General features: G+C 35.1%; 4 protein-coding genes across 5 annotated transcripts; 3 read left to right on the top strand and 1 right to left on the bottom strand.

The window, feature by feature from the left end:
• The first annotated feature begins 14,936 nt into the window (after positions 1–14,936).
• LOC147079056 (uncharacterized) lies at positions 14,937–105,302 on the top strand. The gene is made up of 48 exons (XM_085952914.1): positions 14,937–15,120; positions 15,340–15,424; positions 17,776–18,001; positions 20,174–20,311; positions 21,372–21,635; positions 22,065–22,365; positions 26,206–26,320; positions 27,456–27,575; positions 28,149–28,324; positions 28,802–28,992; positions 31,099–31,235; positions 31,857–31,945; positions 32,168–32,426; positions 33,209–33,369; positions 33,509–33,761; positions 34,347–34,506; positions 35,656–35,963; positions 39,429–39,527; positions 41,977–42,240; positions 43,406–43,674; positions 44,792–45,083; positions 46,115–46,281; positions 46,367–46,491; positions 47,916–48,130; positions 48,665–48,867; positions 50,790–50,909; positions 57,271–57,406; positions 59,446–60,096; positions 63,631–63,792; positions 65,442–65,648; positions 71,400–71,896; positions 73,339–73,541; positions 73,925–74,672; positions 75,126–75,342; positions 76,162–76,346; positions 85,988–86,179; positions 87,034–87,225; positions 87,969–88,127; positions 88,349–89,125; positions 89,205–89,385; positions 89,588–89,682; positions 90,528–91,245; positions 91,567–98,249; positions 99,407–99,785; positions 100,326–100,650; positions 104,020–104,149; positions 104,275–104,457; positions 105,073–105,302. Exons 2-48 carry the CDS (start codon positions 15,340–15,342, stop codon positions 105,163–105,165), a joined length of 17,850 nt encoding a protein of 5,949 aa, XP_085809040.1. The 5' UTR covers positions 14,937–15,120; the 3' UTR covers positions 105,166–105,302.
• A 27,780-nt stretch (positions 105,303–133,082) lies between these two features.
• On the top strand, positions 133,083–135,360 carry LOC147079055 (aminopeptidase N-like). The gene is made up of 3 exons (XM_085955788.1): positions 133,083–133,394; positions 134,154–134,337; positions 135,331–135,360. Exons 1-3 carry the CDS (start codon positions 133,123–133,125, stop codon positions 135,358–135,360), a joined length of 486 nt encoding a protein of 161 aa, XP_085811914.1. The 5' UTR covers positions 133,083–133,122.
• A 394-nt stretch (positions 135,361–135,754) lies between these two features.
• Positions 135,755–195,046, top strand: LOC147079054 (membrane alanyl aminopeptidase-like). The gene is made up of 26 exons (XM_085955775.1): positions 135,755–135,905; positions 137,526–137,607; positions 145,076–145,256; positions 145,468–145,654; positions 147,201–147,343; positions 148,878–149,012; positions 150,010–150,193; positions 152,128–152,305; positions 155,685–155,828; positions 156,292–156,370; positions 157,901–158,054; positions 166,760–166,789; positions 175,711–176,224; positions 177,164–177,334; positions 179,215–179,523; positions 181,339–181,522; positions 182,678–182,916; positions 183,874–184,063; positions 186,145–186,331; positions 187,539–187,639; positions 189,010–189,189; positions 189,960–190,144; positions 191,728–191,895; positions 193,243–193,389; positions 193,555–193,627; positions 194,813–195,046. The coding sequence occupies exons 1-26, from the start codon at positions 135,839–135,841 to the stop codon at positions 195,038–195,040; spliced, it is 4,440 nt and encodes a 1,479-aa protein (XP_085811901.1). The 5' UTR covers positions 135,755–135,838; the 3' UTR covers positions 195,041–195,046.
• Positions 195,047–201,147: 6,101 nt separating this feature from the next.
• Positions 201,148–267,671, bottom strand: superdeath (Suppressor of ER stress-induced death). Of its 2 annotated transcripts, none has more exons than XM_085952899.1 (14): positions 267,396–267,671; positions 224,865–225,575; positions 222,034–222,192; positions 219,626–219,919; positions 218,605–218,788; positions 217,143–217,299; positions 215,965–216,230; positions 215,399–215,618; positions 207,330–207,610; positions 206,066–206,265; positions 205,228–205,395; positions 204,841–204,984; positions 204,042–204,123; positions 201,148–202,605 (listed from the first exon to the last, which is right to left on the bottom strand). In XM_085952899.1, exons 2-14 carry the CDS (start codon positions 225,560–225,562, stop codon positions 202,459–202,461), a joined length of 3,000 nt encoding a protein of 999 aa, XP_085809025.1. In that variant the 5' UTR covers positions 225,563–225,575; positions 267,396–267,671; the 3' UTR covers positions 201,148–202,458. The 2 variants fall into 2 exon arrangements, with proteins under 2 accessions (XP_085809025.1, XP_085809016.1); XM_085952890.1 differs by lacking the exon at positions 267,396–267,671 and adding an exon at positions 227,519–227,632.
• Positions 267,672–268,337: the final 666 nt, after the last annotated feature.

Raw genomic sequence — 268,337 nt, 5'->3', positions numbered from 1 at the left:
TGTTTTTAGCACAAACTTAATTATGAAATTTTAATAACATATTTTCCAATTATATCTACATATTTTAGGTAGGTACCTATTAATCATTTTTTAGCACCTAAAAATCCTAAGCTTACTTATAAGTAAGTGGTTCAGAGTTAAAATATTCCTATTGTCACTTCCTCAATTTTCACAGAATAGCTTTGATAAAGCCATGAATAAAATACCTACATAAAATTATTTCTACCGCATTGCCCTATCTCTTTGAAGGACAATGTTACGAAAGATTAAAATATTCTTTTCAATAAATACCTACTAGCACCGAGAGACAAAGATGGTTTGAGAAGTATAATGCAGGAGGATGAAGCTAAGCAAATTTAGTCATTAGTCATAGCACTCACTAATGGGTCGATGACATTGACCTACTTTACAAGCTGCTTGTTGGCGAATTTACAATCTGCTTATAAACTCGCCCAGTGTCATCATCGAACAAGCTAACAAGCAGATTGTAAACAATGTACCGAGAAAAGTTTAAAGCCGGTCAACTTTACACGCTACATGCTGGCATGTGGGCCGATATGCGTCTGCGCAGTAGAGCGATAGTAGCGACCTCCCGGTAAAAAAAATGAACTAGGTACGTCCTGTCAAAATAGTCGCTAGCTTGTGGCTTATGAGCGAGTGGAAAGTTTTGTGTTTCATGATCACAATCGTACTAGCTGACTCGCCCGCTTTTAAATTCGCCAACAAGCAGCTTGTAAAGTAGCTCAATGTCATCGAGGCTTAAATGACTCAGAAATAGAAAAAGTTTTCCATAAAGAAAAATTCTAAGTTATGACAAAATAAAAAAGCAAGTAGTACCTATCTACCTTAATTTTGCAGATAATATTATGGAACTAAAAATAAATGGGGCAAAGTTACATAATCACACAATAATTATAAATCTCGAAATTCTTCAAGGGTTTTGGTGAGGGATATTTCGAAGAATAATAAGCTATTGCGCACTCCCGAGCTTGTATAATAGCTTCTATTACAGACCAGTGGGTCTATTCTATACTTATCGACCGCTGAAGTGTTAAATATTATCAAACTTAGGGTAGGTTTGTATTAAAGTATTATCACTTATTGTAACAATTACAATAAGTTGGTTGTAATTGTTGCAATAAGTGCTATATTTTAACAGCAGCAAGAGAGGTGATAGATAGGCGAGGAGATAGTGTTTTCATTTTTTGTGGATTTTGGCATTCTATGAATCATACAAAAATAAACAAGTTTACGGATTGAATGGGCTTAAACCATACTCAAATTTTATTTTAGTGAATCTACTCATTCGATAATGACTTTGTCATTAGTAAAGAACATTTACTTACTAGGATTTTCTCAATAAAATGATGTGGTTTGTCACTAATATTTCCTAAAATGCGCCCCCATAAAATTCATTCATTGAAATTAAAATTTTCAAGAACTCATGGTACCTATTCAAATCTATGTCCATTTGGCCCAGAGTTGAGGATATTTCGGTTGTTAATATACTTGACATTGTGAAAATTATGCCAGAACCTCAGATTCTTCTATTGAAATTTCAAACAAACATGTCAAAATATAAAATAGAATATTTTTTATAGGAAAATTTTATTGTTTGATTTGCAGCTAAACTAATATAATTTTAAGTGGTACTGTTCGGTTAAAGCGGATACAGCGGAAAACGCATTTTGAAAATAGCTGATAAACTGGATTATTTGTTAGGTTAACCTAACCAAACTTAAGCTAACCCAAACTAACAAATAATACAGTTTATCGGCTATTTTCAAAATGCGTTTTCCGCTGTATCCGCTTTAACCGAACAGTACCTTTTAAGTTTTTGTATGCTCTTTATAATCTGTACCTAATTATTTATTTTAAAAAAGGTGTAAGTAAATAAATCTGAAAAAAATATCACACTCAGTTTTATTTTTTGCCAACCCTGTGATGTTTTGGACATTTGTATGAAAAGTTTCAAAGATCCTTTGGTAACTTTACCCAAGATGGATTTTAAGAATACCACTCTGAATTTAATGATAATATAAGCTAGGTACCACGTAAACTAGACCCTGCACAAAATCGAGTATTTTAAATAAATAGCCATAAGTCTTGAAATAGTACATTAAATAATCGTGGGCAAAGTTGCCCGAAGTAAGGATTATACATCCTACATACGGACATAAATGGCATTATGGCACGATAATAGTATAAAAAAACAGTTTTTCACGCATTAACATGTAAATAATCGTTCAAACTTCATACCTAGCTATTTAGCAATAAACATCACTATATAAAAATGTGTCGATAAATAACTGTTTGTCAAAAAAGCGGCAGTCTTCAAAAATAATTGGATCGGAATTTTTACCATAAGGTCCTTTTAGATAGAGGTTGCAGCGGACCCTTTTTTGCTTCGCTCCAAGTAAGGAGTATTATGCCGGCGCTCCATTGGCACGCAAGTCAGACGATTTACAGTCTTCGGACTTTTTTTTCGCGTGGAGCACCCCAGGTCTGCGGACTTTTTAATCCGCAGACCAGGCTCGTTGGATTTCAAACATGTTTGATATTTTACTCGCCGAGCCGCTGAAATTCGTACGTTCACCACGCTTTACCGTCACATTATTTATATCTATGCCGACGGACGACAGCGCCATATATTAGTCTATGAGCGCCATCATTATTTTACTGTCATTCAAAGTGTTCGGACATCGAAAACAACAATGGTAGATCTACGAGTGCATTCGAAAAGTTTCTTGGAAGATTTTATTAGTTGTTTTAAAGACAACTCGTCGTTGTGGAAGACGACAAGAATCGTGATGCCAAGTCCTTGGCGTATGCGGAACTTTTGGAAATATTAATCAAGGTGGAGCCGCAGGCAACGGTCAACGATGTCAAAAAGAAAATACAGACATTGAGGTCGGGTTACAGAAAGGAGAGAAATAAAGTAAGGACATCATATCGAAGCGGAGCCGGCACAGACGCAGTATATCTACCCAAACTGTGGTACTATAAAAATTTGGAGTTCTTGAACGACCAAATGGAAGGTACGTGGGAATGCTTTAAAGCTATTTATTATTCACGTGCAGATTATGAAATTGTCGTAGCTCTGAAAGTGACATCGCATTAGATTAGCTAATATTAAGCAATTAAAACATACAGCTATGAATCATTTCTAGTCACAATAAAATTACTTATTCTTTGCTGAGGTAGGTAATAAATAATAATAATATATAGGTACGAGGGAATGCTTTAAAGCTATTTATTATACACGTGCAGACTATGACATTGTCGTAGCTCTGAAAGTGACATCGCATTAGATTAGCAACTATTAAGCAATTAAAACATACAGCTATGAATCATTTCTAGTCACAATAAAATTACTTATTCTTTGCTGAGGTAGGTAAGAAATAATAATATATAGGTACGATCATGGCGGTGGAAGCGCGGCTTAAGCGTTGGCTTATTGAGTCGTGGTCGGGTCCCAGGTTCAAATCCTGGGTCTGACAAGTACACATTGAATTTCAATTTGTGTATGAGTCAGAGTATGGACCTAATATGTTGAGCAAGTGGCTGACATCCATTTCTCGTAAAAACAAAATCTGTCAATACAAACCTCCACTCCGTGGAGGTCCATATTATGATCGGACATGGTCGAAAGAAGAAGAAAATAAATGATCATGAAATCAAAAATCGCTCGAGTTAGGTTCCTTCAGAGACAATCAATAAATCGTCAATCATCAATCAAAATTAATGGTACAGTTTGGTTATGAGGAATACAGCGGAAAACACATTTTGAAATACCAGATATACTGGATTACACCAATTATACCAATATAAATAATCATATCAATATTAACCGTATGAAGGAATGGGTACTTAGGGGAGAGATAATAAAAAACAAGTTTGAGTATTATGTTGTATTTTAACAATTTACATTTGTTTTACAGAATCGAGCTCAATATCCAGCATGGCGGACGATTTGGAAAACATGTCTCCTGATGAGAGTTACTCCAACTCGTTAAACAACGAAGATTGTATTGAGGTAAAACATTTTAACTAAACTGTTACATTGGTTTAATTTATCTATTGCTTATCATACTTTCTTGCCATGTGACAGAGTATTAAAATATTTTTCAAAATCTCCTCGCGCTTTCTTAGCATTGGCAGTCGAGTTCCGATTAGTCGTTGCTTCCAAAGGCGCTAAGGTGTCCTGTAACCTCAGTCCGAGCTCTATTAAACCTGTCTCAGGATTTTCCTATCAAGGTCATGAGAAGGAGTATAAGAATGTGTTGATTTGCGACGAAGAAAGGTGTGCAGCACACAGCAAGCTAATACAACTGTATTGATATTTTCAATTTTCATGTTTATTGGAGCTTGAAAAATGCGGAATCTAGCAGCTAAAATGCCAAAAACATTTTCTATAATTCGCCTGGCTCTGCATGTCCGATAATTATATATTATTTTACTGTGATTTAATTGCCTTTGTGAATACGGCTTTAAGAAATCGTTACGTAATGCAAAGGCTTCATCGCCAATGGCAGTGCATCAGAATTAGCAGTAGGTTTTTTTTGTGCAGGTATTTTTCAATCTGCCTTCGTCTAAACGTTTGAAAAAAAATAGATTTTCTCAGTACGCCTCCATCAGAAATACGTCCATTTGTTCCAACATCAACATAAATAAATTCATAATTAGCATTTGCAATCGCCATCAAAACAATGCTGTGGAAATGTTTGTAATTATAAAGTGGGAGCCGGCGCCTGCAAGTGGCACATTGCAATGTGTTTCCCATCAACTGCGCCCAGGCAATTGGAAATTGCCATTTACTATTAAATTCTTCTGCAATCGTCTCCATTTCTTCGTGCGTATCAGGGAACTGCAACAAAAAATAATCAATATTTTTATTTACAGATAGAATATTCGCCTTCAACATCAACGTTGTCGACTACTCCAAGGTCGAATCTTAATAGAGCACCAGAATCCCCATCGTTCAAACGAAAAAAATCGAATGATAGCGCCAACAAAGTGTTAGAATTAATCACCGACAAACTAAGCAAGACTGAAGATGAATTTGATGTTTTTGGCAAAATGATGGCCATGAAACTACGATCGATGTCACAGGGACAAAGATTGCTGGCCGAGAAGCTGATGCATGAAGTTGCCTTTATGGGACAAAGTGACAAAATAATGCCAGCAACTACTGTTCATACTCAACCAGTTTATCGTATATTAAGCAAAAATGTACAAAAGCCGGTATAATAAATTAATGTTTTTTGTGTGAATAAATATCTTGTAAAATATTTGTTTTTTTGTTTGTTTTTTATGCCTATAAACCTTAAGGCTTAAGCGATACAACAAATGGTAAATATTTGAGTTATGTTAGCATAACCTATATTATTATGTGGCCTCATTTAGAAATCAAATTCCATGCTTGCTTTTCGAAGAATATGACTAGTATTACAATACATTCAACAGGAATAATTAAGTAGCTTGCTTACAGCCTATATGGAGAGTCCTGGCTAGGTACAGAATTCTAACGGTCTATTGAATATTTAGCATGTCAACGATGGCCTTATTTGAGACTATATATATAACCTATCTCAAATGCATCTTGTCTGTCATTCTTATGCTGTGCCGTCTATGAGTTATATAGGTAAAACAATCCACTAAACGTTCACTTTATAAGACCAACCGACGTCTACTTGTTAATTATATATTTGTAAATTTGCCCAACTTTATTAGATGACGTATAATATAATACACACCTTGAAATATTCTCCTTTCAAAACGTCAATGATGACTTGGCAAGTTTCGGGAATTATCTTGCCCAGAGTTTGTCTTCCAATCGCAGTTCTATAATGCAAGTCAGTGAACGTTCCGCCGGCAGTCAAAAATCGCAGGGTTGCACATAATCTATCATGAGGAGAAATAGCTTCCCTCATAATAGTATTTTTTTTTAATAAATGGGGAGACCAAATTATACAGTTCTGTGTACCTATACATCCTCCGACATTCGCAAATAATTGCGGAAATCGCTCGGTTGCAAACGCAATTCTCATATTAAATTTGTGTGGGATAATGTCGTTCGTTTCCTTAACCATTGTTTCACCCAGTATTTGTGTACCCTTTGCTTCGTTATTAGATTATCTGCCACCCAATAACCCAAAAACACAAAACGTCGGTATCATTTAACGCCATCACGATTTAACTGTCAAATTTACGTATATTATCTATGCTGTCAAAGTCGACGGTTTTACTCGTCAAATTAATAATATACCTCGTTTCGTTGAACGTCTGTTAGCCAGTAGCAGAATGTAGAAAAATCTGAAGACTTATTGTCCTCGGACTTTTGGCTCGCCAATGGAGCGCTGGCATTATAATATTGTGTACCTATACAAATGTTAAAAAAAAAAGTAGGTAAGTAAGTAATTTTAAAATAATCTTCATTTTCATTAAGTACATATTAATTCTATTAAACAAAATTGCCAACAGTAAATTAATCGTCTTTTATTATTTCGTCATTTTCATCACATCTGTCAAAAAAGTGAGGTTATTCAGCACTCAGCAGTGTTGCCGTATTTCAAATAATCCAGTGTTGCAAACTGTCAAATATAATAGTTTCATTGGATTTAGGACGAAAATTTGATAATAATATTATTAACACCCGGAGCAGTGGACCACAACATTTTTTTCTCCGGCTCGGCTCCTGCTTCAACGCTCAGCTTTTAGACGTCAGTTCTGTTGTCCGTTCAGTCGAGGATTCCGTTTTTTTTTCAGATCAGTTTTGAAACAGCGGTGTACAATACAGCGGTGTAAACACGTTCAGTTAAGTTGACCAATAGGCGGCCATATACGTACAGTTTTCGTAAGAGGTTGAACATGCCAGTTAATACGTAATGGCGGCCATACAGTTCAGTTGGGAACGGCGATGTACCTATATTTACGTATTTTTTATCCAGTTATTTTTGCAATAACTTTCCAAACATATCGGTTGTTATAATGCAGTAGGTGCTTAGCTATATTCGAAGAAATAATAAAATTCCAATCGAAAAGTAGTAGGTATGAAAAATATGGCAACATAGTAATTTACACGTCAATTTAACTGGAATCTCTTAAAACCAATACGATGGCTGGTGAAAAATACATCCTTTCCTGTGTCGTCTCCATTTTGGTTTCAGAGACTAATCGGACAGCAAACCTGATCGTTTAAAATAACCTGAGCGTATATTCACGAATGTAAACATTTAGATTAGAATGAAATACGGCGAGCGAGATCAATGAAAAATATTAACGGTAGGAACTAGAGATGGAAAACTGGTCGATTTTGAAGACTAATTGTGACGCTAAAAAACAAACGTAGCCATCTCCATCACAAGTGAAACTGAGTAAATCAACTTTTTTGTTTTTGTGGTTAATTTGAACCCGTAAGTTAATAATTTCCTAATTTATGATTATATTTTATTTAAAAGATACGATTTAAACAATGCTCAATAATCGCGAATCTTTAACAAACAAGATATTTATGATTTTATGTTGGAGATGGCTATGTTTGTTTTGTATCATCTGGATTTGACCAGGTTTGAAATAAATACTATTGGAGATGGACAGTTTTGTTTTGTATTCGATTGGTTTGTTTGTAATCTAACAAACAGGGTTGTGTTAAAATGGGTGCCGGACGAAATCCCGAATGCTGAAATCCCGAATGCCGACATCCCGAAAGCCGAAATCCCGAAAGCCAAAATCCCGAATGGCCGAAATTCCGAATGGCCGGAATCCCGAAGACCAAAATCCCGAAAAATAAAAAAATATAAACAGCATTAATTTTCAACCAGCGGTTCCCCAATAGGCGGCGCTTTTTCTTGGGTGTGTAATTTAACAAGATAATTAAAATAGTTATATAAAAACTGTTATTAATTATGGAATGAAGCAAATAATTTTCAACCAGCGGCACCCCAAAAGGCGGCGCTTTTTCTCGATTGTATAATTTATCTAGATATTTAAAATAGTAGTATTAAAAACTATTATTAATTATGGAATGAAGCAAAAAAATAATTTTCAACCAGCGGTACCCCAATAGGCGGCGCTTTTTCTTGAATGTGTAATTTAACAAGATATTTAAAATAGTTATAATAAAAACTATTCATAATTATGGAATCAAGCAACAAAATAATTTTCAACCAGCGGCACCCCAAAAGGGGACGCTTTTTCTCGATTGTATAATTTAACAAGATAATCAAAATAGTTATATAAAAACTATTATTAATTATGAAATAATGCAAAAAAATAATTTTCAACCTGCGGTACCCCAATAGGCGGCTTTTTTTCTAGAGTGTGTAATTAAACAAGATAATTATTTTCTTACTTCATTCCATAGTTAATAATTGTTTTTATATAACTATTTTAATTATCTTGTTAAATTATACAACCGAGGAAAGGCGCCGCCTATTGGGGTGCGGCTGGTTGAAAATTATTTTGTTGCTTCATTTCATAATTAATAACCGTTTTTATATAACTATTTTAATTATCTTGTTAAATTACTTACTCAAGAAAAAGCGCCGCCTATTGGGGTACCGCTGGTTGAAAATTATTTTTTTGCTTCATTCCATAATTAATAATAGTTTTTAATACTACTATTTTAAATATCTAGATAAATTATACAATCGAGAAAAAGCGCCGCCTTTTGGGGTGCCGCTGGTTGAAAATTATTTTGTTGCATCATTCCATAATTCTTAATAGTTTTTATATAACTATTCTAATTATCTTGTTAAATTACACACTCTAGAAAAAGCGCCGCCTATTGGGGTGCCGCTGGTTGAAAATTATTTTTTTGCTTCATTTTATAATTAATAATAGTTTTTATATTACTATTTTAATTATCTTGTTAAATTATACAATCGAGGAAAAGCGCCGCCTATTGGGGTGCCGCTGGTTGAAAATTATTACTGTTTATATTTAAACAACAATATAAATGTATAACTTATTTCATATTTACAACTAACACTTAATAATTTGAAAATTATAATTGGGTTTATGAATTTATTTTGAGTTTTATGATATTAGAATTAAATAGGTAACTAAGCAAACATAACAATATTTTTGAATAAAAATATATAAAAAAAATATAGATGACTGAACCAGTTTACACGATATTAATATGCAGCTTTAAAACTGAACTTAAAATATGAACAGCCAAGGCACAGCCCTGAGGTTCTAAGATGCTAACTGTCGTAAAACGTTTGAAAATCAAAATTTACTTACCGTTTTTCAGTCTTCTTTGTACGTTTAATGGTATAATTTGATCTGGTAAACTTTCGTGCATTATCTGGAGACACTATTTCAAACTTTATTTGGATTATTTTCCATTCTTTGACAATTATTTCGCTTAAAAACTTGAAGAGCACATCTTATATACAGAGAAAACTTTTTGCTGAGGGAGCCATATTGATAAAATGCCACGACATGATTGGCCATTCTGAAAAAGTGCTACGTCGTGATTGGCTAAGACGAATGTGACTACGTTTGATATAAAAAGTCAATGAAGATGACTAAGTTTGAAAAAAATCACAACTTTTATTTTGATTTTTTAAGCAGAAAATAAGGAGATAGACATATCTGAAGTGAATATTATTATATAAAACAACACAAGCAGTCATACCAACTAAAAATCTCAAAAAAGTCAGTGACTGGAGATGGCCACGTTTGTTTTTTAACGTCACAATTATACTTACTACCAGTGTAAAAAAATACTTAGTATATAAACTTGTTCCAAAATACTTACTAGTATTTGGAGTACTATATAGGTAGATCGTTTGGCGTGCGTATGCGACAAAAGTTTCATACTCAACTGAAACTAAAACCAACTCCATATTATTAGTATTTTGAAATACGTATCGGCTCAGGGAACTCCGACCAGTGACGTCCCGTGGGGGTAGGCAGATTGAGCGTCGCTAAGCTTGGTGGCGGCAGTTACTCGAAGGGCAGCAAATCGAGGAGAATCATTTGGAATATATATATATAGAAATAGCTGCCAAAACTTAGTAGATACATAATAACCAAAATATCTTTCCATTAAAAAATCAGCTCACTGGTTTTATCGGGTTCGCGATATCTAGTTTACTTCCGTTGCCCTTCGACGTCTTTGGTGACCAGAGACGACACGTGCAGATTTTCGAATAATTGTAGTCTGATATTTTGTTAGTAATGTATCTATACAACACATTTCTTAGATATTGGACTCATGAAAGGATGATAAAAATACTGTCTAAAAAATTGAGCGGCGTTTTTTATCTAGGGACGTCACTGACTCCGACTGTGTATCGGCTTCAATATAATCGCTAAAAATACGCTGAGCTTCGCTTGTCGAAAAGTCCCATTTATTATACAATTTTAAATTCATGAGTGGTTTTTCTGTTAGGTTACAATATTATTTTTTTATTTTTTAACAAATTTATTGTTAACAAAAATGAATAATAGTGATTTTTTTAATTTTAAACATGTTTTGTGCGGTATATAACAAGTCTAAGCCTGTGCGTCATCTCACCACTGTGGTGCGACACAAAATTTATTGTAGTATTTATTAATATTATACATTCGAAAGCAATAGACTAATTCATTAAAATATACCTATATTCAAGTTCTATTTCGTTCGTGCGCATTTAATGTCAATAGTGTTGAAAGTCTACCAAAAGGCGAGTGCACATAACAGCGACTCGCGATGATATCATCACAAGTTTTTTGGAATAAGTTTATTGGGCCACAAATACTTAGTATGGGTTGTTTCATCCGAAAATTGAGTACACAAACTGGTGACAGTATTTCCAACTCACCTCTAGTAGAAACATAGGTCATACCCAAGAATTTGGGTATGACACACAATCCGTAAACTTTGTTATAAAGATATTTGTGTGAAAACCCAAAACGCATGTTTACTGAATTGAATGTTGAAATTAAATGTCAATTTACATAAGTACCTGGGTCAATACGAACAGATAAATAAATTAACAGAGCTATAAATTCACCATGGAATCTATAATTTAGATCCCATTAACTTCTCTATTCAACCATATACATTGAAAGTCGCGATGGCCTATACGTCGTCAATGAATCATTGTCACATACAGGAATTTGGCATACCCAACACCTCAGGTGATAAAAAACTACATATATACAATGATAATCAGTTTGCAAAATGTGGCTATGGCTGACTTGGTGTTGTACGACAAACCCTCCATGTTGTGCATGTAGCCTAGGTATCTGGCCAATTCCATTGGTTGAGGGCTATTATGATCCATTAGGTTCATGTTACCCATGTCATTGTCTTCCATTTGTTCCAAGCTGGTTTGTAAGTTTTTAGAGTCGAAGGCCGCCATCTGGAAGTAAGGAGTGCCCTTTCTTCCACCATTCAATTTGATGTTATTTCCACCCCACCCGAAATTATCCATAGTTAAAGGGACATGTCCTGGGTCCTTGGAGGTGGACGGTTGGTCTCCATACCTACTAGTGTCGTATGTGGGTGAGGCATTGCATAAGGAGGTACTATTGCCCTTTTCCGTAAGTCCACTCCCCAAAAGCATTGTTTCCAGCTCGGTGCCACTAGTGAGTACTTCCCTTTTGCTGAGTTCAGGTGCGCTAGGACTCGTGAAAGTATGTTTGGTGGGGGAAATATCCACGCCAGTCTGAAGTCCTACACTCGGCTGAAGGCGTCGTGAAACAGCGCGCCAATGTCTGTAACGTCTCGTGACACATACGTTGCAATGACATGTGCTGTTTCGCTTGCGAATAAATCCACCTCGGGAACACCCCATCTTTGAAACAGGGGAGTGGTTGCGGTATTGATGAGGTGCCATTCGGGAATGAGTTGTCTGCGGGAGAGATGATCTGCCACGCAGTTGTAATTTCTGCGGAAGTATTGTGCAGTAAACGTGATGTTGGCTCGACTGGTAAATACTAGTATCTGTCGGCATAGGTTTAGGAGGGTGACAGATTTTGTGCCGCCCTCGTCGTTGATGAATGCCACCCTTTTTTGTTGTCTGTCTGCAGAAGCAGATCTGATCCTATGATTGATTGTACCTGAGATTGAATTGCAAACATTTCCTTCCTGTTGGAATGCCATGCCATGCTAACTGGTCTTGTTCCCACGTACATGATAGGTGGTGTTCATTCAGTTAGGCTCCCTAGCCTGTGTCGGCTGCGTCTGTCGTCAGGAAGTGATTGATGTGTGTCAACTCTGAGGAGCCTATCACCTGGAGCCACCACATGATGTCCTATTAGGCCTGTGGTGGGATTGTCGTCTATTGGCGAGAATGGGACCTCGACAATATTGATGACTGGAGCTTTGTAGCCGTCGGCAATGCAACCTTCCTCGTGGAGGTAGGATGCGAATTTAAGTCGCCCCAGAAGAGATTGAACATGTGCCTGCCTGAGGGACCAACTGCCTTTTTGTACCTGAGTTGTGTCAAATCTGAGGATCCTATCGCCTAGGGCCACCACATGATGTCCTGTTGGGCCTGTGGCAGCGCTCGAAATGGAATATTTTACGAACCGGAGCGCTCAATATTTCATGAAAATGTTAACATAGTTATCTAATTGCTTGTGTATTTTATAAAAATAAGTGTGTTATGCCGTCTCCACATTGGCAACAAGTTGCTGGAAACCTCATTAAATTTCGATTAAAATAATTTTTGGTTGAACAAATTTTGATAATTATCGTGAAATTTAATGAGGTTACCAGTGTGGGAAAACTTTTAGATTTTTACGTTAAATGGCAAATTTAGCTCACTGTCAAATTAATATGTCCACGAGGAGGAGCGATAATTTTGGTTATTTTACGAACCGGAACGGCGCTCCGGTGCGTTCCGGTCCATTTCGAGCCATGGCCTGTGGTGGGATTGTCATCAATTAGCGAGGATGGGACCTCGGCCATATTGATGACAGGAGCGTTGTAGCCGTCGGCAATACAACCTTCCTCGTGGAGGTAGGATGTGAAGTTGAGTCGCCCCAGAAGGGATTGGATATGTGCCTGTCTGAGGGACCAACTGCCTTTTTGTACCTGCGTTGTGTCAACTCTGAAGATCCTATCGCTTAGAGCCACCACATGATGTCCCGTTGGGCATGTGGTGGGATTGTCATCAATTGGCGAGGATGGGACCTCAGCCATATTGATGACAGGAGCGTTGTAGCCGTCGGCAATGCAAGCTTCCTCGTGGAGGTAGGATGTGAAGTTGAGTCGCCCCAGAAGGGATTGGATATGTGCCTGTCTGAGGGACCAACTGCCTTTTTGTACCTACATTAGTAGATGGTGACGGAGTGCTACACACTTCTCCGGCGACAGAAACCTCCGCTTGTTGTGTGTGTCCTACGTGATGTCCAGGAACCCTAATTGTTGACTTGGGTTCAGACAGGATCTTTTAATATTTATTAACCACCCTAAAGACTGTAGGAAGGTTATCCTGTATTCCACCTGAACCGAGACTGTTTCTCGGATTGGTTGGCTACTAAGAAGTCGTCTAGGTAAGTGAATATTCTCAGCCATTCTTTCGTAGGCGTTCGGCGACCCAATTGGTCAGGGATGCCAACGTAATCGGAGCGGTTGGCAGCACGAACGGGAGACACGTGAATTGTAGGAGCTCCCCTTGGTAGGCTAGTCGAACGAATCGACGATGTTGAGAAGCCATTGATACCTGGAGGTACGCCTGGCTTAGATCTATTATTACTAGTCAGTCTTCTGTTTGTAAGACGGCTGGAACCTCGTAATGGTGAATTAGTTTGAATGGCTTTGGCTGTAGGAACGCATTCAAACGCTTTCGGTTGAAAACAGGGCATAGGGTCCCGTTTTGTTTCTTGATCAGAAACAGGGTTGAGAGAAAAACTGGGGGTTTACCCGTTTCTTCTAGAACCCCTGAGTTCTTTAAGTCCTCGATCTCGAGAGTGACCTCTGCTGATTGTTGCGTTTGAAATTCTTTCCTTAAAAGTAAAGAAGGACTTACCAATGGTGGTGTCCGCTCAAAAGGTATGCGGGCTACGGCTATTATTTTTACCAATGTTGGGGGGGGGGGGGGGGTACACTACGCCATCCAGACTCCCCGAAAGTCTCTTAGGTGGCCCCTAATGTTGTTGGTCGTCCAGATGCGGTCACCTTCGCTTCGAGTACGGATCCCTGGTGGAGCCCGTATCTCCGATGGAGAACTCCCTTCCCATAGGACGTCGCCCCTTGGGAGTACCCCGACCATAATGTGAGTTCGATGGCCTTCCGGGACTCTCAGCTCGGAAGAATCCTTGATGGTGCCTCCCGAGTGAAGGTATCCTCCCGGTAAGGATCTGAGTCATGTTCTCGCAAATTTTATTATGCCTTGTCCCCAAAACCCTCTTCGATTTTTTGGTACAGGCTCATCGCTGTTATGATGTTTTGAGGATTGGTTGCCCAATCCACTAACCCTTGCATACCCTTCCAGAAGCTGTCCCGTTGGGAAAACATCGCATTCTGGAGGGCCGCGATGGCCCTCTCCGTCAGATGGTTAGCTGATGACGAGTGGTCGCACCGACGCAACTTGTCATTTAGACAAAAGGGTCCCAAACTCTATACCTACATAAAAAAATGGACGCGCGGGTATGACCAGTAAATAAAAACGGAGGAATGACCAACGACAAGAACAAGGAAAATTAATTAGTAGAATATAACCTCACGCGAAGAAGAAAAAGCAAACCCTATCTCAAGGACTTCAAAGTCAAATTCGAATAATATAATGACGTTCTGGACAATTCAAAATATTTTTCGTTAATTAAAATGGAAATAAATTCAGTTGTGTCGTCCAATCTCTTTGGTCGCAGGTAGCTATTTTAAAAAAAGAAATTTAATTTTTTTAAATTATTCGAAATAAATTTTAATATTGAACCGGCCGAAAAAGCATAAATGAGTACCTACCTACAGAATATTTTCAGTTTCCTTTGATATGGCAATATATCAATTCAAGCATCATCGGGTAGTGTTGGCTGCCGATTTTTTAGTTTTTTTGATGTGATATTTTGTGTTTTCCACTTTGCCGTTATGAAGGATTTTTACTATTATGATTTTGAAACGACGTATAATTCTTTTTGTAATTAATAACATTGAATACAAAAATAGCTAATGGGGTGAGTGAACAAATTCCCAAACAAGTTAGGTTGTCGCAACTTGACATTCATAATGGCGGTCACTCATTCATTTTCCTTCTTTCGTTTAAAACAATAGTTTTATCTTGTGATATTTAACTAATCGCGACATGACGCAATATAAACTGACATTGTCGTATTCCGACAAACATTTCTAATACATTTTGAAGCGGTGTGTGATTGTGAATTATATTATTTTAGATGGATTTAGGCGATGATGGAATTGATATGGACCTTCTGGTGGACGAAGGATCGGACGACGAGGGCGACGCTCCCGTCTCGTCTGGTGAGGATTTTAAAAACAATTCTATGACTGACTACTGAATTAATCAAACTTCAATATGCACATATTTAATTTCACGCAGGAATAAATTTGCATGTCGGACTTGCATTACGATCACACAAAATGTTTCATAATTACAACGCCGTCAACTTTGGTACCGCTCTATCCTTCTATCATTGGCACTTCTTGCAGTACGTTTCAAGAAACTGCTTGCAAATTATTACTTCCAAACATGTTTATGTATACTAGTTTTGCGTATTTATACCTAACCTCAGCAATTCAAAATAACTAATTTTTGTTACTATAGAAGCTTATAAGCAATGATAAAATTATTAAAACATAAATTATGGAGGCAATAACATAATATAATATAAATAACTAAATAAGAGTTATCATACTTATTAAATCCTATTATAATTAGAATATTTTCAACCTATGCACCCTCCAAATCTGCTATTGTGAAGTTTCCTAAAGTGTTAACTGTTATCTGGGTTTATTTTTTGCCAATTGAGTCAGTTTGTCATATTAAATATAACGTTTTGTATTGCATTTTTACATTCTTAGTTTTCCTGTAAATAAATTATCCACATAGGATAAACACCCAATTACAATTTTTTACTTATTTGAAAAAAATATATAAGCTCATGACAACATCTACAGCACAATTACTGTTAATTTCATAATATGTGGACCAGTGGTCATTTTTTTGCCTTTATCTATATAAAAGGAGTTTTTCAACGTCTTTGAACTAAATGAATATTTAGCATATGATTTTATGAAGTACTTTAATCACCGCGATAACATTGATATCTATACATTATAATTTAATATTAGTTACCAATTCAATATAGGTATTTTTTGTATGAAATTATTTTAGGAACAATAAAATTGAAGAAATATTTTATATGAGAAATTGACAGTACCGTCTGCTAACAAATTATCAAAACAGTCACCGTTTACAAAGAAATATTCAGCTATCATTTCTTAGCTTGTCGACGAAAGGTTAAACATGGGTAACAACTTAAAGATTCGCCATTTAGACGACCGTAGATAAACATGCACATAGAATACATTCGTAACACATTGGGATTGGGGTTACCTACCTCAGATCTCGGAAATATAACTAAATGGTGTTATTGGGTGTTACTGAGTTGGAATAGATCTGCAGAACTATAAAATAGGTATGACTCAGCATCATCTAGGGTGCATAGAACATAGATATATCTATCATAAATAAAAATACCATTTTTTTTTTAATACATCACGTTGAGTTAGATATTTATCACTCAATTTTATATTGTCAGCGAGCCTTTGAAATTTTATTGATTTCATTGTTGTTATCATTAGTGTTTACATATCCATCAGTAGTTATATTAATATTATCTATTAACGTAAGTCCTGTAAGTGTGACTGTCCAAGTGTGCACTACTCTCTTCAGTTACCAATCGCAACTGATAAATTACGTCAATGGACACATGTGTTCATAAAATAATATTTTAGCTGTCCATAATAAATTTTCTTCAATTTATTGGTAAGAAAATATTTTTTTTGGGTCTGAAAAGTATATTTTTCTACCAGAAAATAGTTTCCATTTTATTTCCACGTTTAGATAACCACTGGAATGGAGCCTTTAAAGTTTGCTAGTGTAATTTAAAAAAAAATTACATATGTACTCGTATTTTTCTAGTGACACCATCATTTTTCTTTACGTAATTAAAAAAAAAAAAATTAGTATCTAGATTCTAGGACATATGGCCGGAGGATGATAATTGAGAATCGAACAAGTAGCTTCAGGTCACATGAATATTAGTCAGCAGTATTCACGTTACCACATACATATTTATATGTGAAATAGGATTCAAATGTATTTAGAATAAGTATTTTAGTCCTACCATTAGATTACATTCCATGGACTCTTCTGTAAAATGTTATATACCAACGTATGTAATTTGAATGTTTTGGTTGTACTGAAACATTTATATTATCATTGTTTTCTTTTCTTTCGACCATGTCCGATCCTAATAGGATCATATGGACCTCCACAGAGTAGAGGTTTGTATTAACAGATTTTGTTTTTTATGAGAAATGGATGTCAGCCACTTGCTCAACCTATTAGGTCCATACCCTGACAGACACAAATTGAAAAACAATATGTGTACTTGCCAGACCCAGGATTCGAGCCTGGGACCCACAGCGTTATTGTCCAACGCTTAAGCTGTGTTATGCTGCTATAAAAGCCCTGTAGGGATGATACGAATCTTTAGCGGAAAGGTACATTTATTTTCTGGTTCATATTTTAATGGTAAATTATTGGTATTTTGTTTCATCATTATATATTTGCAATTGAAATGCAGGTCCTGCGTCCACCCCCACCTCTTCCACGTCCTCCCCGCCCCAGGGAGTGGAGGAACCCCCTTCTCCACATGCCATGTGGAACGGAATGTTTTCCGGAAATGGGGGCTCTTTTTTTGGGGGTTCCAGTACCAGTTTTGGGAGGCTCTCTTACTCCGCCAGGAGGGGGCCCGGCAGACCCAGAAAGGAAGGTGTCAAGTCTGCCAGGGAGGGCAAAGTTATTAGAAGGTGATTATTATACAGGTTATTTCTATTTCACATCGTCCACTACATAATTACAGGGGGTCCTCATTATCCAAGGGTAATTGGTACTCAAAAAATATCCCTTACAGCGAATCCGCTTAAAACGGGGACCAAGATTAATTGGTAAATGGGGTAAATGGGTTTAATTGTGACACGTTTTATATGACAAATATTGTATTATTGTAGGTTTGGGCATTTACATCTCCTATTTTATCGTAAATATCTTAGTATAAGTTTAATGCTTTTTCTTGGATGAGTGAAAGACTCACAGGCGTGTGTTGTTGATAGAGATCTTATATCCATAATTTTTATATCGTCATTCCTTTTACGAGTTAATTTAGTTTCAGAATGCAGTATCATCATGTTAGCTCCGTTTTCAATCCCTGAATCGTTTCTTAATATGGTATGAATGGTGGTTTCAGGCATGTTAGGTGCATGTGCGATATCAATTCTGCGTTCCCGTTTTCTTTTCGTTTTATAAATGTTATAACATTTAATTTTATATGTAGACCGTAACTTATTTTCTTCTCTGGGTGGATATTGTATCAATACTTCTCCGTGAACTCATAGTAAAGTAGTAGTAAAAAATTCAGATTGAGAGGTGTGTGTGATTGAAAGATTAAAAGTGACAGTTGACGACTGTGCGCTATTGCGCTTGTGTTTTTCTGCAAATTCCTAACTACGAATATAATGCAAGTGAGAAATATATGTTACGAATACTCAGATAATGAGGACCCTCTGGATTAGGCCAAAAGTGAATAACTTGTTTTTCAACGTAGCTACATATTCGATGAATGAGAAATAAATTCGTCATGTCATGTTAAAATTGAGAAACAGCTTGCTTTTAACATTGCCATTGAAATAACACCAAAGCATATTAAATATATGTTATACATTATCTGCTAGAGGTTGAGGTCTATATGAAATGATGTGGTGGGAAGAATTTCATTCAGAAAGCGTATTGATATTACGTAGAAAATATCATGTTATAACCATCTCTTGTGAGAGCTAGCAAACTCAATTTTGTCATATTGACTAGTATTGGCGACAGGGTTGTCCACTCCGGCATTATACACCGTTTACAAGTGCATGGATTTACTGCTGACAGTACGTATTATCGCGCCCATAATAAGAAAATGCATGTGTAAACATGTATTATCATGCAAGTTGCTAGATTGCATGCATGAATCAAAAAAGCTTCTGAATTTTCATGTGACAGTTGGGATTGTTCGATAACTGCGTCTGCGCAGTAGAAAGATGGCGAACCTGTCAGTAAAAAAATGAACTACACAGCGCAGATTCATTTTGAGGTTAACCGATTCTTACAACCTGTCAAATAGTACTGTAAAATGACAACATCGCGTCTTTCTTACTCTTGAAGAATGAGATTAGCGAGACAGTCAGCACTTTTACGTGTGAACAGTTATTATCGTGATAGTTTAAAATACACACTATAGCAAGCAAATCCATGCACGTGTACATGTAGATGTTAAATTTAACCAACTTGTTAAACATACATAATTTGAAAACACTTCTCAGAAATACGTGTACATGTAGATGTTAAATTTAACCAACTTGTTAAACATACATAATTTGAAAACACTTCTCAGAAATATATAACCACTAGAAAAAATCTTTTTTATGACACCGAACAGGTTCGGACCTGCGCCCATGTGCACTGACCCCTATGCTATTAGTGGTCAGTGCACATGGAACTTTAATGTTGACATTACAAGGAAGAAATTTTCTAACAGGGTGGTTTCCTGTACATCGAAGCAGTAGTTACCTACAAAATACATATTCAGTATAATTAATTTTCTGTAACTATATAATATGTTTTACATTGTGTACCTTCAATGTGACAGGTATCAATTTCATTTTGCAGACTTGTCTTTTGATTCACACAAAGGTGTGGCAATGATAACGCATACTAATGAACAGTAGAAACGTAAAATTATTTGCACATGCACTTGAGTTTTATCTAAGCTCCAAAGGATTTTTATGTTTGCAGCCACCTGTATGACTTTATAATCAATGATTAATACCTATGCACTCTTGTTTAAAAGTAAATTATTTATTGGATCAGTGGTTTGTTTTTAGGACCCAACATGGTTAAGATGAAAGTTTTCTTTTTAAATACAAAATATTGTTTTGAAGGTATCGTGCGAACTTAAACACAATGCGAGGGTTCAAGAAGCACAGAGGCAGTCGTGATGATAGCTTGGAGGATTTGTTTGACGACAGTGACCTGCTGATGTGCGCGCCAGAAGAACCGCCTTATTTTCCTGAGACATGGTGAGTCCGAACAAATAACATAACCATGCTAAAAAAGACACTATTTCTTATGATATCTGTGTCTATTTGAATATGTTTAGACAGTCATAGAAAAGTATCATTGCCAGACCAGTCTCAACAAATTGTCTGTGAAGATTACTAACGACAGCGAAAATATGTGATGACTTTACTATTGTATTGCATGTCACCGCAGCATCACTGTACACTGTCTTGACGTTTGGCTTTAATTATTTCTTGCCCAAATGTTATTCATTATTTGAATAAACATTTATGCACTTCAGACAATTGAATTATGATAAGTAAATTGGATTAGAATAATTATGATGATTGTAGTTTTGAATATCTCATGGGTTAACCGGTAATTAGATTTTTAGATTTTTCCATCCGGATAGTCAGTCACATTCAGTAAATTGTGATATTTAAATGTAATCAAGCTGACTTAAACATAGTTGGAGTACATATAATTTTATGCACTAGAAACATAAGATATTTTTTTTTTAACACTACATCAGGTTACAAGGGCATCAATTGGCTGGTATTATGCAGAAAGGAACAACCAGTCCACAATCAATCAAACTGAGATAATGAGGTTAAAAGTTTAGAGCATGTGAATTTATTCATTAATATTAGATGCGGGTTTAATGGAGCTAGCGTGGATTGGTTCTTGCACGAAAGACGGAATACCAAGAGTATTTTTTTTATTTCGTGGATTTAGCACAAATAAATCATGAATCGCATATTTATCTTGTTTTTTTCGAATATGTGGACTAACGATAGTCAATTATAGTAGTGAAATACATCACAGAAACACCCAAGCTTTAAATGTATTTTGACCTCGCTAGAATTGAACCCTGAACTCTTGGTGTGAGAAGCCAATGGTTTACGAATTGGACTATGGGAGCCGCCATATGACCAATTACAGTAAATGTTGAGACAATCCGATTGGTATCTGAATCGTTACATATGTGTAATTGTTATTATTTTATGATTGACGTGTTAGCAAAATTATTTATGTAATTGGCCATCAGGCAATTGGTTATCGATCATTCGATTATTTCAGGCCCGGCAAAGTGTGTGCCCTATGCAATCTGAGCGAAAGAAGTCAGCTGGGGCAGGGAGAGATGAAGCGGAACAGGTGCGACACCTCCGGCGGAGTCAGCCCCTTGGCGGGCTCTCTCTCTCCTGGGGGAGTTTCGTCATCGAGCTCTCTTAATACGCCCGGTTCCTTGACCCCGTCCACGCCACCCGCTTCCATGCTAATGGGTCCCGGGCCTCTCATGCCCATACCCACGGGAAGAAGACAGAAAAACTCAAACAAGTGCAAGTAAGTATTATCTTTTTTAATCTAATTGTGTATAGCATTATTGATTGTGTACTGTCTATTTTAAATATTCTAACTGCTATTCTTATAAGCGAGGGTTTGGTAGTTCGGTAGTGTTGCAAAAAGTTAATTTATCAAATTTATTTGGCAACATGGTAATGTCACTTAAATTCCCATTTGGGCCCTAAGATGTCCTGCACATAGACATTCGACGCGAAAACACATAATTGATACTTGAACTGTCATCTTACCAACATTTGGCAGCAACCCCACCATATTATTCCTTATATTATAGTTCTCAATCACTTTGGTTGTAAATAATGTAAAATAATTAAGAAAGATGCATAAGTTTTAATGAACACATCTTAACTTGAAGAAGTTGCAGATGTATTTTGAAGGGATCATTACTTAAATGTTGTAAATATTCACCAGAACGCCATCGTGCAATCCTGAGCACACGGACGAGCTGTCTATAATTGGCCATTCGGAGATCATGGAGCTGGGTGTTGTGGTTGAGGGAGGATTCATCTACGCCCACAGAGGCTGCTTGGACTGGAGTCCGCCCCCACAGCTTAAGTCGCCGCCGCCGCTGCCCGCCCAAGAGAAAGTGGTCAAAGAGGAGGACAAGCCGCCCATGTCAGATGCCGACGAAGCAGTTAAAGCCCTTGTAGCCATGGCGCTACACAAAAAATGCCACTTTTGCATGCGGTACGGCGCCAGTATATCATGCAAGGTTAGGCACACCGTTTTTGTCTTATTAAATTTGATTATTTGTATTATTTTCCCGTCATACGTAATATTTATCGTTTTTTCTTATTTTTATTCTACAGGTTATTGTTCACAAAGCGACAAATAGATGAAAATAGTTCTAGTGACATTACAGTAGTTTTTATTTATCTCAGACTCAATATGTACCTAATAAAAACCAGGAAATATAATATTTTCAATTTGTTTAATTTTTATGAACATCTAAGGTTTACTTCTAACAGAATTTATCAAATTCTCCTTTTTTCGACCATGTCCGATCTTAATAAGATCATATGGGGTTAGTATTAACTCGTTTGGTGCTAACACCGGGTCTGGCGCGTTTGCGTAAGTTGGCTATTAGATATAATTAACATGATATTTAAATGTGGTAATCTATATAATAATATATATAAAACAAAGTCGGGTTAGTTACACCATTTATAACTCAAGAACGGCTGGACCGATTTTTATGATCTTTGATTTGTTGGATTTGTCTCCGCCCCGAATAGCAGAATAACTATTAAAACATCGGATAAATCACGGAAAAAATAAATTATGATGAAAAATCATTTTCTCATACATTTTGTATGAAACGGCTTTTGACTGATATCGATGAATTTGAACGATGAACCTCGCGCATTCGAAAATAAAAGAAAATCACAAAAAATTTAAATCCGTATACAACGCCATCTCTGATGCATGACAGAAACAATAAACAAGAAACAAACAAGCAAAAGAAAGAATGATAGTCGAAATGTCTAACTGTCAATGGTGTAGTGTGCCCAACATTTCGTGCTTCATGTCAACAGCTCAATTTGCTTGAAAACGATACTCATTGGGATATGACAATCGCTGAAGCAATTGTTTCTGCATCTCCAAGTCAGATACGCACATTATTTGCTATCATTATTTCGACATGCTTCCCATCGAATCCACCTGAACTGTGGAACCAAGTACAAAGATGACGTCATGTCAGAAGACATTTCACATCGAATTCGTGTCAGTTTAGGGAATCCCGATCTCGAGGTGAATGAGGAGATACATAACCAGGCTTTGCTTTTGATCGAATACATTGTGTTACCTCATGTGCGGCAGTTTGTTAGTTAAGTTAGGAATGCCAACGCCACATCGTGGAATGAACGATGCTTTCAATCGAGAATTGGGACGTGAACGTGAATATGATCGAGATGCATTAAACCAATCAGTTCGAACAACACTGTTGAACCCCCAACAGAAAGAAGTGTACGATACGTTAATGAAGGCAATTGATGATGGAAATGGTGGCTTATTTTTGCTCGACTAGCCCGGTGGAACTGGAAATAAACAAACCTGCAAACGACTGAAAAACCGACATGCAACATTGCAAAACCGACATGCAACATTGCGAAACACTCAGCAATGGCCAAAGTTTTATTAGCAAGTAAAATCACCTGGGATGAATGCACAATGGCGCACAAACGCGCATTGAAAGCACTCAATCGAACTATGAAAGATCTGCGCAATGACTCAAGAAGTTTTGGAGGCGCAATGATTCTACTATCTGGCGATTTCCGCCAAACACTACCAGTCATTCCAAGATCGACCGCTGCCGATGAAATAAATGCTTGCCTCAAATCATCGACTCTGTGGCGCTATGTGAAGAAACTTCAGCTGACGACAAACATGCGAGTTGCATTGCTAAACGATCCATCTGCCGAAGATTTCTCCAAGCAATTGCTGACTATCGGTAACGGCCGTGTTCCTGTCTATGAATCGAACGGATTTATTTCGTTTCCGCTGATTTTTTGCAATTTCGTCTCAACTAAGGACGAACTCATCAACAAAGTGTTACCGAACATCATTGCTAATCACAAAAATCACAATTGGTTGAGTGAACGAGCATTCTTGCGGCAAAGAACAAAGATGTGGATCATTTAAAATTCACAATTCAAAATCAAATCGTTGGTCCACTGCATTCCTTCAAATCTATCGATTGTGTAACAAACGAAGAGGAAGCAACCAACTACCCAACTGAATTTTTAAACTCATTGGATCTGCCTGGCTTGCCACCGCACAATTTACAATTGAAGGTTGGCTCAGTAGTCATCATGCTTTGAAATCTGATGACTATCTTTGATGATAATCAAAGGAATGTTCAAAGGTGAGGAAGTTCTCATTCCGAGAATGTCGATGATCCCAACCGATATGCCATTCGAGTTTAAACGAATTCAATCTCCAATTCGTCTTGCATTCGGCATGACGATCAACAAATTAAAAGGCCAATCCTTGAGTGTTTGTGGCCTGAATCTATAAAATGAATGTTTCTCTCACGGTCAATTGTACGTAGCATGTTCATGTGTCGGCAAACCATCTGCATTGTTCGTTTTCGCACCTGACAAGAAAAATGTCGTATATCACAAGGTGCTTCATTGAAGGGAATTGACCCGAGTGCAACCCATCCAGCAAATAGTTTAACAGAAAGTAGTACAACAATACTACGCGAATCATTTCGATTCGCTTCAATAAAGCAAATGTCTTGCTGCCACGTGAATTACATTCTTTTTTTTCTTTTGACCATGTCCGATCCTAATAGGATCATATGGGCCTCCACAGAGTGGAGGTTTGTATTAACAGATTTTATTTTTACGAGAAATGGATGTCAGCCACTTGCTCAACATATTAGGACCATACTCTGACTCATGCACAAATTAAAAAACAATATGTGAACTTCCTAGAACCAAGATTTGAACCTGGGACCCTCGACACTGTAGACCGGCGCTTAATCCACGCGGTCATCGTGGGTGTACAGTGTGTACAGTTCAATGTAATTAAAATACTTTTCATTTTGATTTGATTTTTGCACATTTATTGAACTTATCCATTTTGAGTATTCAGTTTAACTTAATAAAAAACTGAATTTAATTCAGCTAATAAGTTAACACAAGATTATTGATTCTGAGGCGGTACGAAGTTCGCCGGGTCAGCTAGTTAAATATTAATTAACAGATCACCAGTGATTGTGATAACAGATTTTTGTTTTTACGAGAAATGGATGTCAGCCACTTGCTCAACCTATTAGGTCCATACTCTGACTCATACACAAATTGACTGTTTATTTGCCAGATCCAGGATTTGAACCTGGGACCCACGACGCTATAGGCCAACGCTTAGGCCCCATCCAGCGTAGGCGCGTTCGGCGGAGCGTTGAGCGGCGCACGTAACTCAAGCGTATGGCCAGTACATACGTAGTACGTAGGCTAGCTATTTTTGGAATAAAATAAATCCTTTAAAAAATATGCAATAGCAACGGAATGATAAATATTTGTGAAAACTTACCAACACAACATGTTTATCGAGTTTATCGTGAATATTTTCACACTAAAATGATAAATATTGTTTAGAAAATATTCACAGAATGCTTATTCAGAAGTCATGACGTTTACAAGAACCCGCGAGTTAATTTGTCCGTGGCCTGACGCGACATACATGCTTTGGCGAGTTAATTCGTCCGTGTCATGGATCAGGTTAAAAGATGATAACACTGTACTGCATATTTGCATATTCTCAAAATAATTCTGTGTACAAAAAAAAAAGCGATACGTCTATATAAAAGGGTTGAATCAAAATACTGTTTTGTTAGTAAATTTCATGCAGTAAGATTCTCATAATATTATGCCAAAAGTTGTCCTAAATTTTGTTTTATTTTCGTTCTCCTGAAAAGTAGTGATTTCAGATTTTCATTTGTCCAATTAAAGTTAAGCCCATAATGAGAATTTTTACCTGATGATGTTTATTCCCAATTTTCTTTTGTGAAATTTTGCAATTGAAACTTTTGTATGCATTGCAGATGAGTTGTTCAAAATACTTCCACTTCCCTTGTGTGCTGGCAGCCGGAGGATTCCAAGAAGTTACATCGAGAGCATCCTTTTGTAAGGAACACGTTTACCAAGTGCCGCTGGTCTGTGAGTACTGTCATATTGATCCTTATAAAATTATTTTAATGTGACAAGACATTCAAGAAACCTTCTGGACACACTTTGAATTTGTTGTGACTGGATGGTATTATTTTATTAATTACTACATACATACATAATATCGACTTTGAAACATGGGAATTGTTTGGAATTGTACAGGATTTGTAAAAGTGACAAATGGATTGAAAATGTAGCTGTAATATCTATTATAATGCAAGTATTACCTGTGAATGGACAGACCACTTCAATTATTGTATATATGTAGAATGACAGCCAAATACATACATAGAATAATAATTTATTATTAAATTTTTTATATCGACTATCACAAAAATTGCATATTATGTCATACAGTAAAACCGCGTTAGTAAGAACACTGATAATTCGAAATTTGCCGTAATTCGAAATTTTCCCGAAAAAAAAGTCCGTTGAAGATTATTTTCATAAAAAACCATACCTTTAATTCGAATTTCGTAATTCGAAGATTTTAGAGTCCCTGGCATACAAAAATATTCAATAAATCGTAATAAAGTACACTATTTCATGAGCCAGTCATCTTTAAAAATCAAACATTACTTATTTTAAGAAGGTAATAAAAATAATCCTGACATTTTATGACCCAATTCGGTAGGCACATCTATCATCGGAAACAAAATTAATGAAAATCAAAATTATTTTTTTTTCAAAATTTTAATATTTTCCCCCCATACATTTCATAATTCGTAATTCGAATTTTTTTTCAATTTTCGGTCCCATGGAATTCGTATTAATGAGTTTTTAAGTAATGCTACCAAAAATTAAATCAAAACTAAAATTCAACCTACAAAGTATTAATTTTACAACGCCTAATAATTCAACTACAATGAAAACTTTCCAGAAATGCCATTTAGTGTTGTAATATTAAAAGTTTATAAGGCTAATGATTTTGTAGTTAATATGTTGGAATATTTTATGTATTCACGGATGAACAGTGTTGTTCTGCTAATGAATATGAGAACTTGGTGCGTCAGTTTGGCCCCCCCAGTATCATTTATCATAATTATTATGCCTAGTGAGTATAACTTGAGTGATTATCCAATCGGATAATAGCTGTTTTATGTCTGAAATGTTTGTTTTGTTGTAGGTTCTGTGGACATAGAGTGTCACACTTGCGGCGTGGTTGGCGATATGGCTAACCTGATGACCTGCACCAGCTGTAATGCTCATCATCACGGAACCTGTGTGGGACTTCCGCAGTTACCTGGTAAAAACTTGTTGATTGATATTCACTCTTGACAGTAAGTTTCGTAAAGAATCTTCTAATTCCGAGCCATTTCTGGTGTGCTTTGAAGTATTGGTTTGCATTGTAAATACCAGTTACATTGATTGCAGAACTGATACCTGTGGCGCTGCCACCTTACCTTCTGTGGGTTTTTCATCTTTGAGTTCTTCTTTGGCTTTGATTGAAAGATTGAAGTTTTAAGTATTTTGGGATATTGATGCAAAGGGATGAAGAATTCAATTGAATCTTTGATGTTTATTTTTTTGCATTTGGTCCTAAAATAATTTTAATAATTTCTAAACTGTCTTGTAGGATTAGTGACTCTCATTAGTGTGAGGCAACCTTGAAACTCACCTGCTCCGTGTCCACACTATAGGTAAATATGCTAAATACAACGAATCTCACACTTTATTAGCATTTTGATTTCATTGTACACAACATTATCTTGTGGCACATTCCCCAATCCTTCGCAACACAACAGAAGGGAAGCCCTCGGTATGGCTTACAAAAAATGATTATTTAAGGTTATTTAAATTGTGTCGTTCTTATGTTCAGGTGTCCGTGCCGGTTGGAACTGCAAGCAGTGCAGAGTATGTCAAGTGTGTCATGCGGCAGGCACGGACTCAGGCGAATCTAAGTCGGTAGCATGTGAGCAATGCGACAAGCTCTACCATGCCTCCTGCATACGACCTATCATGACCACTGTGCCCAAGTACGGATGGAAGTGCAAGGTAATTTACTTATTATTTTTTTGGGTGTATTTATAGTTGATTTCACATCTTGGAATCCTTTCTTTTGCATGTCGTGATCTGAGGTTTACGCATTCAAGCAATATGCGCATCAAATGGTGCCATTACATTATATTTTTTTGTATCATCGACTGAGAAAACTTGATGGAATTTGAATTCTAATTGGTATAAGTTTTAAACTTTTCGATTCGAGTTATTGTTTGCAAACTGGATTTTACCGTCTATCAAAGTAAAGAGTAGTAAAGAGTAGTTTTCATCCAATGAGATGTTATATCAGGTTTGCCCAAAATAAAGGTTGCAATGTACGATTTTCTTTTGTTATGACATCTATGATCAAACCTCGTTGGTATTATCAGTATTATTTGAATATGCATAATTTAGAACGTCCTCAGAAACATACCATCAAAATTTGCACTGACTGGAAATGGGAAAATAATGTAATTAAATTGCACTTTACAGTGTTGCCGAGTGTGTTCGGATTGTGGATCCCGAAGTCCGGGCGCGGGTGCCAGTTCCCGGTGGCACTCCCACTACACAGTGTGCGACTCTTGCTATCAACAGAGAAACAAGGGACTTTCTTGTCCACTGTGTCGGAGAGCCTACCGTGCTGCCGCCCAGAGGGAGATGGTGCAGTGTGCCAGTTGCAAAAGGTTTCCTATTATTTACTAATTCATCTGATTCAACATCAATATTAAATTTAAATTATGCCCAATGCAAGCAAACAGTGATATCATAATTTCAATGTAGTCTTTAAAAGAGTTTTAAGAGAGTTTTTAAAATTAAGTTAAACCCTGCCTACTGGCCACTCGCCGCTGGTTCCTATTATAGCAGTGTTTCCCAACCTTATTTGTGCCATGCCCCACTTCAACCCCTATCAAATTTTCATGGTTAACCTTTACAACGCGTATGACATGTAAGCATGTAAACATGCCATAGATTTTATCTCGTATTTTCGACCAAACTAGAAAGAGACACTTGTGGATAATATGCTTTAAAAATTAGTTCAAACCTTTAGGTAGACATATCAGGCAACAGATCATAAAAATGTCAAGTAAAACACAAGGAAATATATTTTTGAAAAGAACACTCATTATTCAGTCATTTGAATCGCGTGCCCTGCGAAGACAGGTGTACTCGATGCGTAGGGTTATCAAAACAAAACATTCGTCATGCATGGAAAAGTGTGCATCGATATTATTTTTATTTACCTTATAATTAATTATTACGATTTCGTTAGTGTTATGTATTTTTTCTTAGTGATTTGTGATCTTGGTAGAAACATTTTGACGATTTGTTTCCAGTCTTTTTTGTCATTATAAATATATGTGAAATAATTATTTCACCCGTCAAAATGTCACTACCACATAATATTATCGAAGAAATCATGCTGGGAAATATTTTATCGACGCACAGCACTCCAGTAAATTTGTATGGCTTTGTTCATTGTTCCATATTTGATATTTACATTATTATAATGGGTAATAATTTTTATTTTTTATGTGCCACGAAACTGTGTTAGCTCTGTTTACATGGTCGTATTTTGCCTGGCGATCTTTTGACAGGCCCTTTGTACAATGAAAAGCCAACGGCGCCTCATAAATTATAATATAATAGTATTTTAGCAGTGGGTAATTATTTTTATTGTTTTATTCTCCAAAACATCCTAATGAGTAATATGTCACAATGACAAACATTATTTTATGGTGACGAAAATAAATATAGGTTCATTATTTGAAGCGGTAATAAAATTTGAGTTTACGACTTACTAAGTGTGATAACCCACTGATCATTGAACAAGTGTGATTTTTTAGTAATATATCTGTTATAGACTGTAACTAACTCTTGCAGCATGTACTCTGCCCTGTGTATTACAAATACAAACGAGGCGAATCGCTCGTGTAAGTGTTTAAATCGTGTATATGAACCCTGGACGGCCGCCATATTGACCGCGCGGTCAAAGCTTGGATATTTTTAGCGTCTTCATTTTCATCGATTTATTTTAGTGAGAATGTCACGAATATAGTTTATTTCTTGGTGTATTTGGAATAACTGATATATAGTTCATCTAGTAATCTATTTTTTAATTTTGTAATCGATCTGTTTTAGCTTTAGTGACCGTTTTAACAGATCAGTTGACTGAAAGTAAATTCCCGCGAAAATGGCTCGCGTCGAAAGGGTTAACTAACAAATTCTGAAAAAAAAAATGAATTGTTCCAAATAAAAAATGCATATTGGCAATACTATTTTTAATTTTACTTTCGTAAGTAAGTACCTACCTATTTATATTATATTTGATGTACAACTCAGAAGAAAATTATTGTGCACCTTGCGTTTGATGTGAACTGCAGAGTTTTTATGTGAAGTACCTACTAATTTGGTTAATTTTAATCTTAAATCTCTACAGTTTGTGATATCAAAATGATTTTTTTTTTCAGTAATAAATCGTTTACAGCGCTAAAGCGCCGTATTCAACTAAATATTATGATAGGAATCGCAACAGTAATTTTCTCAGATAGGCATGGTTGCAATATAAAAAAAATATTTTCGAAAATGCATTTTTAACCAAAAAATGTACCAAATATTAATGATTTGCCCATTGCCCCCCTCGGTGGGGCTACGCCCCATGTAGGGAAACACTGTATTATAGTTTTCAGTTATGGATCGTTTACCTCCTTACAACAGACACGGCACCGTGCCATTGCAAAATGTAGTTGTTAACTAGGCGTTAATTGCAATGTATGTGTTGTTTGAACCAGATATGTCCACGGTGCTTGTGATCCGGATGCCGAACTGTCCACTTACCAGCAGAAAAAGGCAACCATTCCCGAATATGACTACATGTGCACTGTTTGCAAAACCGTAGGTAGGACACCTCTGCAGAGGAGGAAAGACAGTAAGATTACGTCATTATTTTCTAGTTTTATTTTTGGATATCCATTTTAATTTGAATGTAGTCAAGTATTTTCCATTCCTTCTATTTCATTGGATATTATATTCAACGCACTATGGTATGGAGGAAATACGATTGGTATTAAAACCATCTACCAGACGGAGCCAAATATAATGAAAGTGAGCTGAAAAAAGGGACTCATGTATTAGAATTTAAATTAGAAGTTAGTCATTTCATATTCTAAATTCATTTGCGAACGTATTTCACACTATTAACGTCCACGATGGCCGAGCGACTAGAAGTCAGGCATATAATGTCTTTGTGAGACGGCCTAGATCCACATAGGATTGTAGAGCCAATTAAAAAAAAAAACAATGTTGACCATTTCATATTTATGAAACATCTGACTTATACCAGAATTTAAACATTAAAATAAAATTGTAGCCTACAAAAAGACGGATCCCGTCAATTATTGTTCAGCAACATTCAAATATACCTACCAAATAATAATTATGCCATGTTTCATCAGTTCACATGTGTTATCGATACATTATTACGGTGGAAACAATTTGTATCTATACAAATTTTAACATGTTTTTAATGTTTGGTAATTCTGTGTTACAGGTATAGATGATGAGAGTTTATCGGCCTCCCAAGAATCTTTGTATGATGATATAAGCATGGAACAAGACCCCTTAGCGTTGGATACTAAGGTATGATAATTCATTTTACTGTATTTTAATTTCCCGTTTACATATATTCTTTATTGTTTGAAATCAATTCATAATTTTTACAGTTTGTCATGTGTACAATATTCAAAATTATATATTATGTAGTATAGTTTTTTTTTGGAATCGTTACATAATGAGATGATTTTGTTCAATGTAATTGTAATTCTGTATTGTTAATAATTATCAAAATAAATCTCTCTGTAGATGGATGTTGGGCTGGGTAAGGGCAAACCGTACAGCGCATCGAAAATAGCGAAGAAAAAGCTCGGAGTGTATAGAATGAAGGGGGGGTTTGGTAACATGGCGGGAAAAGTGGCATTCAACAAGAGACAAAGGACTGGCTTCATGGAGTTCAGCAGAAAACGGGGCAACAAGGCCAAGATGAGAGGGGTCTTCGGAGTGCCTGGTCTTGGTCTTCAGAGGCCTCAACCCCAGGACAACAAGGGAGGTGATGATGAACCAGGTACTGATGAACGATTGAACCAATAAAATTATAGTGATTCTAGACCATTTTTAGTACTGTAGAATGAATTGGTAACCATGGAAAAATTCATATTTTCCGCTTTGACAGTGTTGAATGGATTCATTGTGAGTCAAAAAAAAAATGACAGCTTGATGTTAATGTCTACTATTTTGGTTACTCGTACGGCTCCCTGTTACGCTTCAGTATTGCCGCATTGAGCAAGGTCACGCCACTTCTGTCTTGCGCCTCATGCCACATGACACCTTTCGATCACTTTTGTAGCAACATTGCAGGATGACCATGGAACCCTGATGGATTTGGTTACTTACTTTTGTGAGTATTATTAGTGTATTGCGAGCTGTTGGTTCTCCAAACCAATGCTTTTCAAGTTACAGTTTTCGCTTCTAAAGATCCACCAGCATAAGTTGTGTGCTGAGTGAGGGCACCACATGCTAATATTTTACATACCATTCAATTCTTTTTATATTATGGTTGGCTTAGTTCTAAATTCGAACACCTGGTGATTTATGATTGTATATCTATAGTTGCTTATTTTCTCTTGTGATTACATTTGCGAATGTATCAATAATTGAGTATATTTGACTGATGTTTTCTGTCACGGTCCTGTTTAATAAATAGTTCAGGAAAGTGGCAAAAGGTGACATGTGCGTCACTCAAAAATATAAAGTATCACATGCATTTATTTGTTGATGCAGTCCGCTTGACTATACTCATATACGTTGATAATAAATGGTGTTAATATGGATTTGATGTGTTTACAGGTGTTGAGAACAGGCTAGTTCTTTGTTCGAGTAAAGATAAGTTTGTGCTGTCGCAAGACATGTGTGTGATGTGTGGCGCTCTGGGGACCGACTCTGAAGGGTGCCTGATCGCTTGTGCACAGTGCGGACAGACCTACCATCCCTACTGCGTCAGTATAAAGGTAAACCAAATATCTTCATTCTAATTGCCATTAATCGTAACTCTGAATGCTAATATGTAACAATTCTTTAAATCATCCCAGAATAACGTTTTAGGATTTGACTTGCATGTATTGAATTTGATTTGATTTGCATGTGCAGGTGACGAGCGTGATAATCCAGAAGGGCTGGCGCTGTCTGGACTGCACAGCGTGCGAGGGGTGCGGGCGGAGGGATGACGAGGCGCGCCTCATCCTGTGCGATGACTGCGATGTGTCATACCATACGTACTGCGCACGGCCACCCCTTACCGCCGTGCCCCGCGGCTGTTGGCGCTGTGCCCGCTGCCGCCGCTGCACCATCTGCGGCACTACCGAGCCCGGCGCCAACAACAGCTGGATGAATGACTATACGGGTATGGCATTCTTGTATTAATTACTGCTGACTGCGAGCAAGAACGCTAATTAAATAAAAATTATAATACTGCGTTCACTCCCAAGCATTTCACATGTGACCATATAGAGTGGAGGTTATATTAAGTCTTTTTTTTATGAAAAATGATTCTAAACCATTGCTCAATTCATTGGGCTCTTTAGTTAGATTAAACATTCTTTTACTGAATGATAGAAACAGCTGCTCTACCTACTATGACAGCATGGATGTTTTCATTTACAGTTAATTAATATGTAAAACGAAAGAAGACATGGATTTAGAGAGACTGATAATCACAAAGTAAAAATAAAACTCATCATTAGTGCTGACTCCTCTTCCTTTCTTGTCTCTTACATTATTGTCTAGTCTCTAAATGTCTCAGGGCGGTTGATTGCGATGGAACTATCTTATGTCACACAATGGTACAAGCATATTATGCATTTGGATACTTATATTGCAAATACAACTGGACAATCAAGCTATTTTCCTGGCGATTATGTATTCAGATTTTCAGGGAATTCATTACAATGCAATTATACAGCTTTTATATATATATTGTTATTTTCAGAATGCGGTCCTTGTGCATCACTGGTGATGTGCGCGGCTTGCGATAGTCCGTACAGTGACGGCGAACTGATTGTGCAGTGTGCCCAGTGCCGCCGGTGGTTGCATGGTGCCTGTGATACCATACACAATGAGCAGGAAGCCGATATTTGCTGCCAAAAAGGGTAAGCATTTATTGAGATTATATTTGGGGGTGAGATCACAAGGGAAACAACTGACATTGAAATTAAATATGCATACCATTAATCTTAAAAGTCAAATTACTCGAATTGACAGGGCTCCGTGCTGTCACATACAAGTGTGCTCTACATATATATCTAGGTAATGTGTAACATAAAAGGTTAATTAAGTGCTGACTAGCTCCATAATTTAGGTACTCACTCTTTCCCGGGTCATGGCAATGCTAAAGTTCCAGTTTCTCCGAGGATCCTACCCTCCATGTGAAATACAATACATGCGTGTGTGTAATGAGAATGGTTTGGTAATGATAACAGGTGGGCGCCAACTCCAAATCTGGAGTAATTAATAGATTAGCAATGAAGAAATAAAGGATCGAGTTAGATTTAACAATGTCGTTATATTATGAAAATTGGTAAGTTGACAGATAGTAAACACTACCCCTCGCACTGGCGTAACAATGATGGACTCTACCGGTGGAAACAAACTGCTAACTGAGAATTAATCTACTCTTGCAATCTCGATGAAAGAAACAGGATAATATAATAAATAAAGGAACGAAACAAGCTTACGGAGATCGGAACACTAATTCTATAGACGGGGCCCGCGGAATTTGGCAAATGTGCGCCTCCATTTCGGCACGTCCGCCATGATTGCCAAAGGTCAATTAGCGGACCACACTCAGGTAACGTCCGACCCACACCAAGGTTCCCACGTAAGAGCCGAGCTCTCTCTTGATACTTTTATTAATTGCTCCTTGCGATCCGTCAATCAACCATCGCCACCACTTTCCTTCCGCTCAGCCGCCATCTTTTTAGCATAGACGGTCCGGGTGTTGCCAGTGTAAAAACCCGAAAGTCCTAATTGTGGGCATGTTTTAACATGACAGTGTCCATATGCGGAAGATACTCACAGCACACAATGATGTTTTGTAGTCACGGCATACTCAATTGTCATCTGATGTTTTTCAAAATGATTTCTTCATGATTGTTTGCGACTTACACGACTTATGTTTTCAGTTTTTCTAGAGTATTCGAATATCTTCATAAAATTATAAATTAACATGTTCTACCTAACTTTAATAATAATGTTTTCATTATATTGCCAATATAAAGTTATTCATTTTATTTATACAGGTACAGTTGTCGATTGTGCCGTCCCCGCGACTGCCCCCCTCCCCACCTCATACCTCTGCCTGCCCCGCCTCCCCAGCCCCTGCCTCAGCCGCCGCCCCCGCCTCCCGTATTGCCCCCCGCACCTCCTCCAGTGAGGCCGACCTCCCCCGGAGACTACTGCATGGACGGGGTGTGCCTTAGCAGAATTGGAATGCGGGCCATGCAAGCACTGCAGGGGGATGACCCCTCTTGCATGCAGGGGCTGCTGCACGGGAGGAAGAAGCGGAGGGCCAGGGGGGAAGGACAGGGGCCCATGGATAAGAGTGCAGGTCTGAAATTTGCTTTGTAGTAACTGTAACTGAACTCTTCAGCTCAGCATCATTTGTCTTATTAGGCTCAGCGTACTGAAACAATAGAAAATACAATACAGTAGAACCTCGATAATTCAAAAAACGATAAATCGAATTTCGCCGTATTTCGAATTTTTCGTCAATTTTAACCCCCAAGAATCATTTTTCACACAAAAAGTTTGTTATAAATCAAAATATTTGTTTTTTCGTAATTCGAAATGGAATTTAGTCCCAAAGGCCATTTTTATCCATATAAATCGAAATAAGTAATAGTAAAATACTTATTTTCTTGGAAAGTGATAAATTTAATGACTGAAATTAAGTAGGCAAACACCTGCAATTTTACTGATGGAGGCAAAACCCAAAGTTTAAGTTGTGGACCCGTTGTGGAGTAGTTGTGGTAGAAGTGGAAGTTGTAAACCCAAAAAGACCTAATGTACTATGACACAAATGACTTATCCAAGCATCAATATTATTATTTCAGTGAATGTCAATAAGGGTTCATGTACTTGTCATTCATGTAAATTCAGAATCCATTATTTTATTAAGAGCATACATAAGTGAAACGGCAAATAATTTTAAACTGTATGTAGAACGAAATTACGGCCGCGTTGTCATTCGGAGAGCGAAAGTCGAGGCGTCCGCACGTTGATTCGTTTTGTCATGGCGTCGGATGAAAATATTCTTAAATCGTGTAAAGATGACTAAAAAACTTTACGTATGTACTTAAAAAAGAAAACATGTCAATGAATATACTGTTATTATTACGAATATAATAATAAACATAACATAAAAAGGACGCATGTTGAACTTTTATGACAAATTATATTTCGTTCGGCTTCCGTCATTTGCACCCGCGACCCGCATTCTACGCATCGCCTAGTCACGATCTTTTTAGACCATGCCTCAGCTGAGGTATAGCCTTAATGTGAAAAACATGTTGTTTTATTAGTAATCTTAGCGCATAGCCATTATTCATGTATTTTAATAAACTATGAGACTCTTTTCTTTTAAAATTTAGGTTGATAATAACTGAATGTTTAGATTAAACTGGCAATAATGAATACAGTGACCCTTTGTTTGACAGGACTAGTTCACTACAGTAAAACTTCGTTAATACGAATTCCATGGGACCGAAAATTGAAAAAAAATTTGAATTACGAATTACGAAATGTATGAGAGAAATTTTTTTTTTCGATTTTCATTAATTTCGTTTTTAATCATAGATGTGCCTACCGAATTGGGTCATAAAATGTCAGGATTATTTTTATTACCATCATAAAATAAGTAATTTTTGATGTTTTAAGGAAAGTCTGTCACAATTTTCAATGACTGGCCCATGAAATAGTGTACTTTATTACGATTTATTGAATATTTTTATATGTCAGAGACTCTGAAATCATTTTGAATTACGAAATTCGAATTAAAGGTATGGTTTTATATGAAAATAATGTTCAAGGGACTTTTTTTCGGGAAAATTTTGAATTACGGCGAATTTCGAATTATTAGTGTTTTTACTAATGAGGTTTTACTGTAATTGACTTAATGAGTTTACTTGGAATTTTTATTATTGTTTATAGAATATTAAAGCATTTTATTTTAAATACAATACACACCTACATACCTGTTTTTTACTGCGAATTGTATGACACTAGATTAGATTTTCATAAGGAACAACATTCTTATTAAAGTACCGTAAAACCCCTTAACTTCGCCCGGTTTTTTAACAGAAAGTCGTTTTGCCACCAAAATATCCATCAATATGAAGTTTTATAGACCTTATGTAATGCACAATGATAGTGTTTATTTTTATTTATATTGAAGTAACACCCTTTTCATACTAAATAATACAATAAATCACTATTTTTTATATAGACGAAGTTACGGCACGATTCCCTAACTTCGCCCAATGTGTTTAAGTAGGTCCAGTACGAAATTATTGTGTTTGGATACTCACGAAATCTATTAAAAAATGACGTTAAGCAAATTTACATCTTATGCTAGAGACAATTTGACATATTTTAAAGAAATATCTACGTTGGCGAAGATAGGAATCACTTCAATGACAGTTTCATACAAACTACCAATTTACGCTAGGGTTGCCAAAGCCCAAAGCATTATAGTATCATTTTTATGTATTGATTTAGATAGTAAATTTTTAATTTTTAAACTGGCGAATCAAAGTGATGAATAGTTTTTAGTCTAAAAACCATAAAAATAAAAAAACACATCTATTTAAAAAAAAGCATTTTTTGTGACAACCCTAAAGCCATGAGAAGTGTAGGAACATGTAGTTCACAAAACATAGCCTGACATTGCATACTCAAAAAATTGATGTTTTATTATAAATATCGGAAATCTCTCGTTACATTTGGCAAGCAGACTATATCACTATATTATATAAAAAATATGAAGAACGTACCTCTACAAGAGTCGTAGAAATAAGCAAAAGTTCAGAGGTATTCCGAAAAAATCTCTTCAAACCGTACTCGAAAAAACGGTACTAACACAAACACGGCGAAAATTTTGTGGTGACAGGACTAATATTATCTTTAAAATCGCCTTAGTGGCTTAAAGTGGTGCGATAGTAAAAACATGAGTTTCTAGTGTTTAATTGATTTAGCTGAAGTTAGGGACACTTGGCCGAAGTAAGGGGGTTTTACGGTATTTTTATTCTTTCAGTAATTAGTGCTTAATTTAATTACAAACTATAAAAAAAACTAGTTCACCATTAAATTACTTTTTTTCACTGGTAAATACCACGTAACACTATTTTTCAATACTACATCGTCCCCATACAAATGAATGAAATTTTTTTTTTCTTCGTAAAATTCAATTTATAGCGATTTTCACTAATTCGAAATCAAATTTTCAGGGTCCCTTGGATTTTGAATTATCGAGGTTATACTGTATTATGAATTAATCGATACATTTATTCCTAATTATATAACAATATTATTACTTTTATTTATACCTACTTGTCAGTTGTACTTACACAAAATCCCCCGTTTTCATTATCCAATGGCTGGAAGTTTCAAAAAGGAGAGAAATTGGAATTATTAATACATTAAAAAAACAAAGATTGAAATTATTATTTATAATTTGACACAATTGACAGTGTACTGATATAACAATATGTAAGTATGTATATTAAAACAGACAGTAACAAAAAAATATAATTTAAAAATTCATAAAATACAACATAAAATTCGATTGTGTTGTGTTGGCGATACGATATAAGCGGTTTGTCAATTTAATCATTAGTCTTGGTAACTTGTTTTCAACTCGATTTTCATATAATAAAAATTTCATCTGAACATCTTTGGTTTTTTTTTTTTTTTTTAATATGGTTGAAAACATTTTGTTTTGAGTTTTCTTAGTCAATTTTTACACGTTATTATGTCATGTTTGTTTTGTTTTCTTACAAATTTGAATGTTTTACAGCTATCTTAGCTGCTATTGAGTCAGTTGTGCAAGGAGGCGATTGCGACATCTCAAATGAAGATGGTAAAATAGACATCGCAGATATCAAAGAAGAGCCAGGCAAGTTGTTGTACCTTAAAATCAGACAATTTGCGTAATATTTAAAGTGATTATTATTACTACAGTAAAACCTCGTTAATACGAATTCCAAGGGACCGAAAATCGAAAAAAAAATCGAATTATGAATTATGAAATCTATGGGTGAAAAATATTCAATTTTTGAAATTTTTTTTTTTTGATTTATTTATATTGTTTACGATCATGGATGTGTCTACCAAATTTCCGGTTCTGTGTGTGTTAATGGGTCATAAAATGTCAAGATTATTTTTATTACCTTAAAATAAGTAATTTATGATGTTCTACGAAAAGTCTGTTACAATTTTCAATGACTGGCTCATGAAATAGTGTACTTTATTATGATTTATTGAATATTTTTATATACCAGGACTCTTTCGAATTAAAGCTATGGTTTCATATGAAAATAATGTTCAAGGGACTTTTTTTTCACGAAAATTTCGAATCACGGCGGATTTCGAATTATTAAATTATCAATATACTAACTTTTGGTAGCAACCCCTATCCTCTATTCTATCCTATCATCCATATACATTAAAAAAGCTTTCAATTCCATTGTAATATTTTCGATCTACGAAATTCGAATTAAAGGTATTGTTTTCTTTTCGAATTATTCGTATTCTTATTAACGAGGTTTTACTGTAACTCCTCACTGTTACTATTAAAATGACTAAGTATGAGTTTTCTTATGCAATTCTATTTGTAATTGTAATTAAAAATGTCATAATTTAATTCAATCTTGATATATTTATCACGTTATGACACTAGCCACAAGAATAAATTAATATAAAGAGAAAATATTATCAGTCTGCTTGGACGTGTATCATACAGTAAAACCTCGTTAATAAGAACATTGATAATTTCATTCGAAATTCACCGTAATTCGAAATTTTCGCGAAAAAAAACTATTATAAGTATAAGTAAGAACATTATTCATATAAAACCTTACCTTTAATTCAAAATGATTTCAGAGTCCTGGTATATAAAAATGTTCAATAAATCATAATAAAGTACACTATTTCATCAGCCAATCATTGAAAAATTTTCTTAAAACATCATAAATTACTTATTTTATGAAGGTAATAAAAATAATCCTGACATTTTATGCCCCATTAACACACACAGCGGTATGTCATCAGAGGCACAACTGCACTCCATTCAAAGGAAAAACAATAAATCAAATGATTCAGGGCTGTAGGTATTTAATTGTTGATAGTTTATTGGATTTTCACATAGTTTTACTAGTGAAACAATGCCAAACAATTGTGTTGACAAATTGGAAAAATAAAAAATATTTCGTATTTTTTTATAATTCTAGCTCAACAGATGGTGGTAAATACCTACCTACATTACTTGGTAACTTCAATTAATGGAATAATTACACATGGTATTTGCACAGATTTTAATTTGAAGGAATTGTATTGGAAAATTGGTGGGCAAATCTATGATCGTAAACGAAATTAATGAAAGTCAAATTTTCTTTTCTTTCAAAATTTAAATATTTTTCTTCCATACATTTCATATTTCGTAATTAGAATTTGTTTTCGATTTTCGGTCCCGTGGAATTCGTATTAAAGAGGTTTTACTGTATACAGTCGAGCTCGGTTATTACGATCACGGATATAGCGAGATCTCGGATGTAATGAGGAAACATTCGATGACATTTTAGTTTATGATTTTCTCCATATATTTATTCACTTATCGGATATACCGAGCTAAAATATCGTCAAAAATTTTCTTAAAACTGTTAATGTGTGGATCGTTTAAAAACATTTCGACCCTAAGCAATAAAATCCGACAGACAGGATGCCGCCGGGTTCGGATTACGTTTATGATACTAGTTAAGTGTCTAAGTACCTACCTAATTGGTGTTTTCAATGCGAATTGAAAAAGTATTCACGCATATGGTTGAAAAAAAATCCAAGATTTGTGAAGTAAGTAGGTACCTACCAGCGTTCATTACAATAAAAAACTTCTTTTGTAGTTTATGAATGCCATGCTTGTTTCGGGGAAAAATTCTAATTGTGACTTTTTGTGTTGTGACCGCTCATTTGAAATACCTTTTCTCTGATATAACAAGTAACGCTTATAACGAGCAAATTCAGTTGGTCCCATCTTCCCCGTAATAACCAAGTTTGACTGTATATTTATAATCCTCCATGGAGTAATATTCTTGTAATGAATTCACTTAGTTAGACTTATGATGCCTGTACACGTGCATGGATTCACTTGCACCAATAGTCTTTACTTTAAACTGCTGACTGTCCCGCCAATCTCATTCTTCAAGAGTAAGTGAGACACGATGTTATCATTTTTTGGTGCTATTTGAAAGGTTGTGAAAATCGGTTAACCTCAAAATGAGTCAGCAGTAAATCCATGCATGTCTAAACGTGGTATTCGATGGATGAAATATAATTTATAGTTTGTTTTCCAGGCAGTTGCATGTACAAAGACGGCATGATCTGGACTCCCGGACAGTCCGGTCCCCTGCCTGAAGGCTTTACCACTTTCACGACAGAAAATGGAGTGACCGTGCTAAGGAGAAAGAGACAGAGGAATCTGAACAGGGTGGGCATCGGAGGTTTCAGCGTTCGGCCGCGGTCGCAAGGGAGAGGAGGACGGTCCGCTGAAGGAGATCCCGCTGCGCCTTGTGCGGATCCCACTGAGCAGCAAGCAGTTACCCCTACCACACCTACAGGTACGCGATTCATTATTTTGTTTGGTTTACCGCTACATAGATATAGGCATTTCCCTTCTTTCACATGTTTCTGTTTGTATTCTCTTTTATTGAATTTGTTAAAATGTTTACAAAGTGAAAACCATTACAGTGCAACCCCGATTCTACGATTTTCAAAAGACCCCTAGAAAAATAAATAAAAAAAAGCTCATTTTTCTCATTTTTTTGATGTCTTCGTAGTTTACTTCATGGGGGGCATTTTAGTTGCGACTTATAAAACTTCGTGATATGAGATGTGAGGCAAGCCTGAGCATCGACCGACCTGTGCAAACAAAGCGATGCGACTGAAAGGTCTGTGATAGTCTGTAATCATAAACAATTCTACGAAAGCGAAATGAAAAATTTTCAACAGAAACGGTCAATCGGGATAATATTTGTGACGGGACCATAATATTTAGATGATAGATCGAGGAAAACGATAAATCGGGGAACGGTTAATGCGGGATTATTTAACATTGTTCTTATGGGTGTTTGGCGTGACTTTCAAAAATGAATGACGGTAAAACGATTTATGCGAGAACGGTAGATCAGGGTTCCACTGTAGTTACAAGTTTCTTTTAAAGTAAGTAATTGTATAAGTTATAAATTTGAATATAGGGCAATTAACCCCCTGATAAAAACCTCTCAGACATTAATAAAAATAAAACTGTTTAAATATAATTTCACAGACAACAAATTATATGTAATGGATATAAAAGTTTAAAATAGAAAAATATGGAACATCTAATATGCATATTTTAGATATTGAGAGGGAAAAAAGTTACTAAAATATTGAAATCTTTAACCTGATTGTATATTATTATTATTTAAAATTATATTCAGTCAGAAAACATATTTAGGAGGCAAGATACAAAAGTTGGAGCAGAATTTCATGAATTTCTTATTGATGGGTGTTTTACGTCCAGCCCAGGTGGTAAATTGTCCAGCGGGTAATTGTTCAGTCACCTATAAAATAAATATACCTAAGGGTTTAACTGATTCATTGAGATGGGATGATCAACATTATACATAGTTGCACTTATCTATGTTAATATTATCTCCATCATTTATAAAACAACATTCATAGTAGACACAATCGAATTCGGTGGTAACGCACAGGTTGTACAAATATCTATTGATTTTGCAGGAACATTGGAAAGCCCGACGACAGCCTCGGGAAGGAAGAAACCTCGCCGCAAACCTCGGTCACGTCTGATGGAAGCCTTCCCCTCGTACATGCAAGAGGCGTTCTTCGGGAGGGAACTGTTGGATGTGCCCGCCACCTCGCGCTGCGGCAGCGCTAACGCCAATGCCAGCGCCGCCCACCTCAACAGCAGAAGCGACAGCGACAGTGACGGCGGAGTTGACATCGCAGCCATGCCCGGAAGCCACACTTCTACAATCTGCCTTAATCCTGTAAGACATATAGAAACACTACTTAATCAAAGATTACGATCTCTTTACAGACAGATACTAACATAAGCTCGGAATACCTTACAATCTATTTGCTTCTCTCAATTATTATTATCATAATTATTATTTTTGATTTTTTATTTAGAATGTTCATTCTTCCTTTTAACAATATGTTGTTGACTAACTTTGCCCTGTATAATCGACTAATTATTCATCTTATTCTTGTATCAGGTTCATAGAAGACTAAATGGATGACAGTAATATAGATTACAATCGTACTATTTCAAATGTATTAGTTTATCCATCAAAGTGAGCGTCTATTCGAACCGATCAACTTCATTGTTATGTTTTCTAGTTCGTTATAAAGTATTCATTCGCTTTCTTTCATGAGTCACACTGTTATCATCGCTTCGTTTATTGGATCGAGCATTTCATAGCTTTTGTGATCGAATCGGTCGTTCAACAGGTGTTGAGCATCATTTCATTCTTACATATACATTTCAATGTGTGTTTTGTAATAATTATAGCATATGCAAATTTATGTATTGTGACGTCGCTTAAGAAGCTTTTGGGTCAAAATATAAGATTATGAATTTTTTTAATTTTAGAACGATTGAGGCTTTATCAGAGAGTTAACGTTACTTTTATCAGCACTTCTATCGGAAAGAATATTATTATAATTATAATAGCAATGGAATTAGTGTACAGATACTATAATATGTTCAGTTTTTACCGAAATTAAGTTATACACAAAGGCGCATTTGCCTTGTACCATAATGTTGTGAAAGTATTCTGTCACAAGTGTGTTGTTTCATTCAAATACATAATAATATTATGTTCTGTTTGCCTTCAATTTGCAATCGATTCGAAACGTTCGAAGTTGGATATAAAACGTTTGTGTATTACTAACCCACTGATATTATGACTTATTTTACAAAAGTATATACATTCGAATTATCAAAACTAGAAATATCTTGGACTGATTATAAATAATATTGATTTATAATAATATATATATCATTTATGAATGATTGTTCTCTTCAAAGTTATTATTTACATTGTTTTGGCTTGAAATGTATTTTGTTATGCGGATAGTGCTAATTTGAATGCCGAATTGTAGGAGGAATTGGAAGCGATGGAAGCCATTCGTACCAAAGAGGAGAAAGAGAAAGAAGAAAGGGATAGACTGAGAGAATTAAGTGGCGAAAAGACGATGGGCTCTATAAAGCAGGAGTCTGACTCTATGGGGACCATGAATGAATCTCAGAGCATGGACGACGCTAAGGCTCTCAAGGAAGTGATGATGCTACCTGCACAGCCGTCCGCCGATAACAGGATGGACGCTCGCCATCCCGTCATGCAGCCCAAGACTGAACATATGGACCAGTCTGGGAACCATCATCCTCATAAAGGTATTGCAGGACTTTGATCAAATTATTTTTGGGCACATTAACTTGGAGCATGAAAAGAGTAATGAATATACACTAAGATTTAATAATTTTAAATTCATATCTTTGAAAATATGTTTGTATACAGTTTTGAAAACTTCAGAAATCTATTAGAGCCTCCGTACACATAACCATTGAATGCGAACACAGCTCAGCCACTAGTGGACGTGTTCAGATGCGGTATAATTCATCAATGGGTTTCAATGAACGCTGCTCCGCATACTAGGCGCTCGAGTGGACGCGCTCGGTTCACACGCTGTGGCAGACGCCTGTGCTCGCAGTTAGCGGTAGACACTAGCGGTAGACACTAGTGGACGATCGCTTGCGTACACTAGGCAGAAACACCGGCGAAATTTAATCTACCTGCGAGACAAATGAACTTAGCTAGTGGCCGCCACTGGTGGTGGACACCTAATGGTATGACCAGGCCGCTAATGGTGGCCATTAGTTGTCGCGTTTGGTGGCTATTTGTGCGGTGGGGCTTAGAATAAATCCTAGAATATAAAGTTCGATCAAGTGAGGTTCAAACTGTCTGGCTGAGTGTTCTTATCCTTTGAACTATTGAGCTGTTTATGACTCGTGTGAATTTTTTCTAATAACTACGTTATCTGAGGGTATAATTTGTTTGAATGTAAATTGACAATGTCCGAACTTCTGTTGATTTTTAAAGATCGATTTCTATTTCCAAGATCGCTTATGCAAATTATTGAAGTCTTGTTTAGAAATTAATATTTTACTGTGTCATGTAATAAGCTTTTTAACCTGTTGGCGTCAAAATGCAAGAAATTCTTTTATATGTAATCATCCAAGCAGAATATCTCATTTTCAGTGAAATTACAAACTGCTTGATCATGTCTATTGTCAAACTCCTTTTCATGTAGGATGCGTACAAATCAACGTATCAGCAAAGAATAGAAAAAAGATATTTTTGAAATACATACTCGCTATCTGTGTAATTCAATGATCTTCCATTTGATATCTAAATTCCCTTATAGATGCGTTGGGTCAGTCATCGAACATGGACCAAAACATGTCGGCGAAGGAAGAGTTTTCTCTGCTGGCCGCCGTGAATCTTGAGTCCATGGTTCGAGATTCCTTGCCCAACATGGACAGCAGAGACGTCGAGGAGCTCTTCAAAGGAGTCTTAACGGATGATTCTCAGGTACGAAACAATTAATGATGATTTTAATTTTAAGAAGTAGTTTGTCCTATCGATATTTTTCTATACCCTTATCGTTTGTTTGTAGGAATCTCAGGAGTCATCCGTATCATTTGTGAATTCGGTGAGCGGTTCCAGTAGCTACAACCAGCAGAGACAACAACTCTCCAGCCCCATGGAATTTCCATCTCCGTATCACACTGAATACAGCGGGTAAATATATTTTTATTTACTTATTTGATTACAGCAGACCGCTACAATCACGCTACATACAAACTAGTTCAAACCAGTGGTCGAATGTATGGAAATCCAGATAATGGATTATGAAAATATGTTTAATACTGGTAGGTACAATTAGTCCTGGTGAGGTACGTATGAGGCGATTTCAGTGGGTGAGCAGGGCGTTGGGAAATTACTCTGTGCTGAATAAAGAATAATTAGAGACATTTGAAGATATATTTGTATCCAAACATGGCATTTATTTTAAGTTTTAAAACATTTACATTCTCTTTTATGGTATTATATTTTATCCAATGACATTAATATGGACGAATCATCTGGAAAAGAAAATGACACTCACTTTATCGTCGGGTCTGCCGAATGGCATAATCTGTTCTAACGCCATTACAATAAAGGTGATATTGCTATAAATTCCTGATGCTTTTTGTTGGGTCTGCCGAATGGTTCGGTTCGAACGGGTTCGCTCAAATGAACATTGACATTAGAAACACTGCTCTAACGCCATTACAATAAACGTCATATTGCTATAAATTCCCGATGCGTGATATCGCATAATGAAATTGCGTGACGTCTACCTATACATGCGAATGCACGAATTTACTTGCTAGCTACTGTATTGAGTGCGTTGTCCATTAATAATGTCATTGATTTTATCTGATCATGAAGTGTTGATTTTTAGGATGAGAATAGACGGCGTGTCATACTGACATTTTCCAGTCTCCATTTTTTAGACTTGTTTCCCTACGATACCACAAATTATTAATTTTCGACCGTTATAATGGTATCTGCGCATCTATTCTATACTCGACTACTTTTGGCCGCTACGGCAGCTATCTAGGGTAGGTTTGTATCGAAGTATTAGCATATATATAAGTGCTATGTTTTAACAGTACCTCTCTTGGCTATACTAAATTTTAGAGCGAGATAGACAGTTTTGACTGTTTAGACGGCTAACTTATTGTAATTGTTACAATAAGTGTTAATATTTCGATAAAAATCTACCCTAGATAGCTGCCGTAGCGGCCGAAAGCAGTCTTGTGTATAGAATAGATGCGCTCGGTCAGTGATTACTCAAATGTCTCCAATTGTAATGATGGATGGTGAATTCTGCACAGTTTGCTGGAGTAACAATCGATGAGGAATATCTTTGGCTGATCTTCATTGGAAGTAACAAATTCAAATAACTAAATTAGATGCCATATCATCCGTTCCTCATTTATCGTTAATGGTGATCAGCTATTATTATTGTTTTCGGGAGAATACTCCCAAGGATCAGGGATTTTCCAGTCTCGGTTCGAATGACAGCGATTGAAGTGTAATGGGCACTTGTTGTAGTACATAAATTTAAATATGAAATTATCTGTACGTGTACATTAGAATCATTGCAATGTTTGCAGAAGCTCTCAACTGAGCCCAGCGTACTCGGAGAGCAGCGGGCAATGGAGTGCCGGCGGAGGGATGCAAATGGGAGGTCAGGGGTCATTAGGAGGTCCCATGGCGGACGCGCTGGCAAATGACTCCAGTACCTCACATAATTCCGCAATCAATGCCTCTCAAAACACCACCACTACCTACAATCCCAGATCTACCGAGAAGATGAAAATCGATGAAAGTGAGTCTCTTGTACATACTATGTTTATCAGGTTATAAGTTGCTACACTCATCACCTGCCTGCAATGTGTAAGAGTGTTAGTATAATTATTTGGGAATGCCATTACGTCTTGTAATTTAATGGATCATAGTAGCTATAGGGACAAGAGGATTGTGCTATAAAAGGAATTACATATTATATAAGTTGATCTGGTTCATGTATTAATGAATCAAGCAACAGAGTTCGACAAAACATAGTTATCAATGAAATATGTACTTGCAAAATGGCTAACTTATCAACTCATAGTCTAATCCTGGCACTGGCTTCTCATCTGGTGGTTCTGAGTTCGATTCCCAGTAAGGTCACAATGCATTTATGTGATAATAAGCCTGGGATTAAAAGCTTATGTGATTACAATTATATATTATATAATTCTAATAAAGTACTGCGAATTCACAGTAATTGTTAACTTTTATTTTATTATGTCATTATTTCATCCGCGCGTGAAGGCCACGCATGAATTTTTTTTTCTAATGTTTTGATTACATATACCAGGCCTGGGAGCGGCTGCGACGATATCTGCTGTATTATACGCAAACATGAACCACCCCGAATGGAAAACAGAGTTTCCCAACTGGCCAGAGCGGTATAAACAGATCCTGAAGAAGTGGCGGGCGCTAGCAAGCGACAAGAAGACGCCTTACCTGCAGAAGGCCAGAGACAACCGTGGCGCCATACGCATGAAGAAGGCGCAGCAGGTTTGACCTTCACTCATTCAGACTCATAACACTCCTCTCATTATGGATAATACATAGACAATACTTTCAAATAGAGTCCTCCAAAGATTACTTTGAATATCGGCTATGCATTTAAAAAAAATTAAATAAATTTTCATTAAAAACTTAAATAATATTAAGTAGGTAGCTACATTTTGTCGTGGCATTTACGGGGTCGATTCAGCAAGGAATTCCTGCTCACTGCTAAAATGGCCTCATAAACTCCACAACTAAATGTCAGTGACGAAGATTAGAAGTGAGCTGTGGGAATCCGACATAAATAGTGCACACTTTGTTAGTCATACTTATTATTTGGTTTTCATTGAACTTAGAATTCAAACACTGCCTAAACCAATCCATAATATACATAATTTGAAGAATCGCCTGGCGGGATTCAAACCCGCATCCACTAGATTTGCGCCAATGTGCTTTAACAATTGAGGGTTTAATTGAATTTTAAAAACTTACCAACACCATCTGAAATTTGTACTCTTAAGTTCAGTGAAAATGACTTCACAAAGTGTGCACCATTTATGTCGCCACATCCTACCTCTGCTCTTCACCACTGCTAAATGTTGCTATTAAAATAGAACAGTATATTCAGCAATTACAACAGTTAAAAAAGTAGTTCAAAATGTATGAAACAATGAAATGATAGATATCTGATAAGTGATTCCCAAACTTTCAGCATGCCAGTACCCTTTTTGAGACATGTTTTACCAGTGTATATTATATTGTTTTTCACATTAATGACATCTCTATATGTAATATGCAGAAGCATTTCTCATGATCTGATTTTGAAGGTTGTGGTATTTTTCGCATACATATTCTGTCATATGAATACGTGAATGCCAGAACCATAATTATAGTACAAATACTATAAGTATACTATGATGATTAGCAACATTGCGAATAGTATTTTTTTTAGAAAGTTGTTGTGGAACCACCAGGTACACATAACACAGTTTGGGGAACACTACAGTATGATATCTCACCCATATTCAAAGAAAGTACCAATTTGATTGTCCGTAAACAGTTTCTTGCGTTGATATAAGATTTTGATATTTATACACAAAAATTGTACATAATATAATTAAGTGTAATTGAATACTATAATATTATGTATTTATTATGTTGTGTTGTAAAATGAAACTAATATCGTAGCAGTTTTATACATTCAAATTTAATGTCAATATTTGAGGTAATCTTGTGGACGTCAATGTTAGGGTACAAGAATCCGAGGGTGACAATTCAACAGAAGGCGCTATCCACTGAAAGAGGAAGCCGTCGCCATCCCATCAACTGTATCTATATTTTATGTTATGGTGATTAACATCAATCAAAGTTGACTAACACCATACCCTTAGCCTAGATATCTGTGCCGTACGATGACAAAAAAAGAAAGGAAAACAGCATCGAGAATTCGTGCGCAGCTGTGTGTTAATTTATGTGGGCATATAATATATATATTTTATATCTATATATATTGTTTTTGTAAAACGGTAAAGTCGTGGGTTTCGAAAGACTTTTATTTGTGTTTTTCCCTTGGAGTACCCGTCTCAAACATCCAAAGTACCGTCTGTATGTGATGCTTTCGCTTGTTTACGCCGCAACGATCTCTCACATCTCTTGTTTATCGAGCGGTCCGGCGGGCAGGATGCCCTCCTTCTCTAATATTTCTCTGATGCACATTGCAGACCCTCGCGAGTCTATCTTTCGAAATATCGGTTGGGCCACTCTATTTGGCTATGGTAAAATTAGTTTGCCACAATAATTATTTGAGTTACGAACGCATCATGAAATATTTTGAGAAGGGGAGCGTTCCGCCTGCGCGACAGCGGGGAACGAACGAAAGACGATCGAAGGAAAGAAGAAAGTGACAGTTGTTTGGGGCGCACCAACAGATATCCAAGGAGGCCCCGCCCGCCGTCGGAGGCCATCCGGCCCGGGAGACTCCGCCTCTGCCCGTCCAGCCGCCCCTACGCGAGAAGGCGCCTCCCGCCGCCGACGAGCCGCCCTCTGAGGTGCCCCCCCCTCGCCGAGACGACGGACTCGCTCTTCTAACACGCGCATCCGCCGCTAACACGCCCCGACCCTCCCCGGCCCCGCCCCCCTCTCCCTCTCCGGCCACCCCGCCACCCGTCTTTCGCCCTCACCCCCACCCGTCGCCCTTCTGCCACGGCTCCAATGTGCCCGCGCCCAACGTTACCGTCAACCCCTTCGGCAAGTTCACGGTGGCCGGCAACCGAGCGGCCGGCGCCCCGGTCCCAGCCCCCGCCCCCCGCCTGGCGTCCCCTTCGGAGGGGGCGCGGCGGGCAGTGCTGGCGCGCGCTCTCGCCTTCCTGGAAACGGGGGCGGGGGCGCCGGCGCCGTCGCCGCCCCCCCGCCTGCCGCACAGCATCAGCTCCATCATGCGCGGCCGGCCGGGATCCGCCTCCCCTCCCTCCCCCGCGGGCGACCTTCACATTCGGGTGCTCACCCCTTCGGAGATCATGCGCACCCTCCCCTCCATGCCGCAGGAGCTGGCTTACGAGCCGTCGCCGTCCCCTGACGCCACGGTACCCCCACCCTTCTCTCTCTGTCTCTGGCCGTTGTTTTTTGATTTCGTTAATTGTTATCTCTCCGCAACGCCGCTGTGTGCCTTTTAAGTTTACATTTACATGCCTGCAGTTGTTTTTGTTTTGCCGGCCGCGGTCCTCTTTTATTTTGCTCTTTGTATTTTTGAAACGCCCGTCCTCTTAATGCGTATGCCTCAGTTTCAATTTTTTCAACATCGCTTCGCACTTTTTTTTCTCTCTGAAGAAATTAGTTATTCAAATTCATTACTAAAATTTTATTCAGAGACAGACTCATAAATCATCGAGTCTCTTCTTAAATTAAAGCTGCTTTGTATGCTGTAGTTGATTAATTATTATTTTTATTATGTTGTAATTTTTTTCAATAATAATTAAGTATGTAATAATGTAATTAAATTTAAGTATTGTAAGATTCTCTTTGACATACCGAATAATGTTAATTTACGTGTATAACCAAATAATTTCATATATATTCAGTATATACCTATAGATGATGCACTTGAAAATATTATTGTACCTAGTAAAAGAAAAATAAAATGCCGGGAATATATAATTTTACAGAACCCGAACCTTTGAAATGGGATGTCAATGAGATAGTTTGACGCAGAAATCTTCTTTATTCATTTAGTACCTAAATTAGTACCGTTGAAAAGTGATCAAATCATACAGGTCTACATGGTATCTGTGAGGTGGTGAAATAAACATTCATATTTTTTACACGAGGTTTTAAATTGAAATTATCATAAAGGATTTGCAGACTGTGCATACGTTTTTTCTGGACGCCGTTGTGTATTTGAATTATTTTCGTTGGATCGAGTTCGATGTTGGTTATGCCGTAATGATTATATTGTTTTCCTGCGTGTATCCGCCGTCTGAGTTGCGTAATTTTTGCTGTCCGTCCGGATGCCGCGGGACGCCGCCCTCCCCCTCGCCGTTTAGAGCATGGTAGTTACGTCCCCACACACTCGATATCCCTCCTACCTCCCCGCCCCATCTCTCTTCCGCTCCTCATTAATGTATCTATAGAAAGCTTGCTTCGGTGGTTGTAGATTTGTGCTTTGACATTTATTTGTGGCGGGGTTGTTCATACTGAAATTATGGTTATGGTCTGCCATTTTTTTTTTACATCGATGTCTGCCTATTCTCGTTTTATTACAATAATTCATCCATATCTGTGTATACTTACATTATTTCAACTCATGTCGCACCCTTAAAATAAATCAATAAGTACATTTAATTTTAGACAATCTAGTTTTTTCTCAAAATTCAGGTTAACTTATTATTGTTCTTCCGACTTCTAATTTTTCTGATATACAAATTAGTTATACAAAAAAAATCTGAACCAAATGAAAAACCTCCGGAACTTCCCGAGATCAGTTATTAATCCAAAGGGCATTCATTTGTTATGAGAGCAGTTTTATTCATCATTTCGATTTTGAAGAAAGCCTATTAATCTTTACAAGAGATTGAGCGTTTACTTGGTTGCATTCAAGGCACCACCCCACCCCTATGTATTGTGGTAATCAAAAAAAAACCTGCATATTATCAACAACAAAATTATTATTTAAAAAAAAATGTAATATTAATAAATTCATTTAAAAATGCAGAATGCTGACAGTAAGATCCCATTCTGGAAAATTAACTTATTATTCTCAGGTTAGATAATATTAGACTTGCCGAGAAAATGGCAGGCCAAGAACGACGTATTATTATATATTTTAAATTAGAAATATTGCATTTGATTTTGATATAAGTATAATAAGTAGGTATTCGTTTCTATTGGTTTTTTTTTAAACTCGGAAGTAATTTTAATCATGGGTGTTCCAAATTATTTTAAGATTAATTAAATTAAAGTTATTTCAATATTTCACGCTTTTAATTTCCGCTGAAATAATCCAAGTTGTGCTTGAATGCAAGAATATATTAGTCGATATTCCCATTTGTATACAAACTAATTGTATTCAAATTATTTATTTTTTATTATTACTGCGGTGCGGTGGTGGAATTTATTCTTGTTATTAACATACTAATATTTACTAACACTCCACTATCCATTTAAATAATACAATGTTATGGAACATCAACATTTTAAAATAAATTGAAACACCTTATTATTTTGAAATTCATATCGATACTTATTTTTGTTGTGATGCTATAGTTTGGAATATAAATGTCTTATTTAACATTCTCTGTGTTTTAAGAATATTTTAAAGAGTACAAAATATTTTTTTTGGTCGTATGTAGTGCGTACTTTATAAGTATCTATGAATCATGTGTAAAAATTCCTTCCAAGTGTTAACGATATATTCTTCCAAGCCATTCTTCATTACAACATATTAGATTCGCTAATATATATTATTTCAATACAATTTTTATAAATGACTTATTGAGATTGATCGCTATTATATGTACCTGCAATCTCTAAATAGTCTGTTAATATCATATATTTCTATCTTACCATACTTTATAATAAGTAGGCAGATGTATTGGAAAAATATTTATCTTGCTTCGAATATGATTTAATACCCACCTTTAAAATTTATTTTAAATTCTTCAGGTCGGTTTAAAAACATAAAATATGTTTTAAAATTTTGAAATGAATGAAAGAGATGGCAGATAATAGAAAATAATGCAATTTAGCCATGTATATGGAGTGTTCATAAAAGTACTGATTTTGTTTAAAATATAATATTTATTGTGCCAATATAATTATTAATAATATTACTATTTAAATAAGTAATAAATTCAGTGGCGGTTCGTGGTCATAAAAATAGTTAGGGCCAGAGTAAAATGAAAAAACTTTCAATGTTGTATTTAGTTACATATAAATAATGCACAATGATCTAATAAAAATGGGTTCTGTGATCAAATTTTAAGAGGAATAGTGCAAATGGATGTATACAAATGTTCTAGCTTAATGCAACACAATAATTTATTTCCTCTGAGGTGAGACTGCACTTCACAGTTCATAGTTATGCACTCGGCTGACTTATGTGAGTCGGACATGACTGGCCCCAAACTATCACATTATGCTAGAACTGCAAGTATTTAGAAGTGGCCTTGAAAATGGTGGAATTTACATGAATATTTTCATATTATTGTATAAATATGTTATTATTTTTCAATATAATGTATAGTTCTTTTTGATCGGTTAGAAAAATATCTGTAGGTTCAGGCCCCTGTGACACCGAAAGACGAGCCACCGCCCCCTAATGAGTTCCTTTTACTATTAATTTCTGACTTTAAATTATCATCAGTTATTTATGGACATTTTTCATGGATAAAATAAAACGTATGCATGTGTTTAGGTACACCATTGTCACAAAACGAGAGGTCTGTTTAACATTGCACTAATTCTTAAAAATATAACATGATAATTTTTTTTTCTTCATGGAAACAGTATTTATTAATATTACTATAGGTAAATTAACCATTAGTAAACAGTCTTATCGTTTTGTACTGAGAATAAAGCATTTTAAAATAAATATTTTTTTTCTTTTGTCATCGCCAGGGATTCCCAACTGTAGGAGCGAGCCTTCAGACTCGTTTGTGCAATTTTTAAAAAAAAATATGATTTTAATATTTTAAATCGATTAATAAAAAAATATTGCAATTGAATTTTTGTACAGTAAAACCTCATTAGTAAGAACACTGATAATTCGAAATTCACCAAAATTTTCACGAAAAAAAGGTCCCTTGAACATTATTTAGATATAAAACCATACCTTTAATTCAAATTTCGTAATTCGAAATGATTTCATACTCTTGGCATATAAAAATATTCAATAAAGTGCACTATTCAATGAGCCAGTCATTGAAAATTGTGACAGACTTTTCTTAAAACATCAAAAATTACTTTATACATTACATAATTAATTTTATGAAGGTAGTATATATAATAATCGGAAATTTGGTAGGCATGCATATCTATGATCGGAAACAAAATTAATGATAATTAAAAAAAAAAATATTTTCACAAAATTTTAATATTTTTCCCCATACATTTCATATTTCGTAATTCGATTTTTTTTCGATTTTCGGTCTTATGGAATTCGTATTAACGAGGTTTTACTGTATTGGTTGATTGGATTTAGGTATTAAATTTTCCTCAATGTATGGTTGGACAAGCAACCTTTTGTATCCTAAAAAATTAAAATATGCCGTGTTTCAACTTATTTATGCGAATCATTATTTCCAACAATGATGTAATAACATCGAAATACAGATAGCGACTCACTGTTTAAGAATACAAAAATCCACATACATTCCTCACTATAAAATATTGAATGAATAAATCCAATGCCAAAGATCCCACTAATTAATTAAATTGTCATTCTTTTTTTATTATATATTTAATGTTTTTAAAAATATTTAAAACTTCATTAATACAAAGTTATTAAAAAAAATAGAACTTATATTTATTCGTCTCTGTCTAAATTATGTAAGATTCATTGGAAAAAAATATGAATTTCGGGTGTAAAAGTGCTCTTGATGAAAATAAGGTTGGGAACCCCTGCAACCTAGAACCTCGCAGGCACAAAATTATGCCTCGCTGCATTAAATTAATTGTTATTGGCCTTCAATGATATTTGGTTTATTATGAAATTCTTATACGAATAGTCACAACTTTATTTTATTTAAAATGTTTTATAAGAATGATGTTGCCGCTTTTACGTTCTTTACATTTTTTAGCTGTTATCTAGATAAAAAAATGATTTCACTACTTTGACTGAATTTTTTAAGTAAACTTTAAGTAAAAAACAGTTTACTTAATTCTCTATGAAGTATTGTGAATGGTTTACGATTTAAAGAACCTATGTATACGGAAAAGTGAAATGAATCTAGATAAAAAATAAAAATTGTAAATTTGAGTCAACCAGATAAATAAAATGGATTTATGTTTTTCATATTATAATATTAAAATAATTTCATATCACAGACTTTCTGTCAATAGATGTGACTTGTGACTAAGAGAAATGATGATGCCGAATGATAACATGAAAAATGAACTTCATTTCGATTATTGAATTATATGATTTCATGTTTGTAAAAAATTCTGTTGCAAACTTTTACCTCTTTCAGATGTAAACTGAATAGTAAAACAACCATTTTTATTTATTTAATTGACTGTTGTCCATCTATGAAAGGGACGGATGTCTAATGATGTTGAAAGTGAAAACTGAAATTTTGTTTGAAAACATCACTGAAGATAAATCAACGAACGAGTTAATAAGTAAAGATTTCTGAGGATTAAATGAGTACAAATGACATAGTTAAATCAGGGTAGTTTGCATATTATCACAAATATCTTAACTGATATCTTAATGCATGAAACAAGATTCAAACATATACATAATATTTATTTATCTGCTTTGTATGAAAAAAAAAGTTTTATATTCCTAACTTTGGTGTATAAAATGTTATTATTTTCATTGCAATGTAAATAGTTGGAATGCTTTGGCCTGATTTGTCCTTCAAACACAATAAATATTAATTGATATTGAAAATGTCTTTTAATATCTCATTTACAGAACGATTTTTACAGTTACTAGAATCATGATTAACTTTTAAGTTGATTTACTCAACTCAGTCACAGGTGCATTTATATTTGTTTAATCCTCGTCGTGGACCATGTCTAGTTTCCAATTGATGGATGCCAGTCGATAAAGGTGTCATTAAGGGAGTTTTGCTTTAGTTAGTTTGTCTCTGTAAAAGTAGATTACAGAGTAGAAGGTTGATTTATCTACGGTAATGTGGAGAGTGGAGTGAAAAGGACTCTCGGTAATGTGTGCGTGTGTGTGGGGTGCAGGAGCAAGAGAAGCTGTCTGGGGCGCAGCGGGGTGCCCGCGAAGCCGAGCAGGAACGCCAGTGGAAGCAGCTCCAGCAGTCCCGACAGCATCAAGCGCAGCTGCAGCAGCAGGTCATCCACGACCAGAGACTACAAGGTACGCCACACCTGCCTTCCCCCCATTACTGTCATGTGAAAGATCATCATATCTTTTCATGATGGATCGTGTCCACCCATGATCTATCATGTTTATCCCAATTAGATTCATCAATAAATTACAATTAATGGGAAATATTCACATTTTTTTTCTTTATTATATATTTATTATATTAGGATAATTATTGTTTCATACCCATATAGCCTAGCTACTAGGAACCTTGGATCGCGGGTTTGATCTCGCGGCTGGGAAAATGCATATAGTTTTTTTCTTTTTGTCTTTGAACCAGCGCAAGGGGTTGAGCGAATGGCTAACTACTATTCCTCGCCTACGCCGGCAAGAACATAATTCTTACTATCATTGAAGTAAGGCCATGCGTGTCTACATCAAATGTCAGCAAATCCTTAACGCTAGCCCGAGCTTACGTCTTTCCACGAAGAATCATCTTATCTTATAGCTGTCTGCAATGCCTACTCGTCTACTCATAATGAAATGTACTATGATATTTATCCAATAAGGATCATTATTAACTCATAAAAACGTTTGTGCAATATTAATAAAGATCTAAATTTATATTTTTATAACGGATTCAAAACGTCCATGCAATGTTATCTGGTTTTTCATAAAAGATGTAGTCATTATTTTGGACAATAATTACACACATGATAATACATAATGATAATACACACATGATAATACATAAATACAAATGTAAATGTAAACATTTACATTTGTATTTTAAATTATTATTTATTATACCCTATCTGGATAGTAATGCGTCAATGAGATTGAGCTACTTTACAAGCTGTTTGTTGGCGAATTTAAGAGCGGGCGATTCAGCTACTGCGATTGTAATGATGACACACAAAACTTTCCATTCGCTGAGAAGCCAACAAGCTAGCGACTATTTTGACTGAACGTAGTTCGTTTTTTATCGAGAGGTCGCTACTACGCTCTACTGCGCAGACACAGTAGGCCCACATGCTGGCGTGTAGCGTGTAAAGTTGACCGGCTTTCAACTTTTCTCGGTAGATTGTTTACAATCTGCTTGTTGGCTTGTTCGATGATGACACTTGGTGACTTTACAGGCAGATTGTAAATTCGCCAACAAGCAGCTCGTAAAGTAGCTCAATGTCATTGACGCTTAAGTAAGAAAATCTCGGCATATCTTAACCATGTATGTATGTAAAATATTAGCTGCATTTAATGAAAAAAATATATAAATTTCAACATTTGTTATATACATTTCTAACATAATGAGACAATAGTCGTAATATAATTGATCTCTTAATAACCAAATCAGTGAAATTATAATACATACACATAGGGTAAGCCATGTGGTAGATAATCTTACAACTTAGAATAAAAGTTTTATTTTATAAATGGATCTTTATCATTGTACCTTTCCATGTTATTTTTGCTTTCATTTTCCTCTTCACCTTCCTGTTCCTCTGTGGTAATTAACTATTCATAATATTTAAAAGTCTTCAGGGTGAAAATCATTCTATCAATTGTTCCATGTAGTTTATTTGAATGCTCAGGATCGACTGAAATGTATTTAACAGCTTATGATAAAATAACTCACCGTCAAATCATTTTCTGCTATGTTTACGAAAGAAACAGGATCCACCCGTTTTCAATAAATGTAAGTTGAAAGGTTTCTGTTTGTTCTAATAAAAATCTGTGTTATCGATGTGACGCCTCGCTCTTTCGCATAACTGGGTGTTAATTTTCGCTCGTGTACATCATTCTAACAGTATTTTATGAATAACCCATGGAAATTTTGAATGCCTCTTTATACTGGTATGTTGTGCTATTGTAACAGAACTCTTTTCTATCTAACCAAGGGGGCATCATTTTATATCTGTTTTAAAAATGAATGAGGTTTCCTTATCGCAACTTGTCGCGTAAAGGGACCTTCAGGGTTTCTGTGATTCCAAAAGAGGAAGATAAGGACGAACGTGATGTGTGCACGTCCGCCAGCTCCGAAAGGCCGCCTCCCGTCACTGACTGATGATGTAATGCATTTTGTCCGGCAGCCATGGCGCGGGTGCAACGGCAGATGACCGCGGACGGCACCTTCCCGCCTGAGCAGCTGCAGGTTTCGGTGAACGAGCAGAGCCCGCTGCACCCGGCCTCGCCCTCCCCGACCCTATCCTTGGCCAGGAGCCCTTACTCCGCCCCCCGCTTCCCCCATCCGGCCGCCGCGCAGGTGCGTCCCTCCCCCAATCCCCAGCGGCCAGCGCGGAGTCCTTTTTCCCCTCAGTCCCCTCACGATGGCTTTCCTGGCTCCGTGTCCCCCGCTCCTGGCCAGGGTGACCCTTTCCAGCGGCCTCCCTCAGTGAGCAGCGACGACTACGCTCCCTCGCCGCAGACACCTCGGTCCTTTGGCCACCAGTCTCCCAACCCGGCTAGGAGCCCCGCCTATGCGGGCCAGCCGAGGCCGACGCCCGCTCTCCTCCCGCAAGAGGGGTATGCGGGCACGCCTCGCCCAGGCGCGCAGTACGTCGTCAACCCGCAGCGAAATCAGATCTACGCACCCCGCCCGCAGGACCCCTTCGCTCAGCCGCCCGGCCCTGCTCTCTCCTCACCGAGGGGTGAAGGGCCCGCGCCTCCGCCTCCCGAAGTCAACCGCCAGCTGAGGGATCTTCTGCAGAGGCAGCACGCCCCCAATAAGCTGTGGCCGCAAGGTACGCCGGCCCGTCAAGTCCTTCCGCCCCTCTGTGTTGTGTAGCGAAACTACCCGCGGATCACCGTCAGCATGACACACTGAAACAGACAATCCCCACACGGTGCTCGCTCTCCGAATGCGCGTTCGGTTTACGTTTTCATTTGGACGATGCCACATTTTACACAAACATTGGACAGATGCATGTTCACTTTGAAAGGGAGAGCGGCGTGTCCATTTCGGAGACTGGTCGGATCGATTTTAATCAGTTCACTTACTGGACATGCACACTATATGAGGACGATTAATATTAATATCTCATTTTGTAATTGCTAAACATTGTTATTTAAATTTGTTTTTTTTAGGTTTTCCGTTATTACAAATGAATGGGTTTTTATCTTGTTATCTGCTTGCTTCTAAAACATAATTAATTCATTCAAAAGTTATTGTATCTGAATCATATTTTTTGACTATTAGCAATTTTACTTATTAGCATTACAATCGATCTACAGGCATTGTGAAGATTATTTTATAAAATATGATAATCCCACATTGCCATAACAATGTTTACTAAATTGCAAAACGAGACACTTGCAGGCTTATTCGTGTGGTTGAACGAGTTGTTGTGCAGAATGCAGCAATTGTGTGTGCACTTATAAAATGCATGACTGGCTATTTTTTAATTCAGAGGTATTGTGCGGTGTTACCAACCTTACGAAGAAGCCTGTCAGTTGATAATGTTAACCTTTTCCAAAATAATCAGCATAAATTATTTATGGTTTTATTTTCTAATAACATTTCATTAAATTTACTAATCAATCAATCACTTGGACAATAAATTATGAAATTTGTCAAAAGATTTAATTAAATATATTTGGAAGTATTTGAGTTATTTCATAAAGGCATTAAACGTGAAAATGCCTTTTAGATGAGGTTCAAAGCGATCAAATAATAAAATTGAAAGTTTTAAATACTTATATTGTAAGTCAAATGAACTTTCTTTTGACTTAGGGCTTGAACAGACAGAGAGCGGTCAGGCGTTCTGCGTTCCGCTTTCAGAGTTCAGCGCTCTTTGTAGTGTGTGGACCAGCGTGGTCTGACTGCCTGCTGTGTGCACAGTTTTGATGAAGTCCATACACTACAAAGAACGCTGAACGCGGAATGCAGAACGCCTGACCACTCTCTTATCTGTTCAAGCCCTTATGTAGAACTTTTGGCATATTTCATATATATAAAAAATACTTTTATTAGAAGAAATTATTAGAAGGTTTTTTTAAACTTAATTGTTTTGCTATTTTCATAAAAGTTTAAGCCAAGTCATACACCGTGAAGTCATAAGTAATATCCAAATGGATCATTGAGTTGAAGCGTCTATTTCCAAGTCTACATATTATATATATGAACAAAATCTAAAATTAAAAATCTGTACTTATTCTGTGTAATTAATTTCACATAATACTTATGTAAGTTCCAAAAGCACAAGAAAAAAGTGTTTTAAACTTAATGATTGTAATGCCAATATGCCCTATTTTGTTTTGCTTATATTTATTGCAATAAAGGCTTCATTAATAAAAATGGACATATTGTAATTTGAAAGTGCAATACAATAGAAAAAGGGAACTAATGTTAAAACCAACCATTTACGCTTTAAACACAAACAAATATTGAATTGTGGTCCATGTTTTATGAATTCTATTTTGATGCGCCCCCATGCAACACTGATTTTTTTGGCTGGAAATTAAATATTGAATGCTTATTGCGAGCGATTGTTTTTTTCATCATCATTTGCATATTTTCACTTGTGACTGGGTGGCTTCAAAATGTGTCTCAACTTCGTTGAACAGATTTTCCGTTGCTCTTGTGACTTTGTCGTACTGCTTCGCTAACATACAAACACAGATTTTTAGAAAGAAACATTTTGTTACTTTGTGCACTCGGTTTTATTTCCATTACCGGTAATATAAAAAACATGGGGAAAACTATTGAGCATGAGAAAGTTGATTTAAAGATAATCGTTAGATTAACTGAATTATCTATCAGCATATTATATATCATTGTCCCCGGGTGACGTTACTTAAATAGGAAATATTAAAATAGTCAGCTATGTTGTAGTTTAGCTTTGGGGCGATGGTTTTTTAACATATAATTATAAATAAATTCTGTAAAAATGAATAAAGGCATGTCCAGTAGAAAAGCGATTGTCTGAATGATGGCAATTAATCTTGAAACAAATCTTGATTCCAGCGGCCCTATTTTAGCATTTGTGTTTATTGTAAATATGAAATTGACCACTTCCGCGTGCGCGCACTTAAAACATACGCCTATTACATATTATTACTAGTAACAATATTGTTTGCTTTGTGTTAACGGCCCACATGCTCAGCGTAGGTCAAAATGTAGCTTTTATGGTATGTTTATCTAATGTTTTAGAATATAGTCATATTTCAGTACATACATGTGCAGTGGTGCAGCAGATTTTTTAGATTTATTAATAATAAACTATACAAAATAAACTAAAAAATACTACCCCATTCTTAGGTCAATAATTATTATAAAGCAATCATTATTCGTAGGATGTTTATCACATTTCAATGGTCAAAGACATATCTTATAATTAGTGTCTTTAGAATTATCTTCAAATGTGTTAATCGTGCTCATTTTTTGAATAATAAAATGCATAATTCTTGTCAAATTTGGGATCACAAAGATTATAAAATATAATTTTTTATCGTAAATATGTCACTATATAATGTTAACATTAATTTTACTAATGGTTTTGTAATTGCGTTTAAAAATTAATAAATCTAAAAAATCTTAACATCACTGCACGTGAATGTACTGAAATATGACTATATTCTAAAACATTAGAGCGAGAGGTTTAAAAGAATACTATTTCATGTAATAAAAGTACTTTATGCAGTCATCAAATGTTTAAAATAAATATAAAGGATAATAAAGCTTCAAAATTATATAAATAGATTATCTACAACGTTTAAGGAATGTCCAGGGTTATGCACTGAAAATAACATTAATAGCTCCATTTTGACCTACGCTGAGCATCTGGGCCCTTAACGGTAAGTATGATTGCTAGAATAGGGCTCCAGATGTAAGACAATTTCATTAAAATTAATTAAAGGTTTCATTTACAAATTTAGAATTATTTAGAATTAAAATTTTATTTTCAAAGCACCCTTCAGTGTTAATTCGAATTTTCTTTTGTAACATAATATGTTATCCGCAAAGATGTTGATTCTTTTTCCAAATGGATGCTTCTGTGTTTTCCTTATCAAAATCGCAGAAGGCAATTTTGGTTTGAGAAGTGCTACATACCTATGTATGCAAAAATACACTTTTTTGTGTGAAAATTATTGGTTCTAGTGGTCCTACATCTCTATACAGGAAAGTTTTCTTCAACATCTTTGGTTATCCGGATAATCCAGATTCTACTTTGTTATAAAATAATACCCAGAACTATGATTTGTTTCATCTCTTTGATAGTGTTGTATAATTGTGAGAGGTCATTGTGGAGATGAAATTTGATGTAATTGTTTATCAGGCGATGACCAATCAGTGGGCGGTCAACCTTCGGATCAGCAGCACCAGATGGCGGACGGTCAATTCCGGCAGCCTCTGCCCGTGAGTCCCATCGTGAGGGCCAGGGCGCCCGTGGCCCCCATTGACCCTCACATCAGATTGCTCCTGCAGAAGAATCCACTAAGTCAGTTGATTCCCTTTCCTAATTATCACATTTTTATAGTGTGACTAAATTATTACAGAGCTGCGAAATATCCCTCTAAATAAAAATTCACATAGAAACATTGGGACTGCCCAGTTGGGTGATATCGATGACTTCATCCAGTCTTCTCTATCATAATTCTTATCTACATCTCGAATGTAAGTGGTAACGAAAAACATTTCTGAGAGTAATTATTTAATGTACGGTAAGAGATAGCCAAGCGGCTGACGCATCGGCTTATAATGTCGCGGGTTCCGGATTCGAATCCTGGGTCTGGTTAATAGACATTAATTTCAATGCGTGTTTGGAGTCAAGAGTATGGATCTATTAGGTTTTCCATCCATTTCTTGTAAAAAAATAAAAATCTGTTGTTTCTAAACTTCCACACTGTGGAGGCCCATGTGATCTTAGGATCGGACATGCGCAAATAAAAAGAGAAAACGAAATCAATGTACATAATAGTTTTTGGAAATTAAATAGGATTTATAAAAATGAGTCCAGTTTCAGGTCAAAGCTTAAGTGAAGATTCAATGTTAGACTTGGATAAGTTGTGTTCTATGGATGCCTCAAGAGAGTCATCAATCTGACTTGATCCGCTTGATGTAACCAAAGTCGACAATGTGAACCATAATAATAATCACACTGAATGATTACTGCACCCTAGAAGAAATCACATCAGCGCATCTACTCTATACACAATACTGCTTTTGGCTGCTACGGCAGCTATCTAGGGTAGGTTTGTATCGATGTATTAGCACTTATTGTAACAATTACAATAAGTTAGCTGTCATAATAGTCAAAATCTTGTTCCAAAATTTACCACAGCCGAAAGAGGTGCTGTCAAAACATAGCACTTATTGTAACAATGACAACTATCTTATTGTAATTGTTACAATAAGTGCTAATATAGTCGAACTTGGTTATTACGAGGAAGATGGGACCGACTGAATTTGCTCGTTATAAGCGATACTCGTTATATCAGAGAATAGGTATTTTTAAATGAGCGGTCACATAACACAAAAAGTTGCCATCGAAAAATTCCTGAAACAACCATGGCATTCATAAACTACAAATTGTACCTACTGACTTCACAAACCTTGAATTTTTTATAACCATATGCGTGGATACTTTTTCAATATTGTCGGCGAAAACACCAATTAGGTTGGTACTTTGACACTAACTTAACTAGTGCTATAAACGTAATGCGATCCTGGCAGCATCCTGTCCGGTCGGATTTTATTGCTTAGGGTCGAAATGTTTTTAAACGATCGACACATTGATAGACAGTGAATAAATGTATGGAGAAAATTAAAATGTCAACGAATGTTTCCTCATTACATTCGAGATCTCACTATATCCGTGATCGTGATAACCGAGTTCGACTGTACTTTGATACAAACCTACCTTAGATAGCTGCTGTAGTGGCCGAAAGCAGTCTTGTGTATAGAATAGATGCGCTGGTCATATTCATGGTTGAATGATTCCACTGTAGCCTCTTCTTCAAGTCGATTAGATTTGGTCATTCTAGAAGGCTTAGAAATACAGTTTAAATGACCTGTATTTTATGGAGTTTAAGAAATGAAAATTGATTGAAGAAATATCAATGTGAATGTTATATTTTAATTTTACAGTGGTGCAACAGCATTTTCAACAACAACAACAGCAGCAACAACAGCATCAGCAGCACATGTTGTTGTCTGGGCCCATGTTGCAGCAACAACAGTTGGTGGGTGTGGGCGTTGGTGTTGGCGTGAGGGGTCGACCGCCTGTTCAGTTAGACCACACCCAGCTGCAGCAGGCGCAACACCCCGCCACACTTTCGCAGCACACTCTCACAGGTAACTCATATACTTTTTACCTCACAACGGACATTCGGTATGATACCAACATACTCTGAACTGAGAGACGCCAATAAAATTGTAAAAAACAAGCAAAAAAACTCTGTAAATTCTATTGACAAAATATTCAAACCGTATAAATGCCATTGTACAAAAATATGGCATTAGATGGAAGGATACTTCTCAATCTCTCATATAAAAAGATGTTACATCACTGCCCAATGCCACTTTCATGGCCTTGTAGGAGATAGGAGAGCAATGGTTGCTTGAACTAAAGCAAAATGCAACAGGAGCACTATGAATATCTAGTATGAATTCTGTTGCTTTAGACCTGTGGTACACAACCTATTTGAAAAAGGGCCAATTTATCCATTTTCTAATTTTTCACGGGCCGCAGTGGGAAAAGTGTTGATATATTATACTAGAGCAGCGGTCCCCAACCTTTTGGACCTCGAGGACCACTACCATGTATTTTTTCCACACTTGTTAAAAATTTGATATGTCAATGTAATGATAAAAATATAATTATTATAAATAAACTTATTAACCCATCGCGCCCTATCGGCGCCAATTTGGCGCCGGTGTTACAGGATGCAGGACATGATGAAAATCAAAAAAAAATTAATCATATTTTGATTTTTTTAAAAGTTGAAATTACTTAATAATATAATATGTAGCTATCATTTTATGATGCTAGTTCTATACAGTCCAATATATTCATTTAGAAATATTTGATTTATAAAATCCATTTTTATTTAAATTTGTCAAAATAATGATCAGTTTGCTAGGTATGAGGTATAAAAAAACCCAAAAAACTATATTTGACATGTTTTTTTCATTCCACTTATACACAAAGTTTACTTAAAATGTAAAAACTTAATAGAAAAATTCAAAATCTATACATATTTAAAAATTTTATTTGAGTTGAATGAATGATACATGAGTTATATCAATTTTAGTAATCAGTGTGCCTTTTTAAGTGATCCTGAAAAATTTATTCTGTCTGGAATGGGTTAACACGGATAGTCATTACGAAAAATGAAAAAAAAAAAAATTTCATTATATTAAAAAAGAATCAATACAATTATTAAATTAATATGAATTCTACGTCGACATAGAGGTGCATAAAAGATTAAATATTACAGGTAACAAAAAGAATGATAATCAGCGTGACCTTTATTGCTGTTTGTTTGAAACAAGCTGTTGGATTCTTGGTTCCTATGACGTTACTGCAACACAGAGAGCCGTTTGTATTTCAAGCCAACTGCGGTACAGTAGAACCTCGTTAATAAGAACACGGATAATTCAAAATTCGCTGTAATTCGAAATTTTCGCGACAAAAAAGTCCCTTGAACATTATTTTTATATAAAACCATACCTTTAATTCGAAATTATTTTGGCATATAAATCCTGGCATATAAAAATATTCAATAAATCGTAATAAAGTACACTATTTCATGAGCCAGTCATTGAAAATTGTGCTGCTTTTCGTAAAATATTATAAATTACTTATTTTAAAAAGGTAATAAAAATAATCCTCACATTTATGACCCATTAACACACACGGAACCGGAAATTTGGTAGGCACATATATGATCGTAAACGATATTGATGAAAATCATTTTTTTTTAATTTCAATATTTTTCCCCCATACATTTCATAATTCGTAATTCGAATTTTTTTTCGATTTTCGGTCCCGTGGAATTCGTATTAACCAGGTTTTACTGTACTTGGTTTTAATTGCCGTATCTGATGAGAATATGTTTTCACACAAATATGTAGTTGTAAATGGAATGAATATTATTAAGGCCTTTTCACTCAACACTCGGTACTCATTTTTAACCTTTTCGTCGCGCCAATGGTCGCCCCAATGTATATCATTTGTCGGCGGCGTAATTTTTACGAATCATAAATCATATCATAACTCGTTAAAAACTGTCATTAAAAATCCGAGAAGCAGTAGAACCGATAAATATACATTCCTAATAATTTTACGACATCTAAAAATAAACAAATACGACTTAAATGAGGCGATAGAGCTTGAACAAACACGTCCCATAGTAAAAAAACCATGCATAGGTACATACCAGGTGGCCACTGTCGTACTTCAAGTGGCATGGACACTTGCGCCGATGACAAGTTTATTAGGGCACGATACGTGGGAACCCCACTTCAAACACAGAACACATTAATATTTTACAGAGCACATAAAAAATATTACGAAATCACTTTATTTATTATTGAGGGGTTATTTCAAAACACTTAACATAAAATTTTATCGGACAAGAATTTAAAATTTAATAGTTTCATGGTAATCGTAAAAACAGGGCTGAGGGCACAAAGCTACATCACATTCTCGACACATAATATTTGTCATTTTTCTTTTTGTATTTTTAATGGTAGATTGGGAACATACCCGACACCGCCTAAATGCTTTGACTTTTTTCTCAGTTGGGGGAACTTGACGTGGCAAATGTTTTAAAAGTTCGGTTTTTAACATTCTTTTTGGATTATTACTGGAAGAAGGTATATTTAATGATGTTGAAGGTTTTGAGGCACTACCATATTTTTCTATTAATTGACGAATTACTTAAATCTGAAAATCGGCCAAAGAAGTTTTTTTACCGGTTATGACTGTGTAAATAATACTAGCATTTAATAAAAATAAATCAATGATGTGGAAACCAACTTTTTTGTACCACTTAATTGTTTTTCGCATGCACGACAGACTACTCAACATCATGTCAACTTTATCGACAGAGCCCATGTTTTTGTTGTAATCAACAACGCACTTCGGTTTTATAATGGGTAGTCCTGTGGCTCTATTGGTTTTATGTGTGGGCACCATTGAGTCGTCGTGCATGGTAGTTATCATGTGTACATCCCTTTTGTCATGCCATTTCAACACAAGCAAAGGGTGTCGGTTTAAAGATTTTATTTCACCCTTTTTTAATTTTTGAATTTTCGGCATTTGCTTCCGATTGCTGCGAACTGTCCCGCACGCATTTGTTTTTTGTTTAAACAAATGTTCAAATAATTCTGGGCTGCTGTACCAATTGTCGCAAAAAAGTTTATGGCCTTTGCCAAAATAGTCCCTCATCAATGTGGTCACAACAGCCCCAGACGCACCCAACTTTTCACTATCGGTAATTTCCGTTCCGTCGCCACAATAAATTATAAAATCTAAAATATATCCAGTTTCAACATCACAAATCACAAATAACTTAATCCCAAACCTATGTCTTTTTGAAGGTATAAACTGCTTAAATATAAGTCGTATACAGAGGTTTTCATTCGGCAACATCGAGTCTTTGAACAAATTTCTGCAGTGGTCGAGAAGTCTATCACCGGCAGGGGTTTCACTGTCAGAGTAGTGAAGCATTTGCAAAATTAGCTCATAACGATCTCTGACCATCGTTTGGCTAAAAATTTTTGCATTTAACAAAGGGTCGGTACTCCAGTGTTCCTCTATTGTAAGACGGTGGTTTCTCGTCATCAATAGGGTAACAGCGTAAAATATGTACAATTCGCTTATGGAAGTATCATACCAGTTATGAATTCGGGCGTTAGGTGTGTGGACTTGTGTGTTGGTCAGATGATCGTGATGGCCGTTGGTAAAGTTCACTATTTTACCCATTATATCTTCATTTAAAAAGTGTGTGAAAAACTCCATTTCACTTGAATTCTCATTCAAGCCTACACTTGGATTAACACCAGTGTTAAAACTGTCAAAGTCATACACAATTGGCACAAATGGCCCCGCGGTCCACGGTTGACGTGGAGCCTCTGGTGCTTCATGTCCAGAGGTGGAAGTGGAAGCCTCTCCCACATTATGGTCAATATCAGAAGGGTCGTCAATATTGTGTGGTTCTGCCAGCCCTGTTTCTCCTTCATCATCAGTTTCCATTTCATAATCGGAATCCAAGTATTCAATGGATTCTTGGGCTTCCTCATTGGATACACTATCACGCGCAGACATTTTGATCGCAATGTACAAAAATTAACTTTAAATATTTCACTACACAATGTACCTACACGAACTTATTGTCACTATTACAAATGTATATAAAAATATATATGAAGAATCTGTGAACTCGAAATTATATTATTGAAATTTAAAATACTACTTAATCACATTTTACACTAATTTCAATGGGTAAAATGCATGAAATCTCCAATATTATGATTAAAATAATTACACTTAATCACAGAATCGCGTATTCAAAGTAATTTTATAAAAGCCGAAACTGAATGGTATCGATAACCGTACGAAACCAGACACACACTGTTGAAATAGTATCACCGCACTATTCCAAACAAAGCCCGGGTCGGAAATGATATCACGCGCCTGCGCATATTACGCAACCAACTAGCGGAGATATTTGAATCGACAAAACTGATTATTTGTATTTTGAAGGAAGTCGATATGGGTCGAGTCTTTGCTATATTACGAACTATTTCATAATGTTTGGATGACAGAAATCACCAGATGTCAGTAGAATAATAATGAAGCAAGTTCGTAAAACAAATTTCGTCTCTGTTGCTTACCAAATAACGAAAATACAGCAGTAGAAACTTACTGTCACCTCTAGGCGACGCTCGCGGCTCACGTATACGGCGATCACCGGCATCTCTACATGACGCGCGCGAGGAATAGGTTAACAGAAAGCCAACTACGAAAATTGGAAATGTATTCAAATTACTCTGCGGACCACCAAAATTCTCTCACGGACTACTGGTTGGGGACCGCTGTACTAGAGGACCCATACATTTTATTATTTTTAATAGTTACATATTGGTACCTAAAGTACTTGTTATTTTACACGGGCTGTGGTTTGTGCATATCTGATTTATACATATTGTCAGTGGGCATTATTTATTTTTCCGTGACATTTTATGCTGTTTTATTACTTATTTGCAAGTGCCAACAGTTGTTTTTTTAATTAACAATGTTTTTCGATGCTGTATGCATCAATACGTTAAGTTATGGTTCAAATAGACTATATGACGATCGGGCACATATATGCTAAGGGCGATTTAGTGTCTATGATCATATCTATGCCATTCCGACATATTATACATACATATTGTATGACAGCTATGACATCGTATTTACACTATGTGACACCCCGTGACACAGGACGCCAACATAAGAAACGGGTTTTTCGGCATTTATATAACCGATCGTCATAGAGTCTATTTGATCCATTAGATGTGTTTTGTGAACTTAACTTTTATGTGTGTGATACAGCTAACTCATCATATTTACTCGACATTACAAGTAACCATCGATTGAGAGGACTGAAGGGTTGTGAAGAAATATGTAGTATTAGCATTTCTTAGTCAAAATTTAGTATTTTGCAAATGCACACGATGATAGCTTCTTTTGTTTTTTTTTTTGGTAGTGGTAGATTTTTTCGGTGGATATTACTGCTCAGCGCTCGATTTACAAATAATGCCAATTTTTTCATGATACAGTTTTTATAATTTCCAATTATTTGTCTCCAAACGTTCTACAAGTCAATATTAAGTGTAAATGACTTGTTTTTAATATGGAGTAGAGAAAAATACAGAAATGTTTGTGTTTTCATTTTTCTTGTAGTATTTTGATGTGTAAGCATTTAAAATATTGTTTATTAGAAAAGTGGAATACACATTTTGCACACAATTATTTATCATAAATTTTGACACATTTATTGACAAATTGTAGAATGATTTCAATATGTTGAATCTTACCGTGTTTATTTTCAGGAGACAAAGTAATGCATATTGGAAAGCAACAACAGCAGCAGCAGCAACAGCAGCAACAGCAACAACAGTCACAACAGCAACTGCAGCATTTACAGCAGCAACATTTGCAACAACAACAACAACAGCAGCAGCAGCAACAACAACAACAGCAGCAGCAGCAGCAACAACACCCTGCATCTCCTTTACCAGGAATTCATCTCCACCAACAACAGCAGCAGCAGCTTAATATCCAGCAACAACAACAGCAGCAACAACAACAACAGCAACATCAGCAACAGCAATTGCAACACCAACAACAGTTACAACAACAATTACAGCAGCAACAGCAGCAGCAACAACAGCAGCAGCAGCAATTGCAACAACAGAATTCTGCAGGCCCTGCCCCTAGCCCCGCACATCCACAGGCTGCCGCCCCCAATCCTTCTGCTCCTACCACCGAAGAGATGCCCGATATGGACATCGATAAGTTAGAGCAGGATAGTGCTAATATGGCAGAGGTATGCATTGTCTTTATCTTTCTTGTGTTGCTTTTAACACAATATGCTGTTTACCAAAATTAAATTTGATAGAATTATATTAGGTAGTAGGGTATTTAATATTTTGCAAAGCATGATAAAAATATATTTCTAGCAATTTGGATGACTTCATTAATAATCATTAATTGTGGATATAATACTTTTATGTAAGCGAGACATTTTCCTTGGTGTAAAAAAAATGGGATGCGGTACTAATTTTATCTTTTCGACCATGTCCGATCCTAATAGGATCATATGGGCCTCCACAGAGTAGAGGTTTGTATTAACAGATTTTGTTTTTACGAGAAATGGATGTCAACCACTTGCTCAACCTATTAGGTCCATACTCTGACACACATAAATTGAAAAACATTATGTGTACTTGCCAGACCCAGGATTCGAACCTGGGACCCACGGCATTATAGTTCAACGCTTAACCCGCGCGGCCACCGTGGGTGTTAATTTTTAGGGGGACTATAATATAATATAATCTTTTCCTGTTAGTTTACATGAGACATGTTCCTAAATTATAAATACCAGCGATAAATAATAATAAACAAGAATTTAAATATTTTTCGTACATCGGCTTTCAACTGGTGTTAATATAAATTTATAGCTAGAGACCGACAAGAGTGCTTTGCAATCTCATATAATAATCTGCGGTGTGCGGTTTTGCTTGAAGGGATGTGGAAAAAAATACATAAATTATATACATACTATTTGCTCTACTTAGGCCATCCTCCCACGGCGCAATTGAAGTCCGACGGAACTGAAACTAAAATTCCAGACAGTATCTAGCTAATGTATTTCAATGGCGGCTCGCTGACGGCGAGACTGGAATCTCTCAGCTTCAAAACGGTCGCAAAGAGACGCGACATGCTAGTCGCGCGGTCTCTGAAGTTTCCAGTCACCGTAAAACAGTGGTACCAACATCATTAGATTCGGTGAAAAATCATATTTTCTTACCAAAATTGGCCGCACTGCGAATATGTGTCATGCTATAAAAATCATTAACAACCCAAAACGTAAAAAGTACAAGATAAGCAAAATTGAAATAATTTAATTCTATTCGAATAAACGCAGCAGCGTGTTGTCGGTTTTTGTACAAAACAGCTGATGGTTCAGTTTGACAGTTTGAGGTTATGTGATTATTATTTCAAGTGGTTTCAGTAGCGCCGTTTGCGAAGCATCACATTGGCCAGTTTATGAGTTCCTTCATAAACCAGTTCTGTCAGATTTCAGTTGCGCCGTGGGAGGAGGGCCTTAGTCATTAAGTAGTACTCGAGAGATAGGAGACATCCGAATGATAGGCCAAGAGGCCGCTGAATCTGCGAAATATTTAAGTTCTTGAGAAGTATGCTCAGCATCTACAGCATCTATGGACAGCAAACCACTGATCAGAATATTTAATTTGTATTGTCCAGGTGGGTGATATCTTGGGAGGACTGGGCGATGACGATGATGCCCTGTTAGTATCATTAACGGCCGAAATGGGGGACGACTTTAACATTTTGGAATACGCGGATCCTGAGCTGGCCGACTTTGGCGACACTTCTCTAATTCTGGACGGGTTGGAGCTCGCCGAAGAAGACCCACCTCCCCAAGGGCAACATGTTAAGAGAGATCCGTAAGATTTTTTTTTTTTTATTTAGTTACACATTTTGCAAGGGGCCATGTACTCTAAATATGCTGAAAATGAAACTTTGGGGTGTTGCTTGAACGATTTAGATTTTGTGGGAAACATATCTATGTCATTATAATCTTTTCTCACCCTGGGGACCGATATTGTTTAATGATCATATACAATGTATTAATACCATAAAAGATTGAGCTTTTAAACGTATATCTTCTAAAACTGAGAATAAAGTCATTTTATTTCATAAGGTTTTTGTACTACTTACCAGCATGCGGTTATGTTATAGCATATGTTATAGCATCACTGCTCTAAAAGATTCCTGATGTTATTTGATCAAATACAATGTAACGTTTTTGAACATTGTTGAATTTTAGAATGGACTGTGATTCTGAGGAAACGAAACCCGATCACATAAAACTGGAGCCGAATTTAATAAAAGCTGAAAAGAAGGAGGAGGACACACCCGAAGAGCACATCATGAAGACTGTCAAACTGGAGCCTTGCTTCGACGGGGACAATAATGACCGACAGATGGTCCAGAGGCAGACCATCATCATGGAAGGTGACGTCGGAAGGCAGCAGATGCCTCTGCCCAGGCTTGACGTCGCCCAGCAGACTCCGCAGCTCCAGCAGATCAATCCGAACGCTATCGTCGGACATAATTCCATTCGGTTCCAGCATACGTTTAGAGCTAATCCCGGCCAGCCGCATCTGCAGTTGCAGAAACCCATCCAGCAGCAGCAGCAGCAACAGTTGCAGTTCGGATTCACTCAGAAGATAGCGCACCGACAGATGGGGCAGATCATCAACATCAACCAGCAGGGACAGTTTAATCAGATGACTCTGAGCAAGCAGGCCAACCAGGGGAGTGTCCCGCTCAGCCCCGGACAGTCGGGCCAGCATCATTTGATGCAGCAGGTGGTGCAGCCGCAGCCGCAAGGGCAGCCCCAGCAAATGATAGGGCGGCAGCAGGTGGAAGGCGGCGGTGGTCAGAGCGGTCAAGGCATCGACCAGATGGGCCACCCGCAGTCGCAAGTCCAGTTCACGCAGCAACCTGTGCAGGCTCCAGGGCAGCAGATTCGACAGCAATTCCAGCAAGGCTCGCAACAGCAGATTGCACTGGTGATTATTGCATCTTGCCTATTAGTTTTCTTTTAGCTAATTTACTACTTATTATCCAACTAAAAACAACTGTACGATTCATTATTAATTGTCTTCCATAGTTGTATCGTTCCATAGTTCCATAGGGTCGGTCCATGAGTTGAGTGCCTACTAAGGTTCCTTCACAAACTTTTAGACCTACAGATCCATCGCATCTAACAACTATGTGACCAGCCCATCTGAGTCTTCTCACCCTCAAGGCATTAACTATATTGACCTTAAATTGTTCATGGAGCTCTTATTTTAGTCATTCTTCTTTTATTTCTCCCTTAGACCCTGTGCGTTAGCCCAATTTGATTTGATAATTCTATTATTTCTTAGAAAAAAATACCAAACCTCATTCTAAAAATCACTTGAATGCTTTTCAATTGCCAATGTTGTATATGAAGTGACAAATTGATTGTTGTTCAACAGATACAACAACAACAGCAGCAGCAGCAGCAACAACAGGCGGCTCTGCAGCAGCAGATGCAGTCGCAGGTGGCGAATGCTCTGGCACGAGGGCTGCCTATGGCGCCCGGCACTCGCCTCATGTCTCCGGACGGGGCCATGGGGGTGGTCACCCATAACAACAGTGTCACCGTTACTTACCCCCATGCTTTTCCCCACCATCGACCGCAAATGCAGCACGGTAACATATTTTCAATTCGTGGGGTGGGGGTTACTGCCAAAAGTTGGTAAGTCTCGAAATCATGTTATGGAGTAATTGCAATTTGAAAGTTTGACATACTTTATAAAATCAGGCATAATGAAAATTTCTTTGTGCTTTATGTGCATGTTTTATACATCGAATGTCCTTGATTTTTGTTTCTAGCATACACATTTATATATTGACACATTTTCCGTTTTTAACTCTAAATACCTTAATTATCGTCTTATTAACTTTTGGCAGCAATCCCACGAATTTTTTATTTATGTTTTAGCAAGTGCGTCGTAAATCTTTGTGGTGTCATGGCACACTATTCAATATGTATAAATTTCGCGGCACACTGTAAAGTACTTCTTTCAAACTTCCAAGTTGACATGTATAGAAAATACATATATATCGCACCGTGAGTGTAAAACCAAGGCATCTGCAAAAGACATATTTTGGATATATTAGGGTTTGAAGTCTTTGTTTTGTTAGGAGAAATAGAATTTCTAAAAAAAACCATAATATTTGGTTTATATCTACATTATATTGCATGTTCTTTCAGTTACTTCACATTTACATTATCAAGTTCACGACTTTTGCAGTTGTTTTGCATTTAATCTCGAAATTGAAAAATTTGCAGATGCCTTGGTTTTACACTCACGGTGCGATATATATTATTTTTAAAACTGCAACAGCCCATGAGGCCCAATAACAGTACATAGTGTGGTGCAGAGTTCTTCAACTTTTTTGCATATTCGTCCATTGCAGACTAATTCCTGTCATGTTTTTTCACGATGAAATCTATAATTATTGCAGCTGGCCGCGTGGGTGTGAACGTGAACATGCCTGCGGGTGTGGTCGCGGGGGGCGTGGTGAGGGGTGTGGTGCGAGCCGCTCCCCCTCCCCCTCCGCCCTATCCAGGTACACCCACCCCCTCCGCCCTGCCGCTGCCTCTCTCCCTGCGCATGCAAACACCGCCTCCGCCACCTTACCCATCTCAGGTATTCATTCATTTACTTATTGCAACGGTTAATCGATTGTTTTTTACTTGTTTATTGCTGTACATTTGTTACCATTTTTTAAGAAAATATACCTCCCATTGGGTCTATTCTATACTTATCGAACACTAAAGTGATAAATAGTATCAAACTTAGGGTAGGTTTGTATCAAAATATTAGCACTTATTGTAACAATTACACGAAGCTGGTTTTTATTGTTGCAATAAGTGCTATATTTTAACAGCACCTGTCTTGCTGCTCTTAAAATATCGCACTTATTGCAACAATAAAAACCAGCTTCGTGTAATTGTTACAATAAGTGCTAATATTTTGATACAAACCTACCCTAAGTTTGATAATATTTATCACTTTATCACTTTAGTGGTCGATAAGTATAGAATAGACCCACATCTACATATTATAATTTATTTAACGAGTTTTTATTTTTTAATATGTCATTATTGTTCAGGGGATTTCTTAAACAGGGGTTAATGTCTGGAGGGTTTCTAGAATTTTTATAATAAGTATGTTTCCGAGACTTTCGAAATTATTTATGTATTTTTGTAAATTTTATCTTGACTGATGTGTGTCAAGTATAATGTCTCTGCAACTATTTAATCCACAATAATGTATCTAGATGTCAGTCAGATATGATGTTTCTTAAAAAATGATGGCAGAAAAGTGTTTTTCTATTACAATGCAACTTACACTGACATGGAACATACACCAAGACTAATTCTCTGGCTATGATTTAATAATGAGTCATTTTCATACTCAGTTAAAAATTTTAATAGATGGAGAATGATTTTCAATATTAATATACTAAACACTAATAAATCGGGATAATGGAGGATTCCCATAATAATAATTAAGTACATACATTTTGAAACACGCATGAATCTATCAATTGAAACTCTGTTAACACAATATTAATTTTCTAATATATGAAGGTATTGAAGTAAAACTTTGAAATCTTATTAAATGTTGGGATAATTTCTGTGACAATGTAACATAACTGTATGTTCATCTGGTTTTGGAGAGGTAGAGACAGGTTAAGTAAAGCATTCTTTTTAAGATTATATAATGACAATGCGTTTAAAATTTATACCAAAAATAATGCAATCTAAAGATGTGTTTTGCTTTTTACATTTTCATAATAAAAGAGTGAAATGGACATGCGATGCGAGACAGAATTGAATTAACATTGATCACAGAAATCTTTCCACCGGTTGTTTTTATTTGAACAATTATGATTTGGTTTGATTTGGTGTTCAGTTGCCGCTAAATTATTATTGTTGACTGTGATCACAGGCTTTCAGTTGCATTCATGTTGTTACATTCAATGTTTTTTATTTGATTTTATTGCCGCTTACTGACAAACATTTATTAATAAAGAGTGCATTACAGGTGTGTGAAGACAGCCACACCCAAATTATAATATAGCCACACTCAGTTTTGGATAGTTTAATATAATTTTATTATTCATTGACGATTATTTAATTTCTACTCTTTTCACTCTATCTGAAATACTCAGAAATAATGAAGAGTATTGAAGTTTAGTGGTAATGATATTAAATTTGTTGTTTTTAAAGATAGACTGAAATGTGTGTGTAATGCACTGCAGACATCAAATTTTGGCTGTTATTTTGTAGAACTATTTTTGATGAAGCATGTCGTTATTTATTGTCTTTTGTAGAATTTGAGACATTCTTTTTATTTGGAGGAGGTTTAATTTCACACTGTATTTGTATAGAATATTAAAATTAATCAATCTTCAACTGTGAACACTGCATTTGAAATTTCATGATAACTAACTACTACACATATCATGGGGTATATTATAATATTTTTTTGACACGGAGATAAAACTTCTAAGGTCTTCGACAAATTGATTTTAAAATATCGCCAAGGCGTTTTATCTCTAATGCGAACATAGGGGGGGGGGGGATATTTAATGAAAATTTACAATCACATTTTATTTAGGTACCATATTGGCCCCAACATAAAGTGAAGTATTTTTTAAATAATGTATCCTAAAAATACACAGATTAATAATTATACAATTATATTCCTGTATCATGTACTCAATTGGAGTGCATTTCACATCATTCATAGATGAAGCTAATTTTTGCAAAACTGACATAATCAGCTATGAAGTATTACAGTAAAACCCCATTAATATGAACATGGTTATTACGAAAATCGCCTTAAATCGCTAAATATTTGCTAAAATTCATAAAATCTAATTTTGTTGAATGACTCATAATAGTCACCACTGATATAATCTGTAAAAAATTGTATCAGAAACGGAAACAATGTTACAAAATTGCAACAAAATATATGTATTTTTTAATTTTTAGTGTTTTTTATCTTAAATTTTGCTTTTTGTGACACAATTTTTTTTTTTTATTTTCGGTCCCGAAATTATTTTGATTCCGAATTAACGGGATTTTACTGTATTGTGTTGTCTTCGGTTTAATATTATGTATGGAATCAACCAAATGAACACATCTGTTTTCTATTTAAATATCCTATATTTTACTAGCCAGTCCAGTATAACTCATTTTATTTGGATATGTAACTTGTTTTGTTAATGCATAAATCATTCAATTTTGGTTAACATTCTGGTTATTTTTGGGTAAGCTAGGTTCAAACATAATTGAGTATTTCTAAATCTGTAAGGGTGTGATTGCAATTCTGAAGTGTTATTCAGAGTAAATTTAAGTTATTGTGTTAGGGAAATCATACCCTTACAGAATAAGAAATACTCAAAAATTATGTTTGAACCTAGCTTACTCAAAAATAACCAGAATGGACTTGGTTCACTATGCTTGTGAACCATTCAATTATAACTATGGAAACCTGCTGTCACTGGCATATTTAGAAAGACTGTTTCATGTGACTAATGAGTCAGAAATTATCCAACTGACTTGAGTCCTTTCACATGATCACAATAATATATCTACATATAAAAAAATAAGTCTTCACCGTATGTTTAGGTCAATATATAGTATTTTCAATTGGGTCTAGATCAGTGGTTCTCAAACTTTAAAAAATTTCCTGTGACGGTCCCTTTAAAAATTGTTCGATGGCTCGCAGACCCCTTTAATGAAAAAAGAAAATCTATATTATTTTAAAGAAATTGGGGGTGCCAAATACTTTGCACAAGGGTGTCACATACCTACGGCGCGGTACTGCTTATAGGCTGTTGTCAATAAAACATTTATTTACAAACAATTATGTATTCAGAAAATATTATATGTTATGTAGTCATTAAATTTAAATAACAATTTTAATGGGATGGATGCATCTGCTTTGCCTGAACCAGTTCTTCTATGTTTGGCTTTTTTTGGCCAGTGCAGCACTCATCATTTGTCGCGTATAATCTATTTCAAGATTTTGTCTTGATAGTAAGTAGTGTAGAAAAAGCCATCTCACACTCATAGGTGGTTGCGAATGGAATCAGCACTCATAGAGCCATCTTTGCAACATCAGGTTAGGACTGTGCCATTTCAATACAAAAATCACTACAACACGTTTCACGGAAAACATGTTTTGTACCCCCATCATTAATCAAATCAATAAACTGTTCCTGAATTAAATTGTTCTCCAAAGGCAGATCACTAATGGAGAGTACTCCGGTTATTGATAAAACAATGGTATTTTTCAAATTTTCTTATGTCAGGAAAATAGTAAGAAATTTCTTCGCTAAGAATGAATAGGCATGCTATTTGATCAACTCAGGGATATTGCCATCGACTTCAAGCTCATTTTCATCAATATATGTGTTCAGCTTTGGAAATGGGGCAAAATTCTTCCTCTCTAACTTTACAATCCATAGTTCGAGCTTCATTTTGAAAGCTGTCATTTTTTCGTGAAAATGGAGCACGAAAGAGAGAGAGGTCGAATCTTCGTGTGGTGGGGGTAACGACGGAGCTAAGTTACTTGCTTTCCCTACCTGGGATAAATCCAAATCCAAAACCCAAGAAATGTTACATGTTATAATTATAAAAATATAAATAGTATAAATATGCATTCGTTTTTCGCGGTCCTACCGAAACCGTTTCCCCTAGGGGACCGCGGACCCCAGTTTGAGAACCGTTGGTCTAGATGATTCCATTAAATTAATTTCTCGGTAATGAATAAGGCTGTGGATGTGTATATAGTGTATGAAATGAAATAAAATTCGGGTGAGTTAACTTGGCTGGGTTGGTGTGACAGATGCCTCTCCCGGATTGTGGTCCGGGGTTGGGCGGGGACCCGTGGGGCGATTGGGTGCGCGTGCGGCGCCCTCTCTTGCTGCAGGTCAGTGCACCTCGGCCCTCATACCATAAGGACCATTGCACTGCACCCTATTAAGCCTACCCTCCCTTTTAATGTCCCTTTCAACACACACTATAGGTGTTCAGTGGGCCTCAATTCAATAAATGCAATTCAACGATCGCTCGGCTCAAGTTGGGTGTCCGATTCCCTTGCACAAAAAATATACAAATTTTTTAGATATGCAATAAATCATCGTTAATTATTAGACCCCCTCTCTTCCCTGCAGTGGCGTAAAGGTTAGAATGATTGCCTCTGGTTCAATAGGTTGTCGGTTTGAATATCACGCCTGGGTTAAATTCATATGCACTTTTTTCAGTCAATATGTGCATTTGGATGCAGCGCATGGACTTAATTGATTGAGCAAATATGTTACCACCAATCCTCATCTATTGTTTGTTACGATACACTGGAAGTATATGCTGTGTCAGAGTAGAAAAAGGTAATTTACCTTTAAGGAATTGAAGGGATTTAAAACAATCGTTTGAATTATTGAGGTACAGCGTTTCTTAAATGGGTTCTCTGAGGTAAAATTTAGGATTCCGAGAGAGTTGGATTTTGTAAGATATTTTTTTCGAAGGTTTGAAAAAGATTAGATAAAAATGTTTCAAACACACTTAACACTGTTGGATGAAGCTGTCCAGATTATTCATTTTATTAAAATTCATCCGTTAAAATTTACGGTAATTTAAAATTACACGTGGATATATGATGTGATATCAGCTCTGCTTTTGCATTCAGAAATCCGGCGGCTATCATGGGTCAATTTCTTCGTTAGAATGTTTTAATTGAGGTGAGAGCTGTTGGGATATTTTTGGATCATAAATTTCAATTAGTTAATCTATTAACAAAAATTTAGTTGTTCTTAAAAATTTCGTATCTTGCTGCCATGCTGACAATATTAAATGAAGTGTGTTTATCACTCCAAGAAAAAGTTGTAAACATTTTGAAAGCTGGAGACATATTCTCACTGTCTCGTGAGTTGCAAGTTAATTGGGGAAAAAAACTCAGCTCTGATAAATTCATTGCAGGCATCAATGAATTTGAATAGTTTTGAAGAGATTTGAAATAATATCCTACATTGTATGCAGATTTAAAATTAAATCTTGTTTCATTTGCAGCATTTTGTGAAGAATGATGATACTTTTAATAACTCGGGTATGTCAATAAAGATAATATAAACACCTCATACTGAATTCTGAGTGGGAAGTTTTTGAATTGCATCTATTGGATTAGCACACATGCATATGTTAAATATGCCCCATTCTACTTGCCAAAGGACTGTTTCTATACGCCCTTTCAATATAATGTATACACGTATTAGTTGTTTGCTCCACGAACCCTAGCTAGCGTAATCTGCATGAAGATTACATACTTTATTACGTTAATCAAATTGGAAGTAAATTAATGTAACACCTATGCTATTTATTGTATATTAGATTCATTGACAGCTGTTTGGATTTACTGGAATTATAAAATATGCTTGTATGTAATAGGAAAAGAGATATTAGAACTTTCAATGCCAGTACACTAATTGATACTTATTTAATTGCAACATACCTACAACTTTTCGGTAGATGTAATTTCATTCCCACAATTATAATAGAATAGGTACATGCTTCACGTAATTATATTTTTGATTTTCCAAATATAACGGTAACAAAAAGTTCTCTTGGATGTTGTCAATAATTGAGACAAGATTTTCCATTTCAACATTTTCAGACTGTTAAAATATGAATCATAATTTAGTATATATATTTTTTTTATTAATAAAAATGAATACAGGTCCTTTGGTTTGTATACTATGTAAATAATTCACTCCACTCTTTCTCCTTTTAATAGAATATAGACTGATGCATTATATTATATAACTTTCAGAGTCCTTTTCCCCAAATACATTGTAAATAATATCTATATCACTCCCCCTTTGAAATGTCTCATTACCTCTATAAGAATACTTGAGCACGCCATTTACCCTATATTGGTATTCAACAGGAGCAAGTTTATATATAATATAAATCTACTCCTATATATTTATATCCAATGTATAGCAGCTTCTAAATTACCTCATATGCACTTCATACATGGTATCAGTAGCCCTATTCTAGCAATTGTGTATACCTACTACATACAAGTGTATGCTTTTATTTTTTTTATTAAAAGGCAATATTATTAACGGTTAGGTGTTATATTTTGTGTTGAACTGTAAACACAACTGCTAGAATATGACTATTTGACGTGTACTTTGTCATTTAAGTTTATGTTCGAAGGCAGGCATACAAATTCTTTTGGTAATTGTGATTCCATTTGCCATAGTCAATCCATCTAATAAGATTTTTTATTATTGGAATTTAGTTACATATGTACATAAATGAATATTTTTTTCCCATTTCGCATTGGTATTATATAGCTATATAGAATTTTATTGAGATACTTACACACATTATGTTATAATTTATTCAATTCAATTTATAGGAGAATCTAAATAAAAATAAGATTAATCATGAATGGATATATTTCTCTCAGATAATCGTAAATAACTTCAAATGAGTACATAATTTTACTGTTGAAAGAAAATTTTATTTTATGTAAAAACCTAAACTGACATATAAAATGTACTGGACTATTTTTGTTCAAGGACTACATAATATAATATTTTTTGTTGAATACAGTAATCACAGAATGAAATATCACAATAACGTAATATACTGTTAGTATTTATCATTAGAAATTACTTACGTAATAAAATATGTTATAATTCAATTATTTTTAACCTTTTTATTATTAAATAGTTCCAACAGTATACTTAACACCATCACAATATCAGCATTTATCGAATCTTCTAAGATTAAAATTAGTAATAGAGATATGCACTCAAATATGCATATTACATTTATTATTATAATCAAAACTATAAAAGTAAAATGTATATTTTTTTGATAGACTACTAGTACTAGAATAGTTGTTAATAAAATATGGACATACAGTGGAAACTAACAATTTTTAAAAAATCCTTATGTTTTTGATGTATTCATTTTCCTAAAACTTCATTGATATCTGTGGCGAGGGGGGAAGGTGGGGCGTTAAGATCCGACATAAATGGTGCACAGTAAACTTTTTCAGACATTCTTATTTGTTTTAATTGAACTACAATACAAATGGCAGATGGTGCTGGTTAGTTTTTAAAATTCAATTAAAACCTGCCTAAACCAAACCGTAACATTTTAGGTATGCTGTGGGCGATCCGACAAAAGTAGTGCACACTTTTTCAGTTGTACATACTTATTTGTTTACATTGAATTAAGAATACAGTTACATATTGGTGTTGGTTGGTTTTTGAAAATTCATTAATCTCTGCCGAAACCAAACCATGAGATAAAAACAACTATTTTTTGACTTCAGTCGAACTTGGTTATTTCGAGGAAGATGGGACCGACTGAATTTGATCGTTATAAGCGGTACTCGTTATATCAGAGAATAAGTATTATTAAATGAGCGGTCACAACAAAAAAAGTAAAAATTAAAAAATCTGAAACCCATCATAAAAATCATCGAAACAAGCATGGCCTTCATAAACTATAAAAGATGTTGTTTATTGTAATGAACGCTGGTAGGTACCTACGGATAAACATTGGATTTTTCAACCATGTGCGTGGATACTTTTTCATTATTGTCGGCGAAGGCCGAGTTCGACTGTATTATCTATTATGGCTTGGTTTTCGCAGGGTTTAATTGAATTTAAAAACCATCTGTAATTTGTTGTCTTATTTCAATGAAGACAAATATGTAAGACTGACAAAGTGTACTGTGCACCATTTATGGCGGATCTTAACAGCTTACCTCCACCCTTCGCCACCGATTGATATAAATGGAACGCTGACTTATATAGCTTTCCTTGTGTCCAAAATGCATTATTATAATAATGAACCTTCCGACAGTATATTAAATTGTATTTATTTTATGAAGAAATATTAACATTAATTGTGCATGTGCTTTGGCCCTTCTGTGATTTTGCATTTAATGCTTTTAAAATTCAGTTTTGTCCGCATGCTTTTTCAATACGTTTTGCTGACTTTTTGTTTGATTTTTAAAAATTCTGTTTATACATGAATACCAAAATTGACAGAGGTCTATGTTTTGTTTTTACTTTGGTTGGAAGATCACTATACAATGATGTCAGATAAGTGATAAAGTTTTTTACAGGTATTTACAGCTGTAATAAATAGATTTCATTGCATTCTGTGAATTAAATTAATAGTTGTATTGACTTGCATAGTTTACATACTTATATCTGTGTATGGCGTGAATATGTTGATAAGCCTCAAAACATCAATTCAATGAAGCTATTTGTAAGGTTCATTTTCTGCGGTAAATCAGAAATGTTTTTAAATTTTAGTTGAGAATTTACAGACATTTTACTAAAATTGAAATACATCCAAAAACATAATTTTATAATTTGATTTACCACAGAAACTAAACGTACAAATAGCTGCCTTGAGAATTGATGTTTTTAGACTTATTAACGTATTCACGCCATACACGTATATAGTCTAATGAAAAGTAGCTGTTTCCTGATTTTCTACTGTACACTTTTTATATGTTACGTACACATTTATTACAAAACATGACTTTGTTAATATTACTGATTATCAGAACCAAAATTTAATGTTTCTTTCTGTTTCAATAGAAAAAGACACATGATCTCTTCAACGATGTCTCTAATATAGCACTGCCCATCAGTGATGAAGACTCGATTTTAAACGATTATTTAACATTTACTTTGACTTCTAAAAAATAATTAAATATGAGATTTTGCTACACTCAATACAATGCAATTGTCATGAATTGAACATCTTTAAATAGTATGAAATTATTGTCTATAATCATAACTATTATTTGTATGAAAATACATACCTTGTACCATACTTTGGAGCGCTAAGAAAGATTCAGATGTTTTAAATTGAACATGTTCAGTTTATTCTGATATTTTGGTTTCAATCAATTATGCTTGTTGTCCGGTGTTATTATCTACTGTAGGTACCTATATTATGACACGTTGATTAATGTCAAGTGTGTATGGTTATTATTTTCATTTTACCGCTGTCCAACAGACAGTTTTTAGCACTGGTGGGTACCTACTTACAGTATTATTCTATAATCTATATAAATATTTTGTTTTTAAACCGTTATCTTACTCCACGGTATCATAGGCAGAAATGAATAAAAGTCATGAATTTTATCGATAGATGGCATGAGAAATTTTCCAGAAAGCAAACTGTGTATGGTATGTAATTGAACAATGACTTACCTGAATTTGTGGTTAGGAGCAGCCTCTCCTTTTGGAAGAACTCCTTGAGCAGGAGAAGAGGGAGCAGGGCCGTGGAGAGGGGGGTGACGCTCTGACCCCTTCCACTCCGGGGGTGGACACCCCCCCTCTTCAGCAGCATCAGTTACAGCATCAACCGCAGTGGCAGCAACCCACCACACCCACTGTTACGACACCCCAACAACCTCAGGTAATATCACAGCTGACAATGTCAATATCGGAACAAACCTTATTTCATGTCATTCCAAACAAAATTGCAAAGATATCTAAAAAAAAATCTGTAAGAATTGCCCTTATTACAATGTAGGTAGAGCTCATTTTTAAGTACTTATCTATCTTTTAAAATTCGTAGTCCATTTTGGTTAAAAATCAGATTCACCTCATGCTCGATTCATCGATTCGATTTATCTCGAGTATCAGATGGGCCTCTACAGAGTGGGGGGTCTGTTAACAGGTACTTTTTTGCGAGGAATGAATGTTGATTTTGATCCATTTGATCAACCGATTGGATTCAAACACACATTGAAAAAACAACATGTGAATTTGTCAGACCCAGGATTCGAACCCAAGAATTACGACATAAGCGGATTTTTATTGAATATGTATTATTGAATGTCTGTGTGAAATTCTTGCATCCATAATACTTTCAATCATTTCAAAAATGAATTCACAAAAACCTAGTAAATCGTGTCAAAAGTTAATTCTTTTCATTTAAAATTTTAGCGATATTATATTACAACCCTTTCTATATTTTCGCAACTCAATTCCTATAGGCATATGGTGCTATCGACTAAAATCCATCCCGCGATCGACCTATAGATATGCGTGCTATAAATATACCAACATATATCATCTGGTGTTTGAATTTGGAAATAAGTCCCTCATAGTATAAAAGTTTCTGAATAATATGCCAAATGTTAGACAACTTCATCTGTAATACTATATTAGTATTGGATAAGATTGTATCAGAATACATTCTTTAAATTTGCAAATAGAATAGTTTTGTTCTCATGTTGAAATTAACTCATTATTTGGTGAAATCAGGTGGGAAACGTTCCTTTGTACAATGCGTCACATCTACCCCCACCGCCCTTGCCCCCCGAGAGAATTGCTACGGAAGCCGACCGTCAGACACAGTTGGTCTATGAGCAATGGCTCCAGCAGCAGAATAATGTTCTCACTCATCAGCTCAAGTACTATGAAACCGAAGTGCAGAAGTTGAGAAAAATTAGAAAAGTAAGTTTTTTGTGGTATATGTATACATATTATTAGAGACGGAAAAACATTTGCAGGCGAAGGTACAATGATGTGCTTTAAGGTCTGTGTAGATTCAATCAATTCAGATTGGAAGACTGCGCATATTCACTGTATGAACGACAGTAATGTCAAACAATCGAATAGGATGCAGAAGAGGCAGGCCAAAAATTCACTAGGTAGATGGAGCAGCCCCATATTTGGGGTAAAGAACTGAACAGAGGCCTCCATGGATAGGTTCATGTGGAGAAAGTTATTGGAGGAATCTAAGACACACCGGGTTGTTGCAGTCCTGATGATAATATAAGTGATTTTTTTTTTTCTTTCTCGACCATGTCCGATCCTGATAGGATCATATGGGCCTCCGCAGAGTGGAGGTTTGTATAGACAGATTTTGTTTTTTACGAGAAATGGATGTCAGCCACTTGCTCAACCTATTAGGTCCATACCCTGACACACACAAATTGAAAAACAATATGTGTACTTGCCAGACCCAGGATTCGAACCTGGGACCCACGGCTTTATAGTCCAACGCTTAAGCCGCGCGGCCACTCGATACTAAACGGTTCAGTTGAGGTTCTGCCTGTATTTTGTTGTGTAAAATCGCCTACTATGTAATCCAGACTTGGTGGTATAAGACAAAATTGACACATTATTTTCAATGTGTTATGAATGATTCTGCGGCTTATCGATGGAGGTTGTCACAATATTTGTTTGTTTTTCAGTCCTTGAATAGTAAGCAGCGGCAATTGCGGAAGTCTGGAAACGAGTTGGCCGTTCCCGATGCGGCGGAGTTGGCTAGGGTGTCAGCCGAACAGGCCGTTCTCCAGAAGCATCTCGAGTCAGCCAGGAAGCAGAGCCGACAGCACAGCATGCTCATACAGGTAGGTTCTCGTCATTGCTTTGTCTCCCGTTGATTTTATATCTTCTTTCATTTTTAATCCGGATAATTCACTTTTGTTACTTAAAGTTAAAACAAACCATATTATGAATTTGAAATACTAGACAAACGTGTAGACAGTTAGTTATCCATGCAGATTTTAGAAGAGTAACACATTCCGTATTTATGTAATGTAATTTTGTATGGCTGTTGGTCTACATTAAGGAATACCGGAACAAGCAGCAGCAACAGAGCCCCGTATTGGGACAGCCGCAGCTCGGCATCGGCCAGCAGAGCATCTTCTCCCAGCAGCAGGGTCAGCAGCAGTCGCCTCAGCTGCAGCTGCAAGGGCAGACCAATCCCATGCAGCACCCTCAGCCTCAGTCCCAGCCTCCGTCGCAGTCCGTCCAGGGGCAGATTGTCCAGCAGCACGGCATGATGACACAGAGGATAAACACCATGATGAATCCCGTCAACCAACTGATGCAAGGAAATCAACAGCAGCAGTTACAGAATCAACAGCACTTGCAGAATCAGCAACAATTACAAAATCAACAACAATTACAAAGTCAGCAACAGTTGCAAAGTCAGCAACAATTGCAAAGTCAGCAGCAGTTACAAAATCAACAACAGTTACAAAATTCAAATCAAAACCTGCAGCAAACGCAGCAGATACAAAATCAGCAGATGCAGAATCCTCAGATTCAGCAGATACAGCAGCACTTGATATCCAACCAGGCCGTCTCGCCTCAGATGCTACATCATCAGATTTCCAATCAGCAAGGTCAGCAGGTCATGAACGCGGGAAAGCACGAGAGAAACACTCCTACCCCCCAAGGGCAGATTCACCTGCCCGCTCTGCAACAGCACCAGATGCTGGGGCAGAGTCAACAGCTGCAGAGCCAGAGGCCCATCTCCACCCCCAGCCCGCAAATGAGCCTGCAGCTGCAGAATATTCACAGCCCTGTCACTTCTCACTCGCCTCAACTTCAGTCTGTTCAGGTAAATATTTCAGAATATGTTAATTTGTCTTAATTTTGTGATGAATGAAAATTCAAAACTTTCTTTTTTGCTTTGACAGAGCGGGTCGCTAAGTGGGGGAGCGTCTCCTCGTACGGGCGGGACCCCTCCCCCTCCTTTCAGTCCTCAGGGGGGAAACGGTGGCGGTCGGTCGCCCCAGGTCGTCTTTCCCAGGCCTCAAGGGTCTCCCTTGCAGACCAGATTTGTCAGGCCGCCAGCGCACCATGCCATGCATCAACAGGGTTTGTATTTTGCGTCATACTAAACAATATATTATTCATGTCTGTGCCTTACAGATTAATCTGCTATTTCAGTAAAATTTATAGTCGAAAAATTTTTTGAATGTTTTTTTCAATGTTGTAACACCCTGTCCCTTGGTGTCTTTTTGAATAATTGAATAAAAATAATATTTCTAGAGACATCAAATATAACTATGTTTCACAGGAATGAGAGTGGGTGTGGCGTTTAACAGTAGACAATCATCTCCGTTGGGAAGTCCTCAGCCTCTGATGTCTCCTGGTGCTCCACCTGGCGACGCCGTAAGTATTCACCTCGTCTGATGAACTATAATTGAGCGTAGTTATGCAGAAAGCAGACTCCACAATTTGGGAAAAAACGAGTTATCGTGTTTAACACAAACTAACATGTTTTTCTACTTTCTGTATAAATCTGCCAGGCTGCCTGCATACAACAATACTCCATAAATGCGTTACGAAAATTTCACATAATGCAAAACACGCTACCGCTGATTTGCAGAAAGCAGCCACATTTACTTTACGAACTATTTCTGCATTTAATTATTTTCACAAATAGTTGGTCTCCTAATTTTGCAGAATTCACTCTTGATGTGACGTTTTTTTCTGAAAAATAGTAAATCTTCTTGGTCGTTCATCCATCGATCGTCTATCACCATAAAACGTTATCATCTTTTGAATGACCGAGACTTTCCACCCTTCTCAATCTTCTGCTTCTCTCAGAGCAGAGTGAAGGCTGCCCCATGTCAGCTTCTTCACTTGGTCGCTTCAGTCTATAAAATAATTTGATAAAAAATGGAGTTTCTTCAAACAAAACCAGACATGGCTGCTTTCTGCAGAATGAAGATCATTGAATTTTCATATTTTGTAGAAAGCAGCCAGCCATTTAAATACCAATATTTCTTAAATAATTTATTTTATATCCTTGAAAGTTCCATAAAATAATAGGTATATATTTTACATATGTATCATTCAAAAACAATCAAACAAACAACAAGTAATCGCATGTAACATAAAAGTGCTTAAATCTCTGTAGTTTGTGTGGACTGTCTGCTTTCTGCATAACTACGCTCAACTGGTTGTATCGGGAAGTATGTTTATAATTCGATCATGTATATTTTTTTTTACAGCAACGACAGCAAATGATGCAGCGCCAGCAATATAGCCCAATGGGTCAGCCACCCAGTTCGCCCCTCTCCAGAAGCCCTCTTATCGGATCTCAGCCGCCCAGTTCTCCTCTGCCCGTGAGAAGTCCTTTGATCGCTGCTAGATCTACTCCATCTCCTTCCTCATCGCAACCTCAGCAACAGCAACTGCAATTGCAACAACAACAACAGCAGCAACAATTGCAACATCACTTGCAACAGCAACTTCAACAGCTCCAGCAGCCGTCGCAGCAGCAACGCCAACAACACTTGCAGCAACAATTACAGCAACAGCAACAGTTACAACTCCAGCAACAGCAGCAACCGCAATTACAGCAACAACAGCAATTGCAACAACAGCAGCAACCACAATTACAGCAACAGCAGCCGCAATTACAGCAACAACAATTGCAACAACAAATACTGCAACAAAATATACAGCAACAAAGTCAGCAGTTGCTGCAGCAACAACCGCAGTTACAGCCACCGCAGACTGATCCCCAGATGTCAAACATTGGCGGTGGGGGTGGCAATCCAAACGCTCCTCACAGTGCTGTTCCGTTCCCGCCTGGTGTGGCTCGGTTTCGCTATTTTAAGATGGGACTGAGGGGCGGATCCCCCATGTGGGGACTCAACAAACCGGTTATGAGGCAGGTATCTGCGGACTCCATCCAGAGCTCCAGTTCCCAAACTGTGAACGATGGTGCGTATTAAAGATTACAATGGCACCACTATAATACAAATCGTCCTTGAAACTAGAAAAATGTGTAACTCCGTTTTAATCGAAAATTGACTGAATGCATCTAGTGGCTGTTGTTAATATATACCTGTCTTGCAAAAAATTGTAACATTGTTAAATCATGGATGATTTAACTCCTCCATATATTTGTATACGAAACCATAATATTTTTTGTCTCTCCTCTAGAGTAGTGTTTTTGGAGTTACACAATTTTCTAGTTTCAATGATGAAATGCATGACTGACCTAAATATATATTTTTTGATTTCATTGATTCTCTCTTTCAGGTCAACTAATGAAGCCTAAGAAAGAGTCACATATCAGTAAAGTCTCGATACTGAAGAAGAAGCCTCAACCTAAAGCATCACAGATGACCGTTGTGTCAGGGATCGCCGCCAATTCTAAAATAGCCTCTCTCGTTAATGCCGACTACAACGACTTGGACGACAGTTCCGACACTCCTCCTGTCAGTCCAGGGAAGATCGCTAGGACGGCAATCGAGGGTGCCAGGGAGTCCGAGGGTTCCGCTGGGCCGCCTGAAGTGCCCAGGATTCCGGTGCCGAAAATCACCAGAGCGCTTCCCGAGAAAAAAGCTCCGACGGTGGACTGTGGCGCTCAGTCAGATGAAGACATCGTCTTGATCGATAGCAGTCCTGACGAGAAGCGGCAGATTGTTGATTACGACGATGAGACTGATAAATCGTTCGTTGGCGCTGAAGTCTCCCTTTCCGCGGCCGCTGCGGACTCTGATCAGGGAGAGCTCGCCGTCATGGAGCCCTTCCCCGCTGTCGAAACGTCAGATGCGGCTGGCAGTCCATCGGAGTCTCCTGGATATGTTTTGTTTCCCGGAGATGTTGTGGGTTATGATGTGGACAGTGATGATGACTGCTACATTGAAAAGGAGGGTCCTGTAGCAATGGGCTATGTCCGACGCGCCTCCGACTCCAACGGGGACAGTGTCAATAGGACGTCAGGCAGCGAGGACGAAGAGGGATGCATCCACATCGAGGACTACCTCTCCGACAAGCCCTCTCCGTCTCCTGTTTCAGATGGGAGTGTGATGCAAATTGACGAAGAAATAGGAGACCCCGTTGACGACGTGGAAGACACAATCGCGACGATCTCCGGAGTGGTCTCACCCGAAGAGAGGATAGCCACCGAAGAAGACTTCGAAGAGCTCATCGACGGTGGCAAACCTGAAGACGCTGTCGAGGAGGAGCCAGCCAAAAGAGCATTGACAGCCGAGCCACCCATTGCAGTAAACACCGAAGCTCCACCTGTCACCCTCACTCGGACGGAGACCACCAAAAAGACTGTAGCTGTGATTAGTTTGGGTGCCAAACCACCCCAGAATGCTTCTTCCATGCATCAATTCAAGCTCGTCAACACTGGAAAGTCGTCTTCAGGATTGACTAGATTGCCTTTGATAAGTGCGACCGTGCTCGCCACTCCTCATGCCAATGCGAAGATGCTAAACGAGGCATCACAGGCGACGGTCGCCTCCGTTTCCATAGCAAACCAGACCATTTCTGTTCCTGTGCTAAAAAGTCTCAATGTTCCTGTCATACCTACGACTGCTGGAGGACAGGGTGCGCCCGGGCTTTCGGCCGTTTCTCACGTGAAAGTTCCCGTTGCCATATCCACTCCAGCCGCTCTGGGCATCTCCATATCAAGGCCCGGCTCTTCGGTCGTCAATGCGATCTCTTCGAATGCTCCCAGGATGGCCACCCTGAGTCCGGTCGTCTCCCTTTCGACGGACAGTCCGGGGAATCCTTCTCGGAGAATGCCGATTCCGATTCTCACGCAACAGCATGTCAAGCAGAAGATTGTGAAGACCCTTGACGGCTCAGCAGCCTTGACTATTTCAAGTTCGAAGGTCGCTACCCTGGGAATGTCGCGCGATGCCACTCTTCCTGCTAAAATATTTCAAGATGAATCTGCGTCACCTGACAGCTCGTTGAGTCAGGATGAAAGCAATGAGAGCGAACCGAAACCTTCAAATCTGAATATCATTACCAAAGCCAAGATGTCTGACGTCGATAACGCTCCCATGATTAACATCAAGCAGACATTAAATTCGGCTCTCCACAAACTTGCCTATACAGTTGGTCGCCCTGTTATTTCCACTCCTACCGACTTGATGGCGTCGCAGGCAATATCAAGTATCATTCGTTCTCGACCCAAGCAAGATGTCGACATCGAAAGCGCGATCACGAGACGCACTGAACTGCCTTCCAAGACCGTCTCTGCTATTGTGATCGGTAAACCTGAGATATCCAAGTCGCCCGACAGAGTGAGCGAAACAATTCCTGACAATATAATGGAAGGTGATGACGAAGAGAAGACGAAAGTCGATGAGGTCGCGGAGCCTTCCAAAATGTTCATTCCCGGCACGGTCAGCAGCGTGAGTGATGAGACTGATGGTGGTTCTGACAGCCGGAAGACCATCAAGGCCATTGCGAATCAGACCAAAGATATGGTGCTGGACTCCAATATGCGAATAACTTCCGACGTATCTCAGGAGTCCATACAGATATCCATCCCGTCGCCTACTCCTTCACAAGAGCAGTATCTTGATAATATCACTCTTCAAGCTCATGAAACAGACGCAAGCAGTAATGCCAGCTCCACGCACAAGCAGGTGGAGTCTTTTGAGGAAATGATGGATTTGCTCAACAATATGAGAGGAGACTCGAAACTCTTCCCCGTCAAGATGAGGGATTCCGTTTCTGATGCATCCTCCCAGGACAACTCATCCTCCCTGACCGATCGAGAGCGAGACTCCATAGCTGACCTCGATGACATAATCAGGCAGGACTTGAACAGCACCGTCGCCGCTGAGGCTGAGCAGAGTCAGGAAGCCGCCAAGTCTACCATTCCTGTTCATGTTATTATGCGATCTCGGGAATCATCACGGAGCCCTGTGGGTATCGCTGCGTCTCGGGTGACAGCGAATCCTCCGCAGCTTTCTCCTCTCTCCAAGCCCGCCGAACTCACTACCAACATCGCCAATGTTTCACAGCAGGTCAGGACTATCATGTCGTCTGTGAGCACGTCTAAGGCGGATTCTGCCGTCAATCAGACAATTGCATCCGTGAAAAAAAGTCATACTCAGTCCGAAACGGGGACTTCAACCCAAGTCAACTTTGAAAATTTACTGCCGTCTACCAAAGTGGAAGTCAACGCTGGCAAAATCGTCAATCGTTCCTTGGCCGATAAAGCTGTCATGAATAGTATGATGCCCGACAGTCTTCCAGAAAGTTTGCAAGGAAATATTGTTACCGCAAGATCGAGCGGAGCCGGATCAGGTAGTGGGGGTCTAATACGAGGGCAGCAGCGGTCTCCAGCGGGATCTCCAGGTGGTTCTCCCAAACACACGGGGCCAATGCTTGTGGCCAAGTCTCCTGCCAGGTCTCCCCTAGTGCTGCATCAGTCTAACCCTGATGATTATAGCGCGCCTCCCGTCTCACAAAATCAAGCTGCCGTCATCGCACAACAGATTATACAAATGCCGGCATTGTCCAAGATACAGTCAGCCAATCCACAAATGTTGCCGACTGTGATTCAGAACAACCTGCAGACAATGGGGCTGCACAAAGCCCAATTGGTGTCAGCCAACATCCTGAACTCCACTCTACTCTCTGGGAGGCATGTCGGTGGGGGCATCCAGCTCCCCTTGCAGACCATTAGCAGCAGCCAGCCACCAGCCCTTATAATGAGCTCGAGGCCCTCCCCCATCGTCACTTCACACCAAGCGGTCACCTCTGTTCACGCCACTGGTCATAGCATTCTGGGGGTTGGCTTGAGTCAGACGGTCGTGGGAAAGTTGGCTCCCGGAATTAACCCAGCTAGTTCTTCCAAACTTCTGCACAGTCAGCTGATGTCCCCGTTGAAACGTTCCAAATCTACCGATGAACCGAAGAGCGAAGCAGCTCCTGGGCATATCCAACCGGCCAAGCGGCGCAGCTTAGAATCAGTGATAGTGAAGAGCGAGCCGGTGGAGGGAGATGAATCAGTTGTGGGTGGACTCGTAGGTGTTGAGTCCAGTGGCTGCAAATTCTCTTCTCTTGGCGGTGCCCAGAAGACCGATGAGTCACAGAATGTCCTACTGAAGCAACTCCTACAAAATTCGGGTGGAAGCTCTCCAACCGTGGCTCCCCCAAGGAATGCATCCGTTCCATCTATGCTTGCCGGTCAGAGGAGTGCCCCCAGTCTCGGGTTAGTGCCCTCTCTGGAGGCGCAGCTGGCGAGGCCTTCCATCCCTCCTCCACACATGCTTCCGACTCAGCCTGTCGAACCGCCTGAGAGCTCCCCCCGGCAGCTCATCAGCAGAGAGACTTCCTTCGTTTCGAGACCTCCACAGTGCTCTACTGCTCCGCCTGTCGCGGTTTCAGTTCCACCAACTGCGCAGTCGTCAACCCAGTCCTTGATGGACGTGCGGAAACCTCTTAGCAAGCTGATTGTCAGAGAGGAACCTCCTGCGACTTCAGCATCATCTCCGGCACCGACGTCCGGCCCGTCCGCCTTTTCCCTCTCGTCCGGTGAGATCTCTCCACGGCTTCCCAAAAGGGAGGTCGCCCCACCATCGCGTAGTCCGGTCGGACGCCCTTTCACTCCTCAGGAGGTAAAGAGGGAGCTGCTGGACGAATGCTCGCAGCAGTCAGCCGTGTCAGGCATTTCCGCTGCCTCCGACTCATGCAAGACAGAGACGTCTACCAGGGACGAGACCTCCGATGCACCTGTAAGTGCAGACACCGCCCCTGAAGCCGGATCTGCCCCTGAGACACCTCTCGAGGCCAAGAAGCGAAAAAGGAGAGAGTACCAGCAGAAGCGCCGGCAGATGCAAAGCACCCAGAAGACTGAGGTCGTGACTGCCAAGAAGAGGCCGAGGAAAGGGTCCAGAGCGGAAGAGGACTACGATGCCTTCATCGACGGACTTATGGCTCAGCTGAAACTCCTGCCGCCAATGCAGGTCCAGGAGCCGTTGCTGGGCAAGAATTATGGTGTCTGTCCGGTCTTCGGATCAGGTGACTTGACAAAGCTCGGGACACGAGAGGACGGCTACGTCAGGTGTGGAGATCTCGCTGGTGACTTCGGTGACGCGCGTATCCCTGACGCGGCCGATTTTTACAATGCAGAACCTTTTGGCGATGAGGAGCCGATTCCTGAGAGGGCACCGGCGTCCACCCAAAGAGGTTTCTATGATCAGGAATTTTCACCAATCAGGCTTGACGCTGACGCCGAAGACCGTAAACTTGAATTCCTTTGCAAGGAGCGGGACGTGGAGACCCCTGACACTGTTGTCAGCAGTTCCAGTCCGGAAAGCTGTCTGCGGGATTCTCCTGGACCGTTTCCTGGCCTCAAACTCATCGATGAGGAGTCAGACAGTGACGAAGAAAACAAACGGTCGCTCTCTCCGGTGATCCGGATTGTCACCCCCGTTCCTGTGAGAGTCAAGCCTGTTCCGATCCGTGTCTTACCAGACGAAGAGATTGATAAGGAGAATGTCTGCGATAACATAGGAAGGGAACCGTTAGTTAGATCCAAAGTGTCCGGCTCTGCAGCTGCCACTGAGAGCGGAGAGAATATGACTGTCACCCTAACTTTGACATCTGGTGCTGCAGAAGACATCCTTGGAGTTCTGAGAGAGCTCGCTGGAATCCTCCACATCCCTCCGCCTACAGCTTACCACATTGTCGAGCGGACTGCGACTCCCCCTTCCCACCGGCTGGGTCTTTATCGAAACAAGGGGAAGGATGGCAAAGAGGGAACTCCTGTTGACATCCAAAGCATTCTCAACGGGGCTGCCAAGTTCTGCCGGCACTGCGACGTTGTCATTCTGGATTCCGTTGTGAGAGCCAAGGCTTCCGAGTTTCCTCTGCTGACTGCTGTCGAGTCGCCTGGAAGCGACCTCCTCGGCGACGGAGAAGGAGAATTATACTTCTGCAGCGCGCAATGTTACAAGAGGTTTGCGTGGCGTCCGACTGACATTCTCTCTGATAAATCTTGCGTTGAGAGACCCGAAAGCACGACCAAAGAAAAGGAATCTATTCAATCGCCTCTGCTGGAGCGGATGGAAACTGATATCGATTTCAAACCAGATATAAAAGATGAAAAAATGGATATTTCATTCGTCGAATCAGTAGATAGAGAAGAAACTAAGGATGAAAGCATCGAAATGAAATTGACAGAGATCGAACGGGCGATCCCAGAAGTTAAAAAAGAAGACGTGAAGACTGTCCCCAAAGAAGAAACAACCGTTACGCCTCCGAAACTCCTGCGGGGCCACTTGTACAAGCGCTGGTCCCCGGGATGTATTGTCCCGCCTACGCGCTACAAGCGACCCACTGACCGGGAGATCACCGAACTTGTCTTCAGAACAGCCATCACAGTCACCCCGCAGAGGATGCCCGATGACATGAGGAGGTGCTGCCTCTGCCATTCTCAAGGTGATGGTATCGCTGACGGCCCGGCCAGGCTTTTGAATTATGACGTTGACAAGTGGGTGCACTTGAACTGCGCCCTCTGGTCCGATAGAGTGTACGAAACCGTCAATGGAGCATTGATGAACTTTGAGAGCGCGTTACAGACCGGAATATCCACAGCTTGCGTATTTTGTGAAAAGACTGGAGCCACAGTTCGTTGTTTCAAAACGCGCTGCAGCAACGTTTACCACCTGTGCTGCGCCGTTAAAGATAAGTGTGTATTTTATAAGAACAAGACCGTGTACTGCTGTTCACATGTTCCCAAAGGAGAGAAAGAGAGCGAACTGACGACGTTGAGCGTCCGTCGGAGAGTCTACGTTCAGCGGGATGAGAGCCGGCAAGTGGCGGCGGTGATGCATCACTGTGATCTGACTCACCTACTGAGGGTGGGCGGGTTGATCTTCCTGTCTGTGGGGCAGTTGCTGCCTCATCAGCTGGCGTCCTTCCACACGCCCAACTACATCTACCCCATCGGATATAAAATCGTAAGCTCACTTTGCTGTCTTAATTGCTAACGGCCAAGAACCTTTTTAAAATTTTGCAGACAATATTATGCCTAGCGTCCGTCCACCTAGGTGTTCACCGACAGCCTACACATTTTAAACTTACTTTTATTTTATATGATGTGACACTTATTTTGTTATTTAGTTTATTATTTAGCTTTTTTAAAATGTTGACTGCAAAATTTCGTTTGTTGCTTATGTTAATTATGGAAGTATTGGTTTTTGTAATGAGACACTTCTTATTATATAATATTATTTTTTCCCTACAAAATGGCATCAAAATCTCAATTTCGTAAAAAAAGGACTTATCAGATTTACACTATTAGCTGACGATATGTAGATGTTTATTTGGATTGATTGGAGTGTCAGTTATGATTATTATTTGCAATTATGTTGCATGAAAAAATATATTCAATTAGCAAAACGAAATGTTACAACACAAACACAACTTGTCACTGAATACGTCAACATCTCTATGCCTATTGAGTGCAATGATAACTCGTGAGGGTTAGGCAATTTAATATTAATCTTGATGTTGTATTTACGATAATATAGTGCCTGTACACGTGCATGGATATACATGCACCAATAGTGTGTAGTGCTTCTGAACTTTTTTGATTCATGCATGCAATCTTGCAATTTGCACGATAATACGTGTTTACCAATGACATTAATATGGACGACGCATCTGGAAAGAACACTCACTTTTTTGTCGGGTCTGCCGAATGGCATAATCTGTTTTAACGCCATTACAATAAAGGTGATATTGCTATAAATTCCCGATGCTTTGTGTCGGGTCTGCCGAATGGTTCGCTCAAATGATGATTGTCACTAGAAACACTGTTCTAACGCCATTACAATAAAGGTGATATTGCTATAAATTCCCGATGCGTGATGTCGCATAATGGAAATTGCGTGACGTCTACCTATACATATTGTGCGAATGTCGCTATGCGTGAATTTATTTGCTAACTATTGTATTGAGTGAGTTGTCCATTAATAATGTCATTGGTGTTTACACATATATTTTTTTGTTATAGCTGCGATAATATGTACTGTCAGCGGTAAATCCATGCACATGTAAACGGGGTAATACGGTATTTTATTTTTTGAAATGATAACTAAATTTGAAATTGCAGGTGCGGTTCTTCTGGTCATCGAAGCGGTATAATTCGCGTTGTCGCTACATCTGCTCCATTGGTGAGAAGGAGGGCCGGCCTGAATTCATCGTGCTGCCGCAGGAAGAGAGCACCCCACCGCACCTCCAGTCCCCGCTACCCGGCGCATCCTCCTCATCTGCAAACCCACCATCCACATTACCAGTTAACACAGTGCCCCCTGTCAATCAGGAGTCTCGGGGGTGCACTCCCAGAGCCGCTTGGGCGCCCTTCCTATCTCAGTTGGCGGCTATGAGAGACCGACAGGATACCCTGAGACTTTGGCCTGACTATGTCACGGGAGAAGATCTCTTCGGTCTCACTGAACCTGCCATCGTCAGAGTCTTGGAGAGTTTGCCAGGTTCGTGTTTTTCGACAATCTGTCCTATAATCTGTGCACACCTTTTACCCAAAAATATTGATACAAAATAATATAATGATTCTAATTTATTGAATAGCAGTTTTTTTATTGAATTATATGTATCGGAAAACGAGTGCCATTCATTGAAAAGTACATTCTCCGATACATTTACTTCGCCGCACTCTAATCACAATTGGAGATGTTCATATTTTATGCAATGTGATAATCATACATCTGTCAATACTAATAAAAACAATCTTTTGGCAAATATTGAATTTCAAGAAATAGTCACATGTGATCATCGTACTTATTTTTACATTTTGTCCATTTAACTCGGCATTTTGGCTGAAATATAGCAATGTGGATCATTCCAGTGCTCATTTTTTATTGCGTAGCAGGTATATATGTATTTTAATGTGCTCATTTGTACCTAACTACGTATTATTTTCCTATTATTATTTATTAGGTATACATTTACTTCAATTCAAGTAGTCGTATTGAACAAATATAATCATATTATAATATTGATTTTCTTTGCAGGGATCGACACACTAGCCGACTACCGCTTTAAGTATGGTCGCAACCCTTTGCTGGAACTGCCTTTGGCCGTAAACCCCTCAGGTGCGGCACGAACGGAAGCTCGGAGCGCAGTAAAAGGGCTACAGTGGAGAAGGGCGTTGGCTGTTAGGGCCGCTGCCGCTCCTCTGCCATCTCCCCGCACTCCCGCCCCGCCCCCACCGCCTCTCGCTCCACCGCCACCACCCGGGGAGCACGCCTGCCCCTACTCCAAGCAGTTTGTGCACAGCAAGAGCAGCCAGTACAAAAAGATGAAGCAGGAGTGGAGAAACAACGTCTACCTCGCTAGGTCAGTACCACCATGTCACTTTTAGAGTATAAGAAAATGAAACTTTTTATCCATCTGCTTTTTTCGTGTATTACTATGAGAACACTGACAAGATGCAGCCATGAATGATCTATTTGCCCGACAGTTATTCGTTGGTCAAATTATGATGTGGCAATATGCTTATTTGGATATAATATACTTGTTTTGCTGTGTAAGTTTTGTGAGCTCTTGGAGTTCTTGAGCTCTTCCATATATACTCATACTATTGAAATACTGATGGTACAGTAAAATCTTAATTTTGCAGACCTCTATTTAACATGCAAAATTTTCAGTAGCTTTGCCAGATAATTATTTTACCAAATTTTTACCATGTGAAATAAAAAAAATGAGGATTCCAGAGCTAAAAGTGGGACAACAATATCAATCATAAATGATACAACACAAACTACAAAACTCTTAACTATCAAAATAATAATATTAAACAATTCCGATTTTATCAACTCAATAGAACATCCATTTTTTTGCATCTTAGCATTTTAAATTCATCTGAGAAAATACCCGTTCGGTATAGCAATTAGATGTTGGTATGCTTAAAATAAATTCAATTAGCTTGAAAATATTATTAGTCTCTGGGAATAATTCTGCGTAGCTGAGTCTTTCGAATTTTTCACAATCATCACATCAATATAAGTTTTCAACGTGTTAAATTCTTACTACATCAGGTCCATCTCTACTTCTCCAGTCAAATTTAATATAGACACCGAATTCTCTATACTTTCGAAACTTATTTCGTTCATCATGGCTATGAAATGTAGCTGTGCAAAAATGTTTTCACGTGAAAAATCGTAGCACCAATCTAAATAATGTTGTGCAGTTTACATATAATTTTTTTGAAATATCAATAATTTAGTTTTTTTCAGTATCTTCTGTCTAATTTATTAACTGTTGTTTTGTTTGAACATAAATTGTCATGTAGCCTAGTATCTAGTTTATTTCGGAACTGGCATAATTCTTCATGCACATTCCTTCTTTTGTCTTAACTTAAACATCTTATTTGTATTTGTTGAATATGTAATCATGAATTTAGCTGTATATTTATTCCATTCTAATCTATTTTTGATTAAAAAGCAGGTCATCCTGCAAAAATCTGTCAATACTCATAATTAATGTTCTACACAGAATTAGCACATGATCGCACAGCATTGTGTGCAGTAATTGGTTCTGCTGGCATATACTGTGCGATGCTTTGACCTTTGGCTTTAACGGACATCCGCTCATCCGAATTAGTCCGTTCCATCGAGGTTTTGTATTGTACATTTCGAATTTACGGATGTCTTTTCAACTTAGACTTTAAGTTATACCCAGTGGCGGCTCGTCCATATGCACTGCGGAACTGCAGCACCCCAAGCGAATTGAGAAAAATGTAATATTATAATAATATAGGTACATAAATTTATGTATATTATATGAAAATATAAATGAATATTATATGAAATCACATCCTGGGAAGTACATGAAAAGTGGTAAAGCCCCCGGGGAAGACGGTCTAACGATAGATATCCTCAAAAAAGCGGGAAAGGATGCAAACGAAAAGCTTCCACAATTGTTCACAGCATGCATACGCCAAGAGGATGTCCCAGAGGCATGGAAAAATGCCAGCATTGTCATTCTTCACAAAAAAGGTGACAGAAAAAGCTAGCAAATCATCGTCCAATAAGTCTACTCCGTATTCTATACAAGACGTTCACAAAAATTCTCTCAAACCGTCTGCAAAATGTACTAGACGAGAACCAACCGAGAGAACAAGCCGGATTTAGAGGAGGATACAGCAGTATGAACCATATCCAAGTCGTCAGAGAAATCATAGAGCGGTGCCAGGAATACAAACTGCCACTATGCATGGATTTTATAGACTAGGCGTTCGATTCCATAAAGAAATGTTCAATACTCGATGCACTCAGAAATCAAGGAATCCTCGGGCGCCATATAAATATTTTCAATAATATATACAGTAGCGCAACAGCATCTGTCAATCTCCATAAACCATCGCGCAAATATCTTATCAGCAAAGGTGGTCTCGACAAGATGATACAATCTCACGTAAACTATTTACAGCTACCCTTGAAGACTTATTCAGACAACTTGACTGGAATGACAAAGCGATCCCCATAAATGGAGAATACCATTAATATCATGTCATTTGCGCTTTGCCGATGATTTAGTAATTTTCTCACAAGACTCAGAAGACCTCCAAAGCAGAATGCAGGAACTCACCGAAGTAAGCAACAATGTAGGTTTGAAAATAAATGTAACAAAGACGAAAGTCATGTTCAACTGCTTTGCGGACCAAAAAGAGATCCTCATCAACGGCACTCAGCTCGAACAGGTGAAAAACTACATCTATCTGGGACAACAAGTGTCTATAGATGAATGTATATTTGATGAATTCGCAGAGTAAAGCTAGGCTGGAGTGCTTTTGGCCGCCTGAATAATGTCTTCAAAAGTGACCTTCCACTGTGCCGAAAGCGCAAAGTGTTCATTCACCCTAAGTAAAAGAGAGCACAACGTGGTATGGAGAGGTGCATGCTGGGCATAACGCAAAAGGACAAAAAGAGGAATGAGTGGATAAGGAAACAGACAAGGGTTTGCGATGTGATAGAGTTCATTAAAAGCCTCAAATGGAGATCGACTAGACACATAGCTCGAAAAAGAGACAATCGTTGGACAAATTTAGTCATCCAGTGGTATCCAAGAGGTACAAAACGTCCGCAAGGTAGACCTAGAGGCCGCTGGATCGATGAAATGATAAAGTTCTACGGAAGTACATGGCAACACAACGCATAGGGCCGAGAGAAGTGGAAGCAGCTTGAAGAGGCCTTCATCCAGCAGTGGATAGATTCAGGCTAATGATAATGATATTGAAAATATCAATTAAGCGTGTATTAAGCTCACCCGCGTACCGATACATCCAATAGTTATCATACACCGCGGTACTAATATCAGAAAGTGACACACCGCATGATTTTGTGCAGTACAGTTTTTGATTGAATATGATCAAGTGGGCGAAGGTGGGGCACGGGGAGCGGGACTCGCAGCTAGAAGCTTGGTCTGGTACTGCCACTCCGGCAGTGTTTTTTGTTGCGTCCGTGCGGGTGCAGCGGCTCTGAGTGCGCCGCGATAGCTGTCGAGAGCAACGAAAAGGTGATAGACCCTTTTTCAAGGAAAAAAGACAGAAGAATCAATTTTATAATGGAACAAAAATATATAATATAATCCAAATAAAATATAATTTATTATCATTATTAAAAAATCCCCCCCCCCTCGCCACTGGTTATACCGCTAGCAAGTTTGTAGGTGATAGTGGAGTACATAATACCTTTTTTATTTCAGATCCAAGATTCAAGGATTAGGACTGTATGCAGCTAGGGACTTGGAAAAACACACAATGGTGATAGAATACATTGGAGAAGTTATAAGACATGAGCTGTCTGAAATCAGAGAGAAGAAATATGAAGCTAGAGTAAGCATGCGTCTCTTTATTTACATTCATTTTGTTTCAAATTTATTACCAAAAATACCCATATAAAGAAAAATTATCTGGCTTGTGTTTTTGACTGCTTTAAAATGACAATGTTTATTGAACAGAATCGCGGAATCTACATGTTCCGGCTGGACGAAGACCGCGTAGTGGACGCCACGTTGACCGGAGGCCTGGCCCGCTACATCAACCACTCTTGCAATCCCAATTGTGTGGCCGAGGCCGTGGAGGTGGAGAGAGACACTCGTATAATTATCTTTGCCAAGCGACGGATACTGCGAGGCGAGGAGGTCAGTTTCATTTGTAACTCATATCGAATATTTATAAATTATAGGCATACAATTTCCTGTTAAAACCAAAAATTGTCGCAATTCACAATTACCATATTTTTCAGCATAAAACATTAACTAGATCAAAAATTAAAATATATATAGTAATATAATAAAATATGTGATAGCATGATACATAGATATACATAATATGTATATCTATGTATCACGCTATCACATATTTTATCCTGGCCGGCGCGGATGTCACACACTGTGTACAAATCGCGCAAATTTCGCAATGCGCATGTGTACATTTCGATGTCACCACTTTTTTTGTTTCAAAAGCATAGTTATCTATTGTTACCGACTCATTTGCTATACAGAGCACATGTGTATATAATATATACATACATATTTTGTTTTGTCCTGGTTAGTATGGATGTCCATTCTTTAGCTGTTTTTTCAACTGCAGTAAAAGCTTGTTTGGAGACAGATTGATTGGTTAATGTCTATATCAACCGACAAGTCGTACAGACATGTTCAAAACAGTTAAAGCAGTTTGAATTTTTTTGAAATGTCTGATTATCGGAATGAATTATTTATTATAGTAAAACGATTGTCTATTTTGTTTTACAGTTGGCCTACGACTACAAGTTTGACATAGAAGACGACGCCCACAAGATATCCTGCATGTGTGGGGCTCCCAATTGCAGGAAGTGGATGAACTAAAAACACCCATCGCGACATAAATAAGTGTACATAACATTTCTCATGTAAAACTAGTGGTACAAAATCATCATCAATGGATATTGTTTGCGACGCAGAGCGGTTAACGCATCGCATCGTCTAGTCAGTTGTTAACTGGGTATCGTAATCAATAATTTATCTTATTATTGTTTTTGTAATATTCTCAATTATAATAATATAAAATTATAAATCATATTGAGCAGACGTCGCTTGTTATACATTCCTGTCGAATCGTGGTCATATTTTTGCTGACAGTAATGAAAAATGTTTTCATATTTACTATTTTATAATATTAGATTGTTTAAGGTTATAGAACGATGTTGATTTCTTTTGTACATTTTGTAATATAAACAAAAATATATAAATATATCAGATACAATTAATTGTTAGCCTGTTCTGTTTATTGAGAGTTGACGGAATTGACACGTTATTTTATTATTTAGCAAACAATCATGTAGTTAGTCTTTAGTTTTAGCGTACTAAATCATATTTTCATTAATTTTTTATCATGTCATATATTATTTTCTTATTTATTCGTCGCTCGAAACGGCCATTTTAGAATAGACAGCCGTCCCAGCCTCTTATGCTAATTCTTATAAAATTTTACTTCACCTTTGAAAACATGTTTGAAGATATTTTTTATTTATTGATTGCATTAGCGACATGAACACGTATGTCAAAAAATGCATGAGTTTGATAGTGGTTTGGTAATAATACGCTTGAATCACTATAATATGATAAAGATTATATTTGTGTAAATTATAATGTTTAAATAAAAATGATGTTTGTAAAATTGCTGAACGTTTTAAATGTAAAAAAATAATAATCACGAATGTGACGCTTTGTAAAACGCTATCGTAAACAAATAAATTTATTTACTACTCGTTTTGTATAAATCCTGAATCGACAATAGCCGCCGTGATTGTTTCGTTTCTTTCGAATCGCCGAAAACGACTGAATTTCATCTTTTGTACAAATCCTAAAAATCATAAATACACCCCACTCTGATAAACAGATTGTATATCGAGTATCGAGTGGGCGTGTTGTAATTATTTATTTATATTAGTGTTCTTTTTTTAACTACACCCTGTGATTTATGAGTGTCGCTGTGGATATGCGAGAGGAGTGGTTATAGATGCAGATAAACCTGGACAGATGTGTGCCGCTGTCAGGCTACCACCGCACGTATTGTATTAAATATATACAATGTGAATAATTTATAATCTGTAATATATATACATATATATTAGACGCCCGAACTGTGCAAAAGATATAATGTACAATATAGATTTATTTATGTATTTATCGTAAATAAATTAATAAATAATGATAATTCAATAAACTGTGTGTTGTGTGCAGCTGTCATTTTAATATGGAATAATCTGCCTTTATCAAAACAGCCTTTGTGTGGTCAGCCATTATACTAATCTTAGATTTTAACCAAATGTAAGGCATGTGCAATACCGTTGTTACATATTGTGTATTATCGATAGACGTATGGACGTTTGTATAGGTTATAGCTTAGTCGTTCGTTCATTTCATCATTGCCGTGACAAAAAACCCATAGGGCTATTTGTATTTCATAAGATTATTCATGTATTATAGCTAAAATATTTTTCAAATCGTGACGCGTGACACTTGGCTCTTAAACCGTATGCGGATGTGGATGTTGCTATCTATCTGGTTACATCGGAAATTATGATTCCTTAATAAAAAGCGTTATAACATGGCAACGGAGCAAAATTCGATGAATGGTTTGATTCAAAGAGTTTCATCTAAACCCTGATGTCTTCATATGATCTTTAGGCACACATACCATATTTATCAACATTTGATTGTAATTCCAAAAAGATTACCTATTGAATAACTTTACTACTGAAAAATAAACATAATTTGCGCTGGTAGCATTTATATATTTATCTGTAAATAAAAAAAGATGGCAGACTTCACATTTTGTTTTGGTACTAAATGCGATTTTATCTGATTGTTCAAGTAAATAACGATAGTAGTTAATGGATAAACCACCTTTTTAAGCTTGTAACACTAATGAAATTCTTTGTTGTCCTGCCGAATAAATCTCATAGCATACCAACTCAATCGAGAATGGCTATATATTTTGGCCCTATTTTCCAGAAGGTTTTCTTCAACATCTTTTGAAAATTCGTTGAAAATTAGAATTTTACAGTAATTTGTACCTAATTAAATTTTTCTGTAATTCGAGATTGTTTTTAAGCAGGGAATTCTACTATTTGCACACATCTAACTAATGAAATAGCGCATTAATTAGTTTTTTTTTCAATTTTATGCTAAAACTGGTTTTATATAATTAAAATGTTTATGACATTTAACTTTTGTGTGATGAGGTTGAACTTTGACCGAATACCATTATAAAAACGTTTTTGTGCCTCCTGTAAAATTGTGTAGGTTACATCTTTTTTCCTTTTAAAAGCCGATATATATATATCGGTTGCGTAAACTGAAAGTATCCACTGATACCTGTCGTTTTCGGTTTAAAATTTTAATAGGTGTTGACCTTCACATTAAAAATAACAATATGAAATATGGAAACTAAAAATCATTCAGTAAACCAAATGTGAATGCATTTCCAGTCCAAAAGTTAAAAAAGTCCAGTAAGGCTTACCATTTATCGCTTACTTCATGTTCAATCACATAATTTATTTAAAATCATAAAAGAAACTGCTAAGTTAAATACAGTAAAACCTCATTAATAAGAACACGGATAATTCGAAATTCTCCGTAATTCGAAAATTTTCGCGAAAATAAAGTCCCTTGGACATTATTTTCATATAAAACCATACATTTAATTTGAATTTCGTAATTCGAAATGATTTCAGAGTCCTGGCATATAAAAATATTCAATAAATCATAATTAAGTACACTATTTCATGAGCCAGTCATTGAAAATTGTGACAGGCTTTTCTTAAAACATCAAAAATTACTTACTTTATGAAGGTAATAAAAATAATCCTGACATTTTATGACCCATTAACACATGCAGCAGTATGTCATCAGAGGCACAACTGCACTCCACTCCAAGGAAAACAATAACTCGCATGTTTCAGAGCTGTCGGTATTTAATTGTTGATTGTTTATTGGATTTTTTGTTGATTGTCAAACAATTGTGTTGACAAATTGGAAAAATAAAAAATATTTCGTGTTTTTATATAATTCTAGCTACTTGGTAACTTCAATTTATGGTATTTGTGTTACACCGAATGTGCGAAATTAACTATTACATGAATTGGGCAAAATTTTGGCTAATTCATGTAATAGTCAAGCATGTTGCCTTATTCATGAATTAGGTAAATTTTCTGCTGAGTACATGAATTCGCCAGGGTATGGAATTCTTGAACTGTCAACATGACAGAAGAAAAAGTAAATTTAATACGGATGGTTTTATTAGTTATAATTGGACATAATATAATATTATTATTATTAGGTTAGGTTAGGTTTTGTAATTCTGAATTAAATTATTCAACTGAATGCCCATTTTGAGGTTAGCTATCAAGTGTCAAACTATCACAAACATTCAATCAACCATTGCACGTTTGATACCCAAGCACGATCAAATCGCGAAAATACTTTTCAATAAAATTCTTCCGTTATCATATTATAGTTTTTTTGCGCATAGTAAATGGATATGATCGTCATTGTAGTTATTGATTAGTATATTTTTATATTATAATCAATGACATTTGACACATTTGTTTAGTTTGATTAGTTGCAAAAAACACCACCGGAGCGCGATCATCTATTTTGACCATAGATAATATATGTACATTTTGACCAATGCATGAGCATTTGATACATTTAGTTTAGTTGCAAAAAATACCACCGTAGCGCTACTATCTAATTTGTCCAATACATGAACTAGGCAGAAAAATTACTGCCGAATTCACGCACTCTTCAGATATTTTGTCTAATTCATGAATAAGGCAACTGGCTTGCATTTTTCATGATTTAGGCAAAATTTTGCCCATTTCATGTAATATTCAATTTCGCACATTCGGCGTAACATTTGCACAGATTTTAATTTGAAAGAATTGTATCGGAAATTTGGTAGGCACTTTGGTACATCTATGATCGGAAACAAAATTAATGAAAATCAAAAAACAATTCAAAATTTTTATATTTTTCCCCCATACATTCAATATTTCATAATTTTTTTTTTCGATTTTCGGTTCCATGGAATTTGTATTAACGAGGTTTTACTGTAGTATATTTGTATCACAAATAGTGTAATGACAGTAAAGTTAATAAATAGATGGAGGGTCCAAATGGTCTTCCTTTATTTACACTCTCGGCCATATGATAGTATGGTTCTTCTCACGGTTTAAGAGCTAATAACCAACTAACTGATTGTGTGAAATTCATTGAAGTAAAAGTTATGTCACGCATTCTCTATAAGCTATTATATCTGATTCACAATTTTTAAGTCTTAACAAAATCGTTAAAAAAATGTATTTTTGATAGCCATTTTGACAAGTAAGGCGACTTGCTGTAAGATGACTATTTTTTTTAGGTGTAGATTCTACGGGTAAACATTTCAATTTCAGTAATTCTACAATTCAAAGGAAATGGTTGAGGTTGATTTTTTTACCCATTGAAAATGCGTACATTTAAACAAACTTTCAATAATTTCAACATCTTGAATATTATGTACTTGTGTAGAAGAATCAATTTTTTTTTTTAATATATCTTTCAGCATATATTTTTTATTAATCCTGATTTATTTGGATCACGTTATGCATTTACAGATTGAGTAACAATGTTTTTATGAAATTGAGATATGTAATTTGCCTTTAAGTTTGCTGTTTTATTAATTATGACTTACATGGTTCTTAACACTTTACCTAGCATGTAAGGTGCACAAAATATCGAATGTTTGGTAAAAAATCGTAAAATTAAAAACTATATAAGCTTCGAACATGATTAACAAAAACATCAAAGATTTGAAAACACAAGTCTAGTCATGTGAAGGAATGACAGTTATAGTACGATCCGAGACCCACGTTACTCGTTTGTTTGAATTGTACTAGTTAAAGCTTATACCCATAGTTATCATTCATTGGCTTAATAGAATCTCCGACATGCTTATGTGGCGAATTGCAGGATGCCGATCACATCCTATGGGAGTGTCCCCATATGTCGGTTGAAAGGGAAGAGTTTCTCAAGTCATTCCGAACCTCAGTTGGACCGGTCGGTCATTGCGACGTGGTATCTAGAAGGGAAAATTTCTCAGTTTTTAAAAAATTCGCAGCATTTTACGGCGAGCGAGAAGGTCTTTTCTCATCGAGAATTGAGCGTAATACATTATATTGAAGTAGGAATCACGCACACTCTAATGCACGCCAACCAAGATCATGGGAAATTGCTCCTGGGACACTTTCGGCACAAATTTGAAGATCGTCTAACATTTGTTACGCCACGGTATACGCCTGCATAACGGGTATGGAGACGTGGCGGGTGGCATTCATAAATCATTTTTTTTTTGACATGTTACTCGATTCGTAAATGCATTACATCATCTTTTTTATTATGGAGGTTGCTTGCATATAGTGTACTTACTCATTGCTTCTTGGCAATCTTAAAATAAACATCGCAATATGAAAATAAAAATGTTTGCATGTAGTATATTGTTATTTTCTATAGAATTTTCATTTGAGCCATAAGTATTTACTTAGCTAACAACAATTAAAATTAAATACACTTATTTTTTTTACTCACTCAACCTGTTGGTCACCGACATAGAGTACCTAGATGTGGGCTGTGAAGATACGACATAAATAAAGTGTACATGTTAGTCAAACTTATTTATTTTCATTGAATATAATACAAATTGTAGATTGTCCAATACATACACCAAAATTATTTTCGTTTGGTTAGGAAGGGTTTAATTGAGTTCTAAAAACTAATCAACACCATCTGCAATTTCAATGAAAACAAAATATTAGTATGACTAACAATGTGTGCACCACACTAACATCTTTATGTCAGATTCCTACAGCCTACTTCTACTCCTTACCACTACTGATCGTTATGCATAATGATTATCATTTTACCTTTATCAGCATATAATTACATCCAATTACAGTATTACATAGTTATATGGCCAAATTTGTAAGTAAATGTTTATGTTTTCAAACGCAATCTAAAAAAAAAATAATTTAACTACCAAGAACTAAGTACACAGTCATTTTTATAGTAGCTTGGATTTGTTTCTATTAAACATCTTCCAGATAATTAATGAACTTTATAATATATATATATATAAATCAAAATATTTATAATAATATAAGTAGACTAGTGTAATATTTTATTGCATGTTATAATGTTTTAATAAATTTAATTGTACCATGACTAATTAAAAAGAACTGCACTGATATTGCAAAAAAATAAAACAAATTGATACTTTTACACGGGGGAGATTAAAACTTTTAAATAAAAAAAAATAAAATACAATCTTATTGTATAGTAGAAGTAAATCAGCCAGATAAATAAACACTAGAACATTTTTATTTTTTCATATTATTTTATATGATTTGGGGTCTATAACTCCGGCATTATAATACCCAGTTTGAATAGTTTGTAAAGTTAAATTTTTAGTAATTTTTTTCATCAAAAAAATATTCATTACCTTTGATTTTGTAATATTTAATGTTACTAGTAATAAGAGATAGCTATTGTTTACACAAATTTTATTATTGTATAAAATCATCATTATGCATTATTTTGTCGTAATATTATAAATGACTATGATTCTATATATTTATACATATACTATATCAGCACTATTCCCACCTGTATTTGTAAAAAGAAATGTTGAGGATGAATGACAATCGTAGTTTTTATATACACTTACAAAATTTTTTCTACCACATGTGATTTGGTTTGTATTTTGTTTTATTTTTTTTATTCCATTATCATCAAAAGGAATTATTATTTTTTAATATACATAAGATTGATTAAATATTGTTTAAACAATTTAACCATGTCTTTTAATTCCTTCCTTTTCACGGATTTTCGCCTTCTTAGATTAGCGAAGAGCAACTCGTGGGACAATTTCTGCGGATGACAAATTTTCATCTTAAAAAATATGTTTCCGAATAAAATATGAACGTACTGCATCATGTACATCAGTTGAGAATGGTGGAGGTAGACTGTTAGGATTCGACATAAATAGTGCACAGTAAAATTCATATTTGAGGCATCTAATTACAAAAAGCGACAAGTCCACAATTCGATATTTGCGGGAAACAACGTTTTTATGTTTCAAGTTTCAATTATTTGTTTTAACATGAGATTATTTTTTCCGTTGTATTCTATGCCGAAATTAGAACCAAATGGCAATTTGTTTCAGCCAATAAACTCTTAAATGAAATAAATATAGGCAAATTAAAAGTGGACGTAGCGCTACTTGAACCTCACTTTTTAATGTATTCCGCATAAGGCACATATTTCCGTGGCACTGTCATGAGTTTACCAGATGCTACAGCATGGGAGACGCTATTTCCAATATTGAACGTTCCCTTATCGGCTGACTTAAATACGCGCGAAATCAACCAAGCTTTAAATAATATGAAACACGGACTTGGCGCTTTTTGTAATAAATCGAGACTTAAAATTTTGTAGGTTTTTGTTGCGTTTTGGAATTTATAAATCAATAGGTACATATTGTGTAAAATTATACAAAGAATACGTGCGTATTTTTTTCTCGATTTTTGATCAAATGTGGACTTATCGCTTTTTGGAATTAGACGCCTCTTTATTTGTTTTCATTGAACTAAGAATACAATTTGCAGATGGTGTTAGTTTGTTTTTAAAATTCAATTAAACCCTGCCTAAACCAAACCATAACAGTTTAGGTTTGCTATGGGCGATCTGACAAAAATAGTGCACACTTTTTCAGTCATACTTATTTGTTTTTGTGGAATTAAGAATACATATTAAAGGTAGTGTTAGTTTTTTTTAAATTCATCAAGCCCTGCCAGACCAAACCGTAATCGATGAAAAATATTCTATCTAAAAAATTATGTATGGTTTATATTTTTAAATATTTTATAAACAAATATTTTTTTTACTATTGGATTAGGCAGGGCTTAATTGAATTTTAAAAACTAACAAACGCTATATACAGTCTACGCATTGTAGTCTTAGTTCTATGAAAACAAATATGTTTGACAATGTTTAGTGTGCACTCTACCTCCACCCTTCGCTACTGATGTATTATAGTTATAGGTAGTTTCAACATGTGTTTTGACAAAATGAATTTTGTTTCACTATGGTTAGACACATGTTCATGGCCCACAAAAGGAGGGGAATGACAGGGCTCTAGCCTGAGGGTCCAGACTTAGGAGGGGCTCAGTGTGACGGGTCGACACGTTAAGTGAGATAAACTCCACAAATTTGCTCTAATAGTAAGAAAAGTCACGTAAAGTTTCACCAGTGGATTTTAATTTTATAATTATTTTTAGCGTGTTTCTGAATAATAAGTATGACTATTTAGTTTAGCCAAAATGGTCAAGGGTCGCATGTTACTTCTTGGCTATTATAAAAAGGGGTCACCATTAGTGCTTTATAATATGATGCCGAATGCCAACAATTCAAGTGAATTTAATGGATTTAACCAAAAACGCTAAGAAACACGGAATACTCTTTATTTTACACGGAACCTGGAGTTCCACAGAATATCATTTGGGGAACACTACTGTAGAACATTACACTGCCCTGAACCTTAGCAATAGGTTGAGGGGCCTGCCTAACATCGTGACCTGGGGGGTAGCACATGTCATTGTCTCCTATAATGATGGTCGATGACGATAGGTTGATTGATGTATGACGGTTATAGTTCAAGGTGTGTTGGGGAGTAGCACAGTTGTGTTATCAAATCTTAATACAGGCGGACCTCGACTTTCGAACATTCAACTTTCGCACAATTCGCTATTTAGCACAATTTAAAAAAATCGTTTTTTTTAAACATCGCGCTGTGGGGTAAAGATATCCCCCTCTCGCTCACTCACAAGCAAGTGCATTTCTTGCATCCTGCTCGCATCCGTCACTTTGCTTGTGAGCTAGCTGGGATAGGTTTGGTCTTGCGTGAACGTTTACGTGCGAACGTTTGGTCTTGCGCGAGCGTGCTACGTTTTGTTATTTTTGATAATTTTTCAAAATGGACCCCCTCCAATTCATTTTTATGTGTGCACAACTCATTACAGTAGATGTTGAAGTGATATTATATGGAACATCAATTAGAAAAGAAAATCTCTGGTATTTACTTGTATCCCTATCTCTCCCCTTCATCTTATCTCAGTTTCAAGATTGTCACAATTGTTTAAGAGGACGGCTGAAAGGAACACCTAATATTTCAGAAACAGTAACGATAATTGAGGTTTGGTGGACCGTGTTGCAGTAACAGATTCGAATTGCCAATTTCAATGTACCTACCTCAATAACCATTTTTTTCATTTATTGTGGAACCCCCTTTGTAGTACCTAGGTCAGTAGGGCTATTCTAAATAGTTAACGCGTTTCCATTATTTTTATTGCTCCAAAATAACACGGGTATCACTCGGAGTAATTCCACAAACAAGCCGGGTTATCTACAATAATTGTTAATACGTCTTACTTGATTCTAATGGGATGCATTTGAAATCAAGTAAGACGTGTTAATTGTATTATTCAACGACAGCTCTTAACGCGGTCATGGCCTCCATGTAAAAAAAATCACGCCAGACAGGTTAACTTCCTGGGATAATTAACTACCTGAATGCGACATAATATCATGTTTATCACTTTTTTATTGATTTTGGAGGTAATTGATATCTTAGAATAGCCCTGCTACTGTACCATTTGCACTTCTGTACCATATTAGGGTCAATGGCAAATCCGGCAATTAAAAATTACTGTGGTGCTTCCTGTGTTATTTTGGAGCAATCAAAATAACGGAAACGTGTTTCCGTATTAACTATTTATAATGGCACTGCTGTGCAAGTATCAATATCAAATCAATAATAATTTATAATATTAAAAATAGACATCATGTAAGAATATTATTTAATATAAATTGTTTAACTAATAATTTTTAAAGACTGATATCATATATATATCTCATCATTAGAGTTAACTCCATTAATTCCCAATACGTTACCATTGTTCCCAGAATGTACGATTTTACACCTCTTGAGTGTAGTATTTTTATCGTTTATAATTACTAATGATCTATTATTAGGTTTTGACGATTTATATACGCTTATCGAGTGTATTCAATTGTTAAGGTAGGGGGTTTTTTACAAACACTTCAACTATGTATTCATAATTTGTTTGTTATATTTTTTAGTGTGACCCTTGACTTAATAGGTAGGTGATAAAGTTTTTACCTACTTTATTGTAGTGGTTTGTTATATCAGTTAGAGTTAATTGTATTCATTGTCAGTGTATATCTGCCTTTTGGTGAGTGTACACTGTACATAGTGCCTGAAGATGCCGAAAGGCGAAACCCGGGTCGCAAAAAACGACTCAAATGGAATAGTACAAAACTTAAATCCATTAGAATTTCAATGATAATTAATTATTATATTATTAACATTAGAGCTTTTTTAGGTACACTCAACAATAAAATATCGCAAGAGACTAAAAAAATAGGTAAAAGTTCTTTATGATTTTCTTAAGCCAGACTACAACTACTACTCTACTGTTTACTATCTACACTACCTGTAATTTGGACCACTCTACCGATTAAGAAACAAGGTAAATTTTGATTATACAATGAAATCACTTAATGACAATCAATTAAACAGGATTGGTTAACAGTCAATTATGATTGATTTAACATACAGACAAAACAATTTTATTGATAACACAAAAATGTGTCTATAAAATTTAATGACGATGTAATAAGTACATTTAATTACTTAGATAATATTTAGTGATTGATTAATAAAATTTATTATCTTATTTGGTGTCATCAATTTGAAATGTGCGTAGATATTCAATTATTAATCCTTCTTTAATTACGAAAAAAACATTGATGATTAATAAGAAATTACACTGATTTTTATCAACGTAGAAATATTCAACTTAAATGCATTCACACAAACATCTTCGATATAAACGTATTCGGAATTTCAAGGATTTTATATCAAATAATAATTCGAGATTTTTCTTTACCTTGGTAGGTACCTTTATCTTTTTCACTAGGTACCTACACATCATTTTCTTAAATCAAAATATCACTATATAGGTACTATTTTTAATATTAATTGGAAGCCAGGCTTGTATAATACCTATAGTAGGTATATTAATCTATGCAGCGCTCGAAATGGAAAATGGAGTGCTCGTTAATTTTCTGAAATAAAAATAAGGCAGGGTTTATTTGAATTTTAAAAACTAACCAGCACCATTTGCAAATTGTATTCTTATTTCAATGAAAACAAATAAATATGACTGATAAAGTTTAGTATGCACTATGTATGTCGAATCTTAACAGCCTACTTCCACCCCTCGCCACTTCTTACCTTCACTTGTAAGTAATGAGGACTAAAAGAAATTAGTCAGTGAAGTCTCGATTATCACAGACTTTCTATGCATTTAACAAGGAACACAAAAACTGTTGTGTACAAATAAAATACCCTGATGACACCACAAATAATATTCCAGTTGTATGGACGAGAGGGAAACGTTCGTCGAAAAGCCTTTTATCTAATTTGGTTTAGTTTATTTGTATGCATATATATTTTTCGCGTGTTTTGTGAAACTTCTGTAGCTTGGTGGATAAAAAGATCAACAACTGAGCCGTGGCGTGGGTCCAGATTCGATAACATAGTAAAATATAATATTATTATATTCAGCATGGCCCCCACATCCTGAAGCGGGCCCCCCGGGTAGGATCTTTGGCGCCCCCCCTACCTATCGCTATGTTTGATGGCATATTGAACGCACAACAATTTTAACAAACGTTTTCAAAACTGTATTAGAGGTAGAAGTAAGGGCCTTCAGTTTATTTTAAGCGATTTTTGTGGTTTTAATACATCTACTTGATTTATGGAGTTGTCAAGTATCAACACAAAACAATCTAAAATTGCATCTTACAACCTCATATTATAAATGTTCATAACCCCTTCGTGAAGTAGCTCCGTTTTTACTATTAGAGCAAATTTGAGATGTGTGTTTATCTCACATATCTGATTGAGCCGCCACGCTGGACCCCCCTGAGCCCGGCCCCTAGACTAGAGCTCTGTCAGCCCCCTCCTTGTGGGGGCCATGATATTCAGTAAATAATGGTAAATAAACAAAATGGTGAAACAAACTTCAATATCAAGTTTCTAGACTGCCCTAGCAATTTTTTGGGGTATTAATACTCTTGGTACCTGGCGATTTTCGCCACTAATACAGAAGCCATTATCTTTCTTATCAGCACGTGTCTATGATAATCTTAAACACAAAATGACTGACTGATTGAGTAGGTAGGTACATAAGTGATCATGTTAAATTACAGAAAAAATGTTGCATGGCTATCTACTCACGTAGGTACATATCTAATTAAAAGGATAATGATCTGTTATCAGGTGATAATGATAAAAACATAGTTGTTACATTTAATAAATTATTTGAGTTATGATATCACATAAGTGTTTCAGCAGTCAAAGGACAAGTAAGTAATACATTTATCTTAATTTTGTATTTAAGTTTTAATGAAGTTTTTTGGCAGCTATCTACCTAAATAATGCCAGCTTTAATTAACATTCCACTTTAATTAATAGTATTTTATATGATTTAAAAATCTTTTTTGGGTTTCATAATGTAGCTAATTAATTCCCAAAGCAATTGCAAAACTATTATCATATTGAACTTGAATAATATCAATCACCAATGCCGTCCCAATATTAGCCGTGAGAATCGAGTCAATCAGTAGTGACTCGGAGACTTTTGTTCAATTAGAGGTAATGATCCGTTCTGATTGGTTAGTTCATTTGAGTCGTTGGGTATTGAGTCATTTTGGAAACATGGGCGTATTGCGCAATAGCATTTTAACACGGAAGTCTGGTTTTTAATATTCATCAATCGTTTCACTATTCTCGATCAAAGAATCATGTCAGCAAATCATTAATTATGAAAACTGTATGTTGCATTCGCATAAAAGCTGGTGACTATTTCACAGGCAGCCTTTGACTCTGACTGTGGATACGTATCTTTTTACCATTCACATACATCTAATTACACCTTACATCTTCACTCTAATGTCCGACAAGCGACATACTGATGAAAAATGTGTGATATAATAATTGTGGATATGTAGGTTAATTTGCGAGGGGGTTAGTGCAGTTATATATGGATTTTGATTGGTTTGTTTAGAATACGAACACTTCAGTGATCAAGATGACTTGCCGACTTTAATGGCATTATCAAACAGGGAGAGAAAGTAGCTAAACCACATTTTTTATTTCTTAAAAATTATTTATTTACCTAAGATAGGATCTCGTTCGATTTATATGAAATTCATTCAGTTTCATGTATGACAAGAATTATTACAATCTGTTAGCGATGCCGATCTCTCGTAAAATTATAAAAATACTTTTAATAATTAATGTACACAAAATAAACAAACAGTTCCACAGAGTATTTTATTATTATCTATAAATTATTAATTTAATTAGGAATCTCCATATGACTGTATTTGTATGATTGCTTAGATTTTTTTGGGTTGTAAAAGATGGTGCATGACTAATTATCGGGTAGGCTCTGACTCATGAAGTTTTAATCAGTCGTACATGAACGTCGCTCGTCTAGTCCAAATCATCAATGACGAATTCAATGAATAATTTATTGGTAACGGTTAATACTACGTAAGGTCTTATTGTACTTGGGATATGACTAGGGTTACCAGATGGTATCCAAAAGGAAGACATGACATCCCTTTTGACTTCCTCCATCCATTTGTCCTCCGTTTCAAATTGGTCACTGGCTACCGATTTCACGGCATTTCTGGCCACAATAACTAAGTTGAAAGAGTTTTTTCACTTATACAAAGTCAATAGACCGACAAAAAAACAGATTGACTGTGGAATCTGTGAAAGCAGGTGCGCACACAGACAATTGGTTTGGGGGGTCCATTTGGACGACTATTTCCATAATTTGATTTTGAAGGCGGCAGGAGGTGGCGGGGTTAACAAAAACTCCGAGTTTACCCCGCCTACTAACTTTTTGTCGTTTCAACTGCGGACTCTAGAAATTTCCAGGTACATTCCTCATACCCAGACCCTCCGATTTTTAATCTAGCTGTGAACACCTGGCCTGCAGATATAACCTCACCTACGGTTTATAGCGACCTATCGCATCCACTAGTGGCTATTGAATGCGCATGGCTTAACCGTCATAATTATTAGGATCGTTAGTGTCTATTTGTGTCATCTGCGTTGTCCTGTCTTTTGGACATGTTGCATCGGAATATTAAAGCAACAATCGGATGGCCCAGTTAGTTACACAAATTTATAATTGCACGGGTCTTCGGGTCTGTGTGTCGTAGAATGCTGAAAAGAGTGGGGCCAACCCATTGAGAAGGCTGTTTTCCAGTCGAATCCACGGGCCACGAGCCTCACTCATCATGTACTGACGAAGAAGAAGAACAAATAATATGCTATTTACCTAAATAATTTGTATTATCACCATTTCTGGAGAGGAGGGGGGTCCGGACCCTAAATCCCTCCTCCCCTGTGCTCACGCTTCTCTGAAGGGAATAATTTTGACGTAATACTACTACACTAGCTGAGCCAGCTGGCTCTCGCCAGTCTGTCTCGCTAGGTCTTGCAAAAGGCTTGGCGGTATTGGATATTAATATAATTGTGAAGTATGCATAGGCGGCGCCATAATTTTCCCATCGTCATAGGTTTTCATTCACCTCAGACAGTTTGATATTTCGCTGATTTGTCAGTTTTACGATTTGCAAGTCGTCACTGCCAATATAAATTCGGGGTCATATGCGTAGTCTATTCTGGAGTCTGGCCTTTACAATATCGTCTGCAGTAGCGCACCCAGGGGGGGGGGGCAAGGGGCCTTGGCCCCCCCCAAAAACATTGAAATTGAAAGCCAATAGATTAGACAAATAAAAACACGGCAAAAAAATGATTTTAAATTCTCCAGCACCCTCTAGAAAAATTTCTTAGATTTTAATTTCTAACACAAAAATTTCGAAACACTAATGTCGGGTTTTTTTAGAAACTCAATCTCTAATGGAAATGTCAAAAAATTATCGGTGTCCATCCGAATTCCGGAGTGGTGTACACCGAGTGCAATAGACAAAAGTGCGATAAACGAGAAATTAGGCTGTGTTCTGTTGGGTAGGTTTGTGTACCTATAAGTTAAATGCAATAATACTTTTTTTTCCATTTTTGACGATACAAATTCGGCGAAAAGTACGACTACACCCACCACCATGGGCTGACAGGGCTACAGCCTGGGGGCCCGGGCTTAAGAGGGCCCGGCGTGGCGGCTCGTCTAATTGTGAGATAAACACACACCAGAAATTTGTTATATTATAAAAAAAATCGCATGTGGCGCTATACTACTTCAGTACTTCATCAAAATTAACATAAAAAATATGAAGTATGATGAAAATATGATATACGTAACTACATGATAATAATTCACGTGTATCTTTTTATATTACAATTATTTTTAGTGTTTCTATAAAAATAAAAATGGTTATTTATCCAATATCGAAGGGTCGAATGCTACTTGGCTACCACAAGAGAGGGTTGCGACCAGTGGTTCATAGTATGATAACGATCGATAATATGATATGAGGTCCGACAAATCAAGAATTCAAGGGAATTATTTAACAATATAGTTAAATCCACGGAATACCATTTGGGAACACTACTGTAGAACATCACATTCCCCTTAACCCTGGTGATGGGTAAGGGGGCCCGCCAAACATTCATGATGTGGGGGCCATGCCCACCACAGTCGGTGGTGGTGTAAATTTAAAAAAAACATTTTTTTCGGTGGAATTCAGCATAAATATTGTGGCTCTAGACCAGTGGTTCTTAACCGGTGCACCGCTGGCTTGTTGCAAGTGCACCGCGAAAATAGTGATAAAAACAGAAAAATCCGCGAAATAGCGAAAACCGAAAAAGTCTTTCATGAAATTATGAAAGCCGATGAAAGATCTAATGTGATTTCGATGTTGCCGAATCGATCGCACGCGTCTACCGTTGGCCTCACAGGTTTTCGTTTCATAAATGAAAACAAAATAGTGGATCAATCAATATCTATGCTGCAAAGAACTCACCGAGCGTACGACATGACAAGATGTTTTTGATTCTATTTCTTCATATTTAGAAAAATCTAAAATATCATGGAGGAATTTGTATGGATGGTGCTCCGTCAATGTTAGGCTCATTAAAAGGATTTGTTACCCTCGCAAAGACAAGAAACCCTAACATTATAATATCTACGCACTGTTTTATTTACACAGGGAATCTATAGTTTTATTACTGCAGTGCTAAAACCTGTAATAGACCAATATATCAAATCCAGACCTTTAAACAGGCATTTTTAAAAAAAACTTTGCATTTATTTTCTATGGAAGCTAAGTACGAATGTTTGATTTTTCACACTGAAGTGAGGTGGTTAAAGTGGCGCACCCAGGGGGGGGGGGCAAGGGGCCCTGACACCACCCAAACATAAAAATTATCAGAATGATTTTAACCATTGAAATTGAAAACCAATAAACCTTTGGGCTTAAACAAATAAAAACACTGGCAAAAAAATGATTTGTCATTCTCCAGCACCCTTTTTAGAACAATTTCTTAGATTTTAATTTCTAACACAAAAATTTCGAAACACTAATGTCAAGTTTTTTTAGAAACCCAATCCCTAATGGAACTGTCAAAAAAATTCTCGGTGTCCACTCGAATTCCGGAGTGGTGTAGGTCATGGATAGGGAGGGCTGACAGGGCTCTAGCCTGGGGGCCCGGGCTGTGGAGGGCCCGGCGTGTCGGGTTGACCAGATAAGTGAGATAAACACACATCACAAAATATTAGCTTTAATAGTAAAAAAGTCGCCTGCGGCGCCGCTATTATACTTCATAGCCATGAACATTTTCAATTACTTATATAATTGTGCAATATATTTTTTGATTATTATGTGTCGATACTCGACAGCTTCATTATTAATGTGGATGTATTGAAAATCGCCAATAATTCACTGTATAACTAATCTTAATCTTAGCGGTAGGTAGGGGGCCCGCCAAATATCCTAGCCTGAGGGCCCGTTTCAGGATGTGGGGACCATAGTGTAGGTACACCGAGTGCAATAGACAACGAGAAATTAGGCTGTGAAGAAGAAAAAGAGCCTATGGGACTAATTTACTTTCTCCTCCTTGGCCCCCCCCAATATTAAATCCTGGGTGCGCCACTGATCATCTGACACCACTTCAGACTGATAGGCGTAGCAGAACAGCTGGCAATCGCCGATTGCTACTACTGACATTTTAATAGAATATACCTAATATGTTTATATATTGCACTTTCTCATTCATTCTTATTTATTTTCGTTAAACTAAGAACATACATTACACGTCATGTTGTTGGTTAGTTTTTTATAATTCATTAAACCCTGCCTAAACCAAACAATAGTAGTTAAAATATTATTCTATCTATTAAATATCCAAAATGATGTATGATTTAATGGCATAATTTTAAATATTTTATAGACAGATGCGTATTATGGCTTGGTTTCCCAGGGTTTAATTGAATTTAAAAAACTAACCAACAACATGACGTGTAATGTATGTTCTTAGTTTAACGAAAATAAATAAGAATGAATGAGAACACTATCTGTAAATTGTAGTCTTAGTTCAATGTAAATAAATACGTATAACTAACAACGTTTAGTCTGTACTATCTATGGTGGATCCACCCTACCTCCACCCATCGCCACTGCAGGATAGTCTTATTTTTCATACATTTAGATTATTGCGATATAATACGTTTTATTTATTCAATGGGATCACCTTAGATTGTACCCACTATTTCTTATTATAAGTCTTTTAAGATACTCGTAATTACCACTCTGAAGGGGTGTGTCCATATGGTTTGCTTAGGAGCAAAAATGGTACTTTATTTTAAAATTCGTAAGTTCTTAATATACTAATGAATACATTTCAACATGCTAAAATTATTATTTAACAAATTATCTTTGTGGGGAAATAAAAAAAATATTATTTTTATCATGTACAAAAATGGAAAAAGAAACATTTAGGTACTTGTAATTGTACCTAATTGTGTCGTATAAAGGTCATAATCGACTATATTTGACTATAAGTATATATTTCACTTAGAAGAAATAAAAGATGAAATAGCAAACAACATGCATAATATCATTATCAAAAGAAACATTATTGCAATTTAATTGTTATTAATATTAATAGTTACTAATGATATAAAAGAAGAAGAAAGGTTACTGTAATTTTATATGTAATTATTATTATAAAATATATACCTAAACATTATTAATGTTTAATTACTTGTATTAAACGTCACATGAATTTCATTTACGAAATGTAAAAATAATACAATTATTACTGAATTACGATAACTACCTATCTATTTTATATGGAAGTGTGTGATACTTCGACGTTGATCTGACAATAGTATCTATCTGACATTTATAGTCAATTTTTCAAGGGGTTCAAAAAACTGTTTTTGTCGGTATCAGTATTATTTTTATTTTTCAAGTGAAATGATTTAATATTAGTACTAAAACAGTCATTTAAAGATGTATGAAAATTGTAATGTCATAATAAAATAAATCACGCAGATAGATAATATTTTTTTTTAGTTTCTAGACACTTCGATGCAGATAGACACTATTTTCCACGTCAAATTTGAGCATTTTAGGATTTTTTTCGTAGAACAATAATATTTCCAATCGATCCGTCACCATTTTGTACAAAATACACCAATAACCTAGAATTTGCCAAAACTGCAGATAGATACTATTGTCAGATCACAGTCGACTTACTATAATATTGAGAAGAGCGTAATATGTACCTATATAATGTAGTTTCTTATTTATTAAGTCTGAAATTATTCAATTTATTGATGGAATTATTAAAATTATCTTCATCTTACAATAAATGTCTTGATTGAAATTGATTATTTATGGGTGCTAATAGAAATGTCACATTTTTTCGATTACTTATTCCTGCAAATTCTAAATTTGAAATCTGGTACGTCAAATGAACTTGTTTTGCGAAAGAAAACAAATGACAATCTAAGTCAATTATTTTGACAGATAAAAAGCAGTGACATGGTTTTAGATTATATTTTCGTAGTAATTAGTGAGGAAAGATGTATTTATTTCTTGTAGCACGCCAATGTGCTACTTACAGATTTGAATAGTTTGGTGGAACATTAATTCTGATTTGTGAAATATAAAAAGTATTAAGTGACAATATAATCAATTTGCCGTAGATGGCTAGCAAGATGCGAAGATGTATGGTGACGGATGTAAAACGCGATTTAAAAATGATTTTATCTGTGATTGTGTCGAGTTTTATCAGATTGTGCCCGATTCAAATGGAAGTAGATTCGGGACTCCAAAAATTGAAGTGAATTCCTTTAATAATCAACAAAGTGGTATTTAAATAAAAAAGTTGACGTATTTTCCAAAATTTCTTAGGATAATAATATATAGGAGATAATATATAGGAGATAATATCATGTCATGCAGTGTGTTTTCCTCTTATTTATTGAAAAATTAAGAATTACTTTAAAAATAACACTAATTCTGAAAAGTATGAACCAATAAAATGAATATTAGGTACATATTAAATAACCCATCGTATGTTTGTTAAAAATATATTATATTTTAATGGTATATTATTTCTTTGTACACTTAATTGTTTTTCATTTAAAATCTAGCATAGTGTCCTCCATTTATGTCATTTGTCTTCTATTCCATTTTCTATCTGGTAACCTTGGATACCACACACTGTAAAATAACAATAACTTATTTTACAAACTGTTTAAGGGGGGACATGCTCGTCGAAGGTCAAAATTGAGTTTTTATTGTATTTTCAAACCATGATCCTCGAGGTTGTATATAATCTATTTATATAATTTTGAAGCCTTATTATCCTTTATAGTTATTTTAAACATTTGATGACTGTATAAAGTATTTTTGTTACATAAAATAGTATTCTTTTAAACCTCTCGCTCTAATGTTTTAGAATATAGTCATATTTCGGTACATAACTGTGCAGTGGTGTTAAGATTTTTTACATTTATTAATTTTTAAACGCATTTATAAAACCATTAGTATGATTTATTACGAGATAATTTTTGTAAAATATTCACGATAAAAAATTATATTGATAATCTCTGTGATCCCAAATTTGACAAGAATTAGGCATTTTATTATTCAAAAAATCGGCAAGATTAACACATTTGAAGATGATTCTAAAGATACTTATTATAAGCTATGTCTTTGACCATTCAAGTGTGATAAACATTTTATGAATAATGATTGCTTTATAATAATTATTGACCTAAGAATAAGGTAGTGTTTTTTTGAAATACGCCATTTCTTTTGTTATTTCCCAGTGGTTAAGCTACAACATACGGTCGTAGCCATAAATTGACAAACTATAATTGAAGTAGGGAGTAAAATATAATTGACGCGCGTGTTTGAACATGTACCGTTTAAAAAAAAATCGGTTAGGTACATGTTCAAACACGCGCGTTAACATAATTTTACTCCCTACTTTAATTATAGTTTGTCAATTTATGGCTACGGCCGTATGTTGTAGCTCAATCACTAGGGAATGACAAAAGAAATGGCGTATTTAAAAAAAACTTTACCTTATTCATAGGTCAATAATTATTATAAAGCAATCATTATTCATAAGATGTTTATCAGACTTGAATGGTCAAAGACATAGCTTATAATAAGTATCTTTAGAATCATCTTCAAATGTGTTAATCTTGCCGATTTTTTGAATAATAAAATGCCTAATTCTTGTCAAATTTGGGATCACAGAGATTATCAATATAATTTTTTATCGTGAATATTTTACAAAAATTATCTCGTAATAAATCATACTAATGGTTTTATAAATGCGTTTAAAAATTAATAAATGTAAAAAATCTTAACACCACTGCACAGTTATGTACCGAAATATGACTATATTCTAAAACATTAGAGCGAGAGGTTTAAAAGAATACTATTTTATGTAACAAAAATACTTTATACAGTCATCAAATGTTTAAAATAACTATAAAGGATAATAAGGCTTCAAAATTATATAAATAGATTATATACAACCTCGAGGATCATGGTTTGAAAATACAATAAAAACTCAATTTTGACCTACGACGAGCTCGTGGGCCGTTTTATTTTAACATAAAACGTATTTGGTGATTTATCTATTGCGATTGCATTTTTGATGAAATAATTATTATCTAAAGATAAAAAAATCTGTCCAGGTACATATTATTAAATACGGAAAACCCGGAAAATTTTTATTACCAACCAATCGAATTAAGTCACTGATAATAATAAAACAATTTTAAGATAACATTGTAATGCGGATTAATACTGGTATTCTTTAGTACGTTATTATTAGTACTATTAATTGATAAAATTTTAATCATAATAGATTTATAATTATCAGTACCATGTTCAGGTAATATCAAATATATAAAATAAAATCTTCTTCTATATGAGTGATACCCAACCGGGGTTCCGCGAAATATATTAGGGGCTTCACGATAATTCGCAAAACATATAACTTGAAAAAAAAATATAACAAAAGGTTTAACAAAATAATAAAGAGTATTTTTAGGTTTAAAGTAAAAATTGAGGATTTGAGTTGTAAGTAGTGAAAGTCACTGCCGGGAACTCAGGAGTAATGGCAACTGAAATACCTAACGGATGTGGAGAAGCAAGCAACTGATCTCGAGTGTGGAAGAATACGGGATAAACTTAAACACGTGTCAAGTTACGTCATACGTAGTATACTGACAACTGCTCTTGTTTATGCACTGACGCTCATTTAATATTTTTGTGTATTGAAGGTTGAAACACACACTATAGTACGTCTATAATGCGTGGTTCATTTTCGTAGGACATTCACATATTCAAAACCCTGCATTAAAATGTACTGTATTGTGGATATAGCATATCGGAATTATATTTATTAATCTGATCTGTGGTCACTGCCTACCATGCACTGCTAATTTGATTTATGTCAAAGCGTTTAAAGTTTGCACGATAACGTTATATTTATAGCACAGAAATTATTCATTAAGTACTATAATATTTATTGTTAAGTATGTATTATATTTCCTGGAAATGGTTTTGGACAAAGGGCATGTAAAATTAACTAAGTATTTTTTTTATAAAATAGTTGTCGACTTAAAGGACTGTTGTGGCTTTGGTGTATTGCTACGTACTGATTTGGTAAGGCCTACGTTTGGCCAAGTAGGGATTCCCCGAGTTTCTAGAAAATGTTCCAAGAGTCCCGTCGAACAAAAATGTTGGGAATCACTGTTCTATATATCTATAGCCGAAACATATGAAAGTAAGCAAGAAATGAATAGTAGTCTACTGATTATATTGTTAGCTACATATGACTTCGCAGGTACATTGAGAACTTCACATTGCTATGATGACATTTGTTTGCCAGTTTATTGATAACCTGTCAAAATGAATAGTTAAGTGGCCAGTAATACCTACCTACACTTTGGCAATGTTATTTTATTAACATGTCGGAAATGACAATTTAATAATTCAATTCAAATTTATTTATTTATATACACTTAAGTGAATTTTACAAATTACAAATTCCAGACGTTCACGACATGATATGAAAAACAAAGAAACAGTACTAAAACAGAAAAAAAAGAAAGAAACGAAGGCAACAGTATTAAAAAAATAAACTAAATGCCAGTTTACAGTTTAATGTCAAACGTAATGTCAAGATCCCTTACATATAATTTTCACAAGAGAACTCTGCCATGCATCGTTGCAATCGAATATGTATTGGAAAAATAATACTCGTGTGCCTCTAGTAAAAGACGAAAGATTAAATTTATCAATATTGAAGTCCAGTTTATTATGTCTGCCCCAATCTAATATACCTATATATTATTATCTATGTTTGAGATTTTAACGGTTGATTATTATCGTAATAGAATTTTGGGGTTTCACCGCGTGTTATTCCTCCTTCTTTTCTCGACGTTTCGGGCTCGTTGCAGAGGCCATTCTGAATTTTTTATTGTTGATGATTCAATTCAATTATATATAGGAATAATATGAGGCACCAAGGCCAAGTTCGCGTTTGTATACCTATTAACGAAGAGCGCATGGCTCTTCGTCGTGGGTCTGAAGAAAAAAATGAAAAAGAAAAAGAGCTGGGTAAAATAGGGGATATACTGTACAGTGCTTTCTCCTTCGAATTGACTGAGTCAGCACTGCGGAATATTACATTTTTTATAACTATGTAGATGGAGAGGCTACCACATGGCCTCTTTTCTGTATCCTACTGTAAGGAAAAAATATAAACTAAGAAGACTTTAAGAGCAGTATTGCTCGTGGTCTCGAAAATTCGGTGGGGATGGCTGGATCGTAATTGTTTAAATCTTTGATCGACAGGTTTGGGAAGTCTGCTGTCATGGAGCTGTAGAATTTTTTAGAAAGTTTCAAGACGTGGTCGTAAATAGTTTCTACGTTCAAGTCTCTATGAAGAGTGTTATTGCGTACAAAGCATGGGACATCTGTGATTGTTCTAAGTTGTATAGTCTGTAGCGTTTTAAAATGTTTTGTAGGATTAGCATAGCCCCATATTGCGGTAGCATATGTCATAATGGGACGAGTATTGTTGATGAATTAATGTACTATTTATAGGTGTATGAATGCGAACGCCGCTCATATTTCTTGTTATTTTCAGGAATGCCTTCAATGCTGTACGTGCTTCTACTCTCGGCCGCCGCAGCGCTGCTGTCGGCGGAAGCGAAGCCTCTTCTTCCGGACGAATTCAAAATAGCGCCGATTCCGTCGAAACGGGCGGCATCATACCGTCTTCCCGGAGAAACCGTTCCAACGTTATACAAAATCGCATTGGAAATTGATCCGAACGCAAAAGAAGGATTCAATGGGATGGTCAACATTGTTGTTAAGGCCGTCAAAATGTCAGATGAAATAGTTATTCATTCTAACACCATCGACATAAAAACGATTGCCGTGATGGATTCAGTTACCAAGCTCGACATTTTCAATTCTTCGACACACGCCAATGACGATTCATATTTCTTGACGTTGAAGTTAAATAAAATTCTTATTGTGAATCAGAATTATGAGATTCGTATCACGTACAAAGGAAAATGGGGAAAAAATATGCACGGATTATATCTTAGTTCGTACACAGAGCAAGATACCACGTAAGCTATACTTAAAGTATAAATTTTAATTGAGTCTTACAATAGTGTATTAAATTATATAAGCTTATTTTTTAGTTGATAGCTACAGGACCATCAATGGTGGTGTGGTGGTGGTTAGCTTTTACAAAAAATAAGGCTTAATTTCAATGTCGGTAACCTCTATATTCCGTCATTTTGAAGTAATCGCAAAAAATCGTCAAGCACATTCAGAATTGGAAACATCAAGAATATTTTCCTTTTGCAAACATACCTATTCAAGTTTAATTCTATGTATCTGACAAAGGGAGTTGGATTTCATAATTATTTATGAACATACAATATAAAAGTACCTACTTACATAATTAGAAGCGAGAAAAATATAAAAAGTAAAAATGGAGGTTACTTTGAAACCAATAGCCTTACCATAGGGTGGCAAGTGGTTCAGAGTGAATTATAATTTAACAAAATGAGAATCATAAAAAATTCAATAAAAAACAATTAAGTAGTTTATTTCATGAACTGAAAAGAGTGGCCGGTAAAAACAGTAAACAAATTAAGAGAATGTCTAATTTAGGTACTGGAGTAGGTTGGGATTATCCGGAAACTGGAAAGGACTGACGAGGGAGTCAGTCATTGAGGCAATTCATTTTCTGAGTTCAATGTAGTTTGATTTATGCCATGTAAATAAAATTGTTTCTTTGTTTCAGACATTATTTAGCTACCACCCAGTTTGAATCAACAAGTGCCCGCGAAGCCTTCCCCTGTTATGACGAACCTGGCCTTAAAGCCGCATTCCAAGTCACCATTGACTGCCCCAAGACGTTATCAGCTATTTCCAATACAGCGGGCAAACAGAGTGTTTCGTAAGTAATGTTTATTTACCAGCTTCTTACTTGGAATGAAGTTGCACGCCCATGATGCACCTACAGATTTAGTGAGATTGACTTCCAGTAAGAATAAAACACCATCGATTCTCCAGAAGTAAAGGCACAACCTTTTCACTATAATTGTTTTTATCATTTGCTGTATTATTGGAAGAATTCAATAATTATTATTGGTAATACTGCAAGCCAGTGGCGAGGGTGCGCATTGAAGGTAGGCTGTGGTAGGCAACTGAAAAAAAGTCCAAAGACAGATCTATTTACGGGATATTGAATTTTGTTAAATCTTTAGTATTTTATGGAACATAAAATATTATATTTTACTTTTTATAAAAGATATTTTACAAACAGAATGTGATGCCTAACAAGGATCGAACTTCGCGCAAAAACCGACGGCTTCATTAGTTGGGCTTCTTTTCCGGTAGGTCACTCGGAGTTTGACTGCTATGCTCGAAATAATATAGCCATTACACAATACGCGCAAAGGTTGGTACAGTGGCGCACCCAGGATTTAATATTGGGGGGGGGGGCAAGGAGGAGAATATAAATTAGTCCCATAGGCTCTTTTTCTTCTCACAGCCTAATTTATCGTTTATTATTCTTATCTTATCTATTATTCTTTTGTCTGTTGCACTCGGCGTACCTACACCATGGTCCCCACATCCTGAAATGGGCCGTCAGGCTAGGATATTTGGCGGGCCCTCTACCTACCGCTAAGATTTAAGGCAGTGTGAAACACTACATTAACGTTTTTCAAATTGTGCTTTAGTTAAAATTAAAGGTACTTATACAGTGAATTATTGGCGATTTTTAATACATCTACTTTAATAGTGGAGCTGTCGAGTATCGGCACATAGTAATCAAAAAATATATTGTACAATTTATATAATTGAAAATGTTCATGGCCACGAAGCATAATAGCGCCGCAGGCGATTTTTTTACTATTAAAGCTAATTTATGTTGTGTGTTTATCTCAGTTTTCTGATCAATCCGACACGCCGGGCCCCCTGGCTAGAGCCCTGTTAGCCCTACCCAACCATATCCTACGACACTCCGGAATTCGGGTGGACACTGAGAATTTTTTGACAGTTCCATTAGGGATTGGGTTTCTAAAAAAACATGACATTAGAGTTTGGAAATTTTTGTGTTAGAAATTAAAATCTAAAATTTTTTTCTAAAAAGGGTGCTGGAGAATTAAAATCATTTTCTTACCGTGTTTTTATTTGTCTAAGCCCAAAGGTACAGTTTATTGACTTTCAGTTTCAATCTTTAAAATCATTATGATAATTTTCATGTTTGGGGGGTGCCAGGGCCCCTTGCCCCCCCCCCGCTGGGTGCGCCACTGGGTTGGTAGGCATAGTCGTGGAAGCATTAGTCGTTTTATAATCTCATGCAATATCTCAAGGACAAACGCCATCAAACTTCATAAAAAAAACTTTGGATAATACCATGAGTTTGTTTTGATGTGTTAATAGAATATTCGATAAACTTGGATACGGTACATGTATGTGTATGTGAATCCTAAATTTAATACTTTATACTATATTACATGTGATTTTTAAACTTTAAAATGTCTTTAAGATACCTATTTAAATTTATACCATGTACGTCAAACTATTCCGTGCCAAAGAAAAGAAAATAATCTACGTACAGTCGAATTTGGTTACGATCATGGAAATAGCGAGATCTCGGATATCATGAGGAAACATTCGTTGACATTTTAGTTTATGATTTTCTCCATAAATGTATTTACTTTTATAACGAGCTACTTCTCGGGTATACCGAGTAAAACTGTTAACGTGTCGATCGTTTAAAAACAACATTTTCGACCTTAAGCAATAAAATCCGACCGGGCAGTTACTAGACCGACGCCGCCGGGATCGGATGACGTTTATGACATTAGTTAAGTATCTAAGTACTTAATTGGTGTTTTCGCCGACAACATTGAAAAAGTATCCACGCATATGGTTGAAATTTCATGTAAAAAATTCAAGCTTTGTGAAGTCAGCCGGTGGCTCAGTTCTTCATTACAATAAACAACTTCTTTTGTAGTTTATGAATGCCATGCTTGTTTCGGGGATTTTTACGATGGTTTTCAGGTTTTTTATGTTCTATGCTTAAATAGAACGTGGTGCGAAAAATGTTATATAACGATATAACTAGTAATGCTTATAACGAGCAAATTCAGTCGGTCCCATCTTCCTCGTAACAACCAAGTTCGACTGCATTTGAGATGAGGTTATCATAGTGAATGAATTAAGCTGCTTTGTTCTAATGCCTCTTTCATAATAAGTTTATCCCAAGCTACATACTAACCCATACTGGATACTTGAGGTGCTGAGGATTCTAGTATTGGTAGCTAACCTGAGTAAATCACCTTTACTGTTAAATATAATATACGATTATAATACACAGTCATTCTTAACTTTCACTTGTGATGATTATAACCCGAGCCCTTGATTATAATATGAACTATATTATGACAATATTATATATAGGACAAACCATTTTAAACAGTTTATTTCTCTGATTTGCCGATAACTTAAAAATATATTGACTTTCCATTTTCCAGAAATATTACCAACTACCACAAATTCACATTTGAGAATACACCTAAAATGTCGACGTATCTCCTTGCCTTCGTCGTGTCAGATTTCGATTTCATATCCAACGCTAAAGACGATCCACAAATCTTCCCAAAGGAGGTCAGGTCCTATGCTAAACCGTCTGCCAAGGAAGATCTTCCGTTCTCCCTCAAAGTTTCTCAGGACAGTCTTAAATGGCTGCAGTCGTTCGTGGCAGTGAATTACCCAATTTCAAAGATGGACAATATTGCAATTCCTGACTTCTCTGCGGGCGCCATGGAAAACTGGGGCCTTATCACATACAGGTAAATATTTTTTATTTTATTTATTATATGTGGATAATAATCTACTCCGAGGGTCATGCCCAAATTATGCCGGAGTAGTAAGTAGTACTAGAGTCCCTCAAGTCGTGAGTACGGTTTCTAATCACGTATTTAGTACAGATATTGTGCTATTTTTTCAATTTATAATCGGTACAGCAGTGCATTTAAATAAAGTATGTATGCCAGATTTTCCCACGACATATTATTATATTACTTATAATATTTATTTAGACCACAGATCTTTAGTGAGTCGTGGTACATGCTTCCATCCGTTGTATATAACTTGTGAAGCAAAAGATGTCATTAATATTATAGGGTCATTGTTTATACATAATGTATACATGTTTTTTTGGTGTTACCTATCTAAAAAATACTTGTAATTTTGGATGTGAACTCGCCCTACATGCAGAATGATAGCAATATCAAACTATCAGATCAAAACCATAAATTAGTCAAAAATCTTTTCAATACACCAGAGAAAATTTTAATAATAAAAATGATAAAATAGGATCCTTTGACGAATTTACATTTTATGACGTTTTCTTTAATTATTGAAAATATTAGATTGTTGAGTTTAAATAAAAAATATTTTTCAATGTTTTTCGATGCGTATGTATTAATTAAAACACTTGAAATGTAAGTTATAAAAAAAATGTCTCAAATTGCAAGCTTTATATTTTTACATACTCACTATTTACGTTTTTTTTTTTAATTTAACATCATTGTTTAATTAACTTTTAGGGAGGAGTACCTGTTGCAGAAAGATGGCGTGACCACCACGCGAAATCTCATGAACGTAGCAACAATCATCGGCCACGAAAATGCTCACCAGTGGTTTGGAAATGAAGTCAGTCCTCTTTGGTGGCAATATCTCTGGTTGAGTGAGGGTTTCGCCACATACTTTGAATACCATGCTACTGATCCGGTAAGGACATACTTACATTTTTATTATGTAATACTTCTTTCTTTGACCATGTCCGATCCTAATAGGATCATATGGGCCTCCACGAGTGGAGGTTTGTATTAACAGATTTTTGTTTTTACGAGGAATGGATGTTACCACTTGCTCAACCTATTAGCTCCGTATTGTGACACCAAACATAAATTGAAAAACAATATGTGTATTTGCCAGACCCAGGATTCGAATCCTGGGGACCCACGACATTATAGGCCGACCTGTCCGACGATTAAATCGCTCAGCCATCGCAGGTGTATTACTTATTTACATACAATATTATAAAAATACATAATTATCTAATAGAATTATAGTAAATATTTCCCTCACAAGAGAGAAGAAAAAAAAAACAAACGATGTTGTACAATAGAATAAAATTTCAAAAACAAAATACACAGCATATCACTGAAAATGTCTATGTCTTTGGGGACCGCATTAACTAGTCTTTCACCTCTCGCTAATGATACATGTGGGTCTATTCTACACACAAGGCGATATTTATCACTTTAGTCGTTGATAGCCGCCTTGTGTATAGAATATACCCATTGATATGCTCTATCAAAATGTAAATGCAGTATCTGAGTAGCTATAATCGATACGTTGTAACTATGTATATTGGATTTAAAATATTTAAATTAAACATACTATTGATATTAACTATCTCGCTATAAAAGTTAACACAGCCAATAGTGGGACTGTTAAAACATACATCACTTTTGACAGTTTAGAGTGTTCAGACGGTTAACTTATTGTAACAATTAACAGCCTCAATACATAGATATGATAAACTACTGACGACAGCCGCCATGTGTATAGAATATATTCGCTGATAAGTTTGAAACGAGGAAACAGTTCTGACCCAGAATAGGTCATGGCTGCGCTGCGATGACATAAGTAATTGACGGGTACATATAAATTCAAATTCTTGAGGACGTCATTATTGGCAAACATCCTTCATGATAGCAGGTGTTTATGCCTAAAGAGTCGAAGTGACCTACAAGATTCCAGAAAGCGAGCATGTCTTGTAGGAAAGCAGTCGGAAAATAATCGTTTGACGAATAATTAACGAAAGGAAAATAATTATTTTTGAACTAAATTATTATGTTTTCAAATAAATTGTCCTTCCCTGGATCTATCCGATACTTAAGCGCTGGTTATATGGCAGCGACTTGCCTGCGCGGTATAGTTTGTGCAAAAAACACTTTTCGGTTTGCGCGAGCTACAGTTTTTCCGTACGTATACACACGGGCTTTCCGATACAAACCGGTTTACGCAGGTAAGCTTGTGGTAAAGCAAGAGCGTCTAGCCGGCGCTTTATAGAAATAAATTATTTATAACTCTGTTAATGAGATAGATAATAATAAACTCGTCTATATTTCAGATCCTGGATGGATGGAGACTGAGCGACCAGTTTGTGACAAATTACGTACATCTTGCTTTGAGGGTTGATGGACTTGCAAACACAAATGCCATGTCCAATCCTGTAGAATCACCATCAGAGATTGATAGCCAATTTAATAGGATTGCTTACCAAAAAGGTATTATTTAATGCAATTAATTTTTCATATTCGAAATTTATATCATATTCCTACATAATAATCATGTAAAAGAGCGATTAGTGATGTCATTGAAGATAATTATAATATTGATGAATGAGAAATTTGAGATGGCACCCATCTTAAATGATTAGATTCTAGATTGTAAGTACTGTTATAGAGATAGTAGATAGTATTATACTACTTATAGATAGGTACTATGTACAAAATATGTTTAGGCTAAGGCCACATAGGTAGGTGCTTCGCTAATGCTGAGCTAGGTGCTATGGTTGTCTACTAAAAACACTACTGCCACATTGCACGCTACGTGCTTAGGTACAACTTCATTTGACATTTGGGAGCGCTCAAGTCAACAACGATATGTCACTCTCAAAACTAACCAGAAAGCTACTTCTTACGGAGAATTTAAGATTAAAATTCTGAGAAAGTGTTGAGATTGACATATCGTTGTTGACTTGAGCGCTCCCATATTTCAAATAAATTTGTACCTTAGCACGTATCGTGTAATGTGGTAGTAGTGTTTTTAGTAGATAGGCACAGCACCTAGCTCAGTACTAGCGAAGCACCCACCTATGGGGCCGAAGCCTTAGCGTTTGGAAGTTTGTTATTTAAAATTGATGTTTTATATTAAAAATATTATTTTGTCAGTGGTTTAAAAATTACTGTAGTCAAAAGTTTTAATTTTATCGATAAACCATGAATTTAATAATTATTACTTATTAATTTAACAATTAATGCATATAATGTTTTAAATTGTCATATATTCAGAGATTACTATTGCTTTACCGATGTTTACAAATGGAATCATCACGTTTTAAAATTTTGTTAAAATACCACACCGCTCCTCTCCAAAACATCTTTATACGCCACTGGAAAAATATCGTAATACAATATGTATATAATCGACTAATAAGGCGTTGTTTATATTATATCACAAGTATTTCTGTTGCGAGACGCAAGAATTACCGTGTATTATATTATATAATATAATATATTTGTCTTGAATTATGTGTAACGCATTAGAGAAAACAAATGAATGTTTGTAAGAGAGAGTTAGACAAGGAGAAGATGTATTAAACATACACGTATAAACGCATATTCTAAATTTAAAAAATCGGAGGAATCATTTATTTTAATCGAATCGTAAAGAAAACAAATTATGCTCTCGTAATAGTTTGACAGATGCTTTCAGTGCTGTAATAGTATTTCGAGTGATTATAGTATCGAGGAATAATGTGCTATACAAGAGATTTAAGGGTTTTTATAATAGGGATATGATGCTGTTACCTATTGTAACCTTAGGTAACATAGACAATCAAAAAAAATAGAAACAATATGGATTAGGAAGAACCATTAGCTGAGCGTCGCCGTTTGACAGATGAACCAGCGTGCTCAGCAAAGATGGCTGATACAGGAGTTCACAGACAAATAATTAAGTCTCAACAACAAGCACAAATATTACAGTAAGATATAACATACACGTAAAAGTGTGAGAGAGAGGGAGACATGGAGATGACGCATGAGAACGTTGACATGTGATACTGCCACCTGGTAATATTTTCTAGTTACATATTATTACTAATACAATTTTAATTCTTTTAGCTGGCGCCGTCATCAGGATGGTGCAACATATTATGGGGATAGAAAATTTTAGAGCAGGGTTAACTAATTACCTCAAAGAACTGTAAGTATTCCCATCCAATATTTGTAATTATACAGTGAAAGGTATGTTTGAAGTTTCACCACCCAATTAATCATACAACAAAAAAGACATTGTTTTCGTGTTTCTTGTATTTGTTACGTCATTGTACCAATTTTTGGCCCGTTTGCATCAGTAACCTTTTTACCTTCAATCCGTATCACTGAATTTCGTTTTACGATGGTAGTGCTATCTTGTTATTGATTTTATCCGATTGTAATGCTGTAACCTGTTCGCAGTAAATGAAGATTTTCGATTGCATATTTCGTTCAAAGTATTACCATTTATTTCAATATGCAACAATCATATTTTTTTACGGGTGCCGGACGAAATCCCGAAGGCCGAAATCCCGAAGGCCGAAATCCCGAATGCCGAAATCCCGAATGGACGAAATCCCGAACGGCCGAAATCCCGAATGGCCGAAATCCCGAATGGCCGGAATCCCGAAGGCCGAAATCCCGAAAAATAAAAAAATATAAACAATAATAATTTTCAACCAGCGGTACGCAAATAGGCGGCGCTTTTTCGAGAGTGTGTAATTTTACAAGATAATAAAAATAGTTTTATAAAAACTATTATTAATTATGGATTTAAGCATAAAAATAATTTTAAACCAGCGGTACCCAAATAGGCGGCGCTTTTTCGAGAGTGTGTAATTTTACAAGATAATAAAAATAGTTTTATAAAAACTATTATTAATTATGGATTGAAGCATAAAAATAATTTTAAACCAGCGGTACCCAAATAGGCGGCTCTTTTTCTTGCGTGTGTAATTTACCATGATAATAAAAATAGTTTTATAAAAACTATTATTAATTATGGATTGAAGCATAAAAATAATTTTAAACCAGCGGTACCCAAATAGGCGGCTCTTTTTCTTGCATGTGTAATTTACCAAGATAATAAAAATAGTTTTATAAAAACTATTATTAATTATGGTATGAAGCATAAAAATAATTTTCAACCAGCGGTACCCAAATAGGCGGCGCTTTTTCTTGAGTGTATAATTTACCATGATAATAAAAATAGTTTTATAAAAACTATTATTATTTATGGATTGAAGCATAAAAATAATTTTCAACCAGCGGTACCCAAATAGGCGGCTCTTTTTCTTGCATGTGTAATTTACCAAGATAATAAAAATAGTTTTATAAAAACTATTATTAATTATGGTATGAAGCATAAAAATAATTTTCAACCAGCGGTATCCAAATAGGCGGCGCTTTTTCTTGAGTGTGTAATTTACCAAGATAATAAAACAGTTTTATTAAAACTATTATTAATTATGGAATGAAGCACAAAAATAATTTTCAACCAGCGGAATCCAAATAGGCAGCGCTTTTTCTTGAGTGTGTAATTTACCAAGATAATAAAAATAGTTTTATAAAAACTATTATTAATTATGGATTGAAGCATAAAAATAATTTTCAACCAGTGGTACCCAAAAAGGCGGCGCTTTTTCTTGCGTGTGTAATTTACCAAGATAATAAAAATAGTTTTATAAAAACTATTATTAATTATGGATTGAAGCATTAAAATAATTTTAAACCAGCGGTACCCAAATAGGCGGCGCTTTTTCTTGAGTGTGTAATTTACCAAAATAATAAAAATAGTTTTATAAAAACTATTATTAATTATGGATTGAAGCATAAAAATAATTTTAAACCAGCGGTACCCAAATAGGCGGCTCTTTTTCTTGCGTGTGTAATTTACCGAGATAATAAAAACAGTTTTATAAAAACTATTATTAATTATGGAATGAAGCATAAAAATAATTTTAAACCAGTGGTACCCAAATAGGCGGCTCTTTTTCTTGCGTGTGTAATTTACCGAAATTTAAAAACAGTTTTATAAAAACTATTATAAATTATGGAATGAAGCACAAAAATAATTTTTAAGCAGCGGTACCCAAATAAGCGGCGCTTTTTCTTGAGTGTGTAATTTACCAAGATAATAAAAATAGTTTAATAAAAACTATTAATATTTATGGATTGAAGCATAAAAATAATTTTCAACCTGCGGTACCCAAATAGGCGGCTCTTTTTCTTGCGTGTGTAATTTACCAAGATAATAAAAACAGTTTTATAAAAACTATTATTAATTATGGAATGAAGCACAAAAATAATTTTCAACCAGCGGTATCCAAATAGGCGGCGCTTTTTCTTGAGTGTGTAATTTACCAAGATAATAAAAATAGTTTTATGAAAACTATTATTAATTATGGATTGAAGCATAAAAATAATTTTCAACCAGCGGTACCCAAAAAGGCGGCGCTTTTTCTTGCGTGTGTAATTTACCAAGATAATAAAAATAGTTTTATAAAAACTATTAATAATTATGGATTCTTCAATCCATAATTAATAATTGTTTTTATAAAGCTATTTTTATTATCTTGTAAAATTACACACTCAAGAAAAAGCGCCGCCTATTTGGGTACCGCTGGTTGAAAATTATTTTTATGGTTGATTCCATAATTAATAATAGTTTTTATAAAACTATTTTTACTATCTCGGTAAATTACACACGCAAGTTAAAGAGCCGCCTATTTGGGTACCGCTGGTTGAAAATTATTATTGTTTATATTTTTTTATTTTTCGGGATTTCGGCCTTCGGGATTCCGGCCATTCGGGATTTCGGCCATTCGGGATTTCGGCCGTTCGGGATTTCGGCCATTCGGGATTTCGGCATTCGGGATTTCGGCCTTCGGGATTTTGGCCTTCGGGATTTCGACCCAAACCCTTTTAGTTTATATTACATTGGAAGTATGTGCAGTAACTGTCACTACCATCGAAGTTTACAGTTTCGTGTTATGGTCTGACTTAATAGTAGAGCTTGGTTTACATTTTACTGCAAAATGTGAGAGTCTTATGACCAATTAATAACACCGTGTCTGGAAATTTGTATACGCAGTTTGCCGTATCACACTTGACTTGACACCGTGAAATGTTGTATCGGAAATATATGGCCGTATATTAAAGACCGTTCAACCTTTTTGTGTCGTATAGTGCTGAGATAAAATTCATGATAAAATAAAACACGGTTCTTGTCGGTTTACAGGAAGCCAGCGGCAAACAAATTTTGAAAATAGCCGATATACTGGATTATTTGTTAGGTTAGGTTAGTGACATGACCCGGCTCACGGCTAGCTCAATAATGCTACCGGGCCGTCACTGAGGAGACTAGTGATGAACTAGGAGGGTGGATCTCCTTTGTAGTATCACAACTTTTGAATTCCCAAATAAAACTCTCAGCTGGTGTGGTACCGAATTTATTCAGGTTCTAGAGTTCACGGTTTCACAATAAAGTTAACTGTCATTGTTCCCGTAATTAAATCTCATTAAAGTATCAGTAAACCATTTATTTGTTCACTATAGGATCTCTGTGAAATCTTTCACAAGTTTCCAAAAAGTCACACCTAACTCGGAGAATGTATACGCAGATATTCTTTGAATATTTTTATTTCACGAAATATTTTCCCGTAAAAAAAAAATATAAATTATTCTTTAGTCACATAGTATTGGGTTTATAAAAAGAATAAAATTTATTTTATTGTTGTTTATAAAATTTATTTATGTTCACAGTATGTTTACAAATATTTATTTGTGTTTACAAACTTGTTTACAAAAGGTTTGTTAATGTTTACAATTTTATTTACTAAAATTTGTTTTTATAATTATGTTTACTTAATAAAGTTTCAAAAATTTATTTTATAATTCCGAAATGATTTGTAAAATTTATTATTACAAACTGAGTTTATTAATTTGTTTTTATAAAACAAATCCGATCACGTAATTTATTCCGATTACGTCACCTCGTATGATGCGTAATAAAAAATAAAGTTACTCCGCGACGTGCGTCACTACCGGCAGATACGTGGTATTCGCGCCACTTTTAGCGGCATACGTCACTACCGACAGATACGTGGTATTCGCGTTACGTTTCGCCCGCCGAAGGGGACTTACTTGTACGTATGTATCGCGAATGTACTGAGAACCATGTCCCACAAGCTCGCAGTGAGGACTGCTGCTTGTTGAAGATCGCTGGTGAAGAGTGTAGAAACTAATGAATTTACGGAAAAAGATGTCACCTTTTATACCCTCTGGATAGAGGTTTAACAGGAAACAGTCCGTAAAGGAAAGAAGATATATCCCATTCTCTCATGAGATAAATTTACGTATATCTCACGTTCTTGACAACTTTTTAATAGAGATATCTTCTAATTAAGTCGGGTTAAATTTACTCTACCTTATTTTCACAAAATAAAGTCTCAATAGGGATGTTTTAACCACCCTCTAGAACATGTCTCTCAAATGCGCAGTTATGATGACGTAAGCAAAATAGTTGATTTTATATGATTTTTCGTGTTCAAACGAAGGGGAAAGTTTTTAGCTTTCCAACGAGGTATCGGAATAGGTATTTGTGTACTAGATAAGGGGATGGCAGTCTTTAAATTTAAAACGTCAAAACGAAAGGTTGACACCCACGTGCTGGTCCTTTCCACCACTCTTGGCCTTTTTAGGCCAATAGAATTTTACTAAGTTTTAATAAAACTGTTTGGTCCCGCAGAAACTTTCTCATTCGATATTTACTTTTCGGACGAACATTATTACATGAAAATACTATAATATTATACTTAACATTTCCACTTAAGTATATAAATGCTTAATTCTAACAAGATGTTAACCATGAGCAGTTACTAACTTATTTAATCTTGCATGGTAACTTTTACATAGTAATTTGAATGTAACCTTGAATCTATTTTTACCTCGCGAGTCAACACAGCTGGGCCGTGTTTTTGACCGAAATAGATTTTCTTTAAAGTTCAAGGTCGCGTGATAATTCGTATTTTTAGTTACGATATTTGATTCTTTTATTACTTAGGATGCGATTAAGATTTATTATTGTTTATGGGTAGAAACCCATTTATACCAGAATCTTAAGTTTTTCCAATTGTTACTTTTACAATATTCATTATAGTCAGCGAGTTATAGTATTAACAAAATCTATAATTATAATTACGCGTCTATAGATATAGGTATGCGTTTACAATATTTTTGTAACGATAGTTCGCCTCTATCTTGTTTCAATAAAATTAATATTAAAATTCTTTATTCACAATTATACAGTATATAAATTTATAAATATTAAATTTTCTTTTTCAATTTTCATACATTTCCATTATTTCTATAAAAGTTATTCAAGCATGTACTTGCTAAATTTTACGTAAACAATCTCTCCCATAACTTATTTTCTAAGTTTAATGGAGATTTCCCGGAAATTTATATTCAAAATACATCGCGTTGAAATTTCACGACGTGACATTTCGAGGGCTGTGGTCACAGTGTTCCAATTACACTTCAGCAGTCTCGATTTTCTGAGGCGAGATTCTTACGTAAAATTTTTATTACATTTACAAAGAAAAGGTTAACAACGTACATTTTACTTCCTATTACTAAACGATTACGCTACTGGTTACCTGTTCAAGGTCTCTTTCGACCATTTCTTCCCTGCTTCTTCCATAGTTTAGAACCATGGGACTTATATATCCTGTTTGTACCTTGTCGTGAGGTTGTCGCACGGCTATTGAGAAGTAGAATTGACTACAAGGCTAGATTTGTATAGTTATGTCGTTAAACCATACTCTGCCACAAACACTAACTGAAGGTCGGCGTTTCTGTTCGTGTCATTAGGTTAGGTTTTCATTCTTGAATTCATGAATTTTGCCAAAATTGGCTATGAAATTTGAATTAATGTTCAAATTGAATTTAATAAAATTGGATACCGTATAGTACCTATACGGTCATCTCTTTCCGATAGAAAGCTCACGGCGAACTGTGCTGCGGTGAAATGTTATACGTACAATTTACATGCAACCTAATAACACATGGCCGTGCGGCTTAAGCGTCGGCTATAGTGTCGTGGGTCCCAGGTTCGAATCCTGGGTCTGGCAAGTACATATGTGTTTTTTAATTTTTGTATGAGTCAGGGTATTTTCAATTTCAATTTTTCAATTTTGTAACAAATTATAAGTTTCAGACGTTCACAACATGCCATGAAACATTATTATAAAGAAGAAAAAAAAAGTAATAAAAACGATAAAAGCGATATGGACCTAATAGGTTGAGCAAGTGGCTGACATCCATTTCTCGTAAAAACAAAATCTGTTAATACAAACCTCCACTCTGTGGAGGCCCATATGATCTTATTAGGATCGGACATGGTCGAAAAAAATGGCACATTTTAATCTATTAGGTATACCTAGTGCATATTTTTCAGTATCGGTTTCAAGTAAGTGTGTAAGGCCCTTAATAAAGTGGCGAATTTATTATAAATATGCACTTCGATTAGGTAACTGACGAAGGCTTCGACTCACACACTGGACTAGCCAACTCCTCACCGGCCATGGCAATTTCGCTGCGAAACTCCACGGATTTCGCTTGATAGAGTATGCGCCGGGTTGCACATGCAGGGTTAACCACCAAGACGTTAAACACGTTATATGGGATTGCTCGTTTATGAATTCTAAGCGTGCTGAGCTGTCTGGTCTGCCAGGGTCCGTCCACACGTCGGCTCAATCGGCGACGCAGACTTGATATTAACCAAGGTCCACTTTGAGTCGTTTGCATCGTTTTTAGAGCAGGTTTATCGAGTTGATCCCGATGCCTCCATAGAATCATCATCACATTTAAATCTTGATATTCAATATCACCGTTGCCGACTTAGCGTTTTTTTGCCAGATCTACCATTTTTGATAGGCATTGAGCTTGCAAAAAATGCATCTAGCTTATGGCGTTTTTATTAGCGTTTTTTAACGCCTTCAACATCTTTAAATGTTATGAAAATAATGTATATATTTAGTTTATTTATTCAGATAGTTAATGAAAATACGTTGGTGCTTGAGAAATAAAACAATATAATGAAATAATAGGAGCATTCTTGGCTTTATAGTGATATAATGGTATCAGATAATATAATTTAATGTGTGCTTAGGCATGTGGCATCATATTGACGATTATCGGGGATTCCTCTCTCTGGTATTATAGCTACCAATCATAGGTTAGATTAATTATTTATTTTTTGTCAATTTTGAAATGAATTTCTGGGAAAATATAGTGTGATTTTTTTGCACTTTTCTTTCGATAGACAAAAAAAGTTATTAAAATTTTATTTTCACAACATCTAGCGTTTTTTCCTGCCAAATAGCTTGTTTTCGTACCCCGTCTGGTATGTTTTTGTCAACGGCAGTTGGCAACACTGTTCAATATGTCGATACAGATACGAACTAGCTGAGCTAGTTCAAATATTTTCTTTTCTCATTTTCTTTAAGCACTACGGTACGTCAATTACACTCAAATTGTTAAAATATGTATTTATTTTAATTAAACATTCTGGCAGCCATCATCTCAATTGCTTAATGGAAAACCGCCATTGATATTTTTCAAATACCTTGCAGTCCTCTCGGAAGCGGTGAACCAAAAATCTTATTCAAGAACTTGGACAAAGCGATTAATGGGAAACTGGTCCTGCCTCCCAAAATGACTATTGATCAGATTTTCACTTCCTGGGCAGACCAAAAAGGATTCCCCCTCGTGACAGCTGAGCGAAACTCCAATGGACATATTGATTTGACACAGGTACGATGAATAACATTTTAAAACATTGTGTCGCAGAAGCAATGTTCAGCTCAGATTTGATTTAGCAATGCCCTACTTAAAGAACTTCAACTAAGAAAAAGGGACACTATAAATTGTTCCATTTGGCACGCGCACGTAAAAAGGTTCGCCAAACCTGCCCTGTACTATTTTTCTGTATAATAGTACCTCATACAAACGTTATTTTTTGCAGTCACGTTATCATCAGAACAAAACTATGTCCTCAGACGAGACATGGTGGATCCCAATAAATGTAGCAACGGAAGGCAAACCATCTTTCGATAATACGACGGCAAGCGATTGGCTTGTGCCCGAGAAGGCGCTAACCCTTGACGTTGGAAATACAGACAAATGGTTCATTTTAAATAAACAACAAACTGGTATGGATGGCATAGTTTCTATTTTAACTTTTTAAACTAACTAATTTTATCTTGCACGCATGTTGTACCTAGGTCTAGTTTAGGGCATAGGTGTCCAATCTATGGACTTCGCTGGGCCATATTGAGTGGAGACTGAAGACCCGCATTGGGTTACACATAAAACATGTAGGTAGGTAGGTAGGTAATATCTTAAAAAAAATCTTCAGTAACTTTGCCTTTTTCTTTTTTAATAATGTCCACAAATATTCCATTCAACAAGATGCCAGATGTGTTCTCTGGTTCAGCACAAAAAAAAACAATTTTTAGGACAAAACCGGAGTTTCTATCTAAAGTTTCTCTTCTTTTAATTCAATGGGGTGAACAACATAAAAATTATTTTTATCCGATAATGATGAAAATTTGGTTTGAAACCCTATTGTAAGGTGTTTTTATCTCACTGTATCCTTAGAAAATAAGTAGTAGGTAGTTACACGATAAATTATTATGATCTGCTAATCTAATCTTCTACACTCCCATAATATGTATTTGGGATCCATCTTCATAGAAGAAGGTATGTTTAATTTTCACCAAATTTCGTTTATTTATAAAACCATTGAATGCACGCACTGAAAAAAATGACACGTGAATTTGAAACTCAGGACAACCCGGTGACAGCTCGGGGCGCTAAAATTTAGAGGGCGACAAATTTTCATATATTATATAGGTACACACAATATCGACTTTCTAGCCCAAAAGGAACTTAGGGAAAATGTGCAATTTCGAAGGAGATTTGAAAATAGAATTTATTTGGCTTAGTTATATATTTTTCTACCGTGCCACAAAATTGTGATATAGTATCTACTGACGATGAATATGACTATTTTAATAATCTAACACAGTAATTTTCAACCTTTTTTATTTGGTTTACTTACCATACTTCGATGACAATAACATCCAGAGCGGTAAATGATAAAGGAGACCAGAGACATTAAGCAAAGTCTCATAGATACATTACTATTTTTTTAGGTACATAGCATCAAAATTGTGTAATTTAATTACCTTATAGTAGTCAATCGTAATAACTGTGTCGTTAGCGTGCATTATTTTAAACACTTTCACATAAACAAAACGATCAGTCCATAGTAGGCGGCGCCACTCTTTACGCTATTATCATAAAATTTCCTCTACCAAGTATAATTCTCGCTATGTACTTCAATGATACGGTTGATATGGTATTTCTAATCACGCAACATTTTTTTAAAATTAGATCTTATATAAAAAGTTTGTGCGAATTCTCGCGGAGCCCCTGGCACTACTCGCCCGGTTGGAAATCACCGATCTAATGACATAAATGACTCATTTTGGCCATAACATCCTTAACACTCTTTTGGATTAGCACAGTCGATGTATATGTATTGTTTTTGAATTTCCAATTTCACCAAAATGACGCACACACTGCAGAGGTTTTAGAGTTCAAGTGCAGCCCTGGTGAAACCCATAGGATTAAGGCGGACATTTTAGATAGATTCTATTTCACTGCGATTATACAACCATTCCTATTTTTTAGGATATTATCGAGTGATGTATAATGAACAAAACTGGAAACTTTTGGCAACCGCTCTGAATACATCTGACCATGGAAAAATTCACCACCTCAACAGAGCTCAACTTGTTGATGATATTTTTGAGTTCGCAAGAACAAGCAGAATTGTAAGTTTAAAAACAGACCGTAGGTTTAATTTAAAAAAATGAGTATTTTGCAATATACAGTATTTTAATAATATCGACTGCTTAATCTGCAAACAGGCTAAGTCCATTTAGGCAAATTGTTTAGGAAGGAGAAACATAATAATTTAACTATCGAGTGGAATTTAATAATTCAAAAAATACACTTTTAAAAATAAGCTGCACTATGAATTGAAAAACTATTTTAACTTCCTTTTTATATATAGGGACAAATTATATAAAGAGTGGAGTTGTTCCATATACGATATTGGAAATTTGGCAACGCATTTGGTTGTATTGTTTGAATAACGATAACGCATTTATTTATTAATGTAGTTTGAAATTTTGTGTGACCATATAAAACATGGTTTATAACAAAATGCCATAAAAATCTAATTTTTGTCAAAAGTGTGCTGGTTTGCAGATTAAGCAGTCGATTTGATTATTCGCGCTTGAAAAGAGTTTTGGTCAGCGGCGGATTTACCAGTTCTTTGATTGCGCGCAGGAGTAGCGACTAACTATGACAAAAGTGCTGCAAATTCAAAATTATTTAAGAAAAATAGCTAAATAGTTGTTATCAACATTAAAAAATATAAAAAAAGTGTTCTGACAATGTTATGGAAACGTTTAATTCATAAAATGAATGCAGTAAGTTTAACGTTGCAGTCAAAAAATCTCATTGACAATTTTCTTTCTACGTATATTAATCGTTCAAAATATTAAAAGTTTTTCGATTATTGTGAAATCGAGTTCCAGCGAATTAATAATTTATTAAATATATTAAATGAAAAGCAAAATATATAATGGAAACAATTAACCCAGTCTTAAATAAGCTGTAACATAGAGCTTGTGATCGAGAAATCTCGAAAATTAATTTGACAAAATTTCGAGAATTCTCATTTCAAGCAAAGATATAACTTTAAAATTTGTTTCGATATATTTAAATCATGAGTACCTTTGGATTTTTAAATCATATATAAAAATAACATGGTTATATTGCATCTCTCCTATTAATCCACTTTCTTAAACATATTCTCTTTTTTTTAATCTCGCTGATTTCTTCATTCATAATATCTTCTAATAAAACCATTATAAACACAATTAAGTATTAATTAATTTATTATTTATACTTTACGTTTTATGAAGTCTGTTCAACTTGAAATGTCACTCATTAATGTACTATGTCCGGACACTTTTCAACTACCTACTAAAATACTAGTATACTATGAACCAGCTTTTATGGCTAGTTATGTATATTATGTGTCGCTAGATTTCAAAATCAGCCAATTTTACATTTATTCTGTACTCGAAATAATATAAACTTTCACCCCTGTGACTGTGTACTTGAGAAAACAAAAAAGCTGTTTTTCTCCTATTCATCCATTATGGACTAGGCTGATTTTGAAATCTAGCGACACATGTACTTATTAAATTATTAACAAATCCCGGTTGTACAGAATTAATTAATGTAACAATCTATTGTGTATTAATTTATATTATACGTAATGTTTATGCGCAGAGTTATAACACCACGTTTGAGCTGGTCAGGTATTTGGCTCATGAAACAGACTACATCCCGTGGGTCGCGGCTAATTATGGACTCTCCTTTTTGTCGACAAGAATGCAAGGGACCGAGAACTATAAATATCTACAGGTAATTATGACGTCATCATTATTTATTAACTGGCTTTTCCCCATATTATATAATATATATATATATATATATTGATCCATCAGATCCAAGTTTCAAACACTCAAGACGATTTGAAAGATACTAAACATTCAACGCAAGTAAAATAATACTTGATATTATAGAATCTGAAGCAAACAGAAATTAAACTAGATGCGTTACATAGTAGTATTATACTCTATAAATACATAATGTATACCTAGTGGATACAAATGATTTAATACTTGGTTGCACTTTTGTGGACTGTATGAATGGGGGTTGAGCATTTGGATGTTGGTGAAGGACAGCGGAAGCAGGGGTGTGTCCAGGCACTGACCTTTGATGTTAAGCTGGTCTGGACTGCTGGATGGTGACTCTTAGTAGGTAATGAATTTATGATTGTGTGAATTACGGTAATGGACGCAACGGTCGAACCGTAACTCTTGACTGAATGATTGCTATGGTAACGCGTGGCAGTCTCTATGCAACACGGTTGAACCGCCACTTATCAGTCACCCTGTATGAAGTTCGTAACGAGACCCCCGAATTGTCTTGATGTAACTAACACTTCACTCACGGTGGACCGATGACTCCGTAACTGAGTTGAACGCCTGGACGGTTACAATAATTTGGATTCGAGGTAGAAGGGAAATATTGAGATGAGGGTGATCATAATTGGCCCAACCAATACTTTAACAATTTACATGGTCTCTCTTAATGGTTAAAAAAACCTACATATTTGTTTTTAATTTTCTACAATTAAATACAATACAGTGTTATATATAATATGCAGAGTCGTCTTATCGAACGAAACAGTATTCATATCTGGTATCGAATTCGAATTCGTAATTGCCCAGTTGCCCTAATAAATCATTTTTGTCTACACGGCAAAGAATGGGTTTGTGATCAGTGTGATCACTTAGTTATAATAATGCAGACACTTGTTATCTACGTTTTTAAGGTACTATTTTTCTCTTTTTAGGCGTTCGCCCAACAACTGAACAACAAGGTCTACACAGAACTTGGTTTCCAAGCGAACTCTACCGATACTCCAATAACTAAACTCAACAGGGTCCTCGCTTTGACGATCGCCTGCGAAATGGGATCTAAAGACTGCCACACGAAGGCTGGCCAAAAATTGAAAGAACAGATGGATTCCAAGGATGGTAAATAAACCTGTCACAGTTATTATAATTATTTACCAAGGGCCATATTATGTTGGGACACATGAATATAACGTCGGCGTTATGTTAAATTAATTAATTAATAATGATATGCAATAAGTAGAATGACAGATGGTAAGTTGTTGCCATTTTTAATAATCCGATTTTTCGTAAATTAAAAATTAAAATATTTTTATTGACATAGAAATGCTAAACGCATATAAACAGCATACTATCTAGTTTAATCTTGAATGATAAGACATCTTTGAACCTGGTGTTTTTTCGTGTCTGTATATTATAGACTCAGATTTCTATAAGCTACCGTACACGTCATCGTGTCGCATCATCGCGTCAGGGAGCGGCAATGTTGCCATGTCTACTGAAATTTCAGTAGATCTACTGAAATTTTGATCAGGAAAAGACGAAATTATGATATTTGTGATGAATAAAAGTCACTTTTTACATGTTTTTTTTAAATGACACTTGTAAGATTATGTCAATATACACGCTTTCACCAAAAACAATCGTTGAATTTCATACATTTTTGTCATTCTACGGATATTTTCAAGAAAAAATAAAAAATCTACTGAGTTTTGAAAATTCTAGTTGGCAACACTGAGCGGATGCAATACAGTGTTAAGATGATGAAGTGGGGGGAATTTAGGAATTTAGTTCCACTAGTTCATAAAAGAACCGTGATGACGTGTACGCCAGCTTATAGAAATCGGTCTCTAGATAGATAATCAGTAGGTACCTAGGTACTCAATTTTTTTTAAACAAGTGGACATCATTATAAACTAAATTTTATGTAATATCTAATACGAATATTCATGAAATAGCTGTCCTCTTGTTTTAATGCTTTGCCACAGGCGGGACCATCTGTATATTGTTTTTTTAGAATTATTAATAACCATGTCCTTGCTTTTTCGTATAAGGTGGTTGTTAGTAATTTTGAACAATCACAAACACCCAGGCTTTGAGAAAAACACATAAATATTGTGTCTTGACCGGTAATCGAACCCATAACTCTCGGGTGGAAGGCAAGCGCATTACGCACTGCACCACGAGAGCCGTCTATCTGTATATCGTTACGTGTTATTTCTTATTTATCCTAAAGTTTGATAACTAACACATACGCCGTTATATTGAAAGCTACCACAAGCGACGCTTAACTAGGGATTGTAATAGCGGGAAACCCAGTTGTCATCGATGCCGAAATACCAGTTTTTAAATTCAGAAATAAAAAAATCAGAGATATTAAAAAAAATATATGACAATGACTGAATAATTCAACACAAATGAATCATTATGAAGAAATCACACAAAAAATACCACATTTATTTTCGACAAAAAAGCTTTAGGTTTGGACGGAATGAAGATTTAAAAAAACTCTTTCGACTTGGGAATATTCTTTCACTTTGGGTGGAGAAGTTGACGGCACTGAGAAAAAAATACCGGTATTCGATATGAAGTACGAAAAATTGGGTATTGATGTTTTCATTTGATATTGAAATCTCTACGATTAAACTTAGTAGTTAGAAGTTTTCACGTAGATATTTTTTTACGCCTGGAAAAGGATTTAAAAAAAGACTTAAGTAACTGCTTTGTACGAAATAAATAATAATTCATAAAATCGGATTCAAATTCTACGAACTCTTCTTGAACCTTTGTGTAAAATGTTGTTAAGTATTATTTTTGTAGAAACGTATCTAATTTTAATATTTTTGCCTGAAATGTATTCTTTAAGCTCTTAACATACATAATAGGTTGTTTGTAAACAAGACCTGTTCTACAGATTTTTTTAAATAGTTACGTAGAATGAACAATCGTATAATTTTAACTTTGAAATCAATCTAACATGGTTAACTTTGCAATTGGATTATTTTAATCATCAGCTCCTTAATCAATAATTAGTAATGCAATAATATAATTTTCAGGATTGAGGGTGGATCCTGATCTTCGCCAAGTGGTTTACTGCGCAGCTGTGAGGGGTGACAAGACAAAGGTTGAGTGGGAGTACTTATTCAGCCAAATGACAAGTGCATCGCTGGCTCCAGAAATCACTTTACTCCTTAATGCTCTTGGATGCACTGAAAATAAAGAATTAATCAATCTGTGAGATGATATGACAATATTATGATTTTTATCAGACTATTTAAATCGCTACCAAATGAATTATTCAAAGAAAATGAAAATTCATTAATTGGCAGCATTGACTTACGCAATATCTAATATATAAAAATTAATATTTGTCTGTTTGTTTGTTCGTATTGAATGCACTGCTATACCGTTCATCCGATTGCGATAAAACTTTGTTAACGTATTGCTTGCACTTCCGTGAAGAGTATAGGCTATATCTTATATATATAAATGAATGTCCGTCTGTCTGTATGCCTGTTTGTCTGTTTGTCTTTCTGTCTGTCCCGTATGCGTTCCTATACCATTCATCCGATTGCGAGCAAATTTTGGTAAGTGGTTGTATGCACACCCGCAAAGGTTTCTGAATTAGAAAAATCATGATCTTCTTCTTCTTCATCATTCTATTTTCTTTTATTCGTATGGTTCCTATACCATTCATCCGATTGCGACGAAACTTTCGTCAGTTATTGTACACACACCCGCAAAGGTTTCTAAATTGGAAAAACCATCTTCTTCTACTTCTTCAGTATATCTTCTTTTATTCGTATGGTTCCTATACCATTCATCCGATTGCGATGAAACCTTCGTCAGTTGTTGTGGTAACACTGGTAACACCCGCAAAGGTTTCTGAATAAGTATAACCATCTCCTCCTTCATCATTATATCTTCTTTTATTTGTATGGTCCCTATACCATTCATCTGATTGCGATGAAACTTTCGTTAGTGGTTGTACCAACACCTGCGAAGGTTTCTGAATTATTACAACCATCTTCTTCTTCTTCTTCATTATATCTTATGGTTCATATACTTTATACATTATTCTTTATACTTTATTCGTATGTTTCCTATACCATTCATCCGATTGCAATGAAACCTTCGTCAGTTGTTGTGGTAACACCCGCAAAGGTTTCTAAATAAGTACAACCATCTTATTCTTCTTCTTTATCATTCTATCTTCTTTTATTTGTATGGTCCCTATACCATTCATCCGATTGCGATGAAACTTTCGTTAGTGGTTGTGCCAACACCTGCGAAGGTTTCTAAATTAGTACAACCACCTTCTTCTTCTTCTTGATTATATCTTCTTTTATTCGTATGGTTCCTATACCATTCATCCGATTGCGATGAAACCTTCGTCAGTTGTTGTGGTAACACCCGCAAAGGTTTCTGAATAAGTACAACCATCTCCTTCTTCTTCTTCTTCTTCTTCATCATTCTGTCTTCTTTTATTTGTATGGTCCCTATACCATTCATCTGATTGCGATGAAACTTTTGTTAGTGGTTGTGCCAACACCCGCGAAGGTTTCTGAATTAGTACAACCATATTCTTCTTCTTCTTCATTATATCTTCTTTTATTCGTATGGTTCCTACACTAATCATCCGATTGCGATGAAACCTTCGTCAGTTGTTGTGGTAACACCTGCAAAGGTTTCTGAATTAGTACAACCATCTTCTTCTTTTATTTTATATTCTTCTATTCGTATGCGTTTCTATTCCATTCATCCGATTGCAATAAAACTTTCGTCAATAATTGTGGCAAAACCCGCAAAGGTTTCTTAATTAGAATAACCATCTCCTTCTTCTTCTATTTTATATTCTTCTATTCGCAATGAAAATTTGGTGAGTTGTCGTGCGCATGCCTACGAAGATTTCTGAATTAAAAAATCATCTTCTTCTTCTATTCGTATGCGTTCCTATAACATTCATCCGATTGCGATGAAACTTTTGTCAGTTGTTGTGCGCACACCTGCGAAGGTTTCTAAATTGGTATTATATAAAATACAACGTTTATTGTTTGTTTGATCCATGCAATTTTGATTTTTTTTTTTACTACATATTAATATCATAAATAACGTTTGCATATTTTGGATTCGATTTTAATTTAGTGGTCTTTTGTTTGACTTTTACTCCTATTAGAATTATTTTCATATTGCCATATTGTATAACACAGATATTTTAATATTAAAAAAATAATTACATCTTATTATTTTTTTTAATATCTAAGATAAATATAACCACGAAGTGAACCTGTGCGAAGCCGGGTACTTCAGCTAGTATATTATATAATATACAATATATATAAGTCGAATTTCAAGATTTTTTTATTGTCCTTATTACTGTTTTATTTAATATTTTTCCAAAAATAATATGTTGCATAAATCAATGACCTATTTTGAAAAGATTTCTCTGAAAAAATGTCACCAGACTGCGTCCTGAAAAACATGCAATATTGACTTAATATGTCATTGTTCACACCGCCCTTTGATTTGCTCATACAAATATGAATGTAGTTGTGAAATGAACTTATCTTGATGTACATTTATTAAGGATAATTGCAATACCATGTTTATGGATTTACAGTATAGATATCTTACTTTACTAACAATTCTGCTGTACTGATACAATTTTACGTACTTTTTATGTAACCTTTATAAATGCTTAAAAATAATGTAGTAATGTATAAATGTAGTACCTAATGTAATAAGTAATGAAAGTAAAATGATGGAACTTCACAATAGTATAATGTAAAATTGAAAAGAACAAATTTAAAAAAAAAAAAACATAACAAAGTAACGTTATTTTGCCATCATTGTGATTTTTTAATAGATTTTCACTTATTTAGAACTGTTAGGTTGTGATTATATTATTGTGCTGCACGTCACGTACTATCACGTGACGTCACAGTAAGCAGCCGCTACGGGAAAAAGAGTTACCTTACACTCTTCTTGGTGTTTGAAATGTTATCAGACTGATGCTCCCATCCCGTATCACATTTTGGTTCTTTAAACGAACACTGTCAGTTGTCAGCAAAATCTGCCTAAATCACTAGAACAAAAATGAGGTCACCTCACATTGTACTGCACTGCATCGACATCTGCATGACTCAATGAACGTTTTTTATACATGCCTACACATATTCGACTTACTTATGTAAAAATCGCGTGTTTTTCGTTTTTAGCGGTTGGCTCTATGTATTTTCTTTAAGAATGTTGTCTATTATCTATGGTCTGTAGGTTGGGTTCTGTTCAAAATATTATTGAATTTACAGAGACTCGTTACTAGGTTACTTCATCATTGAATTTACAGAGATTGTGTTCGTTCACAATATTCTGCAAAATGACGAAACCATAGACTAAATTTGTCGTCGTGACAGCGTGACAGTACGCGACGTGCATCTCAATATAATCATAACTTTACTTTCTTCAAATTATATTTCTTTAATTAATAAAAGTTTACAGTTTACAAAAATGTAAAAATTAATCCCAGGATTCTAGCATTTGGATCCCAGGAATGGAAATCATAGATAGTAGCTACGCTGACACATGCATCATGTTGTAATTATATCGGTTACAGATATTTGAAGTATAGTATCGAAGGCACGGAGGTAAGAGATCAGGATCGTCATCTGGTGGTGGAATCAGTCATCAATGCTGGAGAGACAGGACTTCCATTGGCGCTCAAATTCGTCAAGGATAACTTCAAGGAACTGAAAAAAAAGTATGAAACCAATAATATGATTAATCGTCTCTAAAAATATTGAGAAGTTAGAAACAGGTATACACTTCCCATGTCTAATCATGCAAGATTGTGATAACAATGCTATGATATTGTACTTTATGTTTGAAACGTCAAAATAACACGTTTAACAATATTCTTCTCCTGGCGAGTTAATTAGATAACTTCTCGACCTGTTATGCTATTGTGACGTTAGTGACGACGCTCACGGGCGAAACACGGGTACCAACCTAAAGATGAACTTTTTACATAAAATGAAAAAAAATTAATGTCTTCATTCTGTAGTAGCATTAGTCCCGCTGATCGTTATTGTCATCATTATGACGAATAAATACTAACAAAACTGACAAGCACATAGTCTCTTGAACAAGCTACTGCCGTATGAAATAGTGTAGGTACAATATCTACTATCTTTTAAACTTTTGCATCTTTTTATTTTTTACAGGGTGACGTCACTTAGTGGTACGACAAGAATAATAGCAGCTCTTGGAAATAGATTGGTCACAAAGGAAGACTTTATTTTGGTAATTTTATATGAACATTTAACATTATTAAATCTACTAATAAACTAATAACTAATAAAAATGTACACGAATAAGACAAGCTGTTATAGGTATATGGGGTCGGAAATCCGGTGCACCTAACACATGAAAAAAGTATGGGGCTCATTTGAGCGGAGCGTGCTACGCGGTATCGTTGGAGTCAGGCGAGGAGTCGAACACAGTCAGGGTGGAGACAGAGATATAATAATGCTTTTCACATTTTACAGTCTACCAAATTTTGCAAGATGCCTGGGGCACGTATAGGTGCAGGATATACGAATCAGGCATGACAGATTGACATCCGGGACGCTGGGAGGCAAACGAACATCTAGTCGAACTCGTAGAAGATAGATGGATAGTGTTGAGTTAGATTTAAAGACATTTGGCGTCCAAAATTTGAGTAAAAGTATCGTATGCCTTATACCACATTAGGTACCCAAAGAATTTGGACTATAAATAAAAGGAGTCTTATACGTCTTATAGTTCTGTTATGATATTTGAAATTATTTTGCAAGTATATCGATCTCCGTATTTAACTGTCAGATGGCGTTGGTATTACAACGAAATGAAGATTACTGTATTTGGAACATTTTCCACTGAAAAATTGCATTTGCCCAAAACTGTTGGATGGAACCTTGTTATTCTCAGGGGTCGATATTATGAAGACGGTTAAGTTTGTATTGCCATCCCAATTTTCTTGCACAAGAAATGGTGGTCATTTTTTATGTTAATTGTGACTCAAGTGTTTTTACAGGATTTTCCAACTGAATTATAATGCTAAAGTGTAGTATTTATTATTGACTGCTTATCTACTCATCGTGACGGATTGTCTTTTTTTACACCCTGTAAATTGGCAAAAAATGTCATAGCCATGGCCCCTACAAGGGGCGGACTGACAGGGCTCTAGCCTAGGGGCCCGGAGTCAGGGGGGGCCGGCGTGACGGGTCGACCAGATAAATGAGATAAATCCACATCTTAAATTTGTTATAATAGTAAAAAAGTCGCCTGCGGCGCTATCTTGCTTTGGAGTTATTTCCATTTTAAAATATACAGTTGTTGTGACATGTTGAATGTTACTCGACAGCTCTATAATTCGATATGTAAAAAAATCGCTAAAATACACTGAATTTTATTTGACCTAGAACACCATTTGGAAAACAATACTGTAGAGCGTCAGACTGCCTTTAACCTTAGCGATAGGTAGGGGCTCCCACCAAAGATCCTGGTATGGGCGCCCGCTTCAAGATGTGGGGGCCATGGTCATTGCAGTAGGGTGAAGTACTCTGTAAATAAACCTGCAATGTGAAGTCACTTTTAGCTAACGTAATCAATGGACCAGTGGTTCTTTTTTTGCTTCAATTTCATATATTTTGGTTCCATCTATAATATAGATTATATAAGAAGGTTTTTCAACATCTTTGATATTGCCGAAACTTTTTAAAATTCAATTTTAAGTAAAATGTATACCACGCAACAATAATATTGTATTTATAATATATAACACGTTTTCAGTTCACGGATTTCGTGGCCGAGCATACTGGCAGTTTTAACGCAGCCGAGAAGGCCACCGCAGCCATGGCCATGGAGACAGCAAGCTCCAACCGGAAGTGGCTCGAAAACACCCTTGATGATGTGGACTCATGGCTCCTCGACAATGTCACTCTTGGTGCGACATCCAACGTGGTTTCTGTTACATTATTGGCTCTCTGCCTTACAGTTGTTAGATATTTTACTCACTAATTAAGTTATTTTATTTGAGATAAAGGGCTTGTTTACACCGGCTTAGTACCGCTACTCCCAACAGGCTGAATACTAATGCATATTATATTACCAATGAATGGGTACTAATGATTAGCAATAAGCCCGTGTAAGCGAGTGTTGATGTAAAAAATATATTAGTCGTACTATTATTGTATATTTTCGTATTATTTTATTGTACCTACACACGTGAAGTAATATGCAAACTTCTCGAACGAGCATGAACGAACATCTAATGTCAAAAAATTGTAAAAAAATCGCCATCTTTGATCTACTGCTTTACGCTCGTCTGGTTTGTCATAAAAACAATGTTTTAAAAATATTATATAAATACCTACTTATCAATATTAGGTAAGTACCCACTTGTAAATATTGTACTTATATAAATAATTTCAATAAAAAATATTACATATTTACTGTTTTTAATCGTGTTATTGTTATTTTTTTTTTTTTATAAATTACATTACTTTTATATTTAATAAACATTACAGAATATTTAAAAATTCAAAACACAATACATAATCTGGAACAACCTTTAAAACACATAGGTACCTACCTAAATTAGACAAAGAAATTCTAGAAATAGAATATAATATTATAATAATATCAAATTATGGGACTTATCCGAATGCCGCGCCGTCTCGGACGTAAAAGCATCTATTCTATACACAAGGCTGCTATCGGCGGCTATTGAGGATAGTTTATTATATTTATCATACTTAAATAAACCATGCTTATAATACAATACATTTAATGAATCGGCAAAATCTCATTCATGCACCCAGAGGCATACTGAAGCAATGATACAATCTGAAAACTAGTTGAGAGTTATAACTGGAAAACAAACAAGCGTGCGTCAGAGTTTAAATAATATTGCTCACGAGAAATTTATTCAAGAGAATAGAGAGAAACTTCGATCCATTATGGCTTCCATCAAATGTTGTGCCACACAATATGATCTTCTTACTGATGAATGTTTTCAGAATTATGTATGTTCAATAATTAGAATATTACATTCTTAAATCTTGTGAATTATTCGTTGAATAAACGAAATAGTTAATTAAAAATTATTAGCAAGTTCAAGTAAGTTGCAACAGAAAGATCCGTGACGTCGGTTAGTAATTAAAGTAATAAGTACTTTAATTTAGAATACAAACATCGATTGCCTACCGTAACTCAATTTAGAGATCGCTTATGAAGAGGTATTAATAAGGCCAATAGTTAAAATTTGTCGCAATTAAGCATGGCAGTCGTAGCATAGCGGTAATGAACAGGGCGCGAAACCCAAGAGACGCTGGTTCGATTCCAGCCGGGTGTCTTACTTTTTTCGAAAAAGATTTTTTCTATTGGGTATATTTTCTCATGAGTGTTTTCATAATTATGTATGTTCAATAATTAGAATATTACATTCTTAAATCTTGTGAATTATACGTTGAATAAAAGAAATAGTTACCTAATTGACACAAGTTTCGTTGGAATTAGCATCAAGTAGAATAGTTAGTGTGCCAAAGTCCGTAAAGAAACCTTGATAGTAAATGCTAGGTATCCATAAAGGCATCTAGAGGAAGAAAGGTAGAGTTGCCACTTCATAGCTTTACACTTCAGCTCTTGGATGAAAATGGTGTAATACATTCTAAAAATATTAAAATTACATATTATATTATTGCTTTATTTATTTATTACTACATAGATTAATAGAAGTGAATATCATTTTATATACTTTAATGCGAGATAATCAGGCAAAGAGGCTTATCAGTATAGTAAAAAGTGCAAAGTTATACTCTAACTTGCAGTGATGTAAATGGTTAAATAATGGTTTATTGAAGTTAAGTTGAAGCATTTTCTAGTTATGCTGATAACTGGACTGGGATTATAACTGAAATTCCGGGTCGAGAAGGTAATATCGGTTTTTATCTGATTGAGGATAATACTATGTAGCCAGGACTTAAAATTGAGAATCAGAACAAGGGGGGACATGCTCGTCGTAGGTCAAAATTGAGTTTTTATTGTAATTTCAAACCATGATCCTGGACACCCCTTAAACGTTGTAGATAATCTGTTTATATAATTTTTGTAATAAAATAAAAAATAAATAAAAGTAAAATGATATTGACGCGCGTGTTTGAACATGTACGGTTTAAAAAAAAATAAACAAAATCGGTTAGGTGCAAGTTCAAACACGCGCGTTAACATAATTTTACTCCCTACTTTAATTATAGTTTGTCAATTTATGGCTACGGCCGTACGTTGTAGCTTAACCACTGGGAAATGACAAAAGAAATGGCGTATTTCAAAAAAACACTACCTTATTCTTAGGTCAATAATTATTATAAAGCAATTATTATTCGTAGGATGTTTATCACACTTGAATGGTCAAAAACATAGCTTATAATGAGTATCTTTAGAATTATCTTCAAATGTGTTAATCTTGCCGAATTTCGAATAATAAAATGCCTAATTCTTGTCAAATTTGGGATCACAGAGATTATCAATATAATTTTTTATCGTGAATATTTTACAAGAATTATCTCGTCACAAATTATACTAATGGTTTTATAAATGCGTTTAAAAATTAATAAATGTAAAAAATCTTAACACCACTGCACAGTTAAAGTACCGAAATATGACTATATTCTAAAACATTAGAGCGAGAGGTTTAAAAGAATACTATTTTATGTAACAAAAATACTTTATGCAGTCATCAAATGTTTAAAATAAATATGAGGGATAATAAGGCTTCAAAATTATATAAATAGATTATCTACAACGTTTAAGGGGTGTCCAGGATCATGGTTTGAAAATACAATAAAAACTCAATTTTGACCTACGACGAGCATGTGCGCCGTTAAGATACTACGTATTTTAGGAGTGGACACTTCCAGAAGCAATGCTTGAAATACGTGTCCGGAAATTTGTACGTATTCAGTTCGCCGTATCACAATTCACGGCGAAATGTTGTATTGGAAATATATGGCCGTATATTAAAGACCGTCCAACCTCTTTGGGTCGTATAGTACTGTCATAAAATTATTCATGTCTAAATAAAACGCGGTTCTTGTCGGTTTACACTTTACAGGAAGCCAACAGCAAACAAATTTTGAAAATAGGCGATATACTGGATTATTTGTTGGGTTAGTTTAGGTTAGGTTTTCATTCATGGATTCATGAATTTTGTTAAAATCAGTTATGAAAATTGAATTAATGTTCATATTGAATCTAATAAAATTGGAGACCGTATAGTACCTATACGGTCATCTCTTTCCGATAGAAAGCCCACGGCGAACTGTGCTACGGTGAAATGTTTTACGTACAATTTACATTGTTACATTACAACATTTACCCAAAATGTTGTTTTTTTAGTACGTCATATTAAATATTATAAATAAATCTTAGCGCTCCATTACTACGCATAGTTCTGTTTGAATTAGTATTTGCTTAAGTACAGATATTAAGCATTTTTTTAGAATTATTTAGGTGCAGTGTGAGTTACAATACTTGGAACAAGACAAATTAGATAGATAAGACAAATTAAAAGATTTCTTATCAGATTTATTATATTTATATACTACGTAGGTACTAACAAAATTTAAATCAGGATTTTTCTGTGACTTACAATTAGAAATATACGAATTTCTATTATAATAGATAAAGTTCACGTTATGTTTTACTGAAGTATTGGTATAAAATAAACCCATAGAGAGAATAACATTTGTATGGGGGAAATTATTACACATTTTCGCTTCCCAAACTCGACATTGTTTATCCATTCCAGTTGTCAATATTATTGTATGTTTACTTTAGTATAAATCAATCACAATGCTACCAAAAGTATCATTAAACTACCCGTATCTTAAGGTCATAATATTATGGAGCTAAAGATGACGGTTTATGCAGTGGCCGTTTTGTTTGGTGCAGATGACGCAATCGATTCGTCAGAATGGGGAATAAAAATCGGGCCTCAAACCTGTTTAAAATGATTAAATTATACTTACCAAAATCTTTATTAAATTTTGTCAATCAGTAAATTCAGTGGATATCTGCTCCTGAGAAATTATCAGGTGTAAAACAGTGCTGAAGCTTCACATACAAACGTAGGGCTTCGTGATACGCTTGATTAAGACCGAGTGTGGTGCGGGGCGCTTGGTTTGGATAGTTCATTGTTTGTGTTACCAAAACTTTAAAAATATGCTTTTGCACAAATCTAGGAAATATTTCTCAAATTATACCGAAATGCCTTCCAGTAATATTAGAAGGATGGTCTGTAGCGACCAGCGTTTTTATTTCCAGATCTTACGCAGCTTGCGAAATTTGCATCTGGCGTTAAATCTAGCGTTTTTGGACATCTCTAATAGCTTAAAACTTACTATAGAAAAACTAAAATATTACACCAGATTTCCTTGAAAATTAACACGATTGCATTTTTTAACTCATATTGTACCAATAAAACAAACGTGACATACAATATTTTAGCGATGACCAAACTTTGTCCATACAATTTTAGCAATAACTCTGTCTATGTTCTTATAAAAACCAAGTAAACTGGCAAATTAACTTAAAAACAAGAAAAAAATAAAATGACAAATCGTATAATATACCGCAAAAACCTTTTCTTTTGTTTTTATTACATTTATGTTTGTTGCCAGCCGGAATTTTTAATTTAATTTCTGCAGGCTGTCAGGTCCGTTGGGTCACAAAATACAGTAATTTCCCGGTGAAATTGCATTATTTCAATAGTAAGTTGAATGACGTTTCGAAATAAATTCAATCATTTAGTCAGACAATACATAATATATTATACAGATGAATTGTAATCCCTGGATTATGTTAAGCCTATATGTACTATGTCAAGTAAAAGATAAGCTAGAATTATTTGACATCATTTTAATCGCTCACGCCAAAGATAAGAATTTATGATCAAAAACACGTAGATATGAAAGTGCTTTTCTGATTATTTCTGGAAAAAACATTGTGTCGAGCAATCACCTATTAATTAAATTTCCCATTCAACGTGAAACGGCAAATAATTTTCAACTATAGGTGCGACGAAATTTTGGACTCGCTGGCAATCGGAGAACGAACGACGAGGTGCGAACACGTCAATTTGTTTCGTGATGGCGACGGGGGTATTAATTCTTAAATCGTATTAAGATGACTAAAAACATTACCAATTTACTTGAGAAAGAAAACACGTCAATGAATATATTATTATTGTTACTAATAGAACAATAAACAGAACATTAAATGGACGCATCTTGGATTTATATGACAAATTATATTTCGTTTGGCACGCGTCATTAGCAAATTCCACGCATCGCCTAGCCACGATCTTTTTAGACCATGCCTAAACTGAGGTATATATAGCCTTAAGAGTTTTTCTCATAATGATAATAAATTATAAAATACAAATAATAATTTTAAATTTAATTTTCCACCGTAGCCATAGTTCCCATATGTACAGCTAATGCATAATTTTAGAAAATGAAATACACAGACAGAAACAATCAAATGTGTCCTCCAAATTTGGTTACTCTACGAAGACCGTGTGCGAAATTATAGGCCTATAGGCCGGCGCATCTATTCTATACATAAGACCGCTATCGGCGGCTATTGAGGGTAGTTTATCATATTTATGTATTGAGGAGTTAATTGTTACAATAAAACAAGAAGTGTCAATAAGTGCTATGTTTAAACAGCACCTCTCTTGGCTATGTTAGTCTTTAGAGCGAGATAGACAGTTTAGACGGCTAACTTATTGTAATAATTAACAAATATAGTGGTTCTCGTGGTGCAGTGCGCAAAGCGCTGGCCGTCTACCCGAGAGTTCTGGGTTCGTTTCCCGGTGAGGACACAATATTTATGTGTTTTTCTCAAAGCCTGTGTGTTTGTGATTGTTCAAAAATCACTAACAACCAACTTGTACGAAAAAGCAAAGACATGTTATTAATAATTCTAAACAACAAATACCTCAATATATAAATATGTTAAACTACCCTTGATAGCCGCCGATAGCCATCGATAACAGCCTTGTGTATAGAATAGATGCGCTGGCATGTCCAATGCGTCGATCGCGGGGTGGATTTTGGTCGATCGCACCGTAGAAATGAAAAAGGGGTGTGTGTATTGGTGTATTTATTTAAGCAGTCAGTTGTAATATAATATCTTAATAATTTCATTGAGGTTTTGATGAGGAAGCATTGACCGAAACTATTATTTTTCCTTTGTTTTAACCAACTTACGTCATTTTAAAATTAACTATGAGGAATCCCATCTGACCTCATTGTATCACGTGATTCATATTGCATCACTCATGGCCTGCTGCATGAGTGAGAGAAAGAGTATAGGTATGTGAATCTTGGGTCTTTGCATGTTAGGAGAATATTTTCACGAAGAGTACAATGCGTACCACAAAGGAGACAAAGAGTTTTCAACAATCATTTTTACGACGAGTGGGAAATTGGTGTTTTTTGTAATAATGAATGGCATCTATTTTTGAAGTAAGTATTTCAACATATAAATATAACATATAATATTTCAACTGTCAGACTTTTTACTCATTTATACAGACCTACAAAAAAGAATGGATGGGGGAGCCACAGTCGAAAACTACCCAATCAAGACTCGCAACTGGACAGAATCCGAATGACTTTTTCAAAATGGCATCCATACGGTAGTTCGTAGTTCCATTTTTGACCGTTCTTTATAGGAGTGTAAAGTATTCATTTCGAAGGGTCGGTATAATGATGCCATGTTTTAATTAATGTGAGGCGTAAAATAATGTTTCAGCAAGTAATAATGTAAAAAATCGGCTGTAAAACTAAACAATCAATCAACAAACAGATATAATACGTTAACTTATTGAAAAAAGACAATGGGTGGTAGTAAATCACCGCCTAATTAAAGATGGACATGTATGTTATATAATATATACGATTAATAAAACCCACAAGACGACGACACTGGTTTTTCCAATAGAATCTCACTGAATATATTTTTTATATAAGTCGGACTCACGATGTTTTAAATAACTATGCCCTTACTTTTTCATACAAGGTGGTTGGGAGAGTTAATTACATTGATGTGCAGTTGATTATGTTCCTCCATTTCTGGGTCGAATCAAGTGCGGGTCCAAAATACACTATCGTCACCTCTACTTACAATAAACGGTCTTAGACACGCTCTTGCCTGCTTTCTATTTAACGTGACCCTTGAAAAGATTACCCATGATGAATTGAAAGCCAATGGCATAATATTCCATAAATCAAAACAGTTATTGGCATATTATTATGCTGACGATATTGATGTCATTGGCTGGTCCTCAGAAGCCCTCGAACGGGCATTCATTTCCGAAAAGTCAACTGCTACAAACATGGGTCTCCGGATAAACAAAAGAAAAACAAAATACATCCCAGTTCTCCACAGTGCCACAGATGATAATGACACCTGTATTATTGGCGGTGATGCTTTTGAAATTGTGGATTATTGATTTTTTATCTAGGATCCCTTGTCACAAACACTAATGTCGAATTCTCGTGAAAATAATTTTTCTTAATTTCGAGAAATGAAATAAATCGAGTAATCACAGCCCTCGTCTAGGCCGACTTGACAATACCACTGGATACGAGACGAGAACAACCTGACGATTGCTAACTGAACAATTTCCATCTTGGTAAAGATGAATTAAATGCAAATGAACATGGGACAAGAGGGCACGGAAAAAATATCAAACTATATAATATAAAGAAATTATGAATGACTTGTGAAAAAGTTATCAACAAGGTATATTTTTTGTTCTGATTTCATTTGCGATACATACACTCAGTGGCGGCTCTAGCATTTTTCACATGGTGGAATTAGATATTACGAACCAGTATGTATTCCATAACACAAATAAATTTATTATTCCCTTATTAAAAAAAATACATTTCTGCATTAAAACAATACAAAACTGAAATATTACCTAATATTATTAGATATGTATAATATTATTGTTCAGATAAACAGGGTGACTGGATGTTCACGCATTATTAATACTCACATTATGTTTCAAAAGTATCCACCGCAGTATTTACTCAACGCACACAAAGATTTCAAGCTTAATATACGTATAATATGATTGTACACATCACATTCAAATATTAATACTGCAGGTTCGTATGAGATCGGGATGGTTGGCGAAATTACCGCCGTTGGCCGTTGATTTTATTGTTAGGACACAAGTCGTGTCCTATCGGTGGCAATAAAGATGGGATTGGCATAGAAATAATAAAAATAATTTACTTACTTTTTTATACATTCACAAAATATAAAATGAATTTAGGTAGGTACCTACATATTTAATTAATTGCTACGTTATATCGATTTACTTGTAATACAATAAATATATCGGATAGTTAGAAGAAACCGCTGATAATTTTCATTTAATTATTACCGGGTACCATCCCCTTCAGCCCCTAAGGTAGAACCGCCACTGCATACACTGTTTGGAAATGCCCGTTTTTGTCTTATCAGAAGATTATGATATTGTGTTTAGATAAAAATCACTGCAGTGACAATACTTAAAGATTCATTTAAATCAAACTGTTACCTGTTTCTCACAGATAGTTGTATCATAAGGTTGTGGTAGCAAGGGTATTAAAAAACACGGTAAGTCACATTTTTTTAAATATTATATAAGTATTTCCTTACTTTTGTGGGGTCCTCGTCTTCCGTTAAGCCTACCCTTTTCAATCCTAATGGCTTTTATAAATTAGTTGATACCGTAGTTCTATAGGAAAACAACTCAATATTTAAAGGTTTTGAGTTAATAATTCCATTCGAAGTAGAAAGAAATTTTATTTAAAAAAAAATGTCAAACAATCGAATAACTCTTTCTGGGCTTAATCACTAATTCAAAAATTTTACGAACCGGAGCGCTCAATAGTTTTCTGAAAATATTAACACAGTTATCTAATTTTATGTATATTTTATAAAACTAAATATGTTAGATTTTTTCTTATATGGCATAAATAAGCTCAGATGGTCAAATTATTTTTCCCACGAAACGGAGCGATAATTTTGGGGATTTCATAAACTGGAACGGCGCTCCGGTGCGCTCCGCTCCATTTCGAGCCCTGTATAAATGTCTGGGTTAATTATTTGTTAAATTATAAATTTTCATAGGGCATTGCTAAATTTATTTAGACTAAATAAAACATAATTACAAGATAAAAAGAACTTTTTATATACAACGTTTTAAAATTTTCTGTTAATTAAATCATATAAACTTGACTTGACTAGCTTAAACGATCAAAAAAAAAAATGTACTTGATAGAAATAATACTGAAATGTCGTATTGATTTCCATAGTAACGCACGTATATATTAATAATTTAGTTGCTAGGACCCCAGACCCATAGCAATCAATAATGGTGTCGAAATAACTTTTCATACAAAACAGAATTAACTGAAAATGAATTCAATTCTACTTAAAGATGGCTAAAAGTATTAAAAAAATGCAATGGCATCGTGTTCTGACCAAGGCACGAAATGGAACGGAACACACCGGACCGCCGTTCCGGGTCGTGAAATTTGTAAAATTATCGCTCCGTCTCGTGGAAATAATATGTTGACCGTCTGAGGTAGATAGGCCATAGAATAGAAAATCTCTTATTTTTATAAAATACACATACGATAACTATGTAAATATCTTCATAAAATTTGTCGAGCGCTCCGGTTCGTAAACTTTTCCATTTCGAGCGCTGGTTCTGATATATTCTAAATGTCTAGCTAGTCTGGAAGTTAATTAAAAATCGATTGCAAGATTTGTACCGGACAAAGAACCACCGGATAAATAAGAATACGAGCTAAGAAAAATGTAAAAAACACATTTATTTAAAAAATAAAGGCTTTAAAATTGAAATGAATTTGTGCAAAAACTTCAAACATCATTATCATTGAAGTTTTTTTGAATAGTTTCCCTATTGAACTATGAGTGAGGTATCGATATAGAGAGTTTGTTCCTGTGCAAAAAATGGCATAAAATGTCGTTTCCTAATAGTATCTATAATAAAATTATTTGTTTCACCATAAATTATATTCTACGCCAGTGATGTCCCTAGGCAAAGTGTCGCCCTTAAATAAACCTAACTCTTTTTAGTGTTTAATTTTATTTATATTGAACAGATATGAAAAATATTATAAGCTTTTTCTCGGGTATCTAAAAATTAGCACACTTTTAAAATAATTGTATTAGGCAATGAGCGTCTTACACAAAAAAGTTTCCACGAATCCTATACTAATCCTATTTATAATATTCACGATATTTCTTTAATTTTCCACCCCTTGGAACGTACCGTTTCTAAGCAGTACCTACGTGACATGTCTACTTATACGAGTCATCACTGTGACAATACTTGCAGATTAACGATATTTTTTGCATTCTAATTGATTAAAGTTTTGTACATACATAATTTTGAAAACACTCATATAGAAATAGAAAAAATCTTTTTTGAAAAAAGTAAGACACCCGGCAGGAATCGAACCTCCGTCTCTTGGGTATCACGCCCTGTGCATTACCACTATGCTATGACTGCCATGCTTAATTGCGACAAATTTTAACTATTGGCCTTTTTAATACCTGCTCATAAGCTCTCTTCAGATTGAGTTACGGTAGGCGATCGATTTTTGTATTCTAAATTAAAGTATTTATTACTTTAATTGCTAACCGACGTCACGGATCACTCCAATATATTTTGTTGTAACTTACTTGAACTTGATAATTTTAATTAACCATGTCTTTTATTCAACGAATAATTCACAAGATTTCAAGAATGTACCATTCTAATTATTGAACATACATAATACCGTAACTCAATTTGGAGAGCGCTTATGAGCAAAGATTTTTTCTATTGGCTATATTTTCTCAAGAGTGTTTTCAAAATTATGTATGGTTAATAATTAGAATGATACATTCTTTAAAACTTGTGAATTATTCGATGAATAAAAGAAATAGTTAATTAAAGTTTTGTACTTTTCCATTTTAGTAGTTTTTTCGACCCGGGTTTCGCTTTTCGGCATTGTCAGGCACTACGCTTACACAACAATGGTTACTGCAGATAACAATAACTTTTTTTCCGACCATGTCCGATCCTAATAGGATCATATAGACCTCCACAGAGTGTAGGTTTGTATTAACAGATTTTATTTTTACGAGAAATGGATGTCAGCCACTTGCTCAACTCTATTAGGTCCATACTCTGACTCATACACAAATTGAAAAACATTATGTGTACCCTCGACACGATAGACCGGCGCTTAAGCCACGCGGCCATCGTAGGTGGTTTAGGTTTGGGAACTTACATTCAAATAAATTAATTTATCAAATAATCATCTAGAATGGTTAACTATAATACTGAACTCCAAAAAAAATTTGTAATAAGAGATTGTGATCCCGGACAGAATTTTCAATCATAGGATTTCGGGATCGTATTGTCGATCTCAGGATTGGTGAAGACAAAATACTTGTTATCTTTTATTCATTTTTTTCCTTATGTAATTATTTTCAAAATTAATAAAACTTATAATCATTTTTTTGTATTATGTACAAATATAAATGAGTTTTATAGGTAAAGTCCGATTTTGAATTCTCTAAATCTAGGAGAAAATAAATTGATAATATGAACTATTAATTTTTCTTTTTTATAAAAACTGGACAACTACTCTCAATCTGTACCTATGTAGCCGTGTTATGATGAAAAGTAATAATTTTTAACATTCTGTAAAAGCAAAAAATCCAACCTCCGCATTTAATTTTTTTTTAATAAAGTAGTAAGTATGTGATATCAGCTTTTTGTTTTGCCCAAATAGACTAAATAATGACGATTGTTGTTGTAATAAATAACAATTAATAGATATAGTATGGTAAGAAATAATGGACACAATACCATATTATTTACTATTTAGTAAGGTAACTCATATACTTACCTACATAAAGAATATTTTTTAGTAAAGCAAATCCAGGTTAGGTGGGTTTTTTTCGTGGTATAATAATTCGACAAGTTCATTTACCCACGTAAAAGGAGGTGAATGTGATTTTTTTGACAATTTGCTACTCAGGTGACTTTATGATCCGTACACAAAATATTGAAAAAACGTTGATTATCTTAACTAATGTATACACATACAACAAAATATAAATAATATTATGTTAATTAGAATATCAGTCACGTATTTTTAAAAAAATAATTCAACACTATTCTGTCATACATACTAGTGCCACAAACTAGCATTTCAAAAATATAAGTCATCATAATTCTTAAGTATAAAATATAATTCTACACGTGAATTACCATTTAATTATATCAATCCTGGCATCACACTAAATTATTGAATCATACAATCAAATTTCTTAAAATGTTAATATACTTTAAATCAGTGCTCCGCAACCGGTGTGCCGCGAGACGATGCTAGGTGTATCGAGGAGTATTGGTTCAAAACAAAAACAAAAATAATTTTGTATATTAGACAATACTTACTTAATAGCCAAATTTACGTACATGGCTAGTAATATATTTGAGCACCTGCATGAACTTAATAAAACAATGCAAGGTCAGAATGAAAATATATTGACGTGATCTGATAAATCAGAAGAAGGCAAGGATCTCTACAAATGTACGAAAGGACCTACCATACTACAAATGAAAACAAGCAATTAATTTTGGATCCGTCTCAACTTAAATTTAACTTTGCTTCAAAAGAAATTTCATCATTACTTTCATACAATCTTTACGACTGGATTCGAAACCATTTTGCAACCTATGTCAAAAATTCTATAGAAGCGCTTATGCTATTTTCTGGATTTCCGTTAATAAAGAATACCCTCGTATTTCTGACAAGGCTACCAAACTAAAGCTAAAAACTTTTACGTTTAAGTTATTTTATTGATAATACAATACATGGGAATATGTACATTTGGTTCTTCGTCGTGTGTTATGTATAGACATTATTATTTATCAAATAAGTATGTAATGCAAAGAGATTGAAAGACTCCAATCTCTTTGATGTAATGTAATTTTGGTGCATTTGGCTATAGCCTGGAGGCCCAAACTCAGGGGGGACGGCGTGGCAGGTTAAGCAGACAAGATAAACACAAATTACAAATTTGATCTAATAGAAAAAAAAGTCGCCTTTGGCGCTGATTTACTTCGCTGGCATTTATATTTTAACACATACGATTGTGGAATACAGTTTATTATTATTGTGTCAATACTAGTCAAATAATTATTATTAACCCGAGAACTAACCATAAAATTTAAGAAGATGTATTAATAAATACAAAAAATTGCTAAAAATAGAATCAATACGATTAATTTTACCTCGAACACCATTTGAAAAGCGCTATTTTAAAGTATCACACTGGCTTTAACCTTAGCAATAGGTAGGAGGGGCGGGGCGCCCAGTATTCTGGGCTGGGGTCCATGTTGTGGGGTATAAATTGTTTTACGTGTGGTGTGCCGCGGAATTCTGGGAAGACCTTTAGTGTGCCGTGGGTGAGAAAAGGTTGCGGAGCATTGCTTAAAATGACATAGCATCGCAGGGAACTTTTTTGCTATTAGAGCAACTTCGTGGTGTCTGTTTATCACTTAATTGGTCGACCCGCCATGCTAGGGTTACCAGGATAGAGTCCTGTCTGACCTTCCTTTTTTTGCGGCATGATGATTTTACGGTGTCACGTTGTTTTAACGCCATATGCACACATTTTGTAAGCTGCTTATTCATAAATGCTAAATCTGGAAAGAAAAACGATAAGTTTGCAACGCTGGATTTTTTGTCTCATTTTATGTTCAGGACAAGTTTTCCCCCAACGTCCTTTAATATCGTCATATTTATCAAAATTGTCAACCTGTGTCTTTTAAACACCAAAACTAAAAATATATTGTCCCAAGTAGCACGGCTCTATTAGGAATTAGGTAGTATAATATTTTAGTATGTATCTATATTTAGATATTTTTATAAAATGACGCGTTGTTCTAGAATTTATAACAGGGATTAAACGTACTTATTTACACGGAAAACAACATTATCTTAATGACAATATCTTAATGACATTGATACAATAATAATTATTGGCATGAAAAAAGTGCGTTCAAATAAAGGCAAGTAGTCAAACATTAAAATCTTGACAATAAAGTATTAAATTGATAAGAATTTATGACATTTTAATCATTCCTACTTCTGATATATGCAGAGGTTATACTTATTATTTTTGAACACTAAAAAAGGCCAATGACAGTGGTACTGTAGGGAATGAATATTGCAGTATTATAGTGAATTACACCCATGACGGTCGCGCGGCTAAGCGTCGGCCTATAACGTCGTGGGTCCCAGGTTCAAATCCTGGGTCTGGCAAGTACACATATTGTTTTTCAATTTGAGTATGTGTCAGATTATGGACCAACTAGGTTGACCAAGTGACCAACATACACTTCTCGGAAAACAAAAATCCGTTAATAATACAAACCTCTACTCTGTGGAGGCCCATATGATCTTATTAGGATCACATGAATAGTTTTGAGGAAATCACATACATGTATTGTGCCCACACTAGGAATCGTACTCGAAGTCACTGGATTTTCGCCAAAGTGCTAAATCAATTGAGCCAAGATCATCCTATCTAATTACGACGAATTTATCTAGACCTTGAAGTGCTTAAGAAATTGTAATTAAGGTAATTGGTATTTTGATTTAAGTCACAGAAACCAATAAACGTAATTTGTAAAGCGCTTCAAGATGACAATACGTTTAGTAAATTTAATTGTGATTACTGGTTAGAGGCTAAATTACTAAAACGCATTGGCATGAATCCGGTAGATGTGGGTTCAAGTCATATCCGTCGTCATATATATTTTGAAAGATTTTTTCTAGTTGATATATATATATATACTAGCTGACCCGGCAAACGTTGTTCTGCCATATAAATTATTTCTAGTGAATATTTTGGTTGTTAAATAAAAAATAACGAATGTATCGTAAGTGTATGGGGATGGGATCTATGACAGAAAGAGGAATGGAGCACTGTAGACGATGACCGCCGATAAAAACAAAAAAAAACATCAACCATTCATTTTCTCAATTCAAAATGAGTAATGATGTTCATAATGAATGAATTATCTGTGACAGGATCTCGTTGTTTAATGTTTATGCAATATCCGTCTTGTCCCTTCCAGAAAATTAGCGGATATCGGAGAGCGTCCTATGAACGGTGTGTGTCAGCGATGAACTCCAGATTATTGTTTCTTCTTCGAATCACGATTTCTCGCGTCGATGTGCGGTCGCCAACTATGATTTCAGCAATGTCGTCAACAACAGTCGCATTGAATTGACGTACGTGCTCTCCAGCTGGTGTTTTATCAGGATTGATGACAATAGCGTGATTGTCTCTTTGCAATTCGTGCATGTGTGCTTTGAAGAATTTCAATAATTCATTGTGCTCATTCAACAGGGCGTCCAGTTCGCCGAATTGAGGCTATTGTAGCCGCAACGTGCATCCACATGATTGATGTCCTCACCATCCGCGCCCATGAAGTAGATTTGTAAAAATGTATGTGGTTCGTTTGGCATTGGCAGCAATGAGCCTACTTTGTGGTATACTTGGCCTTTGATTTTGAACGTAGAATGGAATTGTTGACCATTTGCCGCAGTATTGTGAACTATTTCTGTTGCTCCGGACGAAGTCATTTGGAAGCATGAATTGAATGTGCGAATGGACTTCAGGAACAGGTTTGAATCTGGAACCGTGCCGATGAGCAAGCCGTTCAATGGTTCTGGTGGTATCTCAATTTCTGGTAGTTGCACTTTTCCTGATGCGCAACACATCCCGGCTGACTCATGTTTGAATTTGAGCGCATGACAATGGGGACATTCTTTGTCCATAGCACCAATCAGCACTTTCGGATGAGCGGAATATTCAATATCTGGCTCGTACTCGAATGCGAGACGAAGGAACGAAGCGGATGTAAATGTTCGATGTACTTGTTGGCAATGTCGGTCATTTGCTCTGCGTGTATTAACTACGAACCGGCGCGCTTGGCTCCGTTCCAATTGTCGTTGTTGATTTCGTTCAGCTCGTACCTCTTGTGATTGAGATGCACGCAATTGTGACATGCTTACAGGCACGTTTTTGTTATCTTGTTTGATTTGTTCGTCTGTTCTTTCTGCTCTACTATTTCGCATGTTTGTTGCTTTATTCGTTTTACGGCCCAAATGGCACCCCTTGCCTCTTGCTGGCATTGTGCACTGTAATACACGCACATAAAAATAGATAAATAAAATAAATCGTACAAATTTTTGCACGCACTGCGTTGTGGTATGCCGAATGAAATGTCAAAATGACGCGACGCTTCTCTTGAATTCTTCTCGGACGTAGCGCCATCTGTCATTCAACAACATAAATAATTTCGTTCTGTTTGACGACGGTTAAATTTGTTCATAGAAAAATAATAAAATCGTGATTAAAAAATGGGAGGGTGGGGGTAGGAGGGTGAAAATTTGGGGTTATGGATATTTTTTATGCCAAATAATAAAAAAAATACAAAAAAAAAATTGTCAAAAAAATAAAAGAAAATTTTTCTGGATAGAGATACCCTAATCATCTAGCGGTATGAAATATACTTGTTGACCTATTCTCATACCTAACAAATATACATAAAAAAATTCATAAAAATCGGTCGAGCCATTTCGGAGGAGTTTAACCACAAACATCGTGACACGAGATTTTTATATATATAGAGATATATCTGAAGACTTTTCAAATTATCTATGTTATTATGACCTTATCGGGAATCAAACCCGGGATCAGCCAGTGCCTTACATATTTATTAGTCATCGACACGACTACCCAACGTAGTCCTTGACTGCCTCTGGGAAACGTCTCCGCTTCCTTATTATGTCTACCACAACCTCTTTTCACTGACTTAGCCTGAAGGGATCCATTTAGGTCTGGTGCAGTGCTCGAAATGGACCGGAGCGCACCGGAGCGCCGTTCCGGTTCGTGAAATCGTAAATTATCATATTAAATTAAGATTCAATATATATTAGAATTAGATAAAAAATTATCGCAGGAAATTTAATTTTCTACAACTTCATTTCAGACATTTTTTCTGAGAAACGATTGTAAGAGAAACTAGAAGCAAATTTTCGACAAAAAGAGTGAGGTAAAAATGATTTTTTCGAAAATTATCGATTTTCAATAACGTATATCTCAGAAACCGTTGGGAATTCGATAAATATGTATAGAAACAATTTTATAAGAAACTTTCATTTTTATTTGAAACATTTTTTTGCATACACCGTTTCCAAGATATAAGCGGAAAACCAAAAAATGGAATCTTTCGACCCCCCGCCCGCCTTTAGCTCACTTCCCAGGGACGGGGACTTTTAGTATGTTTACCTACTAACTACTTCTAACAAAGTCCTGAAGTCAAAATTGTGACATATTCTATGCACTCACCCATCTTTTGAGCATTCATTGGCTGGACTACACATTGCAGACTGTGTTTATGCATTTAATGCGTTTTTATTTTGTTTCAGTTATGGCGGTAAAGTTTCTATTATTAATATGCCTCTGCATGGTCATCCAATGTCTATTCGCAAACCCACTCCCCACAGATGACGTGTTCTCACTCATGAGACCGACAGCGACTGATCCAGGTTACAGACTTCCGGATGACTTCGAAGTCCTGGAATACAAATTGACGCTGACTCCATATTTTGATACCGGAGACGCGAAAGCTTTCACGTTTGTAGGAAGTGTCGCTATATCTGTTAACCCAAAAAAGGTTTTTTCGAAAAAGATAACAATGCATTCAAAAGACTTAGAAATAAATAAACAAATAAGTGTCATGGACCAAGATAATAATGTGGTTCTTTTAAGAGACACGGAACCTTTAGAATTTGACAAAAAATACGATTTTTTTACCATTCACCTGAAAGAGGATTTGGAAAAAACCAAGCAGTATACGATTACAATACAATTCACAGGAGTGATACGCGAAGACATGAGTGGTTTTTACAGAAGTTCTTACAAACAAGAGGACAAAGTGAAGTAAGCACAATTTGCGTCGTATATAAATTTAAAGATTAACTGACATACAAAAACGCCAACTCCTTAGAGTGGTCGAAAAAGGAAATTGTCTAAGCCAGGGGTGCCCAACCCAAATCGTTTGGTGGGCCAAAAAAAAACATTACTGAGCCACACATAAAAATAAAACAAAGAATTTATTCAAAACATTTTTTTACCTTATAATTAATGTGACACCTGTTTTGTATATTGTCTGGTAATTTAGCCGACGAGCATCGCATTTGATTGGTCGTGTTTTCATCGAACAACCAGATGCGATATTTCGTTTTTACTACATTTAATTTCGAAAAGAACGATTTGCAGCGATATGTAGTGCCAAATTAATGCTGCTGTAATGCACAGTGCTAGTCGTTTTAATTTTGGAAATTTATCTTCGAGGATATATTTCTGATAAAACTTAAGCTTATTCCCTTCGATCGTGCACTTTAACTGTATGCTTTATTGCAGTTTTTTAGCTCAATTAGTTAAATTTGGAGGCGCTGATTCCACCTCCACGTTAAATGTGGTAAATTTACGATATATTTTTTTAAATTGTATTGATACCAAAATGCAAAATAATATAGAAAGCTGAAAACTTCAATTGGGCTAGGGCCGCGGGTTGGGAATACCTGGTCTAAACCGTACTGATCGATAATTTTCTAAAAATATTGAAGCGCATACAATTTTTCTTACCCATATAATAAGATATTTCTTCTTCTTTCGTCGTTGTCTACTAAATCAAATAAAATTCATCTAACACTAATGAAGAATAGTTAAATTTTAAAATGTGTCGTTGTAGAACACAGTATTGTTAGAGATTTTCTCTTTTGTTAATATAACGGGATGTTTAGGGCTTACCACTTTTATTCCAATTAAGAATTATTAAAATGATACATTTTTATATGATTACTTGGTTTTTTAAAGATGGATGGGTACAACACAGTTCCAGCCTGTCCACGCAAGAAAGGTGTTCCCGTGTTTCGACGAACCGAAATACAAGGCGATTTTTACAATTACCATAAACCGTCCTGACGAATTCAGCACCTCTCTATCAAACATGCCAATTGATCCGACTAAAACTACACGTACGAGTATGTAAGTATTTAATCAGTTCTAATTCGAAAAGTGACTCTTACCGTTCAAATGAACGTCAGTTTGGACGACCTCTCAAATGACACTGGTAAAGTGACTGTAGTAGATACTATGTATGTATATATATTACGGTACAAACACGCACCAAACTCGATTTTTACCGAGAGTAACACATCACAATTCACAATGTGAAGCATCGGCAGTTGTTTACGCCTAGGAATGTCTCAGGATCAGATACCCAAGACCGAGGTCACTGCGCACTCAAGTGTAATTTGACAGAGTTTTTCTCCGACCATTTCCGATCCAAAAACGATCATATGGGCCTCAACAGAGTGGGGGTTTTGAATTAACAGATTTTGTTTTTTTTTAACGAGAAATGGGTATCAGCCACTTGCTCAACCTATTAGGTCCATACTCTGACTCATACACAAATTGAAAAACAATGTGTGTAGGTATTTGCCAGACCTAGGACTCGAACCTGCGATCCTCGACTCTATAGGCCAGCGCTTAAGCCGCGGGGCCATCGGGGGTACTGAGACGGGGGTGACTAAGTTTACAGAGACTTAATTTAATAAAAGTGCCCATAAGAAAGAGGAGCACGGAGAACCAACCAAAAAAATAATTAAAATATAATACAAAAAAAAACATAGCTTAAACAATACGGATGCCAAAGACAAAGCTAAGACGCCGTAATTATTCGAAAAGCTACAAAGTTGACTTCTGTGGCAATCAGGTCGGACGGCCCGATAGATTTTTGCGGTACACTGTTATCTCGTAAGGCAGGACTGTCAGCGATTTTTTGACGCATTTGACACTTGAATATTTCAAAGGGGACCTCGAAATAGTTCAAATTCATTATAATATTGTTCAATTCTACCAGAATTGTAGAAAAAAGTGTATTAAGTATTTGTGTATAAAGCATAACAGAATCCTTGCGACTAACATCAAAGGGGCTTCTATCATTCACTCAAGCATATATCTAGTACATACTTGTCAACATAAAATAATCCACTAATATTATTAGTTATGTGTTATTATTATCATATATAATAATAATTACTATGTTTAGTCAAAGGGTGTGATTCTAGGGTACATTGATATTTTACTGGATATATTAGTAGGTAATTATTGGAATTTATGATTTTTATTTTTTTTGATGGCGGGGGGCCTCAAAATCAGTCATTGCTTCCGCAAAAAAAAATCGAGCGCTCCCGTTAGTATTAAAAAAACCATTAAACACTACGAAGTAATCAAACATCTTTTCAGTACATTAAAGAAAATTGTTGCGATGAAGTTACAATTTGTATGAACGAACGAAATATTTACTTACATCCTAATTGAATGTGCTATTAAATAACCAAATTTTATATATAAACTGATAGGTATGAGAAAAACACTTATATAAATATTTTTTCATTCAACGAATAATTCACAAGATTTAAGAATGTAACATTCTAATTATTAAACGTACACTGCGAGGTGTCTTACTTTTTCAAAAAGTCTAATTATTAATTAGAATGTTACATTCTTAAATCTAAAAAAAATAGTTAATTAAAAATTATTAGCAAGTTCAGGTAAGTAACAACAAAAAATCTTGGAGATTGGGAAAAATCTTAGTAATTAAATTAATACCTATTTTGATTTAAAATACACGAGCCGATCACCAATAGTAGCTTTTAAAAGTTGTCGCAATGAAGTATGACGCCTTTAGCATAGTGGTCTATGTGCATGGGCGCGATACCCGAGAGATGCAGTTTCGATTCTTGCGGGGTGTCTTTTTTAAAAAAGATTTTTTCTGTTGCTTATGTACTTATAATATATTTTGTCAGAAGGGTTTTCAAAATTATGTATGTTATAATTATAAATATCTTCATATTTTTTAGCCCACCCACAAGGACCAGTGAAACATTTTTTCCGACTCCTAAGATGTCTACGTATCTGGTAGCGTTTATAGTATCAGATTACGTCGCTGCCAAGCAGACCACAGATAAAAAGTTCGGCGTTTGGGCCAGACCCCAGGCCAGTAACATGGGTGCTTACCCTTTCATCACGGGTCAGAATCTTGTCAAAAAAATGGATGAATTCACCATGATCAAGTACTACGAGATGAATCCTAAGATGAAGATGGACCAAGCAGCTATTCCTGACTTCTCAGCCGGTGCTATGGAGAACTGGGGATTACTTACATACAGGTATATAGTTGAACTAATTATATATTTATTTTGTTTGTTCCTTCTTCTTCGTTGTTTCTGAGCCAATTTGTAATAGATGTTTACATTTTTGAGAATCTTTTTTTTACGAAATAGTCTGAACTAGACTTATCTGTAACTGGATTTTCATCAAAGATGTTGAAGACAATATTATTTACTGGGTTACTGTCTGGGTGAGGCTGAAATAAAGTACACTGAACTCCCTTTTTACACGGTTTTTACACGATTTCGAAATGACACAGTGCAAAGCCATCAACTCTGAATGCATGTTGGAGACCAATTTGGCCAGAATGTGTTAAAACATAGTGAATAATTTTTGATACCTTTGATTTTTTTAATTATTTTAGTGTATACCTTTTTTACACGTTTTTTTTAACACGGTATAGGGTAGAACCAATTAGAACGTATCTACCGTGTAAATGGGGAGTTCAGTGTATTGAGAAGTATGGGAGACACTCCAACAACTGTTAAAATTTGTGTTATTTTCAATAGTTACATCTGCACATCTTTTCTATACACAAGGCTGCTATCAGCGGCTATCGAGGGTAGTCTATCATATGTATGTATTGATTCGGTTAATTGTTATAAAAAAATAACCGTCTGAACTGCCAAAAAGTGTTATGTTTTAACAGCACCTCTCTTGGCTGTGTTAACTTTTAGAGCGAGATAGACAGTTTTGAAAGTTTAGACGGCTAACTTATTGTAACAACTTTAATAACTCAATATTATATAAATATGCATGTGCATGCTGGGCATAACGCGAAAGGACAAAAAGAGGAATGAGTGGATAAGGAAGCAGACAAGGGTTTGCGATGTAATAAAGTTTATTAAAAGCCTTAAATGGAGATGGGCTGGACACATAGCTCGAAGAAGAGACAATCGTTGGACAAATCTAGTCATCCAGTGGTATCCAAGAAGTACAAAACGTCCACAAGGTAGACCTAGAGGCCGCTGGATCGATGAAATGATAAAGTTCTGCGGAAGTACGTGGCAACGCAATGCACAGGACCGAGAGAAGTGGAAGCAACTTGAAGAGGCCTTCATCCAGCAGTGGATAGATTCAGGCTGATGATGATGATGATGATTATATAAATATGATAAACTACCCTCAATAGGCGCCGATAGCCGCATAATACCTATGCATTAAAGTTTGTCACGTAAACGAAATGCGCATTCAATATTAGTAATTATTCTGGAGGTTTTTTATTTTTTTAACTTAAGGCTTGCCCGTTATTACAATGCGTACAGCGCTGACCTTTCATCCGGGAGATCCAGGTTTGATCCCGGTGAGGTCATAATATATTAGTGTGATTTTCTCAAAGCCTGAGTATTTGTGATTGTTTTACTTATATTACTAAATACACTACAGTTTCACTCCACTACTATCATTAGGCCTCTTGGCCGGTTGTAGTGTTATATAGAATATATAATAAGTCATATAGCAAATTTCACGTCAAATTCTTCGTCAATGCCGACTGACGTCTCATTTCTACTTATTACCTGTTCTGTGATTTTGTCAGAGGCTTCTGTGGTTTCTCTTTCAAAATTTCAAAGTCTCAATTTATCATTAGTATTATTAATAATACTTCTAACTCTTCAGTTTGTATACAAATAAGTTGACATTGGAATTATTCGGTTTCATACTTTGGTTTTACATACATAACATTTTCATATTATATAAGTTTTATTCGACATCTTTGGTTATAATTAATTGACGCGAGATTTATATACTCACTTACCTGATACTCGCTGATCGCTTTTAATATTTTTAATTTGTTTATAAACATTAATTTATAGGGAAGCATCCTTGATGATTGATGAGACGGAATCATCAGCTAAGCATAGACAAAACTCTAACGGTATCCTGGCTCACGAAATCGCTCACATGTGGTTCGGTGATCTCGTCACCTGTGACTGGTGGAGCTATACTTGGCTCAACGAGGGTTTCGCAAGATATTTCCAATATCGTCTCCCTGACATGGTAAATATTATTGTTATTTTTTCTCACAAAAAATGCATTTCTAACAGTCCGTGTACTTCGTCTGTGAAAAACTACGCTAACGATTTCAATTAAATAATGGATTTCACATTATGAATTGGTTGAGATCAAAACCCATGGTTAGAGTTTGTGCAGGTGACGCGTGTTTCGCCGCGATACGCTACGAGTGGATGTGGACGGCTCAGTGAGGTCACATGTACCTGGAATGCGAGCGAATTTGTACGCGCGAGTCAAATCGCGCCATCTGGACAAGACATTAGTAAACAGAACAGAAAAGTTTTTACTCAGCGATTTAAAACCTAATTGACTTCAAACCGCTCCATCTACCGATATCTTATTGACTATATATCACCAAACACCATGAACGTCCCCGATTGCTTTACCTACGAAATTTCAGAAACTATGGACCCGTCAAAAGCAATGCGGTGTAAAATTTTTGGGGCATATATTTAAATGATTGCATGTACATGACAATGTATTGCATAAGTTTTACACTGCCAAATAAAACGCAAATATATTGACTGAAACCAACAAAAGTTAAATAATAATAAAACAAAATCCCTCAAATATACGCGTTATAATAATATTATATGTCGCGATGAATTAACATATTTTGAAAAAGAGAATATTCGTGGCAAATATTTCAAATTATTCTATAATTATTGATCCAACGTTCATAGTATATCCAACAAACGTTGAATTTCAGAGAGATTTTTTGTATCAGGAAATAAATAATAATAAATAATAATAGTATAATAATTTAGGTTGCTATAAAATAGTGTTAGATTTTAGTAGTTATATTTATTGATAGCTACTACTTTGTTTCTATATTATGTTTTGACGAATACCGGTATTCGATAAGAAATATCGTAATACCGGTATTTAAAGGTATGTTCATTGAGTATTGCAATTCCTACATTATATAATTATTATAAAGCATCAGGTGTTTTGCTTAAAATCGTGGAGGATGGCGTGTGACGTCATACATACAAGATGGCTTCTGCTCTGGATATTGATGAGAAAAATTAATCATATTTCAGAGTAGTATTAAACTATGATCTTGTTTCAAACCTATTAGTTTGCACTGATTTGCATATTATTATTATTATAATAATAATTTGAATGTTTATCTTCCAGGTGGAGAATTTGGAAATGATGACCCAATTCCCGGTGGCTCAGATACAAACTGCCTTCCAAGTCGACACTTCTATCACATCCTCGCCGATGTCACATCCAGGCGTGAACTCGCCCACTGATATCGCCCTTCATTTCGGATCCATCTCGTACAACAAGGGCGCATCTGTCATCAGGATGATTGAACATTTAATGGGAACAGAGGCTTTCAAAGCTGGATTGAATGGTCATCTTTCCGCGAAGTAATTAATTATATTATATTATATTGAGTAGGTACTATAATATCATCATCCAAGTGAAATTAGTAACGTTGGGCAGATTTTATAATAATGGTGATAACAACAAAAATCTACTCCAATGCTACGTTCGGGTAACTACGCTATAGTTTAAGTTTAAATCGTGGATTGACATCTCTCTCTCACTCATGTAACAGGTCAGAGTAATGTAATACGACGAGGCCACGCTGGTTTTCTTATCGTTAATTTGAAAACAACTTTCACGTGAGGGAAACAAAAATAACAATACATAGGTACTTAATGCTTCTTCTAAACTTGCACAGCTAATAGACTACATTATTGTTATCAATTGCTTTTGAAATCATGAAAGATTCTGTTAAACAATAACACACGTGTAACAATTCATCACGAGCAGGTTAAGTAGTTACCTATATAGCAACGGTGAAGAATGGTGAGGTGAGGTGCGGGTACAAGGGTGCGCGCTTAGATCCAACAATTTTCGATAGCGTGGGTTCGCTCGAGCTTTCAGTCAACCTCGATACTGATGTAAAGTAATATATTATGTATGTAATAATATAGTATGTAAATAATATGTAATGTATTTATTTATTTATTACTTCATATATTAATATAAGTGAATATCATTTGATTTAATTTTATGCGAGGTAATCAGACAAAGAGGCTTATCAGTGTAGTAAAAAGTGTAAAGTTATAAAACGTAATGTCACTGAATGGATATAAAAAAATCAAATTAGTCCACTCCATTATTCTGTGTACCTACATTAATTTGTCTACTTTTTTCCGTATTTCACGCGTGCTATCATTAGTCTAATACTGCATGTTATTATATTCGAACGATGTTTATTTTTTGTTTAATTTACTTGCATCGAACATAATATATCTAGTACATTTTCTATAACCATACAAAGGGAAAACTACACATTCACATTATTTTTCTTTTAGGAAATTCCAAACAGTTATCCCAGAAGATTTGTTCAATGCCCTGCAAACGGCTGCCACTGCAGCAAATTCATTGCAGAACTATCCAGATGTTACCATCAATAGTGTCATGGGTTCATGGACAAGTCAGGCAGGATATCCGTTGCTTACGGTCAACATCGATTACGACACTGGTACTATGAAGATTTCACAGGTGAGAAACAAAGATAAAATGTACTGTATCGTCAAATTGAATAGAAATCAGATTAGAAAATATCTTCTCCTTTAGCGTTGGGTTTTTAATGGCTACAGGGTGTCGCAATTTAGTAGTATTTTTAAATGATGATCAACAAAAATATGGCAGTTGGGGTAAAATAACAATTTATTTGACAGGACGAAATACCAGACTGACCGCCTATGTATCGAAATAAATACGACAAAATCTATTATGTATCGTAATATTCCACCGATGGCCATCGACATTCATAGAAACCCTAGAAATATTAAAAGGGATGATGGTTTACGGACGTCACGATTAAAAACGCCAAGGCTAGTCATGTCAAAATCTCAGCAAAATCCAATATTCAATCCGGTATATCTGGTATTAGCTAATCTAATTCCTTTTGGCATTCTTAGAGCGACGTTTGCATTCATACACTTTATCATAACACATCTCTCTTGATAATGGCGTCTGCAACGAAACGTTGAGTAAAGAATGTTTGAGTACACGTGGTGTAAACACAAGAATCTATTAGGTACTATAAAAAACAACCGCGAAAGTCTCAAACATTATTTATTATGTTTGTTTCTGAGGTGTTTCAAAATGATGTACATATGTTCAATAAAGAATGTCACATTTTAGAATCTTGTGAATTATTCGTTTAATAAAAAAATAGTTTATTTAATTATTAGCAAGTGCAAGTATATTAAGATTACAGTTTAAAAAGAGATCCAGACGCTGACTAGCAATCCAGGTAATTACTTAACTATTATTAGTACTTTGCTTTAAACCACAAAGTCAATCGTCAACATTAGCAAAATTGTAAAGTGCTTCAGTTGCATGATTATTAGTAAATTTAGTCGTATTTAGGTAGGGCGCAGGTGGCTTCAATTTCCGTCCGGTATCACATTTATTTCAAGGTTTTTTTTTAATAGGTATGTTTCTAAGGTATTTTCTAATTATGTATGTAGAATCCAAGTTGCTTATGATGTAGGGGTTGACATTTTAACAACTAGTGTTTTTGTCCTAACAAAAATACCCCGTAAGATATTTTATTTAAAAATATCAATTTAAAATTTTTATTTGAAAAATATTCGTGGCGTTGCTTAATGCTAGATTAACCATTAAATTCACAATGGCAACACTTTAATGTATATATTACTTTAACTCTTAAACAATAACCCTTTTGTCAGCAGACTTTGTCCATTACAGAGAATTGCTAGTTTTTAAATAAAATTCCATTCATACAAAAAATATAATGAATAATACAGTTTGCTGCTATTATTAAAGGACGGCATCATGCAATTAAGGGTTAGGGAAAAACGTTTACTTAGCAGCGTTGGATATGATAAGTTCAGGTTAATGTTATCTTTATATTTTAACGAATACAAATTAATCAATATATTAATGCTTGACCATAAATGTTGGGTGAACAAATTATTAGCTTCTTGTTTTCTTTTAGATTTCAATTACTTTGATGATTTAGAATAAAATATGGGGATGTGAATAAGGGAGATGGTAGGTAAGGTTCTAATGATAAGACTCACGTAGGATAGCGTGTGAGTGAGATAATACCCTTTTTTATTCCCCCAAAAATATATAAATGTTATTAGTTATTACAATGAAAAAATTTATAATAACGACGATAGTGAATCAGATCACAAAACAGATAAATACTATCGCCGTAGAAAGCAAGTAGATTATATTTTTAACCCTGTGAAATGACGTGACTGACGTAACGAGGTGTGACGCGATGTGATGAATGCAAATGCTTCCGAGAGAGTGGGGTGCGAGTGAGTGAGTACGTGATTTGTATCGAAGGCTTGCATATTTATTGACTGTGAATCTGCTGCGTGTGCATTTGCTTGTTATTATTTTGCAATAATAATAATATGCACGTTTGATTCTTAGTAGTCTTCGTTTAAATTTCATTGATCGTATCTGGTAGTTACATGATCTCTATGAAGATTTTTCCGGTGCAGAATAGAAAAAAAGAAATATTTCTCTTCTATTGCCTAAATACGTTTAAATCAAATCTACATAATTTTGTATGTCACACACACCTTATTTTTCAGGAAAGATTCGTGAAATATGGAGAAAATGTCCCAGACACTCTATATCAGATTCCAATTACCTTCGCAACGAAAAATAGCGCAATGTTTAATGACACCAAACCACTATTCGTAATGAAAACTAAGAGTGTTACCAAAAACAAAGCAGTGAAAGGACACGAGTGGGTTGTTTTCAATAAACAACAAACAGGTGAATATGCTCGATGAAATTAATGTGCCGAATTGTAGTTTTCAATATGTCAACTAGGTATATTAGAAGTTTGACAGGTGAATTTATAAAATTTCGGTCCGGTTCAAAGTCTCGGCATTTTTTAATATGATTTTACCGAGGCTTTGATTGCGACTGTAATATCGCCTCTTCTCATCTAGAAGAAAATCCGCCGATCAGGCCCTCACTCTAATTCTGTTAAAGAACTCTACAATTCTGCCAAACTCTTTCGTCCTACCACCGCCAAGGCACATTTCAATTCGTCGACATTCTTCTCAAAGATATCTGCAATTTGCAGCTGCACTCTGTGTCGTTTATATTTAGGGCACTGTACATGTACAATGTCCTCCAAAACATCACATTCATCGCAGAGCTGCGAATCGTTTCTTCCCATGAGGACATCAAATCTTTTATATAGTGTATGTTATAGCCTCAGCTCATTTCTCTTTAAGAGCGTATAAGTGAAACGGAAAATAATTTTAAACACTATGTGGAATGAAATTTTGGCCGCGTTGCCATTCGGAGAGGGATAGTCGACCTGTTCGCACGTCAATTTCTTTTGTGATCGAGTTGGATGAATATATTTTTAAATCGTGTAAAGATGACTAAACAACGTTCCGCATGTACTTGAAAAAGAAAACATGTCAATGAATATATTATTATTGTTATTAATAGAACAATAAACAGAACATTACATGGACGCATGTTGAACTTTTATGACAAATTATATTTCATTCGGCTTGCTCGACCCGCTATCCGCGCATCGCCTAGTCACGATCTTTTTAGACTATGCCTCAGCTGAGGTATACCAAGGTACTGGACGTGGGGATGGTAGAATGGACTCCATTTACTTTTTTTCTGGGGATGCCCTGTGGTGAAAATCTATCACATGCATTTGCTTTGACACATTTTCTTTATGGCCTCGACATTTTCTTGTTGCTCTTCTTGCCAAGAAAATTCACCTCCTAATTTAAGAGTTTCCATTTCAGATCAACGCCAACTGCTTATTTCAGTTTTAAATTCGCTTTAATATTTTTTTACTCACATTCTCACTGTTGTACAACCTCTAGATGTGACATGGAAATGTAAAACATCTCAGTTTTTATACAAATTTAATATTTCTTTTCAATTATTATTGATAATATGCTGATTTTGGGTTACCATACATGCATTGTATTATTAACTATAGGATACTACAGAGTTAACTACGATGACCACACTTGGATGATGTTGGCGAAGACTCTAATGGGCCCTGAAAGAACTGAAATTCATACCCTAAATAGAGCTCAGGTAATAAATTTATTGACTTTTTAGTAAATTTAAGAAAAACAAATATATATGGAGATCCAATATTAATAATATGTACCTACTCTACCCATTGTTCATACGATTGAAGAGCACGAACCTTTAATGTAACTTCTTCTAAGTGGAAAGAGACTGACACCATTCTTAAAATGTATTCATGTATTTTGAGGGTAGTTAATTGTACTCTTTTAGGCTCTAACCTTCTCGTTGTCAGGTGTTTACTTAATCGTGGCATTTATGGTAGTATGAATTGCTTTTTATTCCATTATACCCACCGTATGTCGGCGGTATTGACTTGCTATTACCATGGTTACCTACTCTAGATTTTAGGAAATTGCTTATAGTAATCAAGGTATTAACAATAAATAATCCCAGCATGATACATTCCATCTGCGTTCGGTACAATGGACTAAAGATGCTGGAATGAAGCAAGAATATGAGTAAGCAATAGTGATTCTTGGAGACACCGCAAAATGGTTATATACGCGAGTGAAAAGTCGCCATGGAAAAAGATACGCTGAATACATTTTAAATTGAAAATGTTTGGTTGTTTTTCCACCGTAAACAATATACCAGAATGCACACATTTTCTTTCTGGAATCATATGACAGGGTCGACATTATTGTCCTTTTTTCGATCAGTAATACTATATGACGTGATGGAATCCTATTACATAACTACTGAGCGATGGCAAAAAAAACAATCCTCAGATACCTCGATACCGTGGTTGGCCATATTTTATGAATAGTGAAAATGGTGATCTATCGTTTGATATAGTCTTCTACGGAATTCCATTTTTTCAACACAATGCCCAGTTACATAAATGAAACACATCACAGAAATACATAGGCTTGAGAAATTTACATAGATGTATTATGACTTAGCCGGGAATTGAACTCGGAAAGAATGGGACAACTGGACGCCAGGACTATTGGGCGCCACACTGTCTAATGAAACAAATAGACGTTCGTTACGATTTTATACATAAAGTAGACGAGGAATTTTAATCAGTTTCCATCTACTACTTGCAGATTAAGAATTTTATTAAAATAATAGAAGTCTCTTCTCGTTGGAACTTAAAGGTATGCATCATTATTTACGTGTGCATATTTAAATTCTCGCCAAGTATTACATAATAATATAATAATTTAAATATAAATAGTAATATTAAATGTATACTTATTTTAAACGTACCTATAATTCACGAACGTCTATTTATTTTCAATGTCCATTCGATTGCGTGGCACCCAGTTGTCCCGACGCCGAATCGTCCTAGACCCAACTCAGCCAGCGCTTGAGAAGACTATAAGGTCTGTCATGATAATGGATAAATAAAACACTTGTTAATATTATAGATCGTCGATGATGTCTTCAATCTCGCCAGGGAGAAGAAGATGAATTACACAATGATGTTTGAAGTGATTCAGTTCTTGCAGAACGAGACAGATTATGCCCCGTGGTCTGCCAGCTTCGCAGGATTTTCGTACTTGCGCCAAATGTTTTTCAATGTTCCCCATGCTCTTAAGTCTTTGGAGGTAAAGGTGTTTCAAAAAAATATTTTTTTTTTCAGACGCTCTGTATTTCATAACATTATGTTTTAGATTAAACTATCTATTTAGATTAGTGATACACAATCAGAGACGCGCCAAGGGTGGCTGCCGCCCTTCATATGAAAAAAAAATATTGGAAATATGACAGAAGTCAAAAAATCTTGAAATAATTATTTTATTATCAACAAAATGTATAAGTAACAAAAATTTATAACATATTTTACTTTTTAAAGAAACATCAGAAGCAGACGTACAGCGTTCATGTACGACTGCTTAAAACTACATGAGTCGCCTACCTTTTAATGAGTCATTCACCGTCATCCGCGTGAATGCGTCATGATTGGCTTTATTCAAGCATTTTGTAAAATCTCGAGAAACCCCTCCCTAACTGGTCTAGAAGAGAAAATTGCACAATTCAAACAAAATACTACCTAAATACGTCGTATTTAAAATAAAAAAATAGCAAAATGTCGCCGGAGGGGAAACATATCACTAACACTAAATCTGCTTCTAAATTTATATAATTCGGATTCCTCCCTTAATTTTCTAATACATGACCTGACCACCAGCATTGGATATTAATAATTATAAATTTGGTAATTGTCGAATTAAAATTATATTAAAATAGTTTGTATGCCATTTATTGCCTAAGATGTATTAATAAACTTCTACACTTTCCAAAACCAATGGGATTGGCAGAAAAAAAACCTCTTTCAATGCTTTGCTGTACCTATAAAAATTAAAATATGTTCCAGAAACACATGTCAGTACTGATGACGAATGTCGTGAACGAACTCACATTGGCTGAAACTGAGACGGATAGCCACCTGAGAAAGCTTTTCCGCGCTAACACTCTGACGTTGGCCTGCCAGCTGGGCCACGCAGAGTGCATTTTAAGCTCTATGGAACTGTTTCAGAGACAGAGGACCAGTCGAGTCAAGTACGTTATATATTTTATAATAGATTAGTGAACTGTCGATTTTAGCTTTTAAAATTGTCAAGCTATAAGACGTATTCTTATAATACTTACTTTAGTATCTATATTTCCAATATAATATAATAAACGGCGCTTGAATTGAATTTTTACGAACAGGAGCGCTCAATAATTTTCCGAAAAATATTAAGATACCTATTCATCTTTTTTTATGTAGGATACTTTATAAAAATAAGTGTATTAGATTATTGTTATATTGCCTAACTCATACTGTCAAATTATTTTATCCACGAGACGGTGCAGTAATCTCGCGGATTTCATGAACAGGAGCTACACATTTCGAGCCCTGATAATAAAATTGCAAACGTAACAAGAAACTATGAATACCTACATCTTAAAAACTAAGTTCAGTTTAGAACTTGTCACGTTTAACATTTTTTAGCTGATAAGCTTTAAAAAATCACATATACCTACATATTATTTTCATTGTTAGTAAACATATCTCTTTCAAAAGAATATAATTATTTTCAATATAGTTACAAGATGTAGGTCTAATTTGTATATACATAATAACATAAGCTGGGTACTGGCATGATAGTATATTATCTAAATATACTGTTGTGTAGGTACATCAACAATTAGGTACCTATGCGTGTGAAAATATTGTTTTAATTAATATAAGCGTTAAGAAAAGCTTTTATTTTCCGACAGTAGGTACACCTATTCATTTTCGAGTGTTACGGGAAAGTATTTACAATCGTCTTTTGATGAGTGAGAACTATTTCTTTCCATTATGGAAATCTACCACTTGACAGTTCACTTGTGAAAACCGTCCATTTCTGATGTCACTCTCATCTTCTACACTACGTGGCAGTAGTTGAACTGCAGTACTATTCTAACAGTATCATTTAACCCAAATCCAACTCAAGTACAACCACAAAATCAATCAAAAAAGTGATAACTATGATAAATGTAGTATTTAGGCAGTTAGTTATCCCGGGAAGTTAACCGTCCGGCGTGGTGCTTTTTAATACGGCTGATAATGATCGCGTTAACAAATGTAATGTAAAAAATTGTCAAATGTAATTAGATAGTACTGCAAAATATTTTTAACACGTCATACTTGATTTTTTGGAAGCAGAGACGGCAACACCGGCGACAGGCGGAAAATAATGTAAGAATAGAAAACCATAGCAACCAAAATCAACAACGAGATACAAGACCGATTGCATATTATCTATGACCGATTGCAATGGACATGAAACGAATTATTACTGTTGTTACTATTATATACAATCAAATATAAAGACATTGATCATTAGAGCGATTATTCTAAATTCCAAATTAATCATATTAGAATAAAGTAAGATGCTGTGTGTTAACAATTATTGGAGATAACCGCCTTGTTTATGGAATTGCTCCGAGTGATACGCGTGTTATTTTGCAGCAATAAAAAGAACGAAAACGTGTTACCGTGTTGGTCATTTAGAATAGCCCTACTGGAGTCTGCAGGGCTGGGAAATTTCCGTTTTAATAGGACATACTATGGCTATGATGACGCATATCAATTATATTTTTGTTATTTTTAGTGTCAATCCAAACCTTCGAGAGCATGTGTATTGTAATGCACTTCGGTATGGCAACGAGACTGACTTCAAATATCTGTGGGAGAAATACAGCACAGAAAATGTCGTAAACGAACAGATCGTAATTTTGGGAGCTCTGGGTTGCAGTGATCGCGCAGAGGACATCAAAGCGTAAGTTAATAAGCTACCTAATCGAATTGAAACCAAAAAAATATCAACAAGTAGGTATAAGGTTGCGCTGTTGCATCTATTGTGTAGAGACTTTTTAAGTTAACAAAGATTTTAATATCAAGAAAACTGAAGCAAACGATAATACACAATACATAAAAGCTTTGATTATCAATAATAGTGAAAACGGTATGAATAAGTACTGTATTAAAATTGTAAATCGAAATGTATTTATTTTTTTATATATTCAAGATGTTCAAAATATGAAACTGATGGACAGCTTACTTCCATTTGACACTTTAATATATTGTAGGCACATTAAAACACATCTCATTATTATTATGATGATGACACAATCAAATGGTTATAACCAACAAATTTATTTCCTCTTGGTTAGAGGTGTTTTTGGTTATTTTATAACACCAACCACCACATTGCAACGCGGGATACAATAAAAACAATGACCCCTCCAAGCCAACATACCCCGCACCACACTAGGTCTTAATCGAGAGTACCACGAGGTCCTACGTTTGTGTGAATCATCAGCAGTTTTTTTTACGCCCGGTAATAAATACCTCAGGAGCTGATACCCAAGCCACGCTCTCAAGTGAGCTTTAACTGAGTTTAATGTGTTGACCTAAGTTAATAATACGTGCCATAAGAGAGAAAGCATGGATAACTAACATAAAAGAAAATTAATTTAATTATAGATATAATACAAAAACCAAGCATAATAATACGGACATACAAAAACTACCTGAAGAGATTTTCACGTCCGCAATAAGACAACGCATTTTTTTAAATGCAATTTAATTGGCCTTTGTGGCGACCAGGTCGGACGACCCTATAGGCCCAACAGCTTGTTAGACCGACTTGAGCATCCTCTAGGATAGGGGTTCACAAAGTGCGTCCCGCGCGCCAATTATGTCCCGTGTGACTTATTGATGTGTCCCGCGAGAGTTATGTTAAATATGTATTATTTTTTTATCCTTTATATCGAATAATTACATTTGCAATTAAATATCCTCTGACAAGAATGAATGGTTTAATGGCTAGATTGCAGGATTTAGTTTCAAACAATTTTATTTTTGCCTAATGTTTTTTAAAAAGAGAAAATATTTACGAAAGGGCGGCCCGCCAAATATTTTTGATTTCAAAATTGTCCCTTTGACGAAAAAGTTTGTGAACCTACAAACTTGTGGATTCACAAACATATGGCAAAAAATAAAGTTGTTTGAAGAGAGAAAGAACAATAATGTGACGTGTTTTTCTTGTTAACTTGTTGCATCGCATTAGGTTACGCAACGGAACAAGAAAACATGAAGACTAATAATTATTGTTGGTTTTCAGGTATTTGAAACAAACAATCACTAAAGGTTCATGGATTAGACAACAGGACATCATGACGGCTTTCAATTCAGCACTTATGGGTAACTCCAAAAATGTAGAACACGTATTCAAATTTCTCCAAGAAAACTTCGAAGAAATGAAAAAATTGTAAGTGCCTAGTGCCCTAGTACATATTAATATTTAACACAATGGTGACCAGCATTACCAATTTAGCGTTTTTGATTAATTTTGATCAAAGAGCGTACTGATTTGTGAAATTAACACTATCCTGACCGGCAATATATTTATTTCATTAAAGTTACTTTTTTTCAGTTACACTTCTGCCAACATTCTGGCAATATTCAACAACGTTGCGTCCAGATTGAAACCCATGCATCGGGAAACGGTAAGATAACAAAAAATATTGACATGCGTATACATACAACATACAACCTTATCCATATGCTTCGTATATTCATATTATATTTGTTTTCTTAATTAGTAATAATGAAGGTGTAATATTTAAATTCATTCATCCGCCACTGTAGACAGGTCATGACATAATAATCAAAAAAACAGTGAGAGCAAAATCGCGTGTACCTTTAACTTGCTTGTTTATTATTATTGATAAGTTACAATATTACGTGCACTGTCAAAATCGACATGTTTAAAAAATATATTATATTTTGTGCGTATGTAATTTAGGTATTTACTTGTACCGAACGAGTATCCCAGCTATTCGAAATATTTAACAGAGTAACATGATTCCGTTATTTTTATTACTGCAAAGTAACACAGATATCACTTGAGAAATTCCATAAACAAGGCAGTTATATATAATATTTGATAAAACACCGCACTGCGACTTACTTTATTACAATCTAATCGGATGCATTTCGAATTTCTCGCAGTTAACGCGGCCATGGACGGCCGTGATAATAAATATCACGATACTAATTAACTGCTTGAATAAGACATAATATCATACTCGTATTTATCACTTTATTAATTGATTTTGGAGTTGGTGATATGTTAGAATAGCTATGCAAGAGTAACCATGTCCCAAGACATTGGCTGGAGTGCACTAGAGTGTGTGTGATTTAGTAAATCCCATGTAACCCAAAAAAGGGCCTCATATTGGTTATAATGCACCAGTACATATGACTACTCTATAGTAGTTAAAATATTTATAAAATAAAGTTATAATTCAGGTTACAATGCTTGATACTTAATTCTTTTCATGTAGTTGTATTATCATGAATACCTACCAATTCGAAGTTTGCTTTAACTGAAATCCAGTCTGACTATTTTTAATTATATTTTTTTTCATTTCAATCAATGCATCAATAATTTCTTTATTTTAATAATAAATTCAATACGTAGTGTATAAATCAGCTAAATCCACAATAACAATAGGCTAATTAATGATCATAATGCTGTCTCTTTATATTCATATGCGTACCATTTCGTCATTTTTACATGTCAAGCACTGCTTTCTTAATTTTGACATATGTTTAGAATACATATTCTGTAGGTAGTTTTCTTCTTAGAATGAATGTGAAATAATATGTCTATATTTCTTTTAAAACAGTTCATGTCATTCTTGACGGCGAACAAGGCTAAAATGTCAGAGTCGGAGTTCCAATCTGGAGTTGCAGCCATCATGAAAGCTGACCAGGCCGATCTATGGGGATTCGAAGTGAGCAGAGAGATCGAGGAATGGATCGCGTTGAAATACTATTCGGGAGCCGGTACCAACGCCGTCATTTCTGTCACGCTTTTGCTGACGTCACTGGTTACAATGTTCTATGGAAATTAATATTTTTCAACAAAAAAATAATGCGCAAAGTGACTGAAATTTACATACTACTTCTACTTTTATTTAAAAAAGGAAATGCTTATCTTTTCATTCGTAATTTTTAAGCATTTACCGATAGAATGTTAACTAAAATTAACATAGTTTCATTTACTAAGCCAATTATCTCGATAGTTTCCATTCTCTACTATCCCACCAAGTCTGAAATTAATGTCTAACTATATTATAAATTATCATATTCCACGTTAATCCTACAACTTTATTACATTACTTAGACATTATTATTCTAACAGTTAAATGTTATTAGTGCAGAGTTTACCACCTGCGCGCGCATAACATTTTATGGGCAATGCAGGTCATTCTTTACTTAAGGGTGGCAAATGAAGGAACGAACACGAATATTACAACTTTTGACAGTAAGAAATGATCAAATCCTCACAGTAGATAATGTATATAATATCAGCATGAAAGAAATAGATACCTACCAAATAAATAGGTAGAAAGATGGTTAACAAATTTGAATCCAATGTGAGACTAAAATGAAGGGGGCGGTATTTTAAGTATGCCTAAGGGCGGAACTTTGCCTTAGGACGTCACTGATCTTAGTAATGATAAATTTATATTATACATAAATAGTGGTACAGTGCTGAATAAAAACGTACCGATCGCAGTTTTTAAAGATCCTAATATACCCTTCCCATTTACCCACCTAATAATAAATAAAGCACATGTTTTCATATATTATCGATGGATACGTAATCATGCAATAAAAGCTGAACTGACGGGATGATAAGCTCAATATTTTTTTTTATTATCACATTGGAATCGAACTGATTAATCGGTTCCTTCGCATTTTTACGCCCAGAAGGATTTTTTATTCATGTGACTGAGAATTATTGCGTGTGACACAGTACCTATTAATGAAAACTGTCCGGAGAAGTACCGGAGCGCGGGTCTAGGACGATTTGGCGCCGGTACAACTGGACGCCACGCAATTCGAAATTAAATAGACGTTAGGTACTTATAGATAGATACTTAAAAAAATATTTAATATTATTATTTATCTTTAAATTATTATATTATGATTTTATAGTTGCTGAGAATTTAAATATGCAGACGTAAATAATGATTTAATCGTGCATACGTTTAAGTTCCAACAAAAAATGAGTTTTTTTATTTTTATATAAAGCCTTAGGCATGGTAATTCTCAATCCGCAATAACATTATGTTAAGAGTAAAATTAATTAAAACTACTAAGTAGTAAATAGAAACTGATAAAAATTCCTCGTCTACGTTCTGTATACGTGACTACGACAGTGCGGCGTCTAATTGTCCTGGCGTCCAGTTGTCCCATTCCCCCGGAGCGCCACCACACTACTACACCCCTAATGCGCCCGCAGGTGGTTTAGTGAGACTGATTTAATAACAAAATTGGTCTTCAGTTTTGGTATATAACTTAGTAACGAACATAGTATATTATTAACTATTTTTTTGATGTTGTAGAAATCTGTTATGTTTTGTGATCACAATATATTTATACAATATATACTTATACATAATCGTACTTAACTTATTGTGCCTTCGAGTTTACATGAAATAAAATTTATACAAGTTAAAAAAATGTGTATAATTAAGTATTTTTATTACCTACGAAAAATTACATCAGGGAAATCTACGGCCGTGAATAATTCTAGTGATACCTAGTTAAGATGGTTCGAAGGTAATCTGTATTGGAATGCATTCTAATTTTACGCGAGGGTGTATCATTCGTAATTCTGTTAATAGATGTCTCTGAAATTTAATGTTGGTTGGGCGGAAAAAACAAATTGAAAACCTCTGACATAGCTTAAAGGTACGTAGTTAGATTTTTTTACAGGATGAAAGTAGTTTTCCCGACAGTGCTGATTATTTGGCCTTGTTAGTTTAACATTATTGTGGACTCGTCCACTTTATGATACCAACAGGAGAGTATACGCACTTGCGGCACTAAGCGTTATCATATTACGTATCTGTATTTTAAAACGTCTGGAAGTGCGACTCTCAGAACTAGTATGACTTAATTAAGTGCTTCGGATACTGTCGTCGCTACGATCTACAGCGTTGCTACAAGAGTGATTTACGTGCTGCAGGATCGACATAGCAAGAGTCGCTGGTTACTGATTGAATAATATATAATTATCTGTATTTTGTTTTGTGTAAATAGTTAATAAAAAAAATATTCTGTAGTTATTCGAATTTGATATTTAATTTCTTTTGGATTAAGTACATCACACATTTAATACAAAATAATTTATTTAATTAATAGATATTCACTTATTCCATATCTTACTAGATTTAATAATATGCATTTAGACCAAAAGTAATAAAATTCACTTATCTAAGAATTATATTATCTATATAATCGGTAAAGATTCAAAATACAAGTATTATAAAACAATACGATAATTGAGTCGTTTGGCATCAAAGCTGGCCGGTTGCTGTTTTTAGGACGCTAAGACCCAAGGCATTGACAGGTTTGTTGCATATTAAGGCCGATTCATATTAGTCGAGTAATTTGGTCAAGAGGCGAGTGTAAACGTGTATGGACAGACAAATTTAGTCTAGCAATTTGGTAAAATCATTTAGTCGAGTCAATCCATGTTGTTCTAATTTTTCGGTCGAGTAGCATCCCCACCACATCTCACTAAATACCAAACAACCCACGAGACAAGTCTGAACACGTCATCTTTAGTCAAGTTCATTGTTTGTCGTAGAAATGACATTTCGTTGGAGCGAAGATACTACCCATAAATTCGCTTCGAGTGCCTTGTTGCAAATTTCTTCCTCCAATTCTTCTGATATAGCCATCACAACTGAAGTTATTAACTTATTTATTTTTTCTTTGTTACGTTGTGCTCTATTCATTTTGACACGGCACTCACTAATGTACTGTGTTCGGCCACTTTTCAGTTACCTACTAAATCATTTAGTGGTAACTGAATCATTCGCCACTTGACTAAACTACTCGACTATTCTGAACCGGCCTTTATGTGAAGCCACCACGTAGTTTTAACATGCTTACAGCAATAGTTATACATGTTGCCAGATTTTTATACATAGTTCTATGAAATACGCTCTTTTTGAGATTTTGGTATTTTCTGATAACAACTATCACCAGTTTTACGGTTGATATCAAACGACTCAATTATTTTAAAGTAATATATCTTTGAAAAACATTTGAAATATTTTACAAACAATTAGGTTCCTATTAATAAATTTATAGAATTAGTATTAGTAAGTAATTTTAAACATTTAATTTACGACAAAAATTATGAATACAGAATACACCACGTTGTTTACTCAGGCTAAAGTCTGATTTTAGTACTTACCTATATTCGTAACACAACTTCAAAATTTGAAAAGCCGTAAGTCGACTAACATTACAGACATGACACACATTAAATTGGGTTTTCTCAAGAGTATTATTTTTTTACTTAAGATATTCTGGATTTCAGATACATATATATTATGTTTTGTAAATGGCAGCTGCTAGTAAAATAATCTAAAACAAAAAATATTATACATCCATGTTTTTTCTCTAAAGTTTTAAATTCAAACGAATTGCGCTGATTGCGTACATATTTTGAAAGAAAAAACAAAATTTTAAAGCCCTCTATCTCAGGTTTACAATTTTTTTATTAGAATGAATAACGCGGTTCAATGGCAGTATAGTTGAATTGAAAAATAGCCTAAGTGAAAATTAAGCATTCTTTTTAAGTTGTTGATTGTATCCACCTATTGCGTTACTTTTGTTATTTGCACCACTGTTATATACTCACTTATATTATTATCTTTTATTTTCGTTTTTGGTTTATAAGTAATTATATGAAGTGATCTAGTATTTTAAATAAAAATATACTTATAATTATTGTAATTAATGGTAAATACAATACACTTGTACCTATCTAAAAAAAAATATCTGGGGGATTGGTTTTTTTTCTAGATTTAGGGAGGCGTACAATGAAAAAAATTAAGAATCACTGGAAACCGGTGAGTAAATTAATATCGCAAAATTTGATAAATTATCACATAATCAATGTTTAATAAATTAAATATACTATCATGCCTACTCGTATTTTCCATGTATGACAAACGATACCACTTGTCACAAAGATCACTGCGCCATCAAATCGAAAATATTGAAACTCAGTGCAATTAAACATTTGCTAGTAGATATTTATTAATTACATACCTTAATAATTCCTCTACTTTGTTATGCAATAATGGCGAATACACATAAGTTTTCGCGTAACTGGAAGACAGAGCTGATGAAGAGCGTCGCCGCGCTAGAGCGACCAAGTGAACGATTTTAAAGAGGACAACCTTCCTCTACTCCGAGAGAAGACCAATAGGGTTGGAAAATCTTGACCGCTCAGAGGATTACTGAACTGGAGGTGGTCACGATCCACACGAGGGAATGACTAAGAAGACGATATTATCTTCAAATGTTAATTTATAATATAATTATGAGAAAAGATAGTTCATAATAACGGCATATACATACATTTTCCTATAAAGTCTATAAATTGTTCAGACCAAGCTACCAATGATATACCAAATTATTTATTTTTCACACGTATTTTGACATGCGTAAATGTATATTTGGCGTAAACTGGCACATGGGTGAATAAAATTCATTAAAATGGCGACAAATTTTACATTAAAATAGCCTAAATGTAAAAATCTAATGATTTTTTAAAAATACCGACTTCCGAATACCGAATGATGAAAAAAAACATATAACATTCAACTATTAATAAGTTAAGTTGATGAAATTGAGCGTCCATTATCTGAAACGGTATCTACTCATTCATACCCACGATTATTTTAAGAAGGAGAACATTAATCTGACGATGATCCATATTGTGATGCTCAGACTCTGGTATACATAAAATATTTAAGCTGAGTATACGTTTATGGTATTTATTAACGTAATGTGACACGATAAAAATGGCAATAATTCAATAAAGAGTCACTTACAATTCCATAATTGTATGTGTGTTTTTTTCCATGCGCCGAACGAATGAGGAAATAGAATGGTGTCGTTTTAAGAAAACCTTCAAAGAAAACCAAGAATACAGAATAATATAATATTATCTTGTTGCATTATAATATGAGGGGTTTAATCATTACATGAATATTCGTACAAACGATGGTTTTCCGATATGTACCTACGTAAAATATTAATTGTATTTTAAGTAAATGATTTTAAGTAAAAAAAAAAGGTTTATTATACTTAACAATGATATCAATGAAACCCAAGGCCTGATGCATGGAGCGTCAATGTTATGTAAATGGATTGACAGATAAGTCAAACAGTGACTTACTTGGCAACGTCGCTTACCACGATTAGAATAATTATTGTTGTTGTCATTTAAAAATGACGAATTTCCGAAAATTATTAAATTATTTTTTAATTGACTTACAATTTAAAAAAAAATATGAAAGGGCAATATTAACTAAATTATAATTATTAATTTTCTTGTAAATTATCCCATCGCGGATAAAGTATTCCCAATTTTTTTTTTAATTGAAATACGCTCTTCACGTCCATTCATATCGATACAATAGTTCAATAGGGAAACAACTCAAAAAATCTTGTTTTTAGATAGATGGTGTTTAATTTACATTTCAATTTTAAAGCCTTGACTTTTAAGGGGAATGTGTTTATTTTTTATTTAGACGAATGTAATTTAACAAATATATAATTAAATTAATGAATAATCCCAGAAAGAGTTTATGAGTTATTGTAGAAATTTTTGATCTCTTTGCTGCTGAAGTATAAATAAAACGAATCTACGTCGAATAGCAATGGTATTATTACTAATAACGTTGGAATTTTGAATTCTTTTCCTATATAATTACGGTATCGATATTATTCACAAATTTCTCTATCAATAAAATGGTTATAAATTATTCATTTTGTTGGTTGCTATTTGCGTAGATAATCGGTTGAAACGAATACTACCTTCACCGAAACTATAGGTATTTACTATTTTTTGTTTAATAAACGTAATTATTATTGTATTTGACAGTAATTGTCACGTTAATTTTTAATTTCCCGTTATTTTATATATCAAGATGCATAAAGATGCATTACTTAGTTCTTTTATAAAACCTGAAAATTGACTATTATTATAGTATGTAATTGGAGTTATTAAAATAAGTAATACTATGCATTGCCCGTTTTTTACCACCTTTTCATTAGCTCGTATTCTTGTTTGTCCGGTACAGATTTTTTCTTTTGTATCCAGTACATTTTTTTTATTGTTTGTCCAAGATTTGTATTGGATGATTAAAGATTTTTAACTAACTTCCCGACTAGCTTGACATTTGAAACTTTTAGAATATATCAGAACATGATTACAATGCATTCTTTTGATACTTTTAGCCATTTTTAAGCAGAATTGAAATCATTTTCAGTGAATTCTGTTTTGTATGAAAAGTTATTATTGTTGGTTGCTAAGGGGGTCCTAGCAACAAAATTATTAATAAATACGTGCGTTACTATGGAAATCAGTATGAAATGTCAAAATGACATTTCAGTACTTATTCTGTATTTATTCAGTATTTCTATCAAGTACAAAAAAAGTATTTATTAATACATAGAATTGTCCAGTTTATATGATTCAACAGAAAATTTAAAAACGTGGTATCTAGAAAGTTATTTTTATCTTGTAATTATTATCGAGTGTTTTGAACAATTTAAATTCTAATTCAGAATACTGAAGAACTTTTGCCTTGTATTCGATTTTATTAGAAATCGTCTGTCTTCTGTTTCAAACAAAAACTATCCACACAATATTGTCATAATATAAACTTTGTTGAAAGATTGAAAAAATAAATATAACTTATTCATGTGCCTTAAACCTCTCATGCTATATTTTTAATATCAAAGGAACTATTGCATTTTTTCTTATAAAAGCAAATAATATAGGAACTCATAAAAACCACACTCAGTAGTTTGAAATATTTTCACCACCATACTTAACCATTGCCATTTTATCATTATGTTGTGTTATTATATTACGAAACAACATTGGTGTATCTCCACAAATTTCTCCGTTTAATAATTTTGTGACCCTTATCTCCGTGTTGTGTTACGTTCATACGTTAGGGACACTATATCTTCCAAAAGTACCCTGACTTATACATGTAACCTTTAGGCCGTAATCGTGTTACTATTGATATTATAACGTGTTTCATTAGCAATGGTAACGAACCAATAAATAAAATACCAGTGTATTATTCATTGTACCAGCGTAATATCACGAAACATCAAATCACTCCAAAGTGGCTGTAATTTAAGGAGTTTGAAGTATGTCAGGTATTAGCTGATATGGTATATACGTATAATCGTTTATGTCGTTTTGTTGAATATATCAACTCGAGATAGTCACGTTGTTGAGCCAGTCAACAATTGTCTCGTAGTTCCTGTTCATCCAGACAATGTTTGCCTCTGTCTTCTCAATGGCCTGGTCTATAGTCCTCCCCAGTTCTCCCTTTCTTTCGCTTGAGAATTTCTTCAGCTATAACAGAAAAAAAACGTCAGCTATGAAGTTTTTAATATTCAAAATACATTGTTTAAAAAATAATATAATCATACATCAGAAAATATTCTAGAAAAAAATTGAACCTGGTGAAATTTGAACTCACATCTATTACCTGTCTGCAATATCTATCCAATCATGTGTTCAGTTATTTCAAATTTCACAAAAAAAATATTGAGAAGTTTGTAATATAATGCCGTGTCCACACTGGCAACAAATTGCTGGCAACCTCATTAAATCTTACGATACTTATCATAATTATTGTAAAATCTAACGAGATTGCCAGCAACTTGTTGCCAGTGTGGACCCAGCATAATACACCCACGATAGCCGCGTGGCTTAAGCGTCGGTCTACAGCGTCGTGGGTCCCAGGTTCGAATCCTGGGTCTGACAAGTACATATATTGCTTTTCAATTTGTGTATGAGTCAGAGTATGGACCTAATAGGTTGATCAAGTGGCTGACATCCATTTTTCGTAAAAACAAAATCTGAACACATTGACTGCTGACTAGATATTCTTTTAATTACCACATTTAAATAGCATGCTAATTATATCGAATGGCCACCTTAATCGATACGCGCTGGGCGCGTCTTTAGCGTACAATGTATTAATACAAACCTCCACTGTGTAGAGGAGAGGTCCATATGATATTAGTAGCATCGGACATAGTCGAAAAAAAAATATTAAAAAAATTGGAATTTTAAATAACATCTCCGTTGCATATTTTTAAGGATGTAATTAGTGAGCCGCCTGAATAATATTTTCAAAAGTGACCTTCCACTGTGCCTAAAGCGCAAAGTGTTCAACCAGTGTGTGCTTCCCGTGATCACATATGCGTGTGAAACATGGACCCTAAGTAAAAGAGAGATCCAGAAACTTAGAGTAGCACAACGTGGTATGGAGAGGTGCATGCTGGGCATAACGCGAAAGGACAAAAAGAAGAATGAGTGGATAAGGAAGCAGACAAGGGTTTGCGATGTAATAGAGTTTATTAAAAGCCTTAAATGGAGATGGTCTGGACACATATCTCGAAGAAGAGACAATCGTTGGACAAATCTAGTCATCCAGTGATATCCAAGAAGTACAAAACGTCCGCAAGGTAGACCTAGAGGCCGCTGGATCGATGAAATGATAAAGTTCTGCGGAAGTACGTGGCAACGCAATGCACAGGACCGAGAGAAGTGGAAGCAGCTTGAAGAAGCCTTCATCCAGCAGTGGATAGATTCAGACTGATGATGATGATGATGATGAATTAGTGAGCACATCGGTGACTTAATGGTAAAGCACACACAGCACCCACATTGAGATGTTTGTGGATTAAAATCCCGTTCGGTGTAAATATATTATTTATGTTTTATAATATGTATGTTTCTCAAATACTATACTTGTTTAATAATGAAAGTATATTATTTACCTCGTCTAGCTCATGTTGTGCGTTCAGTTTCCGTGTTGAGTATTTTACGATTGTATTCAAATTAGACGCCGAAGAACCCAAGCTGAAAAAATATTAATGATACAATTCATTATGCAATTCTTATAATTCAGCATCAATTATCACAATATAAAAACTTCAGAGAGGTCACCCATATATTGCGTCAAACCCTAATGGGGGGGTCTGATAATATATAAAGTGATGGATTGTGACGAAGTGCTTCGGGTGACGGGAGGGTAGAGAGGGGATACGACGTAAACAACCAATAACATTTTTAAAAATAAATTTTTCTGTGAGAATATTATAATTTTATCGATTGTTGGTGGTACACGTATAATAATGTGAGAGGGGGTTAAAATATAGAAAATCGTGTTACATTATTAATGGTCAAACCAGGAATAATAATGAATCAAATTAGTACTTCGCGCTTACTTTGAAATTACAAAATATCTGATATTCAAAATTCTAATCCAAAAATAACCAAAAGAATTATGAATTATTAATTGAACGTCGCACACTAAAAAAAGATGTACCCATTTTATTACACTTTTCCTTAGAGGTGGTCCAAAATCAATCGCTCTGGGGAAAAGCGTTTGTTATGGTTATCGTAAGGCCCGGCCCATGTTTGGAATATTAATTTCTTATTACATATTTCTCATTGCAATAAATAATATTATATTATAATATAATTTGTATTAGTATTATAATAATGACCTACACGAAACGTCAGAGACCTTGAGGTGGACACTATACGCAATTGGTAATAAGACTTCAAACTTACTAAGTTTTTAGTCTCGCCCAGTTTTGTCTTATGAAAGTGAATGCAATCGGCTGACCGATGACTGAATTGGAGACAGCACCAAATACTCTGAAGACATCTTGCTTTCGAATACCCGATGTGTTTCGGCAGGAGTGGTCCAGATATCTGAAAGAAAAAATGACAATATACCTATTATATTGCTTAACTTTTTTCACGATTTATAACTTTTTCATTTGTACCTATTGTTGCCATTAATTGTTTCTTCATATATGTACAGAGTTGGCAACATAAAAATAGTAAACTTAGGTCAATGATACATTAAAATAATTTGCGATAAGTATAATAAAATATCATTTATTTTTATTAAGTTGACAATTTTTTTCATGTGCGTACAAGTCTTAATGTTACCTTATCAATAGCCACGGTAATCGCGTGCATCCAAGTGCAGTCAGTAAAAGCTCTCGTTCAGACCCGGACTGGGCCTTAATAAACCGCGCCCAAACGAAATGCCACTGGGCGGCCCCACCCACTCGGACTGCTGTGCAGTAAACTGTATTTCGGACATTCGGTGATATTCTGGAAACGAAAATATAATCAGAGTTAATCAAATTTGATTGAGAGTTATTCATGATAATAAATTATCATCCATTATTTTAAAATGAATCTTTTTTTCCAGTTTAAGAAAAATGACAATGGCAAATGAAAAATTTAAATATCTGTTTGATCCAGAGTAGTTAATAATGGGTGGCCAAAGGCTAATATTTAGGATTTAAAAAAATGCAATCAGTATTATGTACATATTATTAATTTACGGAAATGTATGTTTTATTAGTGCCGCCCCTCTATCCCATGAAGTAATATAGAAAATTAAATAAAAACCCGTTTTAAATTTTATCACAAAATCATATGACACATACCGGTGAAAATTCATTTAAATGCGATGCTTGTACACTTAAAAGTATAAGGATGATAATATGCACAACAACATTTATTGATGAAAATTCATTTAAATGCAATTAAATTACGTGTTTGACTGATGTACCTATGGATGTTAGATACAAGTGCAATGCGACTTGTGTCAAAAGACAGGGACATCTTCATAGTTCACCGTGTACTACATAACCATATCATGACATAAAAAAGTTTTTTCATTTATTAATATTCGTCATATCTACTTTATACGCCGGGAAACGGCGGGAACAATTCAAGTTTTATTAATTGGCTATATTAAAAATTTGTATCTTACGGATTGTAGGTGTCAGGATTCGGTGATATCATCCAGTTGTGAAAATAAGTCACGGCGTGCGTGATGCAGTCATTATGCTCCAACAGGCAGGCGATATTTATAACGTCTATTCTCTTATAAATTGTCAGCATAGGGTCTTCGGGTTTGTCAGTAAATCCAACTTCTTTGTAAAGTCCATCAATGAGACTCAGAATATATTTCTGAAAACAGAACAGAAATTTATCGTAATGACGTACCCTTCAATATTACCTTTTTGAAATCACATTCACAATAATATTAACACTATCGACTGAGGGTAAATTTTAATTGATTTAAGTTATATCCTATTCTATTTGAGTAATTTATTGCGACTTGGGATTCCCCTTTCGGCATCTTTAAGTACTACGCATAAATTACCAATCGGAAATTCACACTGACACAGAATGTTTCCAACACTAGTTTTTATACTTGCTTCTTCATTTAGTGACATGGTTACAGTCGTTCTTTTATTGTATTAATTCGTTATAACGATAATTAACTGTATGTTGTGTATTTGCCGTTGGTGAGTGCACCATGGGCACCACATCGTGAAGCGGGCCCCCAGTCTAGGATGTTTATCGGCCCCCCTACCTATCGTTAAGGATAAAGGCAGTATGACGCTCTACAGTAGCGTTTTCCAAATGGTGTATGCGGTAAAATTAATCTGTATATTTAGTGTTTTATTGTATATTTTAATACATCCATTCGAATTATGGAGATATCGAAATTGATACACATTTAAAAATTGTATCGTAAAACCATATAATTTGAAATAATAATAGTGGTAAAGGAAAATAGGGCGACTTTTTTTACTATTAAAGCAACTTTGGGATGTGTGTTTATATCACTTATCTGGTCGACTCGCCTCGCCGGGCCCCCAGGCTAGAGCCCTGTCAGACCTCCCCATTGTGGGGGCCATGGAGTGCACATACTGTATGAAAATAGCGAAAGGCAAACCCGGGTCCCAAAAATGACTGAAGAATGAATGAGTAGGTACAAACTTAATTACATTCATAATAGATTTTACAGAATATGTGTAAAAAAAATAGTATCTCCGCAAACATTATAATACACCTTGTTTGCAGCATTTTTTTAAAGTATTGTAATGAATTAATAATACTATTAAGTTTCATATAGGTACTCATTGAACAAATTTATTTGTGTGCGCTCTGCACAATATAAGCACATAAGTGTTGGCTGAACGTAGTAACCAATAGATTTTTAATGGATTAATAATATTACTCACCTTGTATTCTAAATAGTGCGGTCCTTTTGCTAACATGCCGTCTATGTAACCCAATGCTCCGAGACCAGCCTTCCATGGCACAAATTCTCTCTCATGCACCAAGTATCTGGTGACGTCCAGGGCTATGTTATAGCTGAGCCTTCCTCCAAGAGCCAGGTTAAGGGCATCATCAAGAATCTGTGCTCTGTTTGGAGAGGAGATCTCTTCGAAGTGGTCTGGATCATTTAAGTGGGCGATTATCAAGCGCCAATTGTTGTCATCGTAATTTACTCGGTAAAAACCTGACAAAAAAATTAAATATACTTAATAATTAGGGAGGAAAAATCTAAAATCGTTGGAAGATGATGAAATAATGACATATTATATTTGGGGATCGAGAAGGTGTTATAATTGCGGGTACGGATTTATCGATAAATTGACTAAGAACAGTGATGTCCCGTGGTGGTAGGCAGATTAAGCGTCTCTTGGGAGCGGCGGTTGCTTGAAGGGCGGCAAATCAAGTAGAATCATTTGGTATATTATATAGAAATAGCTACCAAATGTAGTAAAAACGAAAATATCTACCCATTAAAAAAATCGGCTCACTGGTTGGAAACAAAATATATTTATTAATACAAAAGGTTTAATGTGAGTGTGTTTTTTTGTCGGGTTCGCAATGTCTAGTTTAGTTCCGTTGCCCTTCGACGTCTTTGGTGACCAGAAACGACACGTGCAGATTTGCGAATAATTACAGTCTGACTAATTAACCATGGCGCATGGAAGTTGCGTTGGCCCACAAAACTAAAGATGTCAACGATTTGAGTCTATATCGAAGTGTCGCGCCGTTATTATATCTTAAACCTTAGCGATCTCAGGCTAAAAACTAATATCATTACAAAAGACCAAAAGCGACAAGGATCGCCCTTAATTCCTCAAAACAGAGTAAATTAATGTATTTCAAGAATGACATGTAAGAATAACCAACATCAAAAAATTCCCACTTTTAGGGGAAAATGTTTTGAATTTAATTTATTATGTTTTAGTGGGTATAATATGTTTTGTTAGTAATGTATCCATGTAATACATTTCTTATATATTGGAGTCATGAAAGGATGATAAAAAATACTGTATAAAAATGGAGCGGAATTTTGTCTAGGGACGTCACTGGATTCACATCATGACCCCTCAACGAGGGGCTAACAGGACTCTAGCCTGGGGGGCCTGGTGAGGCAGGTCGAACAGTTAAGTTAAGATAAACCCACACAAAAAAGTCGAGCAGAATTTAATTTAATTTTTTTTTTGTAGTTATATTTTGTGCGCGTTTAGAAAATCAGATCAGTGTATTTTTGGCGTGTGACATTTAACACATACTTAATTATAACACATACATAAGAATTGTTCCGTTGCCTAAGAAACGAATTTATTATTGTTGGCCAAAATAAAATAAAAACAACTAGAAATAATTAAAGTTATCTTTAAGTGTCTAGAATAAACCACCGGCATTCCAATAAGCGGCCCTCCTTTACTCTAGTTTTTATTGAGCTATTAAAACGTCAATTCTATCTTATATCATACTTTATTATTTGACAAATCTGAAACATGACGTCTCGCGCAATGACGTGATCATAGCCGACCATAGTGCCCATATAATGAATGAGTATGGATTATTTTTAATAGTTTTCCAGATTTAATCGTTCTCCTCTTAATTGTGTTAATTATTCGTTGTGGAAAAACTATGTTTATTGTAGTGCCTATATGCTCCGCCTATAAGAGAAGTAGTAATTTTATTATTGCATTTTATACATTTTGTTACGTAATACTAAGATAATAATATTATTACGTAACAACATATTATTGAAGGTACGTGAACAAACTGCTGTAATTATCGAGGATTTTTTTTTTAGTAAAAAAATACCCAAATATATAATAAAGTTACTATAATGTACGTATTGTGAGGGAAATTCTACTTTTCTAGCAAATTATTTAAAAAGAAAATCAAAACAGTTGTCAGAGTTCCGGTGACTTCGACGTGCAAATTTTAAATAAGCCGGATCCGCTGGCGAGGGGGGGGGTTTTTTTTTTTTTTTCCCTACCTTTTCTTCTAACTGAAACCTTGTGAGATCTGAGAGGCAGACCTCGGTTTCCTGACTATTATTTCTAGGGTTGGGTCTTGTAAGTACATTAATGCCCTTTCCCGCATGTAATCTAGCTAAGTATTGAGCTGTTGAATTTACATTTACCTTCGCTTTTCAAACAAGTCTTTCGAGGGAAAACAGTTAAGAAAAACCCTCTTCCGAATATTGTCCTTATGGGTCCAACAAACAAAAAGTTCATCCTTTAGCGGGATGTTCGGCTTGAGATTATGATCTTGTGTGGATCATTTTATGACATCAAAGATGTTCGCCCAGTCCCTAGGGGGTATACCCCGTTTTCTGTTTTCCACAAGTTTAGCTCTCACCTGGGCTTTGAGCCCGAGTCTCATTCTAATGTACATTCTAAAGCTACCTAGTTTAACTCTTAGGGCTTCCAAACATTCTTTTACCTCTACCGCTAGACCCTGGAAGGGATCCGGCGGGGTCAGAGTACTGCCGGCCGCATCCGCTGTGGAAGAGGTACCTGTAATTGAGTGAGGAGGGGTGGATCATCAGGATTTGGAGAGTCAGGGGGCATCATCTTATGACGGAGCCTAGCTTCCTTGCGCTTGTGCTTAAAATTTTGAATTTTGTTGGCAAATAGTGTAGGTTTCTTATGAGGCCCTTCTGTCAGTCTATTCAAGAAGGTCTCTCTGTATTTAGTTATGGTTTCGGCAATGTCGATTCCATCGTGTTTTGCATTGATGCGTTTGATGCTATGGTGAGGCTTAAGTTCGTAGACGATTCGAAGGCATCTGTTCTCTATTGTTTGCAGCATCTTTAAATTGGATTTGGTGATGTCAGTAGTCCAAATTGGGGATGCATACAGCATGGTTGGTTTAATAACCATGCTATATAGTGCCTTTTTGTTTTTTTTCTGAGAGACAACTTCTACGGTTGAAGATGGGTCTAAGAACCCCCATCGCCATAAAGGCTTTTCGCCTAGCTTCTAATAGGTGAGGTGTCCAGTTCAATCTATGGTGAAGGTATACCCCGAGGTATTTCACAGTGTTACTGAATGAACAGGGGATGTCACAAACAGTAATTTTTCCTTTATAGGATTTTTGGCTCCGCGAGAAGAGAATCGCCTCCGTCTTCTCCGCGCTAACTTTAAGTCTCCAGTGACTGAAATAATCAGTTAGCTGTCGAGTGCTCTTTTCTAAGATCCTAATCGCCGTGTCAGTCTGGCGGCTGGTGGAAAGGATGGCTGTGTCATCTGCATATAGCGCCAGTGTGCAGTTGGCGGGATTTGGCATATCACTTATGAAATGATTGAAGAGCCTAGGCCCCATCAAACTGACCTGTGGTACCCCTGCATCGATAGTGCGGTGAGATGAATTCTCCCGTTTGACCACTGCAAAAAGCGCTCGACCGCTCAGGTAGTTCTGGATGATTTTTGTGATGTATACGGGCATGTTCGTGGTAAAAAGCTTATGGATTAGACCGTCATGCCAGACCGTATCAAATGCCTTTTCGAGGTCCAACAGAACCATACCAGTGGTCTTGCGCTGCCTCATATCGGCCATCACAATCCCGGTAATTCTGGAGAGTTGTAGGGTCGTTGATAGACCCTTCCTGAAACCATATTGGGTGTCCGGGAGGACTTGATTGTGGGATGGGAGAAAGCGTCGAAGGATCACTTTCTCTAAAAGTTTGCTTATGCCATCTAGTAGACTTATAGGTCTGTAGTTTACAGCCAAATAGTGGTCTTTCTTGGGTTTTGCTATAGCGACAACGTGAGCCGTTTTCCAGGTCTTTGGAAAGTATCCGCGCAGCAGACATGCATTGAAGATCTTAGCAATATGTATCCGCGCCTTCTCGGGAAGTCGTTTCAACATGTAATTTGTGACATTGTTTCGTCCGGGTGCCTTTCTGGCGATCAAGGTATTGATAGATCTAGAGATCTCGCGCGGTTCAACAATTTTAACATCATCGGGATCGATGTCTTCTTTCGCAAGTGCAAGAATTGAGTTGTTCACCAAGGCTTTAGTAGCTGAATCGGTGTCCGACTGGATTTTAGTATTATTGACGAACGCATCGGCAAGTGCGTCTGCTTTTTCGAGATCTGAGTACACGAAATTTCGACTAGTCGCATTCTCTCTGAGGGGCTTTATAACAGACGGGCCCGTTAATCGCCCTGGATAGTGCCCAGAGCGAGTTCCGCGGGTCGTCTGTATAAATTCTGCAGTCCTTGAGTTTATTGTCCCAATGCTCGGCTTGTAGTTCTGATACTATCTTCTTGATTTTACCTTGCAAAGTATTGATCTCACTTTGATGAAGTGATTTGTGCGTCTAGCTTTGTTCCAGTCCTTGCGTAGCTGGTTTCTAGTATTGATGAGCTCTCTGGCCTCATCATTAAGATCCACCCTGATGGGATTTTTCTTGATTTTCGGAATATAGCGACGTCTCGCTGTGAGAATAGTCTCAGTGAGTTCGACGGCCGCTGTCTCTATCTCTACCTCCGTTTGAAAGGTTCTAGGCGTGAGATCAATGCATCGATTAATATGCCTCTTGAATAGGTGCCATTTGGCTTTAGAGTAGTCAAATTGGATTTTACTTTCTTTATCGTATTCGCCTCCAACTTCGAAATAAATTGGCAGGTGATCCGACTTCAGAGCATTAACAACTCTCGGGACACCGGTTTCTGGGGAGTTGTTTGCTATCACAAAATCTAAAACTGCTGGGTTGCAACGAGCTTGGACACGAGTCGGCTCGTCAGGATGTGAGATTGAGAAATCGTATTTCTCTGTAATCTTTAAGAGGGCATTGCCACGGGCGTTGTTGGAATGGCAGTTCCAAATCTTATTATGTGCATTAAAATCACCTGCTAGGATGACTGAGCCTCTGAGGTTGGCAAGGTAGACCACCTCTGCCTCGCTCATTTTTTCTTTGGCATGCCCATATACCGAAATTATGGCATGTAGGCGTCCATTTAAGTTTACTTCAACTGCCGTGGCTTAAAATCCAATGAGAGGCTTAATTGGGATGTGAGCATGTTTTAAGTCTTGATTGACTAGTATCATGACACCCCCGCCCTTCGCTGGGAGAGGGCGGTCCTCACGATAACAGTCAAAACCGGGAACGGTCTTTTGGTTTAAGGAATGTCTCCTGAATTAAAGCAATGTCCACGTCTAGCACCCGGAGTAGGTCAGTCAACTCCGGTCGCTTATCGCGCTGAGCAATGCTGCGGGCGTTCCAGGAGATTATTTTTAGTGGGCGTGTGTTAGCCATTTAGGGCAACATGCCGCATTTAATAAGCAGAGATTCGGCTCTGTCAAGCCTTTCCTCCATGGACAGGGTAGGCTCTGCTCGGATAGAGCGAGTCATTTTGATACATTCCAGTATGGATGGAATGTCATCAATGGTGACACCATCCTCTTCATGAAGGAGTGAATTCAGTGCTTCCTTCCACCAGAGTTGAAGGAATGGTCCTACTGTGGGGGCTTGACTGATTAGCTGCTGCGGAAGCAGATGTTTGCGGTCCCGTGAGAGCTGCCGTGTATGATAGAGTTTGGGGGTCTGCCGCTCAGGTTTATACCCCTACGATATTTTATAGTGAGGAAATGCGCATGCGCGGATTTTTTGGGCGACCATTTTTTTGATAGAATGTCTTTTGTTTTCGATTTTTCTCGGAGCGGCTGTCAAAATCGTTTTCCATTTTCAAATAACTACGGGGAGATTTCGATATCACATTTGCAACTCTTTGGTCGAGGAATAATATTAAAATTTTTAATTTAAAAACTTTTTATTTATCCAATATGGCGAAGGGTCGCATGTTACTATCACAAAAGAGAGTCGAGATCAGTGCTCAGTGACGTCCCGTGGGGGTAGGCAGAATGAGCGTCGCTTGGGGGCGGCAGTTACTCAAAAGGCGGCAAATTGAGGAGAATCATTAGGTATATAATATAGAAATAACTACGTACCATAGAGCTTAGCTTTAAATTCTAAAAATTCATAAAACTTAAAATTCAGCTCGTTGATTGGAAATAAAATGTATTAATTAACATAATAGGTTTAGCAGGAGGGTATTTATTTTGTCGGGGTCGTGATGTCCAGTATACTACCGTTGTCCTTGGACGACACGTCCTTGGTGAGCAGCAATGACACATGCAAGTTGTCAGTTGTAGTATTTTTAAATGTATCTGAATCCGTGGGCTCTCAATATTGTCTATTAAAGTAGAGATGGCATTTAAATTAGGTTTAGTGGTATATTTTGTTAGTAATGTATCCATACAACACCTTTCTCAGATATTGGAGGATGAAAGGATGATAAAAAATACTGTATAACAAAATGGGGTGGTATTCTGGCGCTGCCTAGGGGCGGCATTTTGTTTAGGGACGTCACTGACTAAGAACAAGTGAATGACCGTGATTGAGTGAGAAGTGAAGTGACTAATGACTTGCCCGAGACGCTATGAACAAGAGACGAGTGACTGTGAGCGACTGTGTCGAGTGATGAGTCAGGAGTGAGTTTTTCTCAATCGTCATTCGCTATTTGTATAAATGAAATCAATCCATTACGAAAGTCACTGTTTCTCTAGTTTAATAAATCATAATAGTAGTTTTTTAACTAGGTTATGATTGAGAAGCTTGCTGATCGCAGTGTCTTACGACTATGAGGTGTTTTGATAAGCAAGCATGAGATATCCGACTGCTATGTCATTGTTTGTGACAAAACGCTGTTGCTAGATGAAGCAATTGATAGTTAAATGACTTGTTGATTTTATTTTTTCTAAATTCAAGCTGACCAGGCATACGATTATTGATCGCTATATATATATAATATAACGAACGAATAAATAAAAAAGTACAGTTCACAATGTTAACGTGTATGAAATAAAGTAATGTATATCGTTAAGTTAGGTTAGGTTAGATAAAAATATTCATAACAACGTACCAATAAAAATTTGACTTCCAAAAAATAAAATTTTGTTGTGTAATTTGAAAAAATGTTATTAATGATTTTAATGACATATTGATTATTTAAAATGACGTATTACGGTCACCCTCAATGGTTGAAAATATAGAGGAGGAATGATACTATATCCCTAGGCAAAGATCTGTATCATGTATCTGTATCATTATATACAGTGTTTATTGAAATAGCAGCATGTATTTTATTCAGCTAATGGGATTCGAGCCTAACCTGTTACGAATGCAGTTTATGCTACTTTTATTTCACAGATAAAAGCAAGATTTAAATATACATACGTAATTAAGGATTGTAATACCAATATTTCAAAACCGGTATTACAGTATTTATCAATACCGAAATACCGGTTTTAAAAATCCAAAATACCGACATTTTCGGTATTAAGAAAGCACACTCGTTTATGTTTTGAAAATGAATTATAAGTTATGTGCTCAAATATATTGAGTGAATCCAACAGAGGTGAAAAAATAATAAAACAAATTTCATCAAATATATTTTATATACCTAAGTGATTGTCGCGATGAATTATCATAATATTATTTCGAAATAGAAAACATCCGTGACAAAAATGTTCAATTATTCTATAATTATTATTGATCACTGTACAAGCGTTGAATTTAAGAAGGTTTTCCTGCAGCCGGACTTATTTGCACTAGATGAAATTTTGAGAGCTTTAGTTAAAATTATCAATATATTCAAATTATTTGTAAAAAATCACCAGTTCTACAATTATGATCAATACATATTTTTAAATGTCAACATAATAAATGTAGTTATGTTGGCTTTTGCTATAAAATAATATTTCAAAAAGATTTAAATAGCTATATTTATTGATAAGCACGTACTTCTGTTTTTTATGTTTAAGAAATACCGGTATTAGTACCGGTATTCAATAAGAAATACCGAAAAACCGGTATTGACATTTTCATTTGGTATTGCAATCCCTAGTCCTAATATGACGAATAATTGAAAATAAATTAGAGTTTCTAATTCCTTTGTGTTTCTAGATATTTTGATCTTCTTACCGGTCTGGTTTATATTGAAAATAATCCAGTCGTTGAACGATACATTCGTGTCTGACATTTGCAAGTCTTTTGTTCCTCTCATCCACTCCACTGGTTTCGTGTTCTCGAAGTCGGCATCCGTCTTGCTGGTGTAAGTGATGGGGATCCACCACAAGGGTCCATCGACTTTTTTGTTATGCGCGTTACGCTCACTTTCATTCGTGACCAAGACAAAACGTTCCTGCAAACAAAAGAATTGGTAAAGTAAAAAAAATGCTGAAAAACAAAATTCGGACCACCATAACAAGTAACAGGATATGATATTAAAGCTGATCGAAATAAAATAATGGGTCATTGAATAAAACATAAATTATGAATTTTAGATATAAAGGAGTAACAGAAGCAGATATGGTAAGATTGATGGTTGTAAAACACGAAATAAGATAGCTACCATCTTTTAACAATAAAATTAGAGATAGAGGTGGACCAAGATAAAGAGAAGATAGTGCTCAAAGAGCTTCGTACGCTCGACAACTAACATATTATATGCAGACAAATAATACCAAAGCATGGTGACGGTCACCAACCTGCTGTAGATGCATAGCATCTGTTTCATAGTCCCGTTTAACATTGACAACCGGGAAACCCGTTTGCAATGTCCAAGTGTCCATGATCTCTTTAACACTCATGGAATCATCGAAGACACTGTCGTTTCTGGCCTGATCTGTGAGCGCCTTCCACAAATCATTTTGCTCGGCGCTTTGGAAGCGCTTTTCTTTAAGGTAGTTGGTGATACCTTGGTTAAAAACTGAGCTTGTGAGGAAGTGGTCCATCATTCTGATTATAGCAGCGCCTGGAATACAATTATTATCATCCGATAAACATAATATTAAATACTGAGAATAAAACAATTTTTTTAAAATTTTATTATGTAGCTTTTCAAAAATTGGCTGTGTCATTGGAACGATTGGGAATACAAGGATTTATTGAGGGTCCGAAAGGTCTAAAATTAGGAATCTTTGCAAGGTAATCCTGAATAATCTGTATATTTTATAGGAATTATGACGTATAGGTCATCGTGTGATTTTGTATTTTCTCATCTAAGAATTTAATATTTAATGACCACGTAAAATATATTTGTATATAACATCATCGTGTTAAAATTGAGAATAATACCATATTATTCGTACATTGAATGCCCGTCGTTATAGCACTTATTCAAATTATTATTTTATCAAAGCTTTTCTATTATATATTTTCATTTAATTTAATATTATATAGTAAAATATTTTTGGTGAACTTTTCAATAGAGCTTTTATTTGGCAGGTAAACTTCTCTGACATTACGAGTCCATTATTAACTCCATTGAAAAGTTTATAGATTACATTGTAGGTACTATATAATGTCAAATTCGATGAAAATTCAAGATATTATGCACTTTATAATCTCTGACATCTGATGTACCAAAAGTGGCTTTATTGTCAATTTTAGTACGGCTACGTATACAACAATACTCCATTATGGTATTCATATATTTTATGTGATCATTGAATGTTAATTTCTAAGATGAGAAAAAACAAGTTATCATAATGACACAAATACGTATTTTTCAATTTAGGCTAAGCTGGGAAATATGTTTGAAATTTGTAATTTTCGACCTTCACACAGAAAATTGGCCCTTACTATTTAATGGATCTATTTAAAAAAAACTCATGGTTTCTTGACTTACTTTTAATATAAATATCTACGAATATATATATTTTACCTTTCCCATAAGAAATTCTGTCAAATATTTCATTGATTTCATCAGGATTGCCGACTTCCACCGATATTTGATGAGAAGAAGTCAAGGCATCCAGGCTGAATACGTTTTGCACTTCGTGGATGACAAATTGGTCCATCGATTTCCACGACTCTTCCACCTGAGAGAGAACAATTGAATACATTTTTGAAAATCTTTTATTATTTATTAAATCGCTTGACTGGTATAGTCAAGGTCTTACATATCACTAGGTTCAACACAATATATTCGTATAAGAACATTAATCTCTAGTCAAATGAATGAATGTATTTTACAGATATTGGATTTACTAAACCTGTAAAAGTAAACCTTTGTTCACGTATAAAATTATTATTTCCACAATCAAAAATTAAAAGAAGTCACCCAAAAGGGTCAGAACTTCCTCTAAAACCTTCCAATAAATCTTTTTCGTGTTTTTAAGAAAAACCACTAAATACAATATTCATGTACCTATAATTTAATTAATAACTATTTTTCAGTCCATAATGCGAATGATAGTAATGCCATTTTCATTCGTTTTTTTTCATCTGCCAACAACTTCGAAAAAATGTTTCGAAAGAATGTTGGAAGTACGCAGAATACCTGCGCGCATTTTATGCACCTTTAAAAAAATCATATTATATAAACGACGTGTACGAATTCATTGGTAAATCATTTTAAGTATTTTTTTTTCACATTAACTTCACTGGATACCTTATAAAAACACTATCATCCACAAAATTAGTTTTTAATGACTATCTGTAGTTTATTTACTCTTAATTGTTATTACAAGTTAATTACTTATATATACCTGCTTGTAAGACAAAAATTAAAAATAACAGCAACTAACATTAACTTCGAATTGACCAATAGTGCAGCCTAGAATTGGTTGTGTGGTTTTGTTGAATAACATATTAGGTACATTAGGACTTTTCGAGGACTGCGGTATCCAGATTGATAAGGCCTGTCACAGATTCTGTTTGAATCCATATTATATATTCTAATGTAGTTAAATGGAATAGTACAATACTTAAATCCATTAGAATTCAAATTCAAATTCCATCAAGTACCTTCGGTCGATAGTATTAATATCATATTACTCTTCTGCAACATCTTCTTGGCTACGTGAAGGAAGGCTATGTTGTCGACTAAATTGGAGGTGGTTGTTAGTTAATAATGGAAGTGCGGTTAAAAATGGGAGGAGCATGTTAGTTCACACTTTTTACATGTAGCCATGAAGATGTTGTCGTACAATATATATTATTATAAATTAGTAAATTTATACTAAATGCAAGGTGCTAGTATTGCCTAATTGTGTGTCTTTGCTTAAAAATACTAAAAAAATAGTATAAACAAGATAAATTATTTGACTCATGTAGTACCTAATTTAAATATAATTTTCAATGCATTATACATATGTAATACGAGTATAATTATTGATACTTACTGCATCTACTCCAACGTATTCAACGTAGCTGGCGAAACCCTCATTTAACCAGAGATCAGACCACCACGACGGAGTGACTAAGTTCCCAAACCACTGATGGGCGAGCTCGTGCGCGACCACCGTTGCTACTCTTGGCTTGTTGATCCTCGCGGATACTTCCTCGTCATACAGCATGGCAGTTTCCCTGAAATTAATGGTTTTCTGTTACCAATTTATGACAACGTAATTATTACACCTACGCATTTTATATAAAACGACCAAAAAAGGAAGGCATATAAAACCTGGTAGATTCTAATGGTGTGATTTTACTTATATGATGTTCGCAGTGGTGTTTTCGCTAATGCGATTAAAAAAATGTATAATTTATGTCTTATATTTAAGTATATCTTCATACAAATCATTCTATAATACTTTATGTATCTACTAAAAAAATACACTTTAGAATAGTTTTTCAGAAGTTATACCGTTAAGAAAGTAATAAGACATTGTTATTGAGTTACCAACAATATATACTAGAAACTGCTGTTTTCCATGTTATTTTTACTGCATTATAATGCATTTACTTATAATGCTACCATTGGATAAGTGAAATTGACCGATGCAATAATCGCATGCAATCATCACACGAGTAAAATCACCGCCATTTAAATGTACGTATTAAATTCTATTGCGACGATCACATAAGTATAATATATACTTTTATAAAAGAAACTTTAATATTTTTGTAACGAAAATAGAAAAAAGGCGAAAAAGATGTAATTAGAACAATGAGGCACAAACTTTTTTAGGTAACGACAATGATAATTATATTTATTTTATAAATCTGTATTGACAGTTCACTGCACATAGTAGGTACAAGTGACGCTGTAAATTATGTACACTCTTTAGAGTCAAAATATGTTGATATTTATTAATAAGATGTTATTCAGTATCTCTGAAATAGACGTCGCTGATACTGCATACCAAACTCAATTGAAGTTATTATAAAGTTTTTAAAAAAAGGCGATGAAATTATTTTTACCTGAATGTCATCAGTCCCCAATTTTCCATGGCACCAGCGTTAAAATCCGGCAAAGCAATCATATCCATTTTGGGTAGGGGGAATTCAATTTGGTAGAATTGTTCAAAGTACTGCAGGATCTTGGGTCCGATGGTGAGGGCGTACTTGGCCGTCTCGATGGCGTCGCTGCGAGCCCACACTGTGAAGTTGCCGACTGACTTCTTGGAGAAGTCGGACACGACGAAGGCCACCAGGTAGGTAGACATGGGGAGAGACTCGCGGAAGTGCTCCCATACGTAGTCAGGCAGGCCTTCTCTGGAGAAAGAAAGATACAATATCCAAGATGGAAAAAATTACAAAAAATGAGAACAACGGATAGGTACGCGATAATAACTTAAATAGATAACAAAAAAATTTGGTAACGGTAAAAATTATAAATAATATAGTAAGTACTGTTGCCAACACAATAATGTATCGATAAAGCTTGTGATTGTATTAATTCAATTTGACCAAAATATCATATCCGTTTGGTTTTTTAAATATCACATTTTCCCCGGGTAACTGTCGGTCACCTGGAAACGAGTTTATGGTAATAGTCCCTAGTTAAAAAAACCAAAATAGTGGTGATTTACCAATTTCTTTCGGGGGCAGGGTGTGTCACCAGGGGTGTCAACTAATTACAACGTTTTTCTTAGGTACAAATCTTGCAATCGATTTTTAACTAACTTCCCGACTAGCTAGACATTTGAAACTTTTAGAATATATCAGAACACGATGCCAATGCATTTTTTAATACTTTTAGCCATCTTTAAGTAAAATTGAATTTAATTTTAGTTAATTCTGTTTTGTATGAAAAGTTATTTCGATACCAATATTGGTTGCTAGGGGGTCCTAGCAACTAAATTATTGTAAATAATATATATATACGTGCGTTACTATGGAAATCAATGGGGGGACATGCTCGTCGAAGGTCAAAATTGAGTTTTTATAGTATTTTCAAACCATGATCCTGGACACTCCTTAAACGTTGTAGATAATCTATTTATATACTTTTGAAGCCTTATTAAACATTTGATGACTGCATAAAGTATTTTTGTTACATAAAATAGTATTCTTTTAAACCTCTCGCTCTAATGTTTTAGAATATAGTCATACTTCGGTACATAACTGTGCAGTGGTGTTAAGATTTTTTACGTTTATTAATTTTTAAACGCATTTATGAAACTATTAGTATAATTTATTACGAGATAATTTTTGTAAAATATTCACGATAAAAAATTATATTGATAATCTCTGTGATCCCAAATTTGACAAGAATTAGGCATTTTATTATTCAAAAAATCGGCAAGATTAACACATTTGAAACTGATTCTAAAGATATTTATTATAAGCTATGTCTTTGACCATTCAAGTGTGATAAACATCTTAAGAATAATGGTTGCTTTATAATAATTATTGACCTAAGAATAAGGTAGTGTTTTTTTGAAATACGCCATTTCTTTTGTCATTCCCTAGTGGTTAAGCTACAACATACGGCCGTGGCCATAAATTGACAAAGGCTTCAAAATTATATAAATAGATTATCTACAACGTTTAAGGAGTGTCCAGGATCATGGTTTGAAAATACTATAAAAACTCAATTTTGACCTACGACGAGCACGTGGGCCGTTAAGTACAAATTTTTTTGATCGTTTAAGCTAGTCAAGTCAAGTTTATATGATTCAATGGAAAATTTAAAAACGTATATAAAAAGTTCTTTTTATCTTGTAATTATTTTTATATAAGATCTACTTTGGAGAAGAAAAATCCTCCGCGATCTACTTTTTCTGAAATTAATAACATATATATTGTAAGTATAGTATATAATATAAATAAAGCGTTGTACATAGAAAATTTTTATTTAGATAACTGTGGCTATTTTATTTTGAATACATACATTTTGTTTTGAACTTCCGGAAGCTTGAATTGAAGCTTGAATTACTTATCCTACAATGTAAGGTGTCTACAAGTTTTGTATAATTGGGGATTTAATTACTCAATCCATTCTCAAACATGACTCCAAATGTTCGTCCGTTAAAGTTGTTCTGTACTTCGATTTTATAATTTCCATTTGCGGAAACGCTGATTCGCACTAGTATGTCAAACCAAAACAGGCGAACAAATTTTCAGTACATTTTAATAGATTTGAAAACTTATCTGCATCCAAATTATGAATAAATAAATAAAATATTTTTAGCGATCGACCTTATTGACACCCCTGTAGACTGTTTGAGGTTCCTGGAAGTGTCAATCACGGGAGATAACACTACGCAAAGAGAGCTCGCTTACCGAACAGTAAAAAATTAATTCAAGACAACTGGTATTTTTGTTACATTAAAATATGACACGAAGGTGCAGACATTCTTATGATTTGCATCTTAATTACTTACACTGTATCATTTTGTCCCAAAGAATCCATATTAGAAATTGCAGTCATATTTTTGGGGTGAGCGATTGATATGCTGAAGCGAGCTTTTAAAGCTGGTTCATCAAAGCACGGAAAAGCTCTTCTGGCGTCAGTAGGCTGGAACTGTGTGGTAGCTATCCATCTGTAATAAGAATCAGGTTGTAATGTACACTTTCCTCATATTAAAATATTTTTTTAAATGTATCGGTATAATATTTGACAACCTCACATAATCATGTCTTCTTAAAACTACAAGACTGCTATTTCATTGATTAAATAGAAAAGTTAACAAAAACTTTACTAAAATTTCTTTGTTTGAGTTTCAATTTATAGTCTTATGTCGAGCGAATAAGTTCTTATGATCGAGGCAAAACGTACGCGATCACAAAATATGACTACTGTAGACTTTCAGTATAACTTTTAAGATATCACGTTGAATACACCCGGTGTCTAAATGGGGTAGTGGTGAAGAGAAAAGATTAGAATTTCTATCCATCAAAAAATTGACATACTATTGATTGCTTTCATATTTATAGTATTGTGGTCCAATGCGTAAGGCACTGGCTTCTCATACTGTGGTTCTGGGTTTGATTATCAGTGAGGTCATAATACTCGTTTATTTGTGATTTGAAGCGCTTAGTTACAAAAGCCCCTAAAACGGTTTTTGAAAATTTTTGAGTCAGATATGTATTTAGATGGATATTTTTGTTACCTATATGATAGCCAAAGATTGAACTTTAAGAAACGCCAAAAACCGTCAATACGTATAAGTTCACATATTTAATAGATATGAGTTTTTTTCATTTTTCTCAAAAATACCTAAAATCGTTTTTCTCATTTTTCTCAGAACTACCTAAAATCGTTTTAGGGGCTTTTGAAACTAGGCGCTTCATTTTATCAAGCGTGTTTTTCATTGTTTCACTACTATTACTATTATGCTATAATTAGACCCCGTGGCATGTTGCAATATTGAATGATTTTTTTTATAAGCTTGTTTTAGAACGTGTTCAGAATAAATTTCTTCGACATCTTTATTTTAATGTATATAATTATTTCCCTTTTGACAGTTTCTTGAACGAGTATTTTCCGACTAAATTTCTTCAAGGCATGCTCGCCTTTCATTCTCTTGAAGATTGTAGGTGACTTCTGCTCTTAAAGCATTTTTTTGCTCTCACTTGGTATAGTTTCCAATTAGTGGTACTTTTTTCCCTATTTGCAACTGTATTCTTCAACATCTTTGCAACAAACTCATATACCTATTACATTTCGCGCGCGGTGATCTAGTAAACAAAACGTCCGCGTCTAAATCTTATGGACCAAATTCGTTTCTTTTCAACGTGTGTTTATTTGAGAGCATGTCCCCAATGCGTGGTGTGAATGGCAATTAATAATCACTCCCCATAAATAGTTTTTATTGAGCTACGAAATTGTAGACGAGGCTTATTTAGCTGTACTATTGTTAAATTCTATTTATACCAGATTAATGATTGTATTATATTAAAAAAATCATATTATTAAAAATGGGCAGGTACAAAATATTGCATATTAGCTTCAACCGTGTGGTTGAATGCCGGTTACATTCTCTCAGAAACATTTGGATACATATAACGACTGCTTAATCTGCAATCCGGCTAACTGTACTTTTGACATTAATGAGATTAAGGTGGAATTTAGTTATAAAGCATGTTTTCTATGCTCATACAAAAATTAAAACTTCTAAACCTATAAATAAATGCGTTATCGTTCTTCAAACCAAACAGCCAACTGCAAGTGCCAAATTTCCAATATCGTAAATGGAACATCTTCGCTCATTATACAATTTTTCTTTATATATAAAAGCGAAGCTAAAAAAGTGTATTAATTATTCATAGTGCAGGTTATTTGTAAAAAAATCCAAGTGTACTTTTGGAATTGTTAAATTCCGCTCGATAGTTAAATTATTTTGTTTTTCCTCCTTCCTGAACAATTTGCTCAAATGGAGTTAGCCGGTTTGCAGCTTAAGCAGTAAATAAATGCTTTGATCTTTGGCTGAGCTATAAAAATCTCAATATTAAGTGTTAATTGATAATTTTGACTTCTTAAATTTTGGAGAAGCCTTCGTCTACTCAACATAATTTATATCTTCATTGACAATATATCTTTTAATTTTATCACTATAATGTACCACGATGCCTATGAATTAGTATACTAGCATTGAAAAAATCACATATATGTATTGTTAGTTGTGACCTCACGAGTAGAGTTGGGTTTCGGGAATTTCCCGACAGGAATTCTCGAGAAATTTTCGAGATTTTCCATCCCGGATCTCGAGAATCTTTTCTCGAGATTTGGGATTCCTTCATTATCAAATATTAATTGAAAAAAAACGATTTTCTATATGAGAAAAGTGGACAGAAAACATAAAACGTTCATTGGGGCATTTAACACAATGAAGCCAACGTCGACTCAAAATGAGCGCTATTTTTGCAACATCAGGGAATTTTGTGTCTCAAAAACGTATGCAATTGTCAGACGCAGCGATTGACAGCTTGTGTTTTTTGAAAGTCTATTTTAATAAGTAATGTTTTGAATTATTTTGTTTTCCTACATCTATTTTGTTTTTCTTCTTAAAAATCATATTTTTTCGAATTTGCCTGTTTTTACACTGATTTTAGGATTTTTACATGTTTTTTTTTCAATTTACCGATATCTCGAGAATTCTTTTCTGGAAATCCCGAATCTCGAGATTGAAATTTTCTCAGGAAATACCCAACTCTACTCACGAGTAATCAAACCAATTACTTCAAGTCAAGATTCATATCATTTTTAATTTACCTTGTTGTATTGTCCATAATATATGAACTCCTATAGAATCCATGCAGATTATCGTTCAACTTTCCAATGAATTTCATATTGATCGAATAGTAATTATCCTTGGCCAGAAAATTTTTTAGATGAATAATGTGGAATTGTTTATCTGCATCAACGGAGTTTCCGATTATCTTCTCAAATTTCTCTGAATGGGAATCATTCAGAGGAATGACATCCGTGGAGAATATATTAAGTTCAGTTGCGTGAAGAGTTATGTTATCATTTTCTTCCTTCACAAAAACTGTGATGTTTACTTCTCCGTTGTAAGTGAAATTCCCATCGAATATAAACGGAATTAATTTTAAGCTGTACTTGATCGGGATTATGCTTCTTGGAAGTCTGACGTTTGATTTAATTGCGTCTTCTTCGTTTTCTAACTCGTTTGTATTCTTATTTTTGTCATTCCGATGGATGCTTGATACTGTGTCGTCTGCGTGTGATCTATTGTCGCATTTTGAGTTGAATTCTGGCGGCAAGTCGTACGTCGGACAGGTAGCAAAATTATACACTAGTAGGCCAGTTGCTACAATTGATATAACGTATATTGCTGCTAATAAAATTGCTAGACTCCTCGAAATGCGATGTCCTTTTTTGGTTTTTGAAAAAGTGAGTGACGGCGGACCCCCGTCTACTATTGTTAGGGCTTCTCGTACTTGTGTCATCTTGTGTAATGATCTGAAACAAATAAAAATAAATTCCGTTATAATTTATTATTATTTAAAAAACACATAGGGTTTGTTTATCAGATTACTTCATCAGTAGTCACGGTAATGGCCCTCGACCTGCACGTCCAAGTAAGAGGATCGATCACCCTCTTCTTGAGAAGAATCAACACTGCGGGTGTCCATCCAATCGATGTGGTCGGTATCCACCAAGGGACAACAAAAATATCTGTTTTTTTCCGGATGTGTCTTGCAGGCTTCAGATGAGACAATTATTAAGACTAACGGTTAAATGACAAAACAGAACGGTGATAAAACAGAACATGAAAAAACAGAACAGTGACAAAATAGAACAGCGATAAATATAACTTTGACCTTTCAGGAAAAATATAACATTTAATATTGAAACTGTCCTATCTCTATTATGTTGATAGATTTTTAATAGCACAGATTTTCAATACCCCGTTAAAAAAATCAAATTATATTATAATTTCTGTATTCCTAATCGTTGGAAAGCCTCAATTAAGCGGAACTCATTTCGGTGTTGCCGGGAAGCTTAGGTATATCTCGTCTTAATCAATATAATATGTTCAAATGATTGGGTGACTAGGTACAACGAAATAATGAGTTTAATAATTCGGTAGAGATATAAAAAGGAAATTTAGATATTTGAATATGTGTTGTAATCTATCATCATATTAATAATATTTATTTATTTGGCCAACGGTATCCTTTTTTCAGTATTCTTGAATACGCTTGAATTAAACGTCCCCATATAAAAAGGGATGGATAATTTAATTCTTATCAGGTTTTTAGTTGAGACATTGTATACAATTATTCATAGTTTGCGGATACAAATTATTTCCAAAGCTCCATTAATAAATGCATTTTATAATCCGTTGCATATCTTGTATTTTCCCAAATTTAATCATTTAAGTGGTTTTATAGTAAAGGGTGCTAATCTAAGGTAAATTTAGCAGCTGCATAATTGCCAAAATGTCGGTTTATATATACAGTTACAAATATTTATATATATTTCGTTTATCAACATAAGTTTTATAAGTATTTAATTAATAAATAGATACGACAAAAACGAATGTTTTATTTTTCCTATGGCTGTCCTGTTTTGTTACTGTTCTGTGTTTTCATTTTCTGTTTTATTTTGTCCATTTACCAAGACTAACACACTGGGTACGCCAATTCCATTACAACAATCAACCATGGTGACTTCGTGACCAAGCTACTCGATTATCGTTTGATAGAACATGTGCCGGAATGCACATGCGAACACGACCATCAAGACACTAAACACTGTAATGTGCTGGGATGAAACTACCAACATGGGGTATAATTTAAAATGGCCTCCAAGTCGTTAAATCAACCACTGACGGCGTCGTGTTCAAGCACACTGTTGGGCTGAATACCAGACAAAAGTGATCGAGGGTAAACACCGAAGAGGTGAAGGGAACAGGTGAAGTAATTCACATTCAAGGTTAATATGAAAATTAGATCTGAAGATAATGTTTACTTCGACAAAATGAAAAGTTTTCCCGAGCACAAAGAAAAATAATTTATTAAAATACCCTTCAGGGACTTATATTTGGGTACATCAAAATTTTATTACATCTTTGCAGTCAAATAATGGCGAAAAACCCGTGAAGACAATAAGGTATTATAATGTTTTTCTCGTTAAAAAAGTTCTAGGTAATACCTCTTTGGTGTTAAAACATTTGATAAACAGCTTACGCAAATTTGTTTGCTAAGTAAGTACCTTCATTGAATAATATTATTCTTATGGAGATGGATGTTTTGGGCCATTCCTTTGTTCCTACTTGTAAATATTGTAACTTTATGTATATTTTATATTATAAATATAATCGTAATCTATATAATATTATAAAGTCACTCTGCCGTTTCAATTTCAGTTAAAAAAAATATAGACAGGGTCGTACTCACATTAATTCAGATGCCAATTATCAGCACTTATTTTAAAATACACGTATAATTTAATCATATATTTACACAATAATACCTATAAAAAACATCTAATTATGTGGTACTATCTTGGTTTTTATAAACTGAAAACAAATATTTTTTTACACACAGCATTATTTAGAGTTCAGTGAAATAAACTTTTTAAAATGAACACGAGTATAATAATAGAAATAAAATAACTTCATTTAAAATTACAGAACATTGACAAGTTTATTCATCGGTGATTTTATGACTGAGTACAGCCCTGTTGCGAACATTGCAAAATTGACTTGTAGCTAACTTAATCAATAGACCAGAGGTCCTTTTTAACAACCACTTTGGTATGTCTATGCACCATAACATGTTTACGTTGGTAGATGTTAACCATTATAATAACTAGATTGTCATCGACCATCGTACTGTCAAAAATGTGGAAAATGGTCGCTTTGAACCTTTTAATAAAAATTGATCGTATTTACAATAAAATTATTAAATGATGTGATATAATAAGTCCGGGGTACCATTATAATAACTACATATTTTTGTATAATAATATAACAAAATAATAAAGTAACTAGATGTTATTGAATTAGTTTTAAAAACTAAATACGTTTGTTTTATGGTTATATTAGAAATAAAGCTGGGCAAAAGTCCAGTCCATTTTACAGAGTCCATTTAATGTTATGTTTATTGTTATTTAAGTAAACATAATAATATATTCATTGACATGTTTTGTTTTTCGAGTAAATACGTAACGTTTTTTAGTAGTCATCTTTACACGATTTAAGAATTAATTCCTCCGACGCCATCACAAAACAAATTGACGTACTCACAGGTCGACTATCGCTCTTCGATTGGCAACGCTTGCGAAATTACGTCCCACCTATTGCTGAAAATTATTTGCCGTTTCACTGAAGTATGCTCTTAATGTAATAAGTAATAAAGATTTCTTTATGTCAAAAAAAAAATTAACAACGCCACTGTTTTACTAGGTATTTCGTATCCATTTATCTAAAAGTTAAACGTGTGTGGGCTTGCTTTCAATTCATCAAGGATCATCAACCCTACATCCTTGCGTTGGAGAAAGGAACTTGCCGACAATGAAAGCAAGATATTTAGCACTACACAAAGTGCTCAACAATGGGAGTTAAACGGTAATTCTTGAACACACATCCTGCCTGTCAGTGGCGTATTAAATTTTCCCGTAAAAATAAATTTAGAAGATCTTTTATTTGCATGAAGATTATTTTATTTTCAACGCTTTGTTTTCTCATATTATCTTCTATAACTCTGGAGTATTTTTTCTTTACCAAATATTTTACAGAAGGATCATCTTCTAAGCAGAAAAAGTTTTATAAGTAAGTATATGAAATTTATATTGTCGGAGCATATTATTTTGTAAAAATATCACATTTATCTAAAATTCAACACTCGATAATTTTGTGTACCTAATTGATTTTTTTGTTATATAATATGTACCCGCCATGGACAGACGTTTTTCCGCATTTTTTTTAAAAATCTATTACATACATAATTATTATTTACTAAAGATTGTGGTCGGTATATAATCTAATTTTTACTCTAAAGATCTATTATATATTCTATTTCCGTCCGTTATTTCTCACCACTTAAATTGAGCATGTATTGTTAAGTAGAACACTACACGCTGAAAATTATTAATACCATTTTGTAAATAATATGTACAATAAACGAATGATAGTAGGTACCTTACTAAAAAGATTAAATTTGTGTAGGTATACCTACATCAAAACATGAATCATACTGAAACTATGTGGGTTGGTTTTGCAAAGGCATTCTCTTACAGCAAGGACTATTATTCATAATGTAATTAATACTCTTAATGTCTTCATTGTATAAGGGATATCCTTCATCAAAAACAATTTAGTCCTCATGAGAAAGATCCGTGGGTTGTGGAGTATGTAAGTACATTTTATAATACAATAGCACGCGATCTTACTAAACAAACGAAACCTCCCCTTAAATTTGTAACATTAGCAATATGTAGTATACCATGTCCGGAAACTTGTACGTATGCAGTTCGCCGTATCACACTTCACCGTGAAATATTGTATCGGAATATATGGCCGTATATTAAAGACCGTTCAACCTCTTTGGGTCGTATAGTACTGACATAAAATTCATGTCTAAATAAAACACGGTTCTTGTCGGCTTACACTTTACAGGAAGCCAGCAGCAAACAAATTTTTGACAATAGCCGATATACTGGATTATTTTTTAGGTAAGGTTAGGTTTTCATTCTTGAATTTATGAATTTAGCCAAAATCAGCTATGAAAATTGAATTAATATTCATATTGATTGTAATAAAATTGGAGATCGTATAGTATACGGTCACCTCTTTCCGATAAGAAAGCTCATGGCGAACTGTGCCATTACCTTGTTATAATACCAACAAAAAAAGTAATGACAACGAATAGAGGCTTTTGAAGCTAGGCGCTTTATTTAAACTATGCAATGAACAAAGAAAATATTTTATATATTGTGTCTGTAGTGGTTTTACTAATTCTAACTTAAAAATATGTTGAAAATACGATGAATATTTCCTAAAATTTTTGGGTTAAGTCAAATAAATTTAAACTAATTGTTACGCGTTACTGTTTTTAACGTAGATAGTAATTTGCGCTCCAAGTTTGCATTATTATTTTTTTAATTTATTAATAGTTTATTTACCTTCGTCCTAAGGCAATCTTCGCTTTAAAGCAGACGAAAATACTATTTTATGGTTTATATTTTCGTTTGAGCAGGGTTGTTATTATAAAAGATAAAATCACATAAAAATATTATTTCGCGGCCCACCGAAGCGCGCGAAATTCGCAATAAACCACAGCACACAATATCCGGTTTCCGCTCTTTTAAAAATCAATCACATCCTGTAAGCCGAGACCCCGGCCAAACGTGAGGGCCAAAGGGGTGAAATATTATATCTTCATAATAATATGAAAACAATCCGAAAAAGATAAAGACAGTGTGCTACGCGAGCACCTGTTCCGGTATGGAATATCATATCACTAATGCCAGAAGCAATTCTGTTTGATGTTTGCAATAGTTATGTAATTTCGCAAAAGTTGTAAACAAAATACATATTATCTGGATAATAAGGATAAATCCAAAGGACCGTAAAAAAGAAGCATTACTTATTCGACATTTGAAATTATCTAGTAAACGCATGAAGTAAGATTAAGATGGTTTTCACCAAATTTTAATAATAACGGCGCACAGTTGGCATTCCATTTTTTTGACACACGCAATGGCTGCCATTTTTATGTCCATTATGATTACTTACTCGACTGTGGTTTTACACGAATTTTAGAGGACTTTTCAGATAAATAATAATGCTAAAATGTAGTTTTATTAACTGCTTACCTACTCATTGTGGAAGATTGTCTTTTATACGTTTTGCAAATTGTCAAATAAATGTCATAGAAGTGTGTACTTCTCTGAAAATGAAACTGCAATGTCAAAGTCAACTGTAGCTAACTTAATCAGTAAATCAGTGGTCACTTTTTTACTTCAATTTCATACATTTAGGCTCCATCTATAGACAAGTAGGTTTTTTCAAATTTTTTGAATAAAACAGATTTTTTCAGAATTGAAAAACGATGTTGAAGGATACAAAATGTAGATTTTGAAAGGTATTTTAATGTTATCTTAGTCAAGACGTAAATAAATTATATCGCCAAACAAGTCTTACTACGATTCAAAAATACACCAGCTTAAGATTGGAAGGGCAATATCTCTATCAAATAAAATCGCTTCCGATGTTAATATATTCCACCTATGTGAGGATGAGTATTATAGGTGGATGTTGTATTATAAATTCTTAAAATAGGGTATTATTTATTAAGTTAAGAAGTCTCAGTTGAGGCCTTTATAGCGACACAATTGTATGCTTCTAATTACATTTATATAAGAGTAATGCTTATAAAAACAATAATAAAGACTTATTATTCATAACGGGTAGTTACATATTATTATATATTAGCCTCGACCATGTGGTATTATAATTTATACTTGCAGGTTACCCAGGTCTCTCAAAAACATTTTAATAAACAAAAACGCTTTTATGTTTGGCTGAGCCATAAGCATTTCAAGATTAAACGGTAATTTATAATAATTTTGAGTTGTCAAGGAGCCTTTGTCTTTGCCAATTATAAAGCGGACATTGGAAAAAACCGTTTAAAAAAAGAATCATTTATTATAAAATATGGCATACTTAGCTCATTCGGCGTACTTCTATATACTTACTTTATATTTTTGCATTCACTCTTTATACTCCTTTTATAATTCTACTGTTTTTATTTCTTTGTTTTTTTAAACACTGTTCTTGAATTTGTAATTTATAAAAATTTCTATATGTAAATAAATACATTTGAATTTGAAATCAAGAATTCCACGGGTATTCCACAGAAAACGCACTATTTGCCGCTGAATACCGAGGGATAGATAAAACTAAGCCTTGTATACGACTGGGAGAGGGTCAAATCATTCGGATCACAGTTCTCAGTCATCTCGACAAACAAGAAGCACTGGAAGAAAAATAGTCCTCCAACCCCTCCTGATCATTGCACTGTGTTCTGCCACCGTGAACAGTTTCGACTTAAAAATAATATATTATGTGGATTTTAATGGAACTCTGGTGTAATAAAAAATCCACTAATTAAGATACCTTTAACATTTTACCGAACTGGCTCCTTCTAAAAAATAACGCAAATAATGGAATAAAGCAAGGCCGTAGGTGATTTGTGTTTGAGAGTGATAAGTAGGTAGGTACCCATACCACATACAATTTGTTCAAACAGTGCGAGCACGTTAATTGTATTTAATTTAATAATCATCTACTTCTCAGTTTCAATGTGTCAATTGAAAAGTTACTCGTCAGTCCATCGACACGAAAACAGGCGATAACATTTTGCCTAGAAACATTACTAGACAGAAAATGGTATGGCGAAGGGTTCTAGTTAGAAACTTCTGTACTTAATATAATAGTTTATTATTTTTTATATTGTGAAAAAGGGATCTAATTTTGAATTCTAATTCTTTAAAGTTTTGTACTTTTTCATTTAAATCGTGTTTTGCGACTTAGATTTTGCCTTTTGACATTTTTATGCGTTATAAATAAAATTGACATATTAAAATAAATTGTTCGAAAAGTAAAGAATTTACTCAGACATTGAAAATGCTGTACATTAAAAATTATAGACTAACAAGTTGAATGTTATAAATATAAGATAAAAAGAACTTTTTTATATAAGTACCACGTTAAAAAATTTCTGTTGAATCATATAAACTTGACAATTCTATGTATTAATAAAAACTTTTTTTTGTACATGATAGATATACTGAATTAATATAGAATACTGACATTTCATATTGATTTCCATAGTAACGCACGTATATATTAATGATTTAGTTGCTAGGACCCCCTTAGCAACCAACAATAATAACTTTCCATACAAAACATAATTAACTGATAATGAATTCAATTCTGCTTAGAAATGGCTGAAAGTATTAATAAAATGCATTGTCGTCGTGTTCTGATATATTCTAAAAGTTTCAAATGTCTAGCTAGTCGGGAAGTTAGTTAAAAATCTTCAATCATCCAATACAAATATTGGACAAACAAGAAAATAAATGTACTGGACACACAAAAAAAAATCTGTACCGGACAAACAAGAACACGAGCTAATAAAAACGTGGTAAAATACAATTTAAATTTAAATTCCATCAAGTAGTATCTACTCTGAATCGATTGTAATAATAATGCGACTTTTGATATTAATGCGACAGTTAGTGCTACTGATTTCCACTATTACCACGCCTTATAGATATATATCGCGCGTTGTTTCTACCCCATGGGTACATTCCCAATGACTAGGCAGTCCAAGCTTTGATTCTAGTGATGTATACCTGGCATGCAGCTATAACCACTGGTGGGATTCTCACATACCAGTCGCTGTTATCTTTCGCATCGACAAATGGTTATAGTGTGCACGTAACCCTAACATTCCTAAATAATTATAATTAAAATCGTTTAAGTTTGAGCTTGTAGTCGCGCGCCAAGTTGCCCATCTTTTAAATATTATGCAGTATCAGGTTTAAGGACTTTGATGCCCGAGACGGTGACCTATTTTGAGGGCCATGATAAAAAATAAAAATAATTTCCAACTACCAATATACGAGGATGGGTCAATAATTCCTTAGAAAAAAGCATTAAAACAGGTTTTATTTTTGTATTTTTTTTTTATTTCTCAACATAATTTCCTTGGAGCTCAATACACTTGTTTAGACGTTTCTCAATTTTTTTTAAACCGTCAGAAAAATAAGTTTTCGGAAGGTCCTCAAAATAAGCATTTGTCCGATCGATGACTTCTTCATTTGAAAAAAAACGTTGTCCACTTAGCCATTTTTTTAAGTTTGGGAAAAGGAAAAAGTCACTGGGGGCTAAATCTGGCGAATACGGTGGGTGGTCGACCAATTCGAACTTCAATTCTTCAATTTTAGCCATTGATCGTAAACATGTGTGAACACGGGCATTGTCCTGATGAAAGAGGATTTTTTTCCTGTTTAAATGAGGCCGTTTTTCTTCAATTTTGTTTTTTAGCTGGTCCAATAAAGATGCATAATAATCCCCTGTTATTGTTTTTCCTTTTTCCAAATAGTCAACGAAAATAATTTCACGTGCATCCCAAAATACAGTAGCCATAACCTTACCAGCTGATTTTACGGTTTTCGCCTTCTTTGGACATGGTTTGCCTTCGCAATCCACTGCTTTGACTGTTCTTTCGTCTCGGGAGTATAGTGGTGTATTCATGTTTCATCTACAGTCACAAAGCGACGAAAAAATTCATCCGGATTGCGTTGCATGAGCGACAACAGGGCTTTAGAGGCCACCACCCTACTGCGTTTATTGTCGACTGTGAGCAAACGCGGCACCCATCTTGCAGAAATATTTTTCATGCCCAATTTGTCATGTAAAATAGAAATGACGCTACCTTTTGAGATCCCTGTAACCTCAATTATCTCACTCAACTTTAATCTTCGGTCACTTAACACCACATCGTGGATTTTATTGATCATTTCTGGTGTAGTCACCTCTACAGGACGTCCTGAGCGTGGTTCATCCTTTGTTGATGTACGACCACGTTTAAATTCATTTAACCAGTTATAAATAGTTGCAAGTGAAGGAGCAGATATGCCGTGAACTAAATCCAACTCATTTTTTATTTCATTTGCTGTTAACCCTTTTATATTAAAATGTTTAATAACAGCTCTAAGCTCAATTTTCTCCATTTTCCATTTTTCCATTTTCCACAATTTTTTTTTTAAATGTACGAGAAACACACAACAACCCGACCAATCTGATTGAAACTTCGCAGCATACTGAATCGGTAGTGCCGCTGCATGAAAACAAACCGCTTGCAGTACTAGTCGCGCCACCTGTCGGCTTTTCTAAGGACTTATTGACCCACCCTCGTAGCTAATAAAAATATGAATGTAGGTAGGTATATGTTTCCTAGAATCACACAGTGAAATCAAAAATTATTATTATTGAAGATTACTGTCATAAAATACATAATATTATATAAGTACTTCGTTTATTTTTTTTCGTACAACAGTACGTCCATACCGTCTTTTAGACTCCTTTATGATGTTAGTTGAAAGTATTCGGTTATGATTTTAATGATATTTTATTATCAATTTGTAAAAAATACGCGTCTGTTTGATATTATGGTACTTATACGTTAATAATAATTGTAGGTTTGGTTCGCACTATGTAGAAACGTCCTTTTGAATTTTCTGATGAATTGATTGCGTCATTTGCGTCAAAGAAAATCACCAATGTAAATATGCATAATATTACAAGCAAAGTCGAAAGAGTTTTTATCTTTCCTTCGTATTTTTTCCTCTTACGATTGGGTTCTTTTCTTTTTTTACCTTTCCTTTCCAAACACTTTTTTGTCTTTCGAGGCGTTTTCTCTCAAAATATTTTTTTCCGTCAACATTCAGAGCAGAAACATTATTTTTCTCCACCCAAACGACTTTTCCTACCAAAACAAAATTCCGGACGAAATTTCCATAGCAATTATAGGATTTTCCTTTTATAAAACTAAAATTGCAAATAAAAGACTGACTGTTTGATAAAAAAAAACTTTTAGCATTTTGGATGGATGAATTACACACAATTATAATTAGCGAGTATTTAAGTAACCGTTGCTATTTGCTAAATGAGAAAACAAACATTATTTACAAAATAATTATCATCGAATTGTGATTCGTGTCGATTGAAATTAGTACAACTTATAAAATCGCTAATATCAGTGGAAGTTTTCAACATTCTTTACCAAAAATTAGCTGAAATATATATTTTATAAGATAAGACTAATGATGTTAAATAATACGTCTTATTCTCAGCAGCGCTCGAAATGGAAAAGTTTACGAACCGGAGCGCTCGACAAATTATCTGAAGATATGTATGAAATCGTATGTGTATTTTATAAAAATAAGTGTATCAGATTTTTTATTCTATGGCCTATCTAGCTCAGACGGTCAACATATTTTCTCCACGAGACGGAGCGATAATTCTACAAATTTCACGAGCCGCAACGACGCTCCGGTGCGTTCCGTTCCATTTCGTGCCCTGATGCTCAGCCAATCAGGTCTAGCATAATATGATTTATGTTCTTCAATGTTTGGCGGTCTCTTTGTAAAGGGACGAGAGTGCTGCAGGAGGTGAACAGGAGTTGAGATGAAAGTCGAATTGGTGGTTGCTCCAATGAATGTATGAGCGAGTTTCTATTGCGGCGTTAACAGTCGGTACTAGAGTTATGTAACTGGTCCGAGGCTCGGTGGAAGAGACGCTGTGCGGAGCGATGCGGAGACTGGTATGAAGATTACTGATCGGACTGAGATTATGATTGTAGATACTACAATATAGGACGAGGTACTACAGTAAACAGTACAGGGTACCACGCGGTGAGATATGCTCAGTCAGAGAAGTTATGATAGAGTGTCCTATCTAATCAATTATGATCCGCTATTTATTGACGTACGCACTTTTGAATATTATGTTGAAATTACTTTTCAATAAATTACGCATCAGCTGTTTTAGTGAGTATGCGATAATAAGATAATTCGCTGGCTGTCACTGAAATAAATATTAAGAAATAATATTATAATTGAGGTCAGTTATTTCATTGAGTTTGCAATACTTGGATACTGGCTGACTCTACGTGAAAATGGATTTTAAGAAAATGAATATTATAATTGGGGACAGGTCCTATCTCGCAGATTTGCAACATTTTCCCACCATTAAGTTAAAAATTAAAGCAAGTACCTACCTATATGGGAATATTAAGAAAGTCTGTTGTTTGAAAGTTAGGGGTAGGATCTTCTAAAACAAAATATATGTACGAGTAGGTATCTTTTAAAATGTCTTAAATTCCCGTAAGAACATAATTTCTTCGAAGCGATATCACGTGTGATATTTGATAGTAAAATTGTGTAAGAAACATCTACCTAAAATCAAACCTTGACCTCCACATCACTCGGTCCACTTCATCACCATTCATTCACCCAATACCCACTTTAATAGACAGGCCGTGACACGAAACTGTAAACATCAGTGCTAATTATTGCTCATACTTCGAATGAAATAATATTATGGTAAACTATTTGTAGAAAACTGAACAAAATATGCAATAGAAAATATTATTTATTGCGAACAGGTTACTGCATTGTATTTGAAGATAATCAATAACTGGCACTACCATCGTAATTTTCAATTCAGTACCACGGCCTGAATATACATAGTCAACCATTATAATATTATATGCACTGTAATATGTAATAAGAAACATGATTCTTATGTTTGGATGCACCAAATTTTCTAGAAATTATAATAGACAGCTTTATGAAGATAGAGAAAATAGTACCTAACTGGAAGTTATAGCAACGCTCTGGGGAAATTATAAAAAAAAACTTGAGCCAATAGAAAATTTAGCATCACATTTCAGACGAGGATAATATTTCAATACACGTTTACCTTACGTCGAAGTACATAATATAATATGATTTTCCTTTCGATAATATTTTCCGACTACTTTTCAACACGGCATACTTTGCTTTGCTTTTCACTCCTTGAGTCTCGTAGGTCACTTCTGCTTTTGAAACACTTTCGCGTGCTCTCACAGGGGTGATTTACAATCTCGACTTCCTAAAGAATTTACCAGTTAATTATCTACGTGGATCCATGGCCTATTCTGGGTCAGAACCGTTTCCTCCTGTCAAGCTTATCAGGCACCATTAGCGAGGGGTGCAAGACTAGTCATTACGCTCCACAAAAACATATAAATGTACCTACTGTTCAAATTAAATCTCATGTTATGAACGACCTGAATTATAATTTGTTATGTCTACAATGTTTTGATTTTAAAATAAATAAATAAAAAATATTATAAATTGGTTAAATTAAATATAGTACAATAAATAACATGAATAAAAAATATAATAAGATTACATAATAATTCAATGACTGTTTCGACTGTTTGTTTGAACGTGACATACGAAAAAAATGTTTATAGGTACTGTCTTTTCGATTCATAATTATTGAGGTTAATACATACATATGTTTAAACAAAACAGTCATATTATCGCAGAAGTTTCTTCCAATCTATTTTTAAATACACGTGTTTTGAGTTATATCTACCTGTTATATCAAATAACAAAAATACGTAATAAAAACCACCGAAATACAAAAGAAAAACAGAAGAAAATAAGTATGTAAGTAAATTAAAAATACAATCATATCGTACATATTTATATAAAAATTTGAATGATTGCAGTGCTATACGGCCATCTGTTTCCTGTATAACTGTGATACGGCGAACGTCATATGTGCAATTTCCATGTAACCAGTCTCTGTAATAAAATGTGTTAACGCACGATTGTAATCAATTAAAACTAAGTTTAAGTTAAGATCTAAGAGTTACGTTAACGAAAAATTATCGTGAATAATATATGTGATATAAAAATGATTTTGCAATAATTCCCAACATATCGGGAAAGTGGTAAAATGGTAGCAGTGGAGTGATGAGGTGAGGTTTAACGTCTATTATATTTTTTAATTAACTATTTCTTTTGTTCAATGAATAATTCACAAGATTTAAGAATGTACCATTCTAATTATTGAACATACATAATTTTGTAGCTTGATTTCGAAGAGCGCTGATGAGCAGGTATTAAAAAGGCCAATAGTTAAAATTTTTCGAAATTAGTACGTCGCCTTTTAGCATAGAGGATAATGCGCGGACGGAGCGTACACCCAAGATATGCTGGTTCGATTCCAGCTGGGTGGCTTACTTTTTTTCAAAAAGATTTTTTCTATTGGTTATAATATATTTTCTCAGAAGTATTTTTCAAAATTATGTATGTCTATTTTATTATTTTGAAAAAAAAATCAAATCGATTTAGTGTATTTCTTTATTCTCTAAATCTACTTTTAATTTCCGTATTTCATGCGGACCAAGTCACGAGTATCGTTTATAAATGAGTTGCCTAGAGTCATAACTCACATATTCCAAAAATCGAGTTTTGAGATAATCGCAAAAAACTACCAGAGCACTATTTTTTGTAATTCGAAGAAAAGTATTGAACTCCCTTGAATATTAATGAGTGAGTGAGTCGATTTACATTATTATATTATAATACTCTTAAGGCAGCAGAAACACAGTACACTATGAGAAATAAAGTGATTGGTTAGAATGGTCTTGATGATAGAACTCACATTATTCATCGAAAAATGTGAGTTATGACACCAGCAGTCAACTTTCTCAACGATTTTTAGATGGTTTGTTTAAAGAAACTTTTTATAGCCAACTTTAGTTTTCTTTGCATAATGCCTTTAGAATCACTTGGTATATTAATTTAACTAAAAAATGACAAAATTGCAAAATGTGAGTATCTGTCCTATAAAAACAATGTGTGATATAACACTTTTAATTAGATATACACGTATATATTTATGATAAAAGGCTTCTTTTCATTCTATAATGTACTTGCGTTGAATACTAAGATGACTATTTACATTTTTATATGGGTACGGTAAAATGCAAGGCGATCGATTGATATGCATTATTGGTTATATCGGTTATATGACACGTTACTTTACTACACCCGACCAGCATAACTACGAATGTTATCAATCAATATGCCTAGTTACTAGTCTAGTATTTACTGCTGTAGTAAATTGATTGAATACTCTAGTCTAGTCTGGACAGCAGTGGCAAACACTCCTTACTAAGTAATTATGTAGGTACTTATCTTAAAAATACCAGTAACAATGACTCGAAGAAAAAATATTATTATTTGCGTGTTTATTTTTTATAACGCAGTGACATCTGTCTGACAACCTAGAAATCTCATAATTATTCAAGCCTACTAGACTCCTTCAAAATCCAAACAAACACACCGATGGGATCATAATATAAATTTGCATGGGTGACCAAGGCGATTAGTGACGAGCTTATGTCATACCATATAAATGCATGATGTAAAATGTTAATTACATGGAAATGACAGTAGGTAAGATACGGAGTCCGACGGCGGTCTTATTTTACTTTATTATTTTATTTTACAACGTTTTTTTCTTAGCTCGTATTCTTATTTGTCCGGTACAAATCTTGCAATAGATTTTTAACTAACTTCCCGACTAGCTAGACATTTGAAACTTTTATAATATATCAGAACACGGTGCCAATGCATTTTTTAAATACTTTTAGCCATCTTTAGGTAGAATTGAATTAATTTTCAGTTGATTCTGTTTTGTATGAAAAATTATTTCGACACCATTATTGGCTGCTAGGGGTCTGGGGTCCTAGCAACAAAATTAATAATATATACGTGCGTTACTATGGAAATCAATATGACATGTCAAGTAATTTTTTTTTTTTGATCGTTTAAGCTAGTCAAGTCAAGTTTATATAGTTCAACAGAATTTAAAAACGTATATAAAAAAATCTTTTTATCTTGTAATTATTTCTGTTAGAGATGTTTGGTTTGTGACTCGGGTATTATATTTTACAATTTATAGAAAATAAAAATACCATAAGTATGATACTTCGCTACTGTAAAACCGATGGAAAATAATATTCTATATTTGAAATAAGTCTTGAGTTAAAAAGTGACGGGACACATGGACCTTCTTCTACTTTTTGTGACGTCGGTGGTCAGTTAGGCCATTTTATTCCTGTCTGTCACTGCACTGTCTTCATGACCCAGAACATTTTTCTTCTACCAGTGCTTCGCTTAAGCCTCAATTACATTGAGCTTCTTTACGAGCTGTTTATTGGCGAATTTAAAAGCGGGCGGTTCAGCTACTGCGATTTGATGATTACACACAAAACTTTCCATTCGCTGAGAAGCCACAAGCCAGCGACTATTTTGACAGAACTTAGTTCGTATTTTTACCGGGAGGTTGCTACTGCGCTCTACTGCGCAGACGCAGTAGGCCCACACGCTGGCGTGTAGCGTGTAAAGTTGACCGGCTTTCAACTTTTCTCGGTAGAGTGTTTACAACCTGCTTATTAGCTTATTCGATGATTACACTAGGCGACTTTACAGGCAGATTGTAAATTCGCCAATAAACAGCTCGTAAAGAAGCTCAATGTAATTGAGGCTTTACTGAAAATTTTTCCTTGAATGGTAATATATAGATTATTGATATCTCTGGGGATGCCACATGATGCCACCAAAGTATGCCATTTTTTTTTATTTTTGTAATTATTTCTTTGGTTTTTGTATCCTCGAGATTTATAACTTTATTTTGTCAACTGATATGGAGCATGCAAAATGACTTATCTACGTACAATATGCGATTAGACGAAAATCACTGAAATATACAAATACTCTATTCTTATAATTAAAATTAATTATAACTGCTAATTAAAAACCGAGGGTTTATGTTGGTAAGTATTATCTGTCAAATTAGTTTAAATAATAAACTTCAGACATAATTATTAAAGTTCTTGCTACGAAATTACAAAAGTTCTACAATTAATGCCTCTCGCTAGTAGCTTAATAGAGGATATTGTTATAATACTCGTAATTAGGTATCTACTTAATTTGTTACCGGAAATTTTGCAAATGAGTAAATATTAGGTACCTATTACACATTATTTTTTTAAAGTTTTCATTGAATACACTTAAATATACTAAAAATTCAAACTTTGAGATGGCTTTCGTTGAAATAAATCATTACGATCTTAAAACATCTATAATTAGGTACTTACTAATAATAAATTAATATTTTTTAGTAAATATTGGATATAGGTACATAACTCGCGTTTAATTTAATTATTAGACTCACTAATAATACAAAGGACAGGAGGACTCATATGTAAGTGAAAGATATGAGGTTCAATTTTTAAGGATTTTTCTAATATTTTATAGTTTCTGAGGTATTTGAAAATTTCGTATTTTCACTAATAATACAAATGAAGTAGGTATATGATTGTGATTTTGAAATATATGTATATTGATCGTTATTTAGACATTTTAACATAATATCTAAGCACAAAACATATATTATTTTTAAATCTTCCTCTTTATATGTCTGGCTGTCTGTATTTGTTTGTCTGTTTGGTCCGTAATAACACAAAAACTACTAAACCAATATTGATAAAACTTGCGCAGTCTATATAATATATTGTTAGTAGCAATTTCTTAAAATATTTAAATTTTTAGTAGATATCTCAATAATAAAACAACGCACTTGCATCAATACGAATTGACGTGCGTAATTTTAAGGTAAGAGGTTAAAGAGGCGAAAATTCATAAGAATAATAACGCACTTCCTTCATCAGTGGTAAAGGTAAAGTGGTTATATAGCAGCGGTGGATTGGCGATGTGAGCTACGAGTAGAAAGGCTTGCATCTACATACAACTACTGTTCACTTACGTACTTATTTTCTTCTGTCTTTCTCTTATATTCGGTAGTTAGAAGTACACTAATTTCGTATAATATTAATATAGTATCAAGATTAAATTATTAAAAACCAATAAAGACATCTTATATATTATTATACGTACATACATTTAGGAAAAATTCTGAATGATTCAAAAGTAGGTAAGTAAGTAGGTACCTACTTGAAAGTAGCTTCCATTCATTATTATTAGATATTTGATACGAATTAATATCAAATTCTCTAATGCAATCTAATTGGAACAGTATTGTCTACAAATAAGCGTTACATCTTAAATAATACGACATATTATTATGTTTTTAAAATACGTACAAATTGCCTCTCGATGAAATGCAAGATGAATAACGTGTCATCCGTTCTCAGTGCTACTCTGTCATCTGTTATAGTTTGAACAAATGTTCACGGCCATAATATATGCGTACAGCTGTTTACGGACAGTTTACATATTATTGTAACGTGCATTTAGAATATTTACATCGTCAGTCATTGATCCATTAAAAATTTACTTTTATCGTAATTTAGATAGGTACACAATTTCAAGGAAATACCTATTCTAACGAAATCCTGCAGTAGATTTACCAACCGTTTAGTAAGGAATCATTAGAAGTAGTAGAATACACGACACGTGCAGGGGGCAGCGACACTTTACGTTGCTATTCCAATAAAAGATACATCAAAATTAATTGATATGAATGTTACTATGACATATCAACAAATAAATTGAGCATTGAAATGTATTGAGGCATTTCAGTTACGCATCATCTAGATCAGTGTTCTTCAACCTTTTGACACCCGCGGCCCGGTGAACATATGAGAAATATTTTGCGGACCGGTATTAGCCAAAAATAATAACTATTAGGTATAGATAGAATTTTATTTATTAAATCTTACGTTTTAAATTATAACTTTTGGTTAGTGCCACATCTGCTGCTGCTTATTTGTAAGCAAATGTGATATAGGTACGTGGTTGCAGCATTGTTTCTGAGAGACAAAGCGCTGCATTAACATTCATTCGATTTCTCTGTTTGGTTTTTATTACTGACATAGATGAAATTTTTTTTCACATAAATATGAAGTCAAACTAATTACCAATAATCTGATCTTTATAATTCAGAGATGGATATTCTTTATCGAGGGATATCAAAAATTGAGACAATGATTTCATTTTTTGTCTGGATACCAGATTGACATCAGAAGATGGCTCGATCAGCTTTTCTTCCTCACGAGGATCGAGTGCGCATGATTTAATATCTTCCAAAAAGGGATTATTAATCCAGAGGTTAGAGGTCCGCCCTTAAGTAGACCTTAATTTTCAGAGAAATATTAATTAAAGTTTTCAGCTAACGCTTTTAAATGTCGGCTTATGATGTTGAATATGACTTTCTGATTAATATCAGCAGCATTCAAAAATTCTCCCAGCATTTCATCTAGTGCAAATTCCTCGAATTGTGTTGCGAATTGCGATATAGTCGGTTGATAGCATGGTGAAATCTTTCGCGCACCGTTAATAAATTCTTGCGGACCGGCGTCGGTCCGCCGACCACCAGTTAAAAAACACTGATCTAGATAATAGGCGAACCTATCTGAAAAAAATAATCTTAGGGTATTTTACGTATTACCATGTCAAAAATGGGACCTTTTTCATGAAATACAAATAAGAATTGCGATAGTAAACAGTCTTTTTTATGGCCTATATGTATTGCAGGTAATTGAATTATAAAATATCATGGAGCGCTGTCCCCATCACTGCATCAGCCGTGCATTCCAAGTAGCTCAAACGGACTCCCATTCACTCCTGACTTCATATATCTAGCCGAGCCGTGGTATTCCCGAGGATTTAGAACCCGAACATATTGTAAATATATCCTGACCACCTAATGTGCAGCAGTTTAAAAAACTCTGCCACGAAACTCTGCCATTCTTGGTGGTGTTAGCTTGTGTGTCTTTGATAATTATCTTAGGAATCGAGGGCATCTGTTGTTCATTCTCCCAAGGTGCAGAGCTAACCTGCCATTAGTAATGCCGATTGGGAGGGCAATAACTATGTTCAATCGAATCATTTCGGATATTGATATATTCCACTTACGTGACACGAGTATAGGTGGACATTGTTTTATAAATTCTTAAAATAGGGTCTGCTTAGCTCATTCGGTGTACCTACTTCCTTTTACCTATCTAATTTATATATTTGTTTGTATTTAAATACCTACACTTTTCTAGTGTTTAATAATTTTTATATAATACTGTTTTAATATTATTTTTTTATTTATAAATTATCTTAAATTAATAATGTGTACTGTTCACTACATATAAAAAAATGAAAACCTCTTTGAGTTAAGGCTTTAGAGATGTGGTTGTATAGACGCATCCTCAAAATTCTTTGGACTGACAGGGTAACAAATGATGACGTCGAACTAATGGAAAAGAACGGACAAGTTATGCATTGTATCTAAACCAGAAAACTAAAGTATCTAGTCCAAATTATGAGAGAACAAAGTACAGAATTTCTCCATTTAGCATCCAAAGAGAATCACTGGACAGCCACATACTATTCTGGATCTCGTTTTTTTATGACAAATTATGTTTTGTTCTGCACGCGTCGTTTGCACAATCTTCGCGTCGCGTAGTCACGATCGTTTTAGACCGTGCCCCAGCTGAAGTATAGCCTTAAGCAGCAACTATAAGTGATAATAGTTGTGCCTAATTATCTCCTCAAGGCATCATTATTTTCTTTAAATTAATTGACAAATTTTGACAAAAAAATGACAAAAAAAATTCAAAAACCTTTCTTAAAGAAGAAAGTTTTCAATAAATTGACGTTGATAAAGTTGAATAAATTGTCTATTTCTTCGCTAAGGTTCATTTTGAACCACTTCCAATTGCGTACGTTAACTTCAGTAAATCCCGATCTTTCCCCATTCCACGAATCATTTCAATAATATACTAATATCTGTAACGGGAAATTACTCCACTAATAAGGAAACCTGTTCACCGTGCCAATGATAGTGATTTTCAATTTCTATGCGTAGGTCAAATATACGAGGGAGTGCCTGTGTGCCAGTGATAGGATGAATTGGCGCCGCCATCTGGATGCCGCTGACTCCGCGACGCCATTTAAACGCCACACAGTGTTTTATGAACGTTTTGGTAAAGATGAATGAATCGCGCTACGTAATAGCTGGTAGTTCATACCATTTTGTTGTTGTACATTTTTTTCTTTTTTTTTTATTTCATTTATTAAGGAAACAAACAGTTACATATTAATTACAAAAATTTAAAATATAATAATGAAAAGTTATTGCAACCAGCAAAGTTTCCATGTATACATTATAATATAGATAAGCCTAACAAGATAGAGAGTAAGAATAACATAAATATAAAGAAATTACATGAGAAAAATGAGGAAGAATAATGAATAATTAAATTATATACAAAAAAAAGTAACATAAATATATATATCTATTTATACAAAATTTTGGAGATAGCGTGATTAAATGAAACAGGTGAATTATTAAAAGGATCAACGGTGGAGAAATACATATTATAATTTAAACAAGAGCGCCGAATAAAAGAGTTTTGTGCATAATTAGAACCGCTACGACTGATATGGTACAAAGTTTGGTTTCGCTTAAATCTTGATGGACAATGGAAACCCACCCTTTCGAGTAGGTTTGGCGAGTCAACAAAGCCATTGATAATTTTAAAAAGAAAATATTGATCAGATATGGAACGTCGACTTTCCAAAGATGGTACCATAAAAGTTGCAGTGGTCGAAATAGAATTAGATAAATCATAACAGTAAGCTTTAAAATTGACGTGCTTACAAAATCGCTTTTGTATCGCTTCGAGACGATTTACATATGTAACATACTGTGGATTCCACACGACAGAAGCAAAATCGACTATGGATAAATATAACACATATTTGGTTTACTGGCCATTTATAAGCTGCAATATTATTAATTGTTCATATTATGTTATTTTGACGGGATGTTCACTACTCTCCAACAAGAAGATTTAGGCAAAAGCTGGAAGGCGCTGTTGTCGACTAAATGGGAGGAGCTTGTTAGTTCACAGTTTTAACACGTATCCCAGAAGATGTTGTTCGAGTATACATTGAGCAATAAATCTAAGATCAAATGTTACAATGTCTACATGGGGTGTCGTCAATCATAGTTCACACAATAAATTTAAAAAAATATATAAGTATCTACATATATTATTACAAAGCGGTGTGTAAAATACTAAAAACTGCGATACTTCAAGCACGGAGAACAGACAAATGTGAAATAATAATATAAATCGAATGCTAATATAAATTTGTCAAATATACAGTATGACGGCGGATTTTTTTAAAAAGCGTTACAATTAATTGACCTTTTCAACGAGCAACTCGAACGGCCTAATAGGCCCAACAGCTGGTTAGACACATTTCCATAAAGTTTGGTTTGCATCCTGTATTTCTCCCCACATGGAATTGTTTTTTGGGTGACAAGTCCAAACTCATAGACTCTGTCAGCAAAGTCATCATGCTCAGCAAAAATTGATTGATGTGGTGGTCAGGAGTTAGAACTGTTACCTTCAATTGCCATTGTATATAAATAAGTGTGCCTGTATTGTGGAGACATCTCACTTTCTCTTTTCGCCAAGAATATCTATATCGCCACATAGGTAGCGATCGTTCAGATGGCGTCGTAAAGTCAGCGGCGTTGAATTGGCGGCATCGGGTTGGCGGCGTCGAGTTGAGGGCACTAGTCATTGAGGTCTGCCAGCCCTGCGGCGAGCACTAAGCAATCGGCCTGAACAGGTGGCCAATAAAAAGCTGCTTGAAGTCGAGTCACGCAGAGGAAATTGAATTAAGGCCGCGCCGGAATTGCAATTCCATGCGCACACCCCATAAAACGAAATTTGCGTCTGCGTTAGCGCAAGTGTGATGAAAAGATATCTCCAACTTAATTCAACGGCCGCTTGGCACTGTGGTACGCATTGATTTATAATAAATTATATTTAATACTTTTAATTAAGGCTGAGAGAAACGATTTTATCAAAACCAGCAAATTAATACATTTTACTAATGACTCTCATTTTAAATAATCAATAGGTACGTATATAAGAACATTTAAAAAAATGTGCGTCTTTTGGAAAAAATTGATTTTTATTGGTGCATCGTATTTTATAAAAAATATTGTTATCATTAAAATGTATTATATTTTTAATTTAAACAATATCGATAAAAAAATAAAAATAAAATGTGTAAAACTTGATTTTTTTATCTCTTCTTGGTCGTGCACTCATGGCTGAGGATCGTGACCACATTTAAATTTCGCCATCCTTTGAGCGACCAAGACTTTCCATCCTTCTCGATCTTCCGCTTCTCTCATATTTTCTTATTATCTCATCTCTTATTATCATATTATCTCTCGATTTTTTTATATGAATATCATAATACTAAAGTTCGAATCGATAAAATTAAAAAGTATTTCAAGATATATTATTTTTTTCCGAGAGGAATCGATGTTTTTTTTTAAATTAAAAACAACATTTTATTACGTTAAAATATTAAATCGTTTTGTCATTTTCTGAAAGACATTTTAAAAACACAAATATTTATATAATACAATGTACTAATAAAAACCTACATTAAAAAATATACATTCTACATACTTAATTTTTTTTTAAATTGTAAGTTTATTTTTCAATTAATAATCTTTTAAATGTTTGTTTATTTAAAATGAAAATTATCAATATTTTGTTTTCACATTCATTTCACGTACTACGAGTATCTAATCAATTTTTTTACCATTGAAATACAAGTCTCTAGTTTCTCGTGCTAAAATAATTCTTGTAACGTAGAGAAATATACCATAATTAATAATTGATTATAGAAATTTAATTACTTATTCAATGTTAATGTTAACCAATCACATTTTTTGAATTTTACTAATAGTCTGGCAGCATAACGAATAATTGTGATTTTTTATAAAAAAAATATAAAATGATAGACATAGATATTCTAAGAGTAGTTTTTTAAGATATAGAACAAAATTTACTTGGGAGACCCTAAATTCCAAGATGGCAATACGAACAAACACCGACCCCTCCAAACCAACCCGCCTCTTACCATGCTTGATCTCAATCGAGCGTATCACGAGGCCCTACGTTTGGATGTGAAGTATCAGCAGTTTTCCGCACTAGTAATATCTCAGGTGCAGATATTCAAGTCTTGAGCAATCATTCACTGATTGTAATGATTTTTGATCCAAGATGAAAGAGAAACATTTAATTTCCAATAATTTTTAGATGCTTAGATAAAAAAAATATCAATATTATCGAATTTTTTGGTCGCCGTCTTGGTATTTCACGGGATTACAATTATAAAATATCAAGTATACTTTGAATTTGTATTCATCACCATAAAACACATGTATAAACTGAAAATCAATGAGATTGTAATAAATTATAGAAAATTGATTTGTTTTTCCTGCCATTTAGGGTCTCTTGAGTAAACTTTAATGTAAAAAAATATCTTTAAAATGACTATTAGATTCTGCTTATTTATCAAACTAAATTCCATGCTTTTATTTAACATATAAATCAATCTTTTTACAATCCACTGGTTGTATGGTCCTTGTTTATGCTGTGTACAAACATAGAGTTGCTAAGTCAAAAATGCGTGACAAATTTCCACCTTACAGGCAAGCCATTTATTTAAAATATGAATTTTATCGATTTAGATTTATATATTTTACTATCTAAAATATCACAATTTAAGTAACTTTGTCACGGAATAATCCTTGCTGATACTCTTTTGGGATGGTAAATAGGATGAATTTTTAAACAACATATGGCTTCTTTTTGGCGTGGCACCCTCGATATGGAAAAGATCTTGTAGAATAATTTCAGTTTGATTAATAAAATAAGTCTTGTAATTTTGTGATTACGCGCCACACTTTGGCGCCACTTCATCGGTTTCCCTCTGCCTTCAAGTTATACGCTTCGTGTCTTCCTGCCAGTAAGCCCAGAATCCGTAATTTCCTTCGCGCGATCCGAATCACGCTCCCTCCTTCCATTCCGAGTCCTGTTGTCTCTCTCGCGCAATCTATTTCCACTTTGAAGTCAATTCTTATTTGATGAACCCTGGCTGAAAACTTTGCCAATCCGCAAAATTGAACCTTTACCCGAGGTAAGGTTTTGTTTAAAACTTCAGGTAAAATAAAAACAATGAAACTCCGAAAATGGAAAATACCTGAAAGGAAATAGCGTTTTGTGCAAAGCTTTTCTTCCCGGTAAATAGGTAAAGTTTTCAGAGACTCTTGTTTTGTTTTGTTTTGTTTTTCGTCGTAATGCGTTAAAGTTAAACTGAAAAGCTGGTGAAAATTTTATTTATTTATTTTTAACGTGGTGGGTTTATTTAAAAAAAAGTTTTGTTCAATGCCATCAAGCCTTTCTGCTTGCATTGTATCAAAGACAATTTAGAGGATTACATAAAATATATATTTTTTTTATTTTATTCTTCAGGTGTCTATTATTTACCTATTTTTTCTACTGACAACTTATCTTTTGTTTATTTAGTTAAATGATTCAGATATATATTAATTTTATTGTATATTATTATGATAGATATGGATGCCTTTTTTGGATGCGCCATTTATGAATAAAATAAATAAAATTGTATCAATCTGTTAAATTATGAAATCAATATATATATTGTACTATATTATTATCGACACTGATGCTAGGTATCATAGAAATATTATATTGTGGTAACAGAGATGGCAACCCCAGCCAAAATATTCTTCTTTTCTTCTTTGCCCATATCCGCCCCTTAACTGGAGCATATGGACACCACGCGGCGCCTCCAAGAATCCCTGTCGCTCGCCAGTCTTCTTGCTTCGTTCCAGGTCAAACCAGCATCCCGTAGCTCCGCCGTATACACTCTGTAGATTGTATTTAGCGGCCTTCCAGGACGCCGGAATCCGGTCGGCTTGAAGAACAGGCAAGCCAGGTTAAAGTTCTCTTCTGGCATCCGCAGCACGTGGCCGAGCCAGGTCCAACGTCGCCTCTTCACTTTCAGCGTGATGAGAGGCTGCTTGGTACGTTCTCTTATCTCCTCGTTGCTCCTAAAGTCATACCACCGCACACCCAGTATTCGTCGCAAACATCTGTTTTCGAAGCTCAGTATACGGTTGCTCTGAGCCTTCGTAAGGTGCCATGATTCGCTACCGTAAAGCAGCACCGTCAGAATGCAAGCGTCGAATAGGCGGCATTTGGTTTTGACCGAGTACAATCGTGAGTCCCAGACATTTCGCATCGAGTTGAATGTTGCTCCAGCCATTCCCATTCGGATAGCGAGCTCTTTCTGCAAAATGCCATCTCCCGTGATGTGTACCCCTAGGTACTTGAAGCTGTCGACGCTCTCGATGCTCTGTCCATCGCTAATCAGAGGGAAATCTGGATCAGGACAGGTGCTATTGCACAAGACGTTGGTCTTCTTCGCGTTGATTTTCAAACCAACGCGAGAGGAGTTGTTATGCAACCTGTCGATTGTCTCTTGAATGCCCTCGATTGAGTTGTCGAATAGGACAGCATCATCGGCGTATTCCAGGTCGCATAGCTTCACCGTGGGGGTAACAGGTATGCCTCGGTCGGGTGGTATTGACTTCCGTAGTATGAAGTCAAAGAGAATGATAAAGAGAAACGGTGCAAGGACACAACCCTGTCTGACTCCGGTCGTGACCCCGAACCATTCCGTGACAGTGTCTCCAATTCTGACACAGCATTCGCTATTCTCGTGCAGGCTTTTGATTATGGCAATGATCTTGGGAGGGATCCCGTATGCTCCCAGTATCATCCAGAGGGAGGGGCGGTGCGGACTGTCGAAAGCCTTCTCATAATCCACAAAACAGCAGGCCATCGGACTGTTCAACTCATGGCTCTGCTGGAGAAGACATCGAAGGTTGTGGATTTGGTCTGCACACGCTCGACCAGGTAGAAACCCGGCTTGGTTTTTCCTGAGGACGTGCATTATTGGGTCCCTTATTCTCATCAAAATGATGTTTGCCAAAATCTTTCCCGGAACACTGAGTAGCGTAATGCCTCGGTAATTGTCGCAGCTTAGAGGGTCACCTTTTTTAAGAAGTGTGATGATTTCACCGTTCACCCAGTCCCTTGGGCAGCGCTCTTCTTCCCACACCTTTGTCATCAGATGAAACATATGGTGCAGGATTGCGCTCAAGCTGTACTTGAGGAATTCAGGATGAATCCCGTCTCCCCCCGGTGCCTTTCCGTTCTTGAGCCTTTTCACAGCCGATTTTATCTCGGTGTGCGTGGGCGGGCAATCGGAAATGTCGGTCGCTCGGGGAATGTCCAAAAGTAAAGCTTCCGCAGATATGTCAAAGGGATCCAAGGGGGGTGGGCGGTTCAGCACTCCGCAGAAATGATTCTTCCAAATCTTCTTGACGCATTCTGCGTCAGACTCTATTGCTCCACTGGGACCACGAATGGCTCCGGGAGTCGGTGGTCGCCTGCCGCAGACTTCACGGGTGATTCGGAAGAGTTTCCTGGTGTCATTTCTGCTTGCTGCCTCCTCTGCCGCTTCAATTTGCTGGTTCATAAAATTGCGCTTGCCAAAATATAAGAGGAAAAAATCATAGCAACCAAAATCAACAACCTTATACAAGACCGATCGCAACGACCACGAAACGAATTATTACTGTTTTTACTGTTATATATAATCAAATATAAAGACAACAACGATTATTCTAATGATGATAATATTCTAATGATGATAATATTCTAATGATGATAATATTCTAATGATGATAATATTCTAATGATGATAATATTCTAATGATGATAATATTCTAATGATGATAATATTCTAATGATGATAATATTCTAATGATGATAATATTCTAATGATGATAATATTCTAATGATGATAATATTCTAATGATGATAATATTCTAATGATGATAATATTCTAATGATGATAATATTCTAATGATGATAATATTCTAATGATGATAATATTCTAATGATGATAATATTCTAATGATGATAATATTCTAATGATGATAATATTCTAATGATGATAATATTCTAATGATGATAATATTCTAATGATGATAATATTCTAATGATGATAATATTCTAATGATGATAATATTCTAATGATGATAATATAAGTTAATTTACTTGGACAAGTACACGTAATAATATAAAAAACACGTAAGTAGGTACCTCATAATACTTAAAAATAATTGAAAATTTTCATATGCGGTGAACTATGTATCGGGTTGCATTCGACGTATGAAGCGAAACTCCTGCAAAATTGACGGAACTATCATCAAAATACTCTATTTGGCACCCCGGTCAGTATAAACTATACCTGTCAATGCAAAAAAACTAATATTCATCTATGACAATCGTGTAATTACGGTCATATTTTGACATTATGCATTAAGTTCTTTTTTTGAAAACTTGTTTTTGTTTTTTTTGCTGTAACTATTTTCAGTGTACTCATTAAGTTGTGATTATATTGATATATACGTCGTGTAATGTCACGCTGTCACGGCGACAAATTTAGTCGATGGTTTCGTCATTTCTCAGAATATTTTGAACGAACACGATCTCTGTAAACTCAATGATGGAGTAACCTAGTAACGAGTCTCTGTAAATTCAATAATATCTTGAACATATCCCAACCTGCAGACCGTAGATAATAGACAACATTCTTATAGAAAATACATAGTGTCAACCGCTAAAAACAAAAAAAACGTGATTTTGACATGACATTTGAAAAGTGTAGGCATGTAGAAGATGATAAAAACGTTCATTGAGTCATGCAGGTGTCGATGCAGTGTAGTTCAACGTGAGGTGACTTCATTGTTGTTCTGGTGATTTTGACAGATTTTGCTAACTGACAATGTTAAATGTGCTACGGGATGGGAACATTTTTGACACTAAGAAAAACGACTTTACATACTTTTTTCTCGTAGCGGCAGCTTACTGTGTCACGTGATAGTAGGCGACATGCATCTCAATTTGATCAGAACTTTATACGCCATCCGGAAGCGTTTGGCATGTGGTTGCATTAAAGAATGTTATGTATCTAGTGGACAGGTATGGTCACCAGCATAGCATTTTTTCAAAGAGTCAACATAAAAAAAAGAATTGAATTGGTGCCTGTTTTTTTGAAACCGAAAATAAATATATTTTACAGAGAATACCTAAAGGGACAAAATAGAGAGACTGGATTCCTGGTAGAAGACAAAAATCCTACTTAAAAAACATCCGAGACTTGACTACGATTAGACGATTCTAAAAACTATTCCCCATAGCCCTTCTGACCTTCACCAATCAATCACCAACGTGGGGGAAATCTGATATGGCATACAAAAAAGAAAAAGAAGAAAATATGAAGTATCTATTTATTATAATAATAAGAATTATTTAGTATGTATGTTAGATAATTTCACTATAAAGTTTCTAGCGACAAGCCTGAAAATGAACTTGTTAATTATATAAAATTGCGATCTTCTTGCTAGCAATTTAATTAAGATTCCAGTATTATTAAGAAAACTATGCAATATAGCCGAGCGGACATTCCAAGAATAATGAGAAATGTTTGGCAAAACCGTCTCATTAATTTTGTAAAATCATATTTCAAGTTTTTACATGAATATTGAAAAATAAATAAAAACATTTTAACTTTTTATTAAAACTAAGAAATCTGTCAGTCGAAAGTTTTTAATACAAGAAATTAATTATATATAATAATTGAATCGATATATATATATGATTAAGATCATAGAATGAATTAAATTTAGATAATGATAGATTCAATTATACAAATACGATTAAATAACAAACAGCACCGTACATATTGCGTTGGACAAATACGATTATGTTAAAATTCGGAGAGATCCTGACGTTGTCCATGAAGCGTAGTAGCTATTTAGAATACCGTCATAAAAAATAATGACCAATATTAATGGAATTTGAAACAATACTTTAGTTGAAGGTTGTAAGAAATGTCGATATATTTAGTAAGTGTATGAAAAGCTTGAGAGGCAGAGAAAATGTATGCAACGTCGGTGTTATTGAAAATTCTTTAAATATTAATTAATATGTATATGTAACGATGGTAGTATTTTCAGTGAGCTTCGAATTTGCATGGATATGGCGGGTCTGCAATCAGCCAACTTGGAGTCGCATGGAGTACCAAATGTCGCTTGTTCAACGCGTGCGTGCTACCTGTGTTTACGTATGCTGACAGGCATCTTACTAAGCTTCAAAGGTCTCGACTTTTGAGCTTTGAGAATCGATGTCTCCACCGAATCTTAGAGTTACATTGGTACGACCGCGGTACACACATTCGAGTTCGTGAGAGGACACAGCACCCTTGGTGATTGAGGTAATCACGAAGAGACGACGCTTTATGTGGCTGGGACATTCCTGATGCCTCAAGAGTTCCATCGCCGTAGCTGACCCTCCCTCACCCTGCAGCGGTGCTACAAAAACGATCTACGCACTTCAGTTCTGGCATTGCAGAAGGCGCAAGAATTGGCGATAGACCGAGGGAAGTGGAGAAAACTTATGCTTGCCACATAATGCCCCAATGATGGGTCGCGACAGGGTGAAAAAAGAAGAAGAAGATATGTAACGCCCGGATTGCGATGTTTGTGGGTTCAAGTTCCGTTTAGTAAAACTATTTTTTCTAATATGTATGTTTATGGGTGTTCTAAATTATGGATGTATTTAGTTGGTCGTTGCACCGGTGCCGAATAAGTGTTATACAAGGTTCATATAGTATTTATATTAAATTTGAGCTCATTTAAATAGTGAGTGAGAGAATAGCTATCAACCATTTTATATAAAAATTGCGCTGCAATAAATTCCAACCAATACCGATACCAATTTAAGAGATTTTTAGTTTTATTATTTTTGTGATCACAGCCGGAAAATAAAAAATGTTGATAGCTCCTGTTCCAGTAACAATATCTTTGGTGAGTAGGAAAGTAACGTATTTTAGACATATTATATTATAGTAAATTGAAGGGGAAACTTCATTTTTCGCAGCTGTTAAAAAGTGTAAACTGGCTTACTTAGTTGTAAAACTTGTTTTATCGGACAATATGGGTTATAAACCCTTCAATGATAAGGACTGAAACTAGGCATGTTAAATTATTCGACTTTTTTTATAACCGGACAGTCGAGTATTTCCAGATTCATTACTCGGTTACTCGGTTAATCTCGGAATGTTTTATTTTTAATTTTGGTTACAAAAATAAAATCAAATATTTTCTTTTATATGACATCTAAGTATGTAAATAATTCGTCTGAAAATGTGTAATTGAGATAAGATAGCAAAACATGTAGCCTTCCATAATAACTAATGTATGTCCTACGTATTTTCTAAAAGTGTCAATAATGGTTTTTAAGTACGTGGAGACTTGAATCTCCGACAGATTTGAAACGTTTTTACTGATAAGTGTTAAAACCACCAGGTTTCTAAAACTTTTATTATGAAAAACATGCATTTTTTCATTTTGATACTTTCTAGTAAAGCGATCGCCTCATCTGCTTCATGGAGAATCGTCACTGAATAAAATCCCAAGTATAGTCTTTTTTACTTCAAGCCAACCCAATTGTGACATTCTGAAGAACCGATAAATACCATCTATAGCAGTGGTCAAGGAAGCGGTACCCGCACGGGATTTAGATGCTTGACATGTTACTTACTGTTTTTGAGGAAGGTATAGATTTTGCCAAAAATGAGATATCAAATTATTATTCGCAGCCAACAGTTACAGTAGTAACAAATAATAAATAGCATATTTAGAACAAAGCCATTACAATATGTGTATTGAATTATTTTTGATAGAAAGATAATTAATATTAAAATATAAAATTTAGTGATATATTTATGCACACTGAAATAAAAAGGTTTAAAAAGATCACGGTAGGTACTTAAGAAATTATAAAATAAATTATTACCGAAAATAATGGAATTTGTTACATGTTTTGTGTACCTACACATTAAATACAAGGATTGCATCAATGACGTTGCATTGCTTTGAAAGGATAAATCACCATTTAACTGACATAACCAATGCACTAGATGGTTAAACAATGTATTGTATGCTTTATATGTTATAATTTCTATTGCCGAAACATCCGCATTGTGCAAAATATATATTTTAATTATAAGAATCATCGTGGAAATGGATGGAAGAAAAAATGTAAGAAAATTTAATAATGCCTCAAATACACTCTATGACGATCGGTCATATATATGTCGAAAAACCCGTTTCTTATGTTGGCGTCCTGTGTCATAGGGTGTCACAGAGTGTAAATAAGATGTAATAGCTGTCATATAATATGTATGTATAATATGTCGGAATGGCATAGATTTGATCATAGACACTAAAACGCTCTTAGCATATATGTGCCCGACCGTCATATAGTCTATTTGAACCTTTAGTCAATTATTAAATATTATTTCTGGAAGGCATTAAAATCACATAAAAATAATAATATTAGCTACTAAGCTATAAAATAATATTATCAACAATTATGTCCGAAAAATAATATCAATTTACGGGCTCTATTAAAATATAAGTAATATTATTATGCACTCAATGTGGTTTTCAAATGTTATATTACGTTCTTGATGATAAAGAGGTTGATGATCTCTGACATATGGTGTATATTTGGCGAAGCTATATTTCAGCTATAAAGTCGCAAACAATTATTTTTAGAGACGTCACATTTTCTCAGTATACCTCCATTGTTATTAATTGGGTTAAAAATCAGTCACTGCGGTTAGAAATGTGGAGTTCCACATATATGATCTACCGAAATATATTTTTATAATAATGTTAGTGAGCAGCAGTAAAACCTCGTGCTTGCCATATTTTATTTATATTATTATCTAATCGAAGTAACCGATAATAAATTATGTCGGTTAATCGAGTTCCTGAAAGTTGCTTCAAAGTTCCGGTTAACTGGTTACTCGATAATCGAGTAAACATGTGTATTTGCAACATATTATTATAAAATAAAATAAACGATTCCTTTATTTTCGTATCAGTCTATTTTCTAAATGTAATATATCTTGTCTCTTTCTTTACCACACATTTCATTAATATGTTTTCTCTCATACGTTACAGATAATTCAAGACAAATTGTATAAGGTGTTTCATTATTAGCTGTATTTAAATTAAATAAAAAACGTGTAATTGTAAATAATTTTTTAAATTATAATAAATACATGTAAATATGTAACAGTTTTAATCATTGAATACGTGTATTAAATAAGACTCTAAGTACCAAAAAGTAGTATTGCCTGTAGTTTCAAAATACCGAGTCATTGCAGTAAAATTTCATGAAGCAGACCTTTTGAAAAATGTAGTTTTACAGTGTGAAGCAATCACGGCTGCTCCTATAATTTTAGGTATTAAGAACTCGCAAGTGTCAACACACCATCGTCAGCTATGTTATATTGAATGACGTTGACTACTGCAGTGCTACTTACACCATTATAAATAAAACACGCCAACGGACTTACAACGTCGACAGGTTTAATTATTTTGCTGTATTTTTTTGACTTGCTTGAGGCACTTAGACTATAGTTGAAGTTATTGGCGTTGGTATGTAGAAATTTTTCTATAAAAATGTCAGTTTTTATGTTTTTGGTACTTAGCGCCTTAATAAATACACGTATTCATATCATACTTAAGTAAGTGGATTGTAAATTTTTATTCAAATACTTTAAATTGTTGGGTGCCTATCAAAAGGTCGTAAAGAAATGTCTTTAAATTTTTTTCAATTCAACCGGAAAATCTCGCGGGTTTATAAATCGAAGTCAGACAATCAACAAAAGTGGCGTTTACGCGTGATGTGGGCGTATTTTAAAAATCTCTTAGCGTGTTTATAATATATGTACACGATTATTGACTGTCGGATTTACAGTTAAAATAATTATAATACTAGTATGTTTGTCTTCGCTATCCTGTATTAGACAATATAATATGCAGTTACATAATAACAGTAGGATTATAATAGTACGTGTTCCACAATAAGATATGCAACTGTGCATCTGTTTATAATTAACGTACTAACGTTTCTATTGCAGGCGTTTGCTTACACTATTAGCTAGAAAATGTAAACGTTCTCGAAGTAATTGATTGCCTGATAAGTAAACAGTGAAATTGTTTCGTACAAGGAAAATTAACTACAAACATTATTATATACAATGATGTATAGGAAAAGGTGTATATATGTGAATGCAACTTAAGTTGAATTACTATGTCCATTCGTATATTCAGCATATTGTGGGATTCCACAGAAAAATTAATGTTTCTTAATCACTCGTACAAATCCGACTGAAACACTATCTTACAGGAGAGCAAAAACGATGTTTTGAAAAGGGTAAGGCAAGAAATTGACAGATAAAATTTTAAAAAAAATCAATGAATACCAATAATTATTCAATTTCAACGTTTTCACTATTTTCGGATCCTATAATATTATATTATACAGAGACATCTTTTATCAGCTTAATAAAAATATAAATTGGACATAGTTATTAAAAATTGAGATATGATATAGATCAGATGCGAGAAGGTTTTCTCTACATTCTGCTGAAAATAGCCAAGCCGCAAAAAAAAATATTCTTGAAATAAAATACTATTTACAATTTGACATTTTACATATATTTTTTTGAATCATGTTGTTACTAAAGTCCCATTATCTCAGCTCGACATTATTGTGGACTGGCTACATTCTGCATAACTACGTTCATATTGCAGTTATGTATTTTTGCTTTATTAAAGAATAATCTATAACCATTTATTATTTACCATTATTGTATCACTATATTTTTTTTATTCTAATTCAAATTCAGTTAAAATACCCATATAGTTAACATTACAAATTAATAATTTAAGACGTTCACAACATGGCGTTTAGAAACAAAGAATTATATCAGTATTAAATTATTAAACAGTAGAAAAGTGAAAATACAAAAAATATATACATTAGATACAAGGAAGTACCTACACCGAATGAGCTAAGCAGACCCTATTTTAAGAATTTATAAAACAATGCCAACCTATACTCATCCTCGCGCAAGTGGAATATGTCAATATCAGAAGAGCTTGAACAGAGTTATTGCCCTTCCAATTGGCATAACTTAATTATTATTAATTATTAACGTCAGGTTAGTTCTGCACCTTGGAGAACAAACAACGGATGATGCCGATTTCTAAGACAGTTATCAGGGATACACAGGTAATACTACCAAGAATGGCAGAATTCCCATTTTTACCGAGTATAAATCGGAAAAAAATACGAGGTCAAATATAAATATCGTCTAGTGTTTAAGCTACATATACTTATATAATGTATATTATATATTATGTATTTATGTATAATATATTTGTGTGTATATTACACATTTTTTGACTATGTCCGATCTAATGGTTCAAGATTTGTATTAATAGGTATTTATTTATACGAGAAATGGATGTTAGCCACCTATTAGGTCCATACTCTGACTCTTGCACAAATTGAAAAACAATATGTGTATTTGCCAGACCCAGGATTCGAACCTGGGAACCACGACATTATAACTCAACGCTTAAGCCTAACCTAACCTAACCTAACCCTAGCCAACAGAAAATGTATAATTTTCCATTACCATAGCGTTAGACCTCGTGCGGCACAAAAGACCCTCCATAATATACTGAACCAGTTTAAATGGGAGGTCTTGGCATATTCGTCATAATATTTTACTGGTACCATAAGATTATCTTTTTCTACAGTCTTTTTTAGTATAGAAGACGGTGTCTAAATGATCAAAACCGATGGTTGGGCCAATTATGGTCAATTTTCCCACCTACCTTAAATCCCCAGATATTGTCGCTACGGGTTATCAGAATTTACAGGTTATCAGTCGACCGTGATTGTAGAACAGCCGGTTACCTCAAGACAACGGACGCGCCTAGGTTTGTTTAAGCTAAGTCTAAGTAGTTTAATGATTAATTCGATTATACAGACTAATTAAGAAGTTATTTGTGGACCACTGCCGGGTCAGCTTGATATAGTGTGACCGTCGTCCAAGTGATACTTCTGAATATCTGACATGCCGTGATACCTGTTCTTGTCACTCAATAAAAGTGTACAGTTAAGTGCCGTGCACCAGGTAACCCAACAAACAATACCGCGCGAGTGATAATGTAACAAAACCACGAGGTAAGTGCTTGTCATCCTAACATAACCCCCCCCCCCCCATCATCCACATTCACCGTCACAAAATTACAGTCCTATGAAAAGCGCAACCAACCGAGAAAACTATATCGCCAAGCAATTGAAAAATTAAAGGCAGGATGGTATAAAATCTTAATTAATATGTAAGTAATGGAAAATGTAGCCTATTTTATTTTTGTTATTATTTCAAACATTTTTAAAATATCGCGTTATTTATGGGATGGCATAATACCTATAACACAATAATGAATAGCGTCACGTATATGAAATGGATTTTTAGTATGTATGTATGTATAACCAATATTAATATAATATCTCTTTGATACATTTCTAGTTCGTTTCATTATAGCCAAAAGATTTTCAACAAATCCCTCATCGCATATTGTGGATTAATGTTCTCAAAATAATTCAATAAAAAAACAACCCTTATATTATTACATCAACGGGTTCCCTTTGTCGTTTGGGGTTGATCTATAAAAAACTTCACCCCTCTGTTAAAAAGTGTAATGTGACAATTTAAAAATTAGTTACACCGCAGATTCTAAAATTAGAATATGTTTTACAATGTAACACAGCTGCTCTGGGTGTAAACCCACATTGTAATAATTTGCAATCTGTATGCGATAATTTAAAACGAGCAAATCCTTTTTTTGTCGCACCTACATTATATTTTACCAGATTTGTCGGTAAAGTGTTAACTTAAAAAAGGTATTAGATTGTAATGAAGAAGTAACAGTGTCGGGTGTTTACTTGTAGATGAAATGTGTTGAAAGTTGTTTTGAAAAATGAATAATTCATAAAAACACTTTGAAAGTTTTTATTCACTATTTGCATATTCTTATTTTTCGCATCAAATATAATTTATTCATTTAAAAGAAAATTAAAATAGTTCTTTTATGCAATAGCTTAAAATATTTATTCTGTCATACTATATTATGCTAAATTTAACACTATTGAATTTATTGTGTTATTCTATCAATAGATAGTTTTTTATTGTTATTATTACGCCTCGTATTATATAATATTTTACAACTATTTAAGTTACCAGTTAGTTAAGAAACCAGGGAACTCAGAAATAATTGGAACTGAAATACCTAACGGGTAGGGAGTAGCAGGCAACCGATCTCGAGTAAGGAAGAATACGTCATACATCGAATACTGACAACTGCTCTTCGTTTATGCAATGACGCTCATTTAATATTGGTGTATTACACACACTATTGCACGTCTATAATGCGTGGTTCATTTTCGTAGGACACTCACACATTCAAAATCTTGCGTCAAAATGTACTGTGTTGGTATATAGCCTATCGGAATTCTATTTATTATATGTTCTGTGGCTGAAACCCTTGGACCTTGGTAAGATGCCACGTCTTACAACTGAAGCATTTTGTATATTTATTGGCCTACACAATATAACAATCTCCTCCATACGACTATTAAGTTATTTGAATGCAGGCCGCACCATGTCCAAACGGAGAGCTTTATGATCTTTGAGAATCCATGTCTTCTATGAGTTCACTGGTATGACAGCGTTACAAATTCTTGACTTCGTGAGCTGACACGTACATTTTTGGCAAATGATACGATTGTGAAGAGCTAGGACATGTGCTGCAGATGCCACCAAACACTCCGCACACTCTCCGTGGATTCCGTCACTGTGACTCGCCGTTCCTTACCCTTCCACAAAACTACTATTTACTCGCTGCAGCAGGGCTATCCCAAAGTGTCAACACTATAACACCTTTCCGTTATTTTGATCCAAAATAACACGAATAACTCTTGAATCAATTCTGTATACAAGGCGGTTATTGAAAGTTAACACTTAACATTTTTTATATGTCAAAAAGAATTAGACTTGCACGTAAGTAATTATTACTGTATTGTCACGTTTATAATTTGATAGCTACGGGCGTGTAATTCCACCACCGTGTCTTTTAAGTGTGGCACGGTGCGCAAATGATGCGATGTGCGTATTAATTTTCCAAATCACAGCATTTTAAGATATAATTGATCTTTCTTTCCTTTTATCTAGTTAGCGCGGCTCTTGGGCTCCATTAATTAATACCTCGAGATAATTAACTCTTGGAATACGACATTACATTTCTTGATGTTGGAGTTAAATGTTATGTTGAAATAACACTGCAGATCTGATAAAGCCATGAGGCATGAGACATGGTGATTGACCGAGGTAAAGACAGGGACCGGGAACTTATGCTTTCCTTGTGCTCCAAGAGTGGAGAGTAAAAGAAGTACTTACGTATATAAAGCAGGTCAACTAAACTATATTCCGGCTTCCTGGTTGACAACTACAGATATTTTTACCTTTGAAATGGTAAAACACTTTGTGGAGCTTGGGTCACTTGCTATACGTGAAAATAATACCATCCAGAAAATATAACTTAGTGTAGTATTAGCTAATAAATGTTTATATTATGGTCTCAAATATACTTTAAGTCGAAAACACTAAAATACAAGAAAGTTAGTTATGCAAGACCTGCATTAGACCTATTCTGGCATAAATATGGCTCAGAGTATTGGGTACTCGCAAAAAACATGGTCCCTTAATTTTAAATCATACAAGAAAATTGTGAAGTACATAGTATTATAACCCAGAGCTCTGTTAACTGTTTGCGGAGACAAAAATAGTAAATTTTGTTGGACGGAGAAAACGCAGGTCCTATAAATATTAATGGAGAAAAATCGTGATGAGGAAGAAAAATTGAATGCAATGGCTTGACTACGTTGCTAGAGATGCCATCACAATGAGTATTTAAAACTGGAGATCTACATAAAAGATATCACGAAGGAGGCCTCTATTCATACCAGATTGTTGGGCGAACTTCACTGTGTTAAATAATATGCAGGTACCTACCTAAATATATTATATTTTAATAGGTCCTGAAAAGATAAATTTTCATATTATGCAGTCGTACCTTTTGTGGGGATATCTGTGTTTCTCCTTTACCCTCTTCATTCATTAATATTCCAAGTAGCGAAGTCCTGCCTAACTTTGAAAGCGCATTAATATGGTAATTTGATATAAAATCAATAATCATGGATTTAAGAATGACATATTATTTCCCATGGGCAATGTTCGTTTCATTTAGAGGCAGTTAAAAATATACGTCACGTTTTTTTTTTAATAGCAAGCTTCATAGTATATGATGTAATATATGTATACTTAAGGGTGGCTCATTTTTTGGGTATTGCGCTCGAATTTTTACATGCAAAATTGTCATGGGTTAATTACTGAATTTGTAGAGCTTGCAAAAAAACTTACTAAACACGTACATATTGTTATATGATAAAAAAAATGCATGTATATGGAATACACATACAATTACATATATCATGGCATCTCGTGGAGGTATGCAAAGTCATGTGTTGTGTAGTAGCGGAACATTACAAAAAAAACCAAATTAACAGTAAAAAGAACGAGAATATTTCAACTTTTAAGAGTATGTTTCTTGGCAATGAGATTTTTTCGCCGGGAGCGCTGACAAAATATACATACGGCATGAATACAGTATTTTAAAGTTTTTATTGCATATTTACTTACATTAAAATATAAATTCTTACTATAATGTAATGGAGTGATATTTTTTCGTTTCATTTACATTTCGAGGATAACCCATAACATAAGGATTATTGATGTTGAGTTTGTGTCTTCATAATAATATATCTACATAGCACGCCGACAAGGAAAATCGAAATCTATCTTTTAAGCTCGAAACACGCACAGCGACCGACCCCGTGATTCATAAATAGTCAGCATAAGTCAGCAGTAATTGAAATGAGACGTATTAAAGTTCAAATACATTATGATGCACGTCTCGTGCTGTCACATAGACAAATCACGGAGACAAATAAATTTAGTCTATGGTTTCGCTACTCCGCAGAATATTTTGAATGATCACTATCTCTATAAGTTCAATGATGGAGACAGCCAACTCGAATGTAAGTATTAGTATTTTCAATTATTATTCATTATTCATGCTAATTTCAATTCATTTTAACAGTTCCTACATGTGCATACGTTCAAATTACTTGCGATATTGCATCCATAGATAATATTTTTAACAAAATCCAACCTGCAACCATACATATTAATGCAACCACTAAAAACAAAAAACAAGTGAGCCGAAAATGTGTAGGCATGTATAACATGTTAAAAAACGTCCATTAAGTCATGCAGGTGTCGATGAAGCACGTTACGCGTGAGGTGACCTCATGTTGCTCTGGTGATTTCAGCAGATTTTGCTAACAACTGACAATGTTCGTTTAAATTAAAGGTTCAAAATGTGTAACGGGATGAGAGCATCAGTCTGATAACATTTTAAATACCAAGAAAAACGATATTACACATTTTTTCCCGTAGTGGCAGCTTCCTGTGACAGCACGTGACAGCACATAACGTGATCATAATATTATATTTGAACCTTTAACCTTAACCCGTAACACTTTTTGCGTAAAAAAATATAAATCTGTTATTTCAATATTACTAATACGATTAGACCGACCAAAAACAACTGTACCCTGATAGATCAGTGTACTTGTTGGACATTATCTAAAACATCCTATCTATACAAATAAGTCTACAAACGATTGTATTTGAATGCTTATTAGTTAGTTAACAGGATTACTACAATTTGTATGATGTAGTATGGAACTATTAGCATACTAAAGGAATATAGTATGGTTATTATACAAAGACTTATTTTCCCCATTCACAGACATGCTGAATAGGTGATACCCATTTAATTTAAGATATATATTATTGAATAAATGGCAACCTAGTTATAGAGTAAATTTAATAATAAGTAGGCACACACATTTTGACTACTAACATGTATAGAGACTCAGAGATCCTTGCCGACTGTTTTGAATTTGTGAAATAAAGTAATTCGTCGAGATTTATAGAATATAATAGTTATATAATTAGTCATTTTCTTTTGTCGGTAACACGCGCTGGTGTTGTAAGATGTGGGCGAGTGGGGAAATCGCCCTGAGCGTAGTCCGGGTGGGGGCGCAGAAGTTGAGTTTCATTAAACGTTCAAATATAAAAATTGACAATTTTATTTTTGTATGTTCAAAACTAAAAAGAACTTTTTATATACCACGTTTTTAAATTTTCTGTTGAATCATATTATAAACTTGACAATTCTATGTATTAATAATTTAGGACAAATAAGGCAATTGTCAACAAATCATTTTTTTACTATTTTGCAACAAACAAACAAATATGGAATACTGAAATGTCATTTTGATTTCCATAGTAACGCACGTATGTATATATTAATAATTTAGCTGCTATCACCAACTCCTTAGCAACCAATAATAGTGGATTGGATTGCGGATTTCTTCAGAAATAATGAAAAGTTATTACTACTAGTTATTATACAAAACAGAATGAACTGAAAATGAATTTAATTCTACTTAAAGATGGCTAAAAGTATTAAAAGAAAGAATTGGCATCGTGTTCTGATATATTATAAAAGTTTCAAATGTCTAGCTAGTCGGGAAGTTAGTTTAAAATCGATTGCAAGATTTGTACTGGATAAATAACCACCGGACAAACAAGAATACGATGTAAGAAGAACGTGGTAAAAATGGAGTTTATTTAACTTAAACCGAAAATATTTAATTCAAAATCTTTACATTTAAATTACACAATTACTATGTACTTATTTCAGGTAGGTATTTACGCTTTGTGATACCGATATCAAGAGAAAAGACGTTTAATATACATACGCGCGTAGTGAATTATGGCGCGCCCTCCTCCATCCCGAGAATTCCGCCCAATCCATGTTTTTATAGATCCTAAATTTTGCACCAAATAATATCAGTTCAGTATTTCCATATTGTGAGAAATTATAAGAGGAGAAAGCGGAAACGAAAGAAAAATAGTATTATTATCGGGAGAACGATCCGTCTTATAATTTCAATAAAAGTTGATGTTGTAGGTATTTAAAAAAAATTGCCTGCGACCCAAATGTTTTTGGTCTTTATTATTATTGTTTTTAACGTTTAATTATCATAATTAATAGTAGCACTTTTTCTAGTTGTATGTTGAAAATGCACCGCTTAGCGAGTATGTGAATAAAATATTTAAATAATATGTTAATGGCAATCGAACGAATGTAATATTTATATGTAGTATAGGTAGGTAGAAGTGTGCGTAACTGCAAATTTTGTTTTAAATAACGGGCGCTGAAACACCTTGCTACGCCCCTGATAATACGGATAAAAAGAAATTAACAATACTTAAAAATCATTTTCTACACATTGGATCAATGTTAACTAACGATCGCCAGATAAATAGAATGAAGAAATAAACTGATTTGATTTGAATTTAATTTACACTCAAAATGATTTTTTAATTCAATGAAATATACTACAATTGGATCTTGTTTTAATATATATATATACTTACTTATAAATATATATATATAAAAACCATATTCTAAAAGAATTATAAAGTCATGCAATTATTTTGCTTTGCAGTAAACATTTCAATCATCAAAGAATATAGGTATAATATTGAGAGAAAACTTTTTCTTACCATTAATTATTTGATTCTGATATCTCCAGCTCTCCAGTCAAGCTCACCGTCCAGTCAAGTTTCTTATAGTACTGTCCAAGTTTAAATTAATATTGTTTATTAACACGTCATCACTTATCGATACCATTTGTCTTTTATCCATGACTGGCTTTTGTCGATGGTAAATTTTGTTTCTGACACTTTTCACACGTCATGATTTAGTCTATAAACTTGTAGATTTAAGAAAGCATATTATTTTTATTTAATTTTTAACATTGTCCACTGTCTGGTGGAAAACTGCTATATAAAATAATTCAATGATAATATAATAACTAATTTTACAGTAACTTCACTCCCCCAAAATCTATAAATCATATAATTGGCGGCTCTCGTGGTGCAGTGCGTAAGGCGCTGGCCTTCCACCTGAGAGGTCTGGGTTCGATACCCGGTGAGGACATAATTTTTTTTTGTGATTTCCTCAATGTCTGGGTGTTTGTGATTGTTTAAAAAATTACTAACAACCACATTGTACGAAAAAGCGAGGACATGGTTATTAATAATTCTAAAAAAATATATATTATTTAATAACGATTTAATAAACTAATCATTATTTTTTGTACAAGCATGCCCAACGCGTCAATTGCCAGATGCATTTTGGAGCGTATAAATTTAGTTGTATTATAATATTGTTATGATTTTATTTAAGTTTTGAAGGCATTTTTATTTTTATTTTCTGAATCAGCTTACGTGAAAGTCGTTTTCAAATTAATCATAAGAAAGTTCGTTTGACCACGTCATATAACTTGATTCATATTGTATCACTCGTGGCTTACCGCAGACGTGATAGAAAGAGAATATGCGAATCCCTGCGCTTTATAATGTGGTTTAGTATACGCTTATATTATATTAAAAGAGTTTATGACAACTTCCCTGCGTATTTAACGTGGCTGAATTGGAACCTAC

The sequence above is a fragment of the Rhyacophila brunnea genome, unplaced genomic scaffold (assembly GCF_057557595.1).
Source record: "Rhyacophila brunnea isolate RB1 unplaced genomic scaffold, BYU_Rbru_1.0 scaffold_10, whole genome shotgun sequence".
Classification (NCBI taxonomy): Eukaryota; Metazoa; Arthropoda; class Insecta; order Trichoptera; family Rhyacophilidae; genus Rhyacophila; species Rhyacophila brunnea.
The sequence above is the reverse complement of the archived record's forward strand: the minus strand, read 5'-3'. Positions and strand labels throughout refer to the sequence as shown.

Bases quoted from the DNA above. Each gene is read 5' to 3' on its own strand.
- LOC147079056 (XM_085952914.1), top strand. From the start codon at position 15,340: ATGGATTTAGGCGATGATGGAATTGATATGGACCTTCTGGTGGACGAA. The intron at 27,576-28,148 runs GTAAAAACTTGT...TCTTATGTTCAG, and splicing joins GGGACTTCCGCAGTTACCTG to GTGTCCGTGCCGGTTGGAAC. The intron at 28,993-31,098 runs GTTTCCTATTAT...TGTTTGAACCAG, and splicing joins CAGTGTGCCAGTTGCAAAAG to ATATGTCCACGGTGCTTGTG.
- LOC147079055 (XM_085955788.1), top strand. From the start codon at position 133,123: ATGTCGACGTATCTCCTTGCCTTCGTCGTGTCAGATTTCGATTTCATA. The intron at 133,395-134,153 runs GTAAATATTTTT...ATTAACTTTTAG, and splicing joins TGGGGCCTTATCACATACAG to GGAGGAGTACCTGTTGCAGA. The intron at 134,338-135,330 runs GTAAGGACATAC...CCTTCATGATAG, and splicing joins AATACCATGCTACTGATCCG to CAGGTGTTTATGCCTAAAGA.
- LOC147079054 (XM_085955775.1), top strand. From the start codon at position 135,839: ATGTCCAATCCTGTAGAATCACCATCAGAGATTGATAGCCAATTTAAT. The intron at 179,524-181,338 runs GTATATAGTTGA...ATTAATTTATAG, and splicing joins TGGGGATTACTTACATACAG to GGAAGCATCCTTGATGATTG. The intron at 187,640-189,009 runs GTAATAAATTTA...TTAATATTATAG, and splicing joins ATACCCTAAATAGAGCTCAG to ATCGTCGATGATGTCTTCAA.
- superdeath (XM_085952899.1), bottom strand. From the start codon at position 225,562: ATGACACAAGTACGAGAAGCCCTAACAATAGTAGACGGGGGTCCGCCG. The intron at 216,231-217,142 runs GTAAAATATATA...ATTGTATTCCAG, and splicing joins CAGAATTTCTTATGGGAAAG to GCGCTGCTATAATCAGAATG. The intron at 206,266-207,329 runs GTGAGTAATATT...TTCTGTTTTCAG, and splicing joins CGCACTATTTAGAATACAAG to AAATATATTCTGAGTCTCAT.